Here is a 283920-nt window from a genome sequence, read left to right as displayed (position 1 = left end):
GAATCACACTTTTAAAAAATTCAGTAAAGAAGTTGTGCAATAAGAGAAAAGAGGAAAAGCTAGTTAGGCAAGAAATCTTTGTTTAGCACCTGTATCTCCCGTGAGATGGTTTATGCAGAAATATTTCTCAAAAGCCTATTGTGTGCCAGGTGCTGAGGCTGCAGTGATGACTAAGAATCAGTCTCTGTTAGCAGTCTAGTGGGAAAGACAGACAAGTAATAAAGTGCAATACAGCGTGGTAAGTGTTAATTAAAGGAACTCACGAGAGGGGCCCTTAACCCAGCCTTGGAGTGTTGAGAAGGCTTCACACATGTGAAAAGGTCATGTCTGAATGGACTCCTGAAGGATGGGTTCTTCGGATTAAGAGAGATAGTAGATGTGGACTTCTGGCTCTGAGGACAGCAAGGGCAAAGCCCTGGGGATGAGAGAGAGCATAACCCATCTAGGGAACAGCAAGTGGTATGATATGGCTGAAGCAAAGGGTTTGATGGGATGTCGAAATATGAGGCAGAGTATGTAGCAAGATTATTCGGGAGGGAGAACTTATTTGCCTTGATAAAGAGGTTGGGACTTTATTCTAAAGGCAATGAAGACCTACTGAAGGGCTTTAAGCAGGTGACTGAAATAATCGCGTTCACAGTTTAGTAACGTTAACTCTTGTGACTGTAGAAAATGGGTTACGTGGGCAACTTTGTAGACATGGAGACTAGTTAGCTGGGAGGCTATTGCACTTACTCAGGTAAGAGAGGATGGACCAGTGACCTAAAATATGGCAGTGAGAATAAAAGAAATGGATGGATCTGAAACAACCATAAGTTAAAATAGAAAGGACACTGGGGCTGAGGAGGAGAGAGTAGTCAGGGGCTCCCCCTGAGACAGGGACTGGAGAAGGAGGAAGAGGTGGGGGAAGGTGATAAATTCAAGGTAGAACGTGTTATCTTTGAGATGCCTGTGGAACGCCTAAGTGGAGATTTCAGTTGCAACTGAATATAGAATAGGAGAGGTAATAAGAGTAATCACATTTAGCACAGGGAGATCAGCTCGGTGCTCTGTGACCACCTAGAGGGGTGGGATAGGGAGGGTGGGAGGGAGACGCAAGAGGGAGGAGATATGGGGATATATGTATATGTATAGCTGATTCACTTTGTTATAAAGCAGAAACTAACACACCATTGTAAAACAATTATACTCCAATAAAGATGTTAAAAAAAAAAAGAAAAAAGAGTAATCAAATTTGAATACAACAAGAGAAGGTAAGTATTGCTTACGTGAGAAGACCAGAAGCCATCGCTATGTGAAAAGAAGCATCTGTCTAGGTGGGTTGTCATCTATGACATGATAAAACTTATCCTTGAGAAGTAGTTGTAATCCATAGATGGAAGCATCAGGCCCAAGGGAATGATACCTGAGAAGTGGGCTTTTAATGCAGAATTTGGGCACAGCAGGAGTAGAGGCTGATGCAGGGGAACAGTCACTGAAAGCAAGTAGAGGAATGGGCTGGAAGTAAAAGTAATTGTGAGGATTAGAGCTGGAAGAGAACTTCAAGTCTCTTATTTTACACATATTAAAGATTAGAAAGGTTGAGTTGCACAGATTTTAAAAACCAGTTAGAGCTAGAATTATGACCTAGATATTTTAAACCCCAGTTCTCTCTGGTTTACCAAACAATAGTTTAAAGCTGTTTATCAGAGAATCTCTGTTCTGGTATTCTCTAACTAGACATTTCTTATGCTAATATTTCCATACACTGATCTTTCAACTATGATTTATATTTGCAGTGATGTCGCACAGGCTTGCAAATCCCCTACACACTTTCTGAATTGTTAGAAATGGTGGGAGGAGGGAAGAAGAAAGTGGTAATGGTCACTGTAAAGACCAATTAATGATGAAGCTAATGAGGCTCACGTGATTCCTTCCAGGAGGTGTCCTCACGAGTGATGCCATGATTATAAAATTTAGTAAAAATTTATAAAGATAACATTTTTTATATTTTTCCATTAAACTTCCCAAATTGTGTATACTTCAGGCTCCAGGAAACCTAGATTAACCCCAGGCAGCAGTACCTAAAATTAAGAAGTAAAATGAGGACTGGAATGGAATGTTTCATACAATGGACTATTACTCAACCATAAAAAAGAATGAAATAATGCCATTTGCAGCAACATGGATGGACCTAGAAATTATCATATTATGTGAAGACAGAGAAAGACAAATATCATATGATATCACTTGTATATGGAATCTAAAACAATGATACAAATGAACTTATTTATGAAACAGAAACAGACTCACAGACATAGAAAACAAATTTATGGTTCCCAAAGGGGATAGTGGGGGGAAGGGGATAAATTAGGAGTTTTGGATTAACATATGCACACTACTATATGTAAAATAGGTAAACAACAAGGACATACTGTATAGTGCAAGGAACTATCTTCGATATTTTGTAATAACCTATAATGGTAAAGAATCTAAAAATATATATATGTATTATTTTTCAGAAGAATTTCGTATGTATTTTATATATATGTATAACTGAATCACTTTGCTGTATACCTGAAACTAACACAACATTGTAAATGAGCTATACTTCAAATTTTTTAAATGGTAAAATTTTTTTTAAAATGAGGATCAAGATGCATACTCAAAACTTAGTGGACCAAAACCCCAGGCAACAAAAGAAAGAACAGGTATATTGGACTTCATCAAAATTTTAAACTTTTGTGCATGAAAGGACTTCACCAACAGGGTCAAAAGGCAACCCATAGAGAAAATATTTGCAAATTATATATCTGGTAAGGGATTAATATCCAGAACTTATGAAGAACTATAACCCAACAATAACAATAACAAAACAACACAACTGCAAAATAGGCAGAGGACTTGAATAGACATTTCTCCAAAGAATATATACAAATGGTCACTAAGCACATGAAAAGATGCTCAAGGACTTCCCTGGTAGCGCAGTGGTTGAGAGTCCGCCTGCCAGTGCAGGGGACACGGGTTCGTGCCCCGGTCTGGGAAGATCCCACATGCCGCGGAGCAGCTGGGCTCGTGAGCCATGGCCGCTGAGCCTGCGTGTCCGGAGCCTGTGCTCTGCGACGGGAGAGGCCACAACAGTGAGAGGCCCGCGTACCGCAAAAAAAAAAAAAAAAAGATGCTCAAGACTACTTACCATTAGGGAAATGCAAATCAAAACCACAATGAGAAACTGCTTTACACTCATTAGAATGGTTATTATAAAAACAAACAAAGTAACAAGTGTTATATGAAGAAATTTGGGACCCTTGTGCATCACTGGTAAGAATGTAAAATGGTGCAGCTACTGTGGAAAACAGTATAGCAGTTCCTCAAGAAGTTAAATTTAGAATTAATATATGATCCAGCAATTCCACTTCTGAGGATGTATCAAAAATAATTGAAAGCAAAGACTCAAAGACATATTTGTAAATATTTGTACACCAATATTCACAGGGGCATTATTAACAGTAGCCAAAACGTGGAAGCCACCCAAGTGTCCATCAACAGATGAATGAATAAATAAAATGTGGAATATATATACAAAGGCATATTATTCAGCCTTAAAAAGAAAGAAAATTCTACATGCTACGATATAGATGAACCTTGAAGACATTATACTAAGCGAAATAAACCAGTCACAAAAGGACAAATACTGTATGATTCCATTTATATGAGGTACCTAGAGTAGTCAAATTCATAGATACAGGAAGTAGGATATCTCCTACTTTTTTATATTCCTATAAAAAAGTTATATATCAATTATATCTCAATTTTAAAAAAAGAAAGTAGGATGGTGGTTGCCAGAACTGGAAGGAGGTGAGAATGAGGAATTTCAGGTTGGGAAGTTGAAAAAGTTCCAGAGGTGGATGGTGGTGATGACTGCACAGCAATGTAAATAACTTCATGCACTGAATTGTACTCTTAAGAATGATTAAAATGGTAACTTTTATGTTATGCATGTTTTAGCACAATAGGAAAAAAAGTGGACACTGATTTCTTCAGTGAAAGACATCCTTACTACTTATGGGAAATCCATTTTAGAGAACAATGAGAGAATGCTGTTCCATCAACCAACAAGCATTTTTTGAATGCTTCCTTTGCGGAGGTGAAACAGTCATTTTCTACCCCAGGTCATCGTTAACTATAGAGAACATCTGGATTTGAGGTTTGAAAGAAGGAAGAAGTGAGGAAATGTTCTTTTTTCTTTTCTCCTCCATCCCACTTGTGCCAGAAGAGTCATAGAGATCAAATCAGCCAGTAAATTAAGAATGGTTTTAGGGCTTCCCTGGTGGCGCAGTGGTTGAAAGTCCGCCTGCCGATGCAGAGGACACGGGTTCGTGCCCCGGTCAGGGAAGATCCCACATGCTGTGGAACGGCTGGGCCCATGAGCCATGGCCGCTGAGCCTGCGCGTCCGGAGCCTGTGCTCTGCAACGGGAGAGGCCACAACAGTGAGAGGCCCGCGTACCACACACACAAAAAAAATGGTATTAAATATCTACAAAAATGCATGACAAGTGGGGTTGGCCAGGTGATCTCCAAGGAACCTTTTGTTCTCATCTGCATCACATTGTTAAGCCTCTTAGAAACATTCAGGACTTGAATGGGACTTAATCTAAGGTCATGCAACAAGGCTTAGTTGCATAAGAAACTTGGAATCAACAGAGACTGTCTACCAGCAACTGAACTCCAGCAGAATCAATAAACACAGTAGATCTGTGTAAGACTTCACACAAATACAGAAAATATTTTGTGTTAAACATTTTTCAAATGACCACTCTTCTCTTAATGCAAGGCTCCAAGTATAATTGGAAAGAGTATCAGAATCCTGATAGTCCAGGCCTGATTGTGCCACTAAGCTACCTCTTTTTTTTTCATCTTTAAAGCAAAGACATTGCCCAAATGATCTTGAGGGTTTCTTATATTTCTCACATATTACATGGTGAATTATCTTGTATTTTTAGAACATAATTTTGTTACATTTATTTGGATATACCACAAATCAATCATGTCCCAACCTTCACTTTCACCTTTTAACGAACCCAAAGCATGGTACACAGTATAATCCTAAGTCAGGTTTCGAATCTGTCCAGATAAATCCAGATGGCTACAAGCTGGTAGACATCACCATAAATGAGTTTGATTGTCATTCATTGATGTCTTGCTATGTGCTTCCTTCTCTTTTTAACCTCTTTGTTATTTTTTTTCCTTCCCCTTGAGCTCAGAAAACTCATCTCTGTCACATCAATCAATTGAAAATAGTATTGAATACCTTCTAAAGTGCACAATCCATAACAAATGTTTAATAACTGTTTGTTTCTGAATTTTAGTTGACTTCATCCACCAAAAATATTATTAGTCTTTCCTTTATTAACAAAGCCAAATTTTTCTATAAACATCATGATCAACCGGCAGCTAACTGGTTTATCAACCTGCTTTGAAAGCAGAGACTGAATCAGGTAATTTACCTGGTAGGTGATTGTGGGAGCCAGAGAAATTGACAAACATAAGAAGGAAAAGCCATTAGAAGATACATTATTGATCTGACTACCTCTTTGATCAATTGGGACTCAATCTCACTAAGGACTCTCTGAGGAGCCGTGTAGAATGCATATCAAAATTTTCCCTGCTGGGACAGAAGGCTGACATATTTATCCACTATAGCGCTTCACTCATCGGTTGAGGGTGGCTCTCAGGGGAATTAACTTCCCTGTGTGTCTGGTCATTCAGTACGGGTTTAGCTCCTGGGGCTTTGGAGAGAGCTGTGAGTTAGCAGCAGGCACTTGAGGGGTACTGTGGCCTGTGTAGGAACTGTCCAGCACCTCTGCAGCTGAAATCAAAGGAAGTGGCACAGTACACCAAAACTGTCTGCTGTAGTCTATGACTTGCACCTTTCAGATACATTTTTTGCCGTGTGTAAAGTCCATTCTACCACCAGTTCTTTAAGGTCACGGCCAGCTGCTAATTTTCAAAAGGAGTTAAGGCAAGAGAGTTAGTGTAGCAAGCAGATGTCCCTTGCTGCAACTGGTCCAAAGGCCATAACACATTCATCAGGTCCCTTCTCCACCACCCATTTTACATTCCTTACCCTTAGCAAACACTTCTGCTGGTATAAGTTATTTGCTTGGCGGGGAGACCCAGGCCTTCAACCTTGAGGGGTTTAAGCTTTTCCCATGTCAGGCTGAGGTTGCTACAAGTTTTCATTCGGTGCTATCACCAAGCATGGAAGTATAAGGTGAATCCCAGTGAACATGTTATGATCTAGAAAGACTCCTCCTTTTCTCCATTATTTACCAAAAATCCTAGGTGCTCATGATAATTGGATCAATTACCCTGCCAGTATAAAAAGTGCCTTTCTTTAAGCGCTGATCTTCTGGAATAAAGAGCCAAAGTGAACAGGTGGTAGTCACAGCTATAGGTTTTGTGAGACTCTTACTGTGTCCCCTACTAGAAGTGATTTTCTTTCTCCCACCTTTAGCAGTAACCAAGACCTAAAAATGTCATAGAGCCTAGGGACATGGGAATAGGAAGCACAAATTCTGCAAGTATTTCTGTTACTGGGTATGATGGTGAGAGGAGCCATTCCTACTTCCCCTCCTTGGTTTCCAGACTCATGTATTTTAGCTGTTGGTACCCAGCACCCTATATTGGTCATTGGCTAAATGCATATACCACATCCTGTAGGACAACTCTCAACCATGCGGGATGTTGTCCCAAACTAATCTTAGCTCTCAGATAATAATCCTGAAAGATATACTATAAGCAAGGAAGCCAAGCACATATCCAGAATAGGAGATGCTTCCTGTAGGGATGAACTGCTTCCTCCTCTGTGGGGTGGGGGTGGGGAGATCTGATGTAATAAACTCACCACTACGTGCTTGGCTGTGTCCTTGAGGATTGATACCCTTCCCAATGCTTAGTACTGGTCTTTGTCGCTGACAAGTCAGAACTTCTGCAGAAGCAGTAGCTATGTCAGTTTGGTGAGAAGCAGCCAATACTATTAGGGCCATGTATAGTCTCTATACCTGCCAACAAGGCTACTATTTTCATGCGTTCATCGCACTAGCACTGAGGTGTCAAGAAAAGAAGCTGGCTTAACCTAAATGGGAGGAAAGTCCAAAAGGGAGGGGATATCTGTATGTGTATGGCTGATTCATTCTGTTGTGCAATGGAGGCTGACACAACATTGTAAAGCAAACATACTCCAATAAAAGTTAATTAAAAAAAAAGAATAGAGACTGGCTGACATTTACCTGAGGAGAATCCTGTCTGCCTGGTTTTTAAGAGCCTACTCAGTGATAGATGCTTTATGATAGACGTTAGTGTGAGACATATAGCTGTGCATATTTGTTCCTATTCCTTTAGGTACTTACATATGCCTTTTCCTCAAATCTCTTTATACTAAATATTATAATCTTGCTCATTCTAGGCCTCCGACAAATCAGCCTAATAATTCACCACTGCACAAGAGAGCATATATAACTTTATGTTAGGCTAGTTTTTCCTCCATACACCAAGTGCCTATTCCATGCTCTGAGAACTGTGAGTTTCTTTTCATCACCGTCTTTTAGGGCTACCTGTGAATGGGGTATAATGCAATAGCAGACCATTTGCACCTGTACCAACATATTGAGCCAAGCCATCTTTAAAATAGGCTCAGATTTTTTTCTTCCTCTATCACTTGGTCACAGGGAACATCCCATGAAGCCATGGGTGTGGACTGATAGAGACTCACTGATGCAACAGAGGGTAGTGACGTGAGAATCTGACTACCTGTTTATAAAATTTACTTGTGCCTCCTGGACTTTCTCAGGCTCCATCCTGTATGTACCATTTCTATCACATGATGAATTGCTGCCGTGCAAGCTCACCTTGTAACTTAGATGTTTTGACATTTCCGGTTGCAGTCACTTGATGTCACAGGGTCAGGTTTTCAGTCTCTACTAGGACCCTGGAATATAACAGAAACTGTTTTTCAAACACTGGGTGGTTCCCTGTAGCAGAAGTCATGTCTTGACTCAGAATCTCAGATCTCTGAGTTGCCACTCTTTTGTTAAATATCTCTAGCACCACTGAATCTGTCGGGTCACGTAGATACAAGGAAGCTTGTACCACTGCCTGAAGCTGCCGTAGTCTTCTCTTGCTTTGGACCCTACTTGTAATTGGAAAATTTCTGAGTCACTCAATAAATGGTTTGGAACAGTATACCCCATGTGGTATCTGCTGCCTCCAAAATTAAGGACCAAATTTGTGCTGTACCTCTTTCGAAATGTTAGGAATACAAAGTTCAATAACTAAGTATATCCATCCTAGTTATGCACTCAGATATTGGGAGAGTAACCATAAGCTGGCCTGCAAGCCTCCTGGAGATGCCTTGTACCAGGACTCCACTTATCCCCTGACCTCCTTAAGCTCCCACTTTACTGACAGGGCCATGTTGGCATTTAGGTTCCCTGTTATCAGTGTCACCTTAAATTCTGTATCTAACAGCCCTTGAAAGGTTTGGGTAAAGGGTCATAGGCTTTTTTAGGGGAAGAACTGAAGAGTTAATGTATATATTTATAATGGAGTTTCAGGGTCTTTCCTCAAGAGGGATCAGGCTTCCCCCTCAGGCAGTGGGTCTGGGTCTGAGAACTATCTCAGATACAGAAACTCAACAAAGGATTATGATTTTCTATTATGGTTGCTGATCTTAGCCTGCTACTCACCTGCTTTTAATTTTTTCTGAATATGAAAGTCAAGTATTACTTTTGCAGGCTGACTATCTATCTTATCCCTAGGAACATAAAGGTCTACTAGCAATTACTCCAAATCCCTGGGTCCAGGCACCCTGGTTACCCTTCTAATCTTATTGCCTATTATAGTAATTATGCCTTTGATGTTTAAGTACAGCTACTTGGCCTTTAATATCATGGAATTTTTTCAATCCTATTGACCCTAGGGAACCCAATTCTGTGGCAGCCTTTTATTCCATGAACCCTGGTTCATAGACAACAATGACACTGAGATTTTTAAAAATGCTAGTGCATTTCTTTTTTTTTTTTTTTAAAACATCTTTATTGGGGTATAATTGCTTTACAATGGTGTGTTAGTTTCTGCTTTATAACAAAGTGAATCAGCTATACATATACATATGTTCCCATATGTCTTCCCTCTTGCGTCTCCCTCCCTCCCACTCTCCCCAACCCACCCCTCCAGCCTGTCACAAAGCACCGAGCTAATATCCCTGTGCCTTGCGGCTGCTTCCCCCCAGCTATCTACCTTACTACGTTTGTTAGTGTGTACATGTCCATGACTCTCTCTCGCCCCGTCAAAACTCACCCTTCCCCCTCCCCATATCCTCAAGTCCATTCTCCAGTAGGTCTGCGTCTTTATTCCTGTCTTACCCCTAGGTTCTTCATGATATTTTTTTTTCCTTAAATTCCATATATATGTGTTAGCATATGGTATTTGTCTTTTTCTTTCTGACTTACTTCACTCTGTATGACAGACTCTAGGTCTATCCATCTCATTACAAATAGCTCAATTTCATTTCTTTTTAAGGCTGAGTAATATTCCATTGTGTATATGTGCCACATCTTCTTTATCCATTCATCCGATGATGGGCGCTTAGGTTGTCTCCATCTCCGGGCTATCGTAAATAGAGCTGCAATGAACATTTTGGTACATGACTCTTTTTGAATTTTGGTTTTCTCAGGGTATATGCCCAGTAGTGGGATTGCTGGGTCATATGGTAATTCTATTTGTAGTCTTTTAAGGAACCTCCATACTGTTCTCCATAGTGGCTGAACCAATTCACATTCCCACCAGCAGTGCAAGAGTGTTCCCTTTTCTCCACACCCTCTCCAGCATTTATTTTTTCTAGATTTTTTGATGATGGCCATTCTGACTGGTGTGAGATGATATCTCATTGTAGTTTTGATTTGCATTTCTCTAATGATTAATGATGTTGAGCATTCTTTCATGTGTTTGTTGGCATTCTGTATATCTTCTTTGGAGAAATGTCTATTTAGGTCTTCTGCCCATTTTTGGATGGGGTTGTTTGTTTTTTTGTTATTGAGCTGCATGAGCTGCTTGTAAATTTTGGAGATTAATCCTTTGTCAGTTGCTTCATTTGCAAATGTTTTCTCCTATTCTGAGGGTTGTCTTTTGGTCTTGGTTATGGTTTCCTTTGCTGTGCAAAAGCTTTGAAGTTTCATTAGGTCCCATTTGTTTATTTTTGTTTTTATTTCCATTACTCTAGGAGGTGGGTCAGAAAGGATCTTGCTGTGATTTATGTCATAGAATGTTCTTCCTATGTTTTCCTCTAAGAGTTTTATAGTTTCTGGCCTTACATTTAGGTCTTTAATCCATTTTGAGCTTATTTTTGTGTATGGTGTTAGGGAGTGATCTAATCTCATACTTTTACATGTACCTGTCCAGTTTTCCCAGCACCATTTATTGAAGAGGCTGTCCTTTCTCCACTGTACATTCCTGCCTCCTTTATCAAAGATAAGGTGTCCATATGTGCGTGGGTTTATCTCTGGGCTTTCTATCCTGTTCCACTGATCTATCTTTCTGTTTTTGTGTCAGTACCATACTGCCTTGATTACTGTAGCTTTGTAGTATAGTCTGAAGTCAGGGAGCCTGATTCCTCCAGCTCCTTTTTTCGTTCTCAAGATTGCTTTGGCTATTCGGGGTCTTTTGTGTTTCCATACAAATTGTGAAATTTTTTGTTCTAGTTCTGTGAAAAATGTCAGTGGTAGTTTCATAGGGATTGCATTGAATCTGTAGATTGGCTAGTGCATTTCTTATTGCCCTAGTGAAGGGAGTATTCTGGGAAACATAGTCAAAGAGTGGGTCTCACATAAAAAGCTCATTCTAATGTGCTACCTCCTTGAGCCTTCTGACCTGTTCCTTTATACTCTGATGGTAGTTCTGGCATCTCTACGTCATTGTCTTGTCCAAGCTTCCAAGCACCATCTTAGCACTGTGTTGGGACAAGCTCCAGGGACAATTGAAAGGATGTTAAATCCTGTGTCATATTACATTTTCCAATAAACTCTCCCCTATTGATCCTTATAGCCCACTCACTATTCAATTTAACACTTTTTAATCTATTCCCATAGATCTTTCCCTCATTCCTGTCAGTACATACTAACCAGATACTGTAATTCTTTCATTGTTATTTCTTCCCATAGCAGAGACTGTACCTCCCTCTTACCATATTCTAGGTCCTGATTCACATCATCAATCTGAAAGCAAGTGGAGGAGTCAGTGGAGGGGATCCCAAGGAGGACAGCATCATCTCGTAAGTCCTTCCTCTCAGGGAGATGTTTATCCTCTTGAGGCAAGGGGAGACTGCTGTCCTCTAGCCATTGGGAGGAGACTGGCTTCTACAGCCTCCATGACTCAAGAGCATCCAGGGTTTAAGGTCCGCATACATTTCCTCACTGATGCCTACATTCCAGGTGTTGGGGTCCTGGTCTTTCTCTTTCAAAGCTGTCGCTTGAGCAGGGAGACCCTCATGTTCAGTCTCCTTTGCCATTGTGTCACTCTTAATATTAAATTCGGAACCTGGCTTTCAGCACAGCCTGCCCTTTTGCCACAGGATCTCCTTACTGTCTGTAACAGAGGACTCTGATTTTCACAAAATGCCATGAGTTGATAGTTGGCTGGACTGAACTTATCTCTCTTTTCCTTTAAATCATTCTTCAAGGCTTCTAAGGCAGTTTACAAAAGCCATCCAATTTCACTCCATGTGTAATTACCATTGCCCCTTTTCATGCCAGTATTAGAGATACTGGAAAAGCAAAGCTCCCTCTTCTTCTACATCCTATCCACCACAGTTGAGAGTTTGGTATTTATGCCAGAGGTATGGACGTTACAATCACCACCAGCAATGGAGTTTTTGTTTCCATCTAACTGGTGAATAAACCATTTTCAGAATACTATCCTGAGGTCTGCTTTCTAGGGTTATATCTGGTATTGCTGTCTTAGTTTGGGGGTCCCTCAAAAGCAGAGCCTGAAGTAAGGACTTGAGTTTAGGTAATTAATTTTCTGGATGACTCCAGAAAATAGGAGGGAAGTGAGTAAGCTTATTGAGAGAAGGAAGATGAAAAAGTCAGTGAATGGGAGAAAATATTTACTAATCATATATCTGATAAGGGGTTAATATCCAAAATATATTTTTTAAAAAAGCTCATACAACTCAAAAGTTAAAAAAAAAAAAGCAAAAACAAACCAATTCAATTTAAAAAATGGGCAGAGGATCTGAATAGACGTTTTTACAAATAAGACATGCAGGTGGACAACAGCAACATGAAAAGTCTCTCAACATCACTAATCATCAGGGAAATGCAAATCAAAACCACCGTGAGATATCACCTTACACCTCTTAGGATGGCTATTTTCAGAAAAACAAGAGATAACAAATGTTGTCCAGGATGTGGAGAAAAGGGAACCCTTGCGCATTGTCGGTGGGAATGTAAGCTGGTGCAGTCACTGTGGAAAACAGTATGGCGTTTCCTCAAAAATTTAAAAATAGAACTACCATATGATCCAGCAATTCCACTTCTGGGTATTTATCCAAAGAAAACAAAAATACTAACTCGAAAAGATATATGCACCCTATGTTCACTGCAGCATTATTTACACTAGCCAAGACATGGAAACAACCTAAGTGTCCATCAAATGATGACCAGATAAAGAAAATGTGACATAATACTATTCAGCCATAAAAAAAGAATGAAATCTTGCTGTTTGTAACAACATGGATGGATCTTGAGGGCATTATGCTAAGTAAAATAAGTCAGACATAGGAGGACAACTACCATATGATCTCACTTAGATTCTAAAAAAATAAAATAAAATAACCAAGCCAATAGATACAGAGAACAGATTGGTGATTGCCAGAGGTGAGGGGTACGGGTGGGCAAAATGGGTGAAGGGAGTGAAAAGGTATAAACTTCCAGTTATAAAATAAATAAGTCATAGAGATGTAATATACAGCTTGGCGACTATGTTTAATAATACTATTTGTATTACACGTTTTAAAGTTGCTGAGAGAAATAAAATGGAAGAAACTATTGATCCATGATACAACATGAATGAATCACAAAATAATTATGCTGAGTGAAAGAAGCCAAAAAAAGTGTGTACTACATGACTCCATTTACATAAAATTCTAGGAAATGCAAAGTAATATGTAGAGACAGAAAATAGATCAGTGGTAGCCTGGGGAGGGGATGGGGGTGTGAAGGGGAGAAGCAGGAGGAGGGAGGGGATTATAAATGAGCAAGAGATAGCTTTTAGGAATGACAGATATGTTCATTATCTTGACTGAGGTGATGGTTTCATAGGTACATACCTATATCAAAACATCAGATTCTATACTTTAAATATGTGTAATTTATTTTTGGTCAATTATAACCCAAAGAAGTTTTAAAAAAGAAAAAGAGCAGTACTTATTTTTAATCATATACAATTCTCAATTAATTTTGTTTATTACTTCCAACCAGTGCGCCTGGTCAATCTAACCATCAGCTTGCATGCCCCTTCTGAGCTAGACTGTTTTTAACAAATGAAATTGGCTTCTCAAGTCCATGTTTCTCCAAGATCTCTGACACACAATAAGTGAAAGAAGAATTTTTGTCTTGCTACCGAACCAAAAACCTCTAAGAATCTTAAACATCCAAGTAGCACTTAGGTGTTAAGTATTTTTTTAAAAAGGCACGTAGAATGACCCAATTTTACATATTATATTAATTCTCAGCAGAAAAAGCTAACAATTATATATCAAATCTTATTTCCCCTACTGACTTCTATTATAATATACTTGGAATAAGTTAACATATTTTTTAAAAAGCATAGCATATTCTTTATCTCAAAGTCTTTTTTACAATTTTCCTGTACTCTAAAAGCATCAAGTCAGTAAAATAAGCCAAATCTATCATTTCATACCCAGCTTTAACTCTTAACAACCCTAGTGAGTATTTCGTTATAGACAAGGGTGCTAGAAAAGCAATAAGAAAAGAATTTGAGTTGGAGAACTATAGAAACCTCATAAAGGTCAATCTCCCTGAAGAATCCATTCTATAAACATATATGTCCCAAGTTTTCTTGGCCTCATATGAATCTTCTCGAGCTATCCCATTCCATAATCATCAGTATTGTATATATACCTGGTATATCTCACATTTATGAATTAACTACTACTGGGCTTAAAGAAAGCCTGGATAGATTTCAATAACTCTTCATAAGGATACATTTCGCGAGTCATGTCACCTGACTTTATGTACACTTAAACATTCATCAACTATTAATTGCTATGAGGTGGAACAGGAGTAAAAAGTTATTATTTTAAAAGGTCAGTAAATTAAACTGAAAAGTGAAAGACCTGGGTATCATCCAGAAACCTACAGGGTGTTACTGTTTCCTTGAGGTATGAAGAGCTGAATGCAACTATCAGGACAACCCATGGTATACCCAAGAACATATGGTGAAATAAATGATGTTTATTATGATATAGTAATTTTTGATGAAATAAATTATGTTTATTACACTGTAAAAAAAAGAACTTTTCTAAGAGAGTAATTCTCAACAGTTCTCACCACAAGAAAAATATTTGTAACTATGTATGGTGACAGACATTAACTAGGCTTATTGTGGTGATATGTTGCAATATATACAAATAGTGTACCATGTTGCACACCTGAAAGTAATATAATGTTGTATGTCAATTATACCTCAGTAAAAAGAAAGAAAGAAAGGGAGGAAGGTAGGGAGGGAGGGAGGAAGTAAGGGAAAGGGGAAGAAAGAGGGAAAGAAAGAAAGGAAGGAAGGAAGGAGGGAGGGAGGGAAGGAAGGAAGAGAGGAAGGGGGAAGAAATAAAGGAAGGAAGGGAAGAAAGAAAGAAAGAAAAAGAAAGAAAGAAAGGAAGGAAGGAATAGAGAAAGAAAGAAAGAAAGAAAGAAAGAAAGAAAGAAAGAAAGAAAGAAAGAAAGAAAGAAAAAGAAAGACTGGATAAAGTCAGTGAAAGCTATGCTATTAGCTAACTACTACCACTGAGGAGAACAGAGCTCAAGTTTCTGAGGATCCTCTGAAGAACCTTGTGGAATACACCTTAGAATTATTCCTCCAATGAATGGGAGGCTGAAGCATTTTCCCCTGGCTTCCATGCCCCGTTGGTTGAAGCATACCTGGGGGGCATTTCTTCCTTACATTTTGAGCTTTTCCTGCACACTGTATAAGCTCCCACTGCTTCAGAGAAAGACTTGGAATAGAAAGCCAGAGAGATGAAGAGGGTACTTGGGATGGGACTCTGTCAGCACGCATCGGAAAATCCACTACTCTTGCAGCGAAAATCTAAGGTGGGCTGAGTGGACATAGCGCAGGTTACTAAGAGCATTTGCTTCATCACCAAAGCCAGTTCCATACACCAGTAAGTGGTCTCCTAGTCTCCTTGAATTAATATTCCAGTTTTATAAGCCGCATCCATTCTTACCAGAATAACCTTTGTATACTCAAAGTCACTGAGTGAGAGAAGAAACAATCTATGTACATTTTATAAAGTTAGTGCTGAGGTCAGGAAAGATCCTTGCTCCTAGGAGTTGTGTGATGGTGTGACTTCCTGTCAGGTGTCTGTGTGTGTGAACCTGTGTTAAGATATCGGGGGAAGAGCATTAAGCCGATTATCAGTTGTCCAATCTCTTGCTCCAGGCTCAAAACTCCAGTGTCCAGGAGATAGAATTTTGCTTCACTTTTCATGACAGTCTCTGGGAGGGCCTCTCCCAGAGAAGATATTAAAATATCTAGATGAGAAATAATACAGGTTTTTCTATTGTTTGGTGAACTTCTGGTCCACATTCCATCCTTCCAGAGAACGGGAAGACTAGGAGGAAAGAAAAGGGTAGTGTTTAAGAGTATCATTAGCATCGTGTCTGAATCTTGGCTGAGATTCAGCGTGGGAGAGACAGCACTTTGGGTAAATGTTTGGATACATATTTATCTCCCTCTGCCCCCCACACTTGCTCCTCTCAGGTCCTGGCCTGTCCTTGGCATTGGTAGATATGCGCTGATCTCCAGGCAGCCCAGCCAAGTTCACAGCTTGGAGACAAAGCAGTAGATTTTGGCACTATTCAAAGCTCCCTCTCTTTTCTCATTTGAAGAGTTGATGTGTCACCCTAGGGGGATGAGAAACGGAGTTAAAAAGAAGGAATGAAGGGAGTACAGAGTAGGGGCCAGAAGAGACAATAATGAGAAGAGTCCAGATTTAGAGAAATTATATTTAAAGGAGTATTTGGGTCAGAACAATGACGACATTATCTTCCATCCTTTCCATCCAGTGGTTCACACTGTTCTCTCACACCTCTGCCTCATGACTGATTTTATTTACAACTTGAAAAGTGCTACTTCCTTTTTCAAAAAGGCTTATTCACTTAAGTAAAAGAGCTTAGCTTTCAATTCTTCACCACTTTTCCTCTTTCTTCTTCCTGTCCTACTCTCCAGTTTCTCAGGCTACCTTTATAAAAAGAGCAATTAAAAGCAAAGACTGGAGCTTCCCTGGCGGCGCAGTGGTTGAGAGTCTGCCTGCTGATGCAGGGAACACGGGTTCGTGCCCCGGTCTGGGAGAATCCCACATGCCGCGGAGTGGCTGGGCCCGTGAGCCATGGCCGCTGAGCCTGCGCGTCTGGAGCCTGTGCTCCGCAACGGGAGAGGCCACAACAATAAGAGGCCCGCGTACCGCCAAAAAAAAAAAAAAAAACCGAAGACTGAAACAATATGAGAACCATCACAACGAACGCCTGTAAAACAAGTTTCACATATTGACACTGAATTTAGAAAATGGAAAACTGAGATGTCTTCCTTTGAGTTTCATCCAAAAGCAGATTCTGCATTAAGGATTTGGGTACAAGGAGTTTATTTGGGGAGTGACCACGGAAGCAGGGTGAGAGAGAGGGGAAGTGAGACAGAAAATGGAAGGAGACAGGGCAAGATGGTGCATTGTTACTGCAAAGGTTACTGGGGTGAGCAATTGGCCTTCACTACCACTGTGGACTCTCTGGGAGGCTGTGTAAAACACAGTTGAAGTAGTCCCAACAAAGGACAAGGAAGTGGGAGTATTTTCCCATCAATATCCACTCATTAATGGTTGAAGATGTGCTCCTGGGACTTTAAATCCCTAGGAGCCCTCAGGCAGAGAAATACTTAAGGTAAGGAGTCGCTGGAGGTAAGCAAATTGTCTACCCAAACACAGCTGACCTCTGGGGTGAGCTGAGGGGATGTGAGCAGAGCATTGATGTCAGAGTTGCGTATTTTTGTTTTTTGATGGAGTCTTTAGGATTTTCTATACGTGAAACCATGTCATCTGCAAAAAGAGACAATTTTATTTATTTTTCATTTCTGATTTGGATACTTTTATTTCTTTTTTTGCCTGATTGCTCTGGCTAGAACTTTCAGTATTTTTAAAAAAAAATTTAATTTAATTTGATTTTGATTCTTTTCTCTTTTTTTAAAAGAAAATTAATTAATTTATTTTTGGCTGCTTTGGGTCTTCGTTGTTGCACGCAGCCTTTCTCTAGTTGCAGGGGGGGGGGGCTACTCTTCGTTGTGGTGTGCGGGCTTCTCATTGTGGTGACTTCTCTTGTTGTGGAGCATGAGCTCTAGGCACGTGGGCTTCAGTAGCTGTGGCTCGTGGGCTCTAGAGAACAGGCTCAGTAGTCGTGGCTCACGGGCTTAGTTGCTCCACGGCATTTGGGATCTTCCTGGACCAGGGCTCGAACCCAGGTCTCCTGCATTGGCAGGCAGATTCTTAACCATTACTCCACCAGGGAAGCCCGGACTTTCAGTATTATGTTGAATAGGAGTGGTGAGATTAGGCAACCTTGTCTTGTTCATAACCTTAGAGAAAAAGCTTCCAACCTTTCACCATTTAATATGATGTTAGCTGGGGGCATGAGGATAGCTAGTTTTAGAAGATTAATTTGAATTTTCAAATATTCTAGATACCATAGCAAGAGAAATGAAGAAAATATTGGCTTTCAGGACGTGGAATCTATGATGGGACTTAAACCTCTTGAGGGCAAGGATGATGTCTCAGATTTGTATTCCCAGAGTTCAGCATAGTGCCTAATAAATAAGGGGTTGTCAAATAATCTAAAAAATTAGGAGGACTTCCCTGGTGGAGGACTTCCCTGCGCTCCCAATGTCTGGGGCCCAAGTTCCATCCCTAGTCAGGGAACTAGATCCTGCATGCCACAACTAAGAGCCCACGTGCCGCAACGAAGATCCCGCATGCGGCAGCAAAGATCCCACATGCCACAACTGAGACCCAGCATAGCCAAATAAATATTTTTTTAAAAAATTAAAAAACTGGGAAAATTTAATTACCCACAGAGAGTATCCAAATGGTATCACACAGAGAGTATTCCTACAAAGATTCCAAGAATAGAATCTTAACTGTTCAAAGTTTCAAGATGCTAAAACTCAACAGGACTTTCATTATTTCATTTTTTAACAGTGCATGCTTTCAAAATTATAAATTCCATTTTATTCACTTGTAAAAGTATATAGGTCTCCACTCAAGTGTGGAGTGCACACTTCTTCCAAAAGAGTACTATGGAAAGAAGGGAAAAGAATAACTTTAGAGTGTAGAAACTGACAAACACTACCTTAGCCAGATGATCAAGGTGAATATCAACTGTGATACGTCATTTTGATAGCATGTACCATTGATACAATGTGATGAAGTGGCACTTTAGCTCTGTGATTCTCCTCCCTAAAGCCCAGGATAATTATGAGACAAATGTAAGGCAAATCTCAGTAGAGAGATAGTCTACAAAATACTCACAAGTACTCCTCGAAACTGTCAAGGTCATAAAAAACAAGGGAAGTCTGAGAAACTGTCACAGCCAATAAGAGCCTAAGGAGACATATCTATTATATGTAACATGGTATCCTGAATGAAATCCTGGAACAGACTATGGACATTAGGTAAAAACTAAGGAAAACTGAATAAACTATAGACTTTAGTTAATAGTAATGTACCATACATTAATGTTAATAACAGAGGAAACTGGACATGGAATATTGGGAACTCTCCATACTATCTTCACAATTTTCAGGTAAATCTAAAATAGTTCAAAAAATAATTATTTAAAAAATATATGGGCTACAAATAGTCAAATAGTCAAAACAGAAATATTAGCTTTCTAGTTTCCTGTTTTTCCGATAATTTCCATCTCATACAAAGCTGTTTTTGCCCTTCCAGTAATAGACATACACATAATAATAATCTGTAGTTTGACAGTAAATATCAAGTACATTTATTGCCAAGATACATAGTAAGTTAGTTGGTAAACATTAATTTTAATTAACTATGTGTAACTAACCTAAAGGCATCAATCATGAACAGCCAAGTGTCAGTAAGTTACCAATTCTATGATTAAAGGAACTGTACCACTATCCAAGGTGAGAGAATTGTCTTGGATTTTTGGCATGTTTTCTATAAACTGTCATTTGTGAATTGGATATTACCAGGAAGAGAAATGCTATTTAAAAAATCAAACTGACTTATTTTTAAAAAGAACTTATTATATAATAATAGCTACTGTTGTATAGCTATTACTCAGAATGTTACCTTTTGTCTTCTCATCTGTTTTCTTATGATTTTGGAAAATAGGAAGCCAAGTACTGACAATGCCATTAGGTTTTTTTACTAGTTCAACTCTTATAATTAGAGGTCATATTAAATATTCAGAGTAAACTCAATATATTTACATAATTGCTTGGCTCTTACTAGCTTTAGAACTAATTAACTGGATGAACTTGGGTAAATTACTTAATTTTATTGTGTCTCAGTTTTCTCATCTCTAAGAATGATGGCTAGTAATTATCTCATATGACACAAAGTTGTCATGACGATAAGTAAAGTAATAAGGCATGAAAATGACATGGTAGGTAAGTTATTTTTCAGAGTACTAAAAGTTCTTTGTAAATAAAAACATTCACTGAAAAAATCTCAGAAATTATGGTGAATAAGAAAGATTCTGTAAGAGGAAAGATTAGTAACTGGGAGTAACTTTTTCCAAAAATGGGGAAAAAACCCATTTATATTTGTTATACTAATTTATCCAGGTTACTCACTTTATGGAATGTTTCTGTAGGCCATATATTCCTTTCCCAGGTCTCAAGGGAATATAAAAATTTGGGGTTAAATCTTTTATCCTAAACTTGTAAGAAAAGATAATTAATAAGGACTTCCCTGGTGGAACGGTTGTTAAGAATCCGCCTGCCAATGCAGGGGACCCAGGTTCACTCCCTGGTCCAGGAGGATCCTACGTGCCGTGGAGCAACTAAGCCCGTGAGCCATAACTACTGAGCCTGTGCTCTAGAGCCCACGAGCCACAACTACTGAGCCCATGTGCTTAGATTCTGTGCTCCACAACGAGAAGCCACTGCAATGAGAACCCTGCACACTGCAACAAAGAGTAGCCCCTGCTTGCCACAACTAGAGAAAGTCCATGCACAGCAACGAGGACCCAACACAGCCATAAATAAATAAATAAATAAAATTTAAAAATAATTAATATAAATAATTAATTGAAAATACCACTTAACATATAGTAAACGTTAAATGTATAAACTGCATATGAAAAATACTGCATGATCTTAATTTGCTAAAGCCTGTAACTTCTCTCATAGATACTCATGTTCATACTACTTTCCTAGGTTGTCATGGTTTATTAATATTAACCCGAATGTGAACTCAAGGTTTCTGAAGCAGAGAAGATTAGTATTTGCTTACAGCAAATAACTGTGCCAGTTCCCTTTTGTCCTAATTCTTAACCATACAGCAACATGATAAGAGGTAGATCTGGCATCATCCCACACATATCAGCGTTTGTAATATGGTTAAGCACCCTGAAAATATAAATCTGGGCGTTTATGTAGAAAGGGACTGCTGTCTCTCCTCCTATCCTGAAAGATGGGGACAAAAACCTTTTTTCCTTGAGAAGGATCCTAGGTTCTTGCTCTTACCCTTTGAAATATAAATAAATCTCTCCAGGGGAAGATAAGACTAGCATCTCCAGGGGGGGATGTTATAGCTGCCCCAAAAGTGTTGGGCTGAAATGTGAAATGTAGCACTCCATCACTGCAGGCTACAAGGATAAATTTGATGGGCATATTTTTAAAAGAATGTCATAGATGGAATTTCTGTATTAAGAAGGATGAGGGACTAGAGAATCTCCAAATTTTTCTTCTTTTGAGTTTGTGATATAAATTAAAAAGGCATTGATTTTTTTCCTGCTATTAATAGTCTGAGGAAATTTAAGACAATTCATTAGGTAGCAACATTCTTTACAAATATAAACTGAATTGGAATAAAAGGTCAGTCAGGCCAGGTTCTCCAGAGACCAGAATCAGGACTTCTGGGAATAAGGTCCAGATTTATGTTTTAATGAGCTCTCCATATAATTCTGTGTATTCTAAAGTTTGAGAAGCACTAACGATGATATGATGATGGTAATTTTTCATGCAGAGTTTTTGCATGATTGCCATAACATTCCTTTTCCTCTTATTTGTGGTTAATATAGGTGGCTCATCTAGACCTTTTAATGCCTTGATACAGGATGGGTGAATTCCCCTTGACACCCTTACTAAATAGTTACTTTTGTCGAATGAGGATGTAGAAGTGGGAGGAACTGGAGAGCTTGCCTAGAGTAGAGTAGAACCATAGCCAGGGACCTAGGGTCTCTTCTTTCTTCTGAAACACTGTTAAATGCTCTATACCCCACCCAGGTTGAGAATTTTTTCTTGATTTTTTTTTTTTAGGATTCTCTATCTACCTTTTCAAATTGTATACTTCTCTTCAAATTGCAGAAACTAGCTGGCTTCCCAGCCCCTCACCATGGATCGGAAATGACATTGCCCTCTGGAGGTTGGGTTGACTTCTATTTTGGAAGGAATCAACCAGGCTTCGATGGATGGATGGTTTGATGGAGAGTGAAGAGAGCTGCTGATCAGTACAAGCTGAGACTCAGTACAAGCTTGGGCACCTTGGGATGCTGCTAGGCTTTCCAATCATCAAGTGTCTGAGTGGAGCTGGAAATGCTAGAACCAACAATCTCTGTTCTCTAGGAAATAGGATTGCTTTCTCCTACTCAGCTTCAAAATTTTTCTTCCTAGCTTTTGAGGGCACCTATGAGTTGACCCAATACCACAAATCTATATCTATTTCTCACATATTTTCCAAAACAAGCTTTCCTCTGCACCCCACAAAGAAGTTGATTGTGTTTATACCTCCTTGCCTTTCTATTTGGAAAGTTCTTTTTTTTTTTTAAACTTCTCCTTTCATAATTTCTCCCTTTTCCTATCTCCTCCATAAGATCTTTCTCAAATATCCTTGGTCTTATATTCTGTGTCTTATATTCTCAGTCTCTGTAGCACTTATCCTCTGAACCATATGATTTAGCCATTAACTACATGTTGTGCCCCATTATTTGCTCTAGTGTTAATGTGTCTTAGATTTTTTATTCTCCAAATTAAATTATAAGTGTCATGAGACTTTTCACATCTCTCACTTTACAAATGCAAAAGCCTGCTTAGTAGAGAAAAGAAATTAAGGTCATAGATTTAGAACTGGTTTTAGCACTTGAGCCTCTGCCCCTCCTCCTATTTAGTTCTATTCTACCAGGTGCTCTGATTCTGGAATATTTTCTCTAAACTCTCTTATCTTACTTTTTTAAAAATTAATTTTTTATTGGAGTATAGTTGACTTATCTTACTTTTAATTAATTAATTTTTATATTTATTTATGTATTTTATTTTTTGGAACCAAGCAAATAAACCACTTTATTTTCAACTAGTGGGAGAATAACCTGGAATTACAGGTGAGCCCCCATTGCAGGAGTTCACACTGTTATGAAAAGTTGGCTTACAAAGTCCTTTAATGAGTTCCTGTCTTCTTGATCTGCAGAGTACATCAGTATCTTCTCCACAGACAGGAAGGTAATCATGGCTCCTCTTCTCCAAAAAATTAGGTTTAAGTTAATTGTATGACTTAAGGAGCTCAAGCCTATCTAGTATAAATGAATAAAGAGTCTAAGGGTTTGGGGCAAACTTCAGTGGAGAAGAGGCCCTAGATCGGGGTTCCAGGCTTGCATCTGTCACCTGTTGACTGCACCAGGGACCCCAATCCTACAATCATTAGATTTTAAAAGGCTGCTTTTGTATGTACAAGATCAAATTACTGAAATTTTACTTTGGTAGTACATTTTTTCAAATTTTGGAATATACATTTTCAAATTTTTCTACTGCAATAGACTAAAGGTAATAAGCCTTATCACATACTGCACACTGTTTATAAACTTCAAAATGAGACTGTAACAGTGCCGTGAAATGGATGGCACCCGTTCTGACTGAACTCTATGGCTAACTTTGTTTCTTACTTGTCAGGCACTATTCTAAGCCCTTTGCAAACATTTAATTAGTCTTCACAATCCTATGGGCTGTTACCTCCATTTTACAAATTTTAAACAAACAGAAAAAAACAGGTCCAAGTAACTTGTCCAAGGTTGCTATTAGTGTAACCAGGATTTAAATGTTCAGCCCAACTGCTTATAACCACTATGCATAGTGCCTCTCAAATCAGACACGAGTCAGCCCCAGCACTGAACAGGGCATGTGAACATCCCCTGCTTAACTTGACCTCATCCCTGACCTTCTCCCTTGATCTTAAGATTCTTCTTTCATTCCTCCCTGAATTTTCAGATCTTCAAGGTAAACCTTTCCATCCTTATCCTAAGTTCTAACCCTTGCTCCTCTATACTACTTCCTGCCCTCAGAATGCCCCATTCTCCCTCTTTTTAAAACATATAAAGGCCTCACTGTGGCACCCATTCTCCTTTTCTCTAAATTGCCGTCACACCTTGATTCAGGCAGGCCGCTCCCTTCAAACACAGACAGCTTCTTCAACTTGCCTCAGCTCAGACTGTTCCAAAACGCCTCAGCTGCTCTGCCCTGCACCTTCCCAAAGGTCTTCTTCGCAATTCCATACAACCTTCTGGGCGACAAGCCCCTGCTCTATTTAATACAATCTCATGGCTTTCTTGTTCTGCCCCATTTGGGCTTAAACATACCAACTCCACTACTTAGCATAAACCCCCAATACTAAATTAGACCCTGAACCCATGCCCCATTAACTTTCACACTCCAGGTGATTGCAACATATGTTTAACAATATAGGTATTTTTTTCTTTTTTTACATCTTTATTGGAGTATAATTGCTTTACAATGGTGTGTCAGTTTCTGCTTTATAACAAAGTGAATCATTTATACATATACATATGTTCCCATATCTCCTCCCTCTTGCATCTCCCTCCCTCCCACCCTCCCCATCCCACCCCTCTAGGTGGTCACAAAGCACTGAACTGATTTCCCTGTGCTATGTGGCTGCTTCCCACTAGCTATCTATTTTACGTTTGCTAATGTATACATGTCCATGCCACTCTCTCACCCCATCACAGCTCACCCCTCTCCCTCCCCATATCCCCAAGTCCATTCTCTAGTAGGTCTGTGTCTTTATTCCCATCTTACCCCTAGGTTCTTCATGACATTTTTTTTTCTTAGATTCCATATATATGTGTTAGCATACGGTATTTGTCTTTCTCTTTCTGACTTACTTCACTCTGTATGACAGACTCTAGGTCCATCCACCTCACTACAAATAACTCAGTTTTGTTTCTTTTTATGTCTGAGTAATATTCCATTGTATATATGTGCCATATCTTCTTTATCCATTCATCTGATGATGGACACTTAGGTTGTTTCCATCTCCGGGCTATTGTAAATAGAGCTGCAATGAACATTTTGGTACATGACTCTTTTTGAATCATGGTTTTCTCAGGGTATATGCCCAGTAGTGGGATTGCTGGGTCATATGGTAGTTCTATTTGTAGTTTTTTAAGGAACCTCCATACTGTTCTACACAGTGGCTATACCAATTCACATTCCCACCAACAGTGCAAGAGGGTTCCCTTTTCTTCACACCCTCTCCAGCATTTATTTTTTCTGGATTTTTTGATGATGGTCATTCTGACCGGTGGGAGATGATATCTCATTGTAGTTTTGATTTGCATTTCTCTAACGATTAATGATGTTGAGCATTCTTCCATGTGTTTGTTGGCAATCTGTATGTCTTCTTTGGAGAAATGTCTATTTAGGTCTTCTGCCCATTTTTGGATTGGGTTATTTGTTTTTTTGTTATTGAGCTGCATGAGCTGCTTGTAAATTTGGGAGATTAATCCTTTATCAGTTGCTTCATTAGCAAATATTTTCTCCCATTCTGAGGGTTATCTTTTGGTCTTGTTTATGGTTTCCTTTGCTGTGCAAAAGCTTTGAAGTTTCATTAGGTCCCATTTGTTTATTTTTGTTTTTATTTCCATTTCTCTAGGAGGTGGGTCAAAAAGGATCTTGCTGTGATTTATGTCATAGAGAGTTCTGCCTATGTTTTCCTCTAAGAGTTTGATAGTTTCTGGCCTTACATTTAGCTCTTTAATCCATTTTGAGCTTATTTTTGTGTATGGTGTTAGGGAGTGTTCTAATCTCATACTTTTACATGTACCTGTCCAGTTTTCCCAGTACCACTTATTGAAGAGGCTGTCCTTTCTCCACTGTACATTCCTGCCTCCTTTATCAAAGATAAGGTGACCATATGTGCATTGGTTTATCTCTGGGCTTTCTATCCTGTTCCATTGATCTATCTTTCTGTTTTTGTGCCAGTACCATACTGTCTTGATTACTGTAGCTTTTTAGTATAGTCTGAAGTCAGGGAGCCTGATTCCTCCAGCTCCGTTTTTAACAATATAGTTTTACATGGAATGCTAAGAGCACTTTTCATATTTTACAGAACTTGAAACATATGGACTTTCTATTAATATTCATACCATAGCAAAGCCAAATTGAACTCCTAAATAGATGCATTACAATTTGTTTAGAGTTTAAAGGCTTAATGGCAACAAGGGAGTAGGGGAAAGCGAAAGTTTATTTTATATAACTGAATGGAAAATAAATTCAAGAGATAGTAAATAAACTTTAATATGGTCTCATGTGCCCTGAAGGAGGTGGTGCCTGATTTGGAGGAGTGATTGCTATGTCCAGATAGTCCCCTATTTGGAACTTCTGTGACTGCAGCGTCATGGAATCGTCATCAGTCCCCTTCTCCCAGACGCGGTGCTGCCAACTCCTTTACTCAATAGCCAGGCCTTTTAGGATCCGTAAAAACAATTGCAAAACTGAGGTGTGTGCTCTTCTTTCTGCCTTCTGGCTAGACTTCTTTTACTAACCTAGTCAATTCTCTCAAGGTTGCATCCATCCAAGTGTATATCTGCAGCTCGCAGGACGGCACGTTTCCGCGGAAGAACTCGTGCATGCGGTGGTGGCGGCCGTAGTTGGTGGTGAAGACGCGCAGCAACAGCGGGCAGGTCTTCTCCCGATCGATGAGCTTCTCGGGCTCCTTCTTAATTTCCTCCTGGGTAACACACGACTCCACCACCATCTTCCTCCTGCGGCCCCTATCCTACTTTTTAAATGACTCCTTCTCTTTCTCTCTCTTGGATGTTGATGAATGTTCATTTCACAGGATGAATATATTAGTTATGTACAGAGACCACCAAATGTTCTCATAAAATATAATAGGATATGGATGGGAACTGCATTATCTTGACCTTGTGACATCTCACAAGTGAGTTATTATAGCATGTGGTAAAATCTGATAAATTAAACTCTTTAATGAATAGGGACTCTTCATGATGATCTTTATGAGAAATATTAATTAACTCAACTCCACTTTTATTATTTAAAAAGTCATTCTCTCCTACTATTTCCACTCCTAAGTGCCACTCCTTCATTTATCTAAAGGCCTACTAACTCATTACTTTTAATGTTGCACAATGTCTGCCTTAGTTAATTTTTCCTAAAGGCACATCTGATTAAAATGTAATTCTACACTATATTTTAGGCACCCTTTCTCAATTGAAAAAAACAAGTATATTTATTATTTCTGACTCTAAACACACCTTTAATTCATCTACCCATCTCAGAATGCCTATCTATCTGACTAAGGGATTGGGTCTGCTTCACCACCATAAACCTGACTATGGTTATTGAAGCAAATAGGGGAATATTTTTCTCACATAACAGGAAATAGGAAGTCCTACTGGAAAGTAAGTAATCCAGCTAGACGTGGGTAGCCCAGGGATGGTTAGCACCTCACCTGGGTCATCTTCTCCAGGCTCCTTTTTCTACTTTGCAATGTTGAACATGTGCCTTTTGTTTTCTTGATAGTCTCATGGTTACAATATAGCTGCCCCACATTCTGTTTCCCATCCAAGTTTTAGGTAGGAAGCAAACAAATCAAACAAACAAAAATAAAAACAACAAAGAGAACAACAAAAAACAACAAGGAAGCAGGAAGAGCCTCTATCAGGAGAATAAAACTTTTGGTCTGCAGCAAAGGAGCTTACATGTCAAGGACAGAACTGTGTCATGTGATCTCTGGTTGCAGTGGAGGTAAGGAACTGTAGTTTTTTTTAGTTGGGTACACTGCCAGCCTAATAAAAAATTGGGGGTTTTATTATTAGGGAAGATGGTGAGAAGGATATTGGGTAAACAACTAGCAGTGTCTTATCACAAAAAAGCCAGAGGCAGATCACTCAAACGATTTAACCTACTTTGAAAGTTCCAAGACGTGGCAAAGAGATTATAATGTGTGCGTGGTTGGCTGGGACATTTCAGGCAAGATTGTCGAAAGCTTTGAGCCAAATATCAAGCCCTCAGATACTGCTTCCACTGATTCATTAGTCTTTTATATTACTCAATTAAAATATGCCTCATTAGTTAAACCCAAATAAATGCTTCAAGAGTTCCTTATATTGAACGTAGGAGACCTATGGAAAAATATTGATTCTACTCTGTTTGAAGGGCCAAAAATACACAGGAAAAAACAGCTACGCTTTTGTCAAGCGTTATGCCTAGTTTATTGATATTTGCTGCCACCTGCCGTTTAAACTTGATATTCACTCTGGTCATTACCTGTAACTGGAGCATGTTGACCCAGGAAGTGAAAAGAAAGAAGAAAATTGCACGAAGAGTATCTTTGTCACTGCTGCGGCCATATGCTTACTCAGAATTGAATTTCTTATTTGCACACCATGTTCACAGTAGCATTATGCACAACAGCCACGAGGTAGCAGCAACCCAGGTGTCCACTGATGGATAATTGGATTAACAAAATGTGGTATGTACACATCATAGAATATTGTTTAGCATTAAAAAAGAAGGAAATTTTGACACACGCTACAACATAATGAGTGTCTCTGAAGACATTTTGCTGAATTAAATAAGCCAGTCACAAAAGGACAAATACTGTATGATTCCACTTATCTGAGGTTCCTAGAGACACAAAGTCCAAGGGTGGTTGTCAGAGGATGGGGGAATGGGGGAATGGGGAGCTAGTGTTTAATTTGTGCAGATTTTCATTTGGAGGAAGATTATAAAGTTCTGGAGATGGAAGGTGTTGATGGTTGCACAATGATGTGAATGTACTTAATGCCACAGAACTGTACACTTAAAAATGGTTGAAATGGTAAATTTTATGTTATGTATATTTTACCACATTAAAAACAATTTTTAAAATATGGAATTTCCAGGGAAGCTGATTCTGTAGAATACAGAACTGCACATACTCTAATTTATGTTACCATGTAGCAACAAATTGATACTAAGTCTTTTGGGTTTCTTCTGGTCCTGAAAAAGTAGGTCCCTTGCCTGTTGATGAAGAGACTGTCAAGTCCTAATCGCTATGCAAATTGTTTTGGCTGCGTCAGGGATGCAGCAATTTAATGTATTGGTTTGGCCAAAAAGTTTGTTCCTGAACGAACTTTTTGACCAAACCAATACTACGAAAAAGTATGTATCAGATTCAACTTCAGGGAAGAAGGCAAATAAGGGTAACTTGGGCAATTCATATATCTCTGAAAAGGCAATCTATTGGTATATGGAGCTGAATATTTTCATTACAAGAATTAGTTTTTGGGGACTTCCCTGGTGGTGCAGTGGTTAAGAATCCGTCTGTCAATGCAGGGGACACGGGTTCAATCCCTGATCCGGGAAGATCCCACATGCCACGGAGCAACTAAGCCCGGGCGCCACAACTACTGAGCCTGCGCTCTAGAGCCCATGAGCCACAACTACTGAGCCTGCACGCCACAACTACTGAAGCCTGCGTGCCTAGAGCCTGTGTTCCTCAACAAGAGAAGCCACCGCAATTAGAAGTTCATGCACCACAACGAAGAGCAGCCCCCGCTCTCCACAACTAGAGAAAGCCTGTGGGCAACAAAGAAGGTACCCAACACAGCCAAAAATAAATAAATTTTTTTTAAAAAGAATTATTTTTGGATGTTAAACAGCTGTTGAAAATTTTTTAAAAAATCATTTCTATAGTTTTTTGGTAGTTTTAGAACACAGCAAAATAATAAGACTATGCCTATGTGTATATTATTTTAACTGTTAAAAACTATATAATCCCTGAATTTTATTTATTCTGGAAAGAAAGCAGGTGGGGACCGCCTAGGTTCATGCAATGGCCTATTACATAGGGTTTCTGAATTGTCATATTTCAAATTGAACATGTCATATGTAATGGCTTCCACCCAGGTTATGTTTAAATCATTTAAAAAATCTTTTAATGTAATATTTTTAGTTTTCTGGTCATTGAAAGTTTAATGGGTTCTACATAAAGCAGCCTCCTTATTTTTTTCCTCTTTCAGCTTATTGGGTTTCCCTTCAAACGCTTGTGATTCAGATCGCCAGAAGCTGTTACCCCTTATACCCATGAAGAGTGGCCCACCAGACAGTTGTCACTCTAAAAAGAAACTGAATTTTATTCTTTTAGGAATAAAATTAGGAAATTGTCTGCTGTCCTTTTTCATTACTTGAGATGGTCACACTATTTTTTTTTAAAGGAAACACATGTAGAAAAGATAAAAACTGAATTGAGAAAGATATTTGAAATATCAGAAAAAATGAAAAAAGACGCAGAATCCAGGGCATCCATGGAAGATTTATGTGTGTGGGACAGAGGAAGAATGACTTTTGCAAAGAACAGCAACAAAATTACTAACTGCCATAAAAGACCACTTAAAATACGTGTTGCCTTATTCGCAATGCTGGGTGGAGCTGTTTGGGATAAAGGAGGTGGAAGCTTTATTTCTTGTCTATCTTGGCAGAGGGGAGCATAACTGACTGACAGTCCCGCTGCTGTCCCTTCTGGGTCCACATGTCCCCAGGGTTACTCCAGCCCATAACTTCGCCTGGCAGAGGTACAGTTCCTGTGGATGGGGCCCTGCTCTCATGGGCAGCTTTGGCTAGTGGATTCCACACCAGCCTGGGCAAAGTTTCTTAGAACTGGGCTGCAGTCTGAGGCTCCTACAAAATTCTAATTCTTTCCCACCTCCTTTCACAGGTGTCAGACCTGCATTGCTGTCTGAAGCCTTTCCCCTTCTACTCCTGCTTTATCGCCATTATCCTTTAGAAGCACTTCCCCTAATAAATCTCTTGCACAGCTAATCTGTCTTTGCATCAGCTTCTCAGAAGTCCCAGTTTACACACCAAGAAACACACCAATTTACCAAGCTAAGTATTCAGGACAGTAGTGCTTGAGTCCACCCTTCCTCTGATAGAATAGCAGACCCAGTCAGCAGGCCTCGCTTTCCTAGTCACCCCAGGCAGCCTCAAAGCCCCACTCCCCACATCACTCATTTCCAGCTTATTTCACTCAACACTTTCCTTTCAAACACTCTCACTGTGTTCTTTGAAATTCTAGAACGGTGATCAACAAACTGTCACATATGTCCAAGCTGCTATAAATTCCCCCGATTCTCTGAATTCTCAACATCCTTCCCCTTCACTGCTATAATGAGACCTGGTTGCATTCTGAGGTCTCTGATTCTCCTGCAGCCTTCCTGAGCTCCCATTAGGCTCAGTGCTGAGATATGGGATAAGAACCCTCCTCATTCCCAGTCACACTTCGGAAACCATTTCTCTTCCTTTCTTTCCACCCCCAGCCCCAATCACAGTCCTTTGGGGCTCACGTCATATAGCTCTACCGTGCTGCTATCATCTCTTATTCACCGAAGACTTTAGCTTCCAGCTCAGTATTTCTCTCCACTCAGGGCTGTCAGATTCAGCAAATAAAAATACAGGACACCCATTAAATCTGATTTTCTGACAAACAACACACAATTTTTTATTTGGCAACTCTCTCTCCTCCCTTACTTCCCTCATCAGTTTCAGTGTTTCAATATCCATGTGGATAATTCTGCTAACACTGGCCTCTGGTTACCAGCCTCCTAACCTCTAATGATCTTTCCTTCTACTACACGTTAACAGCCACTTCTATGGTCACACTCAGAAACTTGACCTCCACCAAATCTCAGTTTAAAGCATGCACTTTCTGACATTTGCTTTCTAGTGTTCTAGCTTACACACTCTAGAAGAGGAACAGGATTTGGCAAACTATGACCCACAGCCCACATTCAGCCCAAAGACAGCTTGTGAGATAAGAATAGTTTTTACGTTTTTAAAGAGTAGTAAACTTAAAAAAAAAAATATGTGACAGAGACTGGAAGTGAATCACAAGGCTTAAAATATTTACTATCTAGTATTCTATAGAGTTTGCTGATCTTGTTCTAGAACCTTCTCCGTATTGAGACCTCTAATTCACTGATTTCACTTCTTTCTCAGTCCTCTCCTGGCTTTCTTTCCTCTTTGTCCAGCTTAGGTTACCTGCCTTTCTCCCTCTATCACTGTCACTTACCCCTAACTTAACCAAGTTGAACCCAACTTTACTCTTTGTGCTTGTACCCCAGCAGCTGAGGTTTGCTTGAGAAAAAAAATCAGAAAACCGGGCTGAGGAGAACTGTATGATCATAAATCTCATAGGAATATTCAACATGCCCAGTAATTGTACCACTTTTCCCTCATAAATGGACTTTCCTACACTGTAAGGTCACCACCTCATAGCTGCTTCTCTCTTGTCAATGCTCCTCTAGATGTTGCCCTGTCGCTTTCTACCAAAACATCTCAAAATTGTTATCTACACTCACTACAAAACGATTCTTGAATTTTGTCCACAAATCTATTTCTCCTCATCTTAGTCAGAATTCACAACACAGCCCGTTTAATGGGCAAGGTGTAATGCTAATGGTATGAGATGACAGAAAGGAAAGCGAGGCAGGGGGCCATGGAAAGCCATACAAGGTAATGTCCTACTGCCCTGGCCACCGTGAGAAGGTTGACCATGTGGACTTTTTCTTTGGGCAAACCGGTTGGAGAATGCATGCCTGGGAAGAGGCCATCACTGGCAGAGGGGTAATTATCTGACCACTCTTTTCCTATTCCCCACTGCCAAAGTGATAGGAGCAGACAGAGACCCGTGTGGGTGGCTGGTTAGTCAACCTCAGGGCAGAATAGTGTCAACCCACAGTGTGGCTGAGGCAGGACACAATATCAGAAGGTTCAGGAGGCAGGTAAGGCTGAGGGGACCTAAGATGGTACATGAGATATGCCCATGTCTCAGTCAGTTCTGGTTGCTATTACAGAATACCATAGACTGGTGATTTAAATGACAGCCATATTTTTCTCACAGTCTTGAGGCTGGGAATTCCAAGATCAAGGGACAGGTAGATCTGGTGTCTGGTGACAACACTTTTTCTGGTTTGCAGATGGCCATCTTCCTCTTGTGTCCTAACATGGTGAACAGAGAGAGAGGAAGCATACTCTCATGTTTCTTCTGAGAAGGGCACTAATCCTGTTTATAGGTCTCCACCCTCATGCCCTAAGCTCCTCCCAAAGGCCCTACTTCCTAATACCATCACATTGGGTATTAGACTTCAACATACGACTTTTTGGGGAACAGAAACATTCAGTCCATAGCAGCACAACACACTCTCTTAGTTTCCCTTTTTCAGTAGATCCATAACTCATCCAACACATTTTTTCCCAGCCAGAAACCTTAGACTTTTTCTTGATTCTCTCCATTCTTTCACTAAGCTCCTTCAATAAAGGGGCAAGTATTGTCAGCTTTGTCTTCAAAAGATACACTGAATCCATTTTCCATCTCCACTGACAGCACATCAAGTATGCTCCAGCAATAACCTCCCAACTTCTTTTTTTGTTTTATAATCCACTCACCAATAGCAACCAAAGTTATCTTTTAAAAAGTAAATCAGATAACATCAGTCACCTACTTAAGACTCTCAATAGCTTCAATTTCACTTGGAGTATAATCCAAATACCTCACCATGTGTCATGATTCTAAAACTATTTATCGAGCCTATACTATATGGTAAATATGTTTTTTAAACATGTGGGGTACAAAAGTAAACACCACAGGAAATAATTCCTGCCTCATGAAATTTATATTCTGGTGACAGGAGAACATTAATAAGCAATAAGTTTAATACTAGGTTCAAATAAATGCAATGGTATAGATAAAAAGTAGAGTAGGGTAGGGGGGTTTGGGAATGCTGGGGAAGTGAGTGGCAACTCCAGATTTGGTCATTATGTTGGGAAGAAGGTTACAATTTAATAGTGAGTTAAAAGAGGTGGATAGTTTGCTGTGCAGAAATCTAGGGGGAAAGCATCTAGGAAGTTCAAATGCTCTAAGGCAGAAATGTGTTTGTGTTTTCAAGACCCAGCAAGGAGGCCAGTACAGGGAGAGCCTAGTGAGAAAAGGGAACTCTCCTACACTATTGGTGGGAATGTAAATTGGTACAGCCACTATGGAGAACAGCATGGAGGTTCCTTAAAAAACCAAAAATAGGGGCTTCCCTAGTGGCACAGTGCTTGAGAGTCTGCCTGCCAATGCAGGGGACACGGGTTCGTGCCCCAGTCCGGGAAGATCCCACATGCCGTGGAGCGGCTGGGCCCGTGAGCCATGGCCGCTGAGCCTGCGCGTCCGGAGCCTGTGCTCCGCAACGGGAGAGGCCACAACAGTGAGAGGCCCACATACTGCAAAAAAAAAAAACAAAAAAAAAAACAAAAGCTTAAATATATAAGCAGTGTGTAAGTTTCAATTGTTAATTTTAAATAGTCCCTGAAATTGCTTGATGCAGAATTTACAAAACTTAGTGATGTTAGAAAATCTGGAGTGGCATCTACACTTTATTAAATGTTTTTGCTGAACCAACTTTCTAGTGCAGACCTCTAAGATAGTTGCTCTTAGTTGAGTGATTATTTGATATTTAAGTGTAAATTAACGCATCGGCTGTATCACTTACACCTGGCTTCATGCTAAATCGATTAGAAAGCTAAGTGGAGCAAGAATAAGGCAAAGTGATTTCTCAAAAAGGCATGAAGCTCTGAAATGTCGATGAAACTGAACAGTGGTATACTCTGCTTTGCTAATAAATTGATGCAATCCCTAAAAAAATTTGGCTCTATTTATTACCCTTTTTTAAGTAGACTATTTGTCACATTTTAGTGCAACTTTTTTTCTTTGCAAGTTAATTAATGGGCCCATCCTCGAGTAGGACTACTGCTCTTCTGTGTAGGGTTGTGGATCTTTACAGAAGCACCAGATGGGCAGCCCTTCCTGTACAGGAAAATCCAGCCTCAGTGGTCAAAGAGAAGTGGGAAGAGGTCTCCGAAGGGCATGTCCTGCATAAAGAGGGCTTCTAGGGGAATTCAGGTATTGCTGGTCTAACAGGAACCAGCTCCTTTGTTAAACCTCTGCTATTTACGTTGACAAGTTGATTGCTGTTCACGCTATTTGCAGTATGTATAGCTCTTTTGGTCACATAATCTTTGGTGAGACAGATAGATATTTAGGAAATAAATCTAGGCGGTTATATTTTAAAACTGTAGAGAAATATATCTGGAGACATTTGTTTCCTCCCTATTCTATTTTTAATTCTGTCTGTCTGGGTCACCCATTTTTTGTGGGGTTACATTACAGTTGTAATATGCAGGTGCAGATAGATTTTCAGACACAAACATTTACAAAGAACACCCCCAAAGCATACTCACTATCAATTACTATTTATGGAACCCCATGTTACTGATAAGTAAAACTGGCCTTTAAAATTTTCATTTTATTATGAGGTAGCACCTCACACTGGTCAGAATGGCCATCATCAAAAAATCTACAAACAATAAATGCTGAAGAGGGTGTGGAGAAAAGGGAACACTCTTGCATTGTTGGTGGGAATGTAAATTGATACAGCCACTATGGAGAATAGTATGGAGGTTCCTTAAAAAGCTAAACATAGAACTACCATATGACCCAGCAATCCCACTACTGGGCATATACCGAGAGAAAACCATAATTCAAAATGACACATGTACCCCAATGTTCACTGCAGCACTATTTACAATAGCCAGGACATGGAAACAACCTAAATGTCCAAAAACAGATGAACGAACAAAGAAGATGTGGTACATATATACAATGGAATATTAGCCATAGAAAGGAACGACATTGGGTCATTTGTGGAGATGTGGATGGACCTAAAGTCTGTCACACAGAGTGTAAGTCAGAAAGAGAAAAGCAAATACCGTGTGATAACACATATATGTGGAATCTAGAAAAATGGCACAGATGAACCTATTTCCAGGGCAGGAATAGAGATACACACGTAGAGAACGGACATGTGGACACAAGGGGGGAAGGGGAGGATGGGATGAATTGGGAGATTAGGATTGACATACACTACCATGTGTAAAATAGATAGCTAGTGGGAACCTGCTGTACAGCACAGGGAGCTCAGCTCGGTGCTCTGTGATGACCTAGATGGGTGGGATGTGGGGTAGGGGGGAGGGAGGTCCAAGAGGGAGGGGATATGTGTATATATATAGCTGTTTCACTTCATTGTACAGCGGAAACTAACACAACATTGTAAAGAATTTATACGCCAAAAAAAAGATGTTATTGGCTATTCATAGCCTTAGCTAATCAGTGTTTATGGAGTTAAAGATGACAGTCAAAGAAATTTTTTAATTCAAAAGATTCTTTTCTTTTTCATTTGGTTTAATTACCTGGCCTATAAACAACTGAAATTCTGGCAGGGTTTCTATAACTCCAGTTCTTAGCCACTGCCTTAAAGACTTTTAATACATGTATATTAACGATGGAAGAGCTTTACAGTATTAAAGTTCATCTTACAAGTTCAACATCTTTTATTAATTGGCAAAATTTTATGTAATTTTTAGAATTAAGTTATGTTGAAACTTATGATAGCATCTCTTGAATTCTTAAATCAAGGCAAAAATGATTATAACTAGTTCATTGGCTTTAACTTTATGCCAGTAATTGTAATCATAATTTTAAAAATCTACATTTATTTATGACGCTTTACCTGGGGTTGTGAAAAAAGCTTCTCATACACTATTAAAAAGAAGATAGTTTTATATGCTATTAAAATGAGTCATGCTGAAATCATTGCTTACAAAGGGTCCATCTAAGTGATAATGGGTACAAAAAGTAGGTTACGCTCTGGTAGTAGAGGTCTTTTTTCCATCTGGCGAATCTAATGATACTTGAAAAGATGTTAAGTCATGAACAAACTAATAGCCTAATTAGAACATCAAATAAAACATGACCCTAATGGCTTATTTTATTTTGCGCCTTTAAAGTACTTTTGGTAACAATTACTAATCTGTATATTCCAAACAGATACAACCTCAGAACCTCTAGAGTACTGTGGTTTTTTTAGCTTTTTGAGGGTTATGTATCTGAGGAAAGTGATGAACCCTTTGGCCCAGGAGAATGCGTATGTTCACACCTAATTTTACATAAAAATTCCTGGCATCCATAGATCTCTAGAAATCCTGTTCTGTTAGTCTCAGAGAAAACATTAATTGTAATTAAGTTAATTTTACTAATGCTTTGAAAGGTATTATTTATAAATTACTCTTTATAAACATTGTTGTGGCTTGATATTCAGAAATTTTAATTCATATCCAGGCAGTAACATTTATTAATATTTTCTTAGGATAAGCTTTTAGAAAATTTGCATACAAGTCTGGTCTCAGACTTAAGCCAGCTTTATTAATCAATCAATCAACCAGCCAATGTATGATTAACAGTTACTGTGTGGCCATCTTTAAGAAGTAAAATAACGTGAAATATTGTTGCCTTTTTCTTCAGGTTTATTCCCTTACATTCTAGTTATAAATCTAGATGGACACACCGATTTGCTCATCAGTGTTGGAGATTTTGCATTTTCTGGCATATAAATTACATGTCTACAACTTTGCACCCACAACTGGCAAACTACTTTCGAATTCCCAAGGAGTTGGGTCTAATTCCACAGGGTGTCCATAGGTTAATATTCTGTGAGGAGGAGATTTTCAGAGTCTTGCTCATAGCATGCACCTCAGGGAAGTAGCAAAAGCAAGCCAGCAAGTAGGAGATTTTTCCCAGTAGCGTGCCAGCCAGGGGGAAGTTTCACAGTGGACGTTAGGATGCTACCTTGAAGAAAGAGTTTCTGAGTAGTTAGTGTATCCCAACAAGAAACGGATGGCACACTCAAATTAGGATAATTTGAGAAGGGTCCATTTACAGAGAGATAATTACAAAAATGTCACCACCCCTAGGTCTGAGGGGCCGTGACAAGGAAGAGGTTACTAGAAGCTGGAAGGGGAAGAGTGATGGAAAGCAGGTCACCTCTGTCCAGGGACACAGCAGCCCAGGGTGGCCTCCCTGGGAGGGAGCCAAGGATATAAGTATCTCTGTGTCACTCTCCTCCCACCTCTGATCTCTTATAGCGATAACCAATAAAAACCCCTCTGGTCAGCCCCCTGGGGCAGAGAGTGGTAACAGATAATGGGGGAGAGTGGCTCTTAGGGCAAAGGGAATGTTCTTCCAGACAGTCCTCAACCTGGAAGCTAGACTTTTGAAATCCCACCTTTTTCAATCATGGATGGCATTTAAAAAATTATGGCAAAATACCACAGGGGCAGAAAATTTTTCCGTTGTTTCCTTTTTCTCTGAACCTCTCCCTGCTTCTTCCTCCCATGAAGCTATTAAAACCGGCCCCTTTAAAAATCAGACCCTCTGAGGATATAAAGGCTAAACCCCTAATTTCTTATGTTCCCTGGACTAAACCTGAACTATGAAGCCATGTTCAAAGATTTTCCCAAAGTAACTGAGGAGCCCCATGGATTTGCAGAGGAATTTAATATAGTCATTTAAGCTTATCCACCTGGTTTTTCTGATTTACATCAGCTAGTTCATATGCTTGTACGTGAAGGCCAGGCCCAACCGTGAATGAAAACTGCTAACTGGGGTGATCCTGAGAAGTCTTTAGAATTACATCCTGGAGACAAAGAAATTCCTGCTGCTTTATTATATGATCAGGCATGGGGAATTGCTAGCTGACTCCATTTGGCAATTCCTAGGGCTGTCCCTAAACCAGTTGATTGGAATAAAATTTAGGCTTTTACTGAGAACCCCAGTGGGCCCATGCATGATTATTATAGCCAGCTCCATACTGAAAACTCTGGTCTGTTTGTGAATGTTGAATCTACTCGGGAAGACTTTATGTTCATTGACAGGCTGAATGGAGATCTTTTTCTTCTAGTTAAAAGGACCAGGATGGAATGGGAAACTATGTCTAGTCCAGATGTAGTTAACTTAGTACTGAGCTCACCTGCACCCTAGGTGATCAGACCAAAAGGAAGACCACTAAAGTCCTTAAGTTTCAACTCCAACAAATGGAGGCCCCTAAACAAAAACAAAACCCCCTTAGTCTCCACCATTACTGCAAAAATCCAGGACACTGGAAGAAGGACTGTTAGAAGCTTAAGTGCTCCAGGTACCTTCAGACTTTTCAATGCCCTCCTGACCCCCAAGGATGGGACTCTGAGGAACTCTAGGGGTTTTCCCCAATCCTTTCCCAGTCCTTCTTAGTCAACTTGGAGAAATTGGGAATGAATCTTTCTCTGTCTTTACTGACACTGGAGCTATACTCTTGGTGCTCAACCCCACTGTTATTAAAGCCTCTGCCTCAGAGTACGAAAATGGTTCAAATAGTAGGGGTATTACATAAACTTCAACAAGTTCCTGTTTCTAAGCCCATCCCCTTTGGTTTAGACCCTCTAAGAGATACTTACCCTTTTCTCCTTAGTTCCTCCACCTCTATTTATTTATTGGGGAGGGATCTCTTAGAAGTATATCATGCTGGAATATCTTTCTCCCGAAATGGGGAAATAATCTTAGAACTTGATAGCAGCAACAAAAATAGCCAAATAGGCAAAGCAAATGACCCTCCAACATCCTCTATTTCCTCTGCCTCTGATGACACTAGAGCTAATTTTAGGGACACTAATAATATGTCCCTGTTGGACCAGTTACCACCTTCCTTATTGGCAAAATCCTTAACTGATATGGTAGAGTGCACCTTCTATTGAGGTCCAAATAGATCCCTCAAAGCTTCTCCCCAGAATTAAACAATACCTTGTAAATAAAGAGGCCCTGCAGGGCATTAGGCTGATAATGGAAGACTATAAGGCCCAGGGCTTCCTTATTCCCTTCACTAGTCCCTGCCACACCCCTATTTTACCTGTAAAGAAACCTGGTGGCTAAGGCTGGAGATTTGTCCAAGACCTCTGAACCGTAAACAATATTGTTATCCCTCATCAACATTTTGTTCTCAGTCCCCTTACTTTATAAGCCTTCATCCCCACTGGAAGCACATTTGATTGATTTATGTAGCTCCTTCTTCAGCATCCCTGTGCATAAAGCTAGTCAATATTTCTTTGCCTTTATTTGGGAAGGAAAACAGTACACCTGGAAGTGATGTCCCGGGGTTTTACCAAAAGCCCTTCTTACTCCTCACCTTAAAAGCTTATTTAAGAGAATATAAAAGATAATATAAAATTACCTGCAGCCTCTAGTTTATTACACTATGCAGTTAACTTGCTTCTCTGCTCCCCTTCCCAGGTCTCCTTACAGGAAAACAGCATCCACCTGTTAAAACTTTTAGCTGCTAAGGGACATAAAGTTGCCAAGGAGAAATTGCAGTTTGTTCAAACCCAAGCCTGTTGCTTGGGGCACCTGATCTCAGAACAAGGCCTGCACCTAGATCCGGATAGGCTTTGTGGCATCCTGAACTTCCCAAAACTCAAAACCTAACACCTACTATGAGGTTTGCTTGGGTTGGCTGGCTATTGTCAGACCTGGATTCTGAATTTTATCTCATGGCCTTGCTGTTATATCCCTTACTATAAAGAACACCAGACCTGACCCTATTACTTGGAAGGATCAGAATGACCTAATTTTAATACCTGAAAGGAAAGTTTGATAAATGCTCCCTGCCCTTGGATACCCTAATTATCAACTTCTCTTTTTCCTCTTCATATATGAGAGGGAGGGAAGTGCTCTTGGAGTACTTACCCCAAAACGTGGAGATGACTATTGCCCCAAAAGGTATCACCCCGTGGCACAAGGATCCCCCACTTGCCTCAAAGCTATTCCTGTCACTCCGTCCCTTTAGTTAAGGCCAATGAAGAAATAGTCACTGGATCCTCTCTAACCATTTTTGTACCCCATGCTGTAGCTGCTCTTCCAAATTCTCATCACACACGACAACTTTCGGCCAGTTGTCTCACCTCCTTGCTAACTTCTTGCTAACTGCTCCTCTCTTGTAATTCTTTCGCTCTGTAATAACTTTGACCCTGTCACAATTCTTGCCTTCTCTACTGATGATATTCCTCATGATTGCTCAACTCTAGCAAACCACCTTTTGACCCCTTGCAATGATTTACAGGAAACTTCCCTAACCATTCTTGAGTTTTCATGGTTTACGCATGATTTTTATTTAAAGGATTAAAATGGTAAATATTGTGCTGGATACGCAGTTGCAACTCCATTTGAAGCCATCGAGGTGGCATCTTTGCCTTTGACTACCTCGGCCCAATGAACTGAATTATACTCCCTCACTCGGACTGGCACTCTAGCCACAGGCAAAACTACAATCATTTATACTGATAGTCAGCATGCCTTAGGGGTAGCCCATGACTTTGGAATGCTATGGAAACAGTGAGGTTTCTTTACCTCTAATGGGCATAAAATTAAAAATGGCTCTTATGTTCAAAATTTATTAGATGCCTTACTCCTACCAGCCACTTTGGCTATTACTAAGGTCCCTGGGCATTCCAAACTTAACTCCCTGGAGACTAAAGGAAACTACCTCACTGGTATTTCCACCAAGAACACTGCTCTCAAAGGAGTCAACAACCAAGCTTTGTCATGGTCTGGAGGGATGCTCCCCCAAATTATGATCTAGAAAAATTGATTACAGGTGCCCAAAACTTGATCCCAGAAAAGGAAAAACAATATTGGAAATCTAATAACTGTTGTTCCAGAAGAAAGAGAGAACTTTGGTATAGACCAAATATCAATCCAGTCCTTCCACAGACTCTAAAATTCCCATTACTGACTACTGCACGTACATTAAACCATTGGTCTGCAGACAAAATAATAAACTCTATGAATCAATACTGGTAGGGAAATATTAACAAGACCGCAAGAAGCGCCAACTTTGTTTGCCTTACCTGTTCAAAGTATAATCCAGGGAAACCAGTCTGCACTGCTTCCAGACTCTATAAATCACTCAGTGAACTGTTCAAGGTTTGGCAAGTAGAATTTATTCAGCCTCCCTTGTCTCATGGATATAAATATGTTTTAGTCATGGTTTGTACGTTTCCCCACTGGTTTGAGGCCTTTCCATGTAGACAAGCTACTGCCTCTTCAGTGGCTAAAATACTATTAGAAAAAACGATCCCTACCTGGGGAACCCCTCTTGAGCTCCATAGCAACTGGGGAATCCATTTTACTGGTCAAATACTACAGCAAGTCTGTGCTGTTTGGACAGTCCTACAGCATTTTCACTGTGCTTATCACCCTCAGTCTTCAGGACTAGTTGAACAAACTAACAGCATCATCAAAACCCAATTGGCAAAATTTGTGGAAACCCTTCAAATACCTTGGTCAAAAGCATTGCTTTTAAGTCTCAGACCTACTCCTTTGAAATTCATAAACTCTCACCCTTTCAAATAATTGCTGGCTGCCCCCATGCATCTATCTTTCACCTCTTTTGATCTTCAACCAATAAAAGGAGATATACTTCAGTGTTGAAAAGGTCTAATTACATCCATGGAAAATAACCATGCTCTAGTAGAGCAGTCTTTTCACAGAGCACTCCCAGGAGATGAAGACCTCAAACACCACACTTTTCAGCCTGAAGATGCTGTCTCTTAGAAAAGACATCTCCAGAAAGACTCTCTTCAACCCCATCGGAAAGGCCCCTATCAGGTACTATTAACCAATTCTTGTGCCACCAAACTCCAAGGAGTAAACTCTTGGATTCTTGTGTCATATCTAAAGAAAGCATCAAGCCCTGACTGCACCTGTATACCAGGTGGTGACCTGGAAATAAAGATTTCCAGGAATTGAAGCAGATGATAGCTGAAGGAGATAGCTTTCCCAAGATGACTAGACCAGGCCTGCATACTTTTTTCTGCTGTTGCTTCTTACCTTATTTTCTCCCTCTCTTTCTTGGAAAGACAATGCTCTTATCCATATTTTCCAATCTATTGCAAAACTGGAAAACCTTTCTGACCACTGGACCTGTCACAGGAAACTCCAATCTGTTCATGAGGTTGGAGACCCCCCTTGTTCTCACCTGTAACCAATTTCTCTTTAATCCCAAATGTCACAACTGATTATACACACAAACCTATGTATGTTACCTATTGGGTTAGGCTGTTACAACCAGGTGTTTTCCCATACCTTGTTTCAACATTTCCCCAGTCATAACTGTACTTGCTCAACTAACACCTCCATCTTTGCCAATTGTATGACCTTTGCTCCTAACATTCTTTTCCTTAACTAAATATGATTTAGTCTCCCTGCACCCAAGGGAAATACAAATAGGCTAACTCCTCTCTGCCAGCCTTTCTGGAAAGATTTTTTAAAGGATGAGACAGTACCTCCCAGAATGTCATCCCAATTCCTCTGATCACTGGCTTGAAAAGGTCAATCAAGAAATTCCAGCTGATGGATCTGTCAATAACTAGACCTTAGGTGGAGTTCTCTGCACTCCATCTGGTTTCATTTTTGTCTGTGGTGGATGGCATTTACATGGCCATTTAGACAACTGGTGAATTGGAGGTCAAAGCTTATCGGGACATTTAACTGTCCCTGCTAACATCCATAACAAACAGAAGCTTCCCATTTGTCCACCCCACTAAGCCTCTATGGCTGCCTTAAATGAGAACTTCCAGGAGTCATATATGACTCTGGGTTTGCCTCTGTAGAGTGAGTCTCTCTCCCTTGTGTCAGAGTAAATGCAAGAGATCAGAAGTAAATGCACGATCAAAAGTCTCTCCCTAACATTAGAAGAGCTAGCCAATTCTACAGCCAAAGCATTAGCGGCACAACAGTGATCATTTGATTCATTGGCTAAAGGGGTTTTGGACAATTACATAGCGCTTGATTACGTACTTGCTGAACAAGGATAAATGCCTCTGTAGAGGTAGAAACTCAATTACACAAGATCAAGGGACAAGCATATTGGTTACAACAAATTTCACTTGACTCTCCATGGTCCTTTCACTTGTTCAGTTGGCCACCTTCGAGTCTAGGGTCCTGGTGTAGGAACATCATACAAATTGGATTTGTCATATTACATTCAAAAAAATTTTGCTTTGCATAACTATTTTTAAATTTTGTACCTATTGCATGTCAAACCCTTGTAGAAATGACATACCCAATAAGATAATGCTAGCTCAACACTTTGAGATGATCTCCAATGCTTATGACTTAATAAGACAGAGTTTAGATGGGAAATTCCTGAGAGTTCTCCTTCCTACCCTTCCTTGTTACTCAAGTGTGGCCTCAATGGCTTCCAGTCTGTACACTTTCCCTCCGACGTGGGACATGCCAGCCAGGAAAGGTCCTTCCTGGCATCTAGGGATAAAACTACTAAATACAGAAAACCTGATTTTTGATAAGTGATGTTTCTGAGGAAAGAGCTTGATCGTAAGGGGAAAATGTGAAAATGAATAAAGGAAAGCCTTACTCAAAATGGAGTAGAGAAGCCCTGAAGGTGGAGCTCTCACACACATAACACTCATACCACTTACTTTACATACCCCAGCAGGAAGAAGGATGATTTTCTCCTTGCCCAGCAACGGCCCAGCCAATGAGAAACTGCTGTAACTCAACCAATGAGACTCCCTGAACTCTCGCTCTCCTCCAATACACTTTCATTCAATACAACCTCTCCCAGTTCCTCCTTTCCTCTATAAAAGAGTGCTCCTCTCCTTTTTTCTCTGGACGTGCTTATAGCTCACGGTAGTTCGCACGTCCCGAATTGCAGTTCTTCTGATATTCCCAAATAAACTTGATTTTGCTGGCTAAACTGCTTACTTTTTTCTTTTAAATGTTGACATTACGTCTGACTGCCTCCCCTACCAGACCAGGGCAAGGACTCTGTTTTTCCATCTCTACCTTTTCTATACCTCTAGCACTTAGCACAATGCATGGAATATAGTAAATGATAAGTAACGTTTTTGTTGTTGAAGAAAAAAAAATGTGATATAAATTAATTTTAAGGTAGTCATGGAAGGAAACCAGAATAGGTCACCACCAAATATAACTCTTTGACATAAAAATTATTTTGAGCTGAAGGCAATTAAGAGGCAGCAAATGCAGAAGAAGTTTCCTCTTTTTCCTAAAAACAGGATATAAATTCTCCTTCTACTGGAGACAGAATCTTATCAGCCCAGAGAAGGCACCAGAGGAATCTGTAAACAAAACTTACTCCATTATGTTGCTCTGCCATATATTTACCTTCCTACAGTTTGCTATCCTTGGAAGCCTAAAACTGCTGAACTTTTTCCTGTTATTTCTCTACAAATGTATTGTTCTTTGTTGAATATGCTATGGAAGCCGAAATTCTAAGCCACTGCTTTGAGCTGATTTTGATTTAGGTTTCTCCTGTGTGATATGTGCTGCATGCGTTAATAAAGTGTTTTTAATAAAGTCTTGTTAATCTATCTTATTGTTAAAGAGTCCCAGCTGAAAACCGAAGTCAGGTAGAGGTAGAGTTTTGTCTCCCGACACCATTGGTGAGGTGGACCAGGTAATAGCAGCTAGTATTTGCTGATTCCATACCAATCCCGGTTCTAAGCACCTAACATAATGTAAATCTCATTTAATCTTTATAACAATTCTATGAGATAAGTACTACTTCCATTTTATGGTTTAAGAAACTGAGGTGCAGATAAGCCATGTGACTTGTTCAGATTCACACGGCTAGTGAGGAGAGTAGCCCGTATCTGAATCTAGGTGTCTTGTATCAGAGCCTGTGCACTTAAGTGCCACAACATATTGCCTCACAGAATTTTCCTCAGTGTGATCTTTTGCTGTTTCAGTGTAGAGAGGATACTAGTTTTCTTTTGCTGCATAACAAGTTGCCATTAACTTAAAGCCTTAAAAGAACAATCACTTATTAGCTCACAGTTCTATAGATCAGAAGTCTGGGCATGCCATGGCTAGGTTCTCTGCTCAGCATCTCCCAACACTGAAATTAAGTGTCGGCCAGGGCTGTGATTCTCAGCCTTTGAGGCTTGCCGTCATCTTCCAAACTTATTCAGGTTGTTGGCAGAATATAGTTCCTTGTGGTTGCAGGTCTGAGGTTCCAACTTCTGCTGGTGGCATTGCTCTTAGCTCCCAGGGGCTACCTACTGTTCCCTGCCACATGGTTCCTCCATTGTCAAAGTCAGCATTGGAGACTCTCCTTTGCATCACATCTCCCTCATGTTTGACTCTCTTTCCAGGAAGAGTCCAATCTCTTTAATGATTTATCTGATTAGGTCAAGCTCACTAAGGATAATCTCCCTATCTGAAAGTCACTTATTTGGGACCTAAGTCACACATGCAAAATCCATTCACAGTAGCACCTAGGCTAGGCTTTCACTGAATAAATGGGAAAAGGTATGTGCACACTGGTGATAGTGGAGTACTATGGAATTCTACCTACCATGGTTAGGGACGGGGTTGGGTGGGGGTAACAGTGGGAGGACAGAATCTAGGAACTGACAAGGGAAACTGGTAGCTCAGACTGTTCTCTGCTCTTTAGAAAAATATCTAAGCTTATGCAGGCTATGAGAGGGCATGTTCTGAGTATCTAGCAATGCCATTGAACTTCACAGAAGAGGACTTAGCCCAGGAATTAGGAAACCTGACCCTGCCACTAAGTAGCCATGTGGTCTTGGCCAGATCATTTAACTTCTGCAGGTCTAGAACTTAGGGGGTTGAACAGATCAGGAATTTCCAAGCAGTCAGGAAAGCAAGAGTGAGGCAGCTGCCCTGAAGTCACCTGGGGGGGGGGGGGGGCTCTTTCAAACCAAGTATGTCCCCTTCTTTCCCAAGATGTTGTCACAGTTCTGAGAGGTGGAAGGGAAAGGTTGACAAGGAAGGGTGATGAGCATGTGCAGTGTGGAATTGTTCCTTAAGTCATTCCCTCATCCATCCATTCATTCCACAAATATTCATTTAAGACCACCTACTTTGTGCCAAACACACAGGGAGGAAGTGAGAGAGAATAAAGCAGACAGGCTCTCTGCTTACTCTCCAGTCAGGGACACAGAGGCAAGTGAGTGCAAGATGGTGAATGTTACTGAGAGGGGAACCACAGGGTGCTAAGGGGTTTGAGAGCAGGGATCCTTTTTGAGAAACTGAGGCTTAAGGAGTAGGCATTAGCTAAGAGAAGAGGGTGGAAAAACAACAAAGCAGGGAAGGTGGGGACTGTTTCAGGCAAGGAAAGAGCATTTATGAAGGATGGAAGCTTAAATGACTAAGGTACATTTAAGGACCTATAATTAGACCACTATGACCTGAATTGGTACATGTCCAGCTGGTACATAGCCAGCTGTACAAATCACGCTAATGAGTTTGAATTTTTTTGCTAAGCGCAATGGGAAGACATTGAAAGGTTTTAGGCAAGAGTGACTTGAAGAGATTGGCATTTAAAAAGTAGCAACTGGGCTATAGTTTGAAAAATATTAGTGAAGAGGGTGGCTGTAGTAGTCAGGGAGGTGACTGCAGTTGGCTAGGGCCAGGATGGTGTCCATGGGCACGGAGAGAAGAAGGCAGATTTGAAAGAGATGCAGAGCAGTTGGTTGGATTTGAGGGGTGATTTGTATATAACACCAGTCACAGGAGTTATAGGATTAAATGTGACTGCATGTATTTTAACTCACAGTTGCCCCTTTATACTACTCAAGATGTGTCTTCTCCGTTCACAAGATCTTTAGGTTGCAACAAGACAGCAGATCTTCTATATCCTTTCGGGATACTTATTCCATTGGTTTGGAATATTCCACTGGGAATAAGTTTTTAAGCGAGATATAGAAGATCTGGATTCCAATGCCTTATTTCCTTATCTGCTCAATGAGGGGGTTGAATTGCAAACCTCAGAGACTGATTCTAGGGCTGACCCTCCTGACCCCAGGTGAGCTAATCAGAGGCACTGGGCTCACTCTGGTTTCCCCCCAGGCTGGCCCGAGCTGCTGGCTGCAGTAATAGCGGAATTGGCAGTACCCTGAGCAAAGTGCACATATGGATCAAGGGCCACCCCAAAGGAAGAACTTCTGTACTCCTCCAGTTCCAGGAGTAATGCAAAGGTAGTAGCCAGAGACAGTCACGCCTGTAAATTTGGCTTCATAGCCTGATCCCTCTGAAAGTTGCCCAACATGTCACATGGCAGGGTTATGTACCTTGAGCACATGCGGGTATTTAATCACAGTCAATTTCCTTTTAATTTCTCATTTCTCAGTGGAAGAATATGCATTGAGTACAGTGAATGACATGAGTTCAACATAAAGTATACTGCATTTTATAAACTTCATTTTGCCCTGTCCTCAGAGATTCCAATCAGCAGTGGAGCTCTGTGCCTGGGCGGAGATACCTGAATGCAATCTGCTGGGGATGGCAATGGGAAAGTTCTGTCTGTGGCTTGCCTACCCCCAGGATCCCCCCCAGCAAAACCAGCCATGAAGCAGATATGATGGAGATTTTCCACCCTTTTAGGACCCAGACTCATGTCACTGGATATATATCGCCTTTTTGTAAATGCATCTCATAATTTGTCTTTATGCGCATTTTAATCTAATTTCACTCGTACAATTGCGTAGATGAATTGTAATAAATGCATTTTATTTTAATCCACTAGAGGGCGCCAGAGGCATTTAGACATTGGCGCAAACAAGCTTTACCTAAGGTTCTTAGTATACTTATTACAGAAATTTCCTGAACACACTGAACTTCATGGGGCAGGAACACACTGAACTTTATGTAGCATACACAGCAGGGTGTAGGAACAAAGGCTCACAAGGATTTAAATATTAAAAAACTATATAGAAACTAAACACTTAGAGATTGTCAATATTTAGAATACGGGTCATATATTTTTCCAGTTAAATAATTTCAACTGTTAAATAGAATCTATGTGATTTACATAGAGTCAGAGGACAATCTGAGAACTACCATTAGAGTGAGGCTTCCAAGCTCCAGAAATGAGATTTTAGGGACCCCCCCAACGCAGGGAAGAGTATGTTGTTTCTGAAATAAGCATTTCATGAAATCCTGCCAGATTCCTGTGCATCTTACCCAGGGAATAGAAATAAATGCCTTAGATTCGATGGCCTTCAGACCCAGACGTCTCCATAGTATCCAATACAACCTGGCACACTGGCCCAGAGACACAAGCAGCTTAAAAAATTGAAGAAAGAAAAGAGTGCACATGGATCCTCATGGAGAGAATTTAATAAATTCTGTCCCCATAAACAGCAGTTTAAAATAAAATGAAAGTACTTGGATTGATTTATAGGAAAGTGTGTTAGAAAGCCCAAATGGTATGAAGAAAATTAGCAATCTAGCCCCTTTAGATGCTGCTGGCCCTGTGGAAATTTACAAATTTATTTGTTTAAATCAACATCATATAGCCAGAATCTTTGTGATAAGAGCTGGTCGTTATAACAGGTCTCTGAAACCTAATTTGAATATCAGATAAAAACTCAGAACAATGCTCTATCCCACTCCACCAAGGCCCACCCTAACTGGGTATTCGCTATAATCTCAGGGTCAGAATTGTATTTCCTGATGCTGATGTATTTCCTAAACCAAAGGTGAAAGGGCATGCCTCCTTTTGGCTCAATCTAAAAACAAAGATTCTAAGCATAGTCAAATTTGAAATATTTTTCCTCAAAGATTGTTCTGGATGAATTAAATAAAACAATAATTTTAAAGAGTTGCAAGGCCCAAATAGCCCAATGGACCCTGATAAGTGTGGAAACAAGATTCTTCCCTTTACACTTCTGCCTGAGAAATCTGGGCAGGTTGGCTGCAATCTCAGAGTTCTTCATTATTCTTTCTTCAAAGGTTTGTTTCCTCTGTAAGGAGGGCCCTCATATACTTTTATAACCTAATCTACTCGCTCATAAAATATAACCCTGTATTATGTTTTATGCTGTAGATGTATTTCAAAACAGAAAGACAGTAGAGGAGTGGGAGATGAGGTGGGGGAGTTAAAGAGGAATAAATTTACTCCTATAATTTATTCTCAGACTAGTATTTGGAAGGGAGGTTATGAGATGGAGAACAATTCAGTAATTTACACTTTACTCTTCTGAGTAAATCATGCAAATGAATAAAATTCCATTTCTAGCTAACTTGATTATATATCCTTCCCTACATAATCATGTCCTATTTTGAGAATAAAATTTTAAAGTTTTTTTCCCTATAAAAATATTCTTTTTTTTTCTGTTTTAAAATAACAAATGCCAAGTTCCCTATGGATTTTAATGATATTGAACATCAGACTGTCATTTTTCTCGTAATAAAGAATACATTTACAATGTTATTCAGTCCCTAACGACTGCAGAATGAATTTCAGTCCCCTGTCTGCCCCTACCTGCTAAATATTTTTCTCCTATCAGCCTTTGGTTGCAAATGCAATACAATTTATAGTAAGTTAGTTGGCTGCAAACCCTGGTAATTCCTACTAGGCTGGCTTGCCTAGAGGACAAGAACCCTTGTTTGAGGTTCTGATACAGCTTCAACGTCACGAGATCATTAGAATTGTCAGCTGGTCTGCAGCAGCTGCCTAGGTCCCAGGTTCAACAACTTGCACATACGAAACCTACATTTTTGAAGAGAAAGGTAATTCTAATTGTAAATGCCACTTTTCATTCATTTGCAAATTTCTTATTTACTCAATCTCTGATTTTTTTTAAAACATGTTAACCACTTTCTGTTCCTGCCCTACCTATCCCACCCCTGAGAGACATATTTAATGGATTACAGCTCTTTCTTCCTCGGAATGGGGATATAGTCCTGTAATCCAGCACAGTGATCCATAGCTCCTACAATTATTGGAAGTTGGCACTTGAGGTGAAATCTATTTACTACCTTGGCTTTAAGTTATACCTTTCGGAAACATTAGGTTCCAATCAGCTTTTCCCTTGGTTGTAAGGAGCTTAGAGGATGGGTTGAACTGGGACCCAGATGCTCACATAATGCTCCCTTCATTTTAATCAACACTTAGTATTGAAAATATCAGGGGACAAAAAGCCAAACCGGGCAGTAAAGACAGACTTTGTTCATAAATATTACTGGCCTGAGACTTCTGAGTTGAGAAACTGGGTGACATAAATCTTGTTTGATTGTGTTTGTTTATGCTCAGTTGTGGATATTTTTGTGTGACCAATGAGTGATAATCTCATCAGAGGTTTGAGAATTAGTAAATTCTCAGGAGGGAATCTGTGTTCAGAGAAGAAATCTCGGCAAATATTTGGCACATAAGTAAACTCTAATTGGTTGCTGCCAACTGCATTCTACAGCTCAGTTCCTCTACAGGCTTTTTCACGTGAGTTTTAATTTATTCTGATTGTTTTACTAATTTATTCTGAATTATCTTAATTGATTAAAAAATGTCAGAAAGATAATGTGGTAGATTAGCTATCCAGCATAACTTTCCTATTTGAAACAGTCAAATCTTACTTTTTTAAAGTCTCCTTTCCTTCCCACCTGCATTGGTAAACTGACATTGAAAGTAAGAAAACCAAAAACCTCCCAAACAGAAGAGAAAAGAAGAATTCTGGAAGGTAAGCAAGTTCAAACCAACCATCACTCTGAGGTTTCTGACAAACCTTGGAGACCTTGAGATCTGTTTGATCAATGCAGGGAGTAGCGGGGCAGGAGGTGAAACCTAGGGCCTCCTCCAAGTGAAAAAACTAATGCTAGACATTCACATACAGCTGAGACCCCAAAGAGCTACACCCTCAGTCTCAGGGTGAATAAGAAGTGAAACCCCCTGCCTTGAAGGGGAAAGTGAGAAAACCTGTCTGTCTTGACCTTGGCACCAAGGGAAGGGCAAGGAACAACTCTGTAGAGAATTCGTAACTCTATGCTGATCTCAAGTGGCTGTGCGTTCTGAATTCATCCTACCCATGTGGCCACAAAAAGCCTTATGTGTAGAATGTAATTTGAAGTGGTTTCAGGTTGGTGGTGCCCCTGGATGACTGGCAGAAGCAAACACAAATCCCCTCTGGAGAGACTCAGGCTACAAAGAAAAATGGAAAGTTGCCATGAAATGATCCTCATTAGAGGAAACTGAAGTTGCCATGTACTTTGAGGAGAAGGAAGGTCTGAGATGCAAGAAGGAATGGGGAGCAAAAATATTGCTAAATATGTGGATAGATATAAGCACATACTGTCTAAAACAATAATAATGTTTTATTTGTGGGGAAAAAATAAGGTAAACCAAAAGACTAGATAGCAATAAGCTTGTAAGGTGTAGAGAGGAAAGGAGTTAAGTTTTTTAAGGTTCATATGTTATTCAGGAGGGGAATAAAGATATTAACTATAGTTTTTTAGGTGTGTGTATTAAAATAGCTTGGACTGCCATTAAAAGGCTAGGAATAGTATAACTCTCAAAGACATAGAGAAGAAAGAATGAGATGGGAAAAGCATAATTTTAATCAGTCTAAAAGAAGGCAAGAAAGCTAGGGAAAAAAAACCCCAGAAAGTTAAGACAAAGAGAAAGTACATGATACAGTGCTAGAAATAAATCCAAATATATAAATAATCACAACTCTCTAGTTAAAGACAAGTTTCGTCAAAATAAATAAAATCCTCTGTATGTTCTCTATAACAGATATACATAAACATAAAAACACAGAAAGATTGAAAGTCAAATGACTGAAAAGATATTCAGGCAACACCTAAATGAAAACTGGTATAGTGGAATTGCTACTGGACAAAATATAATTAAAGGTTAAATATGAAGTTACTTTATGATGGAAAAAGTTAAATTCATCAGGATGATATAACAAGTCAAAACTTGTATGCACTTAATGAAGTCTGAAAATATGTAAACCAAATACAGAACTGCAAACATAAATTGATAAGTCTGTAAGCATGAGGGAAATATTAAATATCCCTCATAGTAAAGAAATATCTCTCATAGTAAATTATAGATAAGGCAGACAAAATATCTGTAAGGATAAAGACGATTTAAAGAGCAAAATCAACAAACTTAATCTCCCAAGTTGGAGTATGCACATTTTTTTGAAACACAGATGAAACATTATGAAAACTGACACTGTGAAACTTGACATTAAGCTTCCACAGGCACTTTGTATAAAGCCTCAAGTCAAAGGACTGGTATCATATAGATCGCTCCTCTAACACAATACAACTAAATTAGAGATCATTAAACAAACATAACTAAGAAAATCCTATACATTTAGCTATTCAAAAAACCACACATGTCTAAGGGTCAAAGAAACGAGTCAGAGAAAATTAGAAAATCTTAATCTGAACAATAAACATACTCCCCATCCAATTTTTGGGGATTCAGATAAAGTGGTACTTAGGGAAAATTTATATTAGAAAGAATAAAGGCTCAAAATTAATAAGCAAAATATCTAACTTAAGAAGTTAGAGAGAGGAGAATTAACACAAAGAAAGTAAAAGAAAAGACCTAATGCAATTTGATCAGAAAATAATGAAACAGAAAACAAAAACACAATAGAGCAACATAGTTGCAAACTGATTTTTCAAAAAAAACGAAAAAAAGAACAAACCTCTGGGAAAATTAAGGAAAACAGGGAGAGTATTCTCAAATAAACGTCATGAAAAAAAAGTGATATGACTAAAGATGTCAAAGTCACGAAAAAAAAAAAGTCAATTGTGGGCTTCCCTGGTGGCGCAGTGGTTGAGAGTCCGCTTGCCGATGCAGGGGACACGGTTCGTGCCCCGGTCTGGGAAGATTCCCACATGCCGTGGAGCGGCTGGGCCCGTGAGCCGTGGCCGCTGAGCCTGCGCGTCCGGAACCTGTGCCCCGCAACGGGAGACGCCACAACAGTGAGAGGCCCGCGTACCGCAAAAAAACCCACAAAAAACAAAAGTCAATTATTTTACAATCTAGATGAATACATTCTTATGAAAATACAACTTGTTAAATCTCAAGAAGAAATAGAGAACCTGAATAGTCTTATAACCTTTAAAAAAATGAAATAGTTAAAATTTTTTGCACAAAGAAATTTTGATCTTCAGATAATTCCAGTCTTACACAAACCCTTTCAGAGAGTAGAAATGGAGGGAAATACTCCCCAACTTATTTTATGAAGTCAACATTACCTTGATTTCAAGTCTAGACAAAGACATTACAAGCAAATCCAAAACCCAGAACACCCTGAAATAGGCCAATCTCAATCATTACCACAGATACAAATTCTGAACAAAATTTATATTAGCAAATTGAAAATGCATAAAAAGACAGTATATTATGATCAAATTGCCTTCATCCCACAAATGTAATATTGGTTTACTTTTAAATTGTCTACCGCCTCCTAAATAAATAGAGAAAAATCAGGTGATTATTCCAACAGATTCAGAAAAAAACATTAGAAAAACTCGACATTCACTTAGATTAGAAAAATTCTTGGTAAAGTGAGAATAGTCATTGTCATAGCTTGAGTCCCTCAGGAAGAAGAACCTGAGATAGGGGTTAACATGCAAGAAGCTGACTAGTGGGTGTTCCTGGTGTTAGCATCTATGGAAGAGAAAGGAAGTAGGACTGGGCAGAGGGGGGAGAAGTTGGGCTGCACTGTAGACTCAGGGAAAGCCTCAGCCAACCCTAAAGAGAGCTCTGAAATGAGGGTGGCCTTTTGCAGTTGGCTTGACTTGGGGTGAGTAGACTGGGCCTTTATATCTCATGTCAACCCGAGGTGGAGCTGCCCCAGGAGGAGGATGTGAGATGGGCAGGTTGACTCTCTTTAGCTAAAGGAGGCTGACAGTCAAGGGCTATCTGGCAGCAGCACTCCCAGCTGCTGGAAGAATTACTTCAGCTCCCAAGTAATTGGGAGCTCAGAGGCACATCAGAGTGTCTGTTACAAGTCTGTACAAAAATCCTACAGCAGATGTCACAGTTAATGTTAGAGTGTGGAAACCGTTCCCTTCAAGATTAGAATCAAGACAAGGAAGCCCATTATCACCACTTCTATTTAGCACCGTGTGCTGAGACTGGAAAAACAAAAGATTTAAGGATTAAAATGGCAACAAAATGAATATGATTTGCAGGTACAATGATTGTCTATGAAGAAGATAATTTACAAATAAATTATTACAATAAACAAATTTGTCAGAGTTGCTATATACAAGGTAAATGTATATAGATATGTATATACATATGTCTGTCAATTGTATTTTTATAAATAGTTATTTAGAAAACCTTATTTTAAAATACTATTTACAACGGCATAGAAATATAACTTGAAATAAATCTAACAAAAATGTGTAATCCCTTTATGGAGAAAATGATAAAATTGTATTGAAAAATATTAAAGAGTATGTTAAATAAATGGGAAATATATGATGTTTATGGACAGAACTCTGTTCTATAAAGATTTCAATTCTTCCCAAATTGAGCTATAGATATGATGAAACTCCAATAAAAAGAAGTACCACTGTGGTTTTTGTGGAATTTCATTTATTTATTTTTGGCTGTGTCTGGTCTTCATTGCTGCACACGGGGTTTCTCTACTTGTGGAGAATGGGGGCTACTCTTTGCTGAGGTGCACGGGCTTCTCATTGCGGTGGCTTCTCTTGTTGTGGAGCACAGGCTGTAGGTGCGCAGGCTTCAGTAGTTGTGGCACAGCGGGCTCTAGAGTGCAGGCTCAGTAGTTGTGGCACACGGACTTCATTGCTCCGCGGCATGTGGGATCTTCCCAGTCCAGGGCTGGAACCCAGGTCCCCTACATTGGCAGGCGGATTCTTAACCACTGTGCCACTAGGGAAGCCCGTTTTTTTGGAATTTGACAAGCTGATTTGAAAATTTATATGGAAGAATAAAAGACCAAGGAAGAAGAAAAGTGAAAAAACTTGCAATACTGGATAAGATGACTTATTATCAGATTATATTATTAAGCACATGATGCTGATACAGGATGAGACAAATTGACAAGTGAATAGAACAGACTACAGCCCAGAAAGAAATCCCCATATATGCATATATGGAAGCTGGATTTTCACAGATCATTGGAAAAAGGAGACTATTTTGTAAATGGTTTAAGGACAATTTGGTTCCCATATATTTTTAAAAATCTGAAAATAGATCCTAACCTTATATCATAAACAAAAGTCAATCTAGGTGTTAAAGACTTAACGTGAAAGGCACAACCATACAGTTTTAGAAATAGCATATAGGGAATAGCTTCAAAATCTTGAGTAAGGGAGAGTTTCTTAAAGAAGACACAAAAGTGCAAATTATGCAGGGAAAGATGAATACACTCAAGTACATTAAAACTGAGAATTCAGATTGTCAAAAGACACAGTAACAAGAATACAGAAACAACACGAAAACTGAGAGATGATGTTTGCAACCCTTATTATCAACAAAGATTAGTATCTGGAATACATAAAAACTTTGAAAAAATCAATAGGGAAAGACAAACCAACACAAAAATGGAGAAAACACACAGGAGCCAGATACTTACAAAAGAGGAACACAAAAAGTCCATAACCATAGGAAAAGGTGTTAACCTCATTAGCAATCAGGGAAATGCAAACCAAAACCAAGATAAGTCTTGTAAGTTATGTTTTCCTTTGCCCCCAAACTTAACAGCAAACATTTATTATCTAACAGTTCCTGTGGGTCAGGAATTTGAGGGTGGCTTAGCTGGGTGATTGTTATCCAGGATGTCTCATGAGGTTGCACTCAAGAAGTTAGTGGAGACAAGGATATACTGTACAGCACAGGGAATATAGCCTATATTTTATAATAACTATAAATGGATTATAATCTTTAAAAATTGTGAATCACTATGTTGTACACCCAAAACTTACAAAACTTTGTAAATCAACCATATTTCAATTAAAAAAAAGAAGGTAGATGAGCTGTAGTCTTCTAAAGGCTTCACTAGCACTGGAAGATCTGCTTCCAAGATGGTTCACTCACATGGCTAGCAAGCTGATATTGGCTGTTGGCTGTTGCCACATGGAGAAACTGCTTGAATATCCTTACAATATGGCAGCTGGCCTCTATCAGAGCAAGTGATCTAGAAGAAAGTCAGGCAAAGCTGTGCTGTCCTTTGTAATCTTGCCTCAGAAATCATAGTCCATCATTTTTGCAATATCTTATTGTTTATGCAGATCAGCTGTATTTATTGTGGGAGTGCAGTGTATCAGGAGGTGAATGTTAAGAAGCAAGATTCACTAAGAACCATCTTGGATACAAGCTACCATAGCTACCATTCCACATGTAATAGACTGACAACATTTTAAAAGTCTACCACTCCCTGTCATGAAAAAGACACAATGACACTCACTAGGACCACATGGGGAAAAATCAAGACAGAAGAGTTAACTATGTTGTGTGGGTCCTCTATCCTCTTGTCATCCTTCTGGTGAGAGAGAGGCACTAGGGCCATTGAGCCATACTGTCTCTCTCAATCCAAGAGTATAGAGCAATAAAGACTGTCACCTGCCTGCACGTGGGAAGATAAACTGGTACAGACATGTCAAAAATATTTGCATTTCCTAGGAGAGTTGAACTTTTTGCACAACCCATGATCTAGCAATTCCACTCGCAGTATATATTTTAAAGACAGTTTTGCACATGTGCGATAGAAAAACATGTTTACAGAAGTCTTACTTTTAAGAGCAAATATTTATAAATAATCCATTAATGGATAAACTAATTATGGTGTACTTATCAAGTAGAAAACTATATAGTAATGCAAAATGAATGAACTAAGGTACGTGCTTCAATCTTAAGTAATCTAAAAAACAATGTTGAACAAAAGATGCAAATCACAAAGGAATATGCACAATGTATTCTTCAGAGACATACATATGAGATAAAACTGTAAAGAAAAGTAAGAGAATAAATGATCAATACAAAATGTAGGCTGGTAACTACTGTGGGAGAGGGATCAGGAAGTAATTGGAAAGGAGCACTGGTAATGTTCTATTTTTCAAATGCCATGGTTCTTTAAATACTACTGATACATTTTATATAGTCTTTTTGTGAAAAGAATATGCTTCACAATAAAAAATGCAAATAAAATGTTCTTAAAAAGTAATTTTAAATGTCAGGTCTATTTCAGTGAGCAAACGAATTTTTCTTAAATATTCATAGTTACACATCAAGCATCTCGCCATCCTCCATTCCTCTTCATCAAAAGAGAAAAGTATAAATGTACCAAGCCTAGAAAAGCGAGTTGAGTTTCTTCAATTCACAAATGCTACCACAAAAGTCATGGTAATTTGCCCTCAGAGCTCCTTCTGATTCATTGTCTGGCTCCACATCTTTGATGTGGATTTTCAGAACAGCTAAAATAGGCTGAGAATAATAAAACCAAATCCAACTTCATGCAAAAGAAAAATTAGAATTGGACTGAAATTGATTTGCTAGGTGAATTCTATTCTTCCTCAGGTCTGTGACATCATGCCATGTTAATGTTAAAACATATATTCTTATCTTTATTTTCCTCATTGTTCTGTAAATGGTTCAGAAGAGAAATGTCATCAAGTCCAGATGAGTTACCAAGATGGCCCTAAATATTAGGGTTCTCCTACTGATAAAGAAATCAGAAGAATATTTCCAGAAATATAGTACATTTTTCTACAGTACGTTAATCACTAAACTTTTTAAGAGTTTCCAAATCATAAATAGCTTTCAATAGTGTACATGCATTTTAGTTGCATAATCATATAAAAATAATTCATTGGCATTAAGAAAAGATCAATAGCACAGATGTGACAGACCCACGGATCAGTCAGCGTTCTTTGGTTGCAAGTAACAAACACCAAATCTGATTCAAACTAGAAAATAATTTATTTTGAGAATATGGGGTGTCTCACCACAGCGAAGAAACAACTGACCAAGCAGACTTTGGAAAGGGCAGGAATTAGGGTAGCTTCAGGAATCTAGATGGTAGAACTCATTAGGCAGTATTTTTTTCCTAGGTATTATCATCAAAATAAATTAGCTCCAGTATCTTTCAGTTCTGTGTCACTGTGCTCAGTTTTCAAATTCCTGCGACAGTCTGGCCCGGGCCACCTCTTGGCAAGAGGAAGGGTATGGCATAATTGACAATTCTACCCAGACTGCTGCAGTGATAGGTTTGGGGTGGTAATGGGAAAAGATCCAGTATTCTCCAAAGTAAAATCAGGTGCTGTTACTAAAAGAATAGGGGGTATTGACATTGGGCTGGCAAAACAGCAGATATCCACTATAACCCTCTTAGCAGAAATTAATTTTGCTGTAATCTTCTTATCCAGAACCATTGCACAATTTAAATTAATGCTACAAACATTTGGGCATTGTCTTAGTCAGCTAGGACTGCCATAACAAAATCCAATAGATTGGGAGGCTTACACAACAGAAATTGATTTTCTCACAGTTTGGGAGGTTGGAAGTCTGAGATCACGGTGCCAGCATGGGTGGGTTCCGGTGAGACCCCTCTTCCTGTTTGTAGATGGTCATCTTCTCCCTATGTCCTCACATGATCTTTCCTGTCTCTTTTTCTTAATGCCACCAGTCCTATCAGATTAGGACCCCACCCTTATTACTTCATTTAACCATAATTATATCTTAAAAGTCCTATCTCCAAATAGAGTCATACTGAGGGTTTGGGGCTTCAACATATAAATTTTGTGGAGACACAATTCAGTTCATGGCAGATACCACTATGGGATTCACAATTTGCTAACTTACTTTTTTCCTTTTTTCTTTTTTTTTTTTCGGTATGCGGGCCTCTCACTGTTGTGGCCTCTCCCGTTGTGGAGTGCAGGCTCAACGGCCATGGCTCACGGGCCCAGCGGCTCCGCGGCATGTGGGATCTTCCCAGATCGGGGCACGAACCTGTGTCCCCTGCATCAGCAGGCAGACTCTCAACCAATGCGCCACCAGGGAAGCCCTGCTAACTTACTTTTGACAGTCTTCTTGTCCTCATGCACAAATTTGATTGCAAATTCTGGAGAATGTGTGCTGTTTTCTAAGTAATCTGTCCGGGGTGTGTCACGCTCTGTGGGGAGCCCTACCTCTCTGCCTCCTGGACCAGGAAATACTGTGCTCAAAGCCAGAGGCTCGTGTCTGATGTCCATGTCCAAGTCCATTACTTTTCTGCATTTCAGCTCTGGAGCACTCTCTGCTCCGGTCTTGGTAGCGTTTCCTCTTCTGTTTTTCAGACACCCCAACAGGAACTGCTTAGCTAGGCCATGTGGAATTGTGGAAAGGTGTCAGAACGCCTATGTTCTATCCCTAGCTCCAGCATCTCAAGCTGTGTGACTTTAGGGAAATCATTTAACTTCAGTAAATTCATCTATGCCACAAATGTGCATTGCTTTCTTACTTGCAAATTTGGGGCTAGGTGTTGAGAAGTCAGTGATACCTGCTACGAAAGAAAATGTAGGATGCTGTGAGAGCACGTGAGGAGGGTGAGGGCCTAGCAGTGAATCTGGCAGTGTAGGTTGTGGAAGGCTTTCTGGAGGAAAGGACCTTTGATAAGGAAAATGAAGGATGAGCAGGAAGGAGTTACCTAGGAGTAGAGTGGGGGCAGACTGGGGGAGGACACACCTTCAAGACAGAGGGCCCAGCATGTGTACAGGCCCTGAGGTAGGAGTGACTTGGCACACGGATCTTTTGGCTAGATCAGAGATGCACAGGAAGAGTGATGTAAGGTGAGGCTAGGCAGGAAGGCAGGGGTAAGAGCAGACCATTGTCAGACCTGTCGTCGATTTTGTTCTCTGTCCCAGGACCTGGGGTAGGAGTAAAGGAGACTTGCTCCAGTGTGTGTTTTCAAAAGATCACTCAGGCTAGAATATGGAGGAGTACTGAGAGGAGGAATGGCTGAGGCTAGATCAGTGAAGCAGCTGGGGGGACGGTGGCTTGGAATAGAATGGGGAGAGTAGAGATAAACGTATTAGTCATTTCTCTTTTTTTTTTTTTTTTTTTTTTTTGCGGTACGCTGGCCTCTCACTGTTGTGGCCTCTCCCGTTTCGGAGCACAGGCCCCGGACGCGCAGGCTCAGCAGCCATGGCTCACGGGCCCAGCCGCTCCATGGCACGTGGGATCCTCCCGGACCGGGGCACGAACCCGCATCCCCTGCATCGGCAGGCGGACTCTCAACCACTGCGCCACCAGGGAAGCCCCCATATTAGTCATTTCTAACCGAGATTACTATGCCGGAGGATTATATTAAACCTACCTGACTGGCCCAGAGTGATGTTTACTGAGTGATGAACACATTCAACATTTATCGAACCAGACACTTCTCTAAGTGCTGAGGATATAGCAGGAAACAAAACAGAGTTTTCCCTCACACAGCTTAGTTGCTAGTGAAATGGCTTACATTCTAGTGGGGTAGTTGAAGGGTCAAACGAGATATGTAAATTACCCAAATGTGAATGGTTACCTTGGGATCTCTAGTTCACTGATTTCTAGAGAATACTGGTTTTCAGCTTCCTCCCTGTATTAGTTTCCTGTGGCAGCTGTAACAAATTACCACAAACTTAATGGCTTAAAACACCACAGACACGTTACCTTCAGTTCTGGAGGTTGGAGATCTGAGGTGGGTCTCAGTGGGCTAAAATCGAGGCAGGGCTGCATTCCTTCTTGAGGCTCTTGGAGAGAATCTGTTTCCTTGTCTTTTCTCGCTTCTAGAAGCTGCCTGCATTCTTGGCTCAGGCCCGTCCATCTTCAGAGCCAGCAACAGCCAGACACGTCTTCCTCACACCCCATCCCTCTGGCACTCACCCTCCTTCCTCTCTCTTTGACTTATAAGGATTCTTGTGATTGCATTGGGCCCACCTGGATAAATCCAGGAAACTCGCTCCATCTGAAGATCCTTCACTTAATCACACATGCAAAGTCCCTTTTACCATGTAAGGTAAGGCATCTACAGGTTCTGGGGGCCAGGACATGGACACTTTCAGGGGTGGGTATTATTCTGCTGACCCCATTCTCCGGTGCAGGTTCAGTCTGTCCAAATCATGACACTGAATCAAGTTTTCTCTTTTCTCTTTTTGGTGACCTCCCCAGGGTGTCACAGAGCAGTAACGTGAATCACAGAGACAACCAAGTTGGTTCAGTCTCTTTTTCCTGTGTCTGAGAGGTTTTAAGAGAATCCTAGAGGAACTCCCTCTTTATAAGAGGGTCTAGTGTCAAAAACACAGGTCTGGCCTGGTGCTGCTGGGGAAGAGAGCTGGGCAGGTGGTTCCTAGTTATGAGGGCCGCCTCGATGTTCTCAGAATATTCCAGCCAGTATCTGGAAATCTTTAACCATGAGTGCTCTGTCGAGCATGATGTCCTACCTACAGGGTAAAAATGACACTTTAAAGAATATCCCCTGACGCATTTTATAGCACAGGGGTAGGAAAAGATTCAGGTGAATAAGAGAAGATCTGGAACTTGTTTCCTTATGGGGGAAACGATTCTAAGCAATTCCTTAAAGAATTACACTTTCGCATAATGCTGTTATTTTTCTTTTAATTTTAATTCTTATTATTTATTTATTTTGGCTGCGTTGGGTCTTCATTGCTGCGCAGGGGCTTTCTCTAGTTGTGGCGAGTGGGGTCTACTCTTCATTGTGGTGTGTGGGCTTTTCATTGCGGTGGCTTCTCTTGTTGTGGAGCACAGGCTCTAGGCACACGGGCTTCAGTAGTTGTGGCACACGGGCTCAGTAGTTGTGGCTCATGGGCTCTAGAGCGCAGGCTCAGTAGTTGTGGCACACGGGCTCAGTAGTTGCTCCACGGCATGTGGGATCTTCCCGGACCAGGGCTCGAACCCGTGACCCCTGCACTGGCAGGCGGATTCTTAACCACCGTGCCACCAGGGAAGTCCAATGCTGTTATTAAGGGATAAGAAAAACACCACTGGGGATTTTTAGTGACTCCTTTAAAACTAAATTTATTGGCATTTTATCGTCAGGGACCAGGCTGCAGTTTTGTATATCTTTCCCATGGTTGCTCTAGAGGAGCAGCTCTGAAAAGGAAATAAAGGGTTAAGTTAATAAAGGTTAAGTTCAAGTCCTCTTTTTTCCTTCAAGAAAATGACTAGGGTTTTCTGATTCTAGGTTAGAAACTGCCAACTCAGTAACAGCAAGTGAAAACCCACCCCCTTCAGATGCACACAGAGTGTGAGGTGGGAGTGAGGCCTGGGGCTGCCGCAGCTCCTGGCGGGTCCTCGGCTGTACTTTGCAGGGCCGGGCACATTTGGCTTGGGCCTCCAGCCCCTGTGAGTGAGAGGGCCAGGCCGCGGAGTGCGGCTTCAAATACGTGGATGAAAACGGGCTTGAGAGGGAGGATGGACACTAGAGCGTCGCAGAAGTCAAGGCTGTTATCCGGGAGGAAAAGAGTGCACTCCGCCCCCGTGAGTTGCCCCTGGTGTGACAGGGACAAGAGCTGACAGTGGAAAGCTGCGCTGAGAAAGGGGGCAGGACAATGAACTTTCTGGCCCCGTGTCTTTATTGCCTGCCATACACCACGCTCATGGGTCCTCAGGTCAGATTTGCTTCTTTGGCGAAAACGATTCTCCATTTTCCCCGGCCTCTGAGAAGCCACTGGAAGAAGCGGCCAGATGGACTTCAGGCGGGACGGGCCTCATCTTTGAAGGACAAATGCACAGAGGCACCCAATCTGCACGATCCACTTTCCTAGAGTCACAGTGCACTTCTTTCTTCCTTTCTCAGCCATTTTCCAAACCCTGCTCTCTGCTTCCCTTCAGTCCTTGTAATCAGCCTCATCTCATCCACACCTTTCAGTGGCTGGCGACACAATGCCTGCAACCTGGCTCGCTGGTCTCAGTTCCCCCGCAAGGCAGTCTCGGCTCTCAAGGGCACCGGCTGAAGAACAGACGCTGCCTCTGCGTCCCCTTTCCCACACTCCAAGCAGGAAAATGGGTGAAAGGGAGGTGAGGAAGGGCCTCTCTTTCCCTTTCAAAACACTGGCATCAAAACCCTGCTAGGATTTCCATGCAGTACTTCATTGTGCATTGTGGGCTACGGCCCAGGTCTTTTCTATGAAAGCTAGAATTGATTCACTAGGTAATAAATGGAAGAATCCTCCCCAGGCTTCCCAGCAAAATTACTTACACTATTAGTAGCATTAAGCAGGCTTTTACAGCTGGAGATAAGCCACCCTGATGTTCCGTCTGTCTAGATGTGTGAAATCCAGGGCTATTTCACACGGCCTCGAATAGGTGTCAGGGCCAGAGGAGAATGTGGCTGTTTGTGTCTCTGATCTCCTGCTTGGATTTGCTCCTATGAGGAATTGCTCCTTTTTATTCTTTCACTAGAAAGCCATAGCTCATTAAAACTACAAACAGAGAGCATAAAAAAACCACACGTTTAAACTCTGACTTTGCCTTAGGGTTTAGCGACCTGCCTAGTCAAATTGCCCTAGTGTTGCTATTAAAGCAAAGCTGCCTCTGTAAATAAATCACCAGGTGGCTCTGTCCAAGCATCTGAGAAATTCGTGTCAACATGTCTGTCACTTCTGCTGGCTGCCTGCAGTTTCAACAGTCAGGTGCAGGGTAGGCACCAGTCCCAGCTAGCGTCCTGGTTGTAGGGCTGCTGAGCTGTTGAATGGGGGAGATCGGCTGAACTCCTTTGAAAGCCCATCTCAGGGTCCCAGAGTTGTATGTCTGGAAGAGTCAATGTGATAATCAGTAACACCTTTTTTGTTTGTTTGTTTGTTTTTCAATAGAAGAGCTCAGAAAAATTTTAAGTGAAATCTTATATTATTATGGTTATTATAGTCTCATTTAAGGAATCACATAACAAATCCTTTTTAAACACAAATAATCATCCCTTAATTTTACTTCTTCTGGAAGTGCTGATTTTCATATGTTGGAAAATGGTTATTCCTCTAGAGAACAGCGTTCAGGGGTAAGTAAGCCATTTAGCAGGAATATAGTTAAAGTACCGAGAGTGCATCATTTCTGTTCCCACTCTCAGTAAATCTGTTTTGTGTGTCCCAGCTTGAAGAACCTTATGGAGGACGTGGACAAACATCTGAAGACAATACATCAGCTAGGCAGCCCGGGCCTCTCTGGGGTGCGGTATTTAAGGAGGTGGCGACAATTGAATAAGTCAGGGAAGGATGCAATGACCTTGCAGCCCTGATGGTTTCACTTCCCAACAGCGTCCAGGCACAACATTTCTGCCTGTCCTCTGGGACAAGGTGGGTAATGCAGAGCAGCAGAGGGGGCCTTCTTCAGACACCAAAAGCAACAAAAAATAGAAAGTGTAAGGAGCTGACTTGATCTATTGAAGTGCATGCTTAAACGTTCTCCCTTCTCCAGGGGATGAAGATGGCATTGAACATTTAACAACACACAGCAAATGCAGTCCCAGTTAGAACCACAGGGGCGCTCAATAAGCAAGAATGGACTTAACACTCCAGGACCAGCAGCAAAGGGAGAAGGAAGTCCTGGCAGTCAGAAGGCACACAAGCTAAATGTCAGCTTAGACGTGATCTTTACTCCCATCCAGTGTGACGCTCCAGCATTTACAAAATGCATTTAATGCTCACAGAGATCCTGGAGGGCAGCTACTGTGGGTTGAATTATGTCTTCCTGAAAGTAATGTTGAAGTCCTAATCCCAGTACCCGTGAATGGGACCTTATTTAGAAATAGGGTCTTTGCAGATGTAATCAACTTAAGATGAAGTCATACTGGATTAGAATGGGCCCTATTCCAGTGCCTGGTGTCCTTGTAAAATGGGGGACATTTAGACACACATAGAGGAGAGAATGCCATGTGAAGACAGATACACAAGGCAAGACAGCCATGTGACGATGGAGCCATGTGACAATGGTTGCAGCTGAAAGCCAAGGATGCCAGTGTTGCCAGCAACCACCAGAAGCTAGAGGATGGGCATGGAACAGATTCTCCCTCTGAGCTGCCAAGAAGGAACCAAACTTGCTGATACCTTGATTTTGGACTTTCAGCCTCGAAAATTGTGAAAGGATACATCTCTGCGGTTTTAAGGCATCTAGTTTGCAGTACTTTGTTACGCCATCCCTAAAACACTAATACTGTGGGTGATCTATTTCCAACTGTATGAAAGAAAAACCCAGGTTTCAGATATGGTAAGAAACTTACCCAACATTCTATAGCCGGTAGGAGATCAGTATGGAGACTTAAAACCCAGAGCTGTGACTTCAAATCCTAGGCTCTTCCCCCACCATGACCTCTGAAAACAGTTGACATGGAGGTGACTAAAGAAGAGATGTGTAGAAATTTCATTTCTGAGTATACACTTAAAAATTATTGAAAGCAGGGTCTCAAAGAGATATTTGTACACACGTATTTATAGCAGCATTATTCACGATGGCTAAAAGGTGAAAGCAACCGTAATGTCCATCGATGGACGAATGGATAAACAAAATGTGGAATATATATACAGTGGAATATTATTCAGCCTTAGAATGGAAGGGAATTCTGACTCATGCTACGACATGGATGAACCTGGGGGACATTTTGCTAACAGAAATAAGCCGGCCACAGAAAGACAAATACTGTCTGATCCCACTTATATGAGGGGATCTAGAGTAGTCGGATCCCTAGAGACAGAAAGTAGAGCAGCTGAGGAGGGGAAGCAGTAGGGAATTGTTTAATGGGTATAGAGTTCAGTTTTGCAAGATGGATAGAGTTCTGGAGACTGGTTTTACAACAACGTAAATGCACTCAACACTGCTGAACTAGACATGTAACGATTATATGATACATTTTCTGTGTATTTTACCACAATTTAAAAAGGAGGGAGAGATATGGAGGGTCAGGGGTAGGGGTAGGGGGGCATGGAGGGAGCTTGTTCTGCTAACACGACTGTTAGGTTGGCTTTGCTCTGAGAAGGCACAGCCAGATTGGAAGGGCTGGTTTCCTCACTCCAGAAGATACTGCTTCCACCTGCCTGGGGCTTGTACCCTATGGAAGCCTTCAAAGAAGGAGGGTCACCTGCCTTCCTCCAGGGGGAGGGAGCCCACCCTCTGACAGTGCTGGCCTCGCCTTGCAGGCCAGCACACACTCTTACCCCAAACTGCTGCTTCAGGCAGCCTGGCCCAGGTGCTGGGCATCTGCCCCTGAGACTTACCTTGCTGCATTCTTCTCTCTGAAGACTCGGGGAACGCATCCTCCATTTGTTAGCAGGAGAGCGATTTTCATTGCTCGGCTTCCTGATCTTGCTGGCTCGTGGTGAAGAAGGGAGGCATGGGGGTCCGTTCCACAGACTATTCCCTTCACCTCCAAAGTCACGCTCCCTGATAGCAGAGCTGTGGCCCACCAGCTAAGAGATGGCCTCACTGCTGTTTCCTGGTTGGGAGCTGAGGGCTGAGCTGCTGGAAGCTCCAGTGCGGTGGCCCCTGGCCTGCAGGGGGCGCTGTCTCGGTGGGCGCTCTAGATGGGTGGTACATGCCTCTATCTTGTCTGCGCCTTCACTTGTGCTTGTGTCATTGACATACACATTTATGGTCTGATTCATTTGAGATTTACAACCCCTTCTTTCGAGAGTTTAAAGGGCGCAAAGGGACAGCATGGATGGATAAGCATCATAATGTTATGTGAATGTGTTGGTCCCTCTGCATCTGGCCTTCTCCATCCATTCCCCACACTCTTCTGCTGACCTCCAAGGATGACATGTCCAGTGCTCCCCTTGCCCTCCGGCTTCCAACTGGGCTCAGCCCCTGGGAGGCACTGGCAGGGGACGACAGGCAGGTGGAGAGTCTATTCATGGTAGGTCTCTCTGCTCCCTCGCTGCTGGCTCATGGTTGAATTCCTCCACTAAGCCTGCAGCTCCTGTTGGAGCAGAGTGGGGTGGCCCCTGCTGGCTTTGGAGCTCCCAGAGTTGCGGCCACAGCTTCCTCCTAATGACAAAGCTAAAGCATTTTAGTCACGAGTTTGATGTCCTATATTCAAGGGGAAGCAGTCCATGGACTGGGAGGGGAGGACAGTGCCTCACGAACAGTGGCGCATTCTTCCCTAGGGAATTTAAGAAACAGTCAGCTTTATAGAGCGTTAGAAACGGCAACTCGGAAACAGGGCATGATTGACTGGGGTTGCGCATCTGACCTTATGTAGAAAGGTCAAGGGGTAAGGAAGTAAGTATAGAGCCCAGAGTTGGCTTGGCATTTGGGGATTGGATGACCAGATATACTGTGTTACAGGTACATGAAGGTACAGGTACACCTCCGTAAAGAGCTCTATGGAGGAGTCTCTTCCATTCCTCCTCTGGGTACCATCTGATTCCTGCTGAGACTCTGACTGATACAGTGAGTGTCAGGAGAAAAAATATTATCACAGAGAACCAAGGGGTTGGGAAAAGACAGGTAATATAAAAAATGCAAATCAAAAGTTGATGGATATACTTAGGTTCTCTGACTTACTGACTGGAATTTTTAACATGAAAGGCCCAACAGCTACATGGACTAGATCCTGTGGCTTTTTATATTTAATAGTCTGCAAATCTTATCAAAAAGACATCCAGGGCTTCCCTGGTGGCGCAGGGGTTGAGAGTCCGCCTGCTGATGCAGGGGACGCGGGTTCGTGCCCCGGTCCAGGAGGATCCCACATGCTGTGGAGCGGCTGGGCCCGTGAGCCATGGCCACTGAGCCTGCGTGTCCGGAGCCTGTGCTCCGCAACAGGAGAGGCCACAACAGTGAGAGGCCTGCGTACTGCAAAAAAAAAAAAAAAAAAAAAGACATCCACCTTCTGTATATTATGGCCATGATTCCTGTCCACAGATAAGTGTGGATGTTTCGAGGACCAGCTATGAGGAGGAGCTACACACTGGTGCCCTAGTCCAAAAGGATAATATTAATAACAGTAATAGTAACAGTAAGAGTGACATATAATATGCTGGGCATTATGCTAAATCTTTTCTGTATCGTCTCCTTGAATCCCCACAACGGCTCCATGAAGCAAACACCCTAATGTACAATAAAGAAACTGAACTTAGAGAGGCTAAAAATGTGCTTAGGGTTTTACAATTAGACTTCAAGCCCAGGTATCTGACACCCCAGCCCTGCATTTGCAGCAGCCCTGCCCTTTCCAAATCACGGCCATTGCATTTCTAGGAAATCAAATATAGTTTTTCACCAGGATAGGGCAAGGTCCCCAAACTCTAGTTAGAGGAACTAAGACACCCTGTGGAACAGTGGCAGGCTCTGTTTCACGTCTCTTGCTTCCCCCAGATGCCCACAAAATGGGCCACCCTACCACCACCACCACCATCACCATTACCACCACCACCACTACCACCATCACCACCACTACCACCACCACCAACATTACCACCACCATAACCACCACCATTATCACCACCATTACCACCACCACCACTATTACCACCACCACCACCACCACGACCGCCACCACCACTACCACCATAATTACCACCACCACCATTATAACCACCACCACCACCACTACGACCGCCACCACCAGTACCACCACCATTACCACCACCACCATTATAACCACTACCACCATTACCATCACCACTGCTACTTCCTCCTCCTTCTCTAGAAGCTTAAGTTTCTTCCAGGTTCCAATCCTGACTGAGGCAGCAAATATCATGACTGCGAGTGGGTAGATTTCCTCTCCTCTGCTGGCTGTCTACATGGCCAAGTCCAGCTGCTTGGAGTCTCTTGTCCCACCCCTGCTCTGTCTCCAGGGATCTTCTCAGCCCTGACTTTCCCTTCCCCCAGCACACACACTATTGCTGCCTGTATCAGATAGAGGACTAGCCAGCCCTATTCTCACAAGCCCAACATGGTTGTCTATCAGTCAGTCTCCCTGCCAGGCTTGGCTCTAGCTGAATTTTGGAAAGGACTGAGAAGTGGCCACACGATGGCACTGTAAAGCTGCCAATGCTCTCACAGAGTTGGCAAACTGCAAAGCTCCAGGGAGTCAGGATCTGTGCTTCTCTGTTTTTGTGAATGTCAGAAAACTGAAAACAGGTGGATGGTCAACAACCTCCAGAAAATCTTAATATTGTTTTGCCAAGGACTCCTCCTAATCAATGGCTAGTGGTGTTTGACACTTGCCAAACGTCAACTGTCCTTCTTCAGCACACATCCCCACTGCCCAAGGCTCTCTTCTCTTTGCACTCAATACATTTCTCTTCTAAATAGTCTGTCAGTTGCTATGAACCCCAAAATACACACACAGAGATATAAGAAAGATTAAAATTCCTTACCTAAGCGCGAGTGAAATGCTTTCTCCTTTTGTTTTGTTTCATGGTTATGCTAAATAGTTAGAAGTCTTTTCCCTTTCTACACACATAGCTGGGCAAACATGCACAAATGAAAACTGCCCACATCTAGAAAAATCCCTCGGCTGCCCTGGCTGATTCGTCATTACATATTTATAAAACACAGGCAAGGTTGCCCAAGAAATCACACAAACATTGGCCATTTTCCTGTATCTTCTCTGGCTGATTCAAACTCTTAGGAATTGAGATTTGTTTTGTGCACGCTTTTAAAAACAGCACTGGTGAGATTTACTTGGACTTCTTATTTTTTAATGTGACTGAATGAGAGCCTAACGTTCTCTGAGCTCTCTGTCAAAGACAGCAAAAAACTGGGGAGAGATACATCTTCAGGATCTAGGTGGGGAGGAGAATGGGCTGAATCCTGGCTCAACCTCTACTTTGCGACCTTTGCCAAATATTCTCAGCGTCTTTGACCTTTTTTTAAAAAATAAATTTATTTATTCATCCATTTATTTTTGGCTGTGTTGGGTCTTCGTTTCTGAGCAAGGGCTTTCTCTAGTTGCGGCAAGCGGGGGCCACTCTTCATCGCGGTGCGCGGGCCTCTCACTATCGTGGCCTCTCGTTGCGGAGCACAGGCTCCAGACGCGCAGGCTCAGTAGCTGTGGCCCACGGGCCCAGTTGCTCCACAGCATGTGGGATCTCCCCAGACCAGGGCTCGAACCTGTGTCCCCTGCATTGGCAGGCAGACTCTCAACCACTGCGCCACCAGGGAAGCCCTTCTTTGACCTTTAATTTGCTTATCTGTGAACTGGGGTAAAGAGTATTTGACTCCCAAAGTTATTTGGTGGGATTAAATGAGATAAGGCAAATATGCATAGAAGGTGCTCAACCATTCATAGCTAGTATTCCTGTGATTAGACTGGATGATCACAGAGCGTAACCTATAGTCAAGTGGCTGAAAGGTCAGGAGAGTCCTCACGCTCCTCTGGAGACCCCATGTGGTGATGAAGAGCACGACCTTTTGAGTCAAACAGTCTGGATTCAAACCTTGGTTCTTCCATTTCTAAGCCTCAGAGTCCCAGTTTGTAATAATGGTGACAATCATAGCCGTTACAACATTGAATGAGACAATACACATATTGTGGGTTGAATTGTGTTCCCCCCAAAGATGCTGAAGGTCTAATCCCCAGTACCTGCAAAGGTGACCTTATTTAGTAATAGGGACTTTGCAGATGGTCAAAATAAGATGAGGTCATTAGGGTGGGCCTTAATCCAGAACAACTGGTATTCTTACAAAAAGAGGAAATTTGGACCCAGAAAGACACAATGGGAGAACAGCATGTGAAGATGAAGGAAGAGATGGGGGTGATGCACCTACAAGTCAAGGAATGCCAAAGATCGCCAACAAACCCCCAGGAGCTAGGAGAGAGGCATGAAAAGAGTCTTCCTCACAGCCCAGGGCAGGAACCAACCCTGCTGAGACCGTGATCTCAAACTTCTAGCCTCCCGAGCTGTGAGATGATAAATTTCTGTTAAGCCACCCAGTCTGTGGTACTTTGTTACGGCAGCCCCCCAAAACTAACACAGTGTGGATGCACTAACCCAGTGGTTGGCACCTAGTAAGCATTCAATAAATGTTAGTTTTATTGCCGTTGCCGTCGGCTAGTGAGATTTCTCACCTTTTCTAACACTAGTTCCTTTGCACACAAATATTCCCAGCTGGTCTCTCCTGCTTGGTTACTAGAACATGGTTACTAGAACATGCATTTTATTGTGATGCTTAAACACGTACAGAAAGGAATATACAAAAGCTGTTGTTCGGATTTTTAAAACATTTAAACGCCTTCAACAGAGCTTTCACTAATTAGAAAGCCCAGTGTATAAAGAATGACTTTACACAAGGTGAGGGTGGAACCAGAAAACATCCCTGATTAAATTGTGAGGTATTCTGGCAGGTGTCAGGCCCGTGGCCTGCAGGAGACAAATCAGCAGCTCTGAGGGGGAGGATGGGGCATCCTGGCTTGCTAGTCACACATTTCTAGGGGGTGGAAGTTCACCTCATGAAAAGCACAAGATTCCTAGCGGGGCTCCTCAGTGGCTGCTTTATTTTACACTTGTCCTGTAACAGCACCATAGAAGCAGTTTTAGTCTCTCATTTCTTGGTGTGACCTGTCTTGCTGATGACAACTGCTCAGAAGTCTTGACCGATCTGACCTGTGACTTGATTTTGTATCTTGGCATTCGAATTGTCTCTGAAACACAGCACAGAAGCTCACACAGCTTCTGACTCACAGAAGCTATTCAACAATATGTATGTATTGAAAGAAGAAATGGACTGCAAAAATAAATATGTATTTTACTAATACTCGATTCTTGACCTTAAAGATCGTTAGGATGTCCTCACAGGAAACATGCTTTGAAAGTTTCAGGTAGAAAGTGTCGGTGGTCTTTCTTTCCGGAGAAATTAAAGTTGCAAGCATTCTCTTCCTCTCATACATGCAGTGTACAAACAATCCCTAGAAATGAACTGTCTGGAGTATTTTATTTCTTAATTAATCCAGTTTTGCTATTTGGTATAAGTAGGATGATGTTCAAGCTGAATGAAAGAACAGGAAAGTTTAGGGAATATACAATCCAAGGAGGAGTTTTAACTCCCTCCACATCTGCTGCTCTATTTTGCTTTAAATTAGATTTTAAAATTAATTTAATTTTTCATTTGAAGCTGCTCAGCTTTCCCTCACCCCTTTCTCTTTTCATTCTGTACCTGGTCCTCCTGTCTGTGTCCCCTTGGAGGCCAAACACTACTTTCTACATCACCTGATAATTCTTTTCCCATCTTTTTTTTAATCATTGAGCTATATTTCCGTAAGAAGAGCATGACATCACTTGACAGAACTATGCTTACTGGTATATGAAAAAGGCAAAGCTCTCCCCTACTCACGTTAGAAATTCCACTCCGTAATTCACGTCTTTCTTAAAGCACCACCCTCTTTCAACATGCAAATACTCAAGGTAACACAACAGTACACAACTTGACACATCTTCACCTTAGTTTCCGCATTTGGAAAACCAAGACCCGGCATGGGGATAACTATTTCCCAGGACTATTGCTGAAGATCACATTTTCATGTATTTGTTGATAAATACTCAGCTTTCCACCAAGCAAGATTTTTATCTGCTGACCACAGGTATGATACAAGAAAATATTGGTAAAATAAAATCAAGGAACCAGGAACAAGGATATTACATACAATAGCAGAAAGTCAAGACTAAGTTAGGAAAAACATCTTGGGGGGTGGGCTGGGCTGGGCTACCCAGTTTCCATAATGAAGCTTTAGTTATTTATTTTATTATATATTTTATTTTTTTTGGCTGCATGGCATGTGGGACCTTAGTTCCCTGACCAGGGTCAAACCCATGCCCCCTGCAGTGGAAGCTCAGAGTCCTAACCACTGGACCTCCAGGGAAGTCTCTGTAATTAAGCTTTAAATATGACTGAGATTCTTGAAAGTTCAAGGGTTAAGAATCAGTTATATGATTTTTATGATCAGAGAGAAGAGTAGGTCTTTTAAGAGATGACGTGTGGAACTTGAATGTCCTTAGCCCCGTCAGCATGTGGTACACTGAGGTCGCATTTTCATTAGTATCTCATTAGTATCTCACTTTCCCATAACTTCTGCCCCACTCCTGTCGATCTTAACCCCTTATCTTTCACTTACTGCTCTCCTCTGCTTCCCTGCATCTCCATGTTTCCTCCAGTCACCCTCCCAGTAACAGGAACAGGAACAGCACACATCGGCAGGCAGACTCTCAACCCCTGCGCCACCAGGGAAGCCCGATGTGCCTTCATTTTATTTAGCTATTTCTCTTATCCTAATGTAGGTCAGTTTTGATTTTTCACTATTATAAATAACAGTGCAGTGAAAATCGAATATAAATTTCTGTTCGCATTTCTGATTGTGTGCTTAGAATCAATTTCTAAAAATCTTTTTTCTCCCAAGTTGTTCAGGGCAGTATATTTGAGTGAACACTGGTACTTTTTGCCTTTCATTAGTGAGTTTGGGTAAAGGAAAACATTGTTACCAGCTATTAGTTTGCTGATGGTTCTTTATTAAAGATAGAGACCCAGTAATTCCTTCTCCTCCAGCCCTGTGACTACCTACTGAATTGCATCATTACCTCAGCCAGGTTTACAATGCCCCCCGCCCCTACCCCACCCCACCTGGGCTGTCTGAACGCCCTGGACATTTCCCTGACACCCAAAGAAGGGTTTTGAAAAAGCTGAGATTGATGGAGTCCACTCAGGAGTGTGCTCTTTAGGTGGAAAGGATAAAGGTAAGTGCATTTTTATGGTAGCCTTCAGTCACCCTGAAAACCTACGGACCTAACCAACGTCCTGAGTTTATGCCCCTTGTAACCCTCTGAAGACGACTCTGGGCTCTAATACAAACTCAAGGACGTGCTGATTCTATAAACACAGTGTGTGGCAGCAGATTTCATCAGAAGAGGAGATGGGTGTACTTTAGCCCAACACATTACATAAAGAATGCCAGTCTCCATGCCAGTCTCCATAGCAGGTCTCCTTGAGATCATTGACCTCCAAGACAGCTTACCTTGACTGTCCAGAGGTAGCCTTTTCGTGGCTAAGACCTAAGTGGATACAGTAGATTTTAAACTGGGCTGAATAGAAATTGCCATGAGGCTAAAGACACAGAGCTGGTTCTGGTCCCCAGCTCTGCACTGGGGAGGTTCCTGTGTAGATCCCTACGGCTGCTGGCCTATGATCTCCAGCTATGATCTCCTCTATCCACGGGGATAGAGGCTTAGTGGACTGCATAATAAGCCACAGCTGGCCCTCAAGCACAGGATGGCCCTCAAGATGGTCATGTGGCTCAGAAGAGGGTCAAGAGGGTTAGGATGCCAAGTGCCCACCTCTGCTTTTAGACATTTTATGGGTTATCGTTCCCTGAGAGATTGGCCGTTCCAGAAGAAAGGAAATCCTTAGAACGTCAGGGGAACTGGAGTCATGTGTTGGAAAGCTGCATATCCCAGGTATGAGGTGAGCACAGAGGCAAGGACAGGGTAGGAAAGGTGGTAGAGGGAGGCTGCAGGTAACTGTCAACCTGCCCAAGTCCATAGCCATATACTTCATTCTTGGGATTTCTGGTTTTAGAACAAAAGGAACACTTGGTCTCGAAAGAGATGACAGGCAGGATTAAAGCTGACATTTATTAATTAATGGCATGAATTTTAAACAAGTGATATACACTTCACTGTAGCCAAAACACTGTGGTTTAAGAAAAAATACCACGTGGCCAGCAACCCTTGCCAATATATTTTTACAACTCTGTGATGTTGGGAGAAACTACTCTGGAATATCGTGGTACAGAGCACAACACCACGTATTTGTGAAAGACTAGATACCAGGGGAACAATCCCTATAACTCAGGGATGCAGTGGGAGCCAGAATGTATTGGTGGGATCCAGCCCCTCGGGCTGAGCATCTCACCTCCCTACCTTTAATGGTAGGTGGGCGTAGAGTTAGGCTGAGTGAGACATCTTATTCAGAGGCAGGGAAGCCAAGACCTGGGGTTTGTCTTTGAAAAGCCCGAGACCGTATCTCATAACTAGAGCTGGGAACTTCTCCCAGCCTAACCTTTGCCTCAGCATGTGTTGCTCGGTAGAGCGCCAGCAATCTTTTCCAAGAGCCAATCTCAGCACTGGCTGGAGCTCCACTTGTAGGAGCCTGGAGCAGGTCTCCTTGAGATCATTGACCTCCAAACAGGCCCAGCATCCTCCAAATGTTCACCACATCCGTGGCCAGGCCAGGCCAGCTGCTGCCTTCATAGATGCCCCCCTTGCCAACGCACTCCCAGTGGGGCTGACCTGCCGGACCGGAGCTCCTCTAATTCTCTGACATTTAGCCAAGTTGCATAATGAGGAAGCCATGGTTCAGTCTGTACTTTAGTACCAGGAGACACAGAGGCCTGTGGTTTGGCAACGATTTGACTGGTAACAAAACCAGCTGAGAGCTGAGAGGCTGCTAAGTGGGCAGATGGGTTCTTTACATCTGACTTTTTTCAGAGGTTCTCTGCAGAGTTGGCTCTTGCCTTGTTGTGTAGCACGTGGTCTCCCAGAGCGCTGGTGAAGATGGGCAGACCGGAGCTGGGTGAAGGCACCGAGAGTTATTGGGGTTCAGCAACCACACAGACCAACCACGTAAGCATCTAGCACTTGCCGTGGAGCACGGAGTACGTGTGCCCTAACTATTCTCTGAAAGAAGATGTCAGTGCTCTCAACCATGGATAACATTGCGAGAGAGAGAAAGAGGATGTATTTTTCATACAAGCAGTGGTTCTATTCACAGCAGCAACCATCCTCCCCACAACCCAGCCTCCAGCTAAGCTGTGATGACCCAGTAGGGACCGAAGAAGCCCTGACCCGAGGGAAGTCCTTGCCAGATGGAAAAGGAAGAAGAGAGAGCTCCTTCCTTCGTGGGTGGATTTAGAAGTGACAGAGGACATGACACGGAGGGTGAGGGGTCAGCTGTGAGAGTCCTGGCTACCAGCTGTTGCTGGTTGGTGAGGCTTTGGCCACAGACTCAGGAGAGGATTCTTTCAAGTAGTAAGGGACCCTGGAGCCCCTCCTCACTGCCCCCCTCCCTCTACCCAACCCGGCGCTCTGTCTGTGATGAAATATTTCCCGGGCCACTGTGGTTAGAACCTGGAAATGCAGAATAAAAGAACAAAAATGGAGGATGCCAAAGCAGTGCAGTCTGTGCTTGCCATCTGTGACTTTTCAGAGCGATTTTGCTTCCAGCCTCTCCTCCAGAGGCAGCTGACGTTATTTTCCTATGCAGAACTTCCCATGTCCGGGCAGCCTTCTTTGGCTGCCAGAAATAGAGTCTCGGGGTCGAGGAGCTTCCCCAGAGATCTGATCCACTCAAGAAGAACGTTGTCTGCGGCTGCCCGCTCACCGGCACGAGGGCAGCATTTGTTCCTGGTGAGGAACTGAGCGTGTGATGTGCTGTCTGGAGGGGGCTTCACGTGGGATGTGCAGCTGCCCTTTCCTCAGCAGCATAAGCCTCAAGCATGAAACTTTCAGTGACCCCGCATTTCTTAATGGAGAATTTCTCAATGGAGAATTTTAACCTTTTCCCCCTGCTTTCAACATCCTACTTAGCCTGGCCTCACCCCGCTTATGCAATTTGTTTTGTACTCGTCCTTAACATCCCATCCTCAGTCTGGTTGCCCTGTTGGCCTTATTCTTAGATTCTTCATCTTCCACAGAATCTTCCAGGTCTCCTGGCTCTCCTCCTTTTTGATCATTGCTTATCACACATTAATTGTATGCTTTCTTCCAAAGCTCACCCTGGTCTCTTGTGCCAGTTTTGTTCTCCCCAGCTCATTTAAGAAAGCATTGAGGCCAGAGTCCCTGCCTAATTTTTCTTTTTGAAGCCCCATCTTAGTAAACATAGACAAGGGCGAGCTTTTGCTGGGATTCAGATATTTGTGTCTCTGACCTAAGACCCAACTCTTTTAGCTGTGACCTGTGTGGAACAGGGAGGGAGAGCTCGTTCTCGGTAGAGGAAGAGGAATGAGATAGCTGCTGGCAGACAACTAGGGTGAACACTTCCTGGAACTCAATCACACACCAGTGGGACAGATCCTAGGGCGGCCACGAGGGCTCCTGCCCCTTCTTGTCACTTGTCATTTTCTCTCCTCCTTCCAGGCTGTAAGGTCAGGGCTAGAAAGGAAACCACAGCCTATGGTCCTGCTGGCAAGGAATCCACAGCACTTCACTGTGTTGGCCTCATCCCTGGGAAGGGAGGTCTGCGTGAAGGAAAGACGTATTTGCTGCAAGAAATGGTCTGGCTTTTGGAAGTCTGGCTGTAGTGGACGTCCATCCAAGCACCTGCACCTCCAAGGTAGGAATGGGGGGATTGCTCTCTTTTCATGTCAGCATTTTACTACCTCTTACTGGCAATGAGAGAGGGAGGTGAAACCCCAGCCAGAGAAGTGGCAACTAGCTTCTTCCACCCCCAAGAGGCGCCAGAGAGGAGCAGCCCTTCAGACCCCCTGGCGCCAAGCATTTCTCTTCTGGAAAGGCCCCCCCAGTTGTTTGCTGTCCCTTCTTCAGCCCCCCTCCTTCCCAAGAACCTGCTGGTCCACACATGTTTTGCTCTTCAGTGAAATGGGGGACTCTTAGTTGTACCCAGTGGCACACCCCAAGGAGGTCCACATGACACTGTACTGCAGGATAGGACCCCAAAGGCATGGAAGTGGGATGGAGGAGGGGAGATCAGGCTGGGGAAGGGGACCCCCTTGTGAACAAAAGTTCCTGCATCTGACCTAGAGAACAGACTTGAGGACACAGCGGGGAGAAGGGGAAGTTGGGATGAAGTGAGAGAGTGGCATGGACATATATACAGTACCAAATGGAAAATAGATAGCTAGTGGGAAGCAGCCACATAGCACAGGGAGATCAGCTCAGTGCTTTGTGACCACCTAGAGGGGTGGGATAGGGAGGGTGGGAGGGAGGGAGACGCAAGAGGGAAGGGATATGGGGATATATGTATACCTATAGCTAATTCACTTTGCTGTACAGCAGAAACTAACACACCATTGTAAAGCAATTATACTCCAATAAAGATGTAAAACAAAAACGTTCCTGCATCTCTGACTCTCTCCCTCGACCCTGGGTCTCCAGCAGGGGCTTTGGTGGCCAAGAGCTTGGACTGCTGGCTGGGGAGTGGGTATGGAGGGGGGTGAAAAGGCTCAAATTTGTTGTAAAAAAGACACCTTGCTTCAAAATGTTTGCCCTCTGTTACTCTGTGGTGGGACACAGCTTCCATTTCCCAGCCCTGATTTTGGGCTCATTTGCACTAGTTATGCCATCTGAGGTTAAAGAGGTGGGGGGAAATTTTTCTGATCTCTTTTTTTTTTTTTTTTTTTATTGCGGTACGCGGGCCTCTCACTGTTGTGGCCTCTCCCGTTGCGGAGCACAGGTTCCGGACGCACAGGCTCAGCGGCCATGGCTCACGGGCCCAGCCGCTCCGCGGCATGTGGGATCTTCCCGGACCGGGGCACGAACCCGTGTCCCCTGCATCGGCAGGCGGACTCTCAACCACTGCGCCACCAGGGAAGCCCAATTTTTCTGATCTTTATGGAGGCTCTACTTTGTGCTCCGCAGATCCTTTCACGCCTATTATCGTGTTCTCACAGCCCCTCGCAGAAGGCATCTTATATCCATGGTACCCAGGCGGAGCCGAGAGCCGAGACAGGGGGCTTGTTCCTGACAGTGGTCCCCACGCCCGCCCACCCCCAGCATCCTCTCCTCTCACTCATGCCCTCACTCACTCCACTCCTGCCGTCTCCTCGCTGTTCCTTGACCTCCATGCCCCATCGTGTCTTAAATCCTTTGCTCTAGCCAGTCTCTCTGCCCGGCACACTCTTCCCTTGGATGACCCAAATAACTCCCTGCCTAATTCTTCCTATCCTTCATGCCTTTCTGCCAATCTCCCATTCTCCATGGTGGTCCACCCTGACCACCTGATCTTCCTACTGCAATGTGTACAGCAGGTACCATCCCCGGCTCTTGTGATGGTCTCACCTTGTCCCACTTCTATATTTTCCTGTACTTCTCATCTTCTAACATTGATATAATTTCCTTATTTATGACATTTATTGTCTTCTGCTAGAATATAAGTGGCCTGTTTGTCCACTGCTGTTTCTGAAGCACCTGGAATCATGACTGGCAGGTGGCAGGCACTGAATCAATAGCTGAGGAATCAATTTAATGAAAGGTCACCCTAGCCTGGATCTAGCAAGAGACAGAGCTGGATTCAGACTCTAAAGCCGGTCGTCTTGCTCTCCCATCTCAGAACCCACGGCCTGTCCAGGTGGAGAGCACATCAGCGGCTGCTCAAGAGATGCCTGTTAATTAGATTTCCCCATCAGACGGCTGCTCCCTCACAGCAGGGATACCAGAGTTAACGTCCGTGAACATAGGGCCTTGCCTTGTTTTTCCTGGTTGACAGGTGTGCTGGCATTCGGATGAGGTGGCACGCTCCAGGTCACAGGGCACCAAGCTCTGTGGTACTCAGGAAGGTCCTGAATGAGCCCTCCTTGAAAGCAACACAAGCTGTTGGGCCCATGCTGAGCGCTCAAGACACAAGCTTGAGATCTCTCCAAGTCAGACACCTGTCAAATCCAGAATTGGCTCCCAGCCTTGCTTGAAGGATTCGCTCTCTAGGAAATGATGGATAGAAAGAGCTGGGGCTTGTAAGGCATGAGCTGGAGGTACCAGGGCAGCACAGAGCCTGAGAGGATGCGAGAAGAAGCCAGTGGAGCAGTGGCACCAGGTTATTACCTGCGTGGCTGCTCTCCGGGCAGAAAGGCAGCTGAGCCCCAGAGGGTTATGTTGCTGCAGTGGTTTTGTCATTTTTGTTTTTAATTAGGGTCTGGGGATGGAGACACTGTGAAGAACTCTATAATGTGAGGGCAGAATTGGGTCAATTGGGGTCCACTGGCTTGAAGGATGCAGACATTTCACTGCTCATTTCATAATCTGTTTCCTCAGAACAGATTCTCCCCTGAACTCCATTTACCCCGTCCTTTTACTCGTTACGCTTGTGGTTCTGGTTTCTGTTTTGTTTTTCTTGTTTTAATTCCTGTTACTAGCTGACCTTGTTTATGTTGGCATTAAGGACAATTTTCTTCCTAATCTCGATGGCTTGGTAATAGAAAGTTACACGTGGTTTGGATTCTTGGTGAAAGGGAACATGCATATTTATTCTCATACTTACTGGCTCACTGTGTTAGTGTTTCTAGGATACACCCAGAATTAATGTTTTAATGAACACTCCAACTACTAGGAACACCATTCCGGAACATATTAACCCAGTCAGAGAGCTGCCAGTTAGGCTGGTATTTGGTCAACAACAAGCATTTTCTTCCCCACAAAAGAGAGTAATGGAATTAATTTAGCATCTCCTAGCTTGTGGTATCTATTTCAACATAAATTCCTATATAGGGATCGACTGCACATACAACTATAAAACAGAGTATTGGGGGGAATATTATGATGAGGAAAATCAGAACACAAGCACAAATCAGGTCCTGGCTGATGACATACAGGCAACCGATACATGTTCTCAGGAACAGCATTTAGAAAATGGACTTAATGAGAATAAATCACCTCTGTATGATTTCCCATTGCGAGAAGCTGATATCTGCGGCTAATCTCAGTAGTTGGAACGAGTGTGGCAATGTTTCAGTTAATTCTGGGTGATTCTGGGTGATTTAGTTTTGCTCCCAATGGATATACATTTTCTGTTCATGAGTTGCTTTGTAACAGAAGTGTGTCTCAGGATTGAGACTGTCACTTTTTGATGACCTAACAAATAAACAAAACAGTTTTTAAAACCAGCATCCTGGTGACTTGAGAGAACCTGCTTGGCTTCCCAAAGTGTATAGCTCACCAGGACGCAGTCTGCCTCCCGCCCCAGATTGCCTGGCTTAGCAGAAAATACACAGGGTGCCACACTCAGTAGCAACATCTTTTTCACATGTGCATCTCTTCCTTTGTATTCTAATAAAATCTCCCAAATGAATAAAAAAGAGGCTCAACTTCTTCACCATGTTAACTGGGATCACAGCAGAAAAATGAGCAATTTTAGCAGAATTCTCTAGATCTAAATGCTGCAATGAACCTACATTTGGAGAACTCTTAGGTTAACTGAGCTACAGTTTTTAACTTGCTAACTGTAGCATCTAGCTACAACAGTGGTTTCCAATTTTTTCAGGTTACAGACTCTCTCCCACTTTGGGAGTCTAGTTAAAGTTTTAGATCCTGCTATTATTATATATTTAATGAGCATTTCATTCCTGAAAAATGCACATAGAGGTATACCCTGATTTTTGAAAGTTCACTTTATGCCACTTTACCAAAGACCGACATTAGTACTTGTTTTCGCTAACCAAAAGAAATCCAAGGAGGATTTTCGATTTTACAAAAAAGGCAAAAAGTGAAAATAGTGTTCAGCATGTGTCTTGCAGAGAGCCGTCATAGAGGCAGCTCACACCTTGAGCAGCGACGATGTCACCACCAAGCTCCTTCCCCGGGAACTACGCTCAGCATCTCAGCATCCAGGCACCATAGCTTTGAACTGTGTCTGTGAGCATCTGGGCTCTCTCTCTCAATTTATTTTGTGCATCCGTTAGCAAGATGTGTCCTAAGGTAACTGCTTCTTCCATTTCGGCTTACGGAAGGCTTTTCGGACGGTGAGGAACCCTGTACACTCACAGGCCCCATTCATAGACTTCCAGGTCAACAATCCCTCATCTGACACCATGCCAGAAGCTTCTTGTGTTTATGTTCTTTGGTGTGCTCTCTAGAAATGTGCCCAAATTTGCTGTTTATATTGAAGCAGGTACATACACTACACACATACACATATGTATGTGACATTTTCTCTGTTAGAAGGAATAAATGAAATAACGTATGAAAAGATATGTCATAAAAAGCCGAATATGAGAATGTTGCTATTATTGTTGCTATTATTATTACTTGCATCGGCCATTTAAAACTTCAGCACTAAAACTTTTGGTTGATGTTGCAGCAAATACTTTCTTTTATGGAAATTACTTTAAAATATGACCTTTACATTCTTATAATCCAAACTGCCTCTTTATCCTTATTTCATGCTAATAAATCTTTTTAAAAAAATCACAGCACACCCACTCACCAATCTTTGTGGGACGTGTACTTTGCGGTGTATACTATACGTGGAGTCCTTTTCATTCTGTGAGAAAACCACTTCTCCGTAGTACTCTGATGGGCTTGCACCTTACTGTAACTCCGACAAAGGTCCTGCCGAAAACAATTTAATTCTGACCTGAATTAGTGATTTTATTAATTACATTTTAAGCAAGTCAATTGCTTGTTTTTTAAACTGATTTCTTGTTATAAACTGATTATAGACCACTAATGTTCATTAATATACCAAATTAGATTTCACATCTTCTGCATTATACACTGGAAATGACACCAGTCCACACGTTGACAGGATCAGTTATAAAGAATGCCTGTTGCAATCACACTGTCCTGTGTAATTGTGGAAGCAGATAACCACTCAAGAACAATTTATGAGCTTGCTAATTCTTTTTTTTCTCTCCTTGCCTGTAGTGGTAATATACAGCTCTGACATGGAGAGCCCTCAGGAGTGTTGTCTAAATGAAATTCTTACAGTGGGGCGGAAAATAACTTATGAGAGGGATAACTTTGTTCCAGCATATGGTTTATGGACTTCTGCTTAACATTTGGGGAGAAGGAGTAGGGAATGGGGGGAGCTGGGAATTGGAGAAATACACTGAGAGAAACAATGTTTATTTCCCATTTTGAAAAATAGCATCTCAGATCAGTAGAATCAAACTTGAACTAATGGACTCACGCAAAATCTTTGACAAAGAAAGATCTCTCAATATATACATTTGTTGAATGCCTGAAAGAGTGGGTGCCACCTATCGATATGGATTGAACTCAGAAGGAGAAAAAACAAAATTACATTTACACTGTTAGTCCATTTGGGCTGCTATAACGGAATACCACAGCCTGAGTGGCTTATAAACAACAAACATTTGTTTCTGAGAGTTCTGGAGGCTGGAAAGTCCAAGATCAAGATGCTGCAGATTTGATGTCTTACGAAGGCCCTCTTCCTGGTTCACAGAGGACTGTCTTATTGCTGTGTCCTCCCTTGGTGGAAGGGATGAGGAAGCTCTCTGGGGTCTGGGATCTCTTCTTATAAGGACACTGACCCTATTCATGAGGGCTCCACCCTTAGGACCTAATCACCTCCCAAAGCTCTACCTCCAAATACCATCACATTGGGAATTAGGTTTCCACGTATGAATTTGGAGGACACAAACATTCAGTCTATAGCACATACCCCTTTACTAGATGCTTATTATATACTGTGAGCTAGAGTCAAAGATGAGTAGGCATCATTATATTTTCTATAAAAAGGAAAATATATCTTAAATATTGTTTCCTAGCAATCAATTTTGGACTTCAAAGTTGTTCCAATTTGTCATCTAGTACTAGACATTTGTTTCAACCAACCTCCCAAATTAGATATTTTGGTTGTTTCAACTTTTACAAATAACATAGAGTAGCAACAACTAACTGAAAAAAATAATTTAGCAAAATGAGAAAATCTCTGCTCCCAATTTTGAAATAACTGACAAAAATGCTTAAATTCTGGACCCACAAATTGTTGCAGAACAACACTGTTCTATAACAAAGGGATCAAACTTGGCAACAGTGACTGAGGATATTAATTTTGGACCAAACTATAGTGCAGACCGGCCTTATATTTGTCCAATTTATGAAGTTAAATTGCTTTTGATAGGTTGTCTTGGTCTAAATCACTAGCAGAGAGAGAGAGACTGGCAACAAATAATTGCGATATAATGTAATAAGTACACCCATTTAGGCTTATCCAAGATGCTAACACAGCAAAAAGGAGGAAGACTGGGAGAGGTTCATGGGTGACATTTGAACTGGGCTTAGAAGGGTAGGCATTTCTATCTAAACCCAGTGAACAATGCAGAGAAAACTACTCCAAAATGTCTTTAAGTAACTTTTTAAAAAAATCAGGATTCTATGCTGATGAATATTATTAAACTAATAGAGACAGTGTTTTTTTTTAAAAAAATCTAAGCTCTCTCTCGGAAGACCATTTAGCTTTCATCATTTTTATGTTCCACTAAGTGGGGTATAAAACTAGGCTGATGTATTTGGGTTGGCAGATAAAGACTTAGAAAAGTGCTACTACCAGTCACGTGAAAATTTGGAGTTAAGATCAATTGTGATCCAAAGCAGGGTGACCAAAGATTAATCACTGACATCTAAAGCGATCATTTTGACGGCCATACCTTCTCTAGGTTTTATTTTAGGCTTATCTGCCCTATTCTCTGAGGACAAGCACTTCATGGACTCATTGATTTCCTTCTCTGAAGTCTATTCTTTGACTGAAAGCATTTGTTAAACTTTTTGGATCTTTCACGGATGGGCAAATGTGGCTTCTCACCAGCAAGTTCATCACGGAGATATGAAGACTCAAAAATATGTTCAACATTTTTGCTCTGCAGCTCAGGGAGGACTCATGGATCCTTGCAATCAAGGTTCTCAATCTGCTAGTTTCTAGCAGCTGGTAGCCTTGAGGCTTGTTTTTTCAATGAAGACCTCTCAAGCTAAGCAGAGGTTCCAAATGGTGAGTCTAGCTATAGCTACTTTTGTGACGTTTACCTGTGTGCTCTCATATCTATTCCCTGAACTTCCTCAGCTTGGCTCTGCATCTCAGGGAACTACATTTCCCAGACTTCTTTGCTCTGTTTTCCTGGTAGTCTTGACCAATGGAAGCATTGGTAAAAGACTGTAAGGTAGGGGAAAGGAAGAAGCCAGTGTATTTCGCATATTCATTGTGCTTCTAGTGGTGTCTCTAGCGGTTGCTGTATCGCCTTCATGATTCTAGCTCCTCTTGGACTATTCCTTCCCTCTGTGGTCTCAGTTTCTGCTGTGAGTCCTCCACTGTTGATCTAGCTCATGCTCCGATCACCTGTGCTCTCTGGTAACATCACCTCCACCTTGTGTCTCTCCCGCTTCTGCCCCAGATAGTGGCATACTGCAGCTGCTAATTGCTGAATTTCCATCAGAATTCACCATCCCCTGTTTGGCGTCTCAGCTCTTCTATCACCGATGTAACTAATTCTTTGTGTTAAATTTCTTCTTTCTGAGACTGAGTGGTTTCTGTTTCCCTGGCTGATATACCACTTGTAATAATTACAAAGCTAATGACCAAAAAAGAAACTGGAGGAATTCTCAATTTAGACAAATCTGTTCACAGTGTGATGCCTGCTCCTGAGAATCTAGGAATCCTGGTATCATAACCGTTAGAATCACAGAGAAAAGGTTTCTCCAACTTCCTTTGAGATGTGGGGCATATCGATAGTTTAAATAAAGGTCTCAGGGCAGTTCCTAATATGTATTGGGGAGCTGCCAAGTAACCTTTGTCCAGTGGAGTAGTAATTGGCACTCGGTCTTGAATTTTCCTCTCAGGAGATAAACTACAATCTCGCTGCCAAATAGATTTTTTTTTCTTGCTTCTAGCTTTTTATAGAAATATCATGGGCAAAAAAAATGTAATATAGCATATTTTTGCAGGGTCGGGGGGTATATGTATGTCTCATTTTTCCCTTTACACCTTTTACTCCAAAATAGAATAAAACATTTATTTTAGAGAGTATTCAAGACTCATTTAAAGCAGAATAGCCTGTACAGTTTTAATCAATAGATAAAGACCCTGGAGAAGCCTTTGCTCTTGCTCGGACATGCTGAATCTCCTATTTAAAGAATGAGCTGCGTATATGAGCCAAGAATGCTTTTTGGTTTGGCAGCCTTTATCTGATCTTTGGGAGAGGTTAAAAGCCCAGATACACAATGGAAATGTTGAAACTTCTCCCTAATGCAATCATCATTATATGAGGAGAGGGAAAGAAGAAAACCATCTATTGTATACCTTTTTTTAAACAAAAATAAATCCAAGATCTTGTGAAAATTCATATTTTTATTTACCTTTTAATCATGGTTTTGACATATTATATGGTTTTTATCTAGTGTTTAAAGAAATCCTGTATATCGATTTGTAATAATGACAGAAGTCACTTTCAGATTTTCAGGGACCGATTAATCTCTCTGAGAGCCCTTGTTTTTCTCCCTCTCTGTTATTTGCTCATTTATATTAGCACTTCCACTAGAAGTTAGAGACAAGAAGATAAGGTGGATGAGAGTGAAAATTCTAATCAGTCATTTTTGTCACCACTAGAATGGTTGAAGAAAGGGTAGCCTGGGAAAAGGAAGCTGAACTTATTAGGAAGAAAATTACAATGTAATTATTAATGGATTTGCTTGAGTCCTAAAATCCTTGGTCCTGTTACTAGAGAGGATTACAAAAAGGCTGCAGTAACTACAGAGGAGTCCTTTCTCCTTTACGTCACTGACAGTGCCCCTCGTGTGTTTCATAGACCAGAAGAAGCCAGTCTCAGATGTGTGAGCAGCCTTTATCTATGACGGCTCAAATGAACAAAAACCCCTCATCCCCCCAAAACAAAATAAAAAAACAAGCCTAACCCTAATGGCGAGAGAGTCTCTGGTGTGTCTGTTGACCTTACCAGCGGTGTGTAGTCCAGAAGCAGGTAAAATACAGGAATACAGCTTGGACTCCTGTGGGTTTTCCCTTAGACAATTGATATATTTTGAATATACTAAAAGATAAGAAAATTGTCCTATTTTTGGTGAGTTTGCTTTTGCAAGTACAGTGAATAAAATTTTCTAATGACAGCTTATAATTAGGTATCTCACAGTTAAGGTAAACACTAGATTACCCACTAAAAATAGAATCTGCATTCAGTTTTGCAGATAGAAGTACCACTTTGAGTTAGTAGGGCCTAGCAGAGGCTGTATTCTGTTGCAAGCTTAAGATGAAAATTCTGTTTATATTTTTTTGAAGAAAAGTTTGAGACTTTTTCTTCACTCTTAACACTTTGTTCACTCTTTACCAAATGCTGAGTGCCTCCCAGTGCAGGATGGGTGCAACCAGACTGAAAACAGATATATGCCAGATGCCATATTGTCTTCTATTTATATTAATTAATAAGCCATGGCACCTTCCTTTTAAAATTTTATGTATTTTTGCATAGTTGCCCTTTTTCCAGTCTTTAGCTCTGTGCAGACAAGAAGCAAGTGTAACTTGCTCTCTGCTGAATCCCTAGGACCTAGGATAGTGTCTGATATACTCTGGGTGCTTAATAAACATTTGTGGAATGAATGAATGAGTAAACAAATAATGACACTGGAGTGTGATGCATGTCAATAGGAGTTTGCATAAAGTCCTTTGGAGAGTCAGAAGAAGCAAGAACAAATTGGGGGAAGAGAGAGGCAGACAGGTCACAAACATGTAAACTGAGACTTGAAGAGTAGACATTTTTCAAGAAGAGAGGAAGACAGACAGGGAGGGCTATTTCGGGTAGAGTCCAGAAAAGTGAAAGTCAGCAAGGGTGTGGCTGCGGGAGGGAGGGGAACTGTGTGACTTCGTCAGGCAGAATCTGGGGCAGAACTGCAAGCCCCTCTTCAGGAGTGAACAGTGTTCTGTCACTGGGGGTGGGAGCGGGGGCGGGGTAGGGGGTGGGAAGTACCAGAAGAAAAGGCAAGTGTCACTCTCACCTAATGCGTGTCTCCACTGCTGTGGAAACAAAGGGTTTGTTTGTTTTGGAGGATGGGGACAGGTGAGGGGACTCTCAATCAAAACCACTCTATGCATTCTTCTTTGGATATGATTATTTTAAGTCACTGTAAGTGCTTTTCAAACATGTAAGCTGATTTTGGAAGCAATACTGGCTCCCTCAGAAGTTATTTCATCAATCTTTCCTAGTTCATAACACTGAATTTGTTGGTTTCCAAAGCTACTCTGGGATGAAAACAAAACTATACTTCAATTTTAAAAGCAGTTCTTGCAGTCATGGTTTTATTTTCATGGGGTTATTTGAATATACCAGTGACACAATTGATAATAATGCTCTTACCAGAGCAGCAATCAGGTGGGTTGAACTCTATTTCTTTTCTTCCACAAATGTTAAAAGAAAACCTCTTGTTCTTCAATAAAAAAATATGTAGAAAAGTCTTCAATTACTGCGTCATACTAGTGTGAAGAAAGAACTGGATATTTCTGTTCTCATGTCAGAAAATAAGAGCTAAACTCTGACCTTGGAAGATGAGCAATAATATGTGTTTGAAGCAGTCTGATCGAAGGACAGTATCCAAAAAAGCCTAGGGTATTTGGAAATGGCAAGCAAGATAACAGCAAATGTGTTCTCATAACAAAACAAGCTGGAGGCTTCCCAAGGTAGAGAGATGATTCTTTCTAGCTCTTTCTTACAGAGCTAGAAATAGGGGCTGGGATTCAGGGATTGAAGGCATAATCCTGCCAGGTACAGAGCTAAGAACATGTACATATATTAGCTATTTTAGTCCTCACGATGTAGGTGTTATTATTCCCATTTTACAGATGAGAAAATGAAGGTTTTGATGTCTTGTAATCTGGGTGTGGTGGCCTCTAGTCCATGGATGGAACATTGCGGGCTTGTGTACTGCTGTTTCCTGCTCCAGCATCCACAACAGACAACACTGAAGGGATAGCCTAGCTGCTCCACCTGGGCTGACCACTCCTCTCATTTTACAGACGAGGAAACTGAGACGTAAAGACTTCAAGGGCTTGTTCCAAATCACGCAGGAAGTTAATAATAGAGCCACGTTTGGAACTCAGTTGTCTTCTCAGTGAAGTCTGCTTCCCATTGGCCCAACTGTACCTACTTTCTACCCCTTCTCTACTGCATCATATAGAGAAAAGAGACTAGAGGGATTTTATTTTAATGGTGGCATTTAAAACATATAAAATTTTGCAGCTCCTCGCTAAGACTACATTAAGTCACAAAGTTATAAATCTGGAAATAGCAGATAGCAGTGTGAATAGCAGTGAAATTTACTTAGGATTTATTTAACTAGTGTGGTTAAAGTATTGTATTGACTAGCAGGGTGGTGATGAGGTTTTGCACAAAGAAGGAAGAGACTTAGTCTGCTTCTCCTTCTGTCACTTACCAAAATAGAGGCCTTGGGTCCCAAGAAGCCAAAGCTGCCATGTCCATGAAATGGGACCAATAGCACTGTGCTTGCCTTAAGAAGTTGCTATGGTGACCTCCCGTCTGGTTCTAAGCAGCCATTCAAAGCTCTGTGTTTCTACTTTCCACCAACAACTATAAAAATTGAAAGTCAGGAACAAAGTTCTTAAAGATTCTGTGAATGAGAATCATCACTTATTTCTCCTGAAAGAGTTAAAAAACAGAACAAAATAAGACAAACAAAACAAAGAGCTCTCAGGTGTTAGTCATTTTCTGGAAAATGCTATTTGAAAATCAGTACATTTTATGGCCCTTTCTGCAGAATTATGAATTAATATGTGTTCATAGCCTAAGGCCAAAATATCCCAGGATGCGGAAAAGTTGCTGTGCATCTATGACTGTTCTCTAAGCTTTCATGGTAATTTGCATTCGCTGGGGAATCAAATGGATCTGTAACACAAAATTACATTAATTTATTAGTAAGTAACGGCATGTCTTAAGGAGATTCAAAGTGATCATAAGTCAAAACATCTTTGGCGATTAGCATTGCAATGAATGTAAAAACGCAGCAGGGGTGGGGGGGCGTAGATGGGTGTGGGTGGAAATGAAGGTCCTTTTCAGAGGTCATTTGCAAGAACATCTTATATATTTACATGGCACGTGGCCAAACTAGGAATTCTGTGTAGTCTGTGCAAGTGACAGTCATGTTAAAATTCAACAAGAAGAAACAATTGAAGAACAAACTTTAAAAGCAGCTTTTGGGAGAAGAAAGCAAATGAAACAAAGGAGTGATTGAAGTTAATACTTTTAAGATTACCTCAATAAGAAAAGAGTTGTTTAAAAATCCAATGTAAATATGTTTCTTAAAGATTTAGGTGTACGGCTTAGTGTTCAGAAATGCTTTTGTGAAAGGCTGAATCTACGTTTTCCAAAATGATCCAAATTATGTTTCAAGTTGCTGTGCTTAAACCTTGAAGTAGAAATAAAAATTCAGAAAAAGGTACATATGCTTGTCATGACTTGCTAATTAATTCACGATTTCTTCTATCTCAGGACTTCCACCTACCTATAACTTAAAACTGTGGCTCTCGACTTTAGTACGCATAGGAATAACAGAAAGAGCTCATTAAACATGGATATTCCAGGCCACCCCCCAATTTTGATTTGCTCAATTTAGGGTAATGCTCTGGAATCTGCATTTTAACAAGACCTACAAGAGGTTCTGATACAGGTGAACTGTAGCCCACACCTTGAGAAATACAGCCTTAGACCAATTTCCAAGGGTGAACTCTGAGTTGACACCTTTATGTTGGAGTGGCTGGTCGGATATAACATATGCTCTCATGTATTGTTCCTTCTTATGAGCATAAATCTTACCAAATCCCTGTGTCTGGTAGCACAGAGCCAGGACAGAAAAGAGTTCCTGACCTTGGGAAAATTTCCCAGTTTCCTCATATTTACAATAAGAGAGTTGGACTAAATGCTGTCTAGACTCCTATGTAGTTCTAATAGTTTATATGCATATCTGATGCCTGGCAAATATTTTGTAAAGATTATGACTCATGTGTTGGCCAATGTAGACGGAATGAGCCAGGAAAAAACAGAGATCAGTCTTTGGGTCATTAAATCAGTTAAAAAGATGAAATAAGATTTTCCCTCAGCCCCAACCTAAGGAGCTAGAAGGTCAATTAGATAATGAACTCTGTGCTTAAATTAAAAAAGATCTATGTTGTTTTCCTAAAACTTTATGCAACTGTCTACATATAATTATCAGAAATTAGATGTATTGATTGCCAAGTTGCCATCACTGTGTGGATGGCTGACAATTAGTATGAATAAAAATCATGCTTAGAATCTTTTTAAATAATCCTGTCACCAATAGAGTAAACACAACCAACGTCATTTGTGTTACAAATAATTGAATTCAGAAGGTTCCCATTTGACTAACTCTACGTTAAGTGAAAAACCAATTTCTTTGCTTCATGCTATTGAAATAGTTTTTTTTATATGATATAGGGACTGTGAGATTAAGTTACAGGAAACAATAGTAGGCTATTCAAACAGAAACACTGGAAAAAACTCAGTATTAAAGAAATCACGACTTAATTTTTTTGGTGTGCATTTTACACAAGGCCATACATGGTACCTTAATGATATAAATGGAGTAAAAATAAATCTGTTGGTTGAGGGTTGATTCCAGTCATAAATACTAATTTACTCTATAGTTCCCTAAAACTACTATAGGTAGCAATAAAAAAATTACCCATTCTTATGATTATTTATTTAAAACAACAGCATGTTATGTAATACTGGTACTTAATATTTTTAAATAATGTACTGCTTTTAAGACATTTGCAAATAGCTGTAGCAAAGCCTATGAATATACGGTAGAATCTGTTTTGTTTTGTTTTCTTTCAGCAGTGGTGGTGGGGGGGGAGTTTGAGCTCCTCAATTGGACCGTAAACTTAAGAGCAAGGACCATACTCTTTATGTTATTTCTAACGCCAACTCCCTGCCTCTACCCTACCTGCCCTGGTGTTCACCATATGTTAGATTCTTAATAAAACTGTTTGATTAACTAAAGATGGTTATGCAACATTATTTGCAATTTAAAGTTTTTAATGGGAAATATTTCCTCATCACAATTCTCCGGGTGTGGTACGGAATCACTGTTAGGATCTAATATTTCCATTTGCAACTGTACACACTCATCCCAACATATTCAGAAGCTTCCTTAAAAGGAGAGAAAACCCAAAAGACAAATGACGAGATATATTAAAAGGCTTTATTTACAATAGAGAAATTTTACAAATATAGTTTTTAAAAATTATGTGTCGATCTATCATTTCCCATAACATTAGAGATTTATATAAAGTTGGAAATGACAGAATGGATTTAAGTACAAATCAAAAACAATCAATGGAAAGAACTGGTAGTACATATGAAGGCATCATGACAAACATCACTGAGTTCTATAAACTGCCATACAACTTATATGCGTAATATTAATTGCACGACGTATCCCAAACAAATGCAGAAACACAAAATTAAGTGCTATTTTAATTATTCACCTTTTGGGGTGTGAAAACATATGTAAACTTACTGCACAGTTTTTGCTGAAAATGAATGAAAGACAGCATTTACCTAAGGACTTCAGTTGTTTAAAATAATTAGTGCAAAATATAACTTTAATTAAATTACATCACCATAATATTAATCTCTTATCTTGTTTACATTTTTGGTGTTTTGGGTTTTGTTAAAATATCCAAGTTCTAGACTTGAAATACCTTTGTTCTTGCCACTGGCCGAGCAACACGCAGTACAATCTTCTTGCCTATTTATTCCAGAATACAAAAGGTACGTCATGGTGCAGTGCGTACATACAACCTGATTTTAATATCCTATCTGCTGCAGAAATACCTATCAGCTTGTGCTCTTTCAAATCAGATTGAAAAGCAAAGAAAATAAATTAATTTAAATTGCTAGTCCAAGGACATTCATGTGAAAATTATAATCTAAATACATATGGCCCAATTTTAACAAGAATCTTCTATATTTTGCCTTTAAGTCCTGGGAATAGCAATCATGACGTACTAAGGGATCTTTTTTTCACTTACTAATTTTATTGACTTATTGTTTGAATGAATAATATTGAAAAAAAGGGCAGGTCACACAAGGTGGACTAAGTCTATTGAGATCTAAGAAAATAACTGTCTTAAAAAATATTAGGTTGAATCACATGAAATTGCTGATACTGAACAATCTTTAAACTAGAAATGCCTCAATTTCACGGGCTTCAGCCTAATCCATGGGGTTGCACTGATCTATTTGACCACTGTAGTTGAAAATGCAGGTGGTCAAAATCTTTGTACCTCAGTATATGCATCATCATATTAGCCCTTTCATGGGACTATATATAAAATATGAACAAATATGGTAAGAAAACACAAGGTGTCACCAGATCTATTTTTGGGAAAACCATTCATCTCTCAAAAAAGGCTTTGAAGAGTCATGTAATCATAATTATTTTGAGCTGCTATAGGATTGTAGGGGATTGGGAGTGTCCATTCCTATATATTACTTCTAAGTGGAAATCGCTATGTTGAATTTAACCAGACAAAATACACTACATCCTAATTTGACCTAAAAGTTTATTAGATTTTCCTCAATTGACCATGAATAGATACACTGGCAAAAATTCTTTCAGAGTTAAATCCTGCTTTCATAAACTGAAATGAAATGATTTACTACATTTGAGAAAGGGCTCTTTTCAAATCTGAAAAACCTGAACGAAATGTAAAGGTTTCTTTTTTTCGAGAAAAAAGAATTAAAGGTGAAATGCAAACAAAAAACCATATGGAATACTCACCCTCTCTTCAGAGAGAGCCCCGATTTCTTCATATATTCAGATAAAAGCAAAAGCTAACACACTAAAAGTTATACAATTTCCCTTTAAAAAATATAATTCGGTTAACAGCAGAGCTCTGAAAAACTGGAAAGCTCACTTCACTGTGTGGTAGAGAATGGAAGAAATTAACCAGTACATGATCCAGAGATGACACAGGGCATTTAAAGTAATCCTTGAGAACTAATTCCCAAATTAGGAAACACTAATATAAGTGACCAACAAAAATATACCATGGATCCAATGAAATGAGGTCAAGAGGAGATGAGCCTTCTGGGATGACATTCTAATTTGAATTAAAATGTGAGTAAAGTATCTTAGAAGACATTCTATCAAATAATGATGGACCTGCATAAGGAGGCTTGTCACAGTTATAAGATCTGTCTCTGGTGGATAGACAAACCAGATTAACACGAAATTGAAAAGGAAAAAGCTTTTTTATTATTTATTATTATGGCTTTTTGCAACATGGCAAAACATTACAGCTTAAAGCAGACATCATCTCCTCATAGAGGAGGAAAAAGTTTTGCAGTCAAATCAAAATTGTAATTAAGAGGTCATTGGTATACCATTCTATTTAGTTTAATAAAAATGATACTACACCTTCATGAACTCCAGAGATAAAAGATTACTTAAAACAAACAAACAAACAAACAAAAAACCATGTGATTCACTGAATAATAAAGGTTACAATAAGGAATTTAGGTCCATCTATGCCTATGATAATAAACATACAAGACTGCAAAACAATTTTAAAACTTAGAATAATCACAGACCTATTAATAAAAACTCATCATATGCCTGATCACCAGAAAAGGAATTATTAAGGTAAGCAGTGAAGGGAATGGAGGAGAGTAAAATACAGAATGTCTTTTTATTTCTCATTGACTTCAACTTTCTTTATATTCCTAGAGAGTACAGGGAGAAGATGTGCCTCGGTATTGAAGATCCAGTGTTCCAGTGGAAGTAGATCGTCATCAGAAAATATTAAGTACAAATATCTGGAGAGAGAAACATGGGTATGTGAGGCCCGAGAGACCCTGTCAGCCAGTGAAACCACAAAGAGACAGAAAAAAAACACATCAATGTCTCCATTCATCTTATGGGAGAATCATGGACAACCGTCAAGTATAGCAAAACCTTAAGGGGTATACTCATTAATGCCGAAGAAAGAAGCTGCCCTGTGCTTTGGTCCCTGTGTGCGAGAACCATACAAAGCAGTCCCAAGCTGTCGAACTTACATGATGATGAAAACACACCTGCAATTACTGCCGTGCACGTAGAATGGCATTCGGAAGCAGTCGTGCTTGATGTTATTTGAATGTGTTCATGATAAAGACAACTAGAAAGAAGATCTCTTCAGGTATCTTCGTCACATACCACCAGAATAATTTTTACTCACTTTAGTGTTTCTGCCAGGAAGAAACTCTGCTGTACATCATCATAGCTCTCCTTGTGGAAGTAAACGTCCCTGAGGCCTGAATAGCCTCCTGTCACTCTGCAGTGTTTCTCCAAGGCCTAAATCACAACGAGGAGGGAAAAAAATGGTCACCTTCCGGTAAACTGCCTGTCACAAATTTTTACCATTAGATTGTCACATTTAACTGAAATAAGGATTCAAATGGAATGATAGACTGCAATAGTTTCAGGTGAAAATTTAAAAAAACATAACATGTAAATGCAAATAAAGTATGAAAAGTTAAAGGACATATGGACCGTATATCTCATCTAATTGGAAACACTTCTATATTTAGTTCTGGAATGTCAGTGATTTTTACCATTTCTTTTTATGGTCTAGAGCAGGATGCATCAAACTACAGACCACAAGCTATATCCAGCCTGCTTTTTGTTTTTGTAAGTAAGGTATTATTGAACCACAGCCACACTCACTTGTTTACATATTGTGTGTGGCTGTTCTTTCACTACAATGGCAGAGTTGAATAAATGCATAGGTCCCCCAAGCCCAATTCTCTCTGGCCCTTACAGAAAAAGTTTGCTGACCCCTGGTCTAGAGAGATTGTTCATGTCAACTGGGATTCTAAACCGCTGGTTGAGAAAGTGCACTGGAACCAAAACAGCTGCTACTATCGTCAGAATATCTTATTTAAAAAAAATTGACTGTGGAGTACTGAGTGATATTGGTGACTGACAGATATAAAAGAGAAAACGGAAAGCAGTGAAAAAAACATGGCTGGTATCCATTTCTGAAATACATCTTTCTTTTCTTTAGACTGAGATGGAAGAAAGATGGGATGAAACCACTGGTAACTATGAGAGAAATGAGCCTACATTTCTATAGCTGCCTGACTACAACGAGTACTACAGTCAGAGATGGGGAAAGACATGGGTTGGGCAGTGTGGGAACGAAAATTTAGGTAACACCTAAAATAACTTGCCTTCCATTCTGTCAGCTGCTGCTAACCTGACTGCTCTTTGTATTTGGAAATTACATTGGCTTGCTTTGCTGGTTACCAGGCATAGTCATCTCCAAGAAAGTTATTTTCTATTCACCACATCCTATTAATTCTAGTAACTAAAAGGTCAAATAAAGATTTCCACTGTATACAAACTGTCACTGGAAATCTGGTTCTAATTCATAGAATGTGTACAAAAATAATAAAGTGTAAGCCTAAGCCCCTTAAAATTTTTAATGAGATAAAGAAAACATAGGAAACATGAAAAAAACGTTACTCTTAGGTTCTCACGTCATTATTCATTTATTTTTCAGTTTTCTTTTACAGATCACAATGCTTTTCCTCTTTTTTTATGTGCATAATTACATCATATTTTCCTCCCATTTAGCTCAACTACCAAGATATGGCATAGGTCTTGCCATGTTAGTTGAGAAAAATCTTCATTGGCTAGAAAAGGGCTTTGGAGGAAAGCACGGCTCTAAGCACGTGGAGCCCAGAAAACGTGGGATGGATGAGGCAAAGGCAGGGAGCAGGAATGTGGTGCTGAGAGCTCAGCTTCCATCTGCAGACACTGATAATGAGGATATTGATTCTGCACCCTAGGGCTGGAGGGCAGAAGGGAGAGAGCATGGGGCCCAGAGGAGAAGCATTTAATTACCAGGTGAAAGAAAATCTAACTGGCAGGCTATGTGAATAAAAAACACCCATCTCCTGGTTTGGTACTGTTTAAAAGCCCCGGGGAATATAAGAACAATTACCTTAAAAAAAAGGCTTCGATTATATTCTTAGTTTCAGACAAAGAGCTAAGTGGGGGAAAAGCCTGAAGAAAGGAACTTTCAGGTCCTATTATATTTTTCCTTCCTTCTTTTTTGATAACAGTTCTTTTTGATAAAAAGTCAAATACCAGATACATGCAGTAGGCCAAAAATTATTTATGAAAAAGGAAAAAAAAACCACCAAGATTTAGAAGAAATGGGTAAATTTGTTATTACTGAACATAATGAAATCCTATTTCTAGACATCTCCTTAAAAAAAAGATTTTATCCACAGATGTTTTTCTTGGTTTGCCCCTTGAAGTTTTTTAGTAATAAAGAAATAAGCTAAAGAGAGGGCCAGGCATGATAACAGCTAACCCTCCCTCCTGTAGAAATTTCTATAAGCTCCTTCTTTTATTATAGAAAAAAGAGTTGTTTTGGGGGTAGGCACTGCCCAAACGTTTTTCATCTTTTCAGATCACCTCCACTCATTCTTTTTCTCCCCCAATCCTGATGTGGTGAACCAGAGTAGTCAAGAAGACAATCTAACATTTTAGAGGTGGGGGCCGAATCCCAGCTCTAGACTCCCTAGCTGCGGCCTCAGTTTCCTGGACCCAGGCAGCATGCCTTTTCTCAACATGAGGTTGTCCTGAGAAAAAAACTCAAGACTAGTGCAGAAGATGGCAGAGGAGTAAGATGTGGAGATCACCTTCCTCCCCACAAATGCATCAAAGATATATCTACACATGGAACAACTCCTACAGAACACCCACTGAACACTGGCAGAAGACCTCAGACTTCCCAAAAGTCAAGAAACTCCCCACGTACCTGGGTAGGGCAAAAGAAAAAAGAAAAAACAGAGACAAAAGAGTAGGGACGGGACCTGCACCTCTGCGAGGGAGCTGTGAAGGAGGAAAGGTTTCCAAACACTAGGAAGCCCCTTCATGGGCGGAGACAGGGGTTGGCTGGGCGGAAGCTTTGGAGCCACGGAGGAGAGCGCTGCAATAGGGGTGCAGAGGGCAAAGTGGAGAGATTCCCCACAGAGGATCGATGCCGACCAGCACTCACCAGCCTGAGAGGCTTGTCTGCTCACCCGCCAAGGGTGGGCGAGGGCTGGGAGCTGAGGCTCAGACTTCGGAGGTCATATCCCAGGGAGAGGACTGGGGTTGGCTGCGTGAACACAGCCTGAAGGGGGCTAGTGCGCCACAGCTAGCCAGGAGGGAGTCCGGGAAAAAGTTTGGAACTGCCTAAGAGGCAAGAGACCATTGTTTTGGGGTGCGTGAGGAGAGGGGATTCCTTCCCTGTCTGTCCACAATTGTTTTGGGGTGCATGAGGAGAGGGGATTCCTTCCCTGTCTGTCCACAGAAGGCAGAGCACTGCCTAAACAAGCTCCAGAGACGGGCACGAGCCACAGCTATCAACTCGGACACCAGAGATGGGCTTAAACACTAATGCAGCTGCTGAAGCCACCAAGAAGCCTGTGTGCGAGCACAGGTCACTATCCACACCTCCCTTCCCAGGAGCGTGTGTGTAGCCCGCCCCTGCCAGGGTCCTGGGATCCAGGGACAACTTCCCCGGGAGAACACACTGTGAGCCTCAGGCTGTTGCAACGTCATGTCGGCCTCTGCCATGGCAGGCTCGCCCTGCACTCCGTGCCCCTCCCTCCCCCCAGGCCTGAGTGAGCCAGAGGCCCCTAATCAGCCGCTGCTTTAACCCTGTCCTGTCTGAGCGAAGAACAGACGCCCTCAGCCAACCTACATGCAGAGGCGGGGCCAAAACCAAAGCTGAACCCCAGGAGCTGTGCGAACAAAGAAGAGAAAGGGAAATATCTCCTAGCAGCCTCAGGAGCAGCGGATTAAAGCTCCACAATCAACGTGATGCACCCTGCATCTGTGATATACGTGAATAGACAACCAATCATCCCAAATTGAGGAAGTGGACTTTGGGAGCAACTGTAAACTTGGGGTTTGCTGTCTGCGACTGACTTGTTTCTGATTTTTATGTTTATCTTAGTATAGTTTTTAGTGCTTGTTATCATTGGTGGATTTGTTTATTGGTTTGGTTGCTCTCTTTTTTTTACTTAATTTTTTTATTTTAATAATTAAAAAAATTTTATTTTAATTATTTAATTTAATTTATTATTATTTTCTTTCTTTTTTTCCTCCCTTTTCTTCTGAGCCATGTGGCTAACAGGGTCTTGGTGCTCTGGATGGGTGTCAGGCCTGAGCCTCTGAGGTGGGAGAGACAAGTTCAGGACACTGGACCACCAGAGAGCTCCAGGCCCCACATAATATCAATCGGCGAGAGCTCTCCCAGGGATCTCCATCTCAATGTTAAGATCCAGTTCTACGCAACGGCCAGCAAGCTCCAGTGCTGGATGCCCCATGCCAAACAACTAGCAAGAGAGGAACACAAACCCACCCATTAGCAGAGAGGCTGCCTAAAATCAAAATAAGGTCACAGACACCCCCAAAACGCACCACTGGATGCAGCCCTGCTACCAGAAAGACAAGATCCAGCCCCACTCACCAGAACACAGGTGCCAGTCCTCTCTACCAGGAAGCCTACACAACCGACTGAAGCAACCTTACCTAGTGGGTTCAGACACCAAAAACACCAGGAACTACGAAATGCAGCCCACGAAAAGGAGCCCCCAAACATAGCAAGTTAAGCAAAATGGGAAGAAAGAGAAATATGCAGCAGATGAAGGAGCAAGGTAAAAACCCACCAGACCAAACAAATGAAGAGGACATAGGCAGTCTACCTGAAAAAGAATTCAGAATAATGATAGTAAAGATGATCCAAAATCTTGGAAACAGAATGAAGAAAATACAAGAAACGTTTAACAAGGACCTAGAAGAAATAAAGAGCAAACAAACAATGATGAACAACACAATAAATGAAATTAAGAATTCTCCAGAATGAATTAACAGCACAATAACTGAGGCAGAAGAACGGATAAGTGACCTGGAAGATAAAATAGTGGAAATAACTATTGCAGAGCAGAATAAAGACAAAAGAATTGAGGACAGTCTCAGAGATCTCTGGGACAACATTAAACACACCAACATTTGAATTATAGGGGTCCCAGAAGAAGAAGAGAAAAAGAAAGAGACTGAGAAAATATTTGAAGAGATTATAGTTGAAAACTTCCCTAATATGGGAAAGGAAATAGTCAATCAAGTCCAGGAAGCACAGAGAGTCCCATACAGGAAAAATCCAAGGAGAAACACGCCAAGACACATATTAATCAAACTATCAAAAATTAAATACAAAGAAAACATATTAAAAGCATCAAGGGAAAAGCAACAAATAACATACGAGGGAATCTCCATAAGGTTAACAGCTGATCTTTAAGCAGAAACTCTGCAAGTAAGAAGGGTGTCGCAGGACATATTTAAAGTGATGAAAGGGAAAAACCTACAACCAAGAGTACTCTACCCAGCAAGGATCTCATTCAGATTCCAGGGAGAAATTAAAACCTTTACAGACAAGCAAAAGATAAGAGAATTCAGCAGCACCAAATCAGCTTTACTAGAAATGCTAAAGGAACTTCTCTAGGCAGGAAACACAAGAGAAGGAAAAAACCTACAAAACCAAACCCCAAACAATTAAGAAAATGATAATAGGAACATACATATTGATAACTACCTTAAATGTAAATGGATTAAATGCTCCAACCAAAAGACACAGACTGGCTGAATGGATACAAAAACAAGACCCGTATATATGCTGTCTGGAAAAGGTTCACTTCAGACCTAGGAACGCATACAGACTGAAAGTGAGGGGATGGAAAAAGATATTCCATGCAAACGGAAATCAAAAGAAAGCTGGAGTAGCAATTCCCATATCAGACAAAAATCAACTTTAAATTAAAGACTATTACAAGAGACAAAGAAGGACACTACATAATGATGAAGGGATTAATCCAAGAAGATATAACAACTGTAAATATTTATGCACCCAGCATAGGAGCACCTCAATACATAAGGCAAATGATAACAGCCATAAAAGAGGAAATTGACAGTCACACAATAATAGTAGTGGACTTTAACACCCCACTTCCACCAATGGACAGATCATCCAAAATGAAAATATATAAGGAAACACAAGCATTAAATGACACATCAAACAAGATGGACTTAATTGATATTTAGAGGACATTCCATCCAAAAACAACAGAATACACGTTCTTCTCAAGTGCTCATGGAACATTCTTCAGGATACATCATATCTTGGGTCACAAATCAAGCCTTGGTAAATTTAAGAAAATTGAAATCATATCAAGTATCTTTTCTGACCACAATGCTATGAGACTAGATGTCAATTACAGGAAAAAAACTGTAAAAAATACAAACACATGGAGGCTAAACGATATGCTACTAAATAACCAAGAGATCACTGAAGAAATTGAAGAGGAAATCAAAAAATACTCAGAAACAAATGACAACGAAAACACAACAACCCAAAACCTATGGGATGCAGCAAAAGCAGTTCTAAGAGGGAATTCTGTAGCAATACAATCCTACCTCAAGAAATAAGAAAAAAGAAAAATCTCAAATAAATTTACACCTAAAGAAATTAGAGAAAGAAGAACAAAAAAACCCCAAAGTTAGCAGAAGGAAAGAAATCATAAAAATCAGATCAGAAATAAATGAAAAAGAAAGGAAGGAAACAATAGCAAAGATCAAAAAAACTAAAAGCTGGTTCTTTGAGAAGATAAACACAATTGATATACCATTAGCCAGACTCATCAAGAAAAAAAGGGAGAAGGCTCAAATCAACAGAATTAGAAATGAAAAAGGAGAGGTAACAATTGACACTGCAGAAATATACAGGATGATGAGAGATTACTACAAGCAATTATATGCTAATAAAATGGACATCCTAGAAGAAATGGACAAATTCTCAGAAAAGCACAACCTTCTGAGACTGAACCAGGAAGAAATAGAAAATATAAACAGACCAATCACAAGCACTGAAATTGAAACTGTGATTAAAAATCTTCCAACAAACAAAAGCCCAGGACTAGATGGCTTCACAGGTGAATTCTATCAAACATTTAGAGAAGAGCTAACACCTATCCTTCTCAAACTCTTCCATAATATAGCAGAGGGAGGAACACCCCAAACTCATTCTACGAGGCCACGATCACCATGATACCAAAACCAGACAAAGATGTCACAAAAAAAGAAAACTATAGGCCAATATCAGTGATGAACATAGATGCAAAAATCCTCAACAGAATACTAGCAAACACAATCCAACAGCACAATAAAAGGATTATACACCATGCTCAACTGGGTTTTAACCCAGGAATGCAAGGATTCTTCAATATATGCAAATCAATCAATGTGATACACCATATTAACAAATTGAAGGAGAAAAACCATATGATCATCTCAATGGATGCAGAAAAAGCTTTCAACCAAATTCAACACCCATTTATGATAAAAACCCTCCACAAAGTAGGCATAGAGGGAACTTAACTCAACATAATAAAGGCCATATACGACAAATCCACAGCCAACAACATTCTCCATGGTGAAAAACTCAAACAATTTCCACTAAGATCAGGAACAAGACAAGGTTTTCCACTCTCACTGCTATTATTCAACATAGTTGTGGAAGTTTTAGCCATAGCAATCAGAGAAGAAAAAGGAATCCAAAATGGAAAAGAAGAAGTAAAACTGTCACTGTTTGCAGATGACATGATACTATACATAGAGAATCCTAAAGATGCTACTAGAAAACTACTAGAGCTAATCAACGAATTTGGTAAAGTAGCAGGATACAAAATTAATGCATGGAAATCTCTTGCCTTCCTATACACTAATGATGAAAAATCTGAAAAGGAAATTAAGGAAATACTCCCATTTACCATTGCAACAAAAAGAACAAAATACCTAGGAATAAACCTACCTAATGAGACAAAAGACCTGTATGCAGAAAACAATAAGACACTGATGAAAGAAATTAAAGATGATACAAAGAGATGGAGAGATGTATATACCATGTTCTCGGATTGGAAGAATCAATATTGTGAAAATGACTATACTACCCCAAACAATCTACAGATTCAAGGCAATCCCTATCAGACTACCAATGGCATTTTTCACAGAACTAGAACAAAAAATTGCAAAAGTTGTATGGAAACACAAAAGACCCTGAATAGCCAAAGCAATCTTGAGAAAGAACAACAGAGCTGGAGGAATCAGGTTCCCTGACTTCAGACTATACTACAAAGCTACAGTAATCAAGACAGTATGGTACTGGCACAAAAACAGAAATATAGATCAATGGAATAGGATAGAAAGCCCATAGATAAGTCCATGCACATATAGTCACCTTATTTTTGATAAATGAGGCAAGAATATACAATGGAGAAAAGACAGCCTCTTCTATAAATTGTGCTGGGAAAACTGGACAGCTACATGTAAAAGAATGAAATTAGAACACTCCCTAACACCATACACAAAAATAAAATCAAAATGGATTAAATACCTAAATGTAAGTCCAGAGACAGTATAAAACTCTTAGAGGAAAACATAGACAGAACACTCTCTGACATAAATCACAATAAGATTCTTTTTGACCCACCTCCTAGAGAAATGGAAATAAAAACAAAAATAAACAAATGGGACCTAATGAAACTTAAAAGCTTTTGCACAGCAAAGGAAACCATAAGCAAGACGAGAAGACAACCCTTAGAATGAGAGGAAACATTTGCAACTGAAGCACCTGACAAAGGATTAAACTCCAAAATATATAAGCAGCTCATGCAGCTCAATATCAAAAAAACAAATAACCCAATCCAAAAGTGGGCAGAAGACCTAAATAGACATTTCTCCAAAGAAGATATACAGATTGCCAACAAACACATGAAAGGATGCTCAACATCACTTATCATTAGAGAAATGCAAATCGAAACTACAATGAGGTATCACCTCACACCAGTCAGAATGGCCATCATCAAAAAATCTACAAACAATAAATGCTGGAGAGGGTGTGAGAAAAGGGAACTCTCTTGCACTGTTGGTGGGAATGTAAATTGATACAGCCACTATGGAGAACAGTATGGAGGTTCCTTAAAAAACTAAAAATAGAACTACCATATGACCCAGCAAGCCCATTACTGGGCATATACCCTGAGAAAACCATAATTCAAAAAGAGTCATGTACCACAATGTTCACTGCAGCACTATTTACAATAGCCAGGACATGGAAGCAACCTAAGTGTCCAGCGACAGATGAATGGATAAAGAAGATGTGGCACATACATACAATGGAATATTACTCAGCCATAAAAAGAAATGAAATTGAGTTATTTGCAGTGAGGTGGATGGACCTAGAGTCTGTCATGCAGAGTGAAGTAAGTCAGAAAGAGAAAAACAAATACTGTATGCTACTACATATGTATGGAATCTAAAAAAAAAAATGGTTCTGAAGAACCTAGGGGCAGGACAGGAATAAAGATGCAGACATAGAGAATGGACTTGAGGACACGGGGAGGGGGAAGGGTAAGATGGGACGAAGTGAGAGAGTAGCGTTGACATATATACACTACCAAATGTAAAATAGATAGCTACTGGGAAGCAGCTCCATGGCACGGGGTGATCAGCTTGGTGCTTTGTGACCACCTAGAGGGGTGGGATAAGGAGGATGGAAAGGATATGCAAGAGGGAAGAGATATGGGAATATATGTATATATATAGCTGATTCACTTTGCTATACAGCAGAAACTAACACAACATTGTAAAGCAATTATACTCCAATAAAAATATTAAAAAAATAAAACGAATAAAACTCAAGATGAAGATACACTTAGCACAGTGACAAGGGCCTTTCAGATGTTTAGAGAGGCCTAGCTATTTTTATTTTTTGAGGCTTTTGGTAAGTTAAAATGAAAAAAGGTGGGGGGATGCTAAAGAGGCATTTTTAACTTTCAAAAAATGAAAATCCTTCATGTCAAGTCTAAATTTTAAGACTTTAGGGATGTGAAGCTGGGGACAAGCAGCTCTCCTGGGCCCCCATAATAGGCCCTGGTTTTACAGTTTTTCCACAGTGGAAGTGGCTATGTAACCAGGCTGGTTAGTCTGATCAGAACATCATTTCACCACAATCTGTTCTGGGGCTCTCAGCCTCTGGGCAAGAGTTCCTCTAAAAACCGAGCATGAGACAAGGATTGGATGCAGGGAGATTTTGGGGGAGGTGATATCAGGAAGTGAGCGAGTGAGTGGGGAGAGTAAAACAAGGAAGGGAGAAGGGCCAGTGAAATACACGTTGAGCAGGTCACTGCTGTGTGCATGGGGGGGCTTGCTCCTGCTGGAAAACCTCTAAGGAACCATCTAGAATGCATCTCAGAATTATTCTTCAGAGGAGCAAGACTGGATAGTTATCCATCAACTCTAAAACCTCACTGGCCTATTGAAGACCAAAATAATTCCCAATCACCAAGGCTTAGATGAACCTCAATTTTAATATACTTTTTTCAGAGGAAAAAACATAAACTTAAAGAAACTGAAATTACAACTGACTAACCATAATTAGAAAATTATGCAAAAAAAAGAGGCCTAAAAAATTGCTATTACTTAAAATGATTGACAACTGGTTATAAGACACACATTAAACGAAGAGGGTTAATAAGCAAGATTCATCAATGGCTTTCTGAGATATCAGTTAAATTTTACATAAAGGCAATATTCATTTTAGATTTCCCAAGAGAAGTTATTCCTAACGGTTTTAAAAGACAGCTAGCTTTCTAACAAAGAGTGCTAGACAATAAGAGAATGTAATTAAAGCATTTGTTTGTTCTTATCCCCTGAATTCCCTTTCACTCCTTTTGGAATAATAGCTCTTAAAATTAGACGTTGTGGGCTTCCCTGGTGGCACAGTGGTTGGGAGTCCGCCTGCTGATGCAGGGGATGCAGGTTCGTGTCCTGGTCCGGGAGGATCCCACGTGCCGCGGAGCAGCTGAGCCCGTGAGCCCACATATCGCAAAAAAAAAAAAAAAAAAAAATTAGACGTTGTTTGATGCATATCCTGAAGGGCGCCTCTGCTGGCATTCAGCACACAAAGTGTTCAACGGATTAGTTCAGGAAGATGATACACCACATTCAGCAGGAAGAGACTCAAGAAGTGACAAAGACAATTCAAATAACACACTGGACAGATATGAAGCTTATAGATATTTGGAGAATCCTGAGACCAGTGTCGGAATATTCTGTACAAAGTAGTTCTTCTATAGGTACTTTCTAAAATTTAGCTCTAAGCAGCTAAGTGACTCTAACTAAAAGCATATTTTATCATTTTCATGCCCAAAGACTAAAAGAAGCAATCATATAGTGGTTTTTTGAAACAGAGAGCAGGTTGGGGTAACTATTCCCAAGTTGCCCATAATCCTTTGTGGAATTAACCGATCACCTTTTTTATAGTCATGAGAACTTAATTTTATAATATGCCTTTCTAGATTTCTCCTTCAACACCAGAGTAGGTATATTTATATCACTGTTACATAAAGCAAAGCTGAAGCCAGGGATATAGGATGACTTAACTGAAAACAGTCTTGAATGGAAAGATGGCTGGTCAAAACTTTAAGCTTTAAAAATCATAGAAAAGTTGATATGCTAGATTTATAGGTATCACTGAACATTTTTTCCACAGACATTTTTCTTTCTTTCTTTCTTTCTTTTTTTTTTTTTTTTGCGGTATGCAGGCCTCTCACTGCTGTGGCCTCTCCTGTTGCGGAGCACAGGCTCCGGACGCGCAGGCTCAGCGGCCATGGCTCACGGGCCCAGCCGCTCCGCGGCATGTGGGATCTTCCCAGACTGGGGCAGGAACCCGTGTCCCCTGCATCGGCAGGTGGACTCTCAACCACTGCGCCACCAGGGAAGCCCCCCACAGACATTTTTCTATAAGAAACATAAGCAAATTAAAACGTCACCTCTACAGCTTCCCAGGCCCATTTCCTGTATTTTGGATCATGAGTCAGTCGCCACATGTACATGTAAGTCTCAACAACTTCTGGCCGTAGGATGTAGTATTTTTCATTTTGCCTCGTAGCAATGGCTTCAACACCGCCATCGAATCTGAAAGCTTCTGGTCCCAGTTTCACAACTAAAGGAGATGCAATGGAGGACAAGGGTTATTGTCCTAGACAATGTTTAGTGTCTATAACTTAAATGAAACTAGAAAGTACCTTACAACATTCAAGAGAGGTGCCAAAACAATCATTTTAAGGAATAATTATAAACACTGTATAATAAGCAATATTCAATATACCTTTATAATTTATTCATTGAAAAGAGTCCATTTTAGAAAATGGTAATGATCCCTTATTTTCTTTCATTTAACCACCATTTACTGAGTACCCACTGGGTAGGTGCAAAGCACCACCTTATTAGTGAGCTAGAAAATCAGTGGTTGAGAATTCTAAGTCATTATGTCATGAAGGTTATTTAGTATTTGTACATCAAACTCCTATTTTTATAAGAAGGCTGCCAGACTCATCATATATTTCATGGAGATTCTGGGAAGATTAATAACGGTTTATAACATACCAAGTTTCTTTTGGGACAGAGACTCTCACCCAATGTTATTTACCTAAAGCAGGACCAATAAGTTAGACAGACTTAACCCTTTATGGCCTGGATTTTTGTTTCTTGGTAAACTAAAGGTAAATATTTTTATACAGAAGAGTAATGCCTCTTAAAGTAAAAACAGAAATTCCTTTAAGATATTAATCATGATCATCAAGTTTCATCAGGCATGGTGGATGTTCTTTTGATGGCAACAAATGGACAAAGTTCCTTACTGAATGAAATAAAAAGCACATAGACTGTGTATGAAGAGTAACAGGTACTCACATGTGCGATTGTAAGATTCATGACAGGTACGGGCAATTTCAGCCCCGAGTTGAAGGTAGTGTTGGGTCAGGCCTTCAGGAGCGTCATCTGCCCCGAGGGCAAACATGCCTCCCGCAAAGCAGGTCAGGTGGCCCATCTTGTGTTCCAGGAGGCCCCCTTTCCACTCTGCGATGTAAGTCAGTCCGTTACGTGACTTCCGGATCAAGTGAGTCTCAATTGCCTGAAAATAATACTTATTTTCAACATTTTGTAATCTCTTCTCAGATTTATAACCAAAAACACCACAACATTAAAAAAAGATAAAACGTCACTCACGATTGATTTGAGTTTGTTACTACAAATCCAATTCGACCTGAAATTTCATGTTATTGCTCTCTGTATATGTCCTCTAGTCTATGCCTTATTAGTTTGGTTAGTTATAATTAACACTGTTGGGCCAGCCCAGTAGGTTTTTCTTGGTTGCATGCCCAAACACTTGTAGTCCTCATACTGAAAAAGCTGTTTCCTTTTCAAAGACAGGCCACTGGTATAGTGGTAAGAGCTGCTTTAGTGCATTTCCATTTTCACAAATGGAGAAACAACACAAAGCACAGGCTCTACCATGAATGGTGAACAGACCATATTTGTGTATAAAATCCAGGCTGGTGGTCCTACCCCTCCTTTCTCTCTCTTAGGCTTGGAGGGGTAGCAAAACAGAGTGGGAAAAAGGAGCTGTTCTTGAGTCAATCAGATTGCTTGGCTTCAAATTCCAGCTCTGACACTTACTATCTGTAAATTTGTGGGTAATTTGCTTACTGTTTCCTTAAATCTCAGTGTCCTTATGCATAAAATGGGAATAGTAGCATCCACTGTGAAAACTGCAATATTTTGTTTATAAAGCAGTCAGTACTGTGATTGGCACTTGATAAAGGTCATTTATCATCATCACATCTCCACTGTGGTACCACATGAATTAAATTCCTCCTTAATAATTCTTTTAAAAAGGACATTAATATACAATGAATAAGTATTTTTTTTTAAAAAAAGAATAAAGGTCTGTAAATTTGGGAGAAATGATGTTTACAGAAGTGGCTTGTTAAACACCTTTTATTTCTGCCCCAGGACTGTTGATAGCCTTTTGAATAAACAAAATAAAATAAGCCCTTTTTAAAAAAAAAAAAACAAAATTGTAGTGTAAGTGCTTGGCATTACTATTTTTAATTACTTTAACAGGAAATGCTCCCCTGCACCCCCAATTACTTCTTGGAAGGAGAAGGGCTATGATTGTGTCTATAACTGTTATACTATTATAAAAAAAGAGAGGATTTTAGGAATCACATTTGGGAATACAGGCATGGCTCATTTTATTGAGCCTTGCTTTATTGTGCTTTGCAGATACTGCATTTTTCACAAATTGAAGTTTTGCAAGTGTCAAGCAAGTCTATCAGCGCTGTTTTTCCAACAGCGTTTGCTCTTTTCATGTCTCGATGTCACATTTTGATAATCCGCAATACTTCACACTTTTTCGTTATTATTATATTCGTTAGGGTGATCTGTATCAGCGATCTTTAACATTACTATTACAACTCACTGAAGACTCAGATGATGGTTAGCATTTTTTTTTTTGCGGTACGCGGGCCTCTCACTGCTGGGGCCTCTCCCGTTGCACAGGCTCCGGACGCACAGGCTCAGCGGCCATGGCTCACAGGCCCAGCCGCTCCGCGGCATGTGGGATCTTCCCAGACCGGGGCACGAACCTGTGTCCCCTGCATTGGCAGGCGGACGCTCAACCACTGCGCCACCAGGGAAGCCCAATGGTTAGCATTTTTAAACTAAGGTAAGTACATTGTTTTTTTAGACATACTGCTATTGTACATTAAACAGCCTAGAGTACAGTGTAACTATTAAGTTTATATGCACGGGGCAACCAAAAATTTCATGTGACTTGCTCTACTGTGTTATTCACTTTATTGCAGTGGTTTGGAACTGAACCCACAATATCTCCAACGCATGCCTGTAGTAGACAGAGACAAAACTTGTGATACAGAAGAATGAATGAAAATGAATGCAGAGGTAGATAAAACCTCTCCTTCCTTTATTGGAAATAAACAAATGAAACCAAGACGGTAAGAAATAAATGAACGCACTACTGTGCGCATTAACTGTGGTTAAGCTAATTTTATTGATGGTCTAGTTATTACATTAATATTTCATTCTTATTTAATGCAACTGAACATCTTAGCTATTTATACTTCTCATAGCACAAATTGCAGTAAAGTCCTTCAAGCAGACACTTGTTCATCACCCAAGAAATTATTCTTTTCTACATGGCAAGAGTAGTAGCTTTTGAGCACGCATTAGAGAAACATTATTACCCTGTTACAGATCCTGAATAAAGTACTATATTATTTTTGGCATGATTCTGACCAAGTTGCTATCTCTCAAAATAAATTACAACGAAGTTCCAAGACTTTTAAAACAATGTTTGTGTGGCAATGGGAAAATGTAAATAAATATAAAGGAGGAAAAAATAGTCTTTAGTGGCTCTAAAAAATTTTGTGTCAAGCCTACGGAGAATTGATTAGGAAAAAAGAGTATTGTATATTTTGTGATTTCATCCTTCTATATTTGAAAAAAATTAGTTGGCTGTGCCTATAGAATCCTAAATGCCTAATACATCACCTGCCCAGGTATCATTCACTCCAATGGACTGTCTTGCAGCATGAGCAACCACCACTATGGATTCTTAGTATGGCCTCCAGGTGAGGCCATAACAGCCAGTTGAAAACTCAAAGTATTTCATTATTAACACAACGAAAGAAAACATGCCACTCTGGGATTAAATGATTTCTAAAATGCACTGGAAGCTAAAACTGATGGACTACATCTCCAGTACCTCAACTGTCTGGAACAATATTGTAAGGTATCCTCTCTTTCATAATAATGATATTTTAAAGTACAAGAAATACAAAGAAATTTTACTATGTAAGACATGACTACTTCTTAAAATCAGAAGCGTAACTGTTCTAGCTTTGCTTTCTATGTTGAAAACACACAATGGATTGAAAGTGTTTTTACTATTAAGAGAAAGAGGAAACACTTTGACTTCATTTGCTCTTAATGGATTTTCCTGTCAATGGTTTGTCTAAATATAATATGCTAAAAGCTGTGTGGGTATAGTTCTCAAAACGGGAGGTAAAGTATTTCAAAGAGTATTTTAAAGTTGTCTTTCCTGGAACATCAAGATCCTAGGGGGCCACTTTAAAATTAGAATAATTAAAATGTCTGCCAGGACTGTAATTAAAAATGACATAATGGAAACCATACTGTATGGAGAACTCCCTGGTTTAAAACCTGAAACCTCATAGGAATGAAGAAAAATAAACTTAAGAGTTTGCTTTTAATGTTTATCATGTCCTTTAAAGGCTGTGCGAAATGAAGGCCAATGTTCTAACTAAGGTGTCTGGTTCCTATATGTGAAATAGTAAAGAGCTGTGTCTGCTCTACTTAGTCAAGTTCACTACTGACCTTGGAGGGAACCAACGTAATATTAAATCCAGTCAACTAGAGCAGTGCAAGTTGTATTTATATTTTAACAATTAAGTTGGTGTATTGTAAAATCACCCAGAATTCCTTTTAGGGACACTTACTTTAGAACAATGGCAACATCACTGGAATTACAAATATCCATTTTTCCCCCTGAGAATTATTATTATTATTTTTGCAGTATGTGGGCCTCTCACTGTTGTGGCTCCTCCCGTTGTGGAGCACAAGCTCTGGACGCGCAGGCTCAGCGGCCATGGCTCACAGGCCTAGCTGCTCCGCGGCACGTGGGATCTTCCCGGACCAGGGCACGAACCCATGTCCCTGCATCGGCAGGCGGACTCTCAACCACTGCGCCACCAGGGAAGCCCTATTATTATTTTTTTTTAAAAAATTCTAATTTCATATCTAAACTATGTAAGAGGCTGAGCCCAACAGGACATCTCCCACATAAGGCCACTTCTCTAAGATTAGGATATGTAAGTTACCTACCTAACACATAGAAATAAACATAGAGAACTGGGAAAAGGGGGAGACAGAGAAATATGATCCAAATGAAGGAACAAGACATAGCCTCAGAAAAAGAACCAAACAAAGTAGAGATAAGCTATATACCTGATAAAGAGTTCAAAGTAATGATCATAAAGATGCTCACTGAACTCAAGAGAAGAATGGATAAATACAGTGAGAATTTCAACAACAAAGAGTTAGAAAATATAAGGAAGAAACAGAGCTGAAGAATACAATAATGGAAATAAAAAAATATACTAGAAGGGGGCTTCCCTGGTGGCGCAGTGGTTGAGAGTCTGCCTGCCAATGCAGGGGACACGGGTTCGAGCCCTGGTCTGGGAGGATCCCACATGCCGCGGAGCGGCTGGGCCCGTGAGCCACAACTACTGAGCCTGCGCGTCTGGAGCCTGTGCTCCGCAACAAGAGAGGCCGCGATAGTGAGAGGCCCACGCACCGCGATGAGGAGTGGCCCCCACTTGCCGCAACTAGAGAAAGCCCTAGCACAGAAACGAAGACCCAACACAGCCATAAATAAATAAATAAAATTAAAAAAAAAAATACTAGAAGGAATAAACAGTTTGTTAGATGATACAGAGGAATGAATTAGTGATCTGGAAGACAGAGTAGTAGAAATCACACAAAGTTGAACAGAAAGGAGATAAAAAAAGAAATTAAAAAGTGAGGTTAATCCAAGAGATCTCTGGCACAACATCAAGCATACTAACATTTGCATTACAGGGTCCAAGGAGGAGAAGAGGGACAGGAAGGGACAGGGAACTTATCTGAAGAAACAATGGCTAAAAACTTACCTAACCTGGGAAAGGAAACAAACATCCAGGCCCAGGAAGCAAAGAAAGTCCCAAACAAGACACACCAAGGCACATCATAATTAAAATGGTAAAAATTAAAGATAAAGACTCTTAAAAGCAGCAAAAGAAGGGCAACTAGTTACCTACAAGAAAACTCTCATGAAACTATCAGATGTCTCCTCAGCAAAAACACTGCAGGCCAGAAAGGAGTGGCACAATATATCTAAAGTGATGAAAGGGAAAAGCCTATAACAAGGAATACTCTTCTTAGCAAAGTTATCATTCAGATTTGAAAGAGAGATAAAGAGTTTTACAAACAAGCAAAAGTTGAAAGAATTTAGCACCACTAAACTGGCTTTATAAGAAATGTTAAAGGGACTCCTCTAAGCAGAAAAGAAAAGGCCACAACTAGAAATATAAAAATTATGAGAGGAAAAACATCACTGGTAAAGACAAGCAGATAGTAAAGGTAGTCGATCAACCACATAAAGCTAGTAAGAAGGTTAAAAAACAAAATTAGTAAAATCATATATATCCATAATAAGTAGTACGGATACACAAAACAAAAAGATGTAAAATATGACATCAAAAACATTACATGTGGTGGGGGAAATAAAAATGTAGAGTGGTTAGAACGTATTCAAGCTTAAGAGATCATCAACTTAAAATAATCATATATACATATAAATGATGTTCAATATGAACCTCTTGGTAATTACAAACCAAAAACCTATAATAGACACACACACTCAAAAAAGAGGAAGGAACACAACATAAAGCTAAAGACTGTAATCAAATCACAAGGGAAGAGAGCAAAAGAATAAGAAAGAAACAAAAAAGAACTACGAAAACAATGAACAAAATGGCAAAAAGTACATACGTATAATAATTATTTCAAGTGTAAATGGACTAAATGCTCTTATCAAAAGACATAGAGTGGCTGAATGGATGAAAAATCAAGACCCATATATATGCTGCCTACAAGAGACTCATTTCAGATCTAAAGGCACACAGACTGATAGATAAAAAAGGTTATTCCATGCAAATGGAAATGGAAAGAAATCTGGAAGCAATACCATATCAGACAAAATAGAATTGGAACAAAGACTGTAAAAAGAAACAAAAAAGGACATTACATAATGATCAAGGGATCAATCCAAGATGAAGATATAATAATTGTAAATATATATGCTCCCAACATAAGACCACTTAAATACATAAGCAAATATTAACAGACATAAAGGGAGAAATTGACAGTAACACAATAATAGTAAGGGACTTAAACATCCCACTCACATCAATAGGCAGGTCATCCAGAAAGAAAATAAGGAAACACTGACCTTAAGTGACACATTAGACAAAGAGACTTAATAAATAGATAATTTAAGAAAACTGAGATTATATCAAGCAACTTTTCTCACCACAACGCTATGAGACTATAAATAAACTACAAGAAAAAATGTAAAAAAACATAAACATGAGGAGGCTAAACAATACACTAGCAACAACCAGTGGATCACTGAAGAAATCAAAGAAGAAGTAAAAAAATACCTGGAGACAAGTGAAAATGTAATCACACTGATCTAAAATCTATGGGACACAGAAAAAGCAGTTCTAAGAGGGAAGTTTATAGCAATACAAGCCTACATCAGGAGACAAGAAAAATCTCAAATAAACAACCTAAACTTACACCCAAAGGAAACAGAAAAAGAATAAACAAAACCCAAAGTTAGTAGAGCAGAAATAAGTAAAATAGAGACCAAAAAACCACAATAACAATAAAAAAGATCAAAGAAACTAAGATCTGGTTCTTTGAAAAGATAAACAAAATTGATAAACCTTTAGCCAGACTCATCAAGAAAAAAAGAGAGGGCCCAAATAAATGAATCAGAAATGAAAGAGGAGCAGTTAAAATGATACCATGGAAATAAAAAGGATGATAAGAGATTACTATGAACATTTATATGCCAATAAAACGGACAACCTAGAAGAAATGAAAAAATTCCTAGAAATATATAATCTCCTAAGATGGAATTGGAAATATAAATAGAAAATATTAATAGACCAATTACCAGTAAAAAAAATTGAATCAGTAATATAAAAAAAAGTTCCAACAAACAAAAGTTTGGAATCAGTTGGCTTCATGGGTGAATTCTACCAAACATTTAGAGAAGAGTTAACACCTATTCTTCTCAAACTATTCCAAAAACTGAAGAAGAAGGAACGCTTCTGAAATTCTATACGGCCAGTTTTACCCTGATACCAAAACAAAACAAAACAAAACAAACAAAAAAAATACAGGCCAATATCAGTGATCAACATAGATGATAAAATCCTCAACAAAACATTAGCAAACCAAATTCAACAATAAATGAAATGGATCATACACCATGATCAAGTGGGATTTATCCCAGGGATGTGAGGATGGTGTAATATCTGCAAATCAATCAATGTGCTATACTACATTAACAAATTGGAGAATAAAACTCATATGATCATCTCAATAGATGTAGAAAAAGCTTTTGACAAAATTCAACATCCATTTATGATAAAAACTCTCAACAAAGTAGATACAGAGGGGATATACCTCAAGATAATTAAGCCCATATATGACAAATCTATAGCCAACAGCATAATAAATGGTAAAAAGCTGAAAGCAAGAAGATCAGGAACAAGGCAAGGATGCCCATTCTTGTCATTTTTATTCAACATAGTTTTGGAAGGCCTAGCCATAGCAAATAGACAAGAAAAAGAATAAAAGAAGTCCAAATTGGAAAGGAAAAAGTAAAACTGTCACTTTTTGCAGATGACATACTATATATAGAAAAATCCTAAAGACACTACCAAAGAAGCAGGACTGGGCTTCCCTGGTGGCACAGTGGTTGAGAGTCCATCTGCCAATGCAGAGGACACGGGTTCGTGCCCCGGTCCGGGAGGATCCCACATGCCGCGGAGTGGCTGGGCCTGTGAGCCATGGCCGCTAAGCCTGCAAGTCCGGAGCCTGTGGCCCGCAATGGGAGAGGCTGCAACAGTGAGAGGTCCATGTACCACAAAAAAAAAAAAAGCAGGACTAATAAATAAATTCAGTAAAATTGCAGGATACAAAATTAATATACAGGTATCTGTTGCATTTCTATACACTAATAACAGACTATAAGAAAGATAAATTAATAAAACAATCCCATTTATGACTGCATAAAAAGTGTAAAATACCTAGGAATATATCTAATCAAAGAGGTAAAAGACTTGTACTCTGAAAAGTATAAGACATCAATGAAAGAAACTGAAGACAACACAAACAAATGAGAAGATATACCATGGTCATGGATTGGAAGAATAAATATTGTTAAAATGACCATGCTACCCAAGGCAATCAACAGATTCAATGCAATCCCTATCAAAATACCAAAGACATTTTTTATAGAACCAGAACAAATAATTCTAAAATTTGTATGGAACCACAAAAGATCCCAAATAATCAAACCAATCTTGAGAAAGAAGAACAAAGCTGGAGGTATTAGACTCTCTGCTTTCAAACTATACTACAAAGCTACAGTAATAAAAACAGTACGGTACAGTCACAAAAACAGACACATAGATCAATGGAACAGAATAGAGAGCCCAGAAATAAACCCATGCTTATATGGTCAATTAATCTATGATAAAGGATGAAAGAATATACAGTGAGAAAAAGATAGCCTCTTCAATAAATGGTGATGGGAAAACTGGACAGCTACATGCAAGAGAATCAAACTGGACTACTTTTTCACACCATATATAAAAATAAATTCAAAATTGATTAAAGATTTAAGTGTAGACCTGAAACTATAAAACTCCTAGAAGAAAACACTGGCAGTGCACTCTTTTGACATTGGTCTTAGCAATATATATATATCTATATACACATATAGATATGTGTGTGTGTGTATATATATATATATATTTTTTTTTGATCTGTCTCCTCAGGGACGGAAAATAAAATAAAAAATAAACAAGTGAGACTACAACAAACTAAAAAGCTTTTGCACAGTGAAGGAAACTAACCAAACAAAAAAAGTGAAAAGGCCACCTACTAAATGGGAGAAGATATTTGAAAATATATCTGATAAGAGATTAATATCCAAAATACACAAAGAATTCATACAACTCAGGGATGCAATATACAGCTTAAGGAATATGGTCAATAATATTGTAATAACTTTGTATGGGGACAGATGGTTACTAGACTGATTGTGGTGATAATTTCATAACATATACAAATGTCAAATCACTATATAGTACACCTGAAACTAACATAATATCATACATCAACTACACTTCACTTAAAAAATAACTATTTAAACTAACACAACATTGTTAATCAATATAAAATAAAAATTAAAAAAAACTATTTAAGGAAACAAACACCACATAAAGTATCTACCTAACACACTACTTAGTACACAGAAGGTAATTCAAATATTTATTCACTCTCATTCCTCCTCCATCACAAAGGACTTTTGAAAACTATTAATAATCTTCGATTAAATATTAGTTTGGTTAGTTCAGATTTTTTTTTTTTTTTTGCAGTACGCGGGCCTCTCACTGTTGTGGCCTCTCCCCATTGCGGAGCACAGGCTCTGGACACGCAGGCTCAGCGGCCATGGCTCACGGGCCCAGCTGCTCCGCGGCATGTGGGATCTTCCCGGACCGGGGCACAAACTCGTGTCCCCTGCATTGGCAGGCGGACTCTCAACCACTGCGTCACCAGGGAAGCCCGCAGATTTTTATTTGAAAGTACTATTTATCTCTGGAGGTAAGTTTACTTCAAAGGGAGGTAACCATTAGGATTGTCTGTAATCTCGGGCAATTTTAACTTCCTCAATTTTTAGAATATATAATAAATTCAGGATTTTTTCCTCTCCATAATTTTAACTGTGACTCTAATAGGGAACTCATACTTGTTGAAGAAAAATACCCTTTTTAAGATGTGTGAATCTTAACTGAGGTTTGAACCATGGAAAAAACTTTTAACTACCCTATTAGAACTAAACATTATCAAGTATGATTATTATTGTTATAATTATATTAGCACATATTGAACTCTATCTAACTGGAAACATTTTTTAACCCACTCAGGTAGTATTCCATTTTTTCATTAAAGCTTGATTAATATGCAAGTTATAAGTTAGTTGAGTGGCAACGATGATTTAAATTTGGGTTTACCTTAATAGCATCGAAATACATCTTCTTAGCTTGTAGATCTGTCTTGTCAGACATTAACCATGCCTTTAGCAAATATTCATAAAAGCTGTCTCCAAGTCCTCCAACTGACACGTGATCTGCAAAGAGAGGGAAATGAATTTTAGACTGATTCAGACTTTAATTCAGATAATGCAGTAAAATCATATTAGTAACTAGGATGCAAAACCGTTAAGTCAACTGCAACTCAATGTTACATTTAAATTCCAACAAATCTCGTTTTTGAAAGATATTCTGAAATGAGCTGATGTGCTGTTAACTAATGTGATATACTTTAAATAATTACCAATACAGTTTTGTAAACATGCAGATAAAAAATATATAATCAACCCTAATTCTAAAACTCTGTTTCTTTAGTAAAAATACCAAATTAAAATGTTTCACCATATTCAAATATATTTTTAATTGCTTTATCTCTCAATAATAAACTATGTCAAAGCTGTATCATCAAATCTTAAAAAAAACAAAAAAAAAACTGGCTTGCAGTATAACCAGAAGCTCCTCAGCTTCTTGTATTATAATTTTTATTATTTGATAGGTTTTGTAGTGTTATTAATCTGAAGGGTCAAAATCCTTTGAGAGGTAAGAAAGAAGACAGGGCAGGAGAAGTTTTTCTTTTTAATACAGTTACCCCTCCATATCTGTAGGTTCCCCATCAGTAGATTCAATCAACTGTGGATTGAAAATATGATAAAAAAATTTTAGGAAGTTCCAAAAAGCAAAACTTCAACTTGCCACGCACAGCCAAATACTATTTACATGGCATTTACATTGTATTTACATAGCATTTACATTGTATTAGGTATTATAAATAATCTAGAGATGATTTAAAGTATCTGGAGGATATGCATAGGTTATATGCAAATACTGTGCCATTTTACATAAGGGACTTGAGCATCCATGAATTTTGGTATCCCTGGGGTCCTGAAACCAATCCCCTGCAGATAGGGAGGAATCAATGTACTCCATTCCTACAGTCCCCCTCCACTGTCATTTATTATGCCAGATCCACTACATATTTATATTATTGCTATACAAACAGTCTTTGACTTATAGGTAGGTAATCCTCATTAAAAGTGAGAAAACTGAGGCTTAGAGAGGCTAAATGAAATTATAACATTGGTAGGTGCCAGCTAACTCTTCAGCCCACACAGGGTCTCAAACTTGGAATCACTTGCTCTCTAACATATAACACTAAATGTACATATTCTTTGGCCTACTGTTTGAATTAATACTGTTACTTTTCAAGCACATTTACCTACAAAAACGAAGACATACTCTCTTTGAAATATCATTCCTAGAATTCATAGAGAATTTGCGCATTAATAAGATAGTCTTATTTGGGAAATTTGCATTTGAAGTTTCATAACTCGAAACTAACTTTATGTATCTATTAAAAAAATAAAACCTTTTTTAGTTGATTTAGTTACACAAAAGTAAATTGGTTTTTATACTACTATCAAGACAATTTTCTCCTGAGTCCCACCCAACAGCTCCACTTGGACATGGGGACCTAAAATTGAACACAGGTTAAAAGTGAATGTATTATCTTTTCCTCCTCAACCTTATCTTAGCCTTGGTCCCTATCTCACTAAGTGGTGCCACCATCCTGCCAAGACTGCACAAGTCAGACATCAAATAGTCATTCTTTACCTCTTCTCTCCTTCACTCCCATATTCAATGAGATACCGAACTCTACTAATTTTACCTCCAATGTATCTCTTAAGTCCATCTACTCCTTCCTGTCCTCACTAATATGATTCTGGCCCAAGCTACCACTATGCCCTGCCTGAGTCTGCAATGGCAAATTATCTGGTCTCCTGCACTGTGACAGCATCTTGCTATTTAAATTTATTAAAATTAAAAAAAAAAAATCAGTTCCTCAGCCATACTAGTGCTCATACATGTGGCCTGTGGCTACTGCACTGAAGAGGGAAGATACAGAACATTTCCATCATCACACAAAGTTCTGATGGCAGTGTCACTCCAATCTATTTCCCACATTAATGAATGCCAGAGCAACCCTTTTAACATGTGAATCAGATCAGCCCTTACTTGAAGCCTTCAATGATGAAGACTCAAATCCTGGGTCTCTGGAGACCTGGGAGGCCCTGTATGACCTCAATCTTCTCTATATTATCAGTCCTGCTCTATCTGCTCTCTGCCCTCTTGCTATATGGTCCCTCTTTTGGTTTCTCAAAACCATCAGGCTGCTTCCCACCTCAGGGATTCTAAAGGCATTGTTCTCTCTGTCTGAAGTGAGCTCCCTGATTCCTTTTTCCTTCATTTAGTAATCCTTACTCATATTTCATATCTGATGCCCACTAAGTTCTCTCATTATACACTTTCTGATAGCACACGTGTACCACACCTGCACTTTCATAAGATGGTGAAATTTTTTTTGTCTCCTTCATAAGATTATATGATCCAGGAGGGCAGGGACCAGACCTATTATGTTTCCCAGTCCACATCAGCTCCTAAAAAGCATCTTGCACATAGTAGGTACTCAGAAAAAAATTGATGAACAAAGCAAAATTCTTTTAAGTCAGTCTTATTAAGGACTACACCTATTAAGCCCAGAAGGGCTATATTTTTAAGTAAATATGGATTTTCTTTTGCAGAAAGTCCAGAATTAGTTTTAATTTTAATGTAAAGTTAGTCTTTTTATAATTGTAAGGCTGATCCTTAAAATAGCAGTTTGAAGTGACCTTTACAATTTCCTAAATAAATCGCCACAGAAACCTCTGACATTTACAAATTAAATAGACTAAGTACTATCTCATCGATAATAAGCCCTGTTGTTATAAATATGATTGCAGGAGACAAATGCAAGTGATGTGTGGTAAAGCAAATCACTGTCCAGTTACTGTCAAAATAACGGGGACTAAATGAAGTAACAGGAAATGATGGCCATGATCCAGACATGTCCTTCAGAGTTAAAGCAATGAGAGCTGAAAACTAACAGCCAGAAGCAGTTTCATTTTCTTCTCCCTTGGGTTATGATTCTACAATGAAGGAAGAAGCAAGCTTGGGCATTTGGTGATTTTTTAAAAAAGGAAAAGGGTTTACATATTTGTTTTAATTAATGTTGCTAAGTGCTAGTTGATTTTCTATTTTCCTACCTATAAAATTTTTATATTTGGAAAGAATCAAAATAAAGGAACATAAAGGAACATAGAGGAGAAACAAGAAAAGGTCTTTTTGATAATTTAGCATATCACTCACTAAGCTTCCCCCATGTCTGGATGACTATTTGTGTTAGCTGTGTAAATATCTTAGTGGCTGTAAGAGAGAACATGCTTGATTTTATCAGCAGGAAAGGACTGTCTACTTCTAGAAAAAACATGTATGGTATTCTTATTCCCAAATATTCTAAACATAATGTGTATAATAGCTACTCAAATATTATGTTCTTTTATAAAAGGGTTAATGTATTCTTTTCTATAAAAGGGGTAATGTATTCTTTTCAATAGGATTGGGTCACATAAAAGGATTCCTAATACTTAAAAAGAGGGAAAAAAAATCAAAAGAATCAAGACAAAAAGGATTAAATACTCAGTATCTTCACTTCTTAATTTTATAGACTTCATCTGAACTTCTCTCAAAGCAATCCCCCAATGATACTAGTAACACCATATTTTATAGATACACACACACACACACACACACACACACACACACACACACACATACATATAATGTTGTTATGTTAACCGAAGAAGGGTGATAATTGTTCTGTTTATAAGACACGGAGCCCCATACTTGGCCTCAACAGTCAAGAGAGATTATCATTGACCAGGACCAGATGCTGCCTCTCAGCCACAACTGAGGAGCAGGAGACAAATTGTTCAGAGAGGAAAAACAGAACCATTGTTAAAAGCAGAGGCAGAGGGCTTCCCTGGTGGAGCAGTACTTGAGAGTCCATCTGCCGATGCAGGGGACACGGGTTCGTGCCCCAGTCCAGGAAGATCCCACATGCCGCTGAGCGGCTGGGCCCGTGAGCCATGGCCGCTGAGCCTGCGCATCCGGAGCCTGTGCTCCGCAATGGGAGAGGCCGCAACAGTGAGAGGCCTGCGTACCGAAAAAAAAAAAAAAAAAAAAAAAAAAGCAGAGGCAGATTGGATACGGACTGCGTGAGTATTCACAAAACTCAAGTAAGCTCCTACTAGCTGTAAGATACTATGTGCTGAGTTAACAAATATGATGAAGTCACTGTCCTCAAAAGTTCTGGATCCATAGGAAGATGGGTATGTATATGAATCATTAGGAAAAGACTGTGATAGGAAAGTACCCAAAGGGTTGGGACAGAGGAGGAAGAAGGGGGCGGGCAGAGGAGAAGCGGGTGCTAACAATTTCCAAGCAGTGTCTTGAAGAAAGCCACCTAGAAGAAATGGAGATTGGGCTGGTTATTGGTGGAGCCAGAAGTGCAGTAAAAGGGCTGAGGAAACAGCACAAGCCAAGACCTGGATGTGGCCAAGCAGATCTTGATTAAAGAATAAAAAAAAGTGTGTCTTCCTTGTGGCTGGAACACAGGATGGGGGTGTGGGAAGAGAGACAGGGGACTCATGAACCCTATTTGTTTTTCCATCAGGAATTGGCCCATAAACAATCCAATTACAAAGGGCCCTTTGTACCACGAAGCATGGCCAAATCCGTAGTGTATCGGTGACCCAGAAGGTGAAGCTGGGATGTTCCAGAACAACTGACTTTTTGTCCCTCTTCAGTGACCTCTAAATCCTATATCACAGGAAGAGAAAAGTAAATCATAGAGACTTTTCTTCAACTTTTGAAATCTTTCGTGAGAAGGAGAACTTTAAAAACGCTTGTCCTTTCAGAGAATCTTATCTAGTTATTTTGAACTCAGAAAGCTACTCAGGTTCTCTTTTATCCCAAATACTAGAGTGGCCCTCACACTTTTTAGCCTCAGCACCCTTTAACACTCTCAAAAACGAATAAGCACCCTAAAGAACTTGTTTATGTAATATCTATCAATATTTACCATATTGGAAATGAAAACAGAATTTAAAATATTTTATTAATTTATTTAAAGTAATAATATACCCATTATATTAATATATAGATTTTTCATAAGAATATGTTACATTTCACAAAACAAAAATAATTAGTGGGAAGACTGATACCACTTTACGTTTTTGCAAATCTCTTCAATGTCTGCTGTACTAGAAGACAATTGGATTTTCATATCTGCTCTACATTCAATCTGCTGCTATATGTTGTTCTGGCTGAAATATATGAAGAAAATTCAGCCTCACACATTTGTACAGTTGGAAAGCAAAGAGTATTTTGATAGTCTTTTCAGATAATTGTGGGTAATTTTTCTTTGGTACTACAACAAAACTTGACAGGTGGTCAAGGTTTTTTAACAGTTGCAATGTGGAGTTAGAAACCACATCAATTAATTTTTGTACTATTACATTAAAATCCATTGGGCCATCTTGCACTTTGAATGCACTTTTTCTCACACATGATTTTATAGCAGCATGCATTGGTCATTTGGAAGATATTGGTTCACTGAATTATGCACATCTTCCAGATGTTGATACATTTGATTATACAACATTGAAAAACCATATTTGTTAATCATCACCAATCTCAGCAGAAGAGTCTTTTAGTGTTGGTGAAAGACATTAAGGTTACGGTGGCAATGTGCAAGCTTTTCAAAATTCTAATTTTCATTTAGAAGCTCAAGTTTTACCTTTGGCACAGATACTGTTAGTTTTGCTTGAAGCAACGTGCTCACTTTTGCGACCACGTCTATCAATTACCCAAGTCTGAATAACCAGTTTGTCTTCAGTAGTTCTTTCAAGTAAAAATGGTGACTTGTGAAACAACATGCGGCTAGTTCAGCTTGCAACTCAATCACACGAGTGCTTTCCTATGAGGCAACCACTATTTTTCATCATGCAGCAGAAACACCTTAAGCGTCCTTTCCATTTAATCATACAGAATATTACAATGATGTGCACTCAATGATTGAGATTTACTAGAATCAGTCAATTTTTTGCTTCATTAAGAGCATTCATGAGTGAAACTGGCATCTTTTTATTTGTTATCTGCAGTGAAGGATATGATCATAGGTATATCTCATTTTATTGCCCTTTGCTTTATTGCCCTTTGCAGAGCAGACACTTTGTTTTATAAAAATTGAAAGTTTGTGACAACCCCGCATTGAGCAAGTCTATCAGCATCATTTTCCCAACACCATTTTGTTCACTTTGTGTCTCTGTTTGAAAATTTTCACAATATTTCTTTTTCATTACTATTATATTTTTATGGTCTATGTGATCAGTGATCTTTGACATTACTATGACTTACTGAAGATGGATAGCATTTTTTAGCAATAAAGTATTTTTACATTAAAGTATATACAGTGTTTTTAGACATAATACTACTGTATACTTAATGGACTACAGTATAGTGTAAACATAACTTTTTTTTTTTTTTGCGGTACGCGGGCCTCTCACTGTTGTGGCCTCTCCCGTTGCAGAGCACAGGCTCTGCACACGGCAGGCTCAGCGGCCATGGCTCACGGGCCCAGCCACTCCGCGGCATGTGGGATCTTCCCGGACCGGGGCACGAACCGGTGTCCCCTGCATCGGCAGGCAGACTCTCAGCCACTGCACCACTGGGGAAGCCCCCTAAACATAACGTTTATATGCACTGGGAAATAAAAAAGAATGTGTGACTAGCTTTATTGTGATATTTGATTTATTGCAGTGGCCTGGAACTGAACCCACAATGTTTCTGAGGTATGCCTGGTGTTAGTACTATCTGGTGTCTCTGCCATGGCTATCACTATGGCTTCAGCAGTTTTACCCACCATTGCTTTTGCAATGTAACTGCAACTGTCAGCACAGTAAAAAAGGCAGAAAGTCTTAGTGTTATTATAAAAATATAATAAGCTTTGATTGTGTAGATGCCCTGAGAGATTTCAGGGATATCTAGTGATCTGCAGATCACACGTAGGTTAAGTGGCAACCTTGACTATGGTGTTGTGGTCTCAATGCTAGGGCCTTCCATAGACATTATTAACACAGACATAGATTTTAGCACATTTTTTCTACTACATTATTCTTTAAGAAAAATACTTGTAAAGTAGCAGTGAGGCATAATCATCTAGGAATATCATATTTAAATATAAAGAAAAAAACTCAAATTAGAGTAAAATTTCAAGACGTCGTCAACATCTGCGGCACAGCTAGACATCTCACTTAGGATTTTTCATTTGCTCTCAGGTGCTGCTTAATCTACCACTGTTTTTCCAAATCAGCTTGAGAACATTTCTTTCAGCTACTCTGAATCTTTATATGCCTGGTTAAAGTCCCTAAGGATCTGAAGTGAGGGCTTCTAGCACAATACTTTCTTCTATGGTGAAGTTGGCTCTCCTGGCAGGAAGCCTTTATCTGCTGGCTTAAAATTGACTAAAGCACCCTGTTTGCTCTTACAATTTCTCAACCCTTAAAGACTCAGTCTCCTCTCCCATCCTGTAGCCAAACAGAAAGAGAAAATGTTATGAAATAGAATACTCTAGCTAATCTGGGTAAACCCTGCTAGTCATTAGCACAAAGGAACAATTTTCTTATCTATATAACCAGTTTATTATAGGCTAGCATCCCCACAGTACCCTGACCAGATATTCCCTTTCTGATTAACAGCTTTAAATGTGCTCACAGATCATCATGCTCACAGTTATGCATGAAAAATGAACAATCTAGTTCCCCTGGTAACATTTACAGTCTGTCTTATGACAGAAGCCTATTTATTAAAGGAACCATGCTCCCTTTCCCCTTTTCTAAAGATTCTCCAAGAAGATTTGTGCTTTTCTTGGTGTTCCTTCTCTCTGTTACTAGAACAGTGCTGGGTATCATAAAGAGCTAAAACAATGCTTAACTTTTTTTTATTATTAATTACTGAAGTATAGTTGCTTTACAATGTTGTTCGTTTCTGTTGTACAGCAAAGTGAATCAGCTATACATATATATGTATCCCCTCTCTTTTTCATTTAATTTTAATTTAATTTAATTTAATTAATTATATATATATTTTTGGCCGAGTCGCATCTTAGTTGCGGCACATGGGATCTTTGTTGAGGCATCAGGATTTTTCCTTGCGGCACGCGGGCTTCTCTCCAGTTGTGGTGTGCAGGCTTCTTTCTAGTTGTGGCATGCAGGTTTTCTCTCTCTAGTTGTGGCACAGGGGCTCCAGAGTGCGTGGGCTCTGCAGTTTGCAGCACTTGGGCTCTCTAGTCGAGGCGCACAAGCTCAGTAGTTGCGGTGCATGGGCTTAGTTGCCCCGTGCCATGTGGGATCTTAGTTCCCCTACCAGAGATCAAAGCTGGGTCCCCTGCACTGGAAGGCGGATTCTTTACCACTGAACTACCAGGGAAGTCCCTATATCCCCTCTCTTTTGGATTTGCTTCTCATTTAGGTCATCACAGAGCACTGAGTAGAGTTCCCTGTGCTATACAGTAGGTTCTCATTAGTTATCTATTTTATACATAGTAGTGTATATCTGTCAATCCCAATCTCCCAGTTCATCACACCACCATCCACCCCCCACCCCTGGTATCCATACTTCCATCCTCTACGCCTGTGTCTCTGCTTCGCTTTGCAAATAAGTTCATCTGTATCAACAATGCTTAACTTTTGACTTACATTGAGCCCATTGTCCACTATTGGGATTCAGATAGTTAGGATAAAGGCCTTGTGGTTTTTCCAGGTTGTTCAGTATTGTTCGAATATTCATTACCTACATTAGAAAATGGAATGTTACTATGAAAATATGAAAAACAAGTTTGGTGCCATTCTTCTCTGTTTCTTGATTACATTTTTCCATGTTAGAAAAAAAACCCATTGATTTAAATGATGCAGAATTAGAGCAAAGAGAGTTGCCACCAGCTTACAAAAATAATAACTGTAAGTGAATACAGTCTACCATATGCCAGACACCATAGAAGAAACTAGGATGTATCAGTGGATAAACAAAGTCATTACCATTTTGGAATTTGCATCCAGTGGAGTGAGACAGCTAACAAACAAATAAATATATCAGGTGGTAATAAATGCTATGAAAAACATACAAAAGAGTAATGGGACAGAGTGATGTGAGGTGGTGAGGCTGTACTCTGTTAGTCAGGGTGGTCTGGGGAGGCTACTGGGAGAGGGTTTCAGCAGAAATTTAAAGGAATGAAGGAGTAAGTCATGCAGAGCAATGGAGGAAGAGCACGTGGGCAGAAGGAAGAGCAAGTACAAAAAAGTCCTGAGAAAAGAGTGGGTTTGGCAAGACCACCAAGGGTGGAGGTGAGGAAGTGAAGGGGAGAATGTCGGAGAGCCTAGAGGTGGCCAGGGCCCACATCTTGCAGGCCTCACAGACCATAATGTGGACTTATCTTATTCTGAGTGCGACGCAAAGCCACTGAAAACTTGTGTTTTTACAGGATTGGTGTGATTGAGGGGGCAAGGGAGGAAGTGGTAGTCAGATGGCTACTGCACAGTCCAGGTAAGAGATGATGGATCCCTGGACTAGGGTAGCAGCACAGGTAACGGGATACAAAGGATTTCTTGATGGATTGGATCTGAGGTTTACCAAAAAGAGAGGAACCAGGATGACCTCAAGATTTCTGGTCTGAGACATTGGGTAAACTGAGGCGTCTTTACCCAGATAATGAAGACTAGAGTAAAAGCCAGTGTAGGGTCTGAGACATTTTAAGTGGGAGTTGTCTGACAGACCTTTCAGTGGAAATGTTGAATAGGTACTTAGCTATAGAGCCTGGAGTTCAGGGGACAGGTTGGAACTGGAATTACAAATGTGGCGTTAACAGCCTACAGACAGTATGTAAAGTCATGAGACTGGATGAAATAATGGAGAGAGTGAATGTAAAAAGAAGAGGCCCTGGTTTGAGTCTTGGGGTTTTCCAATGTCTAGAGGTTGATGTGATAAAGAAGATCCAATATAGGAGACTGAGAAGGAGCACCTGGCAAAGACGGAGGCAAGCCAGGGGCAGAGAATACCTGTGGAGAAGGAAGTGATCAAGTGTGCCAATGCTGAGAGGGAGAGGGAGAGGGGGAGGGGGAGGGGGAGGGGAGGGAGAGGGGAGGGAGAGGGAGGGGGAGGGGGAGGGGAGGGAGAGGGAGAGAGGGAGGGGGAGGGGAGGGAGGAGAGGGAGGGGAGGGAGGGAGAGGGGAGGGAGAGAGGGAGGGGGAGGGGGAGGGGAGGGGGAGGGGGAGGGGGAGGGGAGGGAGAGGGGGAGGGACATGGGGAGGGAGAGGGGGAGGGGAGGGGAAGGGGAGGGCAGGGGAGGGGAGGGGAGGGGAGGGGAAGGGGAGGGGAAGGGAGGGGAGGGGGAGGGGGAGGGAGAGGGAGAGGAAAATGGGGAGGAAAAGGGAGGGAGAGGGAGAGGTGAGAATGACTACTGGATCTGGCAACACAGCCCTCACTGGTGTGGCTAGGAGAAAAGCCCCAGCGGGAGAGCATTCAAGGGAGTGGGAGTCAAGAAGAGAAGATAACAAACACAGACAACTCTTCCAAAGAATTCTGCTGTAAAGGGGAGCTGACAAGTGGGGTGAGTGGTGGGGTGATGGGTGTGTTTCCTGAAAATTAGAAACTGATTCAATTGCTACTTTGCATTTGTAAAACACTTTGAGTTTAAAAAGTCTTTCATGTATACGGTTCACACAGTCCACAAAACACTATAGTTTTAGATAAGGGAAAAGCTTCAGAGATGTAAAGTTACTTGCTTGAGGTGTAGAGAATCAGACATGTAAGGCCCTCTTGCACTGAGTTAGAATGGTGCTGTGAAAAGAATGGTTTACAGTTTGGTTAAATGAAATGCTGCATGTAACAAAACTTCATAAAGGGCTACATTAAAATTGGTGCTTCTTTTCCACATTCCATATTACTAAATCTCCCCAGAGAGGGATATTGTTTCCAACAAGTACTTTTTTGCAGTGCAAGGTATACTGAAGAATCTCACCTTATCAGCAAAGATGGGGTTTCCTGATAAGTAGCTCAAGTGTATAAACTCCAAATGCAGAGTTCCAAATTCTGCCAAAATACTGCTGCCTCCTGAGGCCCAGGGCCAATTCCTTCCAATCCCACTAAAGAAGAGAAGAAAGTGAAGAGTTATGGGTCAGAATGATTCCATTTTTTGCAGCTCTAAGTAGAAGTGAAAGAGACAGCTTTTGAATAATGACACCTCAGTTAATAGTTTGCTCTGTATATTTTAAAATATCCAGTGTTGCTTTCTTTGGCTACTGGTTTCAGGCTTTGATTCCTATCTTCAAATTGAAAATTACTTTTGACTTAAGTCAGAAAGAAGTTGTTATGTGCTTGCTGCTGATGAACAAATCTTTTAGAAGGTACAGGTGCCATAAAGAGATATACACCCAAGTAGAATACAAAACAAAATCAGACCAAAACACCGCTATCATGCTCCATATCCCATATTAAGCCTTTCAACATTTTAATTAATTTCAGTCTGAGAGTCCAGGGACTTTTATAGACATTCACATTATATACAACATTTTTCTTGGATATAAGATGTATTTCAAAGATTCGTTAGTTATATACTCATTCCACCCTGCTTTAAACTTCCTCCCCGTTTACTAGACTTCCTTTCTTGTTTCCCTTCACACAATTTTACCTATTTTCTAAGGCACTCGTGTATTCCATGACCTATTTAATCTATGCTCAAGAACTTCAACAAAATTATGTAATTCAAATCTGAAAGAGGTCAAAGGAATAAGCTTAAAAAATTATTGCCTTGTGGCTCATCTTAGTGAAATGCTTTTTAAAAAGAGTTAGTCCTAAACATATACTGACACAAATACACATAAAGTGGCTCTTGAGACATGGTCATACCCTTGGGTACAGTTTATGTCTGGAGAGCTACTTAAAATGTCAAACACAGGTGATAATTCAAATAAAGTCAATGATTCTCCTGACCAATATATTCTCTTCCAGAAAGCTGAAAACCCACATTTTGGTTTTCATTCAGACTTACATTTACTGCATGCCTACGCTTTGCCAGGGACTATGCAGGGCACTGGGTTACAAGGATCCTTATAATGAATAAATCACTCTTAAGGACCTTATAGCATAATGGGAAAGAAAGACCTAAGCGTAAATAATTCCAATCACATACAGTAAGTGCCAAGTTAAATGTGTGAAGTGTTCTGAGCACCTAGGGCCAGGACATGCAATCCAACATGGAAGGGATCACAGAAGGCTTCTTCGAGGCGAGTCCTGAGTAGATTCTTGAAGGGTAAATAACAAGTAGTGAGGGAAGAATGGAGAGAAGGAGAATCTGGACACAGAGAGACACACAGCAGAAGGGCTAGCCAGGAACCTGAGGTAGCTCCTGAGACTGGTGAGTGGAGGGAAGGGAAGGTGGCAGGAGAGAAGGCTGCAAGGTTAAGTTGAAGCCAAACCTTGCAGGCTTGTGGATTTCTCACTTTCCTCTCTTTCTAAGTTGGCCCCATTGACATACTGCTCTCGGTGTCCCCTAGGTTTCCTATCCCCTTTGTTTTTCATTTTACACATTCACAGCCCTGGGTAAACCCTTCCAGTTCTGCCACAGGCATGCTGAGGATGCTGATGAAAAGGAAAACAATGGTGACAATCGGGTGTCTGACACTGTAGGCTGCCACCCTCTTACTCCCTGTTTCTTTTTGGAGTAAAATCTAGATTTTGCTCCCAAACACGGATTTATAGTAAACCTAATAAAAAAATAAACAGAAATAAAAGACAGAGATCTGAAAACCACATATTCATTTATTTTAGAAAATGCCTTACATTTATTAACTTCTGGGACTGAGAGTCAGTTTTTATTTTCATCGTTGGCTTAGATCAAAGGAATATCCAATCATCCAAATAGGATGAACAGCTACTTTCAAATTTTATTAACATATGGCAAATGCATACAGTAACTGGTCACTAATTTGCCATCATGACATGTTATGTTTTTATTCCAACCGTTCTATCACTGACCAAAGTCAATAAACCTATTTAGCAAAACTCCAAATTTCTATGTTCCAGAGAAACTATAAAAGCCACGATATCAGGGCAAGAGGGAGTGATGACTTCACCCTGGAGAAGGAAGAGGACAGCATGCCAAGGAGCCCAGCCCAGTTTCCAGAGCTTCAGGGACTTTTCAGGTTCTTTTCAAGTTCAGGGTGTTAGAGGCTATGGCAGCACACTCAGATGTGAAACTTAAGCTGTATATGTACTAAATAAAATTCAAATTACTTTTGTATGCAGGCATTTGTTCTCTGCTATTATTGTGGTTAATCAAGAAAAAATCAGAGATATACTGAAAAAATTTCAATATGTTAAAAGAAGATTTAAAGGTTTATATATATATATATATATATATATATATAAAATGTCTTTGTCTTTGCACACATTCATATCAGAAGGAAAACAGCACTGTATCACTAATTATACAGGGAGCAAAATATTAAAAGCACTAGCAAAGGCTGCATCATGTGAACAGAAAGGAAGCTGGGTTTCGAATACATATATATTTATATGAAAGTATAGCTTTGGTTGCCATTCTTTCAATCTACAAAATTACTGTGTTTCAGTAAAATTATAAGATCAATGGTTACACTGGCTCTTAAATGTAAATCAGGGAAGGGTTTCAAGAAAGCAGATAGGGCATCATTATATCTAGATATTAAATAAGGTCATTTGCCTTTTCTTAGGCAAAGCTGCAAAGACATGGAGATTGGCCTGGAAAGCATGAGGCACATGCCATGGGCCATCACAGCTGAAATACCTGTGTGTCGGGGAAGTGGCTGCCTACTTGCACAGCAAATGTGTAGTGAGTCAGAACCAAGTTTTGGTCACTCACAGAACAATTTCTAAGATCTTTTTTGTGTTTAAATTCTATGAGTCTATTGAAAAATCTATATATTTATATGGCTCTAATTTCTTTTTTTTGGTATTTTTATTTTTTTAAAACTTTCTATTTTCTATTGCAGTATAGTTGATTAACAATGTTGTATTAGTTTCAGGTGTACAGCAAAGTGATTCAGTTATACATATACATGCATCTATTGTTTTTCAAATTCTTTTCCCATTTAGATTGTTACATAAAATTGAGCAGAGTTCCCTGTGCTATACAGTAGGTTCTTGTTGGTTATCCATTTTAAATACAGCAGTGTATCCATTTAAAATACAGCATATATAAAATAATATATACGGACAGTGGGCATTTGACATGAATATGGTGAGTCTGTGATAAAGGGAAATGAGTCAAGAAAGATTCTGCTCCCTTGGTCTGGGAGTCAGGGTGCCCTGGGCATCCCATGATACCAAAGGCTAAGCTTTCTAGACCTCTGGCTCAAAATGAATTTAATTTGAGAGACTAGGGGATTTTAAACGTCTTTAACTTTAGTTCTGCTATCATAGTACTTTAAAGGCAATCATGTTCTCTTATCTTTATTTTACAAGCACTAATAATATTTTAGAAAAATATTTTAAAGATAAAATAACAGTTTGTGTTCAGAAACTGTATGTTCCATAAGGCAGGCATGAAAGGGAAGAACATTTAAATATTGCCAATATTGTTATAATGACTGCATTTTAAGCCAAATATTGCCAATATTGTTATAATGACTGCATTTTAAGCCAAAATGATGACTCAGCATATGGAAATATATACAGACACAAAAAGGCAATTAACATGACTGGGGAGCTGTCAAGTGTTTGGTTCAAAGAATCCTGGAATAGAACTTCAAACTTTGCTATCATTCTAATTTCATTTATTTCGGTTTCCTCCAATCTCCAGTTCTTCCATTTTAAATTGGAGTATTATTTAAAACATGTGTCTCAACTTTTAATTTAATTTAAAATTTCACTATTCTACAAAGGTAATAATTCTTTGAAAGTAAAACATCACATCAGAAAATAACTAATTATGGCAATTGCAATTAGAAACATGTCTTTTAAAATACTGAGTTGTGGGCTTCCCTGGTGGCGCAGTGGTTGAGAGTCCACCTGCCGATGTAGGGGACACAGGTTCGTGCCCGGTCCGGGAGGATCCCACATGCAGCGGAGCGGCTGGGCCCGTGAGCCATGGCCGCTGAGCCTGCGCGTCCGGAGCCTGTGCTCCGCAACGGGAGAGGCCCGCGTACCGAAAAAAAAAAAAAAAAAGAATTGAGTTGCTATGATTCTTTTGAAAATGTAGATTACTGTGTTGTTGCTCTAGAGACTGTAATTTGAATGTGGTTTAGTAGCAGCCGTAATATACTTCCTCATTCTACTGCACTCAAAAACAAGAAGGTATAATTATTTACCGAACTCATAACTCTGATAAGCAATGGGTGTTATGTGTTTTCTCTTCTCTCTCCTGGGAATGGTTAATAGCTCCAGAGGAAGGAAGTACAGTACTAATGATGTTATTCTATGCACGTTTGAATCCTGTGGGAGAGCTGTGGGAGAGCTGCTCTTTCGCCAGAGCTTGTAATGAATCAAGTAGCTGGAGGATTGCTCTGGATTGATGGTATACGCCTTCAAAATAATCTTAAATCTAGGTACCTGAAGTTATATGCTATCGTTACTCCCCAGATAAAATTTGGAATATTAACAAATACATTTATTTACTTAATATAATCAAATGCAACTAATAATTTATAGAACTGAAACAATTCTAAAAAATTGCCAGATGAATATGTAGGCAAAACATTAAATAGTTCTAAAGTCTTGATTAGCTATAGACTTTCAATTTACTCTTCCTTGCTGCTTGCTCTTCTCTGCGAAATGGGAAATGGACCAATAAAGAAATTTATTGAGGATTCTTGTCTGAATAATTTCTGATTAGCTGATCAGTAAACAAACTCCTTTCAAGTTCATAGTCCAAAATACAGCTTATTCCTTGTGGCTATGGAGTTAACAAGTTTTGGAAGAAAAAAATTTCCCATATTCTATATAACATGGTAAAGCTCTACTTATGTTTGCAAATGACGGGGCACACAGGGATATTTAATTCAAAAGAGCAGATAATCCAATAATATTCCTTTTGGATTTTAGCATAGATTAGGAAAAAAATAATTGGAAAGTTCATGATGATTGTTTCATTTAAATGTATTCCCAAAGCTAACTGATTTTGAGATTAAGCAATTTCAGCTTCACTTATTACAAATGCTTCCTTCCTGCAAAGGCTTGCACAGTGCCAATCTTTCAAGTTTGTAGTCTAAGACCTCATTAAGACTTGGACTAACAATTCCAGGGACTGGCATTCTAAGACTAGTCAAGATTCTACTGTAGCTCATGCACAGAAATTTTGACTGGGGAGCACTAGTCTCCTGAGGGCTATCCTATCAGGGAAAGCTGGCTAATAAAGGGTAGCCACTTGACTGAATTCATTCATAATCCAATACTTACTGCTTCTGAACAGCAGCATGTGGTTTATATCTCCAAAGAATGTTCATACTTAAGTTTTTTAAGCAAGGGTCGAAATAATTTTTTAAAATTATCCATATCTTGTCCCACTTTGTAGGTATTTATTTTAGACAGAATCGAAACTGAATATTTATTATTTTAGTTTATTCTCACAGTCAATACTGCTGTCCTTGTATTTGACTAACTTGGATTGGAGGATAGGCTGGGGCCTACAAAAACTGAGATGATATGTCCTCTTTAATTCCATAACTAACCTGCTCCTAAGGTTCAAAGATGCTAAAATTCTGTTTTCCAGCTGCCCTTTGGATAAGACCTCCTTGCTAACCAAACCACTTCCAACAGACTGAAAATAAGTTGAATGTAGCTTCTGCCCAGTTATTGGGCAAACTGGGATATCCTATCATTAGGTCAGAGAACACCACCAAAAGGCAGTACTGATGAGAAAGCATTTCAGTGCCCTTAGGATGTGTGGGCATGCACATACATTTACTTTACCGCACTTAAAAAAAATCGTATTCTACCTGTTGTTTTAAATATACATTACATTTTTCACAGACATTTCCCATGTCAATCAATGTACATCATCGTTGTTCTTGAGGAGTGCATAGTATCTGACTGAATGGATATATTCTAATTTACTTAAACACACCCCTACTGATGGACACTGAAGCTAAGTTATTTTTAAGTTTTTTTTTTTTCCACTGTAAACAATTTAGTGGTATGTCTGGACCTTTTATAAAGCTAACTTATTTCTTAATAAAAATGCCTACATTGATTCCAGCTGGAAGATGTTAGTTGAATTGTCTAAACCGATAATGAGGATGGATTTCGGAATGTGTATTGGAGGCATAAATGCCCACTATTTACAGTTATTTCTCTTTACAAAGTGGGTCTATTGTATCCCACCACATTTGGTAGCCTCTAGAACTCCTGGGATAGCTCAAATCCATTTGTTGAAATCACATTAAGTCCTTTAAAACTGGAGATGTGGAAGTTACAGACAAGGATCTATATCCACTTTTCGAATAAACCTCAGGAGGGAACAGAAGCATAGTATAGTCCATCTTCCAAATGGTAATTCACTAATAATAGTTTGCCAGAACTTCCCTTCCTTTTAGATACAATTATTCCACTATTGTAAGAGTTTAACACATAACATCATTCCAAAACATTACTTAAGATCCAAGACTACGGTCAGATTTGGCTATGTTTATTCATCTCTTTTTCTGCCTTTCATTCTATGGGTCTATGGCTCATCTACAGATCAAGATAAATGAAATCAGTACAGATCCCAGGCTTTTAATTTTCCAAATGGTATACAACAGTCTCTTTCCATAACCAGAATGGCAAGGATTTCTCCTTTCTACTAGATTCTAAGATCCTCAGGGACCCAGATTCTGCTTTATGCACCTGTGTAATCCCGAAGTCTAGGGCATTAGACATTCCCTAATGATTAATAAATTAGTTATCATTATACTTCAGGGTGGGCAATAAATTGTTTTTAAGGCAAGATCAGTAAAATAAATGCTAAATTAAGGAACCTGTAGTGGGAAAATGTAGCTAAATCCTATTCAAATTCCCAATGATGAATCAGCAAGAAAGTTCAAGAAAATAGATGATATATAGGTAATCAGGGCTATTAACTAGGGCATTCTTTAAAGCTGCGTTATGTAAATTTAGATATTTCTCTTATCATCTAATGGAAATCTAATCAGCCAAAGAAACTAGATGGTTAGTTAAACGACCTTATCGTTTGAAATGGTAGCATTAGTTTTGAACTTTTACATAAGGATCATGCAAACAAAAATGTGTGCATGGCTTGTGGGAAGAACAAACAGATTCAGGGATTACTCTGAACAGATGCTGGAGAATAAAGCTACCAAGCTATTGCATTCTCATTTTTCTGCCTTCTGCCTACAATGTATGGTTCTGAGACTGTGGAAAACTGTGTTATGAAACAGTGTGGCAACTAAAGTTTTAAAAACATAAAGATTAGGAAAAATCATGACACAAGAATAAAGAGGACAATCGCGAATAAGGAATAAAGAGGAAGAATAAATTGTTGAGGAAAACTCAACAATAAAGACAGGTGTCCTCTACCAAACGTAAAATAGATAGCTAGTGGGAAGCAGCCGCATAGCACAGGGAGATCAGCTAGGTGGTTTGTGACCGCCTAGAGGGGTGGGATAGGGAGGGTGGGAGGGAGGGAGATGCAATAGGGAAGAGATATGGGAACATATGTATATGTATAACTGATTCACTTTGTTATAAAGCAGAAACTAACATACCATTGTAAAGCAATTGTACTCCAATAAAGATGTTAAAAAAAAAAAAAAAAGACAGGTGTCCTCAACAGAACATTGAGCTACTATGATGAAATCAATGACTGTCCTGTTTTGGCTCTCACTGACATCCTTATATAAAATATAGTCAGTCCTAAAGGATCATCTGTGTATAATTAGCTATGTGCTGCCCTGTGATGTCTTCTCTGTTATTTATCTTTCCACATGCTGAAATTCATCTCTCTAACCTGAGAATAAGACCTAAAGGTGGAGATACAATTGTTTCTTTTACCACCACCGCCCCTTAAAATAGATATTCACATAGTAAATGCCATAAGTTGATGACTGATGCATTTATATATTTCAGCAACCAATCCATTTCTAAATTACTGTAACTCATATTTTTTTTCTATAAAATTCAGAAAGTAGTCTGAGGTTTAGTACTTACAGTTAAAATATTTTACATGTATAGACACTTTCAATTGTTTACCTTTAACTTACACGTTTATATATTTTCAGTAATTAAGATTCTTTATACTATAGGAAAAAATCCTAAAAAAAAATGTAACTAACTCCCTAACAACTTTCACAAAGTGAGAATAATCAAAATGGGTAGTTTACGTGGTCTGAACTTTTGGTAGCCTCCTAATGCTGATATGAACATTTGAAAAATGTTTCAAAATACTAAGCAAAATGGTTGGTGGAACTTTGATAGTAAAACTACCTATTTCCTAGTAGAATGTTCAAAATATGAGCACTGACAACATAACTAAGTTTTAAAAATCTTTATTTAATGTGTGTTAGCTCTGTAAAATGCCAAAGTGAATACATGAGTATAGTACCTTGAGACCATACAATCATACTTATTTTACCTTTAAGGAAATAATCAGATAAATGAGTGCTGACATAAAAATGTAGCTTTTGGTAACTTTGTTAGAAAACATTATAAAATGCTAAAATGAAAACATCAAAATAGTATTTTGAAATTAGAAAGTAATAACCACTCTCATTTTACCTGTAAGGAAAAGGAAGAGAGAAAAAAACCCTTCCTTCTTTACCCTCTGCTCATGGAGGCTGGGCTTTATATTTCATAGTACAAACTTGCTGGCTCAGAGAATTTTATGTAATTATTAGGCCCCGAACACTGCTGTTCTTAACCCACTTAGGATAGAGTTTGGTGGTATTATGAGAAGAATCTCCAGAGGAATCTGGAATGAAAGGGGAGAGGCTAGGCTTAGGACAAACTATACTAGACTAAGGTAAGACCAGACTTTCCAGAAAGATCTGGTCTGAAATGAGCTGTTGTGAAATAAAGCAATGAACTAGTAGGAGGATTCCAGGGTTTTATGGATTGGGGCTAGTCTTGGTGCAAAATAAATCTTACAGCTCTGATGAGTGTCTTCTTGTTCCATGAATGCCAGTTTAAGAACAGTAACAATGTTTATGGGCTATTCCCCCCTCCCCCATTCAAAATGAAAATGCTCTCTTGGGTCCTTGAGGAAAATGTACTTTCTTGGAATTTAAGATAACCTACTTCAGTTAATAGTAGGATGTCAATGTGAAAAATGGCACAATTATCATGTAACGTTAAGCACTAAGAAGAGAATAAAACAGGCTGATGTGACAGAGTCTGACAGGGAGCTTCTTTAGACGGATTTGTTGGGAAGATCATGTTAAAGAGGAGAGTTTCAAGCTGAGACAAGCAAAATAAAAATGAAATTGTCAGTGAGGACCTGGGAATGGTTCCTGCAAGTGCCCTAGGGGGTCATGACTCTGAAAAGTGTGAAAACAGAGGCTGGCTGTGTGGCTGTAGTGACAGGGACACTGGAGAGCTGATAAAGGGGCAGATCACCCAGGACTGGTAGGCCAGAGCAAGCATTTGATTTATTCTAAGTACAATGGGGACTCACTCTAGGGTTTTAAATAGGAGGTGATAAATCTGATTTGCTTTATTAAAGCTCACTCTGGACACTATGGTAAGACTGCACTATGTGAGAGCAAGACCTGGAAGGAAGCAAGCAAGCAGGTATCTAGGCAACAGGCAGATGGTGGTCTGGACTAGGTGCTAATTGTGGAGATGGACAGACATGGAGGGATTCAGGCTATTGTCTGGAGGAAGAACCGGATTTGGGGATAAGGGAGGAATGGAATCAAGGATGATTTCTAGTTTTTTTGGCTTTAGCAGCTGCGTAGGTATTGATGCTACTTAAGAAGATGCAAAAGACTGACACAGGAACAGGCATGATAAAGAAAAGCATGAGTTCTCTCTTTCAGATTTTGCTATAATAACCATCATTTATAATTACAAGGACAAAGTCAAATTTGATCATCTTAATTTTCCTTTTTTAGTTTTTTTATAAACATCAATTTATTCAACTTGAGGAAATTTTCAGTTTGAAGAAATCTTTTTCTTCTCATACTCTAGATCCTAATATTTTTCAGAGTAAACACCATCAATAATTTACTGAAATCTCTTCTGAAATTTCCTAGTACATGGTCACTAGACAGAACTTTTAAAAATACAAATGGAAGTATGCTATACATATTACCATATACTGTGTTTCATGAAAGAGTTAAGTACCTTGGTGCTCTACTGCATTATAGCTGCATAGTATTTCAGTGTGTGGGTGTACCGTGACTTATTCAATCATTTGTCTCTGTTCTCAAGTTTTGCTATTATAAAAATTGTGGCACATTCATGAGTAGGTCTCTAGGATAAAATCCTACAAGTTGAATTTCCAGGTCATAAAGTATGTATTTAAAATTTAATAAACACCACCCAGTTACCTTCTAACGAGTTTGTGTGCAAACACAAACTGAGTGTGCATGAGAACATTCTAGCTACTAACTCTGGGTATTTATCAAATTTTTAAAACTTGGTGAGTTTGCTAGGTGAAAAATAACATCCTAATGCTATTTTAATTTGTATTTATTTATGAGCTTCTGATGCTCATGGCCAATGTGCATCTTTTTCTGAGAAGTACATGTTTATGAAACTGCCTCATTTATGTATTGGTGTTACTGTCTCTCCCACTTCTATTACTTTTTATAAATTAAAAAAATTATATAAGTAATGTATACACATTGTTATAAATGAAACAATGTAAAGATGAACTGAGAAACAGCTAAATATTGAATCCCTACCCCCTTGTAATGTCTCTCACCTGTAAATCCTAGTTAACCAATGTTTTCCACCCATATGCATACAAACATACAGATATATATCTATATAGATATATATCTCAAGGATTTGTTCTTTCCAATAAAAGATATTACATTATATATATTACTTTTGTAAGGTATCTGTCTCAATTAGCAGCTCATCACAGACACTTTCTAGGATAATCATTTTAAACAGCTGCATAATAATATTCCATAAAATGGATAATCACATGTCATTAAGCCAATCCTCTACTGATAAACAGGTAGATCTCTTCTAATTTTTAAATACTATCATTATGCCATATTAACCATCCATATTCATACTAATGCTTTTAGAAAGAGCTTTTTATACATTAAGAAAACTTGCCTTTTATCCATCATGTGTTTTGCCAATTTTTTCCCAAGTTGCTGTTTGTCATTTTATTTTAGCCATTTTTTGCGGCTATATTAATTTTTATTTGGTAAAAATTTCCAATTTTTTCTCTATATATGTTCGGGGTTCTGTGTCCTATTTACAAAGTCTTCTCCCCTCACCCAAGATTATGCTTTAAAGATCCTGAAAATCTGGGCAATAACTTCTTCTTTTAAAAGTTAGACTCAACAGTGAAAATCAAAGTATTATTGTATGTAAGTAAGCATAAAATTTACATTTTTAACCATAAGTATTTTGTTTCTCAAGTCATGTAACACTTTTTTAAAAACTGTATTAGGCGCACCTGTTCAATAGCTTAGCTAAGTATAGCTGTTGAATATTTAAGTATTCTAAAGTTAATTTCTCTCAGTATTTATTTTTGATCCTACTGCAAATTTACTGATTTATTTCTTCCCTGTAGAGATTTAATAGTTTCATCAATATTTCCCCATTAATGGAGGAGAAAAAAAGTTGCATTTAAGCAATAATGGAGAATATTTTATCCAAAAAGACAACAGAGAGGCTACAGGTAAATCAGAGAACAGGCTGCATAAATTTTAAAGATTATTTATGCATTTAGAGAATTTTTAGGTGTGACCTTGGGCAAGTCCTTTAAACTCTCTAAGGCATCCATCTCCTGATCTTTAAAACAAAGTAACACCTATGCCACCCACCTCCTACTATTTTAGCCGGATCAAATGGGATAATACACATGAAAGTGCTTTGAAAATATAAAGAGTTTAGTCCAGAAAAGTATTTTTATCTTTTGCATTAAGCAACTGACATTTAGCTAACCAAAAGAAATCTGGTTTTGGTTTTTTTCTCTTCAATTTTAGAGATATCTGCTCAATAAAAATAAATTAACCAAATGTTCACTTGGAGGTAGAAATTATAACTCAAGTAATAAGGAAACAAAGTGAGGCATTCCCAAGTTTTAAAAGTGTAACAAATTGCTACCATTAACAGCCAACTTCCTTAAAGCAATTTAATTGCTATAAAGCTACCAAATATGCAGCACTTTAAGAAAGCTCTTATATGTCTTGCAAGTCCTCTAGAAAAAGGTAATTCAAAAAATATTCCTGGGGACTTCCCTAGTGGCGCAGTGGTTAAGAATCTGCCTGCCAATACAGGGCACACGGGTGTGGTTCAATCCCCGGTCTGGGAAGATCCCACATGCCGCGGAGCAACTAAGCCTGTGTGCCACAACTACTGAGCCCGCATGCCACAACTACTGAAGCCCACACTCCTAGAGCCCATGCTCCACAACAAGAGAAGCCACCACAATGGGAGGCCCGCGCACCTCAATGAAGAGTAGCCCACACTCGACGCAACTAGAGAAAGCCCGTGTGCAGCAACGAAGACCCAAGGTAGCCAAAAATAAATTAATTAAAAAAAATCCTAGTAGTAAGAGACAGCTGCACAGACTGATGACATATTAATCAGGAAGAGTATGAAAATCCTGCCCAGGGATGTCCCTCTCCCTCTCCCCATCCTAGCCAAAGGTAAGAAATCTTAATTTGTTCTGGACAGGTACAGTATATCCTTTCTTCAAGGTGGCTAAATAATCAACTATGAGTCTTTAATGAATCATCATTTTAAAAATTCACATACTTATAAATATACATAGCAAATTATTAAAGATTATTCTCATAAATTATCCCCTGCTGAAAGAGGACTTACACAACAACATCCATTTTAGAATGATTTCCAAAAGACTATCACAGAAATCTTTCTAAGGCTCAAACTTGATCATTATGCCGACTACTTTACTATAGTAAATATGTAATGTTTGTAAAGGACATTATGATTTCCAGAGCTGCTGGTCCAATCAACTGTGAACCAATGGGTTAAACCCAACAGGAAGTTTAAAGCTTAATTCTAAAGGGTAAAGAGTTGGTAACTCAAAAATGTATTTTACTTGGCAAGTTTGAGTAGACATTGTTGTAAATAATTTATTGAAATTAACCTAAATTTTAAATTTAATTAAGCTTTTTTTTTGGCTTTGCTGTGTCTTCGTTGCTGCGCGTGGGCTTTCTCTGGTTGCTGCAAGCGGGGGCTACTCATAGGGGTGCGCGGGCTTCTCATTGTGGTGGTTTCTCTTGTTGTGGAGCACGGGCTCAGCAGTTGCGGCATGCGGGCCACAGAGCACGTGGGCTTCAGTAGTTGTGGCGCATGAGCTTAGTTGCCCCCGGCATGTGGGATCCTCCCAGACCAGGGCTCGAACCCCTGTCCCCTGCATTGGCAGGTAGATTCTTAACCACTGGACCACCAGGGAAGTCCTAAACTTACTTTCATATAAGGTCTCGTTTGCAAGGGAAATAGTTTAAATTTCATTCTTGTTAGAATTACCTATAAATAATGAAGCAATGTAATAACCAATGTCAAAAATAATAGTCCTTCACAGACTTATTGGTAATTCACACTTTAAAAACAGGCAATGGGTGCCTCTTTTAAATGAGAGCATGACAGGTAGGAGGTTGTTTATATAATTCAACTAATCTTCTCAACAACTGCATAGGTAATATTACCTTACTATCTAACAAAGGAAACTGGGATTTAGCAAGGTTAGGTGACTTCCCTAAGGTCTTCAGTTAAATGGCAGGAATGGGGTGGGGTTCCATGCTAGGTCTATTTCTAGAATGTGAGCTCTAACTCTTTTCACATACTACATCGTGCCACTTTTTATGCTGCTAAATATGGTAGGGCCATGAAAATAAGCCAACTACCTGAGTCTAGGAGAGCAAAAGGAATTTATTAGCAGTGAAAACTGAGATACGACCAATCAGTATTCATTATTTGAAACAAGATGGTGTTTTAAAAAAGAAGAAGATAATATATATATAAGACTGACTCATAATATACTTTAAAAAAAAAAAAAACTCCCCAGTGCAAATATCTCTTGTTATAGAGATAACAAGAAAAATGATGCTGAAATCTTACAACAAAATAAAGCAAGTTCAGTTTTTTAATGTTCCCAAAATGAACTCTAAATGTCCAGGTCAACAATAGTTACTAGATGCACACAAGCTTAATGATTTACCAAAATCTGAAAAGTCTTTTGGGCATGAAAAATTATTTTTCTATTTTTTTTAGGATCCAGTCCTTAATGGTAATTTAGGACCATATTCTCCTATAATGTATGTTTTCATTAGATATGTTTCAAAATATTAAAAAGCATTAAAGAAGTAAAGTTTTACTTCCAATTTCTACCTCATCTTCTCTTTTCCTATTCCCTCTTCCCACAGAGAATCATTACTGTCTCTTGAATCACGTTTCAAAGATAAATTTTTTTGCCTATGCTAACAAATATGAATAAATATCCATCCCTTTTTACATAAATAGCAGACTAAACACTGTTAAGACCATATTCTTGTTTCATATTTAGAATATTCACAGATCTACTTTTATAAACTTTATTTTTAATAAAAAATTTCAAATACATAAAGTAAAGCAAAAGTTCAGTAAACACCTAGATTTACCCATATACCCACCACTTAGATTTAATAACTAGTAATATTTATATTGCCATATTTGCTTCATCTACATACCTATATGTAAGCATATTAGTATTCTTTTGAGGAATTATCATTATTTTTTTAACATCTTTATTGGAATATAGTTGCTTTAACAATGCTGTGTTAGTTTCTGCTGTATAACAAAGTGAATCAGCTATACATATACATATATCCCCATATCTCCTCCCTCTTGCATCTCCCTCCCACCCTCCCTATCCCACCCCTCTAGGTGGACACAAAGCACCGAGCTGATCTCCCCGTGCTATGTGGCTGCTTCCCACTAGCTATCTATTTTACGTTTGGCAGTGTATATATGTCAATGCCACTCTCTCACTTCATCCCAGCTTACCCTTCTCCCTCCCCATGTCCTCAAGTCCATTCTCTACCTCTGCATCTTTATTCCTGTCCTGCCTCTAGGTTCTTCAGAACCACTTTTTTTTAGATTCCATATATATGTGTTAGCATATGGTATTTGTTTTTCTCTTTCTGACTTACTTCACTCTGTATGACAGTCTCTAGGTCATCCACCTCACTACAAATAACTCAATTTCATTTCTTTTTATGGCTGAGTAATATTCCACTGTATATATGTGCCACACCTTCTTTATCCATTGAGGAATTATTTTAATGAAATTATAGATATCTAGTCATGAAATATTTCAGTATTCATCTCCAAGGACATTTTCCTATATAACCACAATATCATATGGCACCAAAGAACATTAATAATTTCTTCAAATCATGTAATACCTAGTCATTATCCAATCTCATCAACCAACTGACCTCAAAATGTAAAGAACCATTATTTTTTACAGAGCTCTTTTTGGCTGTAGTACTGCTGGCATAAGAGAAATAGTACAGGCTTCATCTAATATCAGAAGTTTACAGTGTTTATTTTTCATTTTGGTTGTTGTCATGTTATTTTTATTAGCACCTTTCATCTCTATCAAAAAAATACTGTCTAAACTTTACTTTGACACTGGCATAGGAAAATTTCCTCACTATGTTTAGCTTTCCACAGTTTGACACGCACAAAATTGCCCCAAAAGTGTTATTTATATAATTATAGCTAACATCCTGAGCAAAGTTAGGAAATGGAGAGGAGAAAGTCCAGCTCGCCTCGTGGCAGAATCTTTCTTCTCTGTGTTCCACAAACTCTCTACTCACTGACCTTGCCAGGACTCTATCTAGTATTCTCAATTTATTATTTAAAACGAAGGGATATCAGTGGTGGTGATGGCTGCACAGCTCTGTGAATATACTAGAAACCTTTGAACTGTACACTTTAAATAGGTGAATTGTATGGTATGTGAATTATATCTCAATAATGCAGTTTTAAAAAGAGAAGAGAGGGAATACATATAAAACTTATTCTAAAATATCTTAGAATTAGTTCCCTAAAGTGAAATTTAAAAATTTTCTATGTATTCTTAGCACTGAAAAAAAAAAAGCCTAATAATTAAACTAAATGAACTAAAGTTCCTATTTATTCTACTATTTTGATTATGTAAACATATTACAACTGTGACTCTTGCAAATGTAATTATAGTATGTGGAGACAGTTTATTAAAAAGTATAGTCAGGAATAATTTTTTGCTTTATAAAAACCAAATAATCCTTTAAGTAAAAAAAATAACTCATAATAAATTTAAAGTTATGTGACTTGAAGGGAAATAAGCAACCTCATTTTCATAGGTAACACTGACAACTGGTACAACCATTCTGCAGGGGTGTTTGCCAAAATATATCAAAAATATTAATAATATTCAGACTCACTAATTTAATAATTCCATTTTCCAGAAATTTATCCTGAAGAAATAATTTAATTCTATTACCAAGTATAAACACTTATATTTCCAAGTATAAATAAATGACTTGTACATTAGGGTATTATAATGTAAGAGTGAAAAGAGCTTGGCTATCTAACAATAAGAGAAAGTTTAAAAATTCTGGCCCATTTAGAAGATCTTATAGTATGCAGCCATGTTGTAAGAAAATGTTTAACAACATGAAGGATTCTTTCTAATATTTTATTAAAAATGAAGGGACTTCTGGCTTCCAGTAATGGTGAAGGGAATTGGTTGGCAAATCCTCCAGTAAGTAACAATTATAAATTCAGGTATCTATCTATCTTGTTTTTTGTTTTTTTTTTTTTCCAGTACACGGGCCTCTCACTGTTGTGGCCTCTCCCGTTGCGTTGCGGAGCACAGGCTCCGGACGCGCAGGCTCAGCGGCCATGGCTCACGGGCCCAGCTGCTCTGTGGCATGTGGGATCTTCCCGGACCGGGGCACGAACCCATGTCCCCTGCATTGGCAGGCGGACTCTCAACCACTGCGCCACCAGGGAAGCCCTATCTATCTATCTTTTAAAAGCACTAGAAAGTGACCAAAATCAGGCTTAATCTAAAAAAAGATAAAAAGCACAGACCGCTGAAAGACAGCCACTGCAATGAGTTAGAGTTCGAGTTAGTGACTTTTCCCCTGATCTCACAAAATTTCAATCTTACTTTAGACAGAGTTAAAGGTTGGCAGGGTAGCTGAAAATGTATATGTGGGGGTGGGGGTGGGGGGGGAGGGGTAGTCCACAGAAGCCATAGAAGGAGTGGGACTAAAAATCTGAGTATACTCTGCCTAAATCCCTGGAGGACCACCGAATAAGATACCATTGGGTCACCAGGAAAACAGCTGACAGAAACCAGAGGAACACTTACCTCTGAAAGGCAGAGCTGCACCCTATGAGATTTGTGAGTTTGCGGCTTTGTCCGGCTCAGGTTACTCCTGAATCCAGGCCTAACTCAGAAGGCAGAAAGCTAAAGCCTTACTGATTTCAAGTGTAAGAGGACAGAGCTTGCTAATGCTACCACAAACTTTGCCCCAAACCTTGACAGAATGCTAAAGTGCACAGATATAAGCAAGTTCCCCAGGAGGCCAGATTAAAAACAATAGCTGGAAGCTAAAAGAACTGAGCTTTTGCACACTGCAGGGGAGGCAGAGCTTATGGTTCGAATCCAAAGGAGCAAACTGCTTACTAAACAACAAAATCATCCTCAGAAGAACACAGAACATCAAAGGTTGCCAAACATATCCACACTGTCTAGTTTTTAACCAAAAATGACTAGATATGCAAAGAAACAGGAAAATGTGACTCATACTCAGGAAGAAGGACAGTTAAACAGAAACTGACTCTGAATGGATCTAGAGGCTGGATTTAGCAATGACTCCAAAGCAACTACTTAAATACATTCAAAGAATTAAAGTGGAACTTGCCAAAGAAGTGGGCAGAATAAACAGTAAACTTGAAGCTATTAATAAAAATGATCACATCTGAAGAACAGAAAGAAGACAGTTTAAACATAATGAATAGAGCTTCAGAGTCCCGAGGAGAACATTTAGAACCTTTCACAGCAGAAGTGTAACTGAAATTCCAGGAGAGTAGGAGAAAGAGGTGGAAAAAATATCTGAAGAGATAATGGTTGAAAACTTCCCAACTTTTCTGAAAAGCATGAATTTGCTAATCTAAAAACTGCAGTAAACACAAGCAGGATAAATACAAAGACACCCACACCTAGCTAGGTAGATTAGAGTCAAATTTCTGATAGCCAAAGATAAGGAGAAAAATTTGAAAACAGCCAGAAAATAAAGAGCAAATCACATACAGGGAAATAATGACAAGGTAACGGCTGACTTATCAGAATCAGTGGAGGCTACAAGCTGAAGGAATGACATATTCAGAATGTTGATAAAAGATCTGAAAACTAAAAATTCTGTATCTGATGAAACCATCCTCCAAAGGTAAAAGGGAAATAGGTATTTTCAGATAAGCAAGAAACTGAGATGATTTGTTACCAGTAGCAAACAAACAAACAAAAAAACGAATACTAACGCTCAGTAAATACAAAGGGCCAACTATACGATGCCATTTTATTTTATATAGGGGACCTGAGCATCCTTGGATTTTGGTATCTGAGGGGGTCCTGAAACATATCCCTCTCGGATACCAAGGGCTGACTGTTTACAGTTGTAAAGTTCCTGTATTTTACCTGAAATAGAATATTAACTCAAAGTAGATTGTAATCCTTAGGACAACTATACGTTATATCTAGATATATAGATTATATACCAATATGTAAAAATATATGTTCTTATTTAATAATACAGGAAAGGAGAAAAAGAGGGACGGCAGGCAGCATGAGCTTCATAGGTACATCAGTTCCTCTGCTTTCACATCACACAGGGGTGAGGCACAGCGACCTGGGTGGACACTACACATGTGGTTGCTTTGTATTACAGTCGAGGAACCTTAATCTTTTAAAGGAGCTGCTAACAAGCTTGCCCAACTTTTGCTCCAGGACGGGACATTATCTTTATTATCTTGGACAGCAAAAAACCACAACAAAACAATACAAAACAGAACTGCCCACTGCCCTAGAAGTCATGTTAGATATTTTATCTTCGGAGGCTGTTTAAAACATCTTTGAAAAGAGAGTCAGAAACAAAAACTGTATGATTCAACAATTTCGCTCCTAGGTATTTACCCTAAGAGAACCGAATACATAACATGTCCACATAAAAACTTGAACTTTTCATAAACAGCTTTATCCATGATGACCAAACTTTGGAAATAACACAAATGTCCATAAACAAAAGAATGGATAAACCATGGTATATCCGTAAAATAAAGTATTACTCAGCAATCAGAAGGAATTAACTATTATACATAGAAAAATATTAATGAATCTCAAACACTATGCTGTATGAAAGAAACGAGACAGAAAAGAGCATTTACTGTACGATTCCCTTTGTATAAAATTCTAGAAAGGGCAAAAGTCATCTATGGTGAAAGCAGCATATCAGTGGTTGCTGGGAGTCAGCTGAAGGGGAGTGATGATTGCAAAGGTCACAAGCAAAGTTTGGTGAGTGATAAAATGCTGTATATCTGATTGTGGTGGTTACAAAGTATATATTAATATATTTGTCAAAATTCATTGAAATTTACATTTAAAATGGGTGAATTTTTGCCTGTAAATTATATCTCAATAAAGTAGACAAAAAGGAAAAGAAAGCATGGGAAAAAAGTATATGATTTCATTGTTGACTCCTTGAAAATGAGCACTGAATGATATATAAAGTGTTTACACAGGATTGAAATTGTGAGTGATTATTTTCTTCTTTTTGTTTTCTACATTTTCATATTTTCTCCAATTAATGGAGCTTCTTTTATAATAAGAGAAAAATAAACTATAAATTTTATTAAAAACAATAGCTTACCAAAGACTATTTTACTCATTAAAATTATTTAAAAATTCGATATCTAGAGAGAAATACACCCATAGTATTTCACTGCTCTACACTGATGCTTAGAAAACCAAACATTTTCTAAATATGCAAAATACCTACTGGAGTGAAAAAGGAGACAAGAAAAAACTGCTTGAGTTTCTAGCTCTTAGGTTAACATATTCAACTGAATGCTAAACAATGTTGGAATACTAAACTTACTAGACTTGCGTAAGTGATGTGGTTCAGAGAGACCCTTGTAATATAGCTTTGTGGTAATTACTTATTGATTGTTCACCAGCACATTTATTCCTTGATAACTTAATTGAAGAAAGTTTTACCGTTAGTCCAGAAGCAAAGAATCTGATTAACTTCATTCTAACCCTACTGGTATTTAATGTGTTTATGATGAATCCAAAGCTTTGGTCAATAAAAATGATCACACTTTGCAAATATCATGATATTATCATATTGACTTAGGATTTTCTTTAATGTATATTGATAATTCCCAAACATTTTTTAATGATTCTTTTAACAATTTTTTTTTTTTTTTTGCTGAGAAACTCAAGCATCTTGACTGGCCATTCAAAAATGCATCATGGAATAAATTGTTAGCACACAAAAGGTACCTGTAATTCAGAAAAATAAGAGTTCTGTAACTGTACACCTTAACTTTGTCTTACAAAATAAAATAAGTCAGACTTTTTTGGGAAGCTCAGACTCTTAGGAAACTAATTGCTAAACTAATGTCTTAGTAACAGGATTATTGGAAATTGAGAATGAATCTAAAAAACTTTAAAAAACAAACATGGAGGCAATACTAAATTTTTTCTCAATAGAAATACAGATGCTTTGCTTGTCCATAGATGAAAATGAATAGTTAAAGTTTGTGTCAATCTTATACCTTTTAAAAATTACAAAATATAGAAATAAAAAGTGTGGGCCCTCATACTGGCCCATAACAAAGCATCACATAGTAACTATGTATAACTCTACCACTACTCCTGCTACTTAACCTTCAGATTTCAAACCTCTCACTGAGGGCAAACATGTAAGTCTGCTCTTTTGCAATTAAAAAGAATCATAAAAATAAGCAATAATGCTAATTTTCTACAGTGGGTACTTTTTGAGATTAAGATTTCATATTTCTAAACACATGGAATTCTCATTAGTAACTAACATAAATGAATAATACATGACATCTCAATTCATTTTCAGATATATTCCTCGCAATAAGTTTATTACTAGAATAATGATATATTTACTAAGATGACTTCTTTGGAGGACATGTAACAACATTCATCTGAACCAGTAATTTATGAAAGTGTATTCTGGAGACAAGAAATGTAGATCAGAAATGGCAATAGTTGTTCTGGCTAAAAGAGGTTGCACGTGAAAGAAGTCTGGAAAACAATGCTGTGAAAAAGCTCTATTCCAGAGATTAGCAATGCACTCTGCACTTCGACATTGGCCAGTTAATTGTTCTGAGAAGCCTACAGTGAGGAAACCTTTGTAACCCAGTGTTCACATTTACCTACAGGGCTATTTTCTTTCCATAGATCACCTATTAATATCTCACGGACATAATATTCTATGAAACACCTCTTGGGCAATATAACTTATCTATAAATTCTGCTATGCTGGTTTAAAATATATATATTTCACAAACGCAGTTGAGTTGCAGGCTTTTTTTTTTTTTTTTTTTTTTGCGATACGCGGGCCTTTCACCGCTGCGGCCCCTCCCGCCGCGGAGCACAGGCTCCGGACGCGCAGGCCCAGCGGCCATGGCCCAGAGGCCCAGCTCCGCAGCACGCGGGATCCTCCCGGACCGGGGCACGAACCCGCGCCCCCCACATTGTCAGGCGGACCCCCAACCACTGCGCTACCAGGGAAGCCCTGCAAGCATTTCTGATTGACAATCAACAGCACACACTTATGTCCTATGAGGATAAGTGCTTTACCAATACAAGAGTAGAATGCTACATCTTTCATGAAACTTTCTCTTGTTTTTCTGCAGTGCTACTTCCTCTGTAACATTCTCAACTAATGTAATGCCCTCTTCTCTATTTTAAACATATATAAAATAAACTGATAAAGATATGCTGTATACCTGTACTTTCTGAGTTCAGGATTTTCGTGGTGGGACTCATCTCAAGCTATAGCAAATTTGAACCTGAATCCATTTTACATGGTGTTCTCTTCTCCAAATTAAGGGATCAGGTTCCTTTTTTCAGTCTTCCTTTTTGACTAACCAAAACAAGTAAACAGAACTGAAAAATACAAACTTGCTACTGGTATAAATCACAGGCTTTTTCTCTTAAGTTAGGTCATTTTTTGGTAGCAGTCCCTTGTCAAACAATCTGATTTCAGAGATCATTTCAACTGAATGGAAATCTTAGAGGTTGCTGCTTGATAGCTAAACCAGTGACAGAAGACCAAATTTAAAACTGGACCCAGCATTTTGAGGACCTAATTGACTGTGAACTTCCACATGCAGGACTTCATAGGCTTGTGTTCTGGGGAAAAGTTAAATATGAAAGAAGTAAAATACAGAGATCTAAAATCATCAGCTCCTGAGAGTAGGCATGATTTGGTTGTATGCTTTTTGGCTTTCGAGACAGGGATGAGCAGTAAACCTAACTCAGTTAAACTGAAGCCCGATCACATTGTTCACGCTGCTTAAAATCTTCAATGACTTCCCACTGACGTCAAGAGAGCTATGGAACTCCTAACAGGAGTCTGTTCTCGCTCCTCTCCAGATGCTGCTCCGGGCCCCCGGCAGCCTTGCCTTTGTTCTGCATCTCAGCCTTACCCTGCTCCTTTCTGACACAGAAATTCTCCTGCCCGGATAGTCCACTCTTTCCTCTTCACCTAGATCTCATCTACACATCCCCTTGATCTCACCTTGAAAATCACTTCTTCAGGAGAGCTGTCTCTGACCTCGCTGAGATTTGATATGTTTTGGTTTTTTTTTAAAGAAGATGTTAGGAGTAGGAGTTTTTAATTTATTTATTTATTTATTTTTGCTGTGTTGGGTCTTCGTTTCTGTGCAAGGGCTTTCTCTAGTTGTGGCAAGTGAGGGCCACTCTTCATCGCGGTGCGCGGGCCTCTCACTATCGCAGCCTCTCTTGTTGCGGAGCACAGGCTCCAGACGCGCAGGCTCAGTAGTTGTGGCTCACAGGCCTAGTTGCTCCGCGGCATGTGGGATCTTCCCAGACCAGGGCTCGAACCCATGTCCCCTGCATTGGCAGGCAGATTCTCAACCACTGCGCCACCAGGGAAGCCCTGATATGTTTTTGTGATTAATTAATGTCTGTCTCTCCCATAGACTGTAAATTCTGTAAGAGTCACCAAGAAAGTGTTTGTGTTTACCAGTTTATCCCCGGCACCTAGCCCAGGATCTAGAATGAGGAGGGTGGTCACCTGATGATTGCTGAATAAGTGAGCAGGTTCCTTTAACTCACTGCAATGGAAGCACAGGTCTAGTTCCCAGACCACTTTCCTGGCGCAGCTTCTCTGTGCCAGCACTTCCCCTATTTAATATAACTGCAGCGACTACAACAAATATGTAACTGGACCTCAGATAACAAGCACAGAATATGTCTTGGACCACATGTTCCTTCTGCTGATTCTACAATTCTATGCTTGCTCTACACCAGCCTACTGCTTTCTTGTCTTGCCAAAGCATTAATGAAACTTGTTTTACCTGATCATTAACCCTTGAAATAGCTTATCAAAATGCTCATGAAAAGTAGACTCTTACTGGGTAAAGAAATAAAGCTGTATTTTTGAGTCTTAAACAATTTTTCACACAAAAGGAACCTACCCAGAGTTTAAAAGGCAAAGGCTGGGACTTGCCTGGTGGTCCAGTGGTTAAGAATCCACCTTCAAATGCAGGGGACGCAGGTTCAATCCCAGGTTGGGGAACTAAGATCCCACATGCTGTGGGGCAACTAAGCCCATGTGCTGCAACTACTGAGCCTGCACACTCTAGAGCCAGTGCGCCACAACTAGAGAAGCCTGCGTGCTGCAAGGAAAGATCCCGTGTGCCGCAACTAAGACCCGATGCAGCCAAATAAATAAATAAATATATATATTAAAAAAAAGGCAAAGGCAAGAGAAAGGTACTGTTGGGCCACGGTCTGGGCAGTAGGTTGGTGATTAATGGGGAGTATCTACCACACTGCACTGTGATATTCTACTTTTATCATTCCAGATACAATGGACCAAAGATTCATGCATTTACATATCCTTAATTGAACTTTCTTTCTACCTCATCTTCTAATTAAAATGCTTTCATACTAGAAAATTATGAAGATGCTTTCCCAAAGTGGTCTCTCTACCTTTAAAATCAGCCTACCTGAACCAAACATCTTCCATCCCATTCTTCTTATATCCTTCTTAAAGTATCCAGATATAATTTAAATCCTTCCTATGATTCACACGTTTGGAAATCTTGTTTTCTTATCATGCCTGCATAAGAGAATCTAAACGTTGTTTAGATAAATCACTGGGCTTGGTATACCAGTTTTTAAGGTTTAGATGATGGGGGAGCCTCAATCTCTTCTCTAGCTATGTAAAACAGGAAAAAGAGCAAAAGATGGAACACCACTTTGTTACATATATACAATGGAATATTACTCAGCCATAAAAAAGAATGAAATAATGCCATTTGCAGTGACATGGATGGACCTAGAGACTGTCACACTGAGTGAAGTAAGTCAAAGACAAATACCATATGATATTGCTTTTATGTGGAATCTAAAAAAATGATACAAATGAACTTATTTACAAAACAGAAATAGAGTCACAGATGTAGAAAACAAATTTATGGTTACTGGGGGGAAAGGGGGAGGGAGGGATAAATTGGGAGACTGGGATTGACATATACACTCTAATATATATAAAATAGATAACTGATAAGGACCTACTGTATAGCACAGGGAACACTATTCAATACTCTGTAATGACCTATATGTGAAAACAATCTAAAAAAGAGTGGATATATGTATATGTATAACTGATTTACTTTGCTGTACACCTGAAACTAACACATTGTAAATCAACTATATTCCAATAAAAATTTAAAAAAAAGAAACACCACTTTGTAAAAAGCTGCCTACATTATTTTTCACTACAAATTAATGCCATATTTACACAACAGAGATTGACTAGAAAGACAGTTTTGCTAATTATACCTCTATGCATCGTTTTTTGTTTTAGAGGGGAAAAATAAATGATCACATTACTTCTTAATTCACTCAGGAGCTGTCATCTCCATGAATTCAGCACACAGTTACGCAGAACTTTTAGAAATCCCGCAACTCAGTGGTATAGCTTATATTTGTAGAAGGAAACAAAATGTTAGGAGAACAAAGAAAGGAAGGTGATTAAACTTGTCTAGGGTGGGGAAGGGACAAGGTAGAGAGAAAGGAATTAAAGAAAATCTTTCATGGAATAGGTGACATAACTGGACCTTTAAAAACTGCAGACATATGATCCAGCAATCCCACTCCTGGGCATATACCTAAACAAAACTATAATTCAAAAAGATACATGCACCCCTATGTTCATAGCAGCACTATTTACAATAGCCAAGACTTGGAAACAACCTAAATGTCCATCAACAGATGAATGGATAAAGAAGATGCAGTACATATATACAATGGAATATTACTCAGCCATAAAAAAGAATGAAATAATGCCATTTGCAGCAATGTGGATGGACCTAGAGATTATCATACTAAGTGAAGAAAGTCAGAAAGAGAAAGACAAATACCATATGATAGCACTTATATGTGGAATCTAAAAGATGACACAAATGAACACATCTATGAAATAGAAACAGACTCACAGACATAGAGAACAGATGTGTTGCTGCCAAGGGGGAGGGGAGGTAGGGGAGGGATGAATTGGGAGTTTGGGATTAGCAGATGCAAACTAGTATATATAGAATGGATAAACAACAAGGTCCTACCATATAGCACAGGGAACTATATTCAGTATCCTCCGATAAACCATAATGGAAAAGAATATGAAAAAGAATATATATATGTGTGTGTATAAATGATTCACTTCACTGTACAGCAGAAATTAACACAATGTTGTCAATCAACTATACTTCAATAAAGTTTTTTTTTTTAATGGCAGAGTTTTGTTGGGGGTAAGAGGGCCCTTCCAGCAAAGGGGCTGAATGAATATGCATGAACATGGGGGTTTGAGAGCACAATGCCTATTTGAAGAAAAGCCCCATAGCTCTTGGGAAGCTGTTAAAGATTCTTGACTAAGGGGAGAAAGTGTGGAGAGCAGAAGGATAATGTTTTGAGAACATTACTCTAGCTATAATAGATACATGCATGTAGTCAAATTGGAGGGTAGAGAAATTGGCTATTTCCAAAGCTACTGCTCCAGCCAAGAACTGAACTGACAGGGGCTAGAACCCGGGGATGAAATGAGAATGGGAAAGAAGCCTGGCTGTGAGAGGAGTCAGAAATATTATGGGAATGAAGTACATAGGATCTGATGACAGACTAGGTATCAGGAAAAGTATTTCAAAATGTCCTCGGGATGAACTGAGGTTACTGGTGTAACAAAAGGTCAGTCTGAAAGGGACACTGGTTTGGGGATTAAAATCATACAGATGACTTTTGACAGGTTCAGTTTAGGAGCTATCTGGCACTCAGCAGGATATAGGGAGTACATTCTGTAGTGAGGACTGGGTTAGAGATTTGGATTAAAGGGTGGTTACTGCCACAAACGTAGGACTTAACAGTAGAATACCCAGATGTTTCTATCTAGAGAAGGCTCATAGGAGAATATCTTAACATCTCTGCAGAGTGGGGAGGATGAGGTGTGGATAAGTAGGTTGTGTGAAAGATGAAGAGAGAAGGGTTGATGCCTTGAAGTGTCAAGACAAGACAAGAGAGGATACAAAGGGCTCTCTCACTGCACTGAGGGCCTGGCCACGGTACTAAAGGAAGCAGGGGGAGACTGAACCACAGAAAAACGCTTTCACTCTTTCCTATACCACTAAGACTCTTAATGAATACAGTTTCAAATTTTGATCACTTTGACATTATCACAAAGATAAGGAGAAAATACAGAAGTAGAAGAGTAACTAAGATGGTAGGAAAGAAGAAAAATTGTTTCTAACAAAAAAGGTTTAAAAAAATTCAGGTTCTACATGAAAGGCTTAAAAATATAATCTGTAATTTTTATCAAAAAATTTGTATCTGTTTTTCATTTGATCCTACTTGCAAAATAAATCTTTTTTTTTTTCTTCCCGAAAAAGGAGAAAAAGGAATTCAGGTTCTTTATTCTAAAAGAGAGAATAGAGGGAAGATTTACATAATCCTAGCTCTTTCACCCAGATAAGAAAGATGCTATGCACATAATTTTCCATTTTTAACTCTTTAGAAAGGAGAGTCTATTTGTTTACATTTATTTTTATCTTTAAATAGCGAAAGTGGGTTTAACAAAAGGTATAGTTCTAACCGAAGGGTACTGGTGAAATTTCATTCTGGGAGGCATGTGGAATTCAACCATACTCATTTAAAACACTTTTAATAACCTGGAAGTGCTGAATGATCGAAATAGTACAAAGAGACAAACATGGTGATAGCCTATAATGGCAATAAAATATTAGGACAGTTTTCTCTTCCCTGTTTTTCTGCCAGGGATCAGAAAAATTTTAAAGCATAAAATTATTTCTTTTCATTGCCACTGTTCCAAACTATTTCAAAAGGAAATCTGAATTACAGAATTGGATATTTATGTCTGTGCCAGACTAGATTAAATCAAATTAATGAAAAATATACATATATTTGGAACTCCTTTGTGGACTACAGAGAATTGCAGAAGCATAAGGCATTAATATTAGCTTGTCTGGCTGCTTGTAGCTTGTGCACTCATACTTCCTCTTGCTTCCCATCTCGTCCCCTTTATATCTTTTCCTTTAGGATCAACAAAATAATAAATGTATTTTGTAGCATCTTTAGTTGGAAAAGAGATCCTAGGCTTTACTGTCTTTCGAAAAACTGGAAAAGCAAGTTTATTATTCTTATAAATCTATAAATTCTGGTTTTTGAAACTTCTTTTTAAAATATAAGTATGAAATCACCATCTCTTGGTCATAAGCCTCAGAAACATAAATTAGCGAATTCTGTAATTTGAAGTCCTTTGAATCTAGCAAAAATTTAGGATACTAGCACTAAATATGGTGTTCATTTTAAAATACCACTCTTCCAGTATAGGCTAACACCCTCAGCCACTTTACTGCATACCCAATCAGTATTAAAGATTAACGCCTTTAAGCACTTTCTGACCTATTTCATCTTAAAACCAATAACTCACCTAAGAAAAGCTCTTGATCTAATTAACAACTTTTTAAGGCAAACTTCCACGGTTGGCCCACTTTAAAGTGGAGAAAATTAATACCACAAGATTATGTAGTCTTATAATATTTATATCTAGTTAAAAGTAATTTAGAACTTCCCTCGAAACCAATTTAAAAAATATTCTCAAGAGTAATCTAAACAGGATCAAAGTCCACTAAATATAATAAGACAATATGCCCATTATAAACTGCCAAATGATAAGACATTGGTCCAGGCTTGATAAAGGCAAATGACATTTAGATACTTATTGTTTATGGCAGTAGCCTTTGAGACAGAATGCAAGACTCTTAATTAGAGTGCAGGAAGAAACTATCAGAGCTGCTATTTCTAAATTTTTTTATCTAAAAGAAAAAAGCTTTATTAAATTAAATATTCAGATATACACTGCTCCTCTCCCTTGGTGCTTATGTAAAAGGTTTCATATAAGACACCCAGAGATTCCTGTAGAGACTACACAGTGAGGAGAGGTCGGCAGTGGAACCCTTACTCGTTCTACAGCTTTCAGCGACTTCGGATGTGTTGGGGTTTATGAGCACAGAATGTCATTGATGTAGTTAACTTAAAAATCCAAGACCTCTACACAGTAGAAAAATTATAATATTATAACACTTTGTAAAGGGGTGGAGAGTGACTACACAAATATTCTGCACTGAACAGAGATTTTTCTGATTGTCCTGAGGCAAAGTATTTAATTAAGAGTTGACATTTCACAAAAGAAATGTGTCCCTATTTGCTGATGTATTCTGGTACAAGTGGGTAGGATGCTACCTACCAGATAATTAAAAAAAAGAAAGAAAGAAAAACAGAAGAAATAGAAAGAAAGCATGCTTAACCCATCATTTGAAGATAAAGGTAACAATTTAAGAAGAATTTAAAAAAGAAATCTGAGTTCGAAAGAAATTCTAAGAAAAGATCATTTTGAAATTGGATGTTTATGAAAATACGCATGAATGTGGTTCACCTTTAAGATTCATATTTCTATCAAACTTGAGAATGGAATTTCCTATCCTGTTTTGAAATCTTCCAAAGGAAGAGTTCCAGAGGCTTTTCTTATTTTCTATTAGTTTGTAAGAAGAAGTGATGATATCAGGAAAGACTGAAATTTTCTAGCAGAGTTACAAGAATATTCTTTGCATAAGTAAAGAACAGGATTTAAAGCAAGCATCATGTTTTAAGAAGATCAGCTAATACCACACTTCTCTCATCAACACAACTTTTTACCTTTTCCACCTGGACAAAATTCAAACCAAGTTTTGAAATAAACACAGAACAAGACCTTGGAATCACTTACTGTATCACAAGCATTAAAATGAAATTTTAAAAAAATACAGCTCACACTAAAAATATCATTCATTTACTCTTAATAAAATTTTATTTCCTCATCTATATCTTATCCTTTTACAATTTTTTGAGTGTTTTAAAATGATCATGACATATTAATACAGTGGTACATATATATATAATTTATAAATAAAAATACATGTTCTGGGGTAAGTGCTCAAAAATAATTTACTGATAAGACAGCAAAAACGCTTAAAAACCATGGACTTGTCCTGATATAATTGTGCAGTACAAATTCTATCATGCAACTAGCTATGGTAATTGCATGTAAATAAATGCTAAAAGTGATGCATTTATACAGTGTTAACATTAATTCTTCCTGTTAAGTTCAGGAACCATAATTTTTATACCTCATAATGAATGAAATTGCCACAATTTTAGTCCTTATTTTATGGTATCCCAATGGTATCCCTTCTTCAGCTGGGCAGTTCCACTGTGTACTTCCCTTTGTTGTTCCAGATGATGACAATTACTATGAGGCCTCTATAATGTTTCCTTTCTTTGAGGAAGACTATGAGTTATAAACTGAACACATAGGAGGCTTGTTAGAATTACAGATGTGTGTATACATATTATACACACACACATAAACACACACACAATTCTTTACTTGAAAATCCATTCTTCCCTCCTAACTTAAACAGAGGTGATATGGATGGCTACCACAATGATGTCGGGTTCCTGAAATTCCACAGTGATCTGCTCTTTTGCATCTAAAAGACCCCCAACTTCTTGAATTTCTAAAGACCTGTCATAAACTTTATCCTTGTAAAATTGATACTATTTATTAATCTCACTTTAACAAATGAGGAAACCAAGGCTGAGAGAAAGAAGAGATGTGATCACATTATTTTTTAATATTGTTATATTCAATAAAACGCAGCATCTTAAACACATGGTTTGATGTATTTTGAGAAATAAATATGTATTTGTCACACTATTCTTAAGGTAGTGGAAGCAGGACTTATATTCTTGTTCTTTCTGCTGCCATTTTCTTACATACTTACAATCAGCAAAGTTATAGGAATTGGCACTATCAGATATTTAAAAACTTATGGCAAATCTGTAATTCAGAACTCATTTATTTTCCAAAGTCCATTTGCAGAATGCCAACCAGGTATAAAAAATCACTATGCTGACAGCAGTTTGGAACAGAGAGAGTGGGACAGGACATTCCGTAGCTCCCTGAGGAGAGAGGGCACCAACCCAAGGGCACAAGGCATAGAAAAGCAGAGATAAGAGAACACAAGAATGTGTAATAGTTTTGTCCAGCCCATACAGATGATCATTTAGAAAATCATATGCTTTAAGAGGGTTTGGCAGGTAGATTTACTGGCCTTTGAAATAAATGTAATCATATTTTCAAAGAAACACAAAAAATCCAAGCTCTTTGTATAAAGCACACACACATAGCCATTAGGAATGATATGCACCTTAAAACAGCTTATGCAACTTTTATTGTACTTCCAGGGAGTAGAACAGACTTATGCTTAAATTTTGGAAAACTGCTCACTGATAAAGCCATTATAGTAATTGCACTGGGTCTGTTTATTAATTTGTCACAATTAAGTCAATAACAGCTTTACTAATGTCCTATTACTTGATTAGTTTTGAAAGTGATTATCTTAAGAACTCGACTTAATTGGAAGCCTCTCAATTTACAAGGTACATTAAACTCTCAGTAGCATCTTAAGATTATTCAACATATGCAGGTCAATTACCAGTAATCACTGTTTTGTACAAATGTTCCATAGAAACTATAGCATGACATGCCAAAGAGGGAGAATGAGAGTTAATTAATAATGCCAGACTCCAAGTGACATTTCCAGGATAAAACGGCAACATGGGCATTCATATAAAGTCTTCCTAAAACTGGGTCTGTTACTAAAAATCAAATAATGGAAAGCTAGCAACTCTACACCTTACAGATGAAGATAATTTGTCATGATTGCTAAATCACCAGATTGCACTGCCTCTACTCATGCCCAGCTGCACATTAGTTTCCAGATTAGTAAATTACAATTAATTCTTACTACTGCTCCATCACTTTTCTTTTTCCAGTTAATAAAAGAGACTGCAATCAATAATTGTTCATCCCAGTTTTCAGAACAGTTCAACTACAGCTATTACTACATAAGCAGGAAACATGAGTGGTTCACGTACCCAAGGAGACTGTGAGGTCTTTAAAAATTATTGGCTGCAGCATAAACATTTTATATTGACCTTCCAATTCCGACTCAAAGATTCAAAGTAGTTAGTTGAATATTTACAATGATTAACAATTGTAAAGGCTGAGAAAGTGCCTTGAGACCTAGGCTGATTTTCAAACACCTATTCAAACAATTTCATAACTTTTAGATTAAACTTTATTAGATATTTGAAAGGTCTGCCCCATACTAACAATGTGAGTCTGGTCTTGAGATTCATCACAGGAAAACTGATTGCTGCTTCATTAAAAACCTGGGATTGTAACTCCCTGAAAAGATTATTCCACTGCTGACCTGTAAAGGCACTGTATGAATTATGTGTTCTGACTTGTTCCTAATCTAAGTTCTTCACACAGAATACATTTCAAATTGCCAAGGCTGATTTGCCCCCAAATGAGTGAACACAGTGAACAAAGCTGAATCTGTAAAACATTAGCTCTGTGCATTTGAAAATCTTGGGATGAAAGGCACTTTGAGTTTGTTGCATTCAAATAACTATGCGTCCTTAAACAAAATTTTCCTGGTGAGTTAACCACTTAAACAGTGGGGATGCTATGGGGAAAGTCATGGTCATATTTAACAATCCAATCCCATGGATTTTGTACCAAGAATCTATCTGCCAAAAGTTGAAGAGTGAGGAAGGCCTCTTAAGAGACTTCCCACACACCACAAGTCGTTTTTTAACGGCTTTAAGCAATCCTCTTGGGATAGTTTGTCTCTCAATTGCCTACATATCACCTTTGATACGTTACTGCACTTTAATTACTCATTTGCTGTAACTGAGCCATAAAGGCAGGACCTTACGAAAATATACAAAAAATATCTTTCAATATCTAATCCATAGTTGAGTAAAATAACCAGTTTACTCTATTCACACATCACTTTTCTACCACTCCCCTACCAGAAGCACAGCAGAAGAGGTCTGTGGCAGATGGAGATTCATGGAGAAAGAGAGTGGGTGGTGTGGAGAATTTATGAGGACTCTTAGAGCCTGTGTTCAGAAACAGATTAGATCTGCTTCTTCCTCCAGAGAACAAAGGACACTGAAAATCCCATTTACCTGGGTATTAAGTTCAATTATGACCAGAGGAGTGGGAAGAAAGGGAACAGTTCATCTGCCCTTAGGCTCTTCAAATTCCTTCTGCCTCACAACGCATGACTAAGAAACAGCAAAGCATCCTTTGCTCAGAATTACTTGTCCCTTAAGTCTTAATAAAGGAGGCTATACACAAAGTACATTTAAATTAACTGTTGCCATCCTTATTGTCCACTTGCAATAAATAAATGCCTTTAGTTTGGTCAAGCTACTAAGTGCCTGGCATGGACGCAGTGATCGGTAGCTTGGTGAGAGGATTAAATGATTTGGAAGAAGCTTAGGTTCTCTCTTCCTCTGGTGGAAGGATAACCTTAGCCTCTTTTCATGGGCTGTGGAATGTCCTCAGATACAAAACAGGTCACCAGCTGCTATTAATAAAGTCGTTTTGCTTGAAGCAACAAGAATGGCTTTATGGAAATAGCTCTTCTTTTTAACAGTCACCCCAAAGTCCTTAATTAAAAATGCCTTTTTTCTCCTTCTATGTATGCTAAAATGACCCAAACTTTGCTTTCTAGTCTTACTGGATTAAAAACTATATATTGCAAGGGAAAAAAGGAGATGTAAACTCTTTTTGGGTAATTAAGGTCTGGAATTAGCTGTTTTCTAGAAGCAACAAACTGCTTAGGGATAAGTGAAAATGTTGGGTAATTATTAACAAAAATAAATTAATCACAGAAACAGACCCCCTAACCCCCCACCTCCACCCCATGGATGTTTGGAGTTGGCTGCCTCTCTGAGCAGCTCTGAGATTTAAGAATCTAAACAGCTTGGATGCCTCAGTCATTTCTTCTATTACAATGGTTCTCAAAGTGTGAACCCTGAACGGAAGCATCAATCAGCCTCTGCATCACCTGGGATCTGGTAAGAAATGCAAATTATCAAGGCTGACCAAAAATCTGCCCAATCAGAAACTCTGTGGGAGGGGCTCAGCAATAAGTGTTTTAACAAGCCCTCTAGGCAATTCTTACATACTCTAAAAGGTTGGAAACCACTGTTCTATTAAAGCTGGGTATTTTCAAACCAATTGCCTAATATATTTCTATATTGCAAGAATTAAACTGACAATTAATGGGGAGGGAAAAGTTTTCAAAGGTAACTGAGAAGAGAATGCAGCTATCCTTAGGATAAAAATACTAGATTCATAGCAGTGATTCTCAACCCTAGAATGAATACTGGAATGGCTGAACAGGCTTAAAAAAATACCAGGACCTTACTCCAAGCCAGATGAAACTGAGTGTAGGGTAGAGAGGCAGCGATGATATTTAAAAAATGCACCAGTTATTCTAAAGCACCGGGAAGGCTAAGAATCACTGATAGAAAATAATAACCACAGCAGTCAGACTCTTAATAGAAGTAGGACAGCCTAAGAACGAGAAAACAGGGCTACATGGATGTTTCTAGCAAGAATATATATATACGTTTTCATAGACTAGGTTTGTGTCATATTAATTAAGCACTAGCTGGCATGCAGGACTTGGGAAGATAACATTACATTTTATTGCCTCATACTCTCCTTAAACCTCATGGGTTGAACAGTTCTTATTTCTAGAAGAGATAAGTCACCAATAAATATAATTTGAGAGAGGAATCTGAGTTTTGATCTTATAGGCTTATTCCAAAATAATTTTAAAAATAATATATGTTGGAGCATGAAGCCACCACGATCCTATATGGACTATGGGGATACATTCTCTCTACACTTCTAGCTGGTTCTACTAACACCATCTTCCTTCCTGACAGAGGAAAATGGGACTTGAGTTTGAGAATGGATTAGAAGCACTGAGTGGCTTAAAAACAGAAGATTACCATAAAAAGGCATCAAAACCAAGTCAGTTTTAGCTATGTCCTATTTTACTGTTTTATACACACACACACACACAATTTCATAATGAATATTGAGCACAAAACCATAAATTAATAATAATTCCAATTTACATTTATTTCATAGCACTTTGCAATGATTAATCTTCTTTTACACATTAATTCATTAGATTTCCACAAAACTGCCTCATGAGGTCATCAGGATAGATAAAATCGTTGTTATTTTAGTTTTGCTTATGAGAAGACAAACTTAATTAAGTGAATTATCCAAGGCCAAGAGTTATATTGACAATGTTAATAAGTAGCAGCTTTAGCTGTGGTAATAATATTTTGATGTCTGATATTAGTAATTTTGTGCATGTCAGTTTTAAAACCTCAAAGTATGGTTATTTTTATTTCCAGAAGAGTATAAATAGACAAATGAATTAAAATAGATAAAAGAGGGAAACACAATATAATAAAGTCCAATCAGAAAAAATAAACACATAAAGCAGTTTCGCTTAAAATACTTGGAAAGACTGTAACTTCTTTTTTACTTTTCTAGAGTTGGTAGAACTTTTTTTTTGTGGTACGCGGGCCTCTCACTGTTGTGGCCTCTCCTGTTGCGGAGCATAGGCTCCGGACGCGCAGGCTCAGCGGCCATGGCTCATGGGCCTAGCCGCTCCGCGGCATGTGGGATCTTCCCGGACCGGGGCACGAACCCGTGTCCCCTGCATTGGCAGGCGGACTCTCAACCACTGCGCCACCAGGGAAGCCCTAGAGTTGGTAGAACTTATCTTTGAATTCTTAACAGATCCATAAAACATATAAATAAAAGATAAATTGTAAGATGTAGCTCTGATTTTATATTTGGGCTATATAACTGCTACAGAACATTTTTAGGATAACTAAGTACTATTTTACTTCTTAGAATATTAGCAAATCATTAAATAACTTTGATCTGCTCATATCAGAAGATTTGTTTCTTGATAAATTTTATATTATTCTTATGATGTTAAAGTACAGAACTGTATTCTGCTTCATTTTAAAACATAATACACCTCTTTCAAATCTGAAACCAGGTACTTTAAAAGATAGTTAGCAAATTTAAAAATGTAGAAGTTTATATTTCAACTGTCAAGTAAATATGCAGGGAGATATATGGAAAATACTTTAAAAAATTTTAACCTAATTAGACTGTCTTTCATACTTTGTGTCTATTAAAACTCATCAACTATAATTTAATATTCAAGCATTTTACACCACCAAAGTATTACAAAACACAAAAAGGGGGTTTGTTACAATATACATACTACATGCTTCATACAGGATAATCTCTCACTATTAGAAAACATTAAGCTGTGTACTATTCTTAATTAAGACCCCATTTCAGATAAAGTAAAGCAATTTGCAATTTAATTATAATAATACACACTGCAATGTAACTAATGACATAGTATGCATTTGCATTGGATAATTAGAGTAGTCGGTAAATAAAGCTTTACAAAGCAGGAAATAAAAACAGGTAAGGGAGTTGTGGTTCGTTCATCTCCTTGCTTACTAACGAGAGCTAGAATAGAGATCAGTCACTTCCCAGCACGTTCCTTGATGTGTGCAAAAAAATCACGTGCTGTAGACAGATCCACTAACCTAATATAACCACCAGGTAGGTGTCAGTTCAGAGAAATACACGAAGAGAAACAAGTGATAAAGCAGTATAAGCTAAAACTAACTCATAGTAAAGACAGAATAATTACTAGGAATGCCCAGACTATATGCTCTGTGATGTAAATGAGTAATGGGAATATTAACCATATTATTTTAAATTAAGAACATACTTTAGAAAACCCTAAATTAGTATATATATTCTACTTAGGCTTAAATTATACCTAGAGTTAGGGAAGTGGTGAAATGTTTGATTTTACAAACCACAGAAGTGATTTTTCTTCTTTAGGTTGGAGGAAAAAAAATGCATAGGGTCTCTTGCTAATAGTAGTAACAAGATCAGACATCAAATTTTAACATTTTCACATTAGAGAAACTGAGTTCTACCAAAATCTAATCTGTTAAATCTAGGCAATGTTTTCCTTTTAGCAGAGGTATTAGGTAACTTACGCATCTTCATTCTACTGTCATATTGGTGAAGCAAGCATGTTGCTCTAATCAGGTACTGTGTATAACACCCAGGTGTCTGTTCAGTCAAATTACCACTTGTTATCAACTCATAATTTCAATTAACTTATAGCTTAATATAGCATCTCTTGAATTGAGAATTTATTATAGATGGAGCAGAAGAGATAGTTATAACATTTTTTTCTGAACAGATTTTGGGACAGACTTTCTAATGCAGGATATGAGTAAATTATTTAGGTTCTCTGCTATTCTCAGTTTGCACAAATACTGAAATCTAATTTGGCTTATTGGTGTTTTGGCTCCAAATACATAAACCTCCCCAATTCAAAATACTGCTTTGCTTTAAATCAACGTGGTGAGTACTTATTATCTCTCCTTGGCACAGACTACCTTACATTTGTCAATTACATGAGTGAGTGTATAACATACAAAATATATATTCTGCTTTACTAACCAGGCTGTAAATATGAATACGCTGAGAGAAAGACCATGTCTGTTATCTTTTTAAATAAAGTGAAAAGAAGCAGAAAATCTTACCTGGACCTAGCATAGAAACTTCATCACAGCAGGGACTAAAATAAATGCTTTTTTTTTTTTAACAAAGAAAAGGTAAAGAAACCAATTATCTTTAGGCAAAAACCTGAATACTAGAGGAATGTGAACCGATAATACCAGTAAGTTCACATTTTTGTTAACATATAGATGTTGGCAAAGAGTAGCCTCCATAACTATTTTCAAAATTGGGGTGCAAGAGCAGAATTATGATATTACAGACAGCATGTTTGCCTCCCCCATCATAATTATTGCCAAGAGTTTCAAAGCCAGTCAACAGTGAATACGGAGCTATTCTAAAAAGCATCCTTGAGCACTTTTTTCTCTTGGGCATCCTTCCTATCTATAGATACTCCCTTATTCTGAGAAGTTAATTAAAATATAATTTTGCCAGACATATTTTTCCCCATCTCCTTTGAAACTTCTACTGGTGACAGGCTTCAGAAAACTAGAAAATAAGCTCCATGCCAGCTGTCCCTTGTCCCCTGGCCCATACTGTGAAAATACAGAGATTCAGAGAAAACAGCATATATGTACAGGTTGACATCAACAGCACATCCTGAAATCTAATTATTGCAGTTAAATATGAAACACTGCTTTTGTCCCCTAGAGAAAATTCTTCAAGATGATAAATCAGTTTCACAGCTGGAAGAAGAAAGGATTCCATCAGAGTACTTGATTGGGCAAAGGGACAGGATGAATTTTAGTGGGTTGATATTACTATTAATTTTGCCAAGGTTTATTGCATAAATTTGGGTCAGGCACTGCTATTTAGTAAATGGAATTGAGAGTGGATAAAATATATAATAAAAAATTCATACAGGTTGCCAGGAAGAAGTTAAAACTGTTCCTGTCAGTTGTAAAATGGTCACCTAATTTCCTCTAGTTTAACATGAAAACATCAGAGAATACATAAATGAAATGGCACATTATTTTTGACCCAAAATAATTTTCCTGTAATATTTGAAATTAAAAGTTCTAATGTAAAATACTGTAAAATACTGTAAATCTAAAATAAGGTCTTAAGAAAAAGTTAAAGGCCTAGTTAATAAACTTTCAGGAGATACAGATAAAAAAGATAACAGCAGATTCAATACTGAATAGTTTTTAGAACTACTCCTTTATGTACTGAAAAATATCTCCACTGTACACAAAGGGTAGGTATAACTAAGGAAAAAATCCTCTTGGCTGTAAAAAAATAAACACTATGTTAAATATGCTTTAAAACCATCTAATTTCTTATGATGATTTCAAGAGAGGCTAGAATTAATTAAATGATATCAGCACCTTACAATAACTAACTGAACTTTTGCAAAGACGTAGGCCCACACCTCTATTAGTTTTTGGAGGCCTTTATCTAATTCCATTACCTTCCAGGAAGCAATAAGAACTATCTCCACAGCATCTTAGAGTAGAAGGCTCGAGTGATCATTCACTCCAGTATTTTAAACCTGGGGGGCCCTTAGGTTCTAGGTGGACTCCAATGGTACTGTTAGCTTTTGGAAACTGAGTAAAAGTATGTGCACTCAGGAATATGCATTTTATGAGGAGAGGGCCGTGTTTCATCAGAATTTCAAAGTGAAATAAACATGAAAAGGTACAGAAAAAACTAGTTAAGTAGCCTAACTTCCAGTTTACAAATAAGCCTGGAGAGTTAAAATGATTGCTCTAAAGACAAACCTAGAATAGCTATAAAATACCTAGAACCAGGTCTCTTGATAACCAATTAACTCAGTGTACTATTATGCCCATATCATTCTTCTCAGAGGGTAAGTAGGAAAAATGTGTTAAATGTGCACAGTGTTTTCATAACCGGATCTTATCTCAAGTAACAGAGAAGTTTCTAGGTCAGAATACTACCTATAAATACAAAGTCTGAAGATATGGAAGGCAATACAGGTGATCTACGTAAGCCAAAAAAAAAAACCCTCATGGATCTCCCAACACCATGCTGCCTCCAAGCCAAGCACATAGGCCCACTTTCACCTTAAGACAGCATAGCACATGCCATTGATCTCCAAGCTGACAGAGAAAGCCGCAGGAGTCCAAAGGGAAGAATGGATGGATCCTGAGATATCACATTATGCCATAGAGAACTACTTCAGTTTAACAGGGCCCAGGGGTTTGAACTTTCCCTGCCTCACTGCCTCAACACCCATGCCTCTGCCCCAAACACACACACACACACACACACACACACACACATATATAAAATTATAGACAGGTACAGCATGATTTCAAGGTATAGATATATAACATACAAATGAAAACAAAGCATGAATTTAACTGATTTATTAGCCAATTAATTTCATGATTTTTCATGATTAATTTTAGGAAGGAATGTCACTAAAATAAATAATTAGGAAGAAATGTGCATTAATCTTGCCAAGTCACTCTGTGTATCCTCTTGCCATTTCTAAAACGAGAAAGCCATTTAACTTGTGCCTATGAATCAATGTGTGTATAAACATCTAAGCACATATTCTAGCTCTACCGTTTACATATGGTATGATTTTAGGCAAATGACTTAGACTCTCTGTGACTCAAGTTCCTGATTAGTAAAACAGAGATAACAGCAGTACTGACCTTACTGAGTTGTTGTGAGGATTAAATGTGGTAATATGGGTAAAGTACCTAGAATAAACTTTCATATTTTATGATGACAAAAGGACTGTCATCATTGTCATCCTCACCATCATCACAAAGAGACATATATGCAATTAATTAGTTATGGAGAAGAAGGAGTTAAGAAGGAAGCTTAAGATAAAATTGTTTATTAACAAAATGCTCAAGCTATCATGAAAATTCAAACTACTTCCTGGGAGAATACCAGAAAGCCTATTCGGCCCAGGCGTTTCTTGGGGCCGCACTGCCATGGACTTGGCATGCCAGGGTTCTCCACCCAAATGAGATGAGAAGGATGGGTTGATCTGGGCCAATGGAGCAGTCCCCTTCCCTCCTTACAACTGTGGGTGAGCAGCGTCAGGTGCTCCAGTCTCAGTTACACCAACTTGTTGTGTGGGAGATCTGATTAGTCTAAATGTTGTATCTCTGCAATATCTCTGACCAGCAGCTTAACTGAAGGGAAGTGATCTTAGGAATTGACTTCTTTGAAAGTGAAATGCTTTGATGACAATTTTAAAGATAATGGGATGCTCTTGGAATTTATGGAGACAGTATGCAACATCACCATGAAACAGTGAAAACCTTGAATCATGTCTTGTGTGCATGACTCTCTTGGGGTCATTCGATCCCACAATGGGAACCCATCTAAAGCCACGGAACACTGAAAAACACTAATAACTTCCAACACAAAGACAGGCACCAAGACTCCCAATGGTGTTAGTCACCAACGTCATTCAAGTAATTATCCATCCGGTGTCTATTTGTTAGACCACAATCTTGAATATGTCAACTTAAAACATGTTGTCGAAAATGAAGAGCTTTACCTTTTTATATTCAGCAATGCCCAAGGTATTCCAGAGGGAGTATGAAATGCAGGTAGCAATTTTACCCCAAGTTCCACTGCTTTCTTTCGAAATATCTGAAACGTTAAACAATTAAATGAGCTACTGTTGAAAGAAAAACAAAATATGCTATTCTACTATCTCACATTGAGCATGCTTCTACTTAAAATTTTTTTGATATGAAAAAATAAAAGTTTCTCAAATTAATAGAATTACCTAGGAACGTAAGAATGGTCCAGGGGCCATTGTGCTGTGCAGTATTTATTACCAATCTTGGTTGCACAAAGAATCGTGTAGGGAGATTTGAATAATACTGATGTCTGGGTTGCACTCCTACGATTCTAATTTCTATGGTTTGGGGCTCCCAGGTGAGAATTTTTTAAAGCACCACAGGTGGTGTCAAGTTATTTCAACGTGCAAGCCATGGGGGAGAACCACTGTTGCTGGTGAGTAAGTCTTGGATTGAAAATCAGGAGCTCTGGTCCTGTTCTGCCTTCACTTATTTACTAGGGCACAGAGAAAGGATAAGTTGTAAAAAGACGTATTATTACAAGTAACCTATACATCCTCTCAGCCCTGTGCGGTTTTAACTTCCTCTTATGTTAAGTGTAGGTGATATGAAAGATACAAAGTTAAATTTGATACAAATTTCTGCCAATAATTTAGTAAAGAAGGCAATATATGCATATACATATCTGGAACACAGATAAAATGACTGCATAACTTAAAATCACCTAGGAGTTCAGATGAGTTCAGTAAGGCTGTATGGTGGAGATGGCATTTAGATGAGGATTGTATGCAGTGTGTAATGGGGGTTAATGATAGAGACAGGCTGAGGTGGGGGGAGTTGGAGGGGCATCCCTCAAGGTAAGCACAGACACAGGCAAGCGGGGGCCTGCAGAAGAAAATGGAATAAGTCAGCTTCCCTGTCCACAAAAAGGGGGAATACTGGAAAATAAGGTCAGGTATACACAGCAGAGGCCCAAATCATGAAGGCTCATAAATGTAAGGCTAAGAATTTTATCCTGTTAAAATGGAAAAATATTGAAAGTTTTTGAGCAGCCAGTTCACTTGAGCAGAACTGTGCTTTAGGAAGATTAATTAGATGACAACCCTTCACAGTTTTAGGTCCCAAGAAAAGCACTAAGTTAATTTACTCATTGAAGGAAGGACTGCTACAGCTTTCCCTGTTATAGCTGTGGCAGCAAGCAGGAGCCTTGTCCCTTCTCCTTGCCATACTGTATGACTGAGCGTGGTGGGCTGGGAACTTACTATTTCCTCTGCCTCTTCCTCAAACAAGGGAGATGTGAGAAAGGTTGGGGAAACCCTGAAAAGCATGGAGAATGAAAGCAAAGTCCTCTCCCAGCAAGGGAAAGCATTCATTAAAGCCACTGTCAAAGAAGGCTTGTGTGCCCAGAGGAAGGAGTTTCAGTCCTTAACTCCTACTTTAAGACCCAAGCCTCGCCACAGAGAAATCCAGGCACTGGGTTTCCGGGCTGAGGAGAATTCAGTAATACCGATATTGACACTGTTTCTGAAACTCTACTCTTTTGGAATCTAACTCTTACTTTGTAATGAAAGTTGAGGAAATAATGAGTTTTAATGTAAGAATTTGGCTGGCAGTCAATTTAGATAAACTAGCATTCCTGGAATACAAATGAGGACACAGACATTTGTAGTATATAAGGAACTAAAAAATAAAGATACCATTTTTTCCCCGCAAATTATTATTATAATAACAGGACAATTTCCTGTTTCAACAGCAAACGGTGAATGGAAGAAGAGGAGAAAGAAAATAAGCCAAAAGGTATATTCTTCCTTTCCTGTCTCTGTCATGCCCTAGAGAATTCCAAGGTCTCTTCTGCCGTAAGGGATTATCCAATCACTGCCCAGCCATCTCCTGACCTTCTAGTTTCCACCCAACTTTTAAAACTATTAATTAATTAACTCCTTTTCAAGAAACTTACATAGGACAGAAGTCAGACTTGTAATTAAAACACCATCATGAATATTATAGCCATATGGCATGGGAGTTAAGGGCTCAGGCTTTGAAAACACAATGCCTATATTGGAATCTCAGCTCTACTTCTTCAAATTGGGTATAATCTTGGGCAAACTGCTTAATCTACCTGTGCCTAAACTTCCTCAACTATAAATTGGGGATAACAATAGCATTTGCTATTTTAAAGGTTGTGGAAAGAAACTGAATGAACTGTTATATTTAAAGACCTTAGGATACATAGTCATCACTCTAAAAGGTTAGTGGTGGTATTTATGGTAAAATGATAAGGGTATTTCCCCAAGAACTTTCCCTATTTACTGCCTGAAATTCTTTCTTTTCTTTAATCCAGCTGCTGTTTTGGTACGTTCTACTTGGGTTCTCTGTGTGCGTGAATATATATTTTCATAGACAAATATACTGGGTTGGCCAAAAAGATCATTATGGAAAAATCCGAATGACCTTTTTGGCCAACCCAATACGTGTGTGTGTGTGTGTGTGTGTGTGTGCGCGCGCGTGCACGCACATGTATGCCTCCCCCACCCTCAAACACACATTCTTCATCAAAAGCATTCATTCTCAAGAGCTAAGCCTTTAGTTCTCATCATTGCATTCCCAAATTCAACTTTCCATCTTGACTCTAGCTCTGCACTTCTACTTCTGTGCTCACATCACAATCTGGGCACCCTGTTGTCTTTTGGAACTTAAGATATCCAAGGTGAAATCAATCATTTAATGTCCAAGGCAAATGTCCCTAGTTCCATCACTGACACTACTGGTCAGCCAGTCCCTGGGGCTCAAGAGAGCACGCATTTTGACTTCTGATTTCTCTCTTCAGTTATTAAGCATCAACATTAAAGTTCTTGGCAACATCGCACATACAGCCCATTTCCTTTCTGTAATACAAGCACAGTCCATTCATATTTTCATCACCAGTTACTATGAAGGGCATGAGAGCAAAGAAGGTCCTCTTACCTGGTTTTCCATTCTCCAGGATTTCCCCTCCTGTCTCCATTAATCTGTATCTATGTTATCTGATTTCTCTTTTTACCATACAACTTTCTTATTCAAGAAACCATAATAATTCCCTCTGTTGTATGAAATGTCAAGTCAGAAATGATCTACTGATTTTTCAATGACCTCTATGAATCAGACCATCTATTATCTTCTATTTTTTCAAAGACCATCCTGGCTGAAGCTTGAGTCTTCAGGGTTTCAAGTACTCATTCAAGTTCAGTCTACCGTAGTATCTTTGTTAAAAAATGTTTTTCCCCTCAGATCTATTGAGATATAATTGACATACAACATTGTGTAAGTTTAAGGTGTAACACATGATGATTTGATACATGTAGATATTGTGAAATGATTACCACAACAAGGTCAGTTAACACTTCCATCTTCTTGCATAATTATCTTTTGTGTGCATGTATCATGCCATCTTAGCATACTTATTTACATAGTTCTCTCATCCTGAAACACGCTGTTCTGCCTCCTGTTGGCCAATCCAAATTCACTCATTCTCCAAGGTCCAGGTCAAGTCCCAACCCCAGGCCAAGATCTTTATCTCCTGTGAACTTCTGTACTGACAACTGGCATCACAAAATGCAGCATTTGATTACAGAAGGCAAGATCCAGATCTCTCAATGTTTTCTCGTGTTATTCTCTTGTATCCTCAAATAATTTTCTTTTCTTTAAAAGTAGAGAAAAAAATCTCCATTTCTCCTTCATTGTCTATTATACATATCCAACCCAAATTTTGGTCATTTTGTGTTAAATTTATTGATATCTCCACATTATTCCTATGAGTGGTAGGTGGGAAGTTTTTATAATCTTAGTTAACAGACAGGAAGGAAACAGCGACCCTTTCCATCTTGAGGTTTTTGCCTTTGCTGTTTCCTCTGGCTGCAATGCCCTTTCCCTAGCTCTTTGTATGCCTGGTTCATTCTTAACTTCAAGAATCCACTTAAAAGTCCCCTTTTAAGAGAGGTCTTTCTTAACAACCCCACATAAAGTTGGCCATTCTCATGTATTGTTTATCATATATCACCTTGCTTATTTCCATCCCACTATTTATCACATCCTAATTATCTTATTTGCTTGCTTGTTGATTGTTTGACAACCCCACTAGATGTAAGCTTCATGAGGGCAGGACTTTGTCTTGTTCTAGCATCCAGCAAAGTAACTGGTACTCAATAAATGTTCATTTAATAAATGAATGAATCAATCAAATATTAATAAATATATCTGGAGCACTGTAATGAGAAACTACTAATATTCTAGTATTTGCAAAGTGTTCTATTCTATTCCACGAGTTTCTATTGTCTGCAAATAAATACATCAAGTATTCTGCAGTCTCAACCTTGGGCACAATTACAAAATAGTTTTTGGATGAAAACATTAACTAACCTATTGATACTTTAAATGAAATCATACGTTGGCCTAAATCAATTTCAATTCTTAATATTTGATTTGTTACCTCCTCTTGAGACACGAAGAGGTTAGTTACTTGGAGGAGGAATCCAGATTCTCAAAGAGAGTACCTTTCTACCCAAAATGGTGAGTAATAAAATTCCAAACTAGCTAACAAAGTTAATATTGTTAAAAGAATGAAGGAGAAATGTCACAAATCATTCTGAAGCGCAGTTAAGTTTTAACTAGCACATCTTAGATAATGTGCTCAAAAGTAAATGACCACAAAAAGCACACTAAATGGTACTTCACTGCCCCTTCAAATGGGGCAGGCATGCTGGAGGGAGCATTGGACCCAGGTCAGCACTTGGATCCTAGGATTGGCTCTACTACGGTTCAGTGGGAGGCCTGGACCCATCACTTAACTTTTTTGGTTCTCAGCTTCCCCAGTGAAATGGGAGAGCAGGGCTGATCATTTCTAGTTTTGATTTATTCCTGAAAAAACTAGTAACAGGAGTCACAAAGCTAGTACTAAAATGAGACTGGCAAAAAAACGAAACTATCATAATTTTTTAGATAGAAAGTGTTAATTTGCCACCCAATTCTTAGTCAGTCTTGGTTTTCAGGGTTTGTTGGTACCTGTATTTGGCAGGTGGGTTTTGTAAAGTTAAGAGGGCAAGATGAAAAATGACAGGTAATAAAATGTAATCTGTGCTGATAATAGAAGACATACTCATTTTTTAAAAAATGACCATTAAAACTGAATAGGGTTTTTGGGCAACTTGCACCAATCAGTTTGAAATGGGCAGATATCTAATGACCCAAAAGGAATCTTCAAAAAGATTCTGCATTATGGAGATTCTGATTACATTCACAGAAAAAAATCAAAACTAATAAAATTTGCTTAAAGAAGGGTGGTAAAATGTTATGAAATAGCTTCTAAAATAATCTTTCAAGCATGTAATGAATAAATAGGTGTAAATAAAAACTTTTATGGTCTAAAGTTAAGAGTTTCAAAATGACTATACCTAAACTGTGTCTTTTCATTATACTTAAATAACATCATCAGTCTTACTGCTGTTTTTGATCAAAAGTTTAAAAAAACTTCAGATTTTAGAACCTACCAAATAAATCTTTTATCTTTTTACTTTACCCTTACAGATAGGATTAGACAAGGCTGTAAACAAGATGTATGGCTTTCTTTGCCTTTCTAGTTTGCAGATCCCTGAAGAACTATACAAGAATATTTACACACCAAAGCAAAGAGTAAGGAAAGAAGAAATGAATAAGAACAGATGGTTCTGGAAAGAACTAGTTTCAGTTCAGACATGGTTCGGTTTGAAATGTACAATATCAAAGCCTTCAAATGCTCATGCTGAAAACTTCACTGTTAAAAGATCAAACACTAATTCCCCATTAGTACAAGCAGAGTTTACCTATTACTCATTTTTGCTACATAAAGCTTTCAGCACAAAATGCCGTAGATCTGATAAATATCTTTGGCTGAAAATAACTGAAATAACCCACATATCATTAGCTGAGTTGATTAACGCACATAATATGGGCCAACCAATAAGTACTTATTGAGCTACTCTGGCTTTTCAATTTAGAGTGGAACCTTAAAAGTTCTGAATATTTGAATAAAGATATAAAAATAGTTAATCCAGGAGAAATTTAGAGCTGGAAGGGACATCAAAGGTCATCTAGTTAAATAATCTTGGTTTACAGATAAGGAAACTGAGGTTCAGAGAGGCCCTAGTCCCCTAATTAAATGCTCTGATGCGGGATGGTTTGATGACAGCTATAGCCAAGTGAATGCCAGATTCATACCATCTCAGATACACATAATTCTTTTGATCTGGAGGGATCTCCCCTGTGAGTCCCTTATATGTAAGTGTGTACACATCTTTCACTGCCTCTTTCTAACTTGTGCATTCTCTCTTTAATTAATCAAAACCCTAAACTGAAGTTTCTCTAAATTAAATGATTTGTTGTATTTGTCAAACTGCATTATGAACTTCATTTTTTAAATTTATAAATTTAATTAGATGAGAACTTTTGTCAACTGTTTTGTTTTTCTTCCCTGTGATTCAGTACAATTCAATTTTTAGCCTCTAGGCCATTAGATGAAGAGAGTATTCTTCACTTTTCTGAAAAATTAAAGCATTAAAATCTCCCCAACTTGTTTATTCAAAATAACAAGGATATGCATGCTAACCTGCCAGTAATCACAGGTTATAACCAACAAGAATCAATACAACTGTACCTTAGACTTTCTAATGTATGAAAGCACAAAGTGTAAGTGAAAGAAAAAACTTCTGATAAATATAACTCAAAAAATCTAGATGTAGAATACTCGTAGTGAACAGGTGTTTTAGACTCAGCTAGCTTTTTAAAGATATTTATTCTCATGAAAAAATTAACAGCTAGTGAAACTTTTTTAAAGTTTGCTTTTATACTATCCCCTAGTCAAAATGAATAAATGTTGATAAATGAATTAATAAAATTGTATCCTGATACTATTTTCTTCCTGAGGGTTCAATTTCATTCCCTAGCTCTCAAGTGGGGAAGATTTCATAAAGTAAAGAGGGCAAGATGAAAAATGGGGAGAAAAACTGGGAAGAATTTCAGGCTATTGTTCAAGGTCGACATCACTAGCATCCATGTGGGCAGAAACCAATGCCACCTACTCCTGGAAGTGGTCCAGTGCTTTCCCTGAGCGTAAGCCAGAGTCAAGGTGGCTTGGTAACACACACACACACACACACACACACACACACACACACACACACACACACAGAACAGGGCCCGAGTTCTAGTTCAGGGTCTACTACTCACCTGTTCTGCCACAATAAAGATGAGTCATTTCACTTCTCTCATTTTCTCGCTTGTAAAATGAGGGCACTAGATAAGACACTTTCTAAGGTACTTTCCTGCTCCCTGTGGTAAGGGAGATACACCAGAAAAAATAAGATCCCTGATCTCAAGGAGCTTACAACCAGGAAGGCAAATCAGCCATATAAAACTACATAAACATAAAACATACACCAGAAAAAACAATATGAAGCAACATATAAGTAGAGAATAAACAGAGTGATATAGGCTATAACTAGGGAAATAAAACAAAAAGAGAGATTGAGTTAGGTGATAGGGGAGAGCAAAACTTCTGTGGGTACAGATGTGTGTTTATTTGGGGGTGAGTATATACATGTTTGTGCACACGCTGGGTTAACGGGGTGGAGGATAGGAGATAAAGCAGAAGGGGAGAAGAAGGAGCCTGACTGAGAGCAGGGGAGAGAGGTAGATTAATAGGTTCTAGAAAATGATAAGAAAGAAACAGAGGAAAGAAGGCAAGCTAATGACCTTAACGATCAAGTTAAAGGGTTGGTTAAAAGAGCACATCAGTGGGCTCCCCTGGTGGTGTAGTGGTTGAGAGTCCGCCTGCTGATGCAGGGGACACGGGTTCGTGCCCCGGTCTGGGAAGATCCCACATGCCGCAGAGTGGCTGGGCCCATGAGCCATGGCCGCTGGGCCTGTGCGTCCAGAGCCTGTGCTCCGCAACGGGAGAGGCCACAACATTGGGAGGCCCGCGTACCGCAAAAAAAAAAAAAAAAAAAAAAAAAAAAAAAAAAAAGGCACGTCAGTTGGGTCAAGAAAGTCCCAACACTTACCATCTTGGTGCCTCCCATTTACAAGTGGAAGGATTTCTCAATCATCAGGATTCTGAGAGATGGGACAGGGAGAAAGGCTGTGGTTCTCATTGGTTATGGAAATTTTCTGGGTTGTAAGGGCAAAGATACATAAATGACAACACCAAGAAACATTACAATGTCTGTCTGAAGGAAAGACCTTGAGAAATAATTAGGGTCCTTTAAAATAATGTTTCCTCAAGAAGAAAATTTCTCTACATGTGCTCTAGAGATAAATGGGGCAGAGGTGGGGCTGGGGAAAAGGAAATAGTATGGTAATAGAAAGTTGTATGTCCTTCTTCTAACATACATTCGATATGGAAGTTAAAAATGCACAGAAAAGGAGAGGAAAACCAATGGCTAGATAGCTCTCACTCTTAAAATTATCGTTAGGTGTACTGCACACTGTGTTATCTTAGATGCTCTAACTCCTAAAGCATTGGCCCAAGAACAGTAAATAACAGCATAATAGTTCAAGTCATCACACAGGGCTTAAAGATGGATTTTTGAGCTGATCTTTCCACCTCAATTTAAATTTTAAAAAATGGGCAAGTTGCCAACATAATGTTTTGAAAATATGCAGTCTATTGTTAATAATATTTAATATTAGGTAAGTATGCCACATAGTTCCTGAACATACATCTTACACCAAAAAGAAAACATCTTTCTTTCTTCTTCTTCTTTTTTTTTTAAGAAAACGTAATGCCTGCTAAAGAGACAGAGAATTATGAAAACATGTACCCTATCTGGCTATTATTTCTAACAGAATTTGTGGAAACTACCACACAAAGGTTGTTAATATGTGATATCATATGTTAAAATGGGGACTGCTTTGTTTATTATTACATTTGTAGGTAAACATCACAAATCATTTGATATATACAAAATCCAGGCTTAGAAACCTTTGTTCAAAAGAAAGATAAGAGGAAGAAAATGAAAGAAAACAGCCTCATTTATGCAAATATATTGTGATTTTCTGGCATTTTTGAGTTATGAGGCATTCTCTGCTAGTGAATTTTTCCAGATACTGAATCTCACTTCTAAAGAGCATCAAAATGTTTATAGTTTAACCTTTTTATTTGTGTAGGTTTTATAAACATGTTTATCTGTTCTTTTGATTTAGTGCAATGACATGAATCCTGTCTTGAGGACTCAGCATCAGCACCACATGCCAACACTGAGTTGAGGCTAGAAGATCTAGTTCCTGGTCATCAGATGACTGAGCTGTACAATCTTGAGAACTCACTCAACACCCTCTTTGCCTCAGTTTCTAAATATGTGAAGAGGGATCATCCTTCCAAATCACAAGATGATTGTGATTAAATGCACACGTGCTTTTGAAAGAGCATCATAGTTATCATCATCATGGTTCTTTGCTGTAAGATACTGGCTCCCTCAGGAACAATTTAAGCATATCAGGCTTCTGTCCACACACTAAATGGTCCAAAAACTGCTGAGCTTTTACGTCTGCTTCCTATAATCCTACTGTTTCCTTCTGTTATTAGCTATCGGTTAATTACAATGAAGACTTCTCACTGTTGTAGTGTATTTGCTCTCCTTCCAAGTTGCGGCCTAATTTTGTAAACAGCTGTCTGTACCAGGGCCTGAGGATAAGTCAAATGTCTCTTCTGTGTCTATTTTACAGTGCAGGGTGTGAGCTTCAGGAAATGTGCCCTCTTTTCTGTCAGATGACTACATTTGAACTACTAACTCTATAGGTATGAAAAAGCAATTAATTAGTATGTTATTTAGGAGTAATAGTTTGTAAGTTTACAAAGTAAACTAAATACCTATGTCTACATAGGTTTTGTTTGCTTTTTTTTAAAAAAATGTAAAACGTTAGCCACTCTTTTTTCATTCTATCTAAGCAAATGTAAACTTATCTGGTTGTGCATCTATTCCCATTTAACTGGTGTTTTTTGATGTCTGCATCACCCTCCCTTATTTATTTATTATACATGGATACCTCCAAAGTGCCTCTGGGCACAGAGTTCATAATTTCATATGTCAGTTGATGGATGAACATTTCAAGTTATCAAAGGGTGATGCAGGGCTATTTCTGTCTTATGTTTGTGTGCCCCAAAGCAAGTTGATTAATCTCTCTTAGCCTCAGCTTCCTCATCTACAGAATAGAGAAACATACCTTTGCATTCTATAACTCAGAGAATTTCTCTTTTCCCTATTCTTTTTCCCATGCCAAAATTAAAAAATTTAATTTTCTTATTCTACTACGAATATATTCTCATTATCGAAAAATCATAAAATTAGACAAATAGACAAAAAATATAGAGCTCCATCAATCCTATCCACCCAAACACAATTATTGTTAACATCTTAATTATCTACCTTCTAAATGGTATTGATTGCATTTCTTTTGAAAAATGGCATCTTCCCACATATACTATTTTGTAATGTTTTAAATTCATCCCCAGTTAATCTACATTAAACACATCATTCTACGTCAGAGGTCAGCAAACATTTTCTGTAGAGGGTCAGATAGTAATTATCTCAGGCTTTGCCAGGCACATTCTCTATATTTCATGTTTTTTAATTTTTTTCTTTTATAATCTTTTAAAATGTAAAACCATTCTTAACTCTGGTAGTACAAAAACAGGTCTCAGACTGAATCTGTGCTATCGGTTGTTGACTCCTGTTTTACATCAATGCATAGATTTCTGCAACATCTTTTTTAAAACAGCTATATAGTATACTAGTGTATGGATATGTCAGAACTTAGATACCAGTCCCCTATTATTTGACACTTAGGTTTCCACTGTGTTGATGTTGCAAACAGCAGTGAATAAATATCTCTGTACATACTTATCTGTATTCATGACTATTTCCTCAGGTTGAACGTTTGAAAGTGGAATTTCTGGTCAGAGGGCATTCGCTCATTCACTCACTCACTAACTATAGTTGTAGGGTCAAAGCAGCCACAGACAAAATGTAAATGAATGAGCACATCTGTAGTTTGCGAACCCCTGGATTACACTAACTTGACTGAAAGCATCTTAAATATTTTTCATTTAAATGAAGAGGTTTTAAAATATATTCACATACCCTATTTCACGATAGCACTACTATGTAATTCAATGAAACAATGCCTTTTATTAAAAATGATCATCATCAGAATACAAGATGTCACATTACTCAATACTTTTCATATTAGAAGAGTTTTGAATATATCAATTGAAATAATTTGGGAGGCATGTCCTCTTTAAAATATGAGCATAAATAATAACTAATATGAAACATAATTTATCTTGTCAATTGTGGCCACTCTTGTACTATCTGAATGCATTTTAAAGCGATTACACACACACACACACACACACACACACACACACACCTTAACATAGTTTAAACTTTCTAAATTATAAGCTTCCAAAAAGGAACCTGCTCTGTAATTTTGACCTTTTAAAGATGTCAACTCATTTATTCAACAGATATTTATTGAGTGCTTATGAACTACATGCTAAATTGCCCAAGGTACCTGGAATACATAAGTAAATGAGAGAGTTGTGGTCAATGATTCCTAATAACACGTATTTTTGAAGTGTGACAACAGAAAAACATTCACAGAGTAGTATTTTATGATATACAGGGAAGGCCCAGGTAATAACTTCCATTTCTTCTCCAAAAAGAAAATGAAGACAAATATAATAATGTTGCAGTACTTCACAAGGTAATCAGACAAATCCTTGCCATTAGTCTGACCATGTAAAATTGGCAAAGGTATCAGATATATGGAAAAACAATTGTACAAAACTGTAGAGAAAGTTATCGTTTAGGTGTTTTTGAAGATCTCAAATTCAGCTTTAGACCAAGCAGGCTTACCCCAATATGATCTATGTAAATAAAATGTACATTTGTGTGTGTGTGTGACTAGTCAACATCTTGAAGGTTATCATTCAGATGGGAATCACCTACAGTAGTTAAGAACTGACCAATTAGATCTGTAAAAAGAACCAGCTCCAACAGAAAGCACTGGAATAGTCTTTTAAAAAGACTCATGGACAGAGAAAGACAAATACTGTATGATATCACTTATATGTGGAATTTTACAAAGCTGAACTCATAGAAGTAGAGTAGAATTATGCTTGTTAGAGGAGGGGGGCAGGTGCGAACAATGGGGAAAGTGGGAAGACGTTGATCAAAGGGTATAGAAGATGAGTAAGTTCTAGAGATCTAATGCATGGCACGGTGATTATAGTTAACAATAATATATTATATACTTGAAAGTTGCTAAGAGAGTAGATCTTAAATATTCTTACCACAAAAAAGAAATGATAATTATGTGAGGTGATGGAGGTGTTAGCTAACCCTACTGTGGTAATCATTTTGCAATACATAAGTGATCAAATCAATACTTTGCACATCTTAAACTTACACAATGTTATATGTCAGTTATATCTCAAAGAAACTGGAAAACAAGTAGAAGACATGGCAATCACGGATAAAAGGGGAGTAATCAGAAGTAATGGAGGGTGCTCTGCAGCCCACAATCCAGCTGAAGGGCCAGGCAGCAGACCCACAGAGTCAAGATGCAAAGGAAATGGAGTCAAGTTCTTTTAACAATAAACAAACAGCAATGCACTGGATTAAAACTTGACATGAACGCTGAAAATTTCATCTGTTAACAAAATAGAGTAAGAGTGGGGTATTCTTACTTTGGCCCTAAGTTTATCACTACAGACAGTACCGTTGAAGACAACGACTGAAGACCCTGGGAAAAAGCAACTGTCTCTTTATAAGGGTTAGAAAAGGGAAACTATCTCTTTTTTTTTTAGGGATAAAAAAGAAAAACGAACAAAAATTCTGGCCAAGTCCAACATGGATCTTGAACTTTGGGAAAATAAGATTTCAAAAGGCTCTTAAAAAATCTTCATTATACATTAGAGTAATGATAGAAGTTTGTGTCACACATTCCTCAGGGATTATGACAGGACTCTTCTATTTGCAGGGCAACTCTATTTAACTGGAGTTGTCCTTAATATAAATGAAACCCCAAATAGCTTATGCTCAATTTGATACATTTGTCAGATTTTAGTTAAAGAGTTTTATTATAATTCCCCAAAGAGAAAATGTTTCCCTCAATTTTTTTTTTTTTTTTTTTTTTTTTGCGGTATGTGGGCCTCTCACTGCTGTGGCCTCTCCCGTTGTGGAGCACAGGCTCTGGACGTGCAGGCTCAGCGGCCATGGCTCACGGGCCCAGAAGCTCCACGGCATGTGGGATCTTCCCGGACCGGGGCACGAACCCGTGTCCCCTGCATCGGCAGGCGGACTCTCAACCACTGTGCCACCAGGAAAGCCCTCAATTTTTGATCCAGCAAATTATGACATGGTTTTGCAAACAATGGTGAAAGCCAAATCTGGATGTCTATTTTCTTAGTTCATTTTTTTTAAAAAAAGGAATCCTGTTAATTGCACGAGGAGGGACTCATGGTGTTAGGTCAGTGGTTCTCAAACCAGCAGCATCAGGATCACCTGGGAACTTGTAAGAAATAAGAAATACAAATTATCAGGCCCCAACTGAGATCTACAGAATCAGAAACTCTGATAGTGGGGCCCATAAATCTGCGTTTTAATAAGTCTTCCTGGGAAATCTGATACACATCACAGTTTGAGAAGCACTGAACTAGGTGAACTCAGGTAATTCAATACGAATGGGAAATAAGTTGATTGGAAAGAATAATAAAAATATTTATTGCCACAGGTATAATGTATACTGTTTCTGTAGTGAACTAAGCAAAAAATCTTTAATAATCTTCAAGTTTCACAAATAGCACAAGAGGTATTAAGCCATGTGATGCTGAATTTGCAGTTTAACCGCCAACTCTCCATTTGCTGCTCGCCTGATATTTAAGAGCAAGCGGGACAGCCAATTCCTAAATGAGTAGCAGTCATCACTGCATTTCAGTCTTATGTGCTTGCCACTGTGGTTTAGGAGCTTGTTTTGCTGTTCAGTCATGTCTCTAAGTCACTTAATAGCATTAGAATGGAAAGATACGATCAAATTTATGAGGCCAAGAACGAACCTCCTGTGAGTACTTTACACCACATTGAGAATCTAATTATTGGTTCACAACACGGCATTTATTAGTTTTTTCTCTCTTCATACAGACTCTGTGGCAAATCAGCACACAATAGTATTGTTTTAAAGGGCCATTTATATGTAAAGTAGTTCTTGTATCTATTTTTGGTAGTTCACAGGTAAAATTATCCTGTTTTAGCATAAGACTGGTCATACAAGGTTAAACACATTAAAAAACAATAAAACAATTACTTTTCAACTGTGAGAGTTAGGCCAATACTGTAGATTTGAAATAATGTAATTGAGAAATATCTGTAAAATGAGGCATGGTTCCTATTAATACTGTGAAGAAGATTTATGTACAATTTTCTTAGGCTATATTTTGGGCTTGTTTTCATTAAAGTTCTTAATAAGGAAATCAACAGGAAAGAAATGGAAACTAGTGGATATATGTAAATATTTCTTGATGTCTAGATTCCTCAGAAAACTTGGAAAAATTAAATAAATAAACATTTTTAAGTTTCCTAAGGCCTTTCCAAACTCTTCCCACACAGGCTAAGCTTTGTTTGTCAATGATTGGTTAGAGTCTAGAATTGGGGTGGAGGGGATCAACATACTGGTTTTGTGCTGGTTGAATAACTTTTTACATTTGAAATGTCATGATAAAGATTTTTCACTAAGAAATACAAATATAGGTGAATAAAATAATCACACAGCTAATTATAATCACAGACCACACACATATCGTTAAACTGGATTGCAAATCAAATATTTCAAGGTCACTCCTTTTCCCCATGAGTTTTTTTCTTTCTTTCTTCCCCCACTTCCTTCTTTCTTTTCTTTCTTGCCTCCCTTCCTCCTTGCTTAAACATCTTCCTCTTTTATAGCTCTTGCAATAATATACACTTATACTGTGAACTGATAACATTTCAAGATAAAAAGAACATAAGAGATTTCACTCCAAGTTACCTGTAACATGCTAACTGTATTTGAAAGTGAATATTCAGACATAAACTATAAAATGTGAACAACGTGCTTTGTTTATACTACTGCCCCATACTAAGCTGCTTAAATAGGATGAGAACCTCTGAGAAAACACATTTAGTAAGAACGCCCAAGTTCAGGGATGCTCGGAATGAGAATGTTTAAGTAGGCTTTCAGCCATATAATTTCCCAAAGACTGAAATGCATAAATGACTTTGGCCAAGTAATAAATAGCTGATGCTTATATAGCGCTCAATATATTCCAGTGACTCTTCTGTCTTCATTTATTAAGTCACATAATCCTTCTAACAAGCTTCTGAGGTTGGAAAGGTTATCACCCCTAATTATGTTCACACAACGCCAGCAAGAAGCAGAGCTAGGATTTGAATGCCACAGGCTGGTGCCAGAGTCCGTGGTCATCAATTGACCACTACTCCACACTGCTGAAACCAAGTTTTGGAACAACTCTGAACAAAAGTAACATTTGTTGTAAAATGAGAATGAATTAATGAAAAAATTGTTTAGTGTTCTCTATACAATATATGTCATATCATAGTGCATCCTATTAAGTATATAGTATGTTTATGACTTGAAAATTTACTAAAAGTGGTAAATAAAAAATTGTTTCAAGTTATTTGGGTAATCTGTTTCATAAAGTAAAAAGATGAATGCTGTAAGTTAAAACACCTGTTCAACCAGAACTTTAAGGCATGTAGAATATTTACATGTACATTTGAATTATGCTTGTTTTACATGTGAAATATGATCTCTAATTTATACGCATCACGCTAATGCAAATGCATTAAATATTCTTTTAGAGAGAGAAAGAGATCCAAAATACATCCCAAGATCCAAAATTCATTTCACCAAGCTTGACTGTTGTTCTGGGTAATCTCTTTTATTACTGATTTATTTAAAAACATATTTAAATTCTAAAGACACACAGAGATATAGATCCTCTCACCCACGACACACATGCCTACAGAATGCATAGCCTAGTGTCAAGACACACATCCTAGTAATTACCATCCAGGTCACAAAACAGGACTTCGTTAGCCCCACTAGAAGCCCTCTGTGTGCCTTGTCCCAGTCGTTACTCCTTCCCTCTCTCCATAAGTAACCACATCCTGGCATTTATTCTCTTATATTTCTTTATCAACCAACAGCACATCCTTTGACACGACAGATAGTCTTGCCCACTTTAAAAAATAACAACAACAAAAACTACTTCTAAGCCTTTTTTAAACCATAGGTCCCCCCCTTTTCCCCTTTCACTTCTTTATAATTTATCTGGACAAATTTAAGTCATTTGAACTTTAGGAGCCTCATCCTGCACATGCATAGTGCAGTTCAACACATTCTTCTCACCGTACTTTTGACAAATTGGAAGCTGGATCCAGAGACTTGATCCCTTTGACAAGACTCCGGGTGATATGTTCTTTTATCAGGAGGCACACATGAGGTTTGCTTTCCTTTTGAGAAGTCAGCAGCTTTGATAATCATGGCCTGGATCCATTAACTCATCAGGGATTGTAAAACTGGGTGAGCTTCTACTTTTATCATTTCACTTTCGTTTATTAACAGAAATAATTTTATTAACATATACTTGGCTTATCTATTACTTGGTTTCCAGTGATACAGTTCACACAGTCAAAGGCTTGATTCAGTTTTCAAGGTAATAAATTGCTTCCCTGTCATTCTTTGAAAGTGACCAATTGTTTTTGCTTTTTAATATCATTAACAAGTTACCAACTTAAACATACTTAATGGGTGTTAATCTGCTACATTTCTTATTTTTACTGAAACTCAAAATGCTCATCTTCTGCTGGAGGAAGCCTCTTTTAAGTTGGCCCTTGTGTCCTTTTTACATTACTCTAGTAGTCTTTGTCAGCATCTTTGTTACTTGGTTTGATAAGATGTTTCAGAATAATCTTGTAATTTTTCTATTTTAGCCATTTCTCCAGGAAACCGTGGTTCGTAAGAAATAGGAATTCAAGACCCAATCTGGGTGCTAGGGATGATTCATTGTTTCTGGGCCTTTTCAAGGGAGACACACACACACACACACACACACACACACACACACACACAGATACACATGCATATTTATATATTTTAAGATAAAATATCTCATAAGTTTTTACTAATATTTTCAATTAAAATTGAGAGCTACAATGTTTTTCTTTTTAACACTTTCATCATACAATTTACCCATAAGTATACATTTCGCTGGTTTTAGTATAGTCATACTAAATTGACTCTCACAATATTTAGAACATTTTTATCATCCCTCCAAAAGAAACACCATGTTCATTAGCAGTCACTCCTCGTTTCCTCCAACCACTTCAGCCCTAGGCAACCTCTAATCTACTTTCTGTCTGCAGATTTGCCTATTTTGGACATTTCATAAAAATGGAGTCACACGATACGGGGCCTTCTGGTTGTCTGAAGCTTGTTGCTTGGTATATTCATCAGGAAGAGCTCTTGGAAACAATATTCCCCAAGTTCTTGCATGCAGATAATTGTTTGCCTGTGTCCTTTACACCTGAAAGCCAGCTTTGCTGTATATAAATCCTTTTCTTTCTTGCTACCGCTGCCAAAATTCTTGTTGAGTTTGTCATTAAAAATGGGAGATCTGATTATAATGGAAAGCAATCTGCGTTCACATTTTGGGTAAGGAAGGAGTTAAGACTGTAGGTATTCATAAGTAAAGAATCAGTGCATGTTCCTAACTGTTTGTGTCTATAGCAGTTTCTTGTTCTCTTTGCAGTGCTTCTCTAATTTTTAGCATCTCCCTTCCACTATCAACCAGCCAATTTCTCTTCCATAGGACACAAGGTTTTTCCAGAGCATAAAGATGCCCAACTTTCTTACTTCTTTTTCACTCCAGGTATTTACGTATCTGGACTACCTAAACATCATATATCATGAAGCACCAATCTACATTTCATCAGAAGGAATCACTGTGCTTACGCCCAAAAGTAAGTTAAGAAGTTTTGAGTTATGAAGAGGAAACTTCTCCCACACACTGTTCTTCCAAGTTATAACATTCTGTGAACTTGAAAATCAGTGTATCATAGCTCCAGAACACTGAATGTAGCAGATGCTTAAAAGACATTTATTTCATATTCCATTACTTTAATGAAAAAAATCTGAAAAGTGATAAAATGGCTCGCTCAAGGTAATGCAGTGAGTCAACCACTAAACAGGGTCTGAGAAGCCAGGATTCTAGATTCTAAGAGCAATGTTCCTTCTACTCCATAAGAGCTACTTAAGTTCACTAGGTAGATGTCTCCAATATGATGAATATTTCAAGTAGACATCTGTTTGCAGATGGTTTACCTATAGGTCCAAAATATGGCAACTTTCCTTAGAAATACAATTTTAAGTAGTGACAGCCTCAGATCATTACACAGACGTCTACTCCAATTACAGGATCACAGGTAAGTAGCTAATCCTCATAAATGGAAGGAGAGGCAGAGTTTTAGGTTGAGAAGAGAGTGCAGTGAAAGAAGACACTTGGCTATTCATCACATCTATAGATTCCCCAAAACAGTTTTTAAAAATAAAGTATTTCAAAATATAGAAATTTCCAATATCTGTGTACCCATAAGCAAGCTCTAGCAATTCATGTAGTCATATAGCCATATTTGCTTTAGATTTTAAAATATAAAGGAAAATATTACAAATTTTAAAAAATAGTTTCTAATTACCTTGGGTTTCCATCATAAAGCGAATCTAGACTTTGAGAACTCTCACGAGTGTCTGGTAGACTATACGTTCCCCTCTTTATAGTTACCTCCTTTATATTTCAGACAAGGTTTTCTTTTTTCCCTGACTCATTACTGAACAGCTTTTCTCTTACTCTCTTCTTCTTCAAGCAAGCATGCCTGCTTTTGAAGTTTCTTAAGGGATATTTACTGCTGTAACAACAGGAAAAAGGCTCTGTGCTATGTCTTCCCTAATACCTTCTTTCAATTAGATCCTGTACAGAAAGACAAAGTCACAGATTGTGCCAAATGCCTCAGTAGTCCCAGATTTCCTTCTATGTTAGTAATGGACATAAACTTTATTATTGACTCTATAATAATAATCACAAATAATTCCACTCTTTCGGCTTTTAAATGGTTGAGGATGGAAAATGCAAAGAGATTTCCAATGAACATATTTTTTTTAAGGGTATGAAATACTCTACATACTGTTTTGTATCACACCTTAGATAGATGTGTGTGTGTAACAAAAAAATCTTGTTACTATAATTAGCTTTTGTCTTTGTAAACTGCTCTTGAAAATACAAACACTAAGTAGTTAGATCTGAGACTGTGCAAGGATTTATGATCAATCTGTTTACTTAAGCTTTGTGTCACCTCCATTTCCATGTGAACTGAGGATGATATTAACATCTAATGGATGTTGCTGTAAACAAACCCACCATCTGAAATGGAAATCTATAAATAGACTATAAAGAAGGAAATTCAATTATCACTGAGTAAAGCCATTTTCTTCATGAAACAGATAAAGGAGAGAAAGAGAGAAAGTTGACTTTCAAGACTTCACAAGCTGGATTCTTGTAAGAAAAGTTAAAAAAATTCAAACCTTAAAAAAGGCTAGAACAACTAAATCCTGAGGAAGCCTAGGGGCAAAAGTTTGGTAAGGATTTTTTTCAAGTTTATTACAATTTTTCCTTTAATTTTTTCTGATCATAAGATTAGCACTAGTTCACTGTGAAAAACCTAAGTATAGAGAAACAAAAAGACAGGGGAAAGATCATATACCAATTATAAGCAAATGTTGTTTACATTTAAGAATAATTTCCTACGTCGTTATTCTGTTTTCTGTAGCTGAAAACAAAGAAACAAACAAAAATACTAAGTTCATAGATACAGAGAACAGAATGGTAGTTGTCAGAAATGGGAGGGGTGAAGGGTGGGAGAAATGGGTGAAGGAGGTCACAAATAATCATATACATATTATACATATTAAATTTTATATCTTGCTTTTCTTATCAATATTTGCCCATGTCAGTAAATAAACAAGCATACATTTTAATGGTTGGGGCTTCCCTGGTGGCGCAGTGGTTGAGAGTCCGCCTGCCGATTCAGGGGACACGGGTTCGTGCCCCGGTCCGGGATGATCCCACATGCCGCAGAGCGGCTGGGCCCGTGAGCCATGGCTGCTGAGCCTGCGCGTCTGGAGCCTGTGCTCCGCAACGGGAGAGGCCACAACAGTGAGAGGCCCGCGTACCGAAAAAATTTAATGGTTGTACAACATGCCATTATGTGGGCATTCCATAATCTGCTCCACTATTCTTTTACTATTGGATATTTGAGATGTTTCTTCCTATTTACTGAGTATATAAAATATATTCATTAATTGCTTTAGGCATAATATGAGTACATTTTGGATTATTTCCTTTGGCTAGATTCCCCAATGCTGAATAACTAGAACTAAATGAATACCTTTATTAAGGATCTTCTTATATATATAGTACTTAATAGCTTTTCAAAGCAACTGTATTGAATTACATTCCCTTCAGCAATGTCTGCGCAAATTTTTGCCCTACTCTCACCAAACTGGGTATTAACATGGTTTTTAGTCTTTGCTAATCTGATAGGGAAGAGGGAGAGAAAGAAGTCAAAGTGTTGGCATTTTACTTTGAGTATTTATAAGGAGAGTCAGTGATTATTCTGCATCTGTCTGGACACGGGGATGGGGGGCAATACATTGAATGGATAAGTAAAACTAGTGGGAAGTGCACGCCAGGCAGTGGTGACATGAGACTGGTAATCCTTGCAAGTGTGGCAACTACCCATTTATCTGAGTACTAATTAAACCCCATTATTTAGGTAGCATCTTGAAATTCCACAATGGAAAAACTTCTGGAGGAATGCCAGGTCACTGGATCTAATCTTAGTTTAACCCAAGGCCCTGGTTTTGAGTCTTGCCTTTTGACAACAGTTAACATAATGGAAGGAAAACATACTAGAAAATGGTTGACTGCAAATCCTTAATGACTATGAGAAGTAGATATATTAATCATTTTTTTGCAGTTACTATTATGATATATGACAATAAATATGAGCTTTCCTTCTCTTTGTCTAAGTGAGTAAAATATAAAAAGCAAGTAGGCAACTGGATTCCAAATTTTTATTCACAGTCAGGAGAAATTTATTAAAGTGCTTTTGTCATATGGTAGATTTATGAGCTATTTCTAAGTTCTTTTTGGAATTTTCTAATTACATAAAAGCATTCCAATTGTATTGGTAAACCTTCATAATTTATGTCTATTAATAAAACCAAACTATTTTAATTTAACTTGAAATGACAATGTACTATCTTTTTCCTTCATATTTCTGTATCAGAAAACATGATTCAAAACTTGAAAATATTATTCTTTTTTCTAAATTGCATACATCTACATCATTCAGTGCTATCAATTACTACTGTCCTCAATATGCATTTTATTCTGATGAAGAGGGTGAGGGAATGAAGAATAAAAACACAGAGAAGGAAAATGAGAATGCTTGCAACTCAAAGAATTTGGAAAAATTCAAGGAAAATTTTGTTTTGGAAAAACACATGAATGTGATGAATAAATAATTTCAAATACAACTGGAATAAAAATCTGTTATAAACTCATAAGTGTTAACATATCATAGTTTAGTTTTCAAATATCAGTTATTCTTTGTTGCTTAGGAAGTGGAAGATTTCATGGGTTATAGAAGATTGCAGCTAGCTCATTACATGAGGGTTAGATGTTGAACTGATGAGCAAGTAAATAAGAAAGAAAGACTGTGGTACTAACCCTGTTGGCTTTGGGAATAATATGTGGACAGGGTTATGGCGCAGACAGAGCAGGGTCTAATTCCAGTACCAATTCCTACAAGACTCAGGAATCAGCCAGTCTGAGCTTCAGTGTAACTACAACATGGAGATTATGAAATCTCTCCAGTATTAATACTGTACACCTGGCACACAATAAACCCTCAAAAAATGGTCTTATTATCACCAATATCATCACCATCACATTCCTCCTCCTCTTCTTTGTCCCAAAGAAAAGAAAGAAATCTACCATAAACTCAGAACTCTTGGGTTCCTCTGTTTAGAATGTTATTTTCTCCAAATCTTCAATGGTGTCAGTCCAATCTGAGCTCCCTAAATTCACCCTAAAGTAGTCCTCCTCTTCCTACCCCTCTCTCTGTCACTCTTTATCACATGATTGTATTGTACTTTCTTCACAGCACTTACTGCTATCTGAAATTACACTGTGGACCTCTTTAATATTTTATCTCACTAGCATGTACATTTCATGAGAACAGAGACTTTGTCTAGTTTGTTCATCACTGAATCCACCAGAGACAAGAACGCAGCCTGGCACATAACAGATGCTCAAAATTACCATAGGTGGCACATAATATTTGCTGAATAAAGATGTAAATCATAAGCAACTAAACAGGTTAATAACTGCAAGCCTGACAAGATGATAGAGCTTTAAGGTCCACTATACCTAATTCTTCAGAGTTAAACTCTGGGTTAATATTATTCTAAGTCTAGTCATAATGCATTATATAGTCATAAAGATTAGATAGCAGAAACTCAACACACTGTCATACAGAGTGAAGTCAGAAAGAGGAAAACAAATACCGTATGCTAACGCACATATATGGAATCTAAAAGAATGGTACTGATGAACCTAGTGGCAGGGCAGGAATAAAGATGCAGACGTAGAGAACGGACTTGAGGACACAGGGGGGGAAGGGGAAGCTGGGACGAAATGAAAGAGTAGCATTGACATATATACACTACGAAATATAAAATGGATGGCTAGTGGGAAGCTGTTGCATAGCACAGGGAGATCAGCTCGATGCTTTGTGATGACCTAGAGGGGTAGGATAGGGAGGGTGGGAGGGAGGCTTAAGAAGGAGGGGATATGGGCATATATGTATACATATAGCTGATTTACTTTGTCGTACAGCAGAAACGAACACAACATTGTGAAGCAGTTATACTCCAATAAAGATATTAAAAAAAAAAACACCCAACACACATGCTACAGTTGTTATTTGAATTAATAGTTAAATCTAAATTGAATAATAAGTCTACTTTCTACCTGACTAGAGGAAGTGCATGACACAAGACTAAAGTAAGAAGCCACTATTCAATAATTTTAATACCAAGTTAGCTATAAGAATTGAAACACAGAAGTTAGCAGCAATTTATAAATTAGAGCAACTATCACGATTATTATATGAAGAACTTAAAAATATCTGTTAAAATAAGATTAAACAAATAAATGCATCAACCAAATGGGACTTATAAGACAAATGTGACAATCTCTTTTGCTTATCTGGTCTAACCCTAACCTTCTATCTAATGGCACAAATGAAAAACAAAAGTGTTTATAATAAAGAGCTGTGAAAAAATTCTTGTGTTCTATGCCCATATCATTAAACCTCTTGGATTTCCTCATTTTGCAGGACCCTGGAATTAGTCACTATTTGTACTGCTTCAGAGGAATGGGATACCTCAGATTAAAATAAAGATCAATTATTAAGTTAAAAACAAACATTACCCTCAAGGCTTAGGTCCACTTTATTATCAATGTAAAAGAATTTCCAGCTAAATTATAAGATGAACTTCCAAATGCAAAATTAATGGTTGTATATCCATATATATCAACAGATCTCTCTTGGAGAAACACTTCATAATGTATCAGAAATGACTTAAGTTACTAGAATAGTTAACCCTAAGATTTGTCAATGAACTATCTTCTAAAACATTTTAAAGAAAAAGACTTTAAATACATAAACTATAAATCTACATCATAAAATGGTAACACAAGAAAGCTTTGTAAATGAAATCTTTAGAAGACATACTTTAGAAGGCACCTACTATAGACTGAATGTTTCTGTCCTCCCAAAATTTATATGTGAAATGCTAATCCCCAATGTGATGATAATTTGGAGGTGGAGGCTTTCTGAGGTGTTTAGGTCATGAGGGTGGAGCCCCCATGAATGAAATTAGTGCCTTTATAAAAGATATCCTAGAGAGCTCTTTCACCCCTTCTGCCATGTGAGGACATTTAGAGAAGACGGACATCTATGAAACAAGAAGCTGGCCCTCACGAGACACCAAATCTTCTGGCACCTTAATCTTGGATTTCCCAGCCTCCATAGCTATGAGAAATAAATGTTCATTGTTTATAAACAACCCAGTCTATGGTATTCTACTATAGCATACAGTAGCTTGAACGGACTAAAGGAAATTCAAAACAAATTCACATCACTACAATCAAATTTACTAAATTTATTGTAGATACAATTTCATCTAGTTATAGCTTAAAAGAAACAGCTCTGCATAGGTACATAGTTGCATTTAATCTAATCAGTTAACATGCATTTTGTTTACATTTCTACTGCCAACTCTAATCATCTGTACTGACTTCTTAAGGCTCTAGAGTCATGAATGTTTGTCCAACAATCATATATTTAAATTTCATACTGCATGAATATTTTTCTCTTTTTTGTTTAAACAGTAACCTTTGTTCAGTACATATTTTCATATGGATTTATGAATATTATGTAAAGTGTTTATATCTTAGAAAATTTTAAAATAAGTTCACTGATGCTTGAAAGTTGTTTTTTTTTTTAAGACCTATTTTTTTTCAATTAAAATATTTTGCACAGTAAGCTATGCAGATAGCTTCTGGCAAAATCCCTCCTTAATCACTCAGTCTTGTGATGTTATCCTGGATTATGACATCACTCAAGACTTCCCTATTTTTTAAATATCTTATTCATACATTCCACTATATAGCCTTAACTTCCAGAGCTTCTAGTCATCTGCTAAATTACTGCTACTTCTACTATCCTACTTCAACTAAACATCAGGCAATTTAACCAGTCCATTTTCTCTCTAACCATCACTCACCGGTTTTTTTTTCATACTGTCTTATACTCATTCTTGGACTTTATGGTCTGTAATTTTAATGAAACTTTTTGCCAATACCATAAAATCCATACCTTTTTTGGTGTCTCTGTCTCATCGGTCTAGCAAAACTCAATGAAAACACACCAACTACCTTCTCCATGCTTGTATGTGAACTGCTGAGCACTACTGGAGAAAGAAATATCATACATCTGAGGACTGATGCCACCATGAATTCATGGTCACCCACGTAGATACTGTCCAGAAATTCTACCATGTATCTCTAGTCACAACCCTCTCTAGAATGACAATTTCAAATTATACACACTCATCTGAAATGTCTATTCTCTCCCCGTGAACCTCAGCAGATGTCCTTGTCTGATGCTTCTTCATATAGTTAACAGGGGCCATCACATAGTAAACATCTCATATCTTTGCCACCAAATCTACCAAGTCACTGACATGTGTGCCCATTTTCTCCTCTACCCTCTCATACTGCAGTGGAGGAGGGACCACTCCCTAAGGCTATCTGTCCTCTGAATCCTACCCTCCCTTACCTTCTAAAAGACCTTCTCCTCTTCAATCAAAATCAATTTGGATTATATGCTATTATTCTACTAAAAGTACTTTCAGTAAAGTCATCCGTGACCTCCATATTGTTACATCCAAAGATATTTTCAGTCCTTAAACATCTTGCCATAGCAGCAATCTCTGACACAACTGAACACTTCCTCATTTTTCAAAATACTATTTTCCCTTTGCTCCTGTGATAATCACATTTATTAGTTTTCCTCCTACTTCTGGGATTACCATTTCTTAGTCTCCTTTTCTAGCTCTTTCCTCTCACCAATGCCTAAATGTTAAGGCTCCCTTTTTTCAATCTATAAGAATTCTCAGCAGCCCCATTCCCTTCTATCCTTTCTATTATCATTTAGCTGTTGATGACTCATAAGTTCAAGCCTATAGCCTACTTCTATCTTCTACGTTTGAGATCCCTAATGTCTGGTTGCTACTTGCTGTCTTGTAGCTAGACTGTCCAACTTTGAAGGCCAGCTCTGCTGCTTTGTATGCCCTTGGGTAAGTTACTTAACACTCAGTGCTCTGTCTTTCCCTATGTAAAATGAGGATAAAAACAATATCTACTCCTACTTTACAGGGTTGTTATAACATCTAAATGAATAAATATTTGTCAGTGGAGACTGTTTCTCTTGTTCACTGGTTCTGCAGCACCAAGTGCAGTCAGTGCTTCAGTGCAGGTATTCAATAAGCATATGCTGATCCACTAAATAAATGAACTTACCAGATGGTAACTTATCACAATTCTCAGGAATTTTCTATTAGTCCCATTAAATTTTAAGTTCCTTGCTATAGGTACCTCATGATACCTTCCTAAAGGACATTGCAATAATTTCAAAGAAAAATAATATACAGAAATATTACTAGAAAAGTACAGCTTTTGTTTAAGTCACACACATACATACACACACAAATTTAGTATTAGAAATCTATGTCAATATGATTCAGACAATAAAAATGATTTAAGTATTGGTTTTAACAGACATTGTAAATTATGAAATGATTCACTATAAATCTAAATATAAACATATTACCTCATCTTGTACATTAGGTTTTGCAAAACAACAAGTTCCTGGTCTGAGCAAACACTTAAAGAGGAAGTGGTTGGAGGAAAGGCACCAGGTCCACAACGTCTGCTCAACACAGCAGGGTGCTGCTGAAGAGCAATGATTAGCTCCCCCACTAGACAACTGCAGTACTGATGACAGGCATTCCTTTTCTACAGCATAGTTTACCTGGGTTTCTCAACTTTACTGTTTGAAATTTGGAGGGTTACAGGAGAAGTCTAGAATAGGAGATGTTTCTCACAGAAACAGAATTTTGTAGACAAGTGCTAGAAGAGTAGCCTTTTACTTGACAAGTCAGGGAATATGTTTTCCTATCCCAAGGCATGACTCTCTAATTACTACCCTAGGGCCATAGTATGGAAGTCTTTTCCTTGTGGTGCAGACTAATTCCAGTTTGGGGACCCTTGAAAAAATTCCCCTCTTTTCACAAATTCCTATCTTCTGCTTCTCCTAGCAGCTGGGAAGGCTATACAGTTTAACCCAAGTCAGTGGCTACTGTGGCAGTCACTAGCACTATTTACTCCCAGGCGTGTGGTGGTAACACTGCATCCTGTCCCCCAACCCTTTAAATTACAGTGACCATGTGACTTGCTTTCGCCAATAAGATGAGAGCTGAAGTAACAAGTGTCTTTTCAATAGACATGTTAAAAGCCAGTGTGTGATTTCCCAGGTTCTCTTTTGCCACCTCAACACCCTGCCTCCTGCCTTGGCAAATGGAAATGACTCAGATGGCAGCTGCTGCACCAGTCTGGGCTCTGGAGGGAGGATGATGAGAAGCAGAGTTGTGGGCAGAGCATGCAGCATGGGCAAAGCATAAAGAGTGTGTAGAACGTATTGTCTTAAACCATTGAGATTTTGAGGTTGTTACTGCATCATAATAGGTCTATTCTCACTGATACAAATTTGTAGTCCACTTACTATATGCAAAGTACTGTGCTAAACTAAAAGGGATACACATATTTCATTAATAAACAAGTTAATTTTCTGAGTTTCCCTCTCCTTTAGATGCCAAGCCCTCTCATTTGGTCTACCACATTTATCACATGCAAATCTATACCAGCTTCTGCCACTTATACCTTAGCCATGAATAGGCTTTGGAGCTGAAATTCTTGGCAAACTGTAGAACTGCTTTCATGTATTACTGAGATAAAGTTCTTATGGCTAATAAAACTTCTGTGCTTCCAAAAACAATTATAAATACAGGATAGAGCTTTGTACAGAGTGAGACACATAGAAAACCTGAGTTAGGGAATAGGTATGATTTCTGTAATTCAATGTAGGCCAAAAAAAGGTAGCATTTTCATTTGATGAAAGTGTACATTATTTTAGAATCGATTCCATGTACTCCTAGATCCCTTTTAAAGTACAAAATAAACTTCCAATCTTAAGAAAATATTCAACATGAGACAATTTAGCTCATTAACCACAGAAACAATTACAAATTTAAGCAAAATTACGGTAATCTAATATCATTTTGCTAAGTTAAACCTTTTAAAATGAAAATATTACCTATTCAGTTTATCATATTCCTTTATTTTATAAAGTTTCAATAATGAATGCTAAACAGTAAATTAATATCTAAAGTATATATAAGGATCATCACTAAACAAACTCTACAAAATTGATGTCCAGCACCCCAAACGTCTGAATCCTATTATGAGAAAAAAATAGATCTTTCTACCACTACACTCACATTCTCAATCTTATTTCTCTCCTCCCTACTCCACAATCCTACCCACTTCATGTTTTCCCCCTTGATATTTTTAAAATTAGAGGTATTAGCTACTTCTCTTTTTCAGTAAGTCCTTCAGCAATCTTTTGTAGTGGTGTCCCTGGAGCAGTGGATTTCTTTTGGTTAATTTGGGAAAACGTTCTTTTGCTGCCTTCAGAATGAAGGCTACCTTGGCAGAGTAAACTGATCTAATGTAAAAATCTATTACGTATGTTTCCCCAGTCTTGGGTCAGATGCCCTTGTTGCCTTTATTCAATGAAAGCTCATTCTTCAATCTTTTTAGCTTTGATGAGTTGACTTTTTCTAGTTCACATACTTAAAACATATTACTTGAATGTTTCCTTTGAGGATTAAATACCTTGTCAGTTCTAAATGTTCTCTCTCAATTTACAGAATAAAGTAGTTTTTCAAATCAGGAAAAGCTTTCCTAAGTAGTATTTTATTATATTATCAGTTTCCATACAGCTTGTCTATTTCCTCTGACACCCTTATTCATCATAGTGGAATTATGTCTTTTTCTTGACTCCCAAACATCTTTTCTTCCTACCCTTCCAATAGGGTCTTCAATTTCCTATTCAGGAATTATCTATACTTGGTCCTCATGGGATACTGAATTCAAACCCCGTGGAAGACTTTTTATCATAACCTCTCTTTCATTTCCTAAGATCCTTAAGGGACCACATTAAATAAAACTGCCAATTGACCTCCTTCTTCTGGAACTTTGTGTCTTGACAAGGGTAGGAAAAAATTAGTGCATGTTTATTAATTCTAGGGTGACCCAGAGAGATTGCTGAGCCATAGAGATCCTCTGTGGCAACTTGAGAGTGTTAGTTCCAATTTCTTCTTCAGCCTTCTCTATGAGTCTGTGGCATTACTATATCCCATTAAGTTTACTTTCTGCTCAATACAGCCACTGATTTCTGTTGTCAAGCAAATAATAATAATGTGGTATAGTCATACATGCTATTTTCTACGTGTATCATCTTCTCTTGAAATGTCTTGTTTTGCATTTGCCAATTTTCAATATCACTTTTGCTTTGGTTACTCTTATTCTACAGTAATATTTCCCAAAATTTGTTCTGGGAAACAATGCTTGTAACTCAGTGTTAGCAGATGTTACATTAAAAAAAAAAAAAAAAGAGGGAGGTTATAGTTAAGTAAGTATGGAAATACAGAGATAAAAAAAATTAGTTTCTTTTTCTGTAAATTGTGAATTTCTAAGAAAGAATATAGGATGTAACTTTTTCCAAATTTATTTTTAGTATATATACAGATACAGATTTATCCTGCCATATCTAAAGAAACTAGTGGTCTGTAGAACATAATTTGGGTAATGATATTCTAGATGCTATTTACTATCTCCAATGAGGACTTTAGTTTCCGTTGAGCTTATAATAGAGCAATGCTATCTCTTTTATTTATTTTTATTACTGATCATTTAGTATTTGGTATTCATCTTATTTTCATCCCATCTGTTTGTAATTCTCATGCTTATCTGCATTTCTTATATAGACTCTGGAAATCTTGCGGCTCGGCTTTTGTTAAAAAAATAATACTACAAAATATTTTAACTGAGCTAGGGCATTTCAAGTTTTTGAATATGTCCCTGTAATCAAAGTATATGTCAACAGGTATTTCGTGTTCCTATTGTTCTTTTCGTAGGTTTAGAGGTCCATTGACATTCTAGATTATTGTTCAGTGTTTCTAACTGTAATTTTCCTGAAGCAGGTAATGCAAGTCAGTGGTATTTCCTCTTCTGTCTTTGTAACATAAACGTAAGAATCTTGAACTTACATCAGTGTGGGCCTATATACTTCTGATGGTGATTTATAAGATGTTCTCAGAATACTCCTGAGCCTCAGCGATGAAATGAGAATGTTAAATTATGGTGATTTAGTAGTCCCTCTATGAGATAACTTAAGAAGATGAATTTTCCTAGACTATCTTAGTAATACCTTGATCTATAAAAGAGTGTGTAGCATAGAACTTTATCAACAATCTAAAACCAACTAATCCATAATGTGGCCATGTTGATGTGCTTTCTATCAAACGAATGCCCAATTTTTCATTTTGATATGGAGACAAATAGATCAAGCTCAGACTTAGGGTAAAATAATTTTCCTTGATCACATTCCTGACAGCTAATTCTCCTGAGTGCATTGGTCAAATGAAAGGCAACCATCAGTGATGAGGTAATAACTGGGGGGAAGAAACAGGAAATGATGGTAAAACAGTCTTATACTAATTGCTTCTCACTTGGCAATCCCACTTTAGAGGATAAATATATTTATTGGCTGATTATAGCTACATTATTCAAAATATAGGAATACTGGAAGCAACCCAACTGTCTAACGTTTAGGGAATAGTTAGCAAAAACTATGCTGAGAAGATGAATCTTTAAGAACTAAAATTAAAAATGTATTCTATAGAAACAAAGAAAAGTATTGATATATAAGAAAGGAAATACCTAAGGTAACTTTTATCATAAAATTAAAATACAGAAAATATAGATATAATTAACACAATGAATGTTTTGCACAGGGATAAGGACAAAGCATATATACTAAAAGAATAATTGTTTTCAATGGAGGTGTTTTTTGTAGTCCTTTTCTTACTAAAGTTAGCTAAGTATAGAATTTAAAAATATCCTTACAGGGCTTCCCTGGTGGCGCACTGGTTGAGAGTCCGCCTGCTGAGGCAGGGGACGTGGGTTTGTGCCCCGGTCCAGGAGGATCCCACATGCCGCGGAGCAGCTGGGCGCGTGAGCCATGGCCGCTGGGCCTGTGCGTCTGGAGCCTGTGCTCCGCAACGGGAGAGACCACAACAGTGAGAGGCCCGCATACCGCAAAAAAAAAAAAATCCTTACAACGTCTTAGGCAGATGATTTTATCTGTAGGCAAGCTATATCTGTATTATATTTATATCAGTATATAAACATATATGTCTCCAGTAAGCATACACACATATAGAAACAAACACAGGTATATAAACTTAAGATACTGTTATGAGTAAAAAAGTATCCTAATCTACATGATGCATATTTAGAGGAAATACATAATTGTTTCTCTTTGCATGCTCCATTACTCTATCTAAGCCCAGATACAATGAAGTCCTTATTTCCTCCAAATTGTCTCACCCCACAGAAATGATGAAGGAAGTTAAAACCAAGGTCATCCTAAGTATGTCATGCCAAACACAATGAGAATACACAGGCACTGGATACTCAAAGACATATATTCTAAAAGTATAAACTTCTTTAGTAAAAAACAGTAATTAATTTTAATTATGAGTTTTTAAAAATATGGATTCCCAGGCTTAGCGTTTAGAACATCCTACATCAAAATGAACAAATGAAGTTATGTGCAACTGGAAAAAGGGAAGAAGAAGGATAATGAAGAACAGGGTTTATCACAAACAGGACAGATACAGGGAAATATAGAAGCCATCCATATACTTTGAAAATCTCTATGGTAGAATAAAATCTAAAAAGAAGGAGAATGTTAAGATCGTACAGGCTGTTTTGTTATGACTAGGAAAGCATCTGAGAGACGAGAAACAAAGTAAAGCAGTCTTTCTCATTAAGCATATATTGCTCTGCTTAAATTTGTTTGAAGGAGCATAGAAATACATGAACTAGTACACTTGGTAAGATCCCCTCTTCCCCCCAGCCAGATTGCTCAGGCTAACACAAATCTGATTGATATGCAATTGAAATACGTGACTGTTTTTCCTGATGTCAGCTTTTAACACTGTTGAAATTAAAGGTGAGGTCCATTCTAATGACTCTTAGTGGACTCTTAGGCTGTTATTCATAAAGCTGTCCAAAACCTTTCAGGATAATAGCACCTGTGCTCTTCATGAGCATGATACAAAAATCCTTTCTTCATCTATTGATAAAAGGCAGCTAAATTAAAAATTCCTTCTTTGTTCTGAGCAGCGATAATTAATTAAGCTCCAACCTAGGAGGAGCTGCAAAGCACTTTATGTAGGGTTACTGGCCTACAGGACTTCTAACTGGGAAGCTGAGTATCTCACTCACCCCCTCAGTTTCTTAAATACTCTAATTTTTATATCTCACTTGCCAAGCTTTATTTCAAAAAAGTTTTTATTAAGTTAATATTATACTAACATTAAAATAATTTTTAAAGAAAGAAATCCACAAACCTGCCACTATACTAAACTCTTTACTTTGTCCATAGGCATATATAATTTGTAGTTTTAATCACACCACACATAACATAATGGAGCCAGGCTTTTTTAAAGGCACTGCCTAACATTTCCTGACAACATGCTCTGTCAGACTTTCCCAGTGTGCTCATTTAATTAGTACTTATTATAAGAAATTCAGTATATGCTAGAGGCCCATCAAAACGTGAAAATTTAATGGATACCATAAAAAGCATACTTTACTTGGAGAATATCATTTTAAGACACTTCATAATTCCCATTTATATGCCACTTTTCATCTTACCTCTTCTCCAGACAGGTAGTAAGCTGAGATTAGTCCACCGACAAAGCGTATATTTACTTCAAAAACAGAAACTTCAGCATTCTGTGGAAACAAAATAAAGGAGGTTCATATATAAATGGTAGTACACAACTGAGAAAAATATCACCATGATAAAGTGCACGAAATATTTAAATTTTGTTCAATCCTACGTGCTTGCCCAGAGAAATTTATACACAAGAGGGAAAAGCCCTGCCTTCTAACAGTGTCAAAACACATGTAAATAGATCAAAAAATTTTGACTCTTAAAATAACAATTATAAAAATATTTATAAAATGAAGTTATTTCCTCCCTCTATTCAACACTAGATACAATACTCAATATTCTTTGGGCAGATGCGACAGGCCCAGGACATTCTATTTTTCTATTCTGTGTTATTTTATTCATTTGCCAGTTTTTCTTCCCGAAAGACCATTCAGACTCTTCATACTTTTGCTGGTAGTTCAACATTATTCTAGAATTCTTCCCACACCATTTTAAAGTAGCACAGCTAGAATGTAAATAGGATTTGAAGCTGGAGTGACTTGCGTTCTAGTACTGGTTCCCAAATGTTCTGTCTGTGGTCTGGGATGATCACATTTCTCTGAGAAGAAATTTTATCTTTGCATAAAGGAGATTATAATAATATATGTTGTACCTTGTTAAAACAGCTCTTATATACATCAATAATAGCTTGCTTTTATTATTATTTACAAAGCTCTATATCCTGTGCTAATCTCTACATGGACTATGTCATTTAGTCTTATATCAACCGTGTGAAATAATTACTATTCTTACATCCATTTTACAAACGGAGAAACTGAGATTTATAGTGGTTACTATGACTTTCTTAAGGTCAGACAACTAATAAGTGGTTGAGGGGTTCCCTGGTGGCGCAGCGGTTGAGAGTCTGCCTGCCGATGCAGGGGACGCGGGTTCCTGCCCCGGTCCGAGAAGATCCCACATGCCGCGGAGCGGCTGGGCCCATGAGCCATGGCCACTGAGCCTGCGCGTCTGGAGCCTGTGCTCCGCAACGGGAGAGGCCACAACAGTGAGAGGCCCGCATACCACAAAATAAATAAATAAATAAATAAGTGGTTGAATCAGGATTTAAACTTGACTACTCTGATTCCTGGTTTAGAGCTGTTATCCTGACTCCTATATCACCTCACATGATAATGCATCAAGTATCTTTATTAATGGTCATATAATTGTGGCATATAATTAGTAATTATTGCCAATACTTTTATTATTTTACAATATTTGACTACTACATGGATCTGTCCTACATTCTATTACTAGATAATTTAGCACAGCTAACCTACAATAGATGGTAGGTACACTTTGTTACCGAACCAAACTTGGGTCCACTTGCCCACACACACTAAAGCCAATCTACTGACACCATGTTGTGTGTGGTAAAGGAGAGTACAACGTTTACTGTAGGGCACTAAGCAACAAGAATGAGCAGCGCGTGCGCAAAAGACCGGAACTCTCGATGGCTTTCAGGGGAGGGGTTTTAAAGGCAGTGTGAGGGAGGGGCTGCAGGGTGTGTGATCAGCTCGTGCACCATTCTCGGATTGGTTGGCATCAAGGTGAAATTTCAAGCGTCATCAACCTTCTGGTTTCAAATGGCCTAGGGTCTATGTGCTTGTGGTCAGCAGTTTTCATCTGGTGTGGGCCTGCTTCCTGTAAAAAGAACATAGGAATGTGTGCCAGGCCTTTATGTATATCTTTCAGGGGACTGGGAACTCGGTGATTCTGTGATGTGGCGGATTTATAGTCTAACTTGTTACCAGTTTCCTGGCCCAACAGCTATTCTTTGTTTCTACATCTTCATATTTCCTGATCATTAACTCTTCAGCCAGCCTTTTGAGACTCAGGGGAGGCCTAGAAGACTAAAGAAAAAGCCTTTTGCTTCAGAGGATAGGGACACAGGGGCTTGTGTATGGTTTCAGCTTCAAGCTTTTGTTAGCTTCTTTTCATGTTTGTTAGGCCTACCCAGTAATTGTTCACTTTTGCCTGGTGTCAAACAATTCGCTGAAATCACAGGGGCTAACAGCAAACTAATATATGGAGTCACATATCCAGCAGATCAGCTTAGTCACAATCATCTGAGATATTATTTCCTTTAACATTTATTAAGCAACTACTATGTGTCAGGCACTGTCCTAGGTTCTAGGGACATGGCAATGAAGACTCATAAGGTCCTCAAATTCATGGAGTCTACATTTTAGTGGGCGAAAACAATTCCAGAAGAAAAAAAAGAGGTATATTTTCTTTAATTTCCACATGCTTTCTCTAAAAAGGTATAAGGATCTAACAAATTAAAGCTAAGTAATTGCTTAAGTTAAAAAAATTTTTCAAAAAATTTCTTGCAAAAGGAAGGTCATGAATATTACTTGGGAGAGACACATACTAGGCCAGAGTTAGGCAAAAGCATCATAATATAAGACTCTGGTGAGTTCGTTCAATTGTATTTCATAATTTGTAATATGCACCTAATACAATTTGATTAAAGTACTTTACATGGGAACAATTTATCTGTGATGTGTATTACTCTGAATGAGTATTACACAAATATTGGTAAAAGCTTTAATATTCCACAAAATTACTGATAAGGAAAGAGAAAGCGAATCATTAATTTGTTTTGGCTCACACAGCTATACTTCTTATGTCTAAAGGTAACAACGTCTAATAATAAAATCTAATAAATAAAACCCTCAAATCCTATCATTCTCAATTTGTACTTGTGTTTTTCAGTTTTTAAACCTAAGAATAGTCCTCCACGTTTCTGCCTACTGAAGTCTGTTAAGATGATTTTATATTCTTATACTAGCTTTGGCTTCATTTGATATACATTCATTCTCTTTTCCTCCTATGAAAATTTTGGATAATCAGGACTTTTATATAAACATCTGATGAAAATTACTGCATGGTAGAAGACTGAACCATGTCAAACACCATCATAAATACATCTTCAGCAAGACATCAGTCACCTACTGGGTACAACCAGTTATTGATCCAGCAATGTATTCTAGAACCTAAATTCTATTTATCTTCCGCTGTCTGTAAGATACTGAGAGACGGTTTTGCAAAGTGCCACGCTCAAGGTCAGTGCTTTGTCTTTTGAATTTCTCGGATCTAACGGTTTGGTGAGCCTATCCAAGAAGCAAATCTGGCTTGTTAGTGAATCCATACAGGTTCCCAGTTACTTGTGTTCTTGTCTTTCAAGATCTCGCTCAGGAAGTCACATCACCATTAGCTGTATTCAACAGTCATCATATCTACCTTCTTTTGAAAACCAAAATTACATTTGAATTCCCAGCATATAGTATTTTCTACTTTTTTTTTTTCCAAAGTTAAATCTAAATTATTTAGAAACCTTAATTTGAGAGCTCTTAACATTTTGGGTTATATTATGTTTTAGGTCAGCAGACTGAAATTTATACACTTCAGGTCACTCTTTACAGATCCTTTGATGAAAAACACTAAGAAGATAAAAACATAAATTGGCTGGCTCGACTGCGGGCAGCAGACTATCAAAACACTACCTTAGAGTCAGAAAGGCCTGGGACTGAAGGTTGGTTCAGGAGCCCACTGAGTGCAAGATCCCAGGCAAGTCACATATTCTCTCTGAGCCTTGGTTTTCTCATTTGTAAAAAGGGACAGTGCATTTCGTACAAGGCGCTACAAGTCCATGAATGTAAAGCACCATGCACAATGCCTGCCACGGGTAAAGTACTCAATAAAATAAGTGCCATTACCACTGCACAAAAGCTCAGCTTAACTAAACCAATAAGGCCTAGCTTCCTCAGGGGTTCTTGGAAAATCAGAAACTCCAGAATCATAATCTTCTGAATACGAGAATGCAAACTGATATACCTTCTCTGACTCTCATGGGAGTCATGTTTCAAATCCTCTTTTGAAATACAGTATCCTGACCAAGCTTCCTTTTGGGCTTGATACATTTTATACGATATCTGGGTTTTCAGAAGTGAACTTCTACAATCTGAGGGTTTGAGGCCAATTTTATAAACTTCTGACTCTGATTTCCATTAAAATAAACTTATTAAATCTAAATGAAGATATGCATCCTATTAATATTCATGCAGCATTTTTTAAGATGTTCTAAAACTTTTCCAGTGACTTACCCTAATGACAGGAGAGGGGTTAGGGCAGGCAGAGAACAGTATGTAAAGGAGGGAAGCCCCAAACAGCCTGCAACACTAAAATCTTTTGGATTTATCTTAACAATGTAGATTTTGTAGTCTCCTTCAATCTGTGTTTGTTTTAAATGAGATTAAATCCCTTAAATCTTTAAGTAAGGTCACATTCCAGGAATATGCCCCACGTAGTCCATGGCTTCTAGTACATAGCTGTATGTGAGCACCAGTCTGAGAAGCAGATCCAGTCTTTGTTTAAACTGCAAGCACCTGCTAGTTAATTTCACAATTGATGAGCAAGTGGAAGGTGGATATTTTTGGTTTAAGGCCTACCCACAAAACCATGTGGACTGGAGAAACTGCTCTTTCACTTTGAGTTTCCTCTACCAACAGCCTTTGAATCAAAGAACACACTTAACCAGAATCATACATAAATCATACATAAATACATACATCTAAAATCAAGAGGTGAAATCATGGAAAAACTAGGATTCACTACTTATCTCTCATATTGCTTTAGGTGTCTTAGACTGATAATTTCCACCTTAAGTTTATCCCTTTCTTTAGTATTGCTATCCTCTGGCTTACTATACGTATATGTAAAATTGTGAGATAAAGTGATAAAACTTGCTAAAATGGAAAAAAGTTTAATTCAATAAACCATTTTGTATGGCTCCCTCCCCCCACCCTTCACGTTATCTTCCATCTCTCTACTGGGAAAGGTGTCCTTCAGATAAACAGATCAGGAGCTCACAGGCATGAAGAATCTAACCATATCCAGACAAGAGGGAAAGTGAACACTTCAAAATCCTTGTTTCAACCTGACTGCCTAAAAGATCAACCTCTTACAAGATAGTATTTTAAATAACTCAGAGAAATTAGGTTGTATTTTTTATAAGCAACTTATTTACCAAAATTATCTATAAAATGATAGATAATAATGGGCTTGACCATTTTAATAACAAATTTAGGTTGGAGAACAGATTCAGCCACAGTTTTTGACTGCAGAACTACAGAGGCGCAGACTTTCCTTGAAGAATAGATATATTGTTTCTTTGCACCTTCAGGCCTTATGATAATTATTCAGAATCAAACCTGCATCAAATTTAAGGAATTCTCCTTAATTCTTTTTTTTTTTTGCTGTACGCGGGCCTCTCACTGTTGTGGCCTCTCCCGTTGTGGAGCACAGGCTCCGGACACGCAGGCCCAGCCGCTCCGCGGCATGTGGGATCTTCCCGGACCGGGGCACGAACCCGTGTCCCCTGCATCGGCAGGCAGACTCTCAACCACTGCGCCACCAGGCAAGCCCTCTCCTTAATTCTTAACTTATGATTCCATACAGCAGGGCAGGTCTGATTGATTGCATTAAATTGAAAAAGACTTCTTGGAAAAGAACTTTCATTTTCAGAAATATCTTAATCCTCTTCTCAGTGTTTGGCCCCAATTATTAGAGTTGGTTTTTTTAAAGAGTATTTCTCTGAGCCCTAAGATCAGAGAATACTTCTTTGCTAGCTATTCCTCCAAACATCCTGTCAGCTTTCTACTCAATGAGCTATAAGCGAGGAACAAGCAAGCATTAATAACAACTGTCCCACTACAAACCAATGCAATTATTGTTTAATAACAATTGCTCCGCTACTAACATATGGTAACTATGCTTTACCTTACTGAGAACCAGTGGAAACATGAGACTTTACAAACCCATTGCTTAAAGAGAGGTTATTGCCTATAAGCCTTGCCTATGTTTAGGCTTAGCATACACATTCATTTATAAATGGTACTTGAAAGTATGTGTTGTATTAACATTCTGAGGATTACAACTCCTTTTAACAGATTAAATAGCAACATTATACTTTATAGCTTAGTATAACATACGTCTGAGCAGCTTTTAACTTCATATTTAAGTAACATGATAAATCTCTTTAGATGAACAAAGTGCAAATTCTTTGGGCCACAAAGATAGGCAAGATCAACATCTTCTCTCTGTCAGTAGATTGGTTTCACCATGAAGGTCCAGAAGGACCCTCAAGTAGCAGTCCAATCTATGTATCACTAATTATGGTCAGAGGGAACAGATCAGTATCCTTATAGCCAAAACCCAAATCATCACCCTTAGCAGACACTGATTAGCATTCGGATAGAATTTCAAATTAAATAACTCCATCCGACAGGATAAGTAACTCAGTTATCTGCACCATTAGGATGTAATGCTGCTCTAAAACAGAGCTTTTACAAGAGCAATACTAAGGCAAATGTCACTTCTTTCATGCTCCATGGCATGGAGCTCTGGACCTAAGTCAAAAACTCATTCAGGCATTCAAGAAGATCCAAAGTTGCTTTTTGAGATCCATTTAAAACCTTCAGATAGAGAACCCTACAGCTTATTTTCCTGAAGAATAGGATGGCATTCCGGTTGGATAAGAGACCAATCTGGACCTTTAAACTAAAAAATAAAGTCACTGTTGCCGCCAATACCTCTGTTATTTTTCAGGAAAAAAAACAGTGTAATTGTTGACATAATCACTTGAATCTGTGGGTAGAAAGAGTGAATACAAGACAAATTCTCTAATGGGACATAATAAAACCAACTAGAAAATTGTAAGTTGAAGCACTTTAAGATGATTAGGAGATGGGACTTCCCCGGTTGCACAGTGGTTAAGAATCTGCAGGGGACACGGGTTCGATCCCTGGTCCAGGAAGATCCCACATGCCATGGAGCAACTAAGCCCATGTGCCACAGCTACTGAGCCTGTGCTCTAGAGCCTGAGAGTTACAACTACTGAGCCCATGTGCCACAATTGCTGAAGCCCGCGCACCTAGAGCCTGTGCTCCAAAACAAGAGAAGCCACTGCAATGAGAAGCATGTGCACTGCAACTAAGAGCCACAACTACTAAGCCCGCTTGCCACAACTAGAGAAAGCCCGCGAGCAGCAACGAAGACCCAACGCGGCCAAAAAAAAAAAAATGATTAGGAGAGTAAATCAAGATAGCTGTCTTGAATTTATGTTTGTTATTAATTTTGATATGGGAAGTATTATCATTTAGATATTATTGATAAACTTTTATATTTTCAAAGGAAAATATGGCAATACCCAAAGAAAGAACTGCAACAAATATGTTTCAAGACCTTTCAAATTAGGAATAGTAAAATAAACAGAAATTCGAGACCTGTGACTATGGCTTTTAAAAGTATATTTTTAAAGTATATTTTGAAGGGTATAACCCAAGACTATCAATAACAGTCTTTAAACGATATTTTTACATAAAAATCTTTCAACTCATTGAATAAAATCTTATAAAAATACAAAAATACAATTTTAAAGAAACGAAGCTCAGTATCTTAGCCATCACTCAACCTATAGCCTAATCCCTTTATCTTACAAGTAAGGAAGCCAAAGAATTTGCTCTTCTTCTCTTCTAAATACTCCGGGCTTCTCTGATGGTGCAGTGGTTAAGAATCCGTCTGCCAATGCAGGGGACACAGGTTTGAGTCCTGGTCCGGGAAGATCCCACATGCCGCAGAGCAACTAAGCCCATGCGCCACAACTACTGAGCCTGTGCTCTAGAGCCCGCGAGCCACCACTACTGAGCCCAAGTGCCACAACTACTGAAGCCCGTGCGCCTAGAGCCCATGCTCTGCAACAAGAGAAGCCACCGCGATGAGAAGCCCGCGCACCGCAACGAAGAGTAGCCCCGCTCGCCCCAACTAGAGAAAGCCTGCGTGCAGCAACAAAGACCCAATGCAGCCAAAAATAAAAAAATAAATTTATAAAAATAAATAAATAAATACTCTGATATCCTCTATTGGTTTCCCTCTGCTTCCTAATAGGTCCCCACGGTCCATGGAATACATTCATGTCACCTGCTCATGGTCTGAGGCCAGCCAACTGCCTTCTGTTACCTTGTCTATTACCTTGAGAGGCCTTTTTGCTTAGTCCTTTTAAATAAATGATTCCAGAGTTTCTCAGGCTACCACTGGGCATGAAAGCAAAGAACTGCTGCCATATTTGGGGGAGGTTTGGGGCAGTAATGCTATATATGCCAGACAAGGGACCTGGACACTATTCGGGTCTCATGTCACTAAAGTCTACTTTCCCGTCTTCCATCATTAGACTCTGGAAGAACCTAGTTCTCATTCCCCTACCTTTCTGGAGGTGAGGGACGGTGGAGGAAACACATTTTCCATTCTCTCCTCCATATATAAGCTGAAGACAAGCTCATTATTATTTACTGGTAGGTAGCTGAATTTACTCAAAAATAACAAGGCAGGAAAAAAGTATTATTAAGAAACAATAAACCCTCAGAAGGAAATCTAATTTTTTGTTCATTGCCTTAATTTTTCACACTCAGTTCTATTGGTAATATCTGAGCTACCAGACGTCATATTCAACCAAAGAGCTGTAGAACCTTACAAAATCCCTCACTCCTTGGGCCTGTTTTCTCATATTTAAAATAAAAAGACTGAACACATCAATCTCCAAGGTCCCTTTGTATTGGAATACTGTCTCCTTTATATTCTAAATTCAATTATAAGGCAGATTAGACACAGACTCATCTGCTTGTACTTTAAGTCAGTGATCTCCAAAACGGGGTACATATGGCAATTAATTAGAGGAGCAGGAACAAAATGTTAAAACTTTTAATTTATATACATTTTTTAATCCAAAGAGGTAGGAAAAAGACTCAGCTTTATGCTACCTTTACACTCTGAACTATGTTGGTATTCTCACTTGGTCTGTGGGAGAACAGGAGCTCCACAAAGCAGAGGGGTCAGCAGGGAAACACCCTTTCTTTGTCCATTCTCAACATACTGCATGTTACTTGTGATTGGTTATGGAGATTTACAGATATTATCAAATGCTTACCAGATAGACAAGAGGCTTACAAGAATTTTTGCAAAGTAATCTCAGATTAAAAATAATACCAATAGTGAAATAAGTGAGGCAGAGAAAGACAAATATCACGATACCATTTATATGTGGAATCTAAAAAAATGATACAAATGAACTTATTTATGAAACAGAAATAGACTCACAGACATAGAAAACGAACTTATGGTTACCAAAGAGGAAAGGGGGAGGGATAAACTGGGAATTTGGGATTAACAGATACATACTACTATATATAAAATGGATAAACAACAAGGACCTACTGCATAGCACAGGCAACTATATTTAGTATTTTGGAATAACCTATAATGGAAAAGAATCTGAAAAAGAATACATACACACACACACACACACACACGTGTGTATGTGCGTGTATGTATAACTGAACTTAAAAAAACACCAATAACGCAAACATAAGTGAATGACTCAAAAACACCAGGGTCAACTTTTCCTGTTCTTAAAACAAGCTCTCTGTCAACCTCATTACAAGGTAAAGCAATGACTGTGGAATTAGATTAGCTCTAACAAGATGTAGCCCTCCTTAATTATCAAGAAGTAGTAATAGAAGAGTCCACTGTCCTTAATTATGAACCTTTTCCTTGGTGTACAGTGGGTATTGAGGTTTGTTAAAAATGATAGTACATATATGAAATTTAAAAAAATATTTCATATATAAATTGACAAAAGGTTATACTGGGAATTCCCTGGCAATCCAGTGGTTAGGACTCTGAGCTTCCACTGCAGGGGGCGTGGGTTCAATCCCTGGTCAGGGAACTAAGATCCCTCATGCACATGATGTGGCCAAAAAAAAAAAAAAAAAGTTTAAACTGATAAGGGTCTACAATCAACAAAGGTTAAAGGCTTATTTATGGGAAAGTGGATGCAGCTGCTCCTGGATGCAGTAGAGTGTTGAGATGAGCTACTTCATGGTATTACTGACTCGGCAGCCATTTTGTTTTGCCAAGTGTCTTGCAGGAGCTTTAAATGGACACTAGCCCCTCATGCAAGAGTGTGCCCTCGATTAACAGCCCCAGAGTCCCAAGCAAATGTCAGTTCCTGATATGACTCCCTCTGTGATCATGTCTCCCCCACCTCCCAGGGTCTTCCCCTTGTGCACCCCTTAGAAAAGACCACTGTGGAGCTTACCAATTGGTTTGAATTGACCAATTTGGCCTTAGCTTTGGAACCCCAAAGCACTTCACCCACCCTCATAACGGCATGTGCCCCAGGTCCTGTCTTTCTGTCTGTCTGTAGTGTGCCTTGATCTCCCTGTGTGGCCCCTGCGGGTGAGTCATGTACCTTCTCAAGACCTGTTAAGTAATAAACTTCTCTATTTCAATTTCTTTTGTGGTCTTTCATTGAACTGCAGCTCACCATGGCACCCTGGGCTCCATTCAACAAACGTTCATCTAACAAAGTCACAATAACGCACCATGGTGCAGTGCAAAAGCATTGAGCACTGAGTCACACAGACCTCTGTTAGGCTCACAGCCCTGACACACAACTAGTTGTGTGGTCTAGATAAGCCTCTGAGGCTCCGATTTCTAATCTGTAAAGGTGTGAAAATAATACCCATCTCACAGGGTTGTTGTGAGACTTGAACAAGAACACTTGGCACATGTAGGTCTTAATAAATATTAATTTCTTTTTCCTTACTCTTAGTGTGCCAAAAAACAAAGGCATGGATTTGTGTAGTAAGGGAGGGCAAGTTAAGAATATAGTATGATACTACTTAAAACTGCATTATTTGTTTCTGCTAGGGTACAGTACAATAATCTGCCCCACAAGAGAATTTATTTATGTTAACTGAGATTTAAGAACTGAATTGGCAGCTTTTTTTAACTTACCATATTAAAATTTAGATTTTCGTCAACCCATGCTTTTGCCTCTTCAAATTCGTCTTTCATTTTCATAATAAAAAGTGTATCTAGGGCATCTACTATTGTTGCTCCTTGGATATTACCTGAAAATATCAGAAAAATATTTACTCAGTAAAACACCTTTGACAGATCCATACATGCACATTGACCACACCTTGGAAAGGAAGTGGATAATACTGAATTTACTGGTAAACAAGAATACTGAACACAGTCTAAACATCTTTCAGTGAAAGAAAATTGAAAAGTTGCATCGAAACCAAACTAAAAACTATCACAGGCTATAGATTGGTACACTAATCTTTAAAGTCTCTTCTGAGTTGCAGAAAATGAATCTCTTAGAAATTTCATTTGGGATTGCATTCTCTAGCAAGAAAAAAAAAAAAGACCTGAAACCAAGGAGCAACACACTTATTAATTTTAATGTAATTACATCAAAGTGCACCTGTGCAAAACTCTTTGACTATAATTAGATCTAAAATTGTTTAGTGATAGCTCTAAGAAACCATTACTCAAAAATGGAATTCTACCCCCTCTTTTTGCAGCCCTGACTGATCCTAACCTCTCCTCCCATCCTCCTAGCCAGTCGTGACTCTCATGTATTTCCTCTGAACTCCCTCGGCAGGAAGTCTTTACATTGCTCTTGCACTCACCACTTTTTGTCTTCCATTATAACTACTTTTATGCATCTCCTTTTAGTCTGTAAACTTCCTTAGAATAGAGAAGTCATGTCTTATTCACCTCCACATTCCATACTAAGAGAATCAGTATGTTTTTAAGGCTTAATAATAAATTAAAAAACTATCACTGTATTAACAGAGAGCCAACTAATCTCTTCGATAAAGACTATGGTGGGCTTCCCTGGTGGCACAGTGGTTGACAGTCCGCCTGCCGATGCAGGGGACACGGGGTCGTGCCCCGGTCCGGGAGGATCCCACATGCTGTGAAGCGGCTGGGCCCGTGAGCCATGGCCGCTGAGCCTGCGCGTCCGGAGCCTGTGCTCCGCAACGGGAGAGGCCACAGCGGTGAGAGGCCCGCGTCCCGCAAAAAAAAAAAAAAAAAGACTATGGCAAATTTACACAAAACTGCCGTCTTAATACTATGAACAACTTATAGAGATAAAAGCAAAAATAGAATTAAAAATTTTTTAAAGTTATAGTAAACAATAAAAAATTAAGACCTTTGAGTCTGCATGAAGTTTCTGAGTTTCTCTCTTCAATTCCTACCTCCCATCACCCACGTTAACTAGTCACCGTGTCCTCAAAAACACTACTCTAGTAACATCCGAAATCACTTGTACTGCCATGACTCCAGGTGTGGCTCTTTTCATCTCTAAAGTGTGTCACTGTGATCGACCAGCCAGCCTTTTCCCCACTCTTCCAGCTCTCCCTAACCATTCCTGCAATGCCTTTCTCCCTACCAGAGAGCCTATGGTTCTTCAGAACTTCCTATGAATATCTATTGAACCACCTGGTGCTTTGATAATTCACTATCTACACACACGTCTTCTGCACTAGGTCATGAACTTTGCAGAGACTTGTATTGTGTTTCTTAACACCAGTGCTGGAAAGAGAGCCAAACACATGGAAGGTCCTAAATAAATGGAAAAGCATAATGGGGTGATTAGGAGCAGACTCTGACCTTAGCCACATGTGGGTTCAAGTCCCAGCTCAGCCAGTTAGTAGGTGGCTAACACTGGGCAAGCTGTTCTCTCAGCTTCGTATTTCTCATCTATAAAATACATATAATAATGAGGTTAAATGAGAAGATGCACAAATGGCACGTGGCACATAGTGTCAGCTGATACTGTTGTTATATGATTTGATACTATTTAACACCTTTAGTTAAAGTATAGAAAGTCACCTTTTCTATGGTGAATTCAGAAGCATCAGACCAAGGTTCCCTCCTCTTCATCCTGTTACTTATAGACAAAATTGTGGGAACTGAAGAGGAATTGAGTTCAGTGAGAAGGGCACTGGGTAGCTCTGTGACCCAAGGAATCTACCTAACACTTCTGTTACCTAGCACCTCCACGATGGGAATGTTTTTAATACCTAGAGTACTCATCACAGAGGGATGCTGTGAGGACCAAAAGCAATAAAATGATGCCAAAGTGGATAAATGGAAGTTTAAATAACTGACGACTCCATCCTCACTTTCTCTTGCACTGCACAAACAGGAGAAATTTAGAGCCAATGTTGAGAGTCACTGAGATACAGTGAAGGTCACCACGGCTGGCTGCCTTGGCCAGCTTATTGATAAAGACACAGCTTTTACCTGACAGGAAGCAGTTAATGCAGCCAACAAATGCTCCTCTGCTTGGTACCACATGGGAGCTGAAAATCACGATACTGTGCCCATATCCATTAAATAAGGATCTCTGGAAGTGTGCCCCAGGCATCAGTATTTTTTCAAGGGATGCAGGTGGTTCTAAAGTGCAGCCAGTGCTCTATCTGAAGGACACACTACGCACATTCCCTGCAGACACCTCCATCAGGTATGCAAGTTTCCTAGCAACACAGTCTGGAGGATCACACAAACTTTTTCCATCACCCACAAGTTCAGTCGAGTGGAGAGAAGTTACTGTCAGTAAGGAGCCAAAGCACATTCTACTCACCAAACAAACTGCTTGAATGGCCTCCTTTTGATACAGGCTTCAGTTCATTTTTTCCCCAGGCATAACGTTTATAATTATTCCAAGCATGTTTCATCATCTGAGAAAAGAAATGAAAACGGGATTATATTTTGAATTTGAGATGTTTTTGTTTCAAAATAGATCATATATTGAAGACCTAAAGGTTAAAACATGAAAACTCACTGCTTTGTTAAAAGGATGATAATTAAAAGGGTGACAAAGGGTATGAATAAGCTGGAACACACACATAACACACAAATACACATCATCCCTCTATGTTTACAAGTGGAGATTTTTTTAATCCATTTAATCCTATTTCATATACATATTTTCAAAAGTCAGTTCTCAGCAACAGAAACTTAGCTTATCATAAAAGGATGAACCATTCTTACATTTATCTATTTCATCCTCATGATGCATTAAATCTGCAAAGACTGCATACTTAAAATTCACATTTTTGCATAAGGTTCTCTGTACTTAGTATATAGACAAATATTCAAAAGTTATGACTTTAAACACTTTGATGTATCTTGACCAAGTCTATATGGAGAAATACTTTTAAATATCTATAGGAAATGAAAAAAAGAAACTCTACGGGTATACATAGATTTTGGAAAACTTCAGCTTAGTATAATTAATCTTTAATTGCATACATATCTGTGTATACATATGTAACTGAAGACTAATTCTACATATTCCCAACCTAGACTCCTTGTACCAGGAATGTTTTTAAAGTCCCAAACTCTCTGCCATAAATCAGTTGTATACCTTTTTAAATTTTAACAAAATTAATTTATCTACATATAATGAAAACCAATCAATTTCTCCTGACTTACAGACTAATTTCTGACCTATTGTGCTAGATATTAACTCTGGCAGAAAGTGAATAATTTTCAAGGGGAGAAATTGTTCTCTAAGAGCCTATCAAAGTTATACAAAAATTTGTATAACTATTGTGTAATAGTTGTACAAATTTTTTTCAGTGACTCCAAGAATAGACTGTAGATAATTATTTTTGCATACTTTTTAAAAAAGGGTTGAGGACTCCTCACCTGTCTAGAATTTATTCATGCCACTATTCCCAATCTATTAGCAACAGTAATTAAAACATGGACATAATCTGGAAATATTCTAATCTGGCTCCATATTTTAAAATATCTTAAAAAGCATCACATAAAGTTATAAATACTATGTAAAGGCTGTTTCTCACTAAGAATCTGCAGTGAGATCAATACAATTTTATTAATAAGAAAGTCTTCATATGTCCCTGAAAACAATAATGCACATCTTTCTTTAATCAATTTGTATATTTTCTTCCTATCTCACCAGTACTGCTACTAATAATAGCTACCAAAAAGTCTGTACTATCTGGTGGGTACTCTGCTAAATGCTTTAAATTCAGTATTCAATTCTTGTTACAACGTTATGAAATGCGTTGTATTATCTTTGTTTGGTAGATGAAGAAACTGAGACTTCTAGAATTGAAAACACGAACAACTTTACTCAAAGTCATGACATTTCTCCACAGCTGTGGAGCCAGGGTTCATCCCTGTGTTGGCCTGACTCCAAAGCCTGACTTCATCACTCTAATCAGGGTTAGGCAGCCTGACATCTGAGGTAGAAAGATTAAAACAGGCCTAAATTCCATGTTGATTAGGATTTCAAACTCCATACTGAAACCCTAATAAAAAAAAAGATAAACTGAAAACAAACCAAAGATTTTTGTTTGAATTTTATTTTTTCCTGAATATTCATATTTGCATTGGTCATACAGCTAACAATGGCATTAACCATACACTGCATCAACTTCCTTTAATGAGTCGGCAACAGAATCTTCCTTTGATGAATGAGATTGCTGATCTTCTAACAATCAATAGAATGTGTACATCGTAGTGTTTTTGAGATTTTCTCTTATAAATTAATTTTGTTGGAAAGTATAAAAGGTTTGAAGGTAAAATAACCTGATTTATAATCCCTATCGTATCACCAATTAGTCTCATAATCATGGATGAGTCAGAGTTTTGCGAGACTTTATCTGAAAACTTGGGATTGTAATTCCTCACAGGGTGCATGTAAGGATTACACGAGCATGGCCTGTGTGACGGCTCACGGCACACATGGCGAATAGTCACACGCTTATTGAATTTTAAGCCTATATTGAGATCAATTAAATTCACATCACAGAAACAGAAACCAATGAGCCTCTGAAAAGACTAGGTACATGAACACTAGGTATAAAAACACCTTGAGATTACATCTCAATTTGACTTGGTTTTCCCATTAAATGTACTGTATTTGGTAAACTCTTCATTCCTATTCCAAGGATAAATTCAGAAGCTTTTGGAATACACCTGATGCAAGAACAGGAAAAAAAAAATGTTATGATGATTTGTTTCAGCTCCAAGTCTGAATCGAAACCAGTGCCATGTACTATTAATAACTCAAAGACAGCATAAAACTTTCCTCTAGAAGACTGTTGTCAAAAATGATCATTTATACAACGTACCACTAGAACAGAACCTCGCTGAGTTACCACTGTAGTATATACTAACTTTCCTTATCTCCTTTTCCCCAAAGAGAAAATCTGACACCAACTGCTTATCTGCCTACATTTCAAAAGTTGCTGTGACCCGTTTCTCAAAATGGGCTCCCATCCCATGGGATATCTATGTGCAAAGTTAGAAAAGAAAAAGAAAACAATGTGGTCAAAGTGCCCTGTATGGAGCTCTAAGAGTGGTTTCTCCAAGAATCTGTGAAATGAGGAACAGCCATATTGGTCATGGATTCCAGTGGTTGGTCACCTCTGGAAATGATTTACCACTTTAAAGCCAAATAAGACTTCATGTGTGTGTTTGTGTCTGTGTGTGTGTAGAACAACAATGAGATTAAATTCACAGGTCATATATACAATCAACTTTGTAACTCAGATTTATGACATACAAATATTTGAAAGCATCAAAATGCTACTAGCCTCTAATTTTACAGTATTAAACCACTAGCCAGCTAAGGGACCATGAGAATGAAAGCATTTACTCTTTCCAGACTCAGTATGCTCAGAAGCTGGCAGGACAAGAAGGTCACTTTTAAAATTCAACTACAAAGATGTCCATAGATAGGATTAATCCTTCATCTTCATAGGCTCCTTCATTTTGTTTTGTAGTCTTTCATCACTCTAATCAGGGTTAGGCAGCCTGATATCTGAGGTAGAAAGATTAAAACAGGCCTAAATTCCATGTTGATTAGGATTTCAAACTCCATACTGAAACCCTAATAAAAAAAAGATAAACTGAAAACAAACCAAAGATTTTTGTTTGAATTTTATTTTTTCCTGAATATTCATATTTGCATTGGTCATACAGCTAACATACAGTGTGAAGGGAAATAAATGAGATTTTGTAGCAGTAATCCTTTGTTTTGACCCAGAGAAGCTGGAATTAGGCATGAAATATCCAAAAAATAGCACGACTTCTCCTTGACTCTATGCTTATTGAAGAGTCTTTGATTAGCACTTTGTTATCAATTGGCATCAGGGCTGCGTAATTAGTGCCACTTATTGAGTGTCCGCTACACCATGCGTGATAAGATGCTAAAGGACTAGCAGGGAAATGTACATGAGTCTATCATGCTTATAATCTAATAGATAAGATGGAAGCTTAACGTTTTCCCTTCTTACACACTCACAAATGTTTATAAATATGAGAACAATAAGAAAAGCAATTAAATGTTGTGCATAACTCCATGAAATGATGCTCAACAACACTAATCATTAGAGAAATGCAAATCAAAACCACAATGAGGTATCGCCTCACACTGGTCAGAATGGCCATCATCAAAAAGTCTACAAACAATAAACGCTGGAGAGGGTGTGGAGAAAAGGGAACACTCCTACACTGTTGGTGGGAACGTAAATTGGTACAGCCACTATGGAGAACAGTATGGAGGTTCCTTAAAAAACTAAAAATAGAGCTACCATATGATCTAGCAATCCCACTCCTGGGCATATATCTGGAAGATGAAAACTCTTAATTTGAAAAGATATGTGAACCCCAATGTTTACAGTGGCACTGTTCACAATAGCCAAGACATGGAAAAACGTCTATCAACAGATGAACAGATAAAGCAGATGTGTTATATATATACAATGGAATATTACTCAGTCATTAGAAAGAAGTAAGGCCATTTGCAGCACCATGGATGGACCCAGAAATTATCCTACTAAGTGAAGTCAGAGAAAAACAAGTATCATATGATATCAATTATATGTGGAATCTAAAGAAATGATACAAATGAACTTATTTACAAAACAGAAACAGAGTCATGGACATTGAGAACAAACCTATGGTTCCCAAAGGGGAAGGGTCGGGCAGGGACAAATTAGGAGTTTGGGCTTAACAGATACACACTACCATATATAAAACAGATAACAAGGACCTACTGGACAGCACAGGGAACGATATTCAGTATCTTGTAATAAAGTATAATGGAAAAGAATCTGAAAAGATTCAGTTAAAGTGATATAACTGAATCACTTTGCTGTACATCTGAAACACAACACTGTAAATCAAATATACTTCAATTTTTAAAAAATTTTGTAACTAACAGTTTGTTTCAATTTTATGTCCTAATCAAGGGCATGGGAAGCAATGAATAAAGAAAACTACGCTTGAATTTCCCCAGGTATGTGTAGATTTCATAACCTACGTTTTTGTTGCTAAGAACTACCCTTAGCAAATGTTTTTATTTACTGATTCTTTAATCACATGATCTTAAGTTGCTCATAAGGCACATTAAAAATCTTTTTGAAAATCTCACTTTTTTTTTTCCAGACAGGTTTGATGAGGATTTGGGGCTTTCACTGCCTCTTTTAAAAAGCACACAAGTTCAAGTCCCACTTACAGGGCCATCCTGTGAGGTCTTATACAAAATCTCTACAGTCTGACCCAGTGATCTGGGTCCCTGGGCCCACTGACTTACCCAGGGCCTGGTGCCTGACCCACAGGGAGACAACTGAGGGCTGGCCATGAGCCTTCGAGGTGAGGCACCCGCAGTGTGACACTCTCTCCAATGGATGGACCAACCCAATCATCTACTCTACCTAGGGGAGTATAACTGGGAGATAGTCACAGAGAATCCGGAGGCCAGAGAGTGATGCAGAAGCAGAGAAGTACAAATACATAAAGAAAAAAACCCACAAGAAAGAGTCACGAAGCAGTTGAAACCATGAGGGAGACGGAAGGCAAGGAGAGAAAAATAAGAAACTGGGAAGCAGGTATGGGGTGCTCAGTTAGTTACTTGGTGCCCCAGGGGAATTATGTTAGGTTTGTAGAGTCTCTGTAAAACAGCAAACTATGCTGCTGAATGCTGACTGTTGATGAATTATCTTCCTCTCCTCCATGAGGCATGGCTCTTTGCCTGCTGAGACTGTTTACTTACTTCCCCGTGTGTCCTTATAGAAAATCCTCTTGTTTACTGAGGAGGAATGTATAAGAACGGTCACAGGAGCAGGCATCTAACAAACTGGGTTCATATCTGAGCTCTGCCATCATCGGTGTGACTCTAAGTGAGATAATTAATCTCTCTGAGCCCACTTTCCACACCCATTAAAGGTAAATAAATAAAACTACCAGTCCAGTGGCACTCACATTCCCGCTGTCCTAGAGGACATGAAGGAGCTGTATCCGGTTCAGCCGAGGACTAGGGTAGGGGTCAGTCTACCGCCCTGATTGCTGAACTGGAAATTGGTGGCCTTCGCTCTTAAAATTATACTTACAATGGATGGTTGGAACAACACTGATTTTAAATGCCTGTCAGTAGTTTCCACCAAACTTTGTCTGACATTACTTGATTATCCCATGAAAGAAAGTAACGTCTGAAACTTCCAGATAAAAATCTCAACACAACACATTTTCAGGATCACTGTATCAATCTTTTCTTTCATCTTTGGTGGAACAGGGAAATGGAAGAAAGGAAACAAGATTAAAAAGTATTTTCAGGGAATCAAGTCACAGCTTCACCAAACCCTCGCTTATCCACTGGAAAAAAAATTTCTAGATATGTGAACACGCGACAACCATCTTGCCGCCCCTTCCTCTTATCTGGTGTGGTCCTGCTCCCTACATTTCCCTGTGGGAATGAAGACCGAGAGTGAGCCAGCAGGAGACCCTGGGCTGAGGATGCCATCCCAGGGAGCAAGGCAAGGCAGGTGGGCTTCAGCTGGGGGAGCCGGAGCCCTGCTGCCTGAGGGCCTGATCTCTCAGACTCTCAGTTTCTCATCTTTAAAAACAATAACTGAAGGAAACCAACGTCCCTCTGAGGTGCAGAATGTTAACAGTGGAGGAGGTGCTGTGAACCTAAAACTGCTCTAAAAATGAAAGTCTGTATCCAAAAAAAAAAAAAGAGAGAGAGAGAGAGAGAGAATAGCATTGTCTTCCTCACATCATGGTCTGGAGATCAAATCTGATAATGTCTGGCTGGAGGGAGACATCCAAAGAGTGTTCCTGGCCTTCATGCACATCTCCGCCTCACCGCCCCACCAGGTGCAGGAGTTAAACAGAGATAAGGGAGAGCAGTGCAAAGGAAAGCAGACACTGTGCTACACTCACAGCAGACAGGGCAATTCAGGGAGAGAGAAATTAACAGGGTAGGAAAGAGGTCAATGTCACTGAGAGGTGACAGAACATAGAGCATGGTATAACTCTGCACTCCCAGACACTGCAAGCCTGGAGTCTACCACAATTACAGGCGTTTAGCATCCTCTTACCCTAAACGGTATTAGGACGCCACCTAAGACAGTACTGGGAAGATCCTCCCCTTAACACAGTGTCCTGGGAAAGCCCAGAGTCCAGCCACCTTCTATCTGTCCTCACCCAGAATGGAGAAAAACCCTCCCAGCCGTGATAGTTTCCAATTTTACCCCGTATCAAATTAAAACACTCATTCAGCACCTTGCTCAATTCATCTCTTTCGAAAGCTGAAATATATTAGTTCTCTCTCCCCTTCCCCAAGGCTGTTAAGGTATTCTATTTCCAAGGTTCTTTTTCCCAAAGTCACAATGACAATTACTACTTATTGAGTACTTATCGGTGGCAGGGCGTGAATTACAAAGATGATAGAGTAAGGGTGCCAGATTTAGGAAATAAAAACCTTGCGTGGGACACACACATACTAAAAAAGCATTTATGTTTATCTGACATGCAAATTTAACAGAGTCCTGTATTTCATCCAGCAGCCCTAGTAGAGAGGGATAGGACACACTGAATCCTTGGTTCTGTGTCCAGGGCCAGCTCCCTGGATTGTGCCCTGCTCTGCCTTGGGCTCAAAAGAGGGACTGAAAATTCAAGGGCCAGACAGAAATAGAATGGCCAGGTCTAGGGCAACTGGAAATGACAGGGAATGAGGCCAAACAAGAGTGGAGGCCCTGGCTAAAGCCATTTAAAAAAATATTCTTAAATAAAAAATACTAAGCTTGCCTTCAAGGTTTGAGCCAGGTTTTCCAGGGGTCTAGAAAAAAAAACAGTATGTTAGCTAAGGGGAAAAAGCATCCGTGAGCCACAGATGGCCCACAGACCAGCCGTCTGCACTGCAAGCCCTGGTTTCTGGGCACATGTCTAGACCTGACTGCTCTGTGCTTAGTAGGCCTGTGGGCATGTCGCTTCCCTCTGGCCCTCTCCCCTAGCTCAAGGAGCAGTGCCCAGCCCACTTCTGAGCCAGGCTGCCTTCTGTGCGTGCTCTTGACTGTCCAGGGCCTGCCAGGACATCAGTGCTGACTCTACCAAGAATTAGTGAGGCCCTCGAGACCTGAGATGTACAAAGCATTATGCACACACCTCTCAGCAATCCTCTTCCTGCTGGATGAGTGGTAGGTTCACACTTCAGAAAGCATTTATAATTCTAAATCCTACACTGTTCTACAAGTGAAACTGAAGAAGCTATAAAGGAGAAAGTGCCTTAACTTTGTCCAACACTTGTAAGGCACTGGGAGGTGAACCTGATAACAATTTACCACACACTTAATCCTCCTTAATACCTCTGGGGTATTACTGCCCCATTTTACAGATGAGGAAGCAGAGGCCCAGCATAGCACAAAGGAAGAGCGAGGCATCAAACTCTCTCATTCTGATTCTTCTCCCTGCATCACTTGGGATGCCTTGACTTTTTTGCTGCTTGCAAAACTTAAGACGGTCAGCCACAGCCTCCGAGCTCTTCTGCTGCTCCATGCGCAGGGCCAGCCCTACCTGGGGTACAAAGAGACGCAGCTGGGCCTGGCAGCAAAACGGCACACACCAAGTTGGGCTTGTAAACTGGCTCCAGGACAGGACCTGGCAGCACCAGCTTTTCTTGCCTGCATTGTACCCTTTAACCCTCAGGACCCTCCTTCCCTCCAATTCAGCTCTCTCTCCAGCTCTGTCTCCCAACTCTTCTCCTCTGGCTGTGCAGGCTACTTGGGCAGACAAGATGGCTCTGCCCTGCTCCGACCCTGCCCGTCCCTGGATTTATGGAGAACTGTGAATCCCTCTCCACACCAAGCTGCTGACTGTGCTGACAGCTGCTCTCTTCAGCTGCGGTATTTCCTGAGCTTTATCACCACCACCAGAGCTAAGGGTGGCCAGTTTTTCTTTCCTCTTCTCCACTACTCTACTGCTTATTTTTTGTCTCTGTGTGCAATTTGTTACCATGCATCCCAGGCTGCCTCATAACCAAGGAGGGGATAGATACGTGTTCATATTTTCTTCAGATTCAGATGTCCTGAATTCTCCCACAGCCAATTTAGTACACTTTCTTTTTAAAGATAGCAGGAGATATATAAAGGAGTAATTATTTAATGCTAACATTGTATGAACCCTAATGGGCTAATAAACATTAACTCCCAATGAATTGAAAGAGCAGTTAGAGCAGTAATCTCTTTTGAAAAAGACTCAGAATGCCTGATAAAGCCAGTTTTAAAAAATGAGAATTCCAGTTAATTGCCACTTGTAGAGGACAGATTGTCCTGTTTCTAAGAAGAATCTCACACTCCTAAGAAAAAGCCAGTTTTTCTAGGTCTAGCTCAGAGAATTGGGTTATATGCTAGTTAATGGTTCTCTGTCTTTGTGACCAAATTCTGACATTATTTTATAAAACTCTGTGATATTACCAAATGGAAGAGGGTAGAGGACACCCCTCAAAACCCCAAAACTTGACTAAAATGTAAGTATATAACTCTAAAATATTCGAAGAGATAGTCATTTCACATCTCAAAAGTTGGCCATTAGAAAAACACTTGTTCATATGTGACTATCTAGTATATTTCTTTTTTGGAAAGCAGTACTGTTGGTGAGAATGTTTTCTTTACATAGAGGAAAGCTCTCGATCAGCCAAGGGTCTATGACTTGCTGTTATTTACTTCTCAAAAATATCCGTCTCATAGTTAATGATTGTAGTCTCTTTCCACAGAAGTTGTCACTCGAGTTTAAACACTCAACGTCAGGGTTTTTGTTGTTTGTTTGGTTGACTTTTAATTGATCTAAAACTGCCTTTGTTAGATTACCCCTGCTAAGTAAGAACTAGCCGGCTAGCAAGTGGGCCTTTGCAGGCCAGATGCCAGCTGATCTTCCCTGCCCGGTCCCCAGGCAAAGACCTAGCAGAGCTTTCCCAAACCTGGGAAACATCAGCAACTACAGATCTTTCCTGGCAGTTAAGAGAAAATGATATCCCCTGATGTGATATCATGAAACTCCCTTTATTCTAAGAAGGAAGTCTAAAAAAACATATCCACATAGGAAATAAATACTATCCTCATCAGTGAGTATCTTACCTCAAAAGATTTTTTTTTTAGTTTTAATATTTGTAATAATAAAGCAAGTCCAAACATTCTTTTAACTCATGCATGTCATTTCTACAGCTTCAGATTTTCACTACATTTATCTTTTTTCCAGTAGTGACACAATAATGTTTTAGAACAAGTATGCTCTCCTTTAAGGGATTTGTTTATAAGATTTGTCAAGTTCACGAAGACTAATAAACTTAAAATTTTTCTTTTAATATTCCTTTTTTAAACATTACAAATACTATGAAGTTAGAACATAATTAATGAGAAATGAAAAAATTAGCAAAAATTCTCTAAAAAAATTGCCTTTTAAAATTATGTTCTTTTCTTCGTATTCTTTTTCTTCTTATTCTTATTCTTTTAAGCAAGCAAAGTAGCCCTAGAGAGTCAAGACCTGTTCTCCTTCAGTTATCAAGAGGAGAGCTGCAGGATACAGCATTTCTTTTCCTTTTTTTCTTTTGTGTGTATGTTCTTTTAATAGACTTTATTTTCGTTTATAGCAGTTTTAGGTTCACAGCAAAATTGAGCAGAAAGTACAGAGATTTTCCATATACCCCCTACCCACACACCATACCACCTCCCCTACTACTAATATCATGTTCCAGAATGATACACTTGTTACACTGGTGAGCCAACACTGACACATCACCAGAAGTCCACAGTTTACACTAAGATTGTTAATGTACATTCTGTGGGTTTTGGCGAATGTATAATGACTTGCATCCATCATTATATTATCATACAGAATAGTTTCACTGCCCTAAAAATCCTCTGTGCTCCCCCTTTTCTTCCCTCTCCCCTACCCTACCCTACAACCACTGATCTTTTTACTGCCTCCATAGTTTTGCCTTGTCCAGAATGTTGAAATCATATAGTATGTAGTCTTTTCAGACTGGCTTCTTTCACTTAGTAAATATGTACTTAAAGTTCCTCTATGTCTGAATTTTCATGGCTTAGTAGCTCATTTCTTTTTAGCACTGAATAATATTCCATTGTCTGCATGTCTCACTGTTTATTTAACCATTTACCTTCTGAAGGACATCTTGGTTGCTTCCAAGTTTTGGCAATTATGAATAAAGCTGTTATCAATAGGAGAGTTGCAGGGAAGAGTGTTCCCTTTTCAAATTAAAACCAGAAATCACTATTTTCTTAACAAGGATTACAAATTATAATTTTGTAAGTTATTATTTCTTGAAGGTAAAATTCATACATATATATTGGTTACAAAATGTCACATATTACAGGGAAATTTTTCTTAAACTTCTGAAATGATTACCCGTAAAATTGTCCACTATTAGTAAATAGTTGGGGCACTCCTTGTCATTCAAGATTCCATAATTTTATATTATGAAAGTAATCCTTTTGTATACTGCAGATCACAGTTTTAAACATTATCAGAGCATATCAATAATGAAAATGTTTTATAAAAGGTGCTATTTTGAAACTTACTTATGAAATGTAATATTTATGTATACTAAATATCAAAAATGCTAGTTCCTAAGTATAAACTTGCAGTAGCAACTAGTGCTTCTATAAGACTTAAAATCCATAATTAGTGTGTCACAAAAAGGTACTTATCCTTAATAGAAAGGGCCAGCATTTATTGAACACTCACATGTCAGGAAATATGTAAAGCATTTACATATTCTCTCAGTCCCTCACAACAATCTTACAAGGAAAGTAGTCTCCTCACTGAGAGTCCCATTGCACAGATGAAGAAATCAAGAGGTTAAATAATTTTCCCAAGGTCAGCCCTTTAGCAGGGGTGGAGGTTGTCTCTGAATTTAGGCTGACCCTGAAGCCTGTACACTGTACTGAGCTAAAGATGTGACCCATGCAATCGGGGAAATGTGCCTTCCAAATAAGCTTCTAAACAAACCGTTAACTCATGTTATTGATATACATATTTGCATGCTTTCTATTACCTATTTAATTATTTGAGATAAACTCAACTTTCAGTAGTGAGACTTCAGAAACATGCCATGCAAAACCACCTTCCCATCTTTCCTTTTCTGAAAACTTTGCTGACACAGGAGAGAAACATTAAATATATTGGTAGATTAAGGAATTAAAATGAAAATGAGAATATCTCTTGCTTCTGATGGCCTGTGGAAAAGCCTATCTTACATACATTGAAAAAGAATTTTGCTTTACATACATTTGAACATCTACAGTTTCCTTCCAGTGAAGTTCATCTCCACTTGAGCATCCTACAGTGGATCATAACCTTTATTCTTGGTCTCATAGTATATGACGCTTCTTCACCAAGAAAACACACCAATAGTTTTGTTTTTTGGCAATTGAAAAAAGACATTTTAGTTTAAATGTCAACAGCATTCTATAAATTGCCCCTACATTGGCAATAATATCAGATTTCTTTCTAAATACCTACCAAAAAAGTATAGCAATGCTGATTATTTTTCAATGCTCTTTCTACTATAGTTTTATTTAAACTTCTACTATGTTACTAATGTTATTAATGAAGATGGCAAACAATTATTTTGGAGTATATGTGGTAACACTGTTAAGGCAAGCAATCATACCTAGTACGGTTGTATCACTGCCACCCTATAAGCCATATTTTCTATGGGTTGAAGATAATCTGAGATGTTCTGTAAGTGGCGGCAAGTATTTCCTGGATCTGAAAATGTATTACTCTAACCATTCTGTTAGAACTTTAAATTCTGATAAGGCTAGATTTTTTTTTGGTAGAAAGAGATAATCATCATTCATTCTACAGTTGCTGGATGGCAAGTGCACAGAATTAAATATATGCCAGGTTCAGTGACCTGGTAAAAGTAGACGGTATTACTTAGTATTAGTTTTGGAATGACTTCCAATTTTGTTCAGCTATTTCACGGCTTAAAAATTGGGCAAAGACCTTCATAGATTTAAGAAGGAAAAAAAAGTGCCAAGTTTATCAGCAGAGGTCAAATTATTTCACTATTCAGAAAGACTACATAAAGTACAAAACAATAATAAAAATGGGAAAATTATGAATATACATTCTACCTGTCACAGACTGATTCACTCCACACCCAAATCTCCTTCTGCCTTGCCTGTCCTTGGAAGAGAAGCTGTAAAAGCCGAATGTGTGCTTCCCTAATCTCTCTACAGCTAGAGGTAGCTATGTGACAAAGCTCACATCAGTGAGATGTTTGTTAAAGTCTGTCAACAGCCCTGTTGTCCCTCTTCTTTCTTCCTTGAATGGAGGTGTGATGCAGGTAGATGTGCTGTCACAGTGGCAGTTCTGCTAACATAATTGAGTGAAAACCCAGAACTACAGAGACATCATCCTGATGGAAGAGACCGTGACAGCCCGCCCTGTTCTGTTTTAAGTTCAAACTACAGTTATTTTATTACTTAACTCATTGATTACCAATCACTAATGAATTTAACATTTGAGTAGCTATCCTTTGGTTGTCTTTTAAAAACCTGAGTGACGAGATCAAAACTGGACTTACACCATACCCCAACCTGGGGAAAGAGGAAGTTTTTCTCTGGATTATTTCTTTTCATAATACTGTTTGGTAGCTGAAACTACTCTAAAGGTTTGATCAGAACAGTTGTATAATAATAAATAGTACAATTTATCAAAGAAATTATGGTAGTTGAGACCTTTGTTCAAGCTTTAAAAGACCGGTATGGGTGAAGGGGATGGGCATCAATGATTAAAAAAAGAAAAAGTATGTAGTCAGGATTCCTGGATTCACCCAGAAAACAGTAACTTCATGGGACAATTTGAGTTGTTTTCCTCCACCCTACTTGAAAAAAGTAAAATATTTGTTCAAAATGGGATAAAATATTCAAGTAAATATTGTTATCAAAGAAGAGGATTATGTTATATTTTTGAATGAAAATCTCAAATATTAGTTCAGGCATCTTCTATAATAGAACTTATCCACAGTGCTGGTAAAAACTGAATTACCCTAAGAGTTGCATCCCATTCTTGTTAAGCTATCTGAAAAGGGCTCTGGTTAAAAAAAATATAAAATAGTACATACTAAATATTGTGCTTCTGGTGAGTAAAACTAACTATATGAGTTGAAATGTTTAATTTTTATGTACTTTTATGGAGCATCATAGCTGACTTATAATTTCTTTCTCTCAAGTGAAAAATTTATCTCCCTTAAATATGTGTCCCATTTACCACTGCAACACAACAAATAAAATACCTAGGAATAAACCTACCTAAGGAGACAAAAGACTTGTATGCAGAAAACTATAAGACACTGATGAAAGAAATTAAAGACGATACAAACAGATGGAGAGATATACCATGTTCTTGGATTGGAAGAATCAACATTGTGAAAATGACTATACTACCCAAAGCAATCTACAGATTCAGTGCAATCCCTATCAAACTACCAACGGCATTTTTCACAGAACTAGAACAAAAAAATTCACTTTGTATGGAAACACAAAAGACCCCGAATAGCCAAAGCAATCCTGAGAAAGAAAAACGGAGCTGGAGGAATCAGGCTCCCTGATTTCAGACTATACTACAAAGTTACAGTAATCAAGACAGTAAAGGCACTGGCACAAAAACAGAAATACAGATCAATGGAACAGGATAGAAAGCCCAGAGATAGACCCATGCACATATGGTCACCTTATCTTTGATAAAGGAGGCAAGAGTATACAATGGAGAAAAGACAGCCTCTTCAATAAGTGGTACTGGGAAAACTGGACAGCTACATGTAAAAGAATGAAATTAGAACACTTCCCTAACACCATACACAAAAATAAACTCAAAATGGATTAAGGACCTAAATGTAAGGCCAGACACGATAAAACTTTTAGAGGAAAACATAAGCAGAAAACTCTATGACATAAGTCACAGCAAGATCCTTTTTGAGCCACCTCCTAGAGAAATGGAAATAAAAATAAACAAATGGGACCTAATGAAACTTCAAAGCTTTTGCACAGCAAAGGGAACCATAAACAAGACGAAAAGACAACCCTCTGAATGGGAGAAAATATTTGCAAATGAAGCAACTGACAACGGATTAATCTCCAAAATATACAAGCAACTCATGCAGCTCAATATGAAAAAACAAGAAATCCAATTAAAAAATGGGCAAGAGACCTAAATAGACATTTCTCCAAAGAAGATATACAGATTGCCAACAAACACACGAAAGGATGCTCAGCATCACTAATCGTTAGAGAAATGCAAATCAAAACTACAATGAGATATCATCTCACACCAGTCAGAATGGCCATCATTAAAAAATCTACAAACAATAAATGCTGGAGAGGGTGTGCAGAAAAGGGAACCCTCTTGCACTGTCAGTGGGAATGTAAACTGATACAGCCACTATGGAGAACAGTATGGAGGTTTCTTAAAAAACTAAACATAGAACAACCGTATGACTCAGCAATCCCATTACTGGGCATATACCCTGAGAAAACCATAATTCAAAAAGAGTCATGTGCCACAATATTCATTGCAGCTCTATTTACAATAGCCAGGACATGGAAGCAACCTAAGTGTCCATCGACAGATGAATGGATAAAGAAGATGTGGCGCATATATACGATGGAATATTACTCAGCCATAAAAAGAAATGAAATTGAGCTATTTGTAGTGAGGTGGATGGACCTAGAGTCTGTCATACAGAGTGAAGTAAGTCAGAAAGAGAAAACCAAATACTGTATGCTAACACATATATATGGAATCTAAAAAAAAAAAAAAAAAAAACAATGGTTCTGAAGAACCTAGAGGCAGGACAGGAATAAAGACACAGACCAAAAGAATGGACTTGAGGACACGGGGAGGGGGAAGGGTAAGCTGGGATGAAGTGAGAGAGTGGCATGGACACATATACACTACCAAATGTAAAACAGCTAGTGGGAAGCAGCCACATAGCACAGGGAGATCAGCTCGGTGCTTTGTGACCGCCTGGAGGGGTGGGATAGGGAGGGTGGGAGGGAGATGCAAGAGCGAGGGGATATGGGGATATATGTATACATATAGTTGATTCAGTTTGTTATACAGCAGATACTAACACAACATTGTAAAGCAATTATGCTCCAATAAAGATGTTAAAAAAATGTGTGTGTGTATATGAAAGAACACAACTTTTTGCTGTTTTATTATAACTACACCAAATCTTGTTTAAAATAGGTCAGTATATTTGTGATCTTCAACTACTGATTTCCATATAAACTGACTGTTTTGTACTACATATTTTCTTCTCATTGTTTGAACAATATTGGGATTCCACATCCTTCATTTCTGAAAACAAGACTGTTGTTCCAAATAGTATGACCTTCTACCACCAACAGAAAATACCTTCCTAGCCCTGAATATAAAATACTGTCCTTGGCTTAAGACTCTCTAACTTGGTTTAGAATATCCTTGTCTAAAATGCTTCTCCGAAGGAGGAGGATATTCTGCCTTCTCCCAGGGTGGTCTGTCAGGATTTATGAGGGATCTGTCCCTCCTGCCTGCTTCCTTAGCCCTGTCTCAGAAGGATACCCTCCCAGGAACTAACTACTCATTTAAAAATTTTACTGGCAAAGATCTGAGGTCCTGAAATGTAATAATAGATCAAACACGCAACCTGCAAATGTGTACCCTGGGCAATAATGAGGGTGATGCAGTAGGCTCAGCCTCCGACACACCGGCCAGCTCCTGGAGGATGTGCTCTCACAGAAAGAAGCAGATGAAACCTGTCAGCCAGTCAGAGAGCAAATTCCAGAACAGATTCAGTGGGGCAGTGGGGTGCAACTGCTCTGCTCTCCTCATACTGGACTCTCTGGACTCCAACTCCCAACTTCATTCCCACCTGTTCCTTTGTGCCAGACTGAACTGTTCATTCCTTTCATGAACATGTGCGTGCCTATAGTTACAAGGCCTGTGCTACATTCACTTTCTGTCCACAAGGGGCTAACCTGTGCACGGCTGTATGTCTGTGTGGTAAGTCTTACCAGTGTTACTAAGTGCTGTAATTCTGGTTCTACTGTTTTCTCCTCTCTCTGACTTGGACCTCTGGGTCCTGGGCTCTGCTCAGCTTAGACCCAGGACTACTGTGATATGCCTTGCTGGTGATATTCTTTGGAACCCAGACTCACACCTCAGCTCTATTCTCAGGACTCCTGGTAACCAGCTCCTGTACAGGAACTGTCTTCCTAGCATGACTTCTACCTTCAGCCCAGTCCCCTCAAGTCACTGCCCTAGTCCATCACAAAAAAATGCCATTCTACATGTTTACACGAGCAAGAGGCATGGTCCTGTGATTGCTGCTGAGCTAAGCCTGCTTACCAAAGTTCTTTCCATAGCAGAACATGTGTAACTGTCGATTCATTGTAATCCAAGGTCCCTTTCTCCCAGATCAACTAATTCTCGATGGAGAAACTTAAGCATTTCCCTATGTTTCACTGGTAAAGCTGTTAAAGAGTTTTTCTGAGTCTTCATCACAAGGCTCTGAATTATGAAGCGGCAAAATAAAATTTGGGTAAGTCATTTCAAAATTGAAGGAAGGCCTTAACTTGTTTTCAACTGCTATGTAGCTTGATCTTTTAATGCTCAAAGATGCCACCAAGCCATATTGAGGTGGTCACTGATGGACACGACTCTCCATTGTAACAGCCTGAGATCATAGGACATGAGCTGGACTTTGTCCAAACCCTTGAAAGATGCCAATTACTTTTTTTTTTTTAAACATCTTTATTGGGGTATAACTGCTTTACAATGGTGTGTTAGTTGCTGCTTTATAACGAAGTGAATCAGTTATACATATACATATATTCCCATATCTCTTCCCTCTTGCATCTCCCTCCCTCCCACCCTCCCTATCCCACCCCTCCAGGCAGTCACAAAGCACCGAGATGATCTCCCTGTTCTATGCGGCTGCTTCCCACTAGCTATCTACCTTATGTTTGGTAGTGTATATATGTCCATGCCTCTCTCTCGCTTTGTCACAGCTCACCCTTCCCCCTCCCTATATCCTCAAGTCCGTTCTCTAGTAGGTCTGTGTCTTTATTCCTGTCTTACCCTTAGGTTCTTCATGACATTTTTTTTCTTATATTCTGTATATATGTGTTAGCATACAGTATTTGTCTTTCTCTTTCTGACTTACTTCACTCTGTATGACAGACTCTAGGTCTATCCACCTCATTACAAATAGCTCAATTTCGTTTCTTTTTATGGCTGAGTAATATTCCATCGTATATATGTGCCACATCTTCTTTATCCATTCATCCAAAGATGGGCACTTAGGTTGTTTCCATCTCCGGGCTATTGTAAATAGAGCTGCAATGAACATTTTGGTACATGACTCTTTTTGAATCATGGTTTTCTCAGGGTATATGCCCAGTAGTGGGATTGGTGGGTCATATGGTAGTTCTATTTGTAGTTTTTTAAAGAACCTCCATACTGTTGTCCATAGTGGCTGTACCAATTCACATTCCCACCAGCAGTGCAAGACTGTTCCCTTTTCTCCACACCCTCTCCAGCATTTATTGTTTCTAGATTTTTTGATGATGGCCATTCTGACTGGTGTGAGATGATATCTCATTGTAGTTTTGACTTGCATTTCTCTAACGATTAATGATGTTGAGCATTCTTTCATGTGTTTGTTGGCAGTCTGTATATCTTCTTTGGAGAAATGTCTATTTAGGTCTTCTGACCATTTTTGGATTGGGTTGTTTGGTTTTTTGTTATTCAGCTGCATGTAAATTTTGGAGATTAATCCTTTATCAGTTGCTTCATTTGCAAATATTTTCTCCCATTCTGAGGGTTATCTTGTGGTCTTGTTTATGGTTCCCTTTGCTGTGCAAAAGCTTTGAAGTTTCATTAGGTCCCATTTGTTTATTTTTGTTTTTATTTCCATTTCTCTAGGAGGTGGGTCAAAAAGGATCTTGCTGTGATTTATGTCATAGAGTGTTCCGCCTATGTTTTCCTCTAAGAGTTTGATAGTTTCTGGCCTTACATTTAGCTCTTTAATCCATTTTGAGCTGATTTTTGTGTATGCTGTTAGGGAGTGATCTAATCTCATACTTTTACATGTACCGGTCCAGTTTTCCCTGCACCACTTATTGAAGAGGCTGTCCTTTATCCACTGCACATTTCTGCCTCCTTTATCAAAGATAAGGTGACCATATGTGCGTGGGTTTATCTCTGGGCTTTCTATCCTGTTCCATTCATCTATCTTTCTGTTTTTATGCCACTACCATACTGTCTTGATTACTGTAGCTCTGTAGTATAGTCTGAAGTCAGGGAGCCTGATTCCTCCAGCTCCGTTTTTAGTTCTCAAGATTGCTTTGGCTATTCGGGGTCTTTTGTGTTTCCATACAAATAGTGAAAGTTTTTGTTCTAGTTCTGTGAAAAATGCCATTGGTAATTTGATACGGATTGCATTGAATCTGTAGATTGCTTTGGGTAGTAGAGTCATTTTCACAATGTTGATTCTTCCAATCCAAGAACATGGTATACCTCTCCATCTATTTGTATCATCTTTAGTTTCTTTCATCAGTGTCTTATAATTTTCTGCATACAGGTCTTTTGTCTCCTTAGGTAGGTTTATTCCTAGATATTTTTGTTGCAATGGTAAATGAGAGTGTTTTCTTGATTTCACTTTCAGATTTTTCATCATTAGTATATAGGAATGCCAGAGATTTCTGTGCATTAATTTTGTATCCTGCTACTTTATCAAATTCCTTGATTAGCTCTAGTAGTTTTCTGGTAGCATCTTTAGGATTCTCTATGTAGAGTATCATGTCATCTGCAAACAGTGACAGCTTTACTTCTTCTTTTCCAATTTAGATTCCTTTTATTTCCTTTTCTTCTCCGATTGCTGTGGCTAAAACTTCCAAAACTGTTGAATAAGAGCGGTGAGAGTGGGCAACCTTGTCTTATTCCTGATCTTAGTGGAAATGCTTCCAGTTTTTTACCATTGAGGATGATGCTGGCTGTGGGTTTGTCATATATGGCCTTTATTATGTTGAGGAAAGTTCCCTCTATGCCTACTTTCTGCAGGGTTTTTTGTCATAAATGGGTGTTGAATCTTGTCAAAAGCTTTCTCTGCAGCTATTGAGATGATCATATGATTTTTATCCTTCAATTTGTTAATATGGTTTATCACATTGATTGATTTGCGTATATTGAAGAATCCTTGTATTCCTGGAATAAACCCCACTTGATCATGGTGTATGATCTTTTTTTTTTTTTGATCTTTTTAATGTACTGTTGGATTCTGTTTGCTAGTACTTTGTTGAGGATTTTTGCATCTATGTTCATCAGTGATATTGGCCTGTAGTTTTCTTTCTTTGTGACATCCTTATCTGGTTTTGGTATCAAGGTGATGGTGGCCTCGTAGAATGAATTTGGGAGTGTTCCTCCCTCTGCTATATTTTGGAAGAGTTTGAGAAGGATAGGTGTTAGCTCTTCTCTAAATGTTCGATAGAATTCGCCTGTGAAGCCATCTGGTCCTGGGCTTTTGTTTGTTGGAAGACTTTTAATCACAGTTTCAATTTCAGTGCTTGTGATTGGTCTGTTCATATTTTCTATTTCTTCCTGATTCAGTCTTGGCAGGTTGTGCATTTCTAGCCAATAACTCTTAAAACTAATCCCTCTTAATCACGAAGTCTGTGAAGAAGTAGTTATCACTGTTCTACCACTTCTAAAGAGTGTCAAAAACAAAGTTTTGAAGCTCAACAAAAGACCACACTAAAAAATGTAATTCTGCTGTAAACTGCTTTTCCCAGTTTCTGGCCCTGAAGACAAAGTAAGGCAGATATGGTGCGTTATCAAAAACATTTTGCTTGTTCCTTTTAAATGAAGTGCCTGGGGGTTTCTCTTTGAACCTCTTTAGGTACATAACGACCTGAAAAGGACAGAGTGGATGTCATCCTCAGTGCAATGAACACTCTCCTTTTGCTGATATTTGTATGAGCCAAGAATTTGTTAAATACAATAAGAAAAATCTATTTCTATTTTATACAATCACATATTTTACCAATACTTAGTAACTGTATAATGTAATCATGTAATCAATTATCAAGTATTTCTCAGCACCTACTTGGTGCCCAGCATATCCGGGTTCTGCTTAATCCATAATAATTTACAGCTACAGGTTGTTGTGTTTGTGTCTTGTGGTTCTCAGTTCCTTCAGGGAGATGACAGAGAGGAAGGTAAGGGAATGCACCCAGATTCTTTGCTTTCCCTCCTGGATGACAGTCTAACCAGTTCTCTGCACCCTAGTGGTAGTGCAGGTATTGATGACTAACTGACCCAATCATCAAAAGGACAAATTCTGTGAAAAGGGAGAATGGATAAATATAGTCCTGCATAGTGAGAAAGACAACTCAAGTAGCTAAACTTGAGGTGGAGGTAACAGGGGTGAGGGGTAATGGAGAGGAAGGACTGGTTGAAGAATATTCTAAATCATTTGATACATGTAAGAGAGAGGGGAGGGAGTGAAGACAGTAAACACACAAGCCTTACAGAATATTCAGAAATAAAAATGACACTGGCACAAATGTTTCAGGCCTTTCTAGATCATATACTACAATGTAGGTAAATTCTAAATTGGTAACTAGAGTGGGTAGTTATCTTGACTGTTACTCTGTTTCAACATACATAGTAACACCAAATTCCCAAATTCAAGTAATTTCTTTCCTATGATCTCCCGAAGAAAGCTCACTGGAAAATTTTTTAGGAAAATTAGAAATTCTGCTCATTTCTTCACAAGAACAGAGTATTTCTAATACCTAATTGTGTATTCTAGAGGTTAAGCACATTCTTGTGAAATCTGTGTTACATATAAAAATAGATAAGTATATAGACAAGGATTTTTTTTAAACACTGGAAAACAATTATTATTATTACTATTATTATTATTACTTTACTGTAGAACTCAGAGCCCCATGGCTGTCAAGCATGAACATCCTCAGTGTTTAAAAGTCATTAATGAAACATGAATATCTTATTTGCAAATGAAGTTGTTACTAAAACCATAAACCACTGGTTTAAAATAGGGTTTCTCAACCTCTGTACTACTGACATTTTGGGTGGATAATTCTTTGCTGTAGGGGGATTTTCTGTGCATTGCAGCATGTTTAACAGGATCCCTGGCTTCTATACACTACATGCTTATAGCATATAACCCCAGATGTGACAGCCAATGTCTCCAGACATTTCCCAATGTCCTTGTGGGGGCGGGGGCGCAAAATAGCCCTGGTTGAGAGGCCATGGTTAAAACAAACTGTTTGATTAGAATAATAATCCTAATACTTATACAGCACATGTACTAGGCATGATTCAATTTGATGCTCAATGACAACTTTATGAAGTAGGGCTTATTTTAACCTCCATTTTGCAGATGAGGAAACTGAGGTACAGAGAGGTTAAGTTAGTTGCCCAAGGTCACTGGACACATAAGTGGCAAACAGGGAAGTCAAACCCAAGGAGTATGGTTCCAGAGTTTGTGTTCCTAACTTCTATACTACACTTGCCATGATATATGGAGAAGAGACACAAATCAGAATTATTTTTCATTCAAGATTTTTAATAGTCTATAACATCGGGGGCCTTATATACCCCTGAATTCGGAATACTCATTTGTAAAATTAAAATGATAATGAAATTAAAATAAGATACTTTATCAAAGGCCTCAAGAAAATCTCTAAGAATAAAGAGTAGAATATTTTTCTTATTTAGCAATACTCTTTACATCTGGATATATCTCTGGTTTCCTTTTCCTGTTTACCTGCATAGAGCAACTAGAGTCAGTTATACACTAAGGAACTACTATAAAACCTGGCTTCTTTTGGTGTGGTTTCCCCTACTCATAATCTGAGGCACGAAATATCTCCTGGGTAACAGCTTGGTTGATGACAAACCACAGCAACAGGCCACACAATTCACCAATAGCTGTTGAGTAACTCTTGTATGTAAGGGACTATACTGCACTTAGTGCCACATTCTGGATCACACATAGTACCCACAAGTGGTAAGTAGAAATCCCCCCAAAGAGGCCCACTCCCTGGACTTGTGAATATGTTATTTTACATGGCAAAAAGAAAGTTTGCAGATGTAATGAAAGTTACTTGAGGATAATTAAGACAACCTTAAAATACAGAGATAAACCCATATTATTCAGGCACACCTAATCTAGTCACTCAGCTGAGCCCTTAGAAGCAGAGAACACTCTTTAGTTGGAGGCAGAAGGGATACAGCAGTGGGGAAAGTCAGAGATTCATCACACTCAATGTTATGTTGCTAATTTGAAGATGGAGGGGCTATGTTAACGTGAATGCAGAAGCCTCTAGGAGGTGAGAGGCCCCTGGCTGACAGCCAGCAAGGAAGTGGGGATGTCAGCCCTACAGTTACAAGGAACTGAATTTTGCAACAATTTGAAAGAGACTCTAAGTGGATCCTCCTCCAGAGCCTGAAGGTAAGAGCCTGGCACCTTGATTTTGGCCTTATGAGACCCAGTGCAGAGAAACCAAAAAACAAGCCCGCTCAGACTCTGACCTACAGAACTGTGAGACATTCATTTGTATTGTTTTAAGCTGCTATGTTTGTGATAATTTGTTGCAGCAGCTATAAAAACTAACAGCCTGAGACAAGAAAGAACAGTAATTCACCCACTGCCATGGCATAAATTACCAAGTGGTAGACAGGGGTTTAGAAACCTGGTCTTTCAACCTCCAAACTATTTCCTTAAATAATCGATATCTACATCATAGCGGAAGCAAATAGTTTTGCGTCCACTCGTTCACTGGCTCCTAACAACAGCCGTGAAAGGTAGGCATTATCGTCCTTTTTACAGAAGAGAAAGGTTCAAAGAATTGTGTACTTACACAGGGTAAGGCTGTTCATAAGTGACAAAGCCATGAGTTCTTTCATCTCACTGCCTTTGCATGTGCTGCCTTTAACAGTAAAACTGTAATAAATATATTATAGAGGATTAAACAAAGCAAGCCATAAGAGCACAGAAAGACAAATGATTTTCTGCTGAAGGAGGATAGGAAGAGGTAAGAATTTGTGGAACTGGTAACATTTAAGTTGTATTTTGATGGACAGGTAGGATTTCAAAAGATGATGATTGCTGGGACTTTCTGCTGTTATCGTAAACTTGGAATCAAAGCAGCAATATGATAGGTATTAAAGAGTGAACATCTCAGGGCAGGTTTGGTTCACGAACTGGTATTTTTCAGGCAAACCTGCATCATAGTTACTGGAACAATATGAAAATGCTGATGCTGGTGAACTGCAATTTCATGACAGAAGAACTTTCTCTACTTAACATATAGCAGAACCACAGAAAATCTGCCTCTAACAAGTAGTCCTACAACAGAGAAACTTCCAGTAAGAAAAATGCAGCTGGGTGCAGCAGAGATGGTGGGAGACCTCTGTGTAGCCAGGAAACCCTCTCCTCCCTGATAGTCAGGAGGCTCTGTGCCATGGCCGCACCAGTGCTAACAACCAATTCTCCACCCCTTGGCCAGAGCTGATTAGATGCCTAACTACTGCTGGGTCAGATTCCCTGTTCGGGGAATTTGGAGTTGAGTCTTTGCGTTCTCCAAATATGGCAGAGTTGCTGAATGCTGCTACAGAAAAAAATCAAACAAGTGAGCAGATGGGACCATCACAAATCCATGGCCGCCAGCCCCAAATGTGTGCTCAGGAGGGCCCAGCAGGCTACTTATTTCTCTGTTCAATCTTCCCATTGTCCCTTGTCATCTTGCAGCTACTACCCCATCTCTCTAGTCCCATTCACGGCAGCCTTCTTGAAAGACTTCTCTCAGTTCTTCCTTACCTCCACTATAACATGGAGCTCACCGCAAATATGCCACTGAAGATGCTCCAGTAGGGGTCGCCTTCTACCTGCTTACTACCAAACCCAAAAGCCAATTCTTAGTCCTCTTGCCTGTCAGGGACATTTGACACTGCTGAGACTCACCAGAAAATATCCAAAAATGCTCCAGGGTGCCACACTCTAGTTTTCTTTGTACATCTTTTTTTTTTTTTTTTAATACAGCAGGTTATTAGTTACCTATTTTATACATATTAGTGTATATATGTCAATCCCAATCTCCCAATTCATCCCATCCAGCCCCCCACTCTACTTTCCCTCCTTGGTGTCCATACATTTGTTCTCTACGTCTGTGTCTCTACTTCTGCCTTGCAAAACACTTGATCTGTACCACCATTTTTCTAGATGCCACATAGATGCCTTAATATACGACATTTGTTTTTCTCTTTCTGATTTACTTCACTCTGTATGACAGTCTCTAGGACCATCCATGTCTCCACAAATGACCCAATTTTGTTCCTTTTTATGGCTGAGTAATATTCCATTGTATATATGTACCACATCTTCTTTATCAATTCATCTGTCGATGGGCATTTAGGTTGCTTCCATGACCTGGCTATTGTAAATAGTTCTGCAAAGAACATTGGGGTACATGTGCCTTTTTGAATTATGGTTTGCTCTGGGTATAAATACAGAAGTGGGACTGCTGGGTCATATGGTAATTCTATTTTTAGTTTTTTAAAGAACCTCCATACTGTTCTCAATAGTGGCTGTATCAATTTATATTCCCACCAACAGTGCAAGAGGGGTCCCTTTTCTCCACACCCTCTCCAGCATTTGTTGTTTGTAGATTTTCTGATGATGCCCATTCTAACTGGAGTGAGGTGATAACTCATTGTAGTTTTGATTTGCATTTCTCTAATAATTAGTGATGTTGAGCAGTTTTGCATGTGCCTCTTGGCCATCTGTATGTCTTCTTTGGAGAAATGTCTATTTAGGTCTTCTGCCCATTTTTGGATTGGGTTGTTTGTTTTTTTAATATTGAGCTGCATGAACTGTTTATATATTTTGGAGAATAATCCTTTGTCCATTGATTCGTTTGCAAATATTTTCCCCCATTATGAGGGTTGTCTTTTGGTCTTGTTTACGGTTTCCTTTGCTCTGCAAAAGCTGTGAAGTTTCATTAGGTCCCATTTGTTTATTTCTGGTTTTATTTCTAGGAGGTGGATTTATTTTGTTTTTATTTCTAGGAGGTGGGTTTATTTTTGTTTTTATTTCTAGGAGGTGGGTCAAAAAAGATCTTGCTGTGATTTATGTCCAACAGTGTTCTGCCTATGTTTTCCTCTAAGAGTTTTATAGTGTCTTGTCTTACATTTAGGTCTCTAATCCATTTTGAGTTTATTTTTGTGTATAGTGTTTGGGAGTGTTCTAATTTCATTCTTTTCCATATAGCTGTCCAGTTTTCCCAGCACCACTTATTGAAGAGACTGTTTTTTCTGCATTGTATATCCTTGCCTCCTTTGTCACAGATTAGTTGACCATAGGTGCGTGGGTTTATCTCTGGGCTTTCTATCTTGTTCCATTGACCTATGTTTCTGTTTTTGTGCCAGTACGATATTGTCTTGATGACTGCAGCTTTGTAGTATAGTCTGAAGTCAGGGAGTCTGATTCCTCCAGCTCCGTCTTCTTCCCCTGAAGACAGCTTTGGGTATTCGGGGTCTTTTGTGTCTCCATACAAATTTTAAGATTTTTTGTTCTAGTTCCATAAAAAATGCCATTGGTAATTTGATAGGGATTGCATTGAATCTGTAGATTGCTTTGGGTAGTATAGTCATTTTCACAATATTGATTCTTTCAATCCAAGAACATGGCATATCTCTCCATCTGTTGGTATCATCTTTAATTGCTTTCATCAGTGTCTTATAGTTTTCTGCATACAGGTCTTTTGTCTCCCTAGGTAGGTTTATTCCTAGGTTTTTTATTCTTTTTGTTGCAATGGTAAATGGGAGTGTTTCCTTAATTTCTCTTTCAGATTTTTCATCATTAGTGTATAGGAATGCAAGAGATTTCTGTGCATTAATTTTGTATCCTGCAACTTTACCAAATTCATTGACTAGCTCTCATACTTTTCTGGTGGCATCTTTAGGATTCTCTATGTATAGTATCATGTCATCTGCAAACAGTGACAGTTTTACTTCTTTTCCAATTTGTAATCCTTTTATTTCTTTTTCTTCTCTGATTGCTGTGGCTAGGACTTCCAAAACTATGTTGAATAACAGTGGCGAGAGTGGACATCCTTGTCTTGTTCCTGATCTTAAAGGAAATACTTTCAAGTTTTCACCACTGAGAATGATGTTTCCTGTGGGTTTGTCGTATATGGCCTTCATTATGTTTTATTTTACATGGTATTTTTGCACCTGTTGGGCATGTTTTTGTACCTGTTGGGGATGTTTATAATAAAATATAAAACTAACTGGTATAGCATATGTATCTGGTATAGCATATGTATCTAACTAACTGATATAGCATATGTATCTAATTCTATGTATCTGGTATAGCATATGTATCTAACTAACTGGTATAGCATATGTATCTAATTCTATAAAAAATTCTATAATATATACTAATCTATGTCAGTGTCATTTAAAAATGGCAAATTAAACATATTTTTCATAAACTAGTAATATAATCTCTCAATGTCATAAATATGAAAGTAACATGTTAGTTCAATAGTCCTGATGTCAGGAAGATATTATTTAGGAACTTAATGGGATCAGAGACTTACTGCACAGAAAAAAAATATATTTTTCCATTATTCTTCCCTCTATGCCCACCTTCGGAGATTTTTTATCATAAATGGGTGTAGAATTTTGTCAAAAGCTTTTTCTGTGTCGATTGAGATGATCATATGGCTTTTAATTATTCAACTTGTTAACATGGTGTATCAAATTGATTGATTTGTGTATACTGAAGAATCCTTCCATCCCTGGGATAAATTCCACTTGATCATGATGTATGATCCTTTTAATGTGTTGTTGGATTCTGTTTGCTAGTATTTTGTTGAGGATTTTTGCATCTATCTTAATCAGTGATACTGGTCTGTAATTTTCTTTTTTTGTAGTATCTTTGTCTGGTTTTGGTATCAGGGTGATGGTGGCCTCATAGAATGAGTTTGGGAGTGTTCCTTCCTCTGCAGTTTTTTGGAAGAGTTTGAGAAGGATGGGTGTTAGCTCTTCTCTAAATATTTGATATAATTCACCTGTGAAGCCATCTGGTCCTGACCTTTTGTTTGTTGGAAGATTTTTAATCACTGTTTCAATTTCATTACTTGTGATTGATCTGTTCATATTTTCTATTTCTTCCTGGTTATATCTTTCTAAGAATTTGTCCATTTCTTCCAGGTTGTCCATTTTATTGGCATAGAATTGCTTGTAGTAGTCTCTTAGGATGCTTTGTATTTCTGCAGTGTTTGTTGTAACTTCTCCTGTTTCATTTCTAATTTTATTGATTTGAGTCCTCTCTCCCTCTTTTTCTTGATGAGTCTGGCTAATGGTTTATCAATTCTGTTTATCTTCTCAAAGAATCAGGTTTTAGTTTTATTGATCTTTGCTATTGTTTTCTTTGTTTCTATTTCAATTATTTCTGCTCTGATCTTTATGATTTCTTTCCTTCTGCTAACTTTGGGTTTTGTTTGTTCTTCTTTCTCTAGTTCCTTCAGGTGTAAGGTTAGATTGAGATTTTTCTTGTTTCTTGAGGTAGGCTTGCATAGCTATAAACTTCCCTCTTAGAACTGCTTTTGCTGCATCCCATAGGTTTTGGATCATTGTGTTTTCGTTGTCATTTGTCTGTAGGTATTTTTTGATTTCTTCTTTGATTTCTTCAGTGATCTCTTGGTTATTTAGTAACGCATTGTTTAGCCTCCATGTGTTTGTGTTTTTTCCTTTTTTTTTTTCCCTGTAATTCATTTCTAATCTCAGAGCATTGTGGTCAGAAAAGATGCTTGATATGATTTCAATTTTCTTAAATTTACTGAGGCTTGATTTGTGACCCAAGATGTGATCTATGCTGGAGAATGTTTTGTGCACACTTGAGAAGAAAGTGTAATCTGCTGTTTGGGAATGGAATGTCCTATAAATATCAATTAAATCTATCTGGTCTATTGTGTCATTTAAAGCTTCTCTTTCCTTATTTATTTTCATTTTGGATGATCTGTCCATTGGTGTAAGTGAGGTGTTAAAGTCCCCCAGTTTATTGTGTTACTGTCGATTTCCTGTTTTATAGCTGTTAGCAGTTGCCTTATATATTGAGGTGCTCCTATGCTGGGTGCATATGTATTTATAATTGTTATATCTTCTTGGATTGATCCCTTCATCATTATGTACTGTTCTTCCTTGTCTCTTGTAACATTCTTTATTTTAAAGTCTATTTTGTCTGAGATGAATATTATTGTTACTCCAGCTTTCTTTTGATTTCCATCTGCATGGAATATCTTTTTCCATCCCCTCATTTTCAGTCTGTATGTGTCCCTAGATCTGAAGTGGGTCTCTTGCAGACAGCATATAGATGGGTCTTGTTTTTGTATCCATTCATCAAGCCTGTGTCTTTTGGTTGGAGCATTTAATCCATTCACATTTAAGGTAATTATTGATATGTACGTTCCTATAACCATTTTCTTAATTGTTTCGGGTTTGTTTTTGTAGGTCCTTTTCTTCTCTTTTGTTTCCCACTTAGAGAAGTTCCTTTATCATTTGTTGTAGAGCTGGTTTGGTGGTGCTGAATTTTCTTAGCTTTTGCTTGTCTGTAAATCTTTTGATTTCTCCATCGAATCTGAATGAGATCCTTGCCGGGTAGAGTAATCTTCATTGTAAGTTCTTCCCTTTCATCACTTTAAATATATCATGCCACTCCCTTCTGGCTTGTAGAGTTTCTGCTGAGAAATCAGCTGTTAACCTTATGGGAGTTCCCTTGTATGTTATTTGTCGTTTTTCCCTTGCTGCTTTCAATAATTTTTCTTTGTCTTTAATTTTTGCCAATTTGATTACTATGTGTCTCACATGTTTCTCCTTGGGTTTATCCTGTATGGGACTCGCTGCGCTTCCTGGACTTGGATGGCTAGTTCCTTTCCCATGTTAGGGAAGCTTTCAACTATAATCTCTTCAAATATTTTCTCGGGTCCTTTCTCTCTCTCTTCTCCTTCTGGGACCCCTATAATGCAAATGTTGCTGTGTTTAATGTTGTCCTAGAGGTCTCTTAGGCTGTCTTCATTTCTTTTCATCCTTTTTTTCTTTATTCTATTCCCCAGCAGTGAATTCCACCATTCTGTCTTCCAGGTCACTTATCCGTTCTTCTGCCTCAGTTATTCTATTGATTCCTTCTAGTGTAGTTTTCATTTCAGTTATTGTATTGTTCATCTCTGTTTGTTTGTTCTTTAATTCTTCTAGGTCTTTGTTAAACATTTCTTGCATCTTCTTGATCTTTGCCTCCATTCTTTTTCCAAGGTTCTGGATCATCTTCACTATCATTATTCTGAATTCTTTTTCTGGAAGGTTGCCTATCTCCACTTCATTTAGTTGTTTTTCTGGGGTTTTATCTTGTTCCTTCATCTGGTACATAGCCCTCTGCCTTTCATGTTGTCTGTCTTTCTATAAATGTGGTTTTTGTTCCACAGGCTGCAGGATTGTAGTTCTTCTTGCTTCTCTCAATATTACTCTTAAGAGCAGCTTTTCCAAACAAAGTGATCATGGGTTTTACTTTCAGAATTAAGTGTAAAAAAACAGAACCAAAAAAAAAAAAAAAAGAAACCCTCAGCATGTTGTTTGCCACAAGCTGAGATGAAAGTAGTGTCGAGCTTTGTGCTCCTGCTTCCCCCTATACTTCTCAGGCAAAGGAGTGACTCTGTGACAGGTGTCCCAGTGCTTTAGTCAAGGTGGGTAAGATCCTCAAGGGTCTCAAGGCATGGTGGGTGCGGTGGGGAGGCTGAGGGGCATTCACCTGTGTGAGCGTAGTAAGAGTAGGATGTGTGCCAGGGCCAGATGACCCCATGTCAAATCCCAGGTGAGGACCCAGGAGCTCTGTAACCTTGGGCAACTTGCTTGAACCCTGTCGGCCTCAATTTCCTGTGTGTAAAACTGGGAAAATAATACAAATCACAGGGTTGTTCTGAGAATTAAATGAGTTTATGTATGAAGAGTGGTAAGCACTGTGCCTAACTAGAAGTAAATACTCCACAAATGGTATGGTGTAATTACTTTCATACTTTTCACCACTCTAGAATTAAAACTGCAGATAAAGGGGACACAATCTACACAAAGTTGAGATTGTAAAAATCTAGTCATTGTTTGTTTTAATTATATATAGATCAAGCTACACAGAAAATCACTTAAGGAGACTATTCTCAGAAAAAGAAAAATAACACATGCATTCTATTGGGAGGAAGAAGGGAGCATATTTTAGACTATAACCGAGAAGGGGTATTTTTAATTAAATATTTAGTCTTGACTGGTACCGCAATTTTAAATCTAGAGAAAAAGTGGAAATTATCAGGCATTATTATTGTTGTTGTTATTCATAAATGAAACATACCTGGAAACTAATAGCCAAGGTTTGTGTCAATTAAGGAATAAAAATCTTATTTTAAATATTAAGGCAAAATTCAGTTTCATAAAAGAAATAGCTAACTTGGGGTCTTGTTATATAAAGACAGAAAACTAGGGTGCATTATATACAGACACTCACTTATATGATCACTAATGTGTTCTGTACCCCTGGGGTTTGTGAAGACAGGATACTCCAGAGTGAAGTACAGGTGCAGTAATCTCACCTAGAAGTAGACAAAGAAGCTTCCCTCCCTGCCAGTTTAGTTTAACACCTTCAGATCAGCTCTTGAAAGTGCTGTCTTCAAAAATCCTCCAGTGTTTTGGAAAATCCTAGCAACACTATGGTGATGCCTGAGACTTCAAATCAATCAAAGGCATTCCTTCCTGATAGCTTTCAAGCAATTCCATTGAGAGCCAAAGGCCCACAAATATGCTAACCAATCATGTAACTGGACAGTTTTCTCCCTCAGGAATTCTAAAACCTAGCAGTGAGTGCCTGCAAGTCAGGGAAAAGGTGGTCTGTCTGTGTGCCAGTGCTAATGTCTGGACTCCACCTCTTAAGGTTGCAGGAAGCCAGAGTACTGCTCAGTCCCTGCTGATAAGCATAGTCACTTCTGGATTGTTAAGGAAACTAGTAATCTGACCTGTAATATACGTAATTCCACTTGTGCTACCCTCTGCTATCTACTTTCGTGTCATCAGCACCACCTCTCTCTGAGAGAAAACAGAGAAGGATGGAAGATGATTAACAGCATGGGTAAAAAGCATGACAGAAAAATACAGCTACATTAAGCTAAATTAAGACAGCTAAAACTAATACCTGATTACATGTGGTGTATTTGGCCATAGAATCCTAAACCTCTATTATCACATCAAAGTCAAAGTAGAGTATTTAGGTCAAAACTTTCACTTATCAAGAACACATACATGCAGAGAGTAGTTTTCCTGATGAGGTATCTGCAGCTGGTTAACTCAGTCCTGGTATTACAGTTTATCAAACTTCTTCCTAGTCCCCAAAGAAGTCCCTTCTAAATGCCCAAATTCTAGTGCCTCTACCTTACGAAAACCTAGAGTGTAATTCTCCAGATCACAGGTGGATGGAGGACTGCAAGCACAGGAACACATACACTGAAACCCAGATTTACAGGCATATTCTAATGAAACTATATTAACGAAGCATTAAGAAAGAAACAGATGAACAGAGTCTCTCTTCCCCACTCCACTAAGGCTACTGTTTTTTAACCTCTGTATTTCAGCTTGTCACATCATGCTGTATCTTGGAATAGGACTCTTTCCTATTTATATAATTACAACTGTCTGTCTGTTTTCAATTTTAGAAGCATTTGGCAAGGCATGGCAATACAAATACCCTTTGATTTTAACTTTTCCTATTTTCCTTTCCACCAGTGGCAAACAGATTTAAATTCTAAGATTGGAAAAAGTAGATGGGGCTGGGGGGCTGTGGCATTAAAAAAAAAAAGCTAGAAAAAAAGGAGACTAAATGAAACATACTCATGGCCAACAAGAATACCTTTACTTCTTAACTGATTTTTATTAAACAAATTCTACTTTGAAACCTAAGATGAAAAAACTTAAAAATATCATAGCTCAGAAGTTTTCTATTGTTTTAGGTTGAATCATAAGAACTTACATATCACCTCTTATGTTAAGACTAAATTCAGCCAAAATATTCTTCAGAAAGTCTTTAATATAATGTTCCAAAAAAAGAAAGTAAACTTTAAGAACATTAGTTGGTGTTCTGTTTCCAAATCTAATCCTCCAGGCATAAACTACAAAGTTAATAAAGAACAGATTAAAACCAACCAAGAACAAATTATTAATTCTGTTTTCCATTTCACTCTTCAATTCTTGTTTTAAATGCACTAGGAATCTCTGCTGCCAATGTAGTTAAAGCTGCAGCAGCTCTAATAATCAACGGATCTTATCACAAAGGGTATAGATACTTCCTAAATGAAAGCACCATATGCCTAATTATTGAGCTAAATTTATACCCATAGCTATCTCTGAATGAAACATATTCAGCTTTTTCAGCTCACAAAACATTTCCTTCCATGCCCTTAAGGTATTTTAGATTTCATTCTCCTCCTTTGACTTTTTTCCTCTTCCCATATCTAAGTGTTTGTGTGACACCAGGCTGGGAAGCCAGAGGTAACTGGCCACTGATGAATGGACACCCTCTCCCTGGTTTTTCTAAGGACGACCATCACTTCTGTGAGATGACAATTGAAGAGGCAAAAGAATGCTTTTTTCCCTGCCACGGGAAGCAGCAATTTGGGCAACAACAACTAAGCAGGGAGGTAACAGCAGAAAATAAAACTATTGGTTAACACAGCAATACTGCAGCCCAAACTTCCTTTTCTTTCCTGGAAGTGACTTCTCAAAACCAGTTCTTACCAACAATCCCTTTTCTTAACCTATTACTCCAATCAATCCCTAGTTGCTAATAAATACTATTTATTGAATAATGCTATGTACCAGGAATCGTGCAGAGAGATTCACATACATTTTCTACTTTAATTCTTAGAAGAACTCTGCAAAAGGGAATTATTAGCCCCATTTCACAGATGGAAGGGGAGGCTCAGAAGGGTTTCTACTCTGCCATCTTGTCTCACCGTCTGAGTAGGTTGTAAAGAATTTTGGTGACATATTAAATTGTTTCTCATTTTGGTTGTATTTAAGACAAACTGCCCTCCACTGTTAAATTCTGGACCATGAACCTATGGAGTACAAAAAGGCGTCTCCACACTGAGGAGGTCTAAACTCCAGATGGAAGATAACCATGCCCATGAACTTAAGCAACAAACAGGCCAAAGACAGAAACAATCAATGCCACATGACTTCGGAGAAGGGAGAGATCAGTAAAGGTTGGGTATGTGAGAGGGCTTCGAGGAGGCATAGATTTTTGCGCAAATGAGAAGACACTCCATTTGTGAAGAATAAAATAAGGTGTGTTTTGGAGACAGTACCTATGCAAGTTTAGCTGAAGCACAGAGTCCTTCCTAATTTAAGGGATGTGACTCCAGCAAACTGAGGCAGATTTGTAGAAGACAATGAATGCCAGCCTAAGGAGTTGGGACTTCATTATAGAACAATGTTTCTTAAACTTCAGTCACTGGACCAGTGGTATCAGCATCACCCACAGGAATATGTTAAAAATGCAAATTCTGGGGCCCACCCAGACCTACTGAAATAGAAACTCTGGAAGCAGCAACTTGCAATCTGAGTGCTAATGTGCTCTCCAGGTGACTCTCAAGCTGGCTAAAGTTTGAATCAGTGCTCCATAGGAAACGAGGCCCACTAAAACCTGAGCTGGGCAACATGAGAGAAGTGATATTTTTGGAAGATTAATCTAATAGTGATCTGCAGAATGAACTGGAAAAGGGACCATGTGCAAATTCATGAAATTCACAGAGCCTCTACCATGCAATTATTTCTATGAGACAACGCTTTTCAGGAGAGATAATATTAAACTGGGAAACAGAAGACTAAGGTTCTTTCTCAAAATATTACACCTTCTTACAGAGAAAATTTTTATTAAATTCTAATTTCGTGGAAATAACACCTAACCTATGACTTTTCATTTCAATGTGGTATTGCAAGCACTATTTATAAAAACACCATGGTCTCCCAAAAATGTTTGCTGGGATAGGGAAAAAAAACCAAAAAACAACCCACACTAACTTTAATTACAGTGTACCATGTACAAAACTGAAATGTAAGAAAAATGACAACTCTTATTAAATGTAGTCCACAGCTCTAGATAATAATGAACAGAAATGAATGAGGACTCTACCTAATTTAAAAATTTTTTTAAAAATGCTGAGTGTAAATATAAAGCAGATTAACTTTTAAGCAAAACAAGACTTTTTATATTCAAGTAAGTGTCGACCTTCAAAAGAATCTCACAAGTACCCACATTTATTTCAGTGATGTTACATCTGCTCAAAAGACTTTTTTTTATGAACCACCTTCACAGCCAGTTTACAAGTCATGTAAGAAAATGAATACAGCTTTTCACTTTATAAATCATTCTAAAAACAACTTTAAAACTAGAAAAGGTGTTTCCTACATTGATGAATCTCTTTATTCACTAGATCTGGTTCTGAATTACTTTTGACTGTTATAAAAAAAAAATCAGGTCTCCCCTCCAAGACAATGGCCTGTAGCCCATGAGGACAGGTAGCAGGGGTTCCAAAGATGAGTGGACACCACTTTTGGAATATGTGATTATTTAAAGGGGGGGAGGGTGTCACACTTAACCTAAGTAATTCCTCCTGGTATTAAAAAGGTGTATTTATTCAACTAATATTTACTGGGTGCTATTATGGGTGAGGCCCAGGGCTACAGCTCCGGTGGACGAATACAGGGGAAGCTCTTTCTCCTGCTCTTAACATGACAGTCCTGTAACAGATTCATGACTGTGAAGAACCAACATCACAGAGATTCTGTACTCTCAGAGTAAGTGAAAACAGAAGTACTTCTAACCTCTGCTGTGGCTTTATCTTATTACTGATAGAACACTTAATAAATTATAATTTTTATTCACCATAACTGCTAAAGCTGCTTTCCACAGTAGTTAATAAATCATCTTCATTTTTATGCTCCTCCAATTAGCTGCTCACCCCACCTGCTTTTTTTTCTTTTTTAAGCTAAGTTCTTCATCACACATTCTAAGTTAAGCAAGCCCTAGGAGGATTAAATAATGAAGACTAACCAAAATGCTTAATATGAGTGAACGTATACAATGTATTAAACACATGCCAATCATAAAACACGTTTTTTACTACATAAACTTCCTTTTACACTTACCAAGAATGCCTTATAAAATTGACTCAGGCTAACTCCTGAAATCACAACATGGACGTTGGGGCACTTCTAATCATGAGATGAAAACTTGTAGTTGACTAGATACATTTTGACAATCAACACTGCTAGTTGACTACAAAAATAACATGTCTCAGAGAACAGCATCCTGAATATTCTAAAATGACTATCATCTCAAACCACAATTTATAAAAATAATATAGTACATTTATGTCAATCATTATTCACCATGTTAACGCAGTCTCAAAGCCAAATTTAAACATTTCTGGCATTTGGCAGACTTTTATGAACTAACCAAGGTCAGAATATAAATACATTTTGAAATGTGCAGCTCCTCACTACCTTAAAAAAGCATGACTAAAAACACGTTTATTTGGAGTTAGCCAAAAAAAAAAAAAGCCTAAACTTCATAAATAAATCATGCTTTTCTTTTATTCTAAAATAAAATACCTGAGACAAAATGCACATTTATCCTATTTAAGACACCAAAGGCCTCTAATATACAAAAGACCAGCCTGCCCCTTCAAACGTCAACATGTATATTGCTTTGAAATCTTACTGACAATTTCCTTTTGGTTAATTTTTCTTCTTTAAGAATTCAGCTTTGTCAGACTTGCCATTTTCTGGCACCACTAAAAAAAAAAAAAAAAAAAACTGCTTCTGAAATTCTATTTGGACCATTTCTGAGCTTCAACTATGATCTTAAAATATTAGGAAGCCATCCTGATGAATTCTAAAAAAGAAGATTCCATCCCTCCTTTCCCAGATCTTCACAGAGGCCAACATCTTCCTCAAATATGTGATGCAAAAACCCAACGATAACAATGAAGATGAGCTGCTGGAAGCTGGTGGGCTGCGTCTTGGATAAGGGAAAGCAGGCTGTTCCAACATGCTTGGTAGGTACTCCTATCAATAAAGGGCACTTATAATCCTAGGGGTCCAGCCCAGGGAAGAGGCAAATTTTGCTGCTGTGTTTAGTAGCCAACGCTGTCCACTGCCTTTCAGGACTTTGCTCCCTTCAGGACCCATGAGCCTGATACATCCATCTTCTCTGACACCCACTTCTTAGTCTCCAAGCTCTGCCTGCGTCCCAATCCTGCTTCTTTAAAAGCCTCCTTGTTCTATACAACTCACAGTGAGGAAATCCAACTAGTCACCCAACTCAGGAGGAAATGCTGCTTAAAGAAAGGAAAATTAAATATACAAGATACTGTTTCATCACCCATGAAATTTATAGAGTCAAGACTAGGTTCACTACATTACAGGTGGAAGTATACACTGTTTTTGGAAAGTCATCCCTCAAAATGTACTACGATCCTTCGACTTATTCATTTCCTCTACTAGGAATTTAAGGGGAAATCCTACTCATGGGGTTGGGGGCGGCAATGAAAAATGAGCTGGAATCTTAATGGATAAAGGTGTTTATCTCAGCATTTTAAAATAAAAACAAAAAACTGGAAAAAATCTAAATGTTCAGGTCCAAGGGCATGGTTAAATAAACTATAATGCATCTATTTCATATACTATGCTATCATAAAATTACACTAAAAGAAAATGAAAAAAAACCATGTATACATAGTATGGTTATAATTGGGGGAAAAAATAACCTATATGTTGGGGCAGGAAGTGTTGACAATGCTTGTGACAGTGATTGAACTGTGAAGGATTTTCTTTTTTCTTTTTTCTACTCCTGTGTACTTTCAAAATGTTCTTTCCTAAGCAAGTGTTACTTTATAATGAAATAACACAGTGAAAGATACTTGCTTCTTTTACAAACCCATTCTCGCCCTTGTTAAGATAAATCTCAAAGTATAATAATTTCTGCTGGGCAAGTTTAGTGATATTGTTTTAATAGCAGCCTTTAAGAAGCAATACATCAACAAAAGGGAGGCACTGATGGTGAAATTTCAGGCAGCTGGGAATGAGACTTTGAGACTAGGTATAGACCCCGTGCTACCTTCATCATTCCACAGGTCTGTCCTTTTGCTTTGCACCCCAACAGACAGACATACAGTGAGGAAACGCAACTACTAAACACTATTTGTAGTTGTAGCACGTACTCTTGTGAAAGAGGAACTAGAGTCAATCATGGCTCAAACATCAGCTCAGGGAAGCTGGACGTGGCCACCCCCAGTGTAGACCATGAGCCCTGGACTCCTATCTCTGGACCCTCTTGTCCCTTAGGAGAATCAAGTGCTCTTCATGGGACTTTGAAAAGACCTTTCCAGGACCTCCCTGGCAGTCCATTGGTTAGGACTCCAAGCTTCCACTGCAGGGGGGGGCGGGTTCGATCCCTGGTCGGGGAACTAAGATCCCTCAAGCCACACAGCTGGGCCCCAAAAAAAGATCTTTCCATGAAAAGGATTTGGCAGATATGAAGATTCCAGCAATAGCTCATGGTCTTTGGATGGCCCAAGTTCATGTCTCAACCACAATCATTCACAGGCCCATGTACATCATTATTACTGCACCTTTTCTCATAAACTCCTGGCCTAGGCAAGTGTTGCAACAAAGATTGTTTTAGTACGTAGTGCGCTGTATTATTAAGCCACCCCTGCAGAGCTCGGCACCCTTCACCAGGTTTTTATCCCCTCACTTCCAGTCCTTCTCTCATACTAAGCACCTTCACACTAGGCACTGGAGACAGGACAATCTAATGGGAGACCCACATATATAAATACATAAAAATGTATTTATATACTACTTAATATAAAAATAAAGTTAATATAAATGTTAATAATATTAACAAAGTTAATATAATATGACCTGCGTGTCACTGTATGAAAGGATGTAGAACAACAGTGACCAGAGAGTACAGGAGCAATGAGGGACTGGGCCTTTGATAAGCTTAAGAGCGAGGGAGACAAATGGACTGGCAGTAAAAAGGAAATGAGGCAGCATTTTAGTTACGAAAGTCAACTAAGTAACAAAGGCTACACGGGCTTTTTAATTTCATTATCTCTGTTCTGGATTATCTGCAGCTCTGCTGGGCTCTAATGTACCTAAAGCAACTGCCAGAGTATTCATGACAGGAATGAGGGCTGCGACTTTTCAACGCTCTTAAGCCTTAATCTTATTTGGTTTTCTTTCAAGTACCTAATGATCACAGAAGTCTTTATCAGGACTCAGTGTGTGGGGCCAGGGGGCGGGGGGGGGGGGGGGGGGGGTGGCCAGTGCTGCTACATTCTGCAGAGCAAAGGAACTAGCCAGGGTTGCTTTCCTTCTAGGACGGTCTCAGTGGGCTGCTTGCTGCTGGCCTGCTACAGGGCTGAGGAGGAGGGAGGGCCAGGCCAGCCAGCCTCCAAAGCGTATGTTCTCATTAGAGAAAAGATGTCACAGGCATCTCACAGGGGCCTGAGAGCTAAGAGGCAGTTTCCAGCTCTGTAGTTAGTACACTGGGGGAATCTCAGGAAGTCACAGCTCACAGGGCCCCGTTTCTCATATGTAAAATGAGTACCGGGGTTAAGCATCTCTGAGGTCCTTCTGGGCCTGATACCTTAATAAATCTAATTTCAAAGCTCTCAAAAAAGGCCAAAATCTGTGAGTTACGAAGTACAGCTGATTTATGTGAATTTTGACTACCAGGTGACAGACTGAGCTCTGATTATAGAATTGACCACAATTACATAAATTTTTGCCAAATCTAAAATAATTTTCTTCTCACTTCTTAAAAACATTCCTCCAAAGACAAAACAGGTTAAAATGCAATTTTACTTAATCCCTCTTTTTCTCTATTTCGGGGAACAATTTCAATGCTTAAGGAAGTAACTCAAGAACTGTGATCATTCTGAGAAGATGGTACTTCAGGAACAAGCACATCTGACTGTGAGAAAGAGACTAATTCTTTAACACATATTTTGAACTACAGAAGCTGGAAAAGTATGTAATTTTAAGGATAGCAAAAGTTTTTTGGAATTTGGCAGGAATGTGAGAAAATCAGAGTTGACAGTAGCACAGTAAAATCATAGCTGTCTGGAATGATTATCCTGAACTGGAAATGTATCCCTTTAAGCAAACCTAATTTAAACTGTTTTTGATAACTTTTTGAAACATGCTTACTCACTTCCCTGGTGTATTAAACAGTAGCTGAACCAATGTAGTCTCTGCTTGATGTCTTTAGGTAGTGATTAATAACAGTAAGAACAGCAAGCAACATTTATCATACACTCTCTGCATACCTGATACCATTCTAAGTGCTTTGTGCGGATGATCACATTTAAACTTTCCAATCCAACCAAGTGGGTACATTTACTACCTCCATTTTACAAATGACAAAACTGAAGCTCTGACAGATTAAGCAATTTGCTTAAGGTCACAAAGCTAGTAAATGTAAGAGGCCAGATTCAGACCCAAATCAACTGACTCCCAAAACTAGCCCTTCTCACAACACCATGTTGTTGCAAATGAATGGAGCAGGGGCAGGTAAAAAGCATCCAGAGAATCTCCAGGACCTACTTGGGTGAAGAGAACTATGTGCTCCTATAATGAAGAGACCACAGATTGGTGTGATTTTTAAATGTATGTCTGCTTTTATTTTTTTTTAATGTAAGTGTAGTTGCTGTACAGTATTATATAAGTTATAGATGTATAGTACAGTGATACTCCATTTATTGTTATTATAAAATGCTGGCTGTATTCCCATGTTATACAACATCCCCTTGCAGCTTATTTTACACCTAATAGTTTGTACCTCTTATTCCCCTATCCCTATATTGCCCCCCTCCGCTTTCCCCCTCCCCACTGGTAACCACCAGTTTGCTCTCTATATCTATGAGTCTGCTTCATTTTTGTTATATTCACTAGTTTGTCATATATCATGGATTCCACAGATAAGTGATATCATTAAATATATGTCTACTTTTAAAAACACATTCTCCTTCAGATTAGCTTTCCATTCTTCTGTTATGCATTGCACAATGTCCAAAGAGCATGTACATCTATAGTTTAAAAGAACTCCACGACGTTGGTCCACACCTTTTCACTTTTTTTCTCCCTATTTCTCCCCCATCTCTCTTTGTAAAGAATGACCAATTGAACGAATACTAATGCCTCTGTTTCCTGCAGATATCTTTATAAGGAGAAAAAGATGTCATCAAATTTTCCCTGGGTGGTTTTAAAAAGAGGCCTTCTGAATTATGCCCCTAGTAAGCTTTGTTTTTTTTAAAATTACTATAGTTAATGTAACTTAACTAATACGAGGTCAAAGTTATAATACTGCAGGATTGTACATGTTTTGTACTCGACATTAGTGTCTGCAAATAATGAATATAGGCAGTCAATTTATACACCTCTCTGGCATTTTACTTAGGAGACAAGTCACGTCAGGATAATGGCAACATTCCATCCAGGATTGGGCTTCTATTCTCAACTCTACCACTAACTAGCAAAGTGATTTCCAGAACAATCTCTGCGTCTCAGTTGCCTCTATTGTAGCTATCTCTAAAGTCTCATTCAGATACAATATTTTATGGCTTAGAGCATATGTTTACTTTTAAAAATCAGAGTTATAATTTTTATGGCATATTTTTGGTAACAGAAAAAAAATTTTGCAGACTTTGTGTAAAGGACATTTAAACATATTTAGTAGTAAAGGGTGGGGGACTAGAGGTTGTTCAATTATTTAACACTAAACAAGGTGCTAGACAAAGAACACTGAGGGAAAACTCAAGACTTAGTTTCCCCAAAGAAAGAATCTCTTCCTTGAACTACCAAACACTGGCTTCTCCTGTATCATTTCTGCCTACTTAGGGAAAAGGCATGTCACAGTATCCCTGGAGCCCACAGGGGGGCTGCTCCTATTTTGACCAACCAAAACTTACCTTTGACAAACACATACATTTTTGTGGTTTTGCAGGTTATAAAGAACTTAAAAGGCCACAGGTTCTCTACTGGGTTATGAGGTATAAGCAGGGTCCAGTGCAGTGCTGATCTACCCATGTATATTTAGCCCTCACACTGATCTGTTGGGTTTCCTCCCCTCTGACCTTGAGACACATGCTTTAAATGCTCTCTAATAAAGAATTTGTATTACCATAGCTTATTAAATAATTTAATACAAATACGTTAACTAAGCTGCTGAAGCCCAACAAATTCAGATCTCATCCAGAGACACTTTTTACACATGTGAAATATTAGCATAAATTTCTCAAAGTGGTTTAGATTATTAGCTCACCTAAGAGATGCAGATGCATTTACTCAAAAATGCATTTTTTTAACCTCTTTTCCACAGCCTGAACTAGGTTCTAGGTCCTATATAGAGTTCCTTTATATGAATGTTAAGTTACCCAATATGAGGAAGACAGAATACTCCTCCCAGACAAATTATCGATAGCTTACAGAAAATTAAGTTGAGCATAACTGATTATCCATTAACAATCTTCTCCTGCTTTTGTATATTAATGTTCAACAGTCAGCATCTACTCTAATACATACACTGTTGACACCTTAATTTATTTATTTACTTGTTAAAGAGAGAAGCCTTTTACAAACACTCCATGACCTACCTGCTCTGGGAAATGTCCAAAGAGTGGGGAAATCTTGCATTTGCCCATGTTCAATGTCCAGTGTGTTTCAGAACAGGGTGAGCAGAACAGGCAAGGTAACCCAAGGACATCTAAGCTCCTTCAGACTCAGGTCTTCAAACTGTGGTCTTATTTTGCAAATATTATTTTCCACACTACTACCCACACAAATAAGTTAAGTTTCAAATTAAAAATGTCTTGTTTTAATAGGTCAAGGTAGATTATTCCTATGTCTGACCTTTAATAAAAGGGTTAATCGTCAGTAGTTAACATAAATTATAGACTCAAGAACAACCTAAGGCTAGTGTAAGGCATAAAAATATATATTCACCATTAGCCATCAATGTGAAAATTTACTTTCAACTTTTTATTATAAATAGTTCTGGAATTAAAAACTAAAGCCTGTTTGGAGAAACCTAGAGAAGACAACTGTGACCCTACAGCTAACTGGTCCGAAAGCCTTACCTGATAGGCCCAAAGCTGGCTATCAGCCTCCCCACCCCCACCCCACTTAGACTGGTAGGAGTTCCAGTCTGAGAAGAAAGGAATCCCACTGATAATTTGATAATTAGGGCTCCAATCCTAAAGGACAGTGCAGGCTCTTTGTAGTGACTCCCCGCAAAAGCTTCCTGATTTTAAAAAAGAGTTGAGGTGGAAGGAAAAATGGACTACTTTTCTAAAAATTCCATGGTGGTCTTTAACTTCTGTACTTCGTTTGTCTACCAGTCTAAAGTTAAAGACCGCTTGAGCACAATTTTTAAAAGATCAGTCTCATGAGAATACGCACTATGTGTGTACTGTAAATTTCAGGGAAATCCCAGAGTTAATTTATCTACAAAGTTTTCATGGGGTGGGGGGCTGTCTTCATTTCGGCTTTAAGTTTTACATCAAATGTTTACCACCCATCAGAGATCAGAAATGGGAAGCACGTAGCACCTTTGTGTGAACGGTGCTAGGCAATAAATATCCTATTTGAAATGAGAAAGTGTTTCCCTTTAGCACAAATTTGTTAAAAATTTACCAGGGTACCAGTAACACAGCTGTGTTGGCAATATAAAAATAGCATTGGCTGTCTTTAAACCAAATTTACAAAGTGAAAGTTTGGCTCAGATATTACAGTCCAAGCTCCCAACATGTGAGACTTGCTTATACCTTCTAAATTTTACCCATAAAACTGTTAGTACTTTCAGGTGTGATATTACAGTCCAAGCTCCCAACATGTGAGACTTGCTTATACCTTCTAAATTTTACCCATAAAACTTAGTACTTTCAGGTGTGACAGAGAACCCAAGTATATGAAGAGAACTAGAAAATACAGGAACGATAAAAATCAAGATCAAGGCAAAGATCCGTTGGTCCATGGCAGGGCATACATGGTGGTACCTGAACTGAATCTAAATGTGTAAAGTCCAGAGCCTTATTCACAGCGGGCAACCACTCTTTCCTTTCTAAAACTGAACATTTACAGTATACTTTTAGAATAACATGAGTAACTTTTTTTTTTTTTTGGTTTACAAAGGAACACATCTGCCTGAACTAATCTGATGAAAATCCATAATCCATTCCTTCCCGTTAGCCTTTGACTAAATACTGAAGCTAATCATGCTGGCTTCCCTGCCCCCTGGGTTCTCACGGCAACAAGAAATTTTAAAGAACCCATTTAGTTCAACCACTTTATGCAAGACTGGGCAGTTTCAAAACATCTAGGTGCGAAGATGTTAGCACCACATGGACCATAGGAGACTACATAAATTTCCTTTACGTGGTTCATTAAGACCTTCTGATCTAGAGACATAGATAACATGGATCTAATAAGGACAGATATGCATACTGTTAATATGCTGTCCTGAATTGACTGCTACTGTCTTAGTGCTTCTGCTCTAGATGCACTTTTAATCACTATTGCTCATCACCGATAGCTTTTTCACATCCATGCATCTTTAGTATTTAAAATAATTTCCTGGGACAATTTCCTGTGATCTGCACTAACTGGCAGCGCATAGGAATTTAGAGGAATGAAACGTGTGAATTACACTGCTTCAAACTCAAGAGAAACATAAGCAGATACAAATTTGGGGCTAAATTATCTATGGGTTTTGGTTGGCTATTTTCAAGGATCCTGAGAGATGAAGAGGAGAGGGAGAAGGTTGGTGAAAGCAGAGACTTTTTTCCACCTTCCTGGTTTTGCAGCACTGACAGGATTTCTTGGAGAAGGGAAACTGCTAGACAGAAGTTGTCACAGGGAGTAAAATCCAACCCCCCCCCTCAAGTCTAGGAGGGTTCTAGGCCTGAGGAAGGGTCTCAAAGCAGAAAGGCTGATGGGCTGTGGAAGGAAGCTACTTGCGCAGGAGGGATGAATCAAGGCATTCTGCCTAGGGTAAACTGAGAGGCACCCAAATCTACTTTAACTTGCTCAATTACAGCTTAACCAAATTCATCTGGTCTTTATACTAAAATCAGAAATCCTACAACAATCAAGCTGCCTCCATTCTGGAGCCACTTAAGCTAAGTACCTCTTCACAACCTCAAAATTGTCTCTGAAAATTGGGGGGGGATCAGGAAGCTTCCTTTCCTGATTACCTGCCCAATGTCAAAACACAAAATTTATTTTCACAGAGACTCTGTGAACCTTAAAAAGTGACAAATATATTACTTCCATTCATAATGTATTTTAGAAATTAGAATCAAGATTTGAGATGAAATGCTTTTAATATGGTTCCTGCAGCTCTTGGATTGTGTAAAAAAACAGGCTGGCATAGTTTCACAGGGGAGAGTAGCTGTAAAAGGAGGCATGTCCACAGAGAGCCTGGTGACAAGAGGAAGTCCGGGCTTCAAGTCCTGACTCAATCACTAACTGGTTCTGGGGCTCTGGGCCCTTCAACTTTCATCTTTAAAATGACAGTCCGAAATGATTTGGAAGGTCCTCTTCAGCTTTAAGGTAGGCATGAACTAACCACATGTTATAAGTTCTAACTGAAAAACACAGGAAAGAAATTATGAAAGACTTATCAAAGTCCATGTTTGTCCTAGATTAAGTTTGTCATCATTGTGCTGCTGTGGAGGAAAACCTGTTGCATCACATGGTACTCTTTTTCTGACTACACCCGAAATGCAAGAGGCGGTAGGTTGGCTTTTTACATTTTTCATTTTTTGAAAAGTAAACAACAGTGTGCTCCCTATGATAGGAAGTTCTCGAGTTTCACCTTTATAGCCTGTAAGTACACACAGGATGCCACCTGGCAGAATGGGGCCACATGACCCAACGCGGGGTGTGCTGACTTGCTGTTAGAACATTTCTATCATGCGTGATTGATGCTTTGCGTTTACATACAAGCTTCATTTCAAAGCCACGTCCAAGCCTCATTAGAGGTATGTTTGGAACCTTCACCGTCACTGCTCTCAGGGACGATTAACCATGGATCAGGCAGTGAAAGAGGAGGTTTGCACAGCACCTGCCCATGTATTTAATACCTACCTTGTGTGGCTTATGCTCACCGGAGCATGCAAGTTAAGAACAACGGGATTCAACCTCAGATAATAATTGGCCCCATCTACTCTGACACTGAAATGGAAACGAAAGAGCCTTTGATACTGCACCTGGTGTAAGTGGAAAACCATGTCTCCCCACACTGTAATGTTACCGTCAGGTCCTCCTACACTGTAATGTTACAGTCTTAAAGAGTTTCAAAGGTTTGTCGTTTCTCCCTGAAAAACACTGCGGGTCCGCAGGGATTTCTAGCCGGGTGCACTCACCTCTTTGATCTTCTCCCTTTTTTCGCGGATGGCGGCGTCGGCCGGCTCCCCGTCAATCGCCCCAACGAGGGGTGCTAAGTCCACTGGAGGCAGCATCTTGAACCCCACCCTGTTACTCAGCTGGTCCTGGGCCACCTTCTCCTTCTCCATCAGGATGTCTCTTTGGATCTCCTCGGGCAGCTTCTGCAGGGTCTCCTTGGCTTCCCTCAGAGCCCGCTCGTGGTTTTCACGGATCCTGGCCAAGTTGTCCTCCAGGGCGGCCGCGGGGTCCCCGGGCGCGCCCTCCTCGCCGCGCCGGGCTCGCCCATCTGCCGCGTCCTCGGCGCGCGCCCCGGGCCCGGGCTTGCGGTCGGCGGGCGGCTGCAGAGCGGGGCTGGAGTTGAACAGGACCCCGCTAAGCAGCTTGGAAGAGTCCGGCAGGAAGAAGATCGCCCCGAAGCAGAGCGTGATGAAGGCGCTGAACACCAACAGCAGCACGAACTTCTCCGTCAGGCGGAAGGCGGCGGGGCCGGACCCCTTCCTGCCACCGCCGAGCCCCCCACCCAGGCCGCCGCCCAGGCCGCTGCCCGCGGGACTATTGAAGAGCGGCAACAGGCCCCCCACCGGCATCGCTCCCGCTGCCGCCTGGCTGCCCGCTGTCCAGTGGCCTTGCGCCGCGCCGCTCAGCAGCCAAACTTCGCCGCCGCCCGGCGTCAGCGGCTGCGGGGCTGGGTTGTGCGCATCCAGGCCACCCAAAACCCCCGCCTGGGGTACAGGTATCCCTTGGGGAGACAACTCCCCTCCGAGTCTTCTCCCCGGGGCGGCTCCTCTGGCAAACAAACAGGCGCGACAGAGCGCTCGCTGCAGCCCCTGCGGGGAGAACAACAGTAAAACGTAGTAACTACGATGATGGTGATAAAAGTTTCCACCGGTCTCCGCCCTCCGACGGCCGCGAGAACCGCCAGGACAGCTCCCCCTGCACCGAGTCCGGAGTCCGGCTCCCGGCACCGCCCTCGGAGCTCACACTTTGGACTTGGGGTGAAGTTTGGGGGTCTCGGGGGCGGGCTGTCCCGTGCACACCTGGAGCAGAGCCGTGCGCGGGCACCTCCTGAAGAGGGCAGCGCACCTCTGCGCCGCAGAGGCGCAGCGTGGGTGGTGGGGGGCTAGTCAACTTCGCCCGCTCCTCATCCCGAAGCTCGGACGAGCTGTGTCTCCGCTTCCCAGTTGGCGGGTGCGCGTGCAGCCCGGCCACCCCGCAGCGCTGGTAGCCGCTCAGCTGGGCTAGCGCGCCGACCTGCGGGCGAGCAGGAGCGAGCGGGGGAGCACGACGCCCTCCACAGCGGCTCCTCAAGCACTAACACCACTGCCGGTCTCAGGGCGGTCGGAAACGAGGGCGGTGACGCGACCCGAGAGTGATGGCGCGGCCGGGCCAATCACGAGCGGCTCAGGGTCCCGCGGGGGCGGGGCCGAGGCGGGGAGTGGGCAGCGCCGGGAGGGGAGTTTACGGGAAGCGCAGCCTCGCAGGGGCCCGGCCGGGGGCTGGGAGGTAGCGGGGCCCGGAGGCGCGAGGCGGGTGTGGGTGGCGGCGGGGAGGGTGGCCAGACCCGCTGCGGAGGCCAAGGGCGGGAGGCCAAGGGCGGGGCCCGGGGTTGGGGAGCTTATCCCGCTCCGGCCTCGGGCCCGGGTCCCAGGGGCGGTTGGTCTCGAGTTGTTGGGGGAGGCGCCTGGGCTGATGCGGGACCACCCCGCCGTCCCCTCGGACCTGCGCCTGGCCGTGCGGGGCCTGCCCGGAGGAGGGCCAAGAAGGACAGGGTCGTGCAGAGAATTGCCAGATTGTTATGACGTGCGTCTTTTCTCCAGTTATCCTCCTTTTACCCAAGGCAGGGATTCTCCCAGTGCTCGGTAGCCGTTAATCCAAAAGCCCCTCGGTGAGGAGCTGTGATTTGGAGAGCTTTTGAGCTCAGCTTTTGGGCTGTCCGGTCGAACATCCCTTTACATCCGGAGACTTAATAATGGTTTTGTGGTTGCTTAGGGAGTCTTCGTGTTCATCAACCCCCTTTAAAAAAAAAAAAAAAAAGTTGTGTAGCTCCCCCACCCACTCCCACTTTCAAAATTAATTTATCTCATGCAAGTTGGTCATATTTTCCATTTAAAGAAGACAGTTTTGTGCTGCCACAACTTCAAGTAATAAGTTTCAACACTGTTGAAATTAAGTCTTGGATTTGACCACTTCGAGGGAAGTAAGGACTTGGTCCACCAGAGATTGTCTTCAAGACAGCATTATTTTACAAAATGTGTTCGTAATTCCCCTGTTGCTCTGCAAATAAAAGGTTATCAGAGAGGAAAGAGTTGACTGACTTCCCATTTCCCACTTGTGAAAGCTAGTTTGTAGCAGCCTTATCCTATATCCCTTACCTTTCTCTGGAAACGTGATTTGAGCTCTGTTTCTGCTTGTTGTCTTTAAAAAAAAGGAAACAGCTGACACCTTTCAGGAAGGTGCCCATAATGTAGTTGTTTTCAGGTGTTAGACTGTGTGAGAAAATAAAAATCCTTATTACAGTTTTAAGTATTCATTTTGACAATCATTATTTGTTTTGTGTAAAATGAGTCATACACCCAGAGTTTCTGTTAATGGGAAATTATTGTTTGATACAGCCAACTGTATGGCTTTTTTTTTTTTTAATAACTGCTATGAAATTCTACGCCCAGAAGGGTGCAGCATATGCAAGCAGGGTAACAAAGTTTAGAAGGACTGAAAAAGAAAACAATGATTTTTGTTTTTAATAATGGAAGGGTAATTTTTGTTTCAAACTGCAACTTGTAGATAGGCTGAAGAGTTTGAATCCCTGGGAATTAAGGTCAGTCGCTTTATGATCATCTCTTTTGGAATGACTATTTCAACTACTGTGTTTTAAGAATGGAATTATTTCTTGTAACCACAAAATATTTAGAAATGTTGAAATTAATATTACAAAGTATTCCAGAAAAGCAATAAAATCTGCTTATAAATGCATGTTAGAGTGGTGATGAAAGGAGGTTATAAACCTAATGCTATTCTGGCACTCTTTAATTTTGATATCAAACCAGTTTGAGCATTTAACCTATATCCTGTAGTGGAAACATTCAAAATTTAGCATATGGACTTAAAGATGATTTTTTTTTTCTAAAACCTTCAAATTTGACTCATCTATATTGTTCAAATCTTTTAAAGGGACTGTTCTGTTTACTTCTGTTTACCTTTATGTAGCTTATTTTAAGATTGCTTTCTTATTATCTGTTTTTCTTATAAAACAGATTTATTATGAGTGAAGCCTGCCTTTAATGACTTGTTAAACAAGAAGCTAGCATGGGTGGTTGATTTTGCGATACATATTAAAGGGTGCCAGTCTGTGTTAGGTAGGATGAAAAACGTGGGAATGCTCATATCTGGGCTAAAACAAGTAAAAAAATTCACAGAGAAGGTATTTGAAGAGACATACCAACTAAATTAAACCAACTAACGGTTTTAACCACGTAAAACCGTTAAAACTAACCATGTGTATTCATGGTAAGGAAGGAGTACAGAATGTTCAATAAGTAAAAATGTGCATTTTGTAGAAGCAAAATCTGAGACTTTGCCCTGATTTCCATTCCATAAGCACATATTCTACAGTTGGAAACGCAACGCTTTGTATCCTCATATAAAGCAAAAATAAACGGGACTGGTTCTGGTCTCCAAATAATAAAACCTTGAATATGTCCTGTAAATCTAGACTCTCTACCTTGCCTACCTGAAGACATAGTATGATCTTTGGGATTACCGTGATTGTGATAAAGTTGCTGTTTTCTCATTATGAACAGTCTAATGTAAACTTAGCAACCTTAGTAATTCTGTGCAGCTTTTCTGTTTAAATACTTGCTGTGTTTTCTTCTGTGGCCAGCCAGTCCTGAAGCGACTCCCTTGTACTTCTTGCAAGTTTGCTTGCAAACTTAATTCTTACCTTTTCCTTTTTCAAAGCTTATATCTCTGTATCTTTCTTTGACAATTTGTAAATTTTTTGTTTCAAGATACAACCTTTAGAATCAAGTAATTTTTTTAAAACCTGGTTTTGGTTGGAGATATCTCCCCACCCTCCACCAAAGTACAAGGAAATCCCCAATTTATTTGACTGCTTGAATTTCTGTTTTTAAAATAACATTTAACAAACGGTAGATTTAACTTTTACATAGATGTGCCTAAAATTAAATATAATGATAATTATAAACAGGATTACAGAAGGAAAAGTGACAATATTTTTATGAAAACTGTGGTGAATAAATTTTTTTTTATAAAGTTATAAGTTCTCAAAAATTAAATTGCCAAAAACATTTCTTAGTAGGAAGTTTCTAGAAAGTACTACGTTTATGGAAGAATCCTTTTGATAATCTTTAAAAATAAAAAGTAATCTAATGAAAGAATTAACCTATATATGTAAAATTAATACTGAAATGCTCCCACAAGTTAGATTTCTGATAAAAATCTTCCTATAGCTGATTTTCTAATTGTCTTTAAATTCCAGATCAGAGTAGGTTTCTGCTTTTATTTTTAAAAAACCAAAATATAATATGCAAAAAATTGTGAACATTAAACTTGAAATTTCAATACTTCAATGGGCAATGCTGAATTTTACATGAAATGTATTAAGATGAGAATTAACCAAAGTTGTAAAATAATCTATCAATAATATTCTTTGTCATTTGAGGGGTTACAATAGTAACTCTGCTTCTTTCTTTTCCCCTCCTCAATTTACTTTGGAACAGCTTGAGTAGCAGATAATTTTTATAGAATTCCAATCACCTTTGTGTGTGCTTGGGGGCAGTGGACAGGGAGTAAGAGGCTGAATCAAGGAGCCCTCTCTGTACCTGCATGCGCCTGTTGAAAGATCTGTTTTTGTTCTGAACATTCACTTCGTAAATATTAGCAGTCTCCAAAAACATTGTGATCCACAAAGTGTTCGTGCATTAGCTCTTTAGAAATTTTAGAGCATTTCTCTCCATAGAAACGAAGTTGTAAACGGTGCTTTGGTTGCTAGTCTGCTCTGCAAAGATACATAAGACCCTAGGGAAGAATAAAATGTTGGAAAAAATAGTGTTGTAATGCTAGTAATCAAAGTAGCATTAAATTAATAGGTGTTTTATTTATCATGACTGATGGAGCCTGAGGACAAACAGATTTATTTGGAAGAAGAAGAGATATAATGATTGTTTCAGGAAGATTCTAAACAAACTTGCAAGGTCAGTAAGGTTTATGGAAGTTCTTAGGTATAGTTTTCCTTCACCACATATACATTTCTTTTGGTTTCAAGTATATCACTAGTGCTACCCTTAGGGTGTTTTGTTTCTGTTTTGTTTTGATTTGATTAACAAAGGAACTGAAAGAGGTAAATACGTTCCTGGAGAGGTTTTCCTGAGGTAATTGGGCAAGGGTTTGAATGAGAGAGTAATTTATTATAGAGGACATGCATGTCCTTGGCTGTGTGACCATGGGTGATGTCACCTATCTTCTGTATCTCTCATTCTTCATCTATAACATTGTTGCAGCTCTTAGATTAAATGATGTAACTAATGTGTCTGGCACAACAGCATTCAAGAAATTCAATTTCTCTCCTCCCCTAAAAAGGGAACTAATGTCACTAGTTTCACTAGTGGTGAAAGAACAGTCTATAGGATTCTTATAAGCAAGAACCAGAAAAGGGTGGCAGGAAAGAAATTTTGGATTATGTGGTTCCTCACATGGTTGTCACTTTTAAACTTCTGTTTTCTATTTAAATAATATCCACTAGAGAAAAAGTGGGGGAAAGAGCCCCAGGTTTGGTAGGGAGAACGTGCTACAATGTTTCCCCACTCTTTATATAAATAGGACCAAAAAGTTTACCAAACAATCAACTTTATATTTCCTAAAGCCTTGAGAAAATGTGAGTGATGGCAAAGTCTCCATGTGAGAATGATACTACTGCTCAGTGCTTGAAGAATCAGGAAAAGAAGAATTCAGGGCAGAAAGGCTGGGCAGAGAATGCCAACAATGACCTTTCGGAGCCCTTGTATATAAAATGTTTGAATTTTATGACTTGAAGAGAGTATACTATCTCAACTGAGTGAAACTAAAGGAAAAAGGTTTTTTCCCTATGACCAGAGAAAGAGACAAAATTTTTCTTAATTTTAAATTCATTAGATTCATTTTTTTAAAATAGCCTTTTCTTTAAAATAAAGTATTTTTTCTCTCCATTCTCTGTCCCATAAAGATCACATGCTTTTCCAGAAAAACCAAATGAATTCAGAAAAAGAGAAAAATTATGATACATTTTTCTGCCCAATTGAAAATTTTTTCACGAAATAAAGTGAAATGAAACCACATGTGCTTGTTCCTATTTTGGAGAAACTCTCTACAACTATGACAAGATAGCACTTGGCTTCCCAATTTTATTGCAGAATAAATGTGCTGTTTGCACTACATGTTTGGTCTTTCATACTGTCCTCCAGGGCACAACTTTTTCTCAGCCCTGGGTCTCTGTAAATGAATAGGAATTCACTTGTGGTTCTTTGTCCACAGAACGTATTTTCAAGTTCACTTGAAGCATTCCCCTGCAATATACAGTTTCATTTAGGGGCTAAGGTAAAAGCAGATCTGTGTTGCAGATAGTACCTGAACAAATTATATCTACTGAATGTGTGACTGGTAGTCTAATTGTTTGGTATAATTAATACTGGTCTGGACTGTGGGAATGGGAGGGACATACTGAAATTAACATAGGAAAAGAGAAGGGAAGAATTCCAAACCAGTGACCCATATATCTGTTAGACTTAATGGTCTGGAACTAGCTGGCTCTCATATAGGGTTTCTCCAAACTACTAGGCTTAAAATGTGTTGAGTTTGAGATACTTACTCTGGCTCTTAGATTATAAACAGCTTTTGAGCATCTGCTGAGATCATTAGGTTCTCCAGTTTCTCCCAAATATTAAATGGGTATAATGCATTCGACTATTATGATATATCATATCTTGAACAGTACCCAGCAAGAAATGAAAATATCAAGTGCCTAAAAGTGCCATTCATTTAAAAAATTCTTAAAGTCCGTATATATCTCTATCAAGAAATTAATTTCAGTGTTTCTAAAAGTAAGAATTTAGTTTACTTAAGTAACTGTAGAGCTATTTTCTTTTATTCCACAGCTGTTTATAGGATAGAATAAATTACTATAAGAAGAAAGCTAGGAAATGTAAATTTGTGATACTTTTCAATTAATTAATAAGCTATACATAATGTGCCATTAAGTACATTTTATTGTGTGTATAGTTTCATTATTTCCCTCTCCTTAAAAAAAAAGTTTTAAATCACATATACTGCTGGTGGGAATGTAAAATAGTGCAGCTGCCTTGGAATACATTTGAGCAGTTTTTTAAAAGGGTAAATATACAGTTACCATATAACCCAGCAATTCCAGTACTAGGTATATACGCAAGAGAAATGAAAATATCTGTGTACATAAAAATCTGTATATGACTTTTCATAATAGCAATATTCATAATACATAGCAGCATTATTCACAGTAGCCAAAAGTGGAAACAACATAAATGTCCATCAACTGATAAAATGTGGAATATCCATACAATGGAATATGATTCAGCAATAAAAAGGAATGAAGTGCTGACACATATTATGACATGGATAAACCTTAAAAACTTTATGCTAAGTTAAAGATGCCAGTCACAAAAGACTACATATAGAAATGTCTAGAATGGGTAAATACATAGGGACAGAAAGTATATTAGTGATTGCCTTGGTCTGGGGTCCTAGGGGAAAGAAGGGTCACTGCTGAAGGGTACAAGGTTTCTTTTGGGGGTGTAATAAAAATGTGATGATATTGTGATGATAGTTGCATGACTCTGTGAATATACTACAACTGTACACACTAAATGGGTGGTTTTTATGGTATGTGAACTATATTTGAGTAAAGCTATTACTAAAAGAATGTTTTCCTTTCAGAACTCATTTAAAGAATCTTTCTTAAGAACAATGGAATACCTTAGGCAAAAAATGGTAAAAATAACAAGATGAAGTTGACATCATACAAAATGGTATTATTAAATATTTAAGTCTGAAAAGTAGTAAGTAGAGAGTATAAAGTCAAAAAAGATTTTTAAGAACACAGAGGAAAATGCTACAAATTCTCAGCTTGAGAAATATATATTTTTATTGAGTAGTCAAACCAAAGGAATGTTTTAAAATTATGTATCACTTCTACACTCTACACTCTTTCCTATTAAATAAAACATGGACAAGTAATATCATTCATAATTTTTGTGTGTGTGGAAAATTACTATTAAATTAACTGTACCTCACAGAACTGTAGTGACCAAAATGTTTCCAGGAGAAGTTAACTGCTTAGAGTAAGCACCTTATACTAAGCAAAATGATGCAGGGGCAAGAGAGTTGGCTTAGGAATCAGAAGACCTGTTTTTAAAACTAGCTCTGATTTCTGTGGATTTTCAAACACTCAGCTTCCATTTCTTTCCTGTAAAATAATGGGGACTCCTAGTTGAAAGGGTTGTTGTGATGATCAAATTAGATACCGTATATATATATCAGAGGATGCTCTACAACTATAAGGTATTATAACAACTATTAATAATAATATTATTAACACAATAACATTATATATTAATATTAATTAATAATAATTATTATTATTAAGCACTTGGAGAATCTAGCATCAGAATTCCAACACAATGATCTTTGATAAGACTAAAGGGGTAATATTTTATATTTCTTTCTTTCTTTCATCTTTTCTTTCTTTTTTCTATCTTCTATCTCCAAGATATTTAACTTAATATTTCAAAAAGTTGAAATATTTTGAACAATTGACTACTATTCTATTTTTTAAAGAAATCAGAAGTATTTAATAGACTATATTATAAAATTTATAGTAGAATCTACATCTGACTCTTCTATGTTCAGTTAATTCTACCAAAATAGAAAACAATATTTTGCATGCCTTCAATAAACAATAAAAACCAGACATCCTGAGAAATTTTATATTTTTCTGCTTTCATATAGTATTCATATATACCCATTAACCTTATGTTTTCTCCTGTTTTTTACCTTTTGCATTTTTATAGTTTTATAAGCTTATCACAAACATAATACGTATATATTATAGAAAATTTAGAAGGTATGGGCAACAAAAAGAAAAAAAACTTAAAATTTTTACCACAATAATGCCTTTGTACATATCTTATGTAGAAGAGGAAAACTTTTCCCTTCTAGGTTCTTTGGCTGGTTGAATAGCTAAATTGACATGAGAAAGATTAACAGGAGAAAAACAAATTTAATTTCATATTTATGGGAGTTCATAAAATATGAGACTCAAAGAAGTAACCAATTCAGGCAGCTTTTATACCTTCTATATAAAGAAACTATTATTTGTGAAGATTTGACAAAACAAAGGGGTTTGGGCTTGGGTTTGCAAATTAATAAAGAAGTAATAAAGTTTGTTTATACGGCCTTCTCGGCCTTGAATTTCCTATCTCTGGTGATAAGAATACCTTCTACATGCTGGTATAGGGAGGATACCTTCATACGGGAGACTTATTTTCTGCATTCAGGGGGACAAAGACGGTCAGTATTATTCTTGCACTGGCTATTTCTTAAGTAACTTTAATTAAAAATAATCAACATGCCAAAGTGGCATATTCTGAGGTAGCCTATTTTGCTCACCCTCAGTCCTGCCTTTGAAACTTTCCTAAGAAGTTTCACTCTCCAGAAATTGAGTTGGTAGATTGTTCCATCTCATTGAACCAGTCTCCTATTCCTGACAATAGGTTGGTTCAGATAAACTCATTTCAGGAACTGGTGATGCAAATGGGATCCCAAAATTAGGCTCTCTTAGTTTGCAAACTAAGCTCTCTTAGTTTGCAAACTAAGCTCTCAGGTATTTGATAAGAGACATTTCTATGGAAACAAAAGAAAAACAATACTTAATGATTGGAGTAGACCATACATCTAGTTTCTGAGTTCTGCAGACAGCCAATAAGGAAGAATTTCTAGATATCAAGCTCAAAGCATCTTCAGATAGATGAGAGCAAGCAGTGGTTAATCTGATAAATTTTCCTGGTTTGTGGATTGAATATATTTGATGATCTGAGTGGTCCACACAGTAGTAGATGCAAAGATTGTCCATATATGAGCTGTTATGGTGATGTTTCTGAAGTTTATATCAAGTTGTCCTATTTTAGCTTGCATGACATCAGGAAAAAAATGCAGTTTTAGTTCTCAATGATTTCAAGTCAGAAGGGTGGGAGAAAAATTGGAAATATTAGTTTGGAGAGTTGTAGCCAGATATTGGAGAAGACCGGAATTCAGGATTCAGTCCCGTTTGCAAGTAGGAAACAAAACCGCAATGACCATTAATAGCACTGAAATTTGATATCCACAAAGATATATTACTGAAACATATTTTTTCTCCCTATAATCACCCCCATTTCTATCAAAGATAACCACAATAAGACTAATTTGCTTGCAAATTAAGTCTAGTTTAATAAACTTGACCTGCTTGCTTACATACGTGCAGCAAGAATGGTGAATGATCATATAGGCTCTTTCAAATTTGCTTTGCTGAAACTTTTCATAAAAGTACTCAGACAGAACTCTAAAAAACCTCTTGAGGCTAGGAAAGCAAGGTAAGAACTTGCCATTAGACTTTGCCTGCAATACCTATAGATTTGGGTACATTCCTCTCTTCTTGAGTCACCCCAAATCCTGAGGTTCCTGCAACTGCCAGGAAGTGACCTTCCTTACTCCACCTGGTAAGGCTGCTAGGAACCCTGTAGGCAAGATACCAGGTTGTTTTTCCAAGTGGGTTTATTGACTCCAAAAACTCAATCTTAGTTTCTTAAAGCTGTCTGGTCAAATTCGAGTCTATGCACATCTCTCTTAAGTATGACATTCCGGTTAAAGCCTCGGTAATATAACTAATGTTTTCAATTGTGTCCTGTTACAAGGAGAACAGATTCTTATTGAAGTTATGCAAATAACTGTATTGCCATGAAAATAAGAATGCTCACTGAGAGTTTTCAAATTCTAGAGGGATCACATAGGGAGAAAAAGTAATTGCTTTGTCTTTGTTCACAGGGTATACTTTACCAAACTGCTTTAAGTTAGGGGTAGCTTGAGAGAAAACAAAAAAATATATTTTCTTAAATCTGAGAAAATAAAACATAAAAGAACCAACAACTTTTCAAACAAAAAAATCATGAAGGGGCTTCCCTGGTGGCGCAGTGGTTGAGAGTCCGCCTGCCAATGCAGGGGACACGGGTTTGTGCCCCGGTCCGGGAAGAACCCACATGCCGTGGAGCGGCTGGGCCCGTGAGCCATGGCGGCTAAGCCTGTGCATCCGGAGCCTGTGCTCCGCAACGGGAGAGGCCACAACAGTGAGAGGCCCGTGTACCGCAAAAAAAAAAAAAAAAAAAAAAAATCATGAAAATTATTATCATCCTTATTAGTTCATTCAGTCCCATGTAATTATTTCATGTTGATCTTGATCTTTTGTTAGCAGCTTTATGAAGCTGTTAGTTTCTCCATTAGAGTTTTGTAAATTCTTACCCAATTCAGTGGTATGATCTGAAAGTTATCAGTACTTGTCAGAGTCCTTTCCATGAATATCTCTGAAGATGAAACACTTTTGCAAAAGCATCAGAGTAAAATAATAAATGCAGAAGACTTTAAAATGCCCATGATTAAAGATCTGATGAGAGCTCATCACAAGGTTCTTGACAAGGAAATTTTAGTTATTTCTGTGACATATATTTTAAGATAGTAATTAGAGTTATAAGTGATAACATCATGCTGGGACATATTGGATTTTGAAGTATTTTGTATAATTTCTGGAGCACTTATGACATACCTATACAAATAAAACATAAAGAAGGCTTAACATTATCTTCTTATTTGACAATGTTTCCCATGTAATTTAACATATCAAATAAGACTAATCAAATTAAATTTCTCATTCATAAGGAGAGAGAACAAATCTTTTGAGATGTTCCAGTATCCCTCTGGAAAATCCCAAGGTACTTCCAGCTTAAAAAAAAAACAAACCAAAAAACCCACAAAACTTCACTTAGAATTTGATTTTGGAAAGTTTGTCAGAAATATCAAAAGTTTTGTACCATGTGACCCAGCAATCCCACTACAGGGCATATACCCTGAGAAAACCATAATTCTAAAAGAGTCATGTACCACAATGTTCATTGCAGCTCTATTTACAATAGCCAGGACATGGAAGCAACCTAAGTGTCCATCGACAGATGAATGGATAAAGAAGATGTGGCACATATATACAATGGAATATTACTCAGCCATAAAAAGAAACAAAATTGAGTTATTTGTAGTGAGGTGGTTGGACCTAGAGTCTGTCATACAGAGTGAAGTAAGTCAGAAAGAGAAAGACAAATACCATATGCTAACACATATATATGGAATATATATTTAAAAAAATGGTTCTGAAGAACCTAGGGGCAGGACAGGAATAAAGACACAGATATAGAGAATGGACTTGAGGACACGAGGAGGGGGAAGGGTAAGCTGGGACGAAGTGAGAGAGTGACATGGACTTATACATACTACCAAATGTAAAATAGATAGCTAGTGGGAAGCAGCCGCCATTGCACAGGGAGATCAGCTCAGTGCTTTGTGACCACCTAGAGGGGTGGGATAGGGAGGGTGAGAGGGAGACCCAAAAGAGAGGTGATATAGGGATATATGTATATGTATAGCTGATGCACTTTGTTATAAAACAGAAACTAACACCCCATTGTAAAGCAATTATACTCCAATAAAGATGTTAAAAAAAATATCAAAAGTTTTGGACATTTGACTAAAAAGTATGACAAATCACTATGAAACTATACATAATTATCCATTTAACCAAATGAAAATATAAGATTTCAAAGTCAAATACAGAAGGTTACATAGTCCTGAGCAAACTTAGGTCTTTTAATATCAAGAAAACTTGGTTTACCTAAGTAATCAAAGACTTGATATAAAAGATAACGATGCACAGTGAATTACTTTGATAAAACGCAAAATCTTTGCTTTCTAGAAAGACTATTTAAAAAGGTTTAAAAAAAAACTTTCCCAATATCTTATCAAGAGTAAGCCAATAGTTCAATAAAACTACATCCTTTTAGCATATAAAAAATTAACTTGTGGGGCTTCCCTGGTGGCGCAGTGGTTGAGAGTCCACCTGCCGATGCAGGGGACACAGGTTCGTGCCCTGGTCCGGGAAGATCCCACATGCCGCGGAGCGGCTGGGCCCGTAAGCCATGGCCGCTGAGCCTGCGCATCCAGAGCCTGTGCTCCGCAACGGGAGAGGCCACAACAGTGAGAGGCCCGCGTACCAAAAAAAAAAAAAAAAAATTAACTTGTAGTTTTGAGTAAGTACATTACTGGTATTAAGCTTATTTTAAAAACTCTTGTAATAACAATTTAATTTTTAGCCAACTTGACCACACAAGATTCTTTTCTGTCTGTTTTTTTCTCTCTCTCTTCCTAACTTTCTATGTCCAGAGTTTGTCCTTTATTCTCCTCTCTCCCATTCTGAAATAACCAGCTTTACTTTAGGACAAAATTATTTTTCCCTTAACAAAAAAAATGCATCTCCAGGGACTTCCCCGGAAGTCCAGTGGTTAAGACTGTGCCTTCCAGTGCAGGGGGCATGGGTTCGATCTCTGGTCAGGGAACTAAGATCCCACATGCCGTCAGGTGCAGCCAAAAATTAAAAAAAAAAGCATATCTATACCTGTTCTTAGCCAAAAAAACACAACTAACTTGCTTTGCATACAAAGTTGTTTCTCTTAATTTTTTTTTTTATTTGCGGTACGCGGGCCTCTCACTGTTGTGGCCTCTCCCATTGCGGACCACAGGCTCCGGACGCACAGGTTCAGCGGCCATGGCTCATGGGCCCAGCCACTCCGTGGCACGTGGGATCTTCCCGGACCGGGGCACGAACCCGTGTCCCCTGAATCGGCAGGCAGACTCTCAACCACTGCGCCACTAGGGAAGTCCTCTCTTAATATTTTTTAATAGCTTTAATTACATTAGAATTCTTAACCCGTAAAACCCTTAATATCTAGTGAAAATTAAGAAGTAAGAAATTGCGAACTGTTATATCAGCATTCTTAAAACTGGCAAATTTATGAATACATTTCCTAATTCCTAGAAGCATATACTTTCTCACGTACATATTTTTAAAATGTGGCACAAAACACGATTACTGACAAATCCAAATATCTTAATTTCTCTTTAATAAGAAGCCAAAAGTGGTTAAACATTCAGTAATGAATGTTTCAGTATTTTATTTTATCTGGAAATGATCTAGATATTTAATAAATACCCATCATTTAACTTAGTAAAGCTTCAAGTTACCAAAAAATTTTAGGAAACATAATTATTGCTGAAAAGTTCACCTATAAACTTTTATCTCACTTATATATATCTAAATCATTTGTTCCCAGCAATGATGTTTAGACTACATTTAAAAACTTCTTGAGACATTGGACAAAGTCAGCCATCACCCTAAGCTATTTTCCTTCCTGATAAATTTTGTAAAAAATAACATGAACTTATTTGACTAGTAAACTTGGGTAGAATAAAAATTGTATGTCTGCATTGTATTTAATGTTGATAACTCTGAAGACATGTCTATTTTAATTAAACCAACAAACTTAAATTAGCTTCTATTTACTAAAGGTTGTCCCAGATCACAGAAACTTAAAACACGCACACACACACACACACACATTTGCGTTAGTTTCTATATTTCTGAGTTTTAGAAATACTTTGTTCATAAACACTTAATTTTAAGCCAGTTAAATACAGCTGTTTTACAAATTAATTGGCAATATCATCTGGAGGTAGAAAAACACCATACCTATAATGTACATACATAGACCTGCATAAACATACAGACACAGAGATCTAAAAATTTTATTCTAAAATTTTAGGTATGAATCAAGTATAACAATATAAAACTCACTAGTTTATAAATAACCATTGAATTCAAATTATACCTCTTTTTTTTTATTGAAGTAAAATTGCTTTACAATTTTGTGTTAGTTTCTACTGTACAATGAACTGAATCAGCTATGGCTAAAGCTTTTTATTAACATTTATGGAAGAAGGCTTTTAAGATTTATATTTGCCCTTGACAAGTAATCTTATGGAGGCTGTGGACTCAATTTTGGGCAAGGGAGTTTCTATAGCAGTCTGTATTTTCAAAGGCCTCTCTGGCGACTGGGGCCTGTGTTTTACTTATTTCCTGAGGTGTTACTATTTCAAAGAGTTGGTAAGATTTATAACTTCATGGAATAGGGAAAGAATGTAAGTGTTTTCCTAGGAGTTTTGGAGTCTGTTTATCTATATCAGAAGTCTAGGGCAATTACTATTTACATTTTTTCTTTTTTTTTCTTCTGTGCGGGACAATTGTACTTTCACTGTCCCAATTTTTACATCTGCAAATGTCTGAAGGCAAGTAGGAAGGGGTATGAGTGGAGTTGGAGTTGCTCTCATAGTTATGCTTTTGTTTCTCAAAAGATTCAAGTGGCAAATCAAGAATTATTGACTTTAACTCCCTTTTTGTCTGCTGTACTCTTGCAATCTACCTTCAAAGAATTGGGTAGCTGCTTTTATTATAATACTTAGAGGTTGATTAGCCCACCTAGCCACACTATTTTGAATTTGTCATCTTATATCAGGGAGAAAATTTCCTACCAAGGTGGAAATTAGAGGATTTCTATGTTCTGGAGCTTTAGGGTTTAGTGCAGTATGCCTTTGAAAAGTTTGTACAGAGCATTCAGCAAAGGTGTTTGGACGCTCTTCTTTTTGAGTGCACAGTTTAACCTTAAACTAATTCACCTTAGAGCAGAAAACCTCTGCCAATGTTTCTATTTGTCCTTGAATATCAGCTTCCAGTTAAGCCATTTCCTGATCATTTGCAGGAGGGCCTGGGAGAATTTTTGGCCATCTGTTTCCTCTGTGAGGAGAGTTTTTTCCAGGGGGCCATCTGGCTTGTCTGATAACTACAGTATAATCATGGGTGGGAAGAATACCCCTTAGTAGCCAAACAAGGTCCCTGTGCGTGGGGTTGTAAATGGCTATTAATCTTTTTAATTACTCTTTAAATTTGGTAGGATCTTCTGAAAGTGGAGGTAAAAGGGCTTTATAATTCAAAAGACTTGTTGTTGTCCAGGCAACATGAACTCTTTGCGGAGGGTGGGTGGGGGGGCACCTAAGTCATATCTGTGAAGGACATTGCTTGGGAAGGCCTGAAGCTGGCAGAGCCTGATTATAGAGCCCTGGAAAGTAGGAGGAGTTTTTAAGAGACAGCAAAGCAAGTTTTATTGTCTGTCTTGGGTGCTTCTGCTAAATTCACTTACTGGCTTCCAGCATTTACCTGAGTAACTTATATACACTGGGCCTTGAGACTAGAATGCTCTCTGTAAATCTCGTAGGAGAAGGAAAGTTAAAATAAGTAGTTGGATGCTTAAGAGGAGGATTTGGGGAGTTAAGGGAACTAGTAGAGGAAATGGGGGATTTACATTGGATGTGGACTTTAATTTTTAATTTTTTTTTGTGTGTGTCGTACACAGGCCTCTCACTGCTGTGGCCTCTCCCGGTGCAGAGCACAGGCTCCGTAGGCGCAGGCTCAGCGGCCATGGCTCACAGGCCCAGCCGCTCTGCGGCATGTGGGATCTTCCCGGACCGGGGCACGAACCCGTGTCCCCTGCATCGGCAGGCGGACTCTCAACCACTGCGCCACCAGGGAAGCCCTAATTTTTGTTTTAATTTTAATTTCTATTATTTCATCTTGTTAAGGAAGTCTCTCAGGCTAGTGTTATATTCCTTTGTATTCATTTTTCAACTTGGTCTTTCTTCAGATATCATCAAGACAATTGTTTAGGATGAGAGCTCCCTAAAAAAATTTGTTCTCTCTTTCAAATATAATCAAAGGATCCATCATTTAGCCGTTGACAATAGGATCTTATGTTAATCTCAATAGCAACTCAAACTAATAAGCCTCTTTATAGTTTAACCAAGGATGCAAGAGGTACCCCCAAAGAGGGTGCAAAAGATGCAGCCCTTACGACATCCAGAAAGTATACTCTCAGAGTTAGCCTAAGAAAGCAAAGACCTTTGTTGTCAGAAGCAGTAGGAATTGTGTAGTGAAAACGGTGACTCCAGTCTCTCATGGGAATGGGAATCACCTCCAGTTACACATCGGCTAATCTTTGATACCAGGCAGGTCCTAGTGGGATGAGACTTTTCCAGTACTAACAAAGCAACAAATGTTGAGATGGCAAACGCCCCTATGGACTGGGACCCCTTATGACAAACTCCCCTGAGAGCTAGCATAACCAGACAAAGAGAAGGCTGCTTGTGACCTTGTGTCTCAGAATCCCAGTCTATTCAACCGGCCACCAGATGCACACTGGTACACGCCCTTCCGAATGGTGGAGCCCAGAGAGAATATTCTCACTGGTCACAGAGCCACACTCTCAGCACCTAGAACAAGATGAAGGGAAAACCTCGTCTGGTTTTTATATAGCGGACCCACAGCAAAATGTGTCTAAATAGACACTAGTTTGGGGACTTCCCTGGAGGTCCAGTGGTTAAGACTCTGTGCTTCCACTGCAGGGGGCACGGGTTTGATCCCTGGTCTGGGAACTAAGATCCTGCATGCCATGTGGTATGGCAAATATATATATAATAATAACAATAATAATAATAAATAAATACATAAACACTAGGTTGGTGAGAACCATGAACTCACAAATCTGTGAGCTCTGCTCAAACAATAGGCTTATAGACCCTAGCTTAGATGGCAATAATGGTATTCTGCTGCAGTGGTTTTGATGTTCTGGCCAGATAGTTCCTCCTGTTCACAATGCTTTGTGGTTCTAGGACCTCTGGAGTGACCTCAGTTCTTATCTATTTTCTAAGCCTGATCAGTCAGAAAAGTGGGGATTGCTTCTGAGGACAAAGGTGCATTTGGGGGAGGTCACTTTTCTATGTTGTAATCCAAATTCTTTTGGTACCACTTGTGAACAATCAACTCTTATTTTCATATGAAACCTAGATAGATTGACACTGGAGTGGGATAGATTGACATTGAAATGTAGCAAACCCCAAAAGAATTCATGCTGGAAGTGGTGAAAGTTTCATTTTGGCTTAGGTTTTGCCAGAGATGAGAGGTTTTGTTAGTCAGAACTAGAATAGTCACTTCCAGAATAGTCACTGGAATTTCCTAGGTTTTAATTCATACTGTGAGCCAAAACTTTAAGTATTTGAATTTAGTCATCTCTTTCTTCAAGACTTCTAATGCTGTCAAAAGCACTAACTTCCACCCATGGTCACTGAATTTGTTGAATCCTTCACTGGTGGTGGCAACATTGTCCCCCAGATCTTTACCCCTATTGGGTACTTGCTGCAGGTGACCAAAGATGATAATTTATTACTTTTTGGTCATTGTATACCACAAACTTCTGGATTATCTTCCTATAATATTAAAAAGGCTTTCATCGTTTTCTGTAACACCCTACTTCCTGGTTCAAAATTCTTTTATTAGTTAAGATGCTTTTGATTGCAAATAACAGAAAGCAATACTGGTTTCCTTCAGCCAACAATAAAGGAGAGTAGAGGGGCTTATTAGAAGGATACAGAGGATTCATGGAAGCAATGTGTGACTACTAGTCCCTTAAATGAGGCGGTTATACTGCTAGTGGGAACTAGAATTATTTGCAGACTTGTATCCAGAGTTAAAAGCCAGAAAGTCCCAGGGAACCAGTTATAAAAGTGAAATCTGGGAGGAGAAGGCTTAGACATAAAAAGATTGTGGGTCATATGATATCGTTTATATGTGGAATCTAAAAAAATGGTACAAATGAGCTTATTTACAAAACAGAAATAGAGTCACAGTTGTAGAAAACAAACTTACGGTTACCAAGGGGGAAGGAAGGGGGAGGGATAAATTGGGAGATTGGTACTGACATATACACACTACTATATATAAAATAGATAACTAATAAGGACCTACTGTATAGCACAGGGAACTCTATTCATTACTCTGTAATGACCTATATGGGGAAAGAACCTAAAAAAGAGTGGATATATGTATATGTATAACTGATTCACTTTGCTGTACGGCAGAAACTAACACAACATTGTAAATCAACTCTACTCCAATAAAAATTAATTTAAAACAAACAAACAAACAGTATGAGGCACACACACACACTAAAGATTGTGGGACTTCACCAATTTATATTAGCAGTAATTTGGAAAACATATATAAGGATAGAAATTTAAGGTGTATAATCAAAGATGGAGAAATATATTTTAGATTAAACAGAATTGATTGATATGAGTTCACTTGCCAGAGATTCCTGATGGCATGTGAGGGTAAAAAGCTGGGCTGGTTAACACTATCCTAGACTTACAAATGAACCTGAGATGTCAGAAATGTCTTAGAATAATATAAAGAAAATAATACAAACAATTGGGAGTTTGGAATACTGGATTTGATTTATTATAGGTGTCTTGTCCACTCATCCAATAACTATGTTCCTTCAGCAGGCCCTGAAGACATTCTACTCACTAGGATTTTGGGACATCCATTGTGATTGAAGCTCTGGTATATTACAAAAGTGGTATAGTGGTTGTTCTCTGGAAGCTGTGGCAGAAGCTGAAATAGAAATGGGTTTCCTGATTTCAGTAGGAACATTGAGTCCCTAAGGTGGCAGAAAACAGATAGGTAGTCACCACTGGAGGAATGGAGGGTCTGGTTTCTGTAATGGCAGCAGGGAATGAAATGGGCTGACTGTAGGGATTTTTGCCAGTGACTAATTGGGGTTGAAACAGAAGAATAACCAGTTAAGGTCACTTTTTATTTCTGTAGACCCAAACTGCAGGTTTGGTGGAGTTCTTTTCTCTACACTCTACACTAGGGTATAATACATATGGCTTATTAGTGATGGTTAACTCTAAAATTTATCTTTTAGGCTACAGAATACATATCACAATGAAACTAGAGGAGGAAGGGATATTACCCAGAGTTTGTAGACTTGTGACTGGATAGAGCAACTCATGAGATTTGGGACTGTCTTCATTTGGAAAAGGAGTGTGTTTTTGTGGTACAAGTAATGCATTGTATTAGGAAGAACAATTGTGGGGGAAGTGTAATTTTGGGAAGAAGGATATTAATGAATGTTTGTCTGCTAAAGGTGTGGACCATACATTTTTCATTTTATTTCTGTCTCACATTTAACCATATTTCTATTTGGGGCATTCCCCAGTGAATATAGTCTTGGAAAGGATAAGTGCTTTACCTCCCACTACTGATACTGAAGATCCTAGCTCCTGTCTTTGTCTGCCCTTGGAAGACAGGCTTGGGCATATGACCTAGCCAATTAGACACTGATACCTTGGATTGTAAGCTTGAATATGGAGGACATAAATAAAGATAGGATGAGGATTCATCTTTGGTAGTATAATGGCATAATTCTTGCAGTGTCAGGGTGTTCTGGTCGGATGATTCTTGTCAAAAGATACTTGTTATGGCTCCTGATTCTTGGACTTCCGGACTGCTTTGATTCCTGCCTGGTTTCCAGGGCTTGTGGTCCAGCATTTTTTGGTTTAGTGAGCTCTTGATAACATTTCTTCTCCATTTTCTTGCGCTTAAATAGTCAGAGTTCATTTGTATTACTTGCATATGTTATATGTATCCTAATAGGCACAGAATTTAAATGGGAATTTCTTTCCTCCATAATCCTGGTCCTCTTCTAATATTTCCTTATCTCAGTGAGTGGCACCATCATTTATCCAGTTGAACAAGCCAATCGCCAGGGGTACATCCTTGGCAATCCCTGTCTCCCAACTCCACATTTAATCCATCACTAAATTTTATCAATTTTTCCTCCTAAATATCCCTTGAGTCTATCCACTTCTCT

At 38.8% G+C, this 283920-nt stretch overlaps 1 protein-coding gene and 1 pseudogene across 1 annotated transcript; both read right to left on the bottom strand.

The window, feature by feature from the left end:
* Positions 1 to 26092: 26092 nt before the first annotated feature.
* Positions 26093 to 31924, bottom strand: LOC136132184 (histone deacetylase complex subunit SAP18 pseudogene; annotated as a pseudogene).
* Positions 31925 to 94426: 62502 nt separating this feature from the next.
* On the bottom strand, positions 94427 to 263826 carry MAN1A1 (mannosidase alpha class 1A member 1). Its single transcript, XM_065888750.1, has 12 exons — positions 262924 to 263826; positions 216618 to 216714; positions 213971 to 214086; positions 203053 to 203133; positions 170147 to 170241; positions 129096 to 129219; positions 126778 to 126871; positions 118067 to 118182; positions 108021 to 108240; positions 107099 to 107271; positions 95389 to 95504; positions 94427 to 94987 (listed from the first exon to the last, which is right to left on the bottom strand). Exons 1-12 carry the CDS (start codon positions 263530 to 263532, stop codon positions 94861 to 94863), a joined length of 1968 nt encoding a protein of 655 aa, XP_065744822.1. The 5' UTR covers positions 263533 to 263826; the 3' UTR covers positions 94427 to 94860.
* Between the last annotated feature and the right edge of the window lie 20094 nt (positions 263827 to 283920).

The sequence above is a fragment of the Phocoena phocoena genome, chromosome 12 (genome assembly GCF_963924675.1).
Source record: "Phocoena phocoena chromosome 12, mPhoPho1.1, whole genome shotgun sequence".
Taxonomy (NCBI): domain Eukaryota; kingdom Metazoa; phylum Chordata; class Mammalia; order Artiodactyla; family Phocoenidae; genus Phocoena; species Phocoena phocoena.
The sequence above is the reverse complement of the archived record's forward strand: the minus strand, read 5'-3'. Positions and strand labels throughout refer to the sequence as shown.

Bases quoted from the DNA above. Each gene is read 5' to 3' on its own strand.
- MAN1A1 (XM_065888750.1), bottom strand. From the start codon at position 263,532: ATGCCGGTGGGGGGCCTGTTGCCGCTCTTCAATAGTCCCGCGGGCAGC. The intron at 170,242-203,052 runs GTAAGATGAAAA...TTAACGTTTCAG, and splicing joins ACTACCTGTCTGGAGAAGAG to ATATTTCGAAAGAAAGCAGT. The intron at 118,183-126,777 runs GTAAGTCAAAAG...CTCTCTTTGCAG, and splicing joins TAGTGGACAATGGGCTCAAT to ATCACGTGTCAGTTGGAGGA.